The sequence below is a fragment of the Cydia amplana genome, chromosome 9, assembly GCF_948474715.1.
Source record: "Cydia amplana chromosome 9, ilCydAmpl1.1, whole genome shotgun sequence".
NCBI classification, from domain to species: Eukaryota; Metazoa; Arthropoda; class Insecta; order Lepidoptera; family Tortricidae; genus Cydia; species Cydia amplana.
In genome coordinates this window covers 8,912,622-9,175,000 of record NC_086077.1, presented here as the reverse complement: position 1 = coordinate 9,175,000, position 262,379 = coordinate 8,912,622, and the positions used below count along the sequence as shown (strand labels likewise).

Sequence of the window (262,379 nt, the reverse complement as noted above, 5' to 3'; positions counted from 1 at the left end):
CCCCCACGGGTAAAAAGCCATTTTGTAGAGGTAATCAGGTCAGTCCTTTGCAGTGCATGTTAGCTTAATGGGTTTATGCGTGGATTTCAAAGGAGAGTTGAGAGGTCACGGTGGAATAATATGGAAGAAGTTGAAAAACATTGGTCAGGTTGAAGAAATTTTTGTTTTCAGCCTTGACATTGTGCTTTGTCGTTACCAATGCGTACAGATATTAATGTATAATTCGTTGTCTACATGGTTGTTATACATATAGACCTATGTTGTGCTTGGTAGCTTGGTACTATAAAACAGCTATTAATATAATGTGCTAACGTGGAGTCACGGGACAGGCTTAGCCTAGTGTGATCCACTAAACCAGCGGTCGGCAACCCGCGGCCCCGTGAACCTCTCACTTGCGGCCCGCGAGCCTCCCTGGCTATTTTGTATGTAATATTGACAAACGACAATGTCTGATAAAGTCATAAATATTAACAAAGTGCGGCCCGCGTCATCTTCGTTAACTACTATGTGGCCCTTGGCTGCTAAAAGGTTGCCGACCGCTGCACTAAACCGATCTAAATGTAACTGAATGTTTTTTTAAATAAAATTTTACTTTTTTTTTTACCTTACTATGCCGCTTTGTACAAGATTTCCACAGATATCACTTAACTAAATCATTTAGACTACAAAACAAGCTCGTATACATGACACAAAACTCATGACCCGATTTGCTAAACTATGTACAGACATAAAGCACAATCGTAATGTGAAAATTAGCAGGTGAAAGACACGAGAGGGCGTCGCGATACAAAGTAAGGGTATTAAGCCAGCCCGGTATATAGGTCACACAGGCTTTGTGAGGAGTCCCTTTGTCTTAGTTTTTGCCGCTTAACAATCTTTCGGATTGTAGCGAACACAGGCGGGTCTAATGTAATGAATGTGAGGTTAACTACCTGTCCAATGATTTTTATATTTATGATGATGATGATAAGGCAACTAGTGTGCCTACAAACTTTATTAAATATAAAGTATATTAGTATAAAATTAAACTGTAAACGACCTTTTCAATTCGAGTAGGTATACCTACTACGAGGTCAATTATCGAATTTATGAAGTCTCGTTCGAGTGATGTTCTATAGTTGTACTTGATTCGACTATCGGATAATAAAATTAAGTTGAAATTAGTTTTGATTGTTTTCTTCTATCAAAATAGGTACTAAGCGTTGCTAATTAAACGTAGGCGCTACTATTTAGGCGATACTTGCGTTTAAATTACAGGGATTTTATTTTATACTTTTAGATGTCTGTTTTTTTTATTACTTAATTGGTCGTTAACGCGCTTGTGATGCTTTTGGAGTTAACTAAGATTGTCCATTGGCTACTGTGTCTTCGTACTGGAAATATATTATCTTAGTTCAATAGTCTAATCCTCTAGTACCTAATGTCGGGTAGGCCTCGAACAAGTTCATAAGTAAGTCACCGAAATATTACTTTAAATTCATGGCATGTTCGGTAAACTTTATTAAGTAACAACTATATTATATTTATCTTTATTAAGTGAGAACGTACGCTTACGCTAAAGTTGGATCTACGTTACTTGTTACGAATATTTAATGAGGTGATATTAATGTTTACCTTATTTGAAATTTGCCATTTGGCTAGACATCGTGCACACATCTTATGAATAACATATTTTTAATTTCAAAAAGCTACACGAGATCACAGTTTTGAATGATTCACGGTTAGTTTCACTAGACTTATACCGACCGGGATATGAACCGTGATTCTGGTTACCTTTTGTATTGTTATGGCTTTGATCGTCAGCTGTCAAAAGTGACATTTATGAACCAAAGTGTCACTGTTGAAAGCTGAGATATCAAATCCATAAAAGTTTCAGAACAAGAATTTAAATTCAGAATCGGGCTCCACGTTTAAAGCAGGGATCGGAACCGGTTTTTTGCAAAAACTTAGAAGTAACCATATTTTTCGAATTATTTTATACTCAAAATGTAGGACTCAGTTGTGTTTTTAGGTTACGACTTCGTATTATTAGATTGCCTAATTAGAAATGAAGTAATTAGCAAAGAACGAAAAAATACCGTTTCCGTTCCCATACAAAAAATACCGGTATCCGATCCCTGGTTTAAAGTGAATCCAAAGTAGGTACATAGGAATTTGTAGGCGGTTTAGTACTTTTGTAAATATATTTTTCGCCCTTTACAGGGTTTTATTTGTACATTTTACCCTTGCCTACTTTTATTCTCCTTTGTTTCTTAATGCGAAGTTTTTTTTACCAACGTGGGAGTGGTTCTAGTCTTAATAAGTAAATCAGTATCCGCATAAGAACTTCCAAAATAGGTATTATCTCAATTTGATATTCTCATTATGGATTTATCCAACATCTTATAATATTGAATCTATGCTAATTTTGTTAGCATTGCCAGTAGCTAATAATCAATAACAAATAAAGTCAGACTAATATATAATTTCACTTAATATCAAATCGAGTTGAGATTTCGGCAGTTCGAATGAGGTTCTGATAATTATATTAATTATATTAAGAGTGGAACCACTTCCACGTTGGTACAAAATAACTATTAATAGACTATGGGCGGGCGGCTTTACAGAGAGGCTTATGAAATTAATAACTGTATAGAAAAAAACCTGGACTTGGCGATTAATATAATATGTACAGAGAAACAGGCATCGAGATTGACAAAATAATGAACAATAAATCTATATTCATTTATGTAAGTTTTATGTTAAAGTTGGCATAGGTAAATCATGTGTTTTAAAATTTAAGTTTCATTTTTTCTTAGCTAAGCTATGTGAATGTATCATGAAATAAGATCCGTATTTTTTTGCTTACACTCCTGCTAATTAAATGTCCTTAGTCGCGCTCTTTTAAGTAGGTAAGTAAGAGTATAAATAATTAAAATGTTTTCTGTGCCAGATACTAACGGAGGCCAAAATGTACGCAAGACTTTAATTACATAGAAATGCCATCTTTTCTTTATTTTCCTATTTAATACCATGTACCTACTTACACGAGACATAAATATGTTTTTGACTAAATAATTGCTTTCTTTTTTTTAAACAAGTGGTTTAATGATGCCTCAAATCCAGTCTCAGCATCAATTAATAGGCCTCTTGAACTTTAAATGCGCCAATTTCACTAAACGATAGCACAATGGAAATTAATTATTTTACATTAAAAAAAAACTCAGGGTATTGCAACAATTTTATTAAATATGTTCTCTCTATTTAAAAACGAGTTGTCCGTCACTAATATCTGTATATGTAGGAAGTGTTTTTTGTTAATCTTTAACTCCCAGCCACCGCGTTGTATTTTATTTAATTACCAACACTTTCCTAGCATGACAATGAACACACTTTAAAGGCAAACTGATACTTTAAACTCAAAATAATATTAATTCCAGGTTGAATGGGAAGAGCCAGCTTCCTTCTGGCTCGGGCCGCGGGCGGCAGACCTTATACACTTAGGTGCTAAATTCGCCCCTTGCATGAGGAGGGACGCTAGGATAGCGCGCGCGATAGCAGCATCAGCGAGAAGAGAACGCGACACGGCGTGCTGCATACGAAACGACGATTCTGGCTGTGTACAGTCATCCAAGGCTGATTGTTCGGTGAGTAAGCTTTAATTAATGACATACATTTAGGGGCCAAGGCGCGAGAAGAGACGCTAGAATAGCCTGCGCGGCGGTAGCTTCCGCAACAACAGAGTGTGACAGCTTGCTGTAGATGTATGTATACTTTACATGTGTATCTGGCTGTGTGAAGTCGTCCATTTAAAAAGAAAAGAAAAGTAAGAATAATAAACTTTTATTCGCGATAAACATTACCTGGTGGTAGGTAGTAGTGTTAGTCAATGTATCTTGTAGTTTTAAGAAAATTTTAGCTACCTAGCTAAAAATCTCAGCTACCGGACGATGAACAAAAAAATAGTTCAACATACAGGTATAGGAGGTCTGTCAAAGAAGACACTATTAGACTTGTATTCGCTCTATCATAAGTTATTTTACCTACGTACTCGTATGTATACTTACTTTGTCGTAGTTGTTATATCAGTTTGTAAAATAGTTTTGAAATTTGCATTTCTGTTCATGCTTACCCTCCAGATAAGAGGATTAACCCCGAAGGTGGGTCTGGTGAGTAAATTTCCAGTAATATTATTTACGAATAGTACCTACAACTCGTCCAAGAGCAAGCCCTGGGTAAAGTCGATTTCGGACAGATATACTAGCACTTAAAAACAAAACTTTCACATAGAATTTCTAATTACCTGTTTAATTATTTTATATTTCAGAACACAATATCGACATGGAAAAAATGGTCGTCGGGTGAGTCCGGTCCCGGAGGTCGGATATCGGGCTCAGTTTGTGGGCTTGATCCAAAGTAAGTGCGTCGACATTACCTTTTTAACTTTCACAGCAGGCTTGATGCATCCGCGTATCTTAATGTCTGCTAGATTGGTTATAGGTATCGTCACGTTTATGCTGTAGCAATTGTAGCAAAACTTTCTTTTCTCTTATGCAATAACTGCAATTTACCTATCTTGAAATACACAGACAGATAGAAATTGAATTATAGTTTGTCAAATGATTGTCTCATTTCAAACATTGACAGAGAGAATCATACTATCTTTGTCTTACACTAGTACTAGCACCCAAAAGAAAAGGACAAGAATATTTTTTTTTGTTCTTATTTACTGCCAATTTGGTATGACCAACTATACATTTGAAACTTTATTCCAGGTTTTGCGAAGCTCCACGTTCTATAGCCCCGCACGAGTGGCCGGACGACATCACAAAATGGCCGATCTGCCGCAAGTCTGTGATCGACGGCTCCGCCGCGGCGGGCCGCGCGGGCCACGCCGCCGAGCACATGGCGTGCGAAGTCATCGGCCATCCGTGCTGCATAGGCGTGCACGGCCAGTGTGTCATCACGACGAGAGAGCACTGTGATTTTGTTAAGGGTTACTTCCACGAGGAAGCGTCGTTGTGTTCACAGGTATATTTTTTTCTTACATTTAATACATGATGAACAAAGTTATCCGTACTATAAAGGCCTTCTTGGGTCATTTTTCTATCGATAGTAGGTATCGAATTCGAAACCTATGCACGTGGCAAACACTCCTATTCCTGTGTATCATACATTAGACCATTCAGTTACTAAGCTCCTCACATGATGCAAGGCTCTTAAACATTCAATGCTTACGTTTCAGGTGTCCTGCCTCGATGACGTATGCGGCATGCTGCCATTCATGCGACGCCGACGTCCCGACCAGCTGTACCGCGCCTGGACCTCTCTGTTTGTCCACGCCGGCCTGCTCCACCTGGCGGCGTCGTTGGCGCTGCAGTGGCTGTTCATGCGCGACCTGGAGAAGATGGCGGGCCCGGTCAGGATCGCAGTGGTGTATCTGGGGAGCGGTGTCGCCGGGAACATGGCATCGGCGATCTTTGAGCCTTATAGAGCTGAGGTAAGATGTCAATGGTACCCTGACAGCACACGGGGAGAACTGCCTCGATAAGCTAACCCAGAAGCAGAATCCAGGGTAGTCTCAACAGCTTTCTAAATATGTTAGCGGATAAGCCAGACAGTCTTTTGCGAAGACATTGAATGTCCGCACTAATAAATCCCTATTCTGAGGATATATTAACCCCGTACTCCATGTAAAAATATTTGTTTTAAATCTAAAGTTTAATAGCTATTAATAGAATTGAATATTATGCCCGTCAGATATGGCTTCGTATGCGGTAAAGGGACCCCTCGTATGCTGCCTGTCAAATTTGATCATTGAAAAAGTGACCTTGACATTTACAACAATAGATTAAAATTCCCACGGATCCGTGTCTAAGCATACGAGGGGTTAAAATACCTGTCTAATTTTGTCTGTATACTTCTCTCTCTCTCTCTCTCTCTCTCTCTCTTTAGCCCTTTTCTACCCTTCGGGTGTAGGCCTCCTTCATTTTACGCCATTCGTCACGGTTCTGTGCAACCTGGAGCCATCTCATCCCAGCAGTCCTTTTGATGTCATCTTCCCAACGCATATTGGGTCTACTTGTAGGACGTTCTCCCCCCCATGGTCGCCACTCGAGTATTCGTTTACTCCACGAGTCGGTCTTTCGTGCCATATGACACGTGTCTGTATACTTAAGTAGAATTAACCTTTATAAGTATCTGATTAACAAATGTGGACTGTATTGTCTGGATAAAGAAATTATTTATTTATTTCAAAAAACCTATTCCTAAAATGAACCATTTTATTTTTCAGGTGGGGCCGGCTGGATCTCACTTCGGCTTGCTGGCGTGCCTCATAGTAGAAGTGATCGGCGCGTGGCCGCTCCTGAAACATCCGCGCCGCGCGCTCCTCAAGCTCATAGGGCTCGCGCTGGCGCTGTTCGCGCTCGGCCTCCTGCCGTGGATCGACAACTTCGCTCACGTGTTCGGTTTCGTATTCGGGTTCCTCCTGTCGTACGCGCTGCTGCCGTTCATAACGTTCGGGCCGTACGAGAGGCGGCGGAAGATCGCGCTGGTGTGGGCGTGCCTGGTGTCGGCGGGCGGCATGATGTGCGCGCTGGTGGCGCTGTTCTACGCGGCGCCGGCCTACGAGTGCGCCCTGTGCGCGTACTTCACGTGCCTGCCGTTCGCGCCCGACATGTGCGCGTCGCAGGACGTGCGCGTGCGCCAGCTGGACGGGGTATGACGGCGCGCGGCGCGGGCGTGTCCGCCGCCAGAGCCCCCGAGCCCGAAGCGACCCGCCGCCTGCCGCGGCCCCCGCCGAGCCGCAGCCTAGGGACACCCGACACCTGCCCACATATACTACTTCCTTCACTCGATGTCTCGATAACTCCGACTCTATTGCGAGAGCGATGAAGTCGGAGATATCGGAACTTGCGTTCTTCGAATTTTGTAGTTCGGGCAGTGGTATCGAACTTGCCCGCGAGAGAACCGAACGACGATCGTATGATACGCCTCAGACATTCTCTTGCCGCAAACGCATCTCACGGTTGAAAGAGTACATCTGCAGATTTTGTTCGGAAGCGACTAAAGTAACAAAATTGACTTTTGCTTAAATACCTACTTACCTACTCATAGAATGGCCATTTTTCTTCTTGCCTTAATGATTCACACCGAATTAATATTTTCTGTTTTGTTTGAAGTCGATAAATTGTTCTATATATACTTAACAAAATAATTTAAAGAAACTTTTTGGTCTTTCTTGCAATTCACTGTTGAACTTGCTATCGGTACAATATTAGAACAGTAATTTCAAAAACTCGCTTTCATTACATGACAGTGTTGTTGTGTGCGTGGCTTCAACTCTCGTGAAACTACCTATACTAGTAATTTGACATTCGGTGTCAATTTTAGTATGGCGGTTTGTTTACATAGTTAGCAAGTTCTATTGAATGAGACTTTAGACAACAATTGCTTTCAGACATGACACCCTGTCGACTTATCTGGCCTAGTCGGTAGTGGTAGCCAGAGTGCCTATTACGCCGATGGTCCTGGGTTTTCAAATCCCGGTAAGGGCAATAATTTATATGATGAGCACGGAACTTTTTTCCAGAGTCATGGGTGTTTTCTACGTATGTATTTTAAGTCTTTATAAATATATCGTTATCTAAGTACCCACAACCTAACTGCCCAAACCTACTAAGCTTACTGTAGTTACTATTACACAAATCGACTTTAGAAGAGAGGCGTATGATCAGCAGTGGGCGATAAAGGGCTGATATGATGATGATGATGAAATCGACTTAAGCCTCATTTAGACGGTTCAAGAACATGCATGCAATTTTCGTTACATTGCGGTATTTGGTCGATCGACTGAATTCATTGTAGTTACTCTGTTGTAGTTATGCACTATGGAATATTGCATGCAAGTTTTTTAACAGTCTAAGTGGGGCTTTAGACAATTTGTGTAATAATGTCCTATACATTTATTCATGACAACGAATTTGTCGATCTCAGAAGTTTATTTTATTGTTTCATAAAATAAATTCGTCGCACCTTCTTATGGAAAAATAATCTGCATCTCAAAGTAAACCGTTAGAAGTGAATTTAATCAATTTAATACCATAATATGTGAGCGGTTGAGAATTATACTTACCTATTGAATTTGTTGTTTGAATGGACTAAAATAATCTCAAATTTTGAAATATGCAATTTCGAGAGTGTGTATAATCGATTAAAAATAATGTGATAATATCCACGGGTATCTTATCGTTCGAATCGAGTAATCGTTGTATATAACTTGTATTATATATGTGTAAGACGCTGTATTTAAATCTGCGGATGTCGAGCGCAATTTACGGGAACGTCGTGCAGTCGCAACGTACTTATAAATAAAAGTATTTTTCTAATTACAAATAATACAAATAACGTCGAGCGATTTCAATTGTAGAATAAACTCTGTTATAAACAATTGACATGTTACCGATGTGTAAAAAGAATTGTAGTGAATTTTCTCTGCATTCCCGCTAACAAGTCACATTTAATATTTTAATTTTTAGCTATGCAATGAGAAAATATGTTAAAGATGAGGTGCAATAGCTATCTTCAGCGGATTACTTATATAGTAGTGTGCATCAAATACTTACACCAAAAGTGACACCTTATGGAAGGAACTGCTGTGTTGTGATAACTTAACTCTTTTGTTTTTGGTATTAAAAGATATTATACATATTATAAATCTCTCGGTATCCACCTACTCGTCTACTCATGTAATGTGAGGGATTCAGAGAAAATTCCCTATAGGGTTATTACTAGTTCTGCGTTTATTCGTCACGGTTGTAGCATAAACATGTTCCCGTAATGGTGTCAAAATATACATAATTTAGTATATTACTAAATAATGTAAATAGTGTTAAATAGATATGTCATATTTTCATGTCTTAAGTTTATCATGCATAACGAATTCAGTCTTATCTATAAGTATCACAATAATAACGTTTTAATTTCGTCAATTTATATAGTTATATAATGAAGTCTGCGTAGGTTTATATATGTTATTTTATAAAATATGCTAGTAAATATTTAAACCATCTAACTTTAGGGTTATTTATTTTATGACATGAGCAGCGGGCAATCAGATTGTTTGAGTGAATATGTGAATGAGGCGTTTGCAGTTTGAAATCTTATTGTTAATTAAAGTTTACTCATTTGACGTGCACAAAGTGGTAACACTGGTATGATACGAAGTTCAAATATCGAAACTATGACAGCTTTTGACTTATAAATACAGATATTTATTCGATCTAGCTGGCAGCACTCAGAAGTCAGGTCCAGGCACTTGTCAATGCGGTTATGTTCTTAAGAACTCTCATCATTAGGTATATCAAGTTTACCGATTTAACGAATAGGTAACGATAAAATGGAGATATGTATATTACTTTATAATTTACGATATTTTAGTAGGCAAGTTGCGTAATATGTATGTGTTATAAGTTTGTTACTGGTAGCGGATCCTGTATCGCAGGGTAACCTGAACTTGACAATTTTATACAAACTTGGAACCATTGTATATAGAGCCATTTCTGTAAGTAAGTAGTCCTTATAAAATATGAGACAAGGGATGTCTTAATACCTATGATATTGACGCATACAATTATTTTTATATCGAGTTACTGAAATAACATTATGTTTTTAAATATCCAAATAATATGTAGTTGGAAATTGAGAGTCGATAGCAATAAAAAAGTTTGTGCGACTGGTTCATAAAAGTATTAAATAAAATAAAACTAGTTTTGGATTATGCTCGGACGAATGTTGAAGAATAGTAATGTGGTCGTTAATGTGAAGTTTTTGGTGTGGATTTTCGACGCTACTATTAATTGGGTTACATCCTACAACAATCTACTATCTATTTCATGTTATTCCTTATCAGTTTAAACAAATTTATTTAAATCCTGATTATTATAGTCTCTCTGCGCGCTTTTTGTTAACTATGTATAAGCGCACTATTTACGTTTTAGAGCCCTTTACTTTTACTGGACCCGTCGTCAAATGATTAATGTTTATGACGATTCACTGCCTAAGCTTTTATTAGGTATCGTCTTGGGTCGTCCCATTCGTTTTTCGTCAAGTTCTTAAATTAGACCTATTCTGCTTTCGTCACCCATTCTACATTCGTCACAATCGTCAGTGGCTTTCAATGTAGAATGAGTGACGAAAACAGAATAGGACTAATTTAAGAACTTGACGAATAACGAATGGGACGACCCAAGACGATACCTTTTATTATTAATTACTATGTCACTTGTATTATGTAACATGTAGCATGGAATAAAAGCACTATCCATGGCAAGAATTCGTCTTGCTTAAATTACAATACAATAAATGGAAACCCATAACACGCTATTTGTTTTGCAATGTTACAATGTTATTTGCAATGTTATTTATAAAATTATAATATGAGCCATTGGGGTACCTATATTATGCAATAATACAGCCGGAAAAGCAATACTTAAATATAGAAATACTTAGATTGAGTTTATCTTTATCCAGTAAATAAATTGCTGCTTTTCAAAAAAAAAACAAATCAAAAATCAAAATTTCCACTATTATAATGTGATCCATTCATACTCTATGAATGGATCACATTATAATAGTGGAAATTTTGCCAATGGAAGATGACAAACCTTAAATTTTTCATTAAAAGTCGCTTTTACCACAATCTTAGAGATCCTAACTTTTAGTTGGTATCGTCTTGGGTCGTCCCATTCGCTTTTCGTCAAGTTCTTAAATTAGTCCTAATCTGCTTTCGTTTCGTCACCCATTCTACATTCGTCACAATCGTCGGTGGCTTTCAATGTAGAATGCATGACGAAAGCAGAATAGGACTAATTTAAGAACTTGACGAAAAACGAATGGGACGACCCAAGACGATACCTATTAATTTGTTATGTAAGTAAGCCTACTTGTTATTGAATTGTGCATTAAAAGTCCCACAAACTTCGAATTATAAAATAAGAACCAACTCTGTGTAGATACCCAGATTATACGCAGCGTTAGGTTAATACGTGCAGGTATATTATGTTTAAGAACTCGAGTTTTACATGCTAAAACAAAGCATATATAAATGGGATTTTTGTGAGCTAGTTACTTACCTACCTATGTTGGTTGCTGTTGGAAAGCCATTCGCTATATATTATAGTGGTGTTAACTGTTACCCTAATTGAGAAACGGTATCGCTTACGTAAGTTCAATTTTGATAACTTGACAGTGGATCAGCAAAATAAACCTACCTAGGTACTGACATCGGTGAGACCCATTCGCAATTAAGCCTCAAGACATGGAACCATTATCAAGTGACAATAGAGTTAGACCAAAACAAGTCTGCAACGATTTTGATATCACACGCAGTACAAGTGTTATTGTAAACGTCAAACTTCTATGAAATTATGACGTATAAATAACACTTCCACTGCGTATGCTATCAAAATCGTTGCAGATTTTTCTTGCTCTAACTCTAGAAGAATCGATTTTTAGAATTAGGCAGCAAGCAGAAATATCGTAATTCATTAATTCAGTTCACTTTCAGCTAATTTAAATTTATTCGGGAAGAGTGCTACGAGAGAGACATATTACTGGAGTAAACATTTAAATGTATTTTCAAATAATAAATCTTAAAAGAATATAGGTACCTACTTTCTTTGTACAGATTTTCCGAAATAATTATTTCGGATTTTTCATATTTTGGCTGTTTCATTACACTTTCTCTAAAACTGGTCTGTTGAATAGTCCAATGGTGTGTCCGTAAATTATAATATATAGTTTAAGTTTGTATAGGTAACGATTTATTTTTTAAACATTTTGCAATCGCTTCTTTACCTCCTACCTACTCAAAACAAAAATTAGTTTCGGCAACTGATACTTAATGATTTTTAACTTAATATTATCTAAAACTTCGTCGTCTAATCTAAAATTTAAAGTATTTTTTTTTTATATTTATAGTATGTCTTCAAGCTTATTTTTAGTTAATACTTACCTATTACTAGTTTCGCAGGTACGCCGTTATCACTACAGACAGAAGGCTTGCTTGTATGGAAATCTCATTTGATTTTGAAATAAAGGAACTATTTATTGTGTAGCATGATTATGAAGCGATTGTTACTAGTTTACTTACCCGCTAATAAGATACCTTTTTTCAAATACCAAACTGCACGTTTCAATCATCGTAACTAAATCCTAACAAGATAAGATATTTCCAAGTGAAGTTACATAAATACTGGTTGCTAGCCAATAGGTATGGAAAAAGGTTTCAAAAGGTGATTTACTATTTTGAGCATATCAACGCTTTTTGTGAGTCATTGACGTCATTGTCCCTACGTTTTTTTTATTGTATGTATAAAGAAAAATGTTATCTTGTAACTCGCAGCTGGCGTTATTAGGGTGTGCGCCCGGCACTGGTTTACAAAATAAAGTCAGTCCCCGAACCGGATATTGCATATTCTCGCCATACAAAATCAGTACCAGAAGCATTTCCTAGTTGTTATTAACACTTGACTTTATTACTTCGAATTTTATACTAAGAAAATGAACGTTTGATCGTTGTGTGAAGTGTGTTCGTATGAAACTGGCTATCAACATTTTGCCAAATGAGTTCACCGCGTTATTTCAAAGTGCCCTTGCGGCCGGCGGCGGCCCGGCGGACTGTTTCTGAATTTAACTCTAAGACAAAATTTACACATTGTACATTGTGAACATACAATTAATTAATTAATTATATGAAATGGTAAAGTAATCTTATTGTAAACTAGCATTAATCGAACAAAAAACCTTATTATCATAATATGAATGTGTTTTATTTTGAAGACATTTTTTAAGACGCAGGGGTACACCCAGCCGCAAAATAACATGGCCACTTGCAGTTTTGCAGCTCGCTGTACATAAATCAGAAGTAGCTACACGGGCCATGCAGTATGCTAGACCGTCTGAAATGTATTCTTATTTATGTGTGCGTAAAATGATGGAATACCTACTTGTCAAATTAGAATAATAGGTAATTCATTGAGTTTAAAAGACAGACAATTTTCAATTACAAAAATAAAACTTGTTACCTACCTGGTTACTTAGAGCTTTTTAAGTGAAGGGTAGGTAAGCTTTTTTAGGGTTCATAGTCACCTAGAAACCCTTATATATCCATATAAGGGTGCTGATAAGCAATAATGTGTCAACCCATAAAAACTTAAAAAATAATATTTTTAATGCCATACCTATTGTAGCTGGTCCGCTTGACTTCATTTTGCAAAAATGACCTTAGTGATTTGAAATTTATAAGTATTCCAAAATAAGGAAAAAAGGTTAACACAAATCCGTTAACATGGGTTGTTGTGTTTTGTATTAATGCGTTTAGTACCTTGACTTATTGCAGTAATGGGCAGAACGCGTACTAAAATGTCAATAATGTCTTAAGAGAGGTTAACTCATTATTGCGGAAATCGCTAATTCCATTAGTTCTGTTTTACCAGTAGGCCTAGCACATGATTGGCGCGACAGCATGGTCTATATATTATTATACCATGGCGCGACAGTATCTCGCGGCGAGACGGGTAGTTTATCTCGCCGCGAGATACTGTCGTGACAATCATGTGCTAGCCCGGCAGAAGCGCCATGAAGGTAAGTGTTGCTAAAAACTGTGTTTATAATAAGTAATTTTACGAATTTAGTGTATTAAATCTGTTAATTATTGCGGGTTTCAAGAGGTAAATACTAATGTTGATCGAAATAAGGTATTTATAAAGCGTAATCACACTAGTTTTTGAGGGTTTTATTTTTGAGGTAAATGTACCAAAAAAAATTAAACTTAACCGCAAACTGCTGCAGTATTTCTTAGCAATTCATTTTAAATGCCATGTTCAAGATTTTGAACGTATGCACATTCGTAAAATAATGTTATTTTTATAATTATAATGATTTTAAATAACTTGTTACACTTGAATCATTCTTGCAAATCGTGAAAAGAAGCTTAATAAATCTATAGCGAACATGATCGTTTCAGCCGTTTTTAGAGTTACCTATTGCAAAAAATCTTCTCTTGTATTGTTGTATTTTTAAATACGTACAAAGCGCTGCGAAAGTACGCCCTCATGATACTTACTAATAGCCTCCGTTTAGCCTATTCTGACATAATGCAGGTATATACGGAACCCTACACTGAGCATAGCCCGACATGCTCTTGGGATTTTTTTGTTATATCTATCTACCTACTACACCTACAACTTATCAATCAACGAACTAGAATACTATATATTCAGTCACCGTTATCAATCTACAACTTAACAAACGTTGACGTAAGTTTGCACGTGCTAAGATATACTAAAGGCTACATTCCGATTATGACTGCAGAAGCGTTAAGGCGATATTCAGGTGCCAAATGCAGCTGCATTACGGCTCGGCCACGAAATTGAGCGACTTGCGACGGCGGCAGCGACAACCATAGGTGGGAACGAAAGGTCCGATCGCTGTGTCTCGCTCCAACCTATGGTTATCGCTGCCGCGGTCGCAAGTCGCTCAATGTCGTGGCCAAGCCGTTACGGCTAGCGGCTGCGGCGTTGACGCGTGACTGACGTTAGTCACCGCGATTAGAACGTTCAATCCGTCACTATATTATTAAGGAAATCGACGTTCATAGCGCGTCCACACCGCGGCAGTAATACCGCAACAGTATTACGCCATACGAATGATAAGTACCAATGAGTACTGCTTCAGCGTTGACGCGTGCGAAGTCACTGTCAATTTCCTAGACAACAGAGGGGCTACCGCGAAAACCGAATTCCGCAAATTGCGGGGATCTTTCTCTTTTACTCCAATGAAGGTTTAATTAGAGTGACAGGGAAAAATGCCCGCAATTTGCGAAATTCGATTTTCGCGGTAGCCCGTCAGTACCTATACCTTGTGCATTTTTATTTGCGTTATTTGACACATTATGACTGACGTTTATAGAGATGTAACTAACCCAAATCGATTGTCACAGCAAGCGATTACGATTGGATGGCACCTAGACTGAGGTATCGAATTGTGACGCTTAATGAATTTTTATTTGAGATTTAAATAAAGCTAGAATTATATGGTCAATAAATAATAATAAGAGGATATAATAAATTTAATAATGCTTTGTTAAAAACATCGAATAACTATTGTAATATGAATGATTTATAACAAAATTTACCTAGAATTAATAATATTTAAAAAGTTGACGTGTAAAATATATATTTTATGAATAAAAGATTGAATTGAATTGAATTGTCGCGACCTAAAATGAAAAATTTATATCGATTTACTTAGACGACTGTCCATTCATAACGGTGGTGTCCGGCCAACCCTAATTTAAAAAAAAAAGACGTAGAACGTAAAAGTTCGCAGTGCAATTGTCTTCCTTTGTGATTTTGATGTGCAAGATATTTTACGTTGTATTGCTGTTGTGAGTCACATGTGTCAAATAATGCAAATACGAATAATCCCACTATAATGCTGCTGTCAACATGCGAATTTCACCTTTACTTGTCTTTGATAAGCAAAATCTATTCGCTAGTTTATACCCATTTTATCATGACAGCCAAGAGTAGATTAATCTTTCAAGTAGGTACATATAGGATTAGCTAAGCTACACGAGTCCTCAGCAGGAGGTCGTATTTGTATTTCGTATATCTTATTTTTCTAAGAGCGGTCGGTATTCCTATGAACGTTCCATTACGTCACTGCGTTGTTAATTCCACTGGGATTCAGCCAGTCTGTCGTCGTATGTATGTAACAAGATTTCACACTTTAGATCTAGATACTTCCCATCTAGATCTAAAGTGTGAAATCTTGTTCTTAATGTTTTAGGTAGCAAACGAGCCGCCAAATTGGAAGCGGTTATTTACATCCATGGAAAAAAGCAACCATCAAAGTAATCACATAATAATGCCTTGCCCACAGAACAAGTTAGAATGGCGATGCGAGCAGGGTACGTGTCGCCGCCGGTTTTGAGCAAACGCTCGCATGCTACTCGCCCGCGCTGACCGAAAAACGAAGTAAACATGCCTTTTGCGCCACAATAACCTTCAGATTAAGAAGCCAGACATCAAATCTGTCTAAAGGAGGCGTATCCATTCACAAGGCACACAAGTTTTTACTACCGTTGCGCGAGTAACGTGTTAGTAAATGTGGAGAGGAACGAGCGGCGACACCGTGGCGACACCGGTTCCGATACTAACTGCGCGCGATAGCCATTCTAACCTCTTTAATATGTTCTGTGGCCTTGCCGACCTTTGGGAACCCCGACTATTCAATTTGTTGAAGAGCCCCATGAACCCCATGGATAGTATAAGAATCTGGAGCAGAAGTCGAGCTTGGTGCCTACCGGTCCCGATTTAGTCGAATGTTTATACAAAGTGACGCATTTTATTCCTTTTGAGTGCAGAAAGCATACCTAGCAGACGGTTTATCTAATATTAGTAAACATTTACACTTTACACGAACTGACTTTAAGTACCTACGTAATTTAAATAAGTATCTTAATTTGAAACTATTGTTAGCGGTAATGGGATCTTTTGTTAGAATGTGTCTATGTAAACTGAAATAATCTTATTTAGGTAATAGGTAACCGCGTAAACGCGCGTTTGAGTAATCTACGAGTACCGTGCCCCCAGATTTATTCTACTCATAAGAACAAACAAAGGAACAAATAAAACATAAGTTAAATATAGGAACATAAGTTAAATATAGGCGGAGTTTATGTGTTACTAGTTCAAGTTGCTTTTATCAAAGGAAATACAGATAAAGAGACAGCCAAAAATGATGAAAGTAGTTTGCCGCATATGACTACCCTACTACTAAAGAAGAGGTGGGGCAAGGTGGATGGCATAACTTTAAGAGTCAGTAAACCCGCCTTTTTAACCCACTTCAACATTATGAAAGAATTTTTGTTAAGTATGTTCCCCGATATATCGGAGACGGCTGGACTTATATGGAAAATTCCGTTTGATTACATGGGGACTCCTATTTCGTCGCATTCAGCCAGGATTTGATGATGGGATATTCCATAAGTTGCAAGAAAGAAAAAATAATTACTAATTAAAAATAATTATTTACCCCTTACAGGTAAAAAACGAAGCATAATTTTGTGTACAAAGAAAGTACCTACCGTAAACCGCTGCCGCAACACTGCTGGGGAAAACGCTCAATCTTATACAGTTATAAGCAGAAATAGCTAAGCAAACATCATCAAACACCAAACATCAACATTTATTCAACAAATAGACCACAATGGCACTTTTACACGTCAACATGGAATTTACATACAGCAAAAAAAAAAACATCAACAATTATAAAATACGCCGCAAATATCAAATCAAACTAAAGTATTACATAGAGATGTATAAAGTCTCTAAATGTCGAATTACAAAAAAAAAACTATAATAATAGTATTCTCTCTGTAAATGTTTTATTGAGTGCAATAAAGAGGATTTCTATTGTATTGTATGATCTACTCAAGTCTTTTACTCTTAACAGTAAATCTGTGTTCATATTATTTTCAACATCAGGCCGCGTCGCCAACGTGCCAATCGCTTACGCTCCGTAGCGATCGAAACGCAGCTGTCACTGTCGCACTAATATGGAAGAGACACAAAGCGATTCGATGGCGAAGCGATAGCGATTGTCACCTTGGCTAGGCCACCTGGCCCGCTTAGATAGTTCTGCTGATCACTGTATAGGTTTGAATCTTTTAAGGATTGCCATAGCTCATAGTTCATATGACATTCATATGTGCTTACTGCTCTTGAAGAGGTTATTGTTATTGTTTTCTCGAGAAGGTAAGTAAGCTTTACATTAGGTAATTCCCGACATTTCAAAAAGACAAAGAAATTGAGCGGTGATAACGTCAATCATGCGCTGATAAAGGATAGATACTGAAACTCTTGCGAATAAGAAGTTAGTAGATCTGTTGTGCTCGGCGTTCTGGGGAGTTCACATATTTAAAAAAACTTAGTACCTAATTGATGAAATAAGTGTCCGAGGTCAGTAAAAGCTTTTATTGTAAACGTCTTTTTTAACTAACTCCAATATTTTAGAAATATTTTTAGTGCTATTTTATTAAAATAATAATTTCATATGCACCTATTTATATGAACAATCAACGGATAATATAAATTAATTTAAAATACTACTTACAAAAAAAATGAACGTTTCGACACTTTCGACCAAACGCATCTGACCCCGATGCTATTCATAACTAAAATGCTTGGAAGTAATTTTTCACTTGCGTATGCTCGTAAATCTCTAGTTCCAACCGGGTGAATCCGAGTTGCCGTGTACCTTTATGATTTAGATTTATTGATACAATAATGATAAATAACAATATTAATTATGTACATTATTCAAATTGACTTTAGCGTATGATAAAGTTTTAATAAACTAGAACAAAAAATAGTAGGTACCTACCTAATTAATGTACAACTATAATTTTTAAACTGATCTGATTTGCATTTGTAGCCACCGCACGAAGCCTGCGTTGCGGATTTCTTACATATATATCTAGAGTTTTTTTCTTGAATAAACTATCTCTTTATTTTTAAACTCATTATTAATTTAGGTGTACCTACATCGAACGTGCCTAATACCTAATATTTTAATTAGGTACTAGATAAGTACCTATTCACTTGCGGGGTGCCGTGGTTCAAGGGCGGCACATGCGGTCAAGTTTTTTTTACAATAGCACCTATATTAAGGTACCTACTTTAATTGCCACTTGCATAATATATATTTTGACCGCTTTCGATTAACCAAGAACTGACACTGTTCGCGCAAACTAATTGTATTATTTGAGAAAAAAATCGTGACCGAATACCGTAAATGAGGAAATAAAAGAGTACCTAATAGTGCTCGCAGGGCTATGACGACAAGATGTTAAGCTGTAAAACAAGGAACCGAGTCTGCACAACGTTTTATCTTTCAGTACGCGTCCTATAGTCAACACCTCTACACATTTAGGTAACATCTGTGATAATACTTGAGTGCTTGCCTGATGTATCTACTCAGCAACCGTATGTCTCTATCGTAGTACATTGTGATGGGTTAGTTTTATTGTGTTTTTAGGTACAACTTCAACATGTTGACGGGTTGGAGGCTTGCTCTGTCAAAGTGTACGTATTTTTATAAAACTAAATATTTTTAAACATCCATAACTCAGGAACAAATATTCATCATAAACACACAAATAAATCCACTGGACCTCCAAATTTAGCGGCCGGTATCTAGTATGTACGCCATGCCTGGGTTAAGAATTCACATATTTATAACAAAAGTTTTCACCCTTGTGGACAATAGATAACAACAATACACTGAAAAATATTCCACAACCAGAATCCTGTTATCTAGAAACAGTATTGATTTGATATGGTGTATAAATTACACTTTATTTGTACACTAGCGACCCGCCCCGGCTTCGCACGGGTTAACAAATTACCTATACATAAACCTTCCTCTTGAATAACTCTATCTATTTAAAAAAACCGCAACAAAATCCGGTGCGTAGTTTTAAAGATCTAAGCATACATACAGACAGACAAACAGACAGCGGGAAGCGACTTTGTTTTTTACTATGCAGTGATAAAAATTATTCATCTTACGACATAATTGTAAATAACTCAAACATTTTGTATTTATTACGCTTAAATCTTTATTTTACACTGTAATAGTAAACTTGAACCAAGCCTCTAAGAACTAGACACAAAATCTTTTAGATAAACCACATCATACACGATACAATATTTTTGATTATCACTTTTTGAGATTTTAGTTGAAATAATTGCGTACCTATTCACAACTCTTAACTATCTAAGACACGTTCTTGTAGTATTGTGTGTATACAAATATTTTTCTAGTGCATCTTCTGTGCATCTCAGCAACGATTTTATCACACAGGTTAAGTCAGAAAATTTGCCTTTATAGCCCTTAACTTTATGGGTGTTGGTTGCACAGGAGACACGTGAAATCTATATTATCTCACATTTATAGACGACCCTATATCGCGGAATTTATTTGATTACCGTAAAATGGGGTGAGTAGGGTTCGCGGGGAGAGTTGGGTTATGAATGGGGAGAGAAGGGTTGAAAGGGGGGTGAGATGGGATTTTAAGGCTACTGCTACAAAAATAATGTATTCCAATTTAAAATGGAGCTATAGTAATATTCATAATAAAAAAAAAACGATCCAACAATCTTCCAAAATCACCTTTGTATAAAAACCCAACTCACCCCAAATACGATGGACTACGGGGTGAGGTGGGTTTTTCTGTGTATCGTCAAAGTTATGAAATGGAACTACCCAAAATAAAATAAAAACTAAAATACAAACGTCCGGAATACTTATTATATATACTATTCAGTTGGATATGTAAAAATAAAATATATGTTATCGAGGTTTAAATGTCAGTTTTGCACCTACTCACCCCATTTTACGGTACCTTTATTTTTACCGACGTTTCGACACAGGGTTCACTGGTCGTGTGTTATGTGTTATGTGTTCAAAACGCGAAAGTTTTAAATGTTATACGTGAATTTTATTCTATTTTATATATTCCATCGATGATACATTGTTATTATTGATTTCAGTATTTCTCATACCTCAGCGGTATGTGTTCGCAATCATGGCCCTGTTGGCGATCGCCAACGCTTACACGATGCGGGTGTGTCTCAACATGGCCATCACGCAGATGGTGAGGAAGACGACGGCGGTGGAGGGCGACCCGCATTACGACCCGAACGCATGCCCGGACCCGAGCACGGAGACCGTCGTGTCAGGAAACACGACCGCGGACACTTACTTTCAAAGCGAGGTAAGTTATCTTTTCTTTTGATATCAGCGACTCTGTCGAGGATGTACATCACCTCCTAATGGAATGTGTCCGGACTCGAGACAAGAGGGCGCAACTATTTCAAGATAGGGATTAGGCAGTAACGGATATTGGGGGTTTTCAATATATATTGGCGGAACGGGGTTTTCAATATATATTGGCGGAACCCCTGTCTAAAACAAAACTGCGAAATTCGTGTACAGTTTTTTTGATGTAATACAGAATTTAATACAGAATTTCAACGAGTGTTACTAAACAATTAGTAACACTCGTTGAAATTCTGTATTATACGGCCCAACGGAGCAGACATGTCTTATTGATAAAGGCTTCCTTTAAATATGTAAATTAAAAAGAAGTCTTAATTATCCATATAGAGTATCAGATATTAGGTACATATGTACATAGTGTAACATCGAACAGATTAAGTAAATGGGTACCCGGTACCTACAACTAAGTATCCGCCTAAGCAAAATAACATGGTCTTTGGTTTCAAACATTTAGAATACAAGTAAGTAGCATTGTCATATTTAGATCCGGTCAATATTATAGTCATCGTCACGTTTCTATGAAAATTACAACAAAATACTGAAACACGAGACACGTTTACAAACTAAACTTTTATTGTTTACTTTATCTTTTACGACGTAATTCATGTTTAACACAATTATCAATATTGTAGGTAGGTAGGTTCCTAGATGGTAATGGGAAAAACTATGTACAGTAAACAGTTATTTCCACTATGACTGAAATTGCGGTAAAGTTTAATATGCAGGTATTAGTAAGTTTTTCCTCTTTGATACTAAACCACCATAGGTCGATGAGCCTGAAAGACAATATGAGCATGTGTTGCACGTGACATTTTAATTGTATAGGTAAAGTAATTTCATACTGATTTTATGTCCCAATTTAAATTAATTAGCTGACGACCTACTTTAAAATAGTTTGTTTTCAAATATTCTGATATAGCTACAATATCACTACACAATATTTTTTATTTGTCTTCGAATTACTAGTACTACATGGACAGATTAATTACGAGAATATGACAATTGTCGGTAACAAATGATTTTGGTTCTAGATCCCCATTTACAAAATTTTATCGAAAAAATATTTATTAACGCCTGTTGCACATGCTAGGACAAAGTTACTCATAGATATTTTGCCGCATAAAAAAAATGAATGAAACGGATACATTTTATCGTAAACCTAAAAGTAGATATAATAACATTTCGTAATTTTGTTGAATTTAGAAACATGTCAGATGACTTTTAGGTATGTATTACAATACTCTGCGTATAATAATCAGTAATACAGGCTTAAAAAATACTGGCTGCATGTATGTTCCATGCTAACTACAATATATGACATAGTTTAGTGAAAATGACTGCCGTATTCGAACTTCAAGATATTCACAAGAGACGACACGTACTAGATCCATTCTAGATACGTTATAGTTTAGATCTCAACTAGTTCTCTTTTGCAGCGCAATTCGGGCAACCAGTGTCACTTTTACGATAGATCGTGTTAGATATCTATTAGATCTCTAAGTAATATCTTGTGGAAATCGTTCAAGAGTATCTCCAAAATCCGGAAATGTCAAATTTGACAGGTTAGATCTTAAACATATATTATCGTTATCGTATCTTGGCGATGTCTAAAAGATGTCTATTACAAAATCCGAATTGGGCCCTTAGTCAACTATAAAATGATCCAAATAAAGCGCTTAACGATATTGTTTTCTACGAGATAAATATATCTATGTGCTTATGATGACAATAAAATGAGACGTCTTCTGTACATCATAAGTTCATAAGTATCTAACAGAGGAATTATTCATTAAGCTTGTCTTATCGTTAACTACCGGTGTTTATTTTGATATGTAAATTGATAACATGAAGTTTGATTTGGTTTACATAAACATTATTTTACAATAAACGTAATATTTTGACTACCTACCTTTTGGAAATAGGTTTTTTTAGGGGCGCATAGTTTTTATATCTTCATTTCCGTTATATTATTTTTTAGATTGAGGAAACAAAACCGAACCGATTTTCACTTGAAGCATAGCTCTCACGTGTCACGTTTAGCTTCAAGCACTGAAAAACGTCAACTAAGTACCTAATTACCTATGAAGTCTTATAGCTTTTCGGCACATCGCCCATTAACATGTTACGTACCTACGCTTCTGCTTCAAGGGCCCACCAAAGAAATAGACATAACTACGTTAGCTCGAAACCTTAACTTCAACCTCTCTTTTTCGACGATCGATTGTTAGAAAAGTTTAAGATATATAACATCATTTTTCACCAATCTCTGACATTTACAGGAAATATTATTCGAATGGAGCGAAGCCACTCAAGGCCTGCTTCTCAGTGCATTCTACTACGGCTACGTCCTCACACACATTCCGGGGGGTATGCTGGCAGAGCGGTACGGAGGCAAATGGGTTCTCGGCTTGGGTCTCCTCTCTACCGCTGTTTGTACGTTCGTCACCCCTGTTGTGACTAAAATGGGAGGGGCACCGGCACTGTTCGCCTTGAGAGTTATTGAAGGGTTTGGTGAAGTAAGTGCCTTATAAAATTGTAATTGTTATGTTTTCTTTTAATGATATCAATACTAGCCAGATACAAACAGTTCAACGAAAGAGCTTTAATACAACTTTAGATCTACATATAAAATACAAAGGAACTTTTCTCCCGACATAATGTATTTATACTTTGACAAATATTTCACCTTGTTATTTACCCCCATAAAATAAAAAAGAAGTGTCCTATGCCTTCTCAAAAACTCGTACAGGCACCTGCTATAATATATTACACAACGAAGGCCTTAAAAATATCTGACACGATCTTGATTGTAGATCATAGGTAAGAGCGTGTCACATATTTTTGCGGCCTTCGGAGAGTATCATAATTATTGCAGGTGACTGTACTATCTCTATACGTTACTTCACGAGACAAAGGTAAAGTACAGTTAAGTACTTATGGTGGCAATAAGTAATTATGCTTTTATTTATAGGGTCCAACTATGCCTGCACTGATGTCAATGGTGTCCCGCTGGGCTCCAATGACTGAACGTGCGAGGATAGGTTCCATCGTGTTTGGAGGTGCTCAGATTGGGAACATTGCGGGGACGTTCTTCTCTGGAATAGTTTTAAGCGACGGGGTCTGGGACAACGTGTTTTACTTGTTCGGAGGATTGGGACTGCTTTGGTTTGCTCTTTGGGTAAGTGACGTTATAGATATATTTGTCAAATAGATAATAGATATCAGAAGACTGTCCAAGTATGTACTCATAATAATCTCAAACTTAACCTAGATTTATTTTTTCACGACCATGACCTGACGTCAGCTATCAGATGATAATGTTTTTTGGTATCTGATCGATAATATCGGAGACACTTGAATTGCCTTGGGATATGGAGCTTTTAGAGTTTTAGTCAGTTTTACACCTACGCAAATTTTATTAATAAATATTTCTGCTTAAAAATGTAAACAGATGATGTTGATTTCAGACAATCCTCTGCTACAGCACGCCTAACACTCACCCGTACATATCGGACAAGGAAAAGAAGTACTTAAACGAGAATGTAGCATCACTGATCAGCACCGCTGAACACGAGTTAGACCCAGTACCTTGGAAGGCGCTGTTGCGCTCCGTGCCATTGTGGGCTTTAATTATTGCGGGAGTAAGTTATTATTGGAGTTTCCCTAGCCTGAACACTTCATTTTTTCTCAGAACAACTATTTTTGCTATGAATCTTTGAAGTGCTAGCAGTTATAATCCAATCTAAATTTATGCCAATTTCCACAATTCAGAACATTTACCAAAAAACAAAACGACAGAATTTTTTTGTTTTTCACGAGAATCGCTTGAGAATTGCGACCTGTAGAGGCGAACATCCGGACATTAGAAAAGCGGTTCGCCAGAGTCAAAAAGGAGACCTTCGCTATCGCTTCGGTCAATAAAAATTTTACCAAGAAATATATACCTATCCATTAAATTAACAATAAATAGAGCTGAGTAAAAGTATAATTTCACCACCATCATACTATTTATAATGGAATTATAATTTAATGCCAGTTACGGCAAAGTTATGTACTACAGGGCCAGGCGAATTTAGGGAACTTAGTTTTGCCAACCCCAATTTTCAATGAACGGGACATTGATAACGGAATTTGTTTATTAACCCAGGAGTGAAGTTGTGAATGCATTAGGCGTGTGGTATATTTATTAACCCACTTTAATAACTGACAGGTCGGACACGATTGGGGATACTTCACAATGGTCACCGATCTCCCCAAGTACATGACGGACGTGCTGAAGTTCAACATCAAGGCAGCTGGGGTGTTGTCTTCCATGCCCTACGTCGCTATGTGGATAGCCGCCTTCTTCTTCGGGCTGATGTGTGACTTCTGTGTCAAACGAGGATATCACAGTATTCTAAATGCAAGAAAAATATATACTACAATAGGTACGTAGTCTTTTGTTTAAGCAATAATTTTGTTTAAACTACCTGTAGTACCTGTCTTTGTACTTGACGAACTTCTGGAACCAACATTATGTGTAAACTTGTGCACACTTGCTATTCAAATTGATGTTTTAAGAGCAAAATATAAGTCAGCATTGGTCGATGTATCTTATTGCAACAAGATTTACGAACATGGCCAGATAACAGCGTCGACGTTGTTAGGCTAATCTTGTTTAATTTGGCTTGTTTAATCTTGTTTTGGTTGGTGGCGACAATCAATCATTGAAACTGAATGTCACAAAAGCTTTGAAATATCATATTATATTAGTTATTGCTTTCTTCCAGCTGCCACGGGCCCCGGTATTTGCATCATCATGGCTTCGTACTCTGGCTGCGACACTACACTGGCCGTGTTCTGGTTCGTGGCAGCCATGACACTCATGGGCGCGTATTACAGCGGGATGAAGATAAACGCTCTGGACATCACGCCGAATTACGCTGGCACCACCACCGCCATGGTTAACGGCATAGCAGCTATATCTGCTATTATAACGCCGTATCTCATTGGCCTTTTGACTCCACAGGTAATTTGTTTTTACTAGTAACTAGTTCTTATTCATCCGTTACCAACTTCTATCGTTTTTTGGCTGATTTACAATAATAATTTATTTTTCAATTTGTATGTTTCGTGAAGTTAGTCTTTACCAGTGTATCTTGCATAAATATATTATTTTGCTTTTAGAACATAATCCTTGAATTTTCTTGTACTAGTCCAGTTACGATTGTTACGAATTTAAAGTGCAAGCTACTTATGTGTGTAACTCGAACATAGAACCCACGCCTAGAGACACCTTAACTGATATATTTAATGTCTCTGATAATATGTGTAGCTAAATAGTTTTTTTTCTGTTTGTTACAGTCGACGTTAGCGCAATGGCGGATAGCATTCTGGGTATGTCTCGCGGTGTTAGTGATCACCAATGTCATCTACCTCATCTGGGCGCAAGGAGAACCCCAATGGTGGGACGATGTCAAAAAGTACGGCTACCCTCCCAACTGGAAACATGGACCTCTGCCCACCAAGAAGAAAGACAGTGAAGCGCCAAATAGTGAAAGTAAAGACAAGCAGAAATATTGACTAAAATGACAATTAGTGTAATTATAAAATGGTTTTAAGTTATAGTTTAATTTCAAGAGAGGATTAAACACGTTTAACGATTTCTGGCCTTTATTTCACATACGTCAATTTATCTTGACTGAAGTTATATTCACTAACCAGATATTTATAGACTGTATGTAACATAAGTAGATACGTACCTAAGATGTGTAGAGGTATAATGTCTAAGAAAAAATCGTGCGCCGATTGAGGCAATTGACTTTTATGGCAGCCAAAGTTAGTAGACTCATCCAGCGCCATCTCCAGTAGCTGTCAAGTTCGACACAGAAAATAAAAATATTTTACAAGCTTTTATTTACTTTCATCTGTCCCGTTATCTGTAATCAAATCTTGCAAGTTAAATTTGATCCACTTCCCGGTTTCCGATTGATTGAGCTGAAATTTTACATACACATGTAAGTCGGGTGACAATGCAATATTACGGTACCATCGAGCTGATCTGATGATGGAGACAGGAGGTGGCCATAGGAACTCTGTGATGAAACAACGCAACCTAATTGTGTTAGGGGTTTTTAGAATTATCTCGATGAGTATTAGTTGTCTGTCATAAGAAAAGTACAGTCAGCGATAAAAGCTTGTACCAAAAATGAAATTTTTGCTAAAAACTTTTAAAGAACATAGGCATCTTTTGTGCTACTATTTACTAAGTTCCGTTGAATCTAACAATTTGCAGATTCTCTGGGCTGTAATGTGTTGCACCTCATGTGGCTGCAGTATGTGCCGCCCTAGGTGACTAGGTGAGTAGTGGTAGTATTTAGGTTAGTACACATGCAAATGTGTAGATTAGTGGCTTTTAAAATGAGGTAGTTTTTATATAAAAGTTTGGCCAGCCAAATGAACCAGTACAAAAATAAATGCTACATTCAGTACCACAACCCAAAAAAATGTTTCATTTATGTTCAGTTGACCGCAAGTGTGAGAAAGACAGTTAAAATAAGTTTGTTTCGATTTTGGTTACGCAACGTGTATCTCCTTGTTTTTTTTTTAATATTATTACGAGTAACACTCTAAAAGTGTCGTTCTATTTTAGACTTTATTGCTTCAAATATGTACTTCAAAATTGATGCGAGTAAGATAATTTATTTTGAGATTGAATACCATAACAGCGTGAAAAGGGAGTTGAATGTTTTTAACGGCTCTTATTGGACTTTAAACTAGATTATTACTTATAATAAATAAAATAAAAAATAGGTAAATTGGTGTCCATTTCAAATTTGAAGGTTATGACACGTAGGTATAGTTTTTTAACTATACCAACTGAGGCTTATGCCTCAGTTGGTATAGGTAGTGGAGGAATGCGCTCACAGCCTCACGATCATATTGGGGTCTAATGCCTACTATTAACTAATTCAAAATGAGATCTTTACGACAAATAGAACACTAACTTAAAAATTGTTCGATAGATGACAGCTTATCACATCTGCGCTCCATAATTTTTCATCTTATCAGACTTAACAATTTATCTAAAGTCTGTTTGAGAGCACGTTATCAGATCCTATTGCAGATATGCTTAGTGACAATTGGCACCACACGTTTCGATATTGTTGTGATGTTGTGTGTGTGATGGTTTACGAATGATGTGTGACAATTTTTAGATAGGTATAGATCTAAAAAAGCGTTGAGTGCGTTTACCAGATAGTGAACGAGTAAATAATTATTTTTGTGTAAGAAAGGAGTGAAGGTATGAAGTAATACATAATACGATGTAAATAAATACGACTTATGGCCACTTGCACCATTCCACTAATCCGAGGTTAACCGGTTAAACCTGGAGTTACCATGGTTACCAGTACAATTTGATACTGGTTTAACGGTTTAACCGCTTAACCGGTTAATGGGATGGTGCAAGTGGGCCTAAGTATAAAGTTAATTTGTTAAACTGTTTTAGATATTTTAACACTTTCTTAAAATATTTGAATCATAATAAATAAACACATATTTTTTTCTTTGAAGCCTGCTATCCTGCTGCCTGCTATCTGCTTTAGGAATCAGGATACGGTCGAGTTACATAGTGAACTCGACTGTAACTTTTAATCATTTTAGAATGATTGGCAGTTTGGCTGCGAGTGAAGTATTATTTTGCCGATACACCAGTATTTGAGGCAGTATGACCCTTACAGGATGGAGACTAATATTAAATCGAAGTAAGTGAATATTAATTGTTCTTTATCTGATTTCCTTCGATGTATACATATGTAGAAGCACGAACAAACTATTTAGTGGATATAAATGTGTCATTTCAAATTAAAAAATATGCTGAGAGATTGCTTATGTTTTTATTTATCTTCACTTTAAATTGTAACTCGCTATTATTAAGTCCTACGGGTGACCTGCGGGCTCAGCATGGTTCCATTTTTATCGACTATCACTATGCCCGTCACTTTCGCACTTACATACTTGTTAGAACGTGACAGGCATGGTGACAAACGATAAAAATGCGACCGTGCTACTAGGGCTGCATATGCGTATGCAGTCACGATAACGTATACAATTTCTGGCTTTTCTAGATCTTGGTTTCAATTGGTGTCATTGGTTTGATCCTCATAAATATAGGATCTATAAACAACATGCGTGTTGCAGTATCTAGTATTTTTTTTAACTAGCTCTTTTTAATCTTACTATAGGTACCTAACTATTAGTTAAGTAATATTTATGCACCTTAGAACTATTGTGCCATATTTGGGAGGCTTTACGTTAGCTAACCTAGCCAAGAACCAATTACTGAACCAATTATGTGCATCCAGTATATTATGTGGGTCCAGTTACTGAAATAGGTAGCGGGTCAAAGATGCCGATATTTGGCTCCTGAATGCAAAATAATGAATAAATGTGGATTACAAAGCAGCCTTTGGAAGTTCAGACTCATAAAGAGAATAAATTCCGTAGGACTTTTGCATTCCTCAGTGACATTAATTTAGATTAAAAGAGCCATGTTGAGCATCCCATTCAAATTCACTGTATTGTTAAATCGTCTATTTGACTCCGAAATACAAAAGGTTGTAAAAAAATATTTTAGATTTTTTTTATGATCTTTTTATTTTGCTATTTTTAACCATTATCATCCTCTTTTACTAACCTTTTGAGGTTCTTCTGTATGGCTGTCTCTCCATCTGTCTGCGGACTCTCAAACTGGAATTCAATAATACTTAAAAAGTGGAAAGTTGAAATTTTACCACTTTTTTCTTGCTGTGTACAATCATTATAAACCATATCAGTATTTTTTTCAGTAATGATCATACCCCAGCGCTATGTCCTCGGTGTCTTGGGTCTATTTGCATTAGCGAACTCTTTCACAATGCGGGTCTGTCTCAGCATGACGATCACGCAGATGGTAACGCACACGGCTTCCACTGAACACATAATTGGTGAAACTTGTCCTGACATATCGAACGTTACTTCCAGAGGGGCTCCTAATGTGACGTTGATGATATATGAGGTAGGAAGGCGAATTAACCTATAATACTTACATTCAGGTAACTTTATTATGCACGGGTAACATTGTACGGTCTTTATTACAATTATAATTAATCAAACGACATTAAAACAATACAGTTAACTCACGCATTCTCAAATGCGACTTACGATATGAATATTTGACCTGCTAGCATGAGTTGCGTTGTCGCACGACTTCATACCTACTTGTAGTCGCGATTGACGTACCTATAGAGTCGCGCGCGACAATGAAATTCATGCTAGTAGGTCTGGTCAGTTAGACACAAATTTTATTTTAAAAAATTTAATTAGTTTGAGGTCTTATTGTATATTTCAGCGTCGAGAAAAATATGACTGGAGCGAAGCTACCCAGGGATTCTTGCTTAGTGCCTTTTATTATGGATACGTGCTGACTCACCTGCCCGGCGCTCTTCTGGCAGAGAAGTTTGGCGGAAAATGGACTGTTGGGCTCGGTCTGTTGACTACGTCTGTGGCCACCGTACTCACCCCGTGGGCTGTCGCTCTCGGAGGCGCTGTCGGGTTGTTTATAATCCGCGTTATTGAGGGAATGGGAGAGGTAACTACAACCTAAACTAAAACTTTTTAAATTATTGAAAAAAAAAGTGATTCCTATTTTTATCCAGATTGGCGGAAAAGTACAAACGACAGGGTTGAGTAGAGGAAAAGAGGGGAGGCCTTTGCCCAGCAGTGGGATACCTACTAAACCAGGCTAAAAATAAATGTGATGAGATTATTCAATGTTATGTTCACCTTATGAGTCTGTGGCGGAAGAACACGCTTCCACCCCGCGATATGAACTTTGTTCTCTCGTGTATTGGATAAGTTTTGTTTGCAGTTGTTTGACTTGCTTCACACAGGAAGTTCATAAATTACTCTTCTTCTCTAATTATTAAGAGCCCATCAACGTGCATATTAGCGCCACTGCTAAATAATCGTGATTATTTCAATTTAACGAAAGATATTTAAAAAAAGGGGACCGGTACGTACTGTATCTTGTAGGTATTAAAGTACCTTTTGATTACATCAAACCAGTTTCTATGTTACTGAATTCGTCAATCTATAAACTCAAAAAAAAACGGCCGTTATAACTTTGGACGCATAGAATGACGAATCCTGCAACATAAAATTTAGTTTGATGTATTCAAAAGTTACTTTAATACAAGATACAGTACGTAGCGGCCCCCTTTTTTAAATATATTTCGTTAAATTTAAATAATCGCGATTATTTAGCAGTGGCGCTAGTGTGCACGTTGATGGATTCTTAACTGACTTTAAAAATTAAATTTCAATTTGATTGTAATTTTTCGATGTTCAATGCTACCTTTTAAATTCGTTTGTTTTAAAGAAATTCTTTAGACATATGACAGTAGGTATTATAAAAAAATATGTAAGTAAGTAATCTTTATATTTTGTTTTAGGGCCCAGTAACACCAGCTTTTGTACTGTTATTAGCGCGATGGGTACCCCCGTCGGAGCGGTCTCGATTTGGCGCTATGATATTCGGTGGCGCCCAAATTGGTAACATTTTTGGGCCCTACATCTCAGGATTGCTGCTGAATAATGGCGGAGATTGGGCAAACGTGTTCTATGTGTTTGGAGGATTGGGGATAGTATGGTTCATATTCTGGGTAAGACTTTACTTTTAACTAAACTTGTAAATATATAAGTAGGTATGTAATTTTCAAACGAGAGCCAAAATTAAATGAGTAATATCTATCTAGACGATGGATAAGCCAGGATAATGTTATGTTTAATCATGTAAAAAATATAAAATAGATATACCTAGACATATTGTGTAAGGCATATATAAGTGTAGGTAGTACTTAACTTTGCAGGTAAATAAGTTTAGAATTTGTTAATAATACTTAGTTTAAAGCGCTGGTGGCCTAGCGGTAAGAGCGTGCGACTTGCAATCCGGAGGTCGCGGGTTCGAACCCCGGCTCGTACCAATGAGTTTTTCGGAACTTATGTACGAAATATCATTTGATATTTACCAGTCGCTTTTCGGTGAAGGAAAACATCGTGAGGAAACCGGACTAATCCCAATACGGGCCTAGTTTACCCTCTGGGTTGGAAGGTCAGGTGGCAGTCGCTTTCGTAAAAACTAGTGCCCACGCCAATTACTGGGATTAGTTGCCAAGCGGACCCCAGGCTCCCATGAGCCGTGGCCAAAATGCCGGGACAACGTGAGGAAGATGATGACTTAGTTTAAAAATTTGATAAATACTAAATTATGACGCAATTCAATTGTAAAAAAAAAAATTCTATAAAATTGAGAACTTTTATATTTAATTAAGGAAACTAGGTCTAACTTTAAAATGCAAGGTTTAATTATCACCATAGGTCGGCGGGGTGTGCTATTTTCCTTATAATAAGACGTAAGACATATCAAATTATAAGGTTAATAGTAGACTACGGAAAAAAACTGCAACACTGCGTGCATATAAGTAGATGTATGTAGTTAACCTAGTATGTAGTTAGTTAGTAATTAGTTTAGTATAGTACTTAGACATAAGTTTTAGTTTTATTCTTATCATAAGTTAATTTTTTTTGTCACGATATGGTTTTCCAATAAAGTTTTTATCTATCTATCTATCTATGTAAGACAACAAGTTATCAGTTCCATTGTATTCAATGTATTGTAAATCGATTCCAGAGCCTCTTGTGCTACAGCACCCCAAACACCCATCCGTACATATCGGATCGGGAGCGGGACTACTTGAAAGAGAGCGTCATCGCATCCGGTCTGCACAGGAAACTGGACCCGGTGCCATTTAAGGCTCTGTTGAGATCGCCGCCGCTTTGGGCCCTCGTCGCTGCCGCTGTAAGTATTTTTTCTTGATTATGTTTATATGTCAACAACGCATGATTTAACTAACCAGCTTAGGGTTTTGCACTGGTTTTGGAAGACATTGAGTGAAACGGTTTAATATTTTAATTATGAATAAAAATATTGTTATTGTTATTTTGGCGAGTCGACTACCGAAACCACTTTTTTCAGCGTAACGCGGATAACAAATGAATCCAAGGAGCAGCATAAGCAGTTAGAGCAGGCTTGTTCTATTTTAAGTACCATTCAAAGTATTGTTAAATAATATAGTTACAACCAAGTACATTCATTCGCTACATAGAGTCGTAAAAGTTTACACTTACACACAAATATCTTCGGTGCGAATAAAAAAATCGCTATGTGTTTTTTTACGATTTTTTGATTTTCGCATATTCTAATTCCTTTTTTAATTTCCCGTCGACCTATATCAATATTTTTTTTATAGATATATTAGTTTTGAAAATAACTAACAAAATTTGTACAAAAAAATAGCTATGTGATTTTTTTTGCACATAACGAAATTAAATGCCTTGTTTTCCGTCGAGGGTGATGGCGATATAATGTTGCACATGGCGATTTATTGACCCTAAAATCAGCTATGTATCATTTCTCGTGCTACGTTACTTTGGCAACAAATCGCTATGTGTAAACTTTACACATGACGATTTTAAATGAACCAAATTTAAGTCGCTATATAGCAAAATTCTAGTTGAAATAATTTATACTGTAAAAATTTACGAAAAAAACTGTTTATTTTCTGCATAAGTATCATGTAAAAACCATTGATCTACCAGAAAAAAAATACAGGTGCAACAAATATATTAGAAACAGGAAAATAAACAGTTTTTTTGTTTTCCTGTAAAGTAGCTAAAATACATGGCGATTTTTTTATTCGCACCGACGATATTTAGGTACTAAAGCAATGTTAAATTTTCGCTTGAAAAAATATTATTTTCTTAGCAATATTGCTTATGCATGCTCCATAAATAAACACCCTAGTACAAAGTATTTTCCTCATCCTTATTAGCATAAATAACTGTGGAAACAAGCGTACCTTTATTACAGGGTACTTCCACCGCTTACCGAGTGTAAAGCCCTTGTGACCAGTATACGTAAGATCCCCGACCACACAATGCGATTATATATTTCTGGTTCATAGTTATACTGGTTCATCTAGCATAATGAATAGTTAGGTTTTTAACCCTTATCTTGGCATTGTAACACCCGTGATACATGGAACTTAAAAAAATCTAGCATGTTAACTTTATTACCTAAGAAAATATTTCTGCCATAAATATGTCGAGCTACCCTCCTTTACTATAGAAAAAAATAATGGAGACAAGTGCCATTGTAAATTAATTAGTAATAATCAACACGGCGCCGCGGAAACAACAAATTTCGTTTCGTAATGGAAGTTTTGCACTTATTTCTTAGATTAATATGTATTTTCCCATAATATACATTTTGATGCATTAACTATCTGTTAGTGCATAAATATTTCTATTGCGGTTGAATTTTAAAACATTTAATACACAGAATCTTACATGAAACTGTTATGTATTATATTTGATATATTTCCAAGAACTCAGAAATATACATGTCAAAAGGATTGTATTACATTTAATACATTGCCTAGTTGTCATCAAAATAGGTTTACATGTTTTTAAATATTTTTATATATTTGTGGGGTTACAAAACATGTTTCAAATATGTCATATTAGTTGTCGTATTATTTAGTTACTGAACTTTGATTTTTTTAAAGTACTAGATGTTTTTTAACTGGATATTCGTACGCTCTGTAGCATTTATGCTACGCCGTAGCTCGTAGCACGGAAAATTTTGTATATGCCCAAAAATGCCCCCTAAGTTAAAAAAAATTTTTTTTTTAGCTTTTATTTATTTGTTAACTTTTCCTTTTTGACACAACTTCTTGTTGACGACTTTTTGGAAGCTTTACGGGATCAAACTTTTCTCCCATGTGATCAGAGGGCCTACCGCGAACCACGTTCGACGTGTTGCCGCCCTGTCACACTTACGTACGAATTTACAAGTCCGACAGAGAGCCAACACGTCGAACGTGGTTCGCGGTAGGCCCTCTGGTATTTGTAAATATAATTTATTTTTACAGGTATAATAGTTATCTGATGCTTTAGATTGCGTTTAATAAGCAATAAATGATGATTTCTGTGGCACTACATGTTTTATTTTTATTAAAATCCACATTTTCTTTTAAAAAGTAGGTAACTGATTTGTCGAGGGATTGGCATTGTATCAAATATGATACATATGATTTTCCGAAACTGGGAAAACTTGGATTTTTTTCCTTATTTTTTTATAGTCTAGTATGCTCAATAGGTGACCAAAATCTAAAAAAAATATTATATTTAAGATATTTTGAGCCTTGCCAAGATAAGGGTTAAATGCGAGGAAGACGATGTGGAAATGTAATAACATTATGCTCATTTTGCATAAAATTATTGATATTGCTTTATTGTCACGATGTAAGATAGTTTATCGCGTGCAAACGAAATATAAAATTATAAAACGAAATCTATCAAATTTTAATTTGCTCTTTTTAGGGCTCTTATACTTGCGCCATGTTCATATGTCTGTTCGTCCTCTGCTTAGCTCACTGATCGTTACTGCTAGATAGCTGCAATTTAGCATGGGTACGATAAAAACAAAGTTGTAAAATATAAAATAATAAGAACAAAAACAAAAACTAAGAAAGAAACCCTACACGTCTTTCAAAACGAACATGGGTCTTCTAAAAACATTTTTAAATAATCACTCTCCTACATTCGAACCATGGGTCCAATAAATCTGCGCATTTCGGTTTTTCTTTAGGCATTGCCACTATAAATACTAAAAACCGGCCAAGTGCGAGTCGGACTCGCGCACGGAGGGTTCCGCACCATCAACAAAAAATAGAGCAAAGCAAGCAAAAAAACAAGCAAAAAACGGTCACCCATCCAAGTACTGACCCCGCCCGACGTTGCTTAACTTCGGTCAAAAATCACGTTTGTTGTATGGGAGCCCCACTTAAATCTTTATTTTATTCTGTTTTTAGTATTTGTTGTTATAGCGGCAACAGAAATACATCATCTGTGAAAATTTGAAAACTGTCTAGCTATCACGGTTCGTGAGATACAGCCTGGTGACAGACGGACGGACGGACGGACGGACGGACAGCGGAGTCTTAGTAATAGGGTCCCGTTTTTACCCTTTGGGTACGGAACCCTAAAAACTATCTGTATACCTCACAAATAGTAATACCGCAGATCGGGCACGATTGGGGCTACTTCACAATGATCACCGACCTCCCCAAGTATTTCTCCGACGTGCTCCGCTTCAACATCAAAGAGACCGGCCTCATGTCCGCCTTGCCCTACATGGCTATGTATGTCTCCTCGTTTCTGATGGCTGGCCTGTGCGATCTGTGCATCAAGAAGAAATGGCACAGCATCAGCACGGGCAGGAAGATATACACCACCCTATGTAAGCATTGAAATATTATTACTATAGAGAAGCCATACCAAACAATGAAATTGACGCAATCGCAATCTGTACCACGCGAACAAAACGTCGTAACCGCCGTAAAATTCAAGGCGCTTACGTGTTTAGGTCGCGAGACTTATGATCCGGTTCTATGTTTTGTTGTCAAAACAACATCAACTCATATGGTTCTGTGTGCCGGTTGAAAATTTTAAGTCACAAAGGTTAGAGAGATATTCGGATTGCGACGCAGCAGCGTTACCTACTGCTGCAGCGTTGCTGGTTTAGTGTTGTGGCTGCGGAAAAACGAAACGTTATAGTCAATTCCTCAATAAACTGCGTTGCTACATAGCTGTTGCGATTAGAACGTTTCTGTTAAGGAAATGGACAGTGACATCGCAATTTTCCTGCTACTGCAGTCGCCATCCGAATTCCACCTTCAAAAGAACAATTCTTTGTCATGATGTTATATTAGAATAATTTAAAATTTTACCTAGCAGCACGAACTATAATGCTTCAATAACATTGACTTTCATGGTATGTACAATGTACATACCATAACATATTTAATTTTCAGAGAACTTTCCTCCCGGACCACAATTCATACATACAGAATACAACAAATGTTTTATCTAAATCTATTTTTCATTTTCTAAGATAAAAGGTTTATCGATTAGTCGTTCATTGTCAATTAGATGTGAGTGTGTGTGTGTAATTTTGCATAAATGCGTGATTACTCTTCCTTCCTTAGAAAAACATTGCAATTTGACCCCTAAGTCTCATCCATAGTAGTAGGTCAGACTAAGGAAAACGTTTTTCCGCAGCCTCTTCCGTGCCGGCAGTTTTTATCATGCTGGCCTCGTACTCGGGTTGCAACCGCGCGAAGGCCGTCGGCCTCTTCATAGCGTCCATGGTTTTCATGGCAGGCTTCTATAGCAGCGTCAAGATCAACGCAATGGACATCGCGCCGAACTACGCAGGGACGTGCTCTGCATTTGCTAATGGAATCGCGGCGATTTCTGGCATGATTACGCCTTATTTGATCGGATTGTTGACTCCTGATGTAAGTATCATTCTAGTTTTTACACCAGCTACAACCGAGTATAAATTCGTTGCTTCTTTATATCGTTCAAGGTGTTCAGTTAGGTTTCTACACTTTCTACCCATAACAGTGCAAAGATTGGGTCGCGATAAGTCCCAAGCCTCACTGGATCTGCTTTTTGACTAGTAATGTACCTTTAGATTCTAACCCAGATTGGAACTACACAGACGTTAACAGTTGACTTTCGAACCTCAGATAAATATAATGTCACAGTTTAGTACCATTCAGTGTGAAAAGGAACGTTAAGCCGCCGATCTCAGCTCTCGTACGATAGAAGCCATTAAGCTGGAGAGCCTTTAGGTGGTTTGAGAACTTTTAGTAGTGAAACAGCCCATTCACTGAGCAAAATCCAATAATATTGCATCTAGTTTTACCTCTAGTTAAGTATTAAGTTAGATCATTATTTTTTAACTATAATAATTCTCAATTCTTTCTTAATTAAATTTCTTGAATTTAAGTAACCAAGCGGTTAGAAAACCTTTTTACCTTTTTAGATGTAATGAGGAGGAGTAGTTTTAATTTTACGGTACAAATTACTATCATATCCGGTGTTTAGTTACGCTCTCGATGTGCCGGTTAAAAAATAGTTTTTATCTTAAAAGTTCGTGAACTGGCAAAGTGCTTATTGCGAGGACGATTTGATGACTGATTGAGTTCCGGGTGAAAATTAGCGAAACGAAATTTCCTATTCCGCTTCACATCACTGGGTAATGTAAGACTAACCGCCGATTTTTTAGAGCTAGTGTGCTGAAGGTTACATTTAAAGAAAATCCTTAAGCATTCAACACAAGGGAATCTCTGAATTTAAAGTTTTTAGTAGCACACAAACATGTGATGCACCTTTATAGCAAACGACCTTGGATCACGGTATATATGTATGAGTACCTACTAATAATATATATACAACGTGTTACATCAGCCACTGAAAGTGGGGTGGGTACTCGATGATAGGATAGGATGGTGGGATAGGTCATACCGAACAACTTTTACTATGGGACCAACCCCGAAATTGCGATAAGAAAATTGTCACTCCCATATTAAGATATCAACATCAGCTAGCCAAAATGTATGGGTGAGCCAATTTTTTTTCGCGTATTGGTCCTATAGTAAAAGTTGCTCGGTATGACCTATACAACGTGTACCTATCCCACTTTCAGTGGGTGGTGTGACACCTTGTATATGTGTACTATATAATGTTTAATCAGTCAATATTAATTTTACTGGTACTTAAAATAAACGTCAAGATGAAAATTGTTTATCGGTAACAATTTATTTGTACATGTCCCTTAGGCAAATTTAAGTTTCGTTCGCGTTTTAAATAAACGATTGTTACTTGTCTATGCTGACTAGGCACCATTAATTAAAAAAATATTAATAATAATGTACTATGGGACTCTACGTGTTGGCTTCGGCTCCGCGCACGCCTCTCAATGATCCGGAACACCATTGTTCCGTGATGGGAAAGAAATACATGTAATAAAATCAATAACATAGGTTTAAGCTAGGGTAAGTACATGAACTGACTAGGATCCGTTTTTTTATTCTTTCAGCAAACAATAGGACAGTGGCGTATTGCATTCTGGACAGTATTCGCGGTGCTAATAGGCACTAATATCATTTACTTGATCTGGGGAAGCGGTGAACCTCAGTGGTGGGATGATGTGGACAAGTACGGATATCCTCCAGATTGGAAACATGGCCTGCTGAAGAAACGACCTCCAGAAACTGAAAAGAAGATAGTGTGCCCGAAGCATGATCATTCACCCGTCTCGACTGACTGAAATTGAGTACCTATACAAACATTTGTTTAGTTCTATGTCCGTGACTAATGTACCATACTCTTCGTTAAACATGAAAACGATTTGCTACTAGATTGTAAATAAAATAAGCGTTTCCCAGGCTGTTATATGATTTAGTTGCCTTCTTTGTATGAGTGTTTTTAATAAAATTATTAAAAAGATCGTGTTAAAATAAGTTCCAAATGTTTTACCAATTTACCTGTAGTCACTATAGGACACTTGTATAATATCACTCAAGCAGGTATACAACAATTCTCAGAAATAAAATAGATCAGATAAAGTTGGATATTGTGCAATATTTTAAACGATTTCATATTATATCATAGAATTCTAATCAAATGATCGTTCTGACGTGACTTTTCAAGATATAAATGTTAACAATTTATAGGCAATTAGGCAGTCATGTGTCGTCAGTAAATGTGATTTACTAAGGACCATTAAAAATAATAATAAATCGTAAGAATCGTAAGAGAACTGCGTTATGGATTACAATTTTATGACCCGGTTTACCTTATTAAATGTCTTTTGAATCATTGACATTCTACGATCGTATAGCAAATTGACATTTCTTTAACATTCATTAGGTACGTACCGTAAAACGGGGTGAGTAGGTTTCGCGGGGAGAGGTGGGTTATGAATGGGGAGAGAAGGTTTGAGAGGGGGGTGAGAAGGGATTTTAAGGCTACAGCTACAAAAATAATGTATTTCAATTTAAAATGGAGCTATAGTAATACGCATAATAAAAAAATGGATCCAACAATCTTCCAAAATCACCTTTGTATAAAACCCCTCTCACCCCAAATACGAGGCACTACGGGGTGAGGTGGGTTTTTCTCTTTATCGTCAAAGTTATGAAATGGAACTACCCAAAATAAAATAAAAACTAAAATACAAACGTCCGGAACACTTATTGTATACACCATTCAGTTTTCATATGTAAAAATAAAATGTTATCGAAGTTTGAATTTCAGTTTTGACTCTACTCACCCCATTTTACGGTAACCTAACCTAAACCCGTGTACAATATTTTCCTAATTGCAAGTTAGTCTGTAGTACAGTTCTCAGGTAAACCATTAGTAGAATCTGTTTTGGCTCATGTATTAGTCATAATTATAATATCCATATCCTCTATTATTGTAAGCTCTTTGTTTACCAATAAAAGAAAATAACAGATAAAAATAAACCAGTCTTACTGATTGCGCAAAGCTGCTAGGAATCTTGAGATCCCACATGATGACAGATGTGCAAGTTGCGGAAAGTTTCCATAAAATTCTATAAATTCTCGGAAATTTCATGAAAATTACACTAGGAAATATAGGAAATTTAAATTTAAAATTGGAATGTTTCAATTCTCATACAATAATGTAAGAAATTTTCCTACGTTAAATTTCCGAAACATTTCGCAATTTTGGAAAGTTTCCTTAGGCACATCAGTACCACATAATTCCTAGCAGCTTTGCGTAATCAGTAAGTAACTGAACTTACACACTTTACAGTTACACGGGTCCTTTTGAGCGTCCGACTTTCTTGCGGTTTATGAGTGGCTGGAATAAAACCCAAGTTTCTCCCTATCAGGTCACTGGGTCGAATATGATTACGTCTTATTCGACTTGTTTTAATACTCTTCACATGCTGACCATATGGTTGCTCATAAAAATGTAAATCAAAGTACCTACACCGAAGAGCTCCATATAAAGTGTCTAAATGAAAGCTCTTAAAGATCATATGGGATGTTAAATATTACATATGGGATGTTTTCTTTTTTGGGCTAACTGAGCACTTCACCTAATTTGAAAATGGCCAATCGGTATTGTATGATAATACTAAATTAATAGTAGGTTTTCAGTTTAATGCTTACACTTACAAAGTTGCTCACTCTGATTTTACTTAAAATAATTTGTCATTGAAATAAAAAGGAGATAAATTCTACATGACATTAAAACTCTCCAAAGGGCCTCTACGTGTTGGATCTATATCCCCACGGAAGTGAGACTATCAAAAGACCGGGATTTAAAGACCCGTGAAATCTAAGGAGATAAACATGTCGTAGGAAGGACACTCCTATCCTACGTATATCACAGAATGCCTAAGTTAAGCCTTATGTTGATAGTACTTAGACATTTCGCCGTTTATTTACAGAAGAGACTAATAAACGGCTAAACGAGATTGTGTTTGTTATACTAATATTCTTAGTCTTATTTATTTACAGTACGACCTTCGCGTACTTAATCGAGATGCAAGCATTTTATTCAAACACTTAATCATAACGCAATGATTGCTTTCGCACGATCATGTTGATCAAACTAAAATGGACTCTCCGCATTGCAACTAAAATGTAATTTTTCTTGTCAAGAACTGGCGCTAATAGTTCGTAAAATATTACTTTAATAGCCTTGCAGCGACCTTCGTAGGTACTTCATCAATATGCGTTTGAAATAGTATGTTTTTAAAGTAGCCTCAATTTGGGCGTTCTATTAATGAGACCACGTGTGATTCGCAAAAGGTCAGGGTTGGCATTCCTACGCTATATCATTATATAGCATCGCTATAGCATTCGCTTTGAGCAAACTAGCGTAATGTGATCTACGATTGTAAGAGACCGGAAGGTAGAATAAGACAGGATCACGGAGTCGAATGTTCGCCTGCGCGTGGAGGTGATGAGAATATGGGATCAGGCCCCTATTTCACCACGGTGACAAGTGCGACAATATTGTCGACATCACTGTTACTGACGTCACAGGCCTCCATAGACTACGGTAACCGCTTACCATCGGACGGGCGGTGTGCTTGTTTGCCACCAACATATTCATTAAAAAAAACTCCATTATATCGCCAATAAATAAGTACTTATTTTACGAAGCTAATGACAATTGTCACAAGAAACACGACGATTGTCACGAAATTCCGAAAGTTCTATTAAATCGTGTGACAATTGTCATCATCATCATAAACTTCGAAAGAGAAATACCTGTTTTTTGCCGATGTAATAAAGTTTTTTTAAATAATACAATGATAGTGGCAAACAGGAATACGGCCCGCCCAATGGTAAGCGGTAACCGTAGCTCATGGATGCATGTGACGTCAGCAACAGTGACAGTTGTCGAATTGTCGCACCTGTCGCCATGGTGAAATAGGGGCCAGGTGTGCCTTTCGCGGTGAAGGCCGGTATGTGATTGACCACTGTGTCTGCATAAGTTTATGCTGATGGCGTGCATTTTATGCGCGCAGATTAATGTCACAGAACGTGTAGATATAATTATAAGCGGATATAAAAGTATTATAATTAAATAAGTCAAGACTACCAATCGCCCTTGTAGAAAACGCGTTCAGTTAGATACTCGTAGCAGTTAAAGTGGCTTAGCAGGAAGAGTGGCCACAGCATTGTTGTAGAGTTAATCAGGGCGTGTGTTGATATTTTGGAACAATTATCTACTTGTGCTGTTGTATGTATTTATCAATTCTTTGCGGTAGACAGTATTTCTGATTTCTGCTATATATAAATTATCATTATTTGTGGAACATTACAGTGCCTGTTTTACATGCATATTATACTCAGTGATCTTAAACAGTTGTGTTTGTCGACAGCTGAAATTACGACGGTCCTATTTATAAACTACTCCTTTATCTCTTAATTTATTAATACTAAACTTTATCTTTTAATGCGAATAAACTACAAACTTGAAGCCTCTTAAAGGTTATTTAAACATAGGTATAATCGTCCTCACGTGTTGAAGTGTGATCTTTGTTAGACACGGCGTGCAAGCCTTAATATGCACCTAGTCATTTTCATGGCGTTTGACTCGATATAAACCAGTATAGTGGGAATCTTACGAGTGGTATAAAGTACTTGTTATCAGAGATCAAATGCTATTCTGGTTGTACTGAGACGACCGTATGTTGGCGATCGACACGCGAGTAGTAGCTACGGCGCTCGCGCCGCTGAACTGCGTCAGTCGAGTGCTCCGCTACTTGTCTGTCACTCGTTTACTAGTTAAAAGCCTTAATAAGTGCTACAAGAAAAATAAACATTGAATAGAAAAGTTAATCGTTATCTGCAGCCGAGGATTTTTCTGAGAAGATAAGTAAGTAATGATTTTATTTGCTTTCTTAATTGAGATTTGATTGTTTTTATGATGTTAAGAGTTTTCGTATTAAAAATGTGTTAAGAAAGTAAACTTGTGTATACAAATATTACTATGCACGACACGTGAATGATATACACGTGTATAATTTGTGTTGTATAGGTACGTTACGTACCAAATGTAAAATTTTCTTTAAAAAACATCGAATATCGTATTCATATCAAAAATACACTATAGACACAGATCTTATGCATTAATAATAAAAACAAAATACACAATATATTAAATTAAAATACATTAAAATTAACATAAAATTAGGAAATTTTACACACATTAAAACTGAACTGAAAACAAAATTAGGTACATTATTTGAACTGATTGTTTATAAGTATGTATTTCGCTGACATTGTGTTTTGTAATTTTTTCTTCCCGACTATCCTTTCAGGTTTGAACACACTTGCTCTATCTAACAGTGTAGACTACCTAGAGCAGTCACAATACTTTAACTATTAAAATAACATTGCTGCAACGTATGGTCCAAGGTTTTGTTTATAAAACAAAATCTCCCGCCGCGTCTTTCTGTTTGTATGTATGTATGTTCGCGATAAACTCAAAAACAACTAAACGGATTTTTATTAGATTTTCACCTATCAATAGAGTGATTCTTGAGTAAGGTTTAAGTATGTCATTTATTAAGTTTTGTGTAGCCCGTGCGAAGCCGGGGCCTGCCCCCTGCTTTTTTTTAAGCAATTTTTTATCCCTATCAAATCCAGAACTGTGGGAAGAATAAGTGGTACTTACCTACTTTCAAAGTACCTTAACTTCAGTTTATGTTAGTGTTTGGTCCCCGTAACTTCAGCTGATTGTTGGATTATGTCGTATGGGAACTCCATGCAATATTACCAGAGTGTTGTAAAGTGAGGTTTATATCCAGAAGTTGAAAATGACATTGATGTTTAAAAAAAATCCTTTAATCGTTGTACCTAAATATTCTTTAAATCTTACTAGTTATTAAGTGGGTCACTCGTCAACCAGGTTAAGTGTGTCTAATTAAGTTGTATCAAGATTAATGGACCTTTACATCATTTCATTATCTCGAGACTAATTGATTTTGATTTAAAACAGAGAAAGGAAAATAACATACTAAGGTACCTCCATGCGCTACAAATGACGTTATTTTAGTTTTCTATAGTAAGAGATTGACTTTTTTTCCATATACATTAGTAAGTAAGTAAGTAATAGTAGTTACATAAATGCAGAGGTCTAGAAAAGGCAATTCGTGGATGAGTTTCGATTTTGTCAGACGATGCGAAGCACAGTCTCTCATCCAGGAACTTGATAAATGCAGCGGCGGTAAGAACGATGCCTCACCAGTAATGCTAATTAATGCAGCTGCAGTTGACATCCGAACGTGACCTTTATATAAAAAAAATAATTATATCAGTGTTAGATAGACTAATAGATAGATTAATCTAATCACTGTTTTTTGACAATTTATTTCAATATTTTATTTGCCGTTCTTTAATGTAAAAATAATTTAAAACTTAAATAGATGTCAGTGTCACATACTCGTATTAAAGAAAAAGTGACGAACCGCGGTATTCGGAAAACAAGATACATTCTAGAGAAGAGAAGGCTACGATATGTAGGTACTATAGATACCTGGTACTTTAGATTTCAACTAGATATATTTTGCAGCTCAATTCGGGTAACCATTCGTTACTAAATCGTTTTGAGATCTAAAAATACGAGACGTTTTAGACATTGTGGAAATCGTTCAAGAGTATCTCCGGAATCGCGGAAATGTCAAATTTGACAGTCTAGATCTTAATAATATCGTAGTCGTATCTTGGTGATGTCTAATAGATATCTAATAGATATCGTTTAAAATCCGAATCGGGCCCGAAACCCTCTAGTGGTAAAGGCCGGATTCGAACCGGCGTCTTTAGCAATCCGGGCTACCTTGGCCACCCCGCCACGGTGGAACCCGTCCCAATATTTAATAAAATGTTTTGATTTGTTCCCAAAGTTGTGTAAAAATAATTTACTTGGATAATTTATGCTGATGACATCGCCACTCATATCACGAAAATTATAGATTTTTTTTGACCCCTTACCGGAGCCATATATGGCGGATATGATACTCTAGCTATTAAAGTTCAAATTTTAACATATATTTTTGAAGTGAAACTTCTTTAGAGGCGCTGGGCACTTTTTGAGGTGGGGAAAAAATGATAAACTCGAGACAGCGTAAGGCGATCACGTGACCGTAAGGTTTAGATGGCATTCAATAAAGAAAAACTCAATGATATAATTCAATAAAGCTACATCTTGATAAAACCGCTAATAAAAGTGAACTCTAGTACTGGTGAATAAAACTCAAAATCATGACCATTATTTAGATGCGAGGTCTGCAAGGTAACTTTACAATTTCTATTCGAATTTTAAACAATTAACGCTACAAATTTCAATTTCGAATTTTAAACAAGCACGCTGACCAGCAATTTCGGAACTAAAGTTTTTCAATAGAAAGGAGGATGGGTCAATTATACATAGTGCTGCAGACATTTTGGACTAGTCATTGAGTTTTCATTTCTGTCGGCACTCCCAGAGTGCAACCCGTTGTTTTTTTATTACATGCAGTAAAGAGTTAAATAAGTAGTGTTGTAAAAATAAAAATGACGCCAATATTATACGGATGTGAACGTATTTTTTTTAATTTCCGTGTTTTATAATTAAATTGTAAGTAGTCTACTACTTAAAGAGATAATTTCCGTACCAGTTTAAGGGTCGGTTGTACCAAGCTGTTTGTCATCGTTAAAGAGTTCGCAAAATTTTATTGTATGGAAAGTTTCATAGTAATTCGCCGCGGCGCGCCGGGGACGTTGATCAGTCTGTCAAGTGTTATATTGCTATATTGTCTGGCAAGTGCAATAAATTAATAGATTACATGACAAGTCATAATTATTATAGTAGGTAAGTATAAGTACCTAATGTCGGACACATTTTCGATGAAAGTGGATGGCTTGTTAGAATAGCACCTATTAATTAGTATGGCTGTTTAACAGAGTCAGGTACAGTTGATTCTGAAACGTGGTATGGTAAAAATATTTTATATAGTTTTTTGACACGTGTTGATACCGAAACGTTGCATAATAAAAATATTATATATATTTTTTAACACGTGAAGCGCCCAGTATACTACGTCAGTCTACACTCTACAGCCATATAACATTGATAACTTCCGAACTCCTGCGGGAAAATATGTACTTATTTAATTAATTTTCATGTACTTATGGTCTACCTACCGGTCTGGCCTAGTGGGTAGTGACCCTGCCTGTGAAGCCGCGGTCCTGGGTTCGAATCCCAGTAAGGGCATTTATTTGCGCGATGAGCACAGATATTTGTTCCTGAGTCATGGTTGTTTTCTATGTATTTAAGTATTTGTATATGATATATATCGTTGTCTAAGTACCCAGTACCCACAACACAAGCCTAGAGCTTACCGTGGGGCTTAGTCAATTTGTGTAAAATGTCCTCTAATATTTATTTATTATTATTTATTCTTTTATTTATTTCTCTTCTTAGGTTGGTTTTTTACAATATAGATATAAAAATAAAATACAAAAACACTTACAAAAACAATACAAAATACTTATAAACATATTATAAAAAACCTAACCTAGGGTGCCGCCAGCAGCGGGGCAAGACCCAAGCTGCCGGTGGTCAGGGCTGCAGAGAGAGGAACCGGCGGACTATCCGCGCCGTGTCCAAGATCACCGCCTTCTGCATCTGACCCTTGATCCAACCACCTAACGAGAGTCTCTCAAGATGTTGGTCGAGACTCTTCGCTATTAGACCGTTCGCTGAAACAACTATCGGGACAATGATCGTCGAATCAACATCCCACATGGCGGTTATCTCGTGAGCCAAGTCTAGGTACTTACTAGACTTGTCCTTCTCGGCTTTCACGAGATTCTCATCATGGGGGATGGTGATGTCAACGAGCACGGCCCGGCGTTGCGATCGATCTATTATCACAATGTCAGGCTTATTGGCTACAATAGTCCTGTCAGTGATGATAGATCGATCCCAATAGAGCGTGGCACGACCATTCTCGAGAACTGGTGCAGGTGAATACTTGTAGTACGGTACTTCGCGGTCCACAAGGCCGTATAGAAGAGCAAGCTCTTATTATTTATTATTATTATGGAAATTATTTATTATTATTTATTATTATTAATGAAGGGCAACCTTCCACTAGCACTAAAACGCAAACTCGTCGACATGTGTATTCTGCCTATCCTAACCTATGGCGCCCAAACTTGGTCATTAACAGAAGCCCAAAAGTCCCGACTCAAGATTTGCCAGCGAGCAATGGAGCGCAGTGTACTCGGAGTCCGTAGAACCGATCGGATAAGGAACACAGAGCTGCGCTCCAAAACTGGTATCGCAGATGTGGGTGTGAAGGCCGCCAAGCTCAAGTGGGATTGGGCGGGACATATCTGTCGGATGCACCCGGACAGATGGGCCAAAATAGCGACCGACTGGGCACCACAGATCACCCGAGGCAGAGGCAGACCAAAAATGAGATGGCGAAACGACCTGGACTCATTCTGTGGCGACTGGCGGGAACATGCACAAAGCCGTGACGAGTGGCGAAAGACAGGGGAGGCCTTTGCCCAGCAGTGGGACACAATATAGGCTATTAAAAAAAAAATGGAAAATATCGTCCCATACTTACAAACAAGAAATCTCCGATTTCTGTCGGGAAAAAGAAATCATGATTCATTCATTCATTTGATATCAGGTAGCATAAAATAATATGCTGCTGCATCATGCTGCAGTCAAAGAAAATATACCTACTAACGTTGGATACTGGACGCATCCTGCCCTAGTAGCACGGTCGCATTTTTATCGTTTATCACCATGCCTGTCACGTTCTAACAAGTATGTAAGTGCGAAAGTGACGGGCTTAGTGATAGTCGATAAAAATGGAACCGTGCTGAGCACACTGTAAGACTCGCTGTTTCAAGTAAAGAAATCATACGACGATTTTTTTGTCCAAAAAGAAGTAAAACATCCCAACTAACATTAGGCGCTAAATATAAGAGGTAAAAGAGATCTATATAACCGTTCGATCGCTCCTTTGGTTCTATTGATGTTCTAAAAGTAGGAGTTATAGCCGGCTATAACCCCGTAATAACCCCGGATTGGGCACAAATTTTAACACCTGAGGTTGCAAAATGGCGCTACAACGGGGTTACAGATTGAAATAAGAGGTAGCAGAGCGCTATAGTAGTGCTATAATAGCATTGATTAAGTACTTAGGAGTTAAAGGGGTGCCATATAAGTGACTATTACCTATTTGAGTAGTAGTATGGGTCTATATAGATGATACTTTCAGCTTTAGATGGTATAATGGCATTTCCAGTCAACATTTGTAACACTCAAGAAGGTAAATGTACATTATTTTCCTTTGTCATTATCTTCTTTGGTTGTAGATGTTTACATTTTTGTATTATTGTTCGTAAGCTTACTCGTACCTTGTGACAGCTTGAAGTGAAATCTAATGGCGGATGAATAAAAGGAAATATTATTATAGTGCATTGGTACCAGCGCTATCTGCAGATTTATGACGGCGAAATTAATTACATTGTCAATTACTATGTATATTATTAACAAAATTTTAAAAGGCCTCTGATCCTAGGCATATTTATTAAAATGTAATAGTTTTTTAATTGTGGTCCATCGTATTTAATTTTCGAAAATTTTTACATTATCCGTGAACTCCGGTTTTAAGTATAGTAATACTAAAATTAGGTCAATATTGAGTAAAGCTATGCATTTTTATTCAGTATTTACGTTCTAATTTATAGTTTTTAAATTGTTCATTGATTCATCAGCCATCTTAACATGGCGCTATAGGCTTAGCTTGTAAGTTAGTCTCTAATAACAGTATAAGCTATATTATGGTACTGGATAACCCTCGTCTGCGACTACATGATCTATAATTGCGACTAATAACTTTTATATTCTGCTGTAAGTGATACAAGGGAGTTAAGTAACGTTAGCGATACAAGGAGCTATAAGAGACTTTTTATCACCGGTTTAGAACCTTAAGTGCAAATTGCAGCTGCTTATAACTCTTATAGATTCTAAGGTTATAAAATTCACTTTGAGCTATAACACTAACTGCTTAGCATGGATTATAGCGGTTAAAATAGTTATTGTGGCTCTTAAAGCTATAGCTAAACCTCTTAAACACTTTTATATCACCTCAGTCTGTAGGCTAAGACTATGCAGCTATTGTACCGCCGTTCTATGTCTTAAGGTTATAAAATAGGTGCTAAGTGTCGCCTAATTGTTTGTTGGGATACATCTAAATTCCACATTTAGGTACATACGGTATAGCTCTAGGTTAAGTGTAGGTATTTAGAACGTGAAATTTTATATGACTGATATAAAACTGTAATAGATGTATACTGCCGCCGTAAAGTGAAGTCGTTTTTGTTACTATTTTTAATAATTTAATAAGTTCAAATTGTAAAACAAAAGCTGAAATACCGTGAAATACGATTATAACCGCTGTCAAAATCAGCGAAACGGCGGAAAATACATGATGTTTGATGTACCAAATGCTGTTGAATATTTAATACGATGAAGTAAAATTAATATAATGTCAAAGTATTTTGTTAACTAGTAGTATTAGAATTAAAGCGATAACGTCGATTACTTTATAATATCTAATTTGGCAAAAAAATTAAAAACGAAATGTTGTTTTCAGACCATTTACATATTTTGTAAAAACGAACAAACTTACGAATAACTCGTGATTCGGAGTAAAAATAACCTAAAAGTTGATGGTTAAAAAACTAAATGGGACACAATTAAGAGAAAATGCCCAATTATGGAATTCTGTTAATGGTGGGATGACTGAGACACGTGATTTTAATTTGTTTAAAAACTCTTTTAAGTTCCAATTTAGAACAGACATTAAATCAAAAAATTCAATCTGTCCTGTGACAAATTAAAAGACATATTTATTTAGTTTTGTCATGTTTTGCGTTAGCAATAAAAGTTACAATAATTCAACAGCCATATTTTTTTCCTAAAATTTAGTCTCTTTCTATAGTTTAACTCAGACTACCTCGTTATGTGTTTTAACTATCTGTAACAGGTTTTTTCTTTTTATTATGGCATTCCTTTAATTATTTAATCACAACGTTTTTTATTCCCACCGCCCTATAACTAAAACCCCTATCTACCTTGGCCATAATAAGGCTTTTGCGCCGTTTTGGCTCGGATGAATAGAATATCGTTCGTTCCAATTGAACAGCCAACGACCTTGAAGCTTGACAATGACCGTCACTGCTGATTAGATAATTAAATACATTACAATGCAACAAAATAATTTTAAACGGCTCAGTTGCTAAACTTAAGTAAAATCCTTCTGATTGATTTAAAGACAATAAATAGTTTAGTACTTTTAGTTTGAAAGATTAATCTGGTTTAATACTGACCACATTAGACCGCTAGACTGTTTAATAATGATAATCTGACCACCCTTAACTTGTTGCGACTACCTATTTCGTATTCAAAAGACAGCATTAAATAAAACGCCAACATTCAAAAGTAGGTAGGTACCTATTAATTCAAAACGATACAATTGTTAACTGTACAAAACTTTTCCTATTCACATTTTAACCCATTTATCCATTAGTTATTGGTCGCTCATCCGTTATTGATGCATTCAGGTTTAGAGATGCTTTATTTACGCATAAAAACTTATTGCTCACTTAAAATGAGATTAAAATTAATTTTCTTTAACATGTTTAGCATGATTACTACAAAATAATAATATAGAGGAGTTTTTCCAATTTGGTTTTAAATAGGTACTTACTCTAATTTAAACCTATAATCTTTTACATCATTTGAATGAATTACATTATACATCGGTATCATTTGCTAGGTGTTTATATTAATACTAGCTGTTGCCCGCGACTTCGTACGCGTGGATTTGTATATTGGTGGTTATAAATTCTACATTAGCTTAGAACATTATGCAGCAAAAGATAGCAGTAGGGACAGTTAATCATTTGTTAATTATTATACAACGCATGAGATTTGTCTTTCACAACCTGGCTACGAAGTTTCAAGCCCCTAACTGAATAAAATTGTTCTCGATAATCTCGATATAATCTCTCTCAACCCCCAGAAGATTTTCAAGTCCACTATTTAATAAAACCTACTACCTAACTACCTATTTACGAAGTTTGAAGTTCCTAGCTTTAAATAAAATTTGAACCCTCTACCAACTCTCAACCCCTGTTTAAACTTTTAGGGGATGAATTTTTAAAAACGCTGAAATTACTTTTCTTGTATTGTAATAATACGCCTTTATACAACGATTCAAGTCCCGCACTCCAATAAATATTTGGGTTCCATACAAATTTTCGACCCCCTTCACCACCTTGGGGGATGAATTATCAAAGACTCTGAAATTAGTTTTCTTTTCTCTTAATAAAATACCTTTTTACGAAGCTTCAAGTTCATAGCTTTAAATAAAATTATAACCTATACAATCTTTCAACCCCTTTTTAACCCTGTTATGGGATGAATTTTTAAAAACGCTGAAATAAGTTTTCTTGTGTTCTAATACTATGGCTTTATACAAAGATTTAAGTCTCGCACTCTCAAAAATATTTGATCTCCATACAAACTTTCAACCCCTTTATCACCTCCTCGGGGGATGAATTTTTAAAAACGCTGAATAGGTTTTTTGTTTTTTAATAAAATACCTTTTTACGAAGTTTCAAGTTCCTAGCTTTAAATAAAATTTGAACCCTATACAAACTTTCAACCCCTTTTGGACCCTTATAGGGTATGAATTTTTAAAAACGCTGAAATTACTTTTCTTGTATTCTAATAATATGTCATTATACAAAGATTCAAGTCCCGTACTTACAAAAAATATTGACCTCCATACAAATTTTCAACCCCTTTTTCACCACCTTAAATGTTGAATTTTGAAAAACGCTAACATTAGTTTTCTTCTCTTTTAATGAAATAACTTTTTACGAAGTTACAAATTCGTTGCTTAAAATAAAATTTAAACCCTATACAATCTTTCAACCCCTTTTTAACCCTTTTAAGGGATGAATTTTTGAAAACGATGAAATTACTTTTATTGAGAATTAATAATATGGCTTTATACAAAGATTCAAATCCCGCACTCTAAAAAATATTTGATCTCCGTACAAACTTTAAACCCCTTTTTCACCACCTCGGGGGATGAATTTTTAAAAACACTGAAATTTGTTTTGTTAATTTAATACCTATTTGCGAAGTTTCAAGGCCCTATAGCTTAAAATAAAATTTGCACCCCAAGACATAGTTTCATCCCCTTTTTTACCCCCTTAGGGGTTGAATTTCCTAAAACGTCCCAATTCCTTTTTTTTGCAATCGGCTATTATGCCTTTCTAAAAAGTTTCAAAGCATTTGTAATGGATTCAAACTTTCAACCTCTTTTTAACCCTGTTAGGGGATGAATTTTTAAAAACGCTGAAATTACTTTTCCTGTCTTATAATAATATACCCATATACAAAGTTTAAAGTCACACACTCACAAAAATATTTGATCTCCATACAAATTTTCAACCCCTTTTTCACCACCTTAGGGGATGAATTTTTGAAAACGCTGAAATAAGTTTTCTTATTTTTTAATATAATACATTTTCACAAAGTTTCAAATCCCTAGCTTAAAATAAATCTTGAACCCCATACAACCTTTCATCCCCTTTTTAACCCTTTTAAGGGATGAATTTTTAAAAACGCTGAAATTACTATTCTTAAGTTTTAATAATATGGCTTTATACAAAGACTCAAGCCCCGCACTCTCAATAATATTTGATCTCCGTACAAACTTTCAACCCCTTTTTCACCACCTCGGGGGATGAATTTTTAAAAACGCTGAAATTAGTTTTCTTATTTTTTAATTTAATACCTTTTTGCAAAGTTTCAAGTTCCTAGCTTAAAATAAAATTTGCACCCCAAGACAAAGTTTTATCCCCTTTTTTACCTCCTTAGGGGTTGAATTTCCTAAAACGTCGCAATTACTTTTTTTTGTAATCGGCTATTATGCCTTTCTAAAAAGTTTCAAAGCATTTGTAATGGATTCAAACTTTCAACCCCTTTTTAACCCTGTTAGGGGATGAATTTTCAAAAACGCTGAAATTACTTTTCCTGTCTTATAATAATATACCCATATACAAAGTTTCAAGTCCCACGCTCACAGAAATATTTGATCTCCATACAAACTTTCAACCCCTTTTTCACCACCTTGGGGGATGAATTTTCTAAAACGCTGAAATTAGTTTTCTTGTTTTTTAATATAATACATTTTCACAAAGTTTCAAATTCCTAGCTTAAACTAAAACTTGAACCCCATACAACCTTTCATCCCCTTTTTAACCCCCTTAGGGGTTGAATTTTTCAAAATTGCTTCTTATCTCTTGTACACTTTACAAATGCAACCTAGTGTGCAAATTTCAACTTTCTAGCTTTTGTAGTTTCGGCTCTGCGTTGATGAATCAGTCAGTCAGTCAGTCAGTCAGTCAGTCAGTCAGGACACTTGCATTTATATATATAGAATATAACATCACAATAAAATTCCATACTATATTTGTACTATGCTGTAGCGTTGGCACAATTAAATGATAATATCTTAATCGTGTTGACTCTCGACTGATAATACACTCATCTAAGTATGCAGCTGATACCAGTTTATACTTTTTACAGTACCTATACTGTACTTGTCAAAAACAATAACAATACGGTAATTATGATTTATTACTGTGGAAGTTACAAGACGTGTTTATGACTAGGTACTCAAACTGAAATGGAAAGCAATTGTGGGAGGCCACGGGTATTACCCGATTAACCGTGAAAAATCACACCATATATATTAAGATATATTGACAGCCTCAGGTAATGTGTTTACCAGTGTTATTGGTCGATATGTTTTAATTTATTATTAAGTAATATTTTAATATATTTAAATAATAACGGTTACGCTCACGTGAGTTCAAAGTTTAATTTCGATAAAGTAATTAATTTGTCTTATTTCATTTTAAATAATTTCTAGTCCATCATTACCGCTGGTGATCAGTAAATAGTTGCTGTTCACTTATAACCAGCAGTATTGATGGACTAGAAATTATTCAAAATTAAATAAGTACCATTGCAAATAGGAAGCAATGGAAAGGATTATGCATTTTAGAAATAGTACGTAACAAATTATTTTAAGAGTCAACAGGAGTGGTCATTTCTCCATAGAAACGTACTCGACTGTTTCCTCCGTGGGTTTTGAAGCTAGAGCAATGATTTTTTCAACACAGATTAATATTGTCAATATCTGTGTCGGACCGTTTTGCTTTTTTTGATATTTTTGTTTTTTAAGGTGCTAGAGCCCTTCAAAAATGGCCAAAATGGCCTAATTGACTATGCCGCAATGAGCGGCGTGGTATTCAAAACTGATATCAATTAGCCAAAAAATGTTTTTTTAATTGAAATAAAAATGGAAACAATAAATGAAGCCCTGGAGTTACAAGCGCCCATATCCTACGATAACCCCTAACCATTTAGCGAGCATTATGCCAGTTTGTACCTATAATGGAGGTGGTATAAAACTTATGATTCGTCGAGTCAAGCTTCATCTCACATCATCTCATGCGTTAAGCAATCTGCATAAGCAAGGCGATTGAGTTGCATTCTGAGGTCGACTACTTTCTGACAATAACAGTAGGTATTCATATATAAATTGCATACCGATGTGCCAAAATCGTTATTGATGTAATTTTATGTCCTAGTAATTAGTAAGACATGAAGTTTCGTAGATGTTTTTTACAAGTCTGAACTGGAAGAGGTGAAAAGGATGGAAATGGTGGACTGTATAATACATACTCCAAAGAGTATGCAACATCATTTTTGTATACACTGTAAAGCAAAATAAGAGTGGGATTTTAGGTAGTACTTATCTCTTTATAATAATAGAACATCGACAATAGAGTATAATTTATATTAATTTAGCCAGGAAAAAGTTTTATTTATCGATTTTCTCTTTAAGACAGAAACAATGTTAATCGCATACCTATACCTAACTACGTCAATGCTTCCATACCATCAATAGCAGGTAAATTAGTGCCCGAGCACAAGGTAACGACGTTTCCGATGTGCTTTATTAACCTTCCACTTCGGCTACAGATCACTTATTAGCTACATAGGTACTAGATGAAGTAAGAGGTGTGGGTACTGTGGGTATAGTACGTACCCACACCTCTTACGGTATGTAATAACTTGTTCTTAATTCTTCCAAATCCTACACCAGAATAGGTGATGCAGTAAAAAAACTGCTGTCACTAAAATGATTTTTAGTTTATTACCTAAGCTGTATAATTTACGTATAGAACCGTAATAAATTAAATTAAATAAAATTAAAATTTAGTTCAGGCAAGACCCATATGTGTTAGTATACATTATTAAATCAAATTCGGTTAATACACAGGAATATTAATTAAATTAAAAATTAACAAAAAAACAAAAAAAACGAATACAACATTAATATTACAAATAATAGCTAAATAAAATAATTTTTGCTCTATTAGGCAAACAAAAGTTGTGTTTGAGGGGAAAACAATTATATGTAAAAAAATATCTTTGTAATTTCATTGTTATTACCTATAGTAAACATAAATTGCTACATTTAGATATTATTTACTTTTGAAGAAATTGTTTGTCTACAATTTAATATAATTACATATATGTCACTAATGGCGGGATATGTGGACCAATTAAAACAAATAGTAATATTATCGAAATATTTTAGTATTTATAATATATGGCGTGAGATGCAACTGCACGATGCGCCTCACGGTTTATTTGTTTATTACAGGGGCGCCTGTAAAAGTGGTAGTCTTCATAATACGGAATCTATGGTAGAAAATCTAAATCTAAGACATTGAATGAAGACTCTATTGCTCTTCCTTAACGGCTAAATTCCTTTTCCAATAACCAATGAAATCAGCTCGTAGGGGAAACCGCTTTATCATTAGGTATTGAAGTTAAATGCTCTTGATAAGTCGCTGGTGTAAGTAGGTGAAAACACTTAACTAATCTACTCGTGACTGACAATGCCCGTAAATGGGAGCTTAGTGGCGCAATTTGTTTGGATGAGCAATTATATGTTGTCCTTTAAGTTCAAGCCTAGTTTATACACGTTGCGGTAAATCCAAATGGTGTAGTATGTAAGGGAAAAAACAGATATAAAGCGTTCTGACATCAGTAGGTAAAATAATATTGTCTTCGGTTACCGCGTTAGTTACTCATGAAATAAAACTATTAAAACAGATTACATCGCGTATATTGAATTTATTCTACATCCCGACGTGTCGAACCCTTTACAGCGTTAATATAAATAAAAATAAATGAATAAATCGTTTATTCAGATGAAATAAACCCTAACATACATATTTTTTTCTTCTGCCAAACTGCAGGATAGTTTGTTGGCAGAGGGAACTCCCTTAAAACATAGATGGGTAAACTTAGCTATACTTGGTCAACCAGATCTTGACAGTAGAAAAAGGCGGCAAATTTGAAAAATGTAGGCGCGAAGGGATATCGTCCCATAGAAAATTTGAATTTCGCGCCTTTTTTTACTGACAAGATTTGGTTGACCAGCTATAATTGCCTAATTAATTGTTAATAGTGCATCTTATTGCTAATGGTGGTAACTTTAATTTAATTTTGTCTAATAGAAACATTTTCATTTTATATTTAAACATCTTACATTTTTACATTCCCTTATATCATACGGTATTTCGTTATACAATTTTGGGATCAAGTACTTCCTACATCTTTTTCCATAATAATTTTTACCACAAGACGGAACCTCTAACATTTTTTTACTGATTGTTCTCGTGAACCTAGAGTGATTTATATAATTTTTAAAATCATCTTTATTGCTCTAATGCCAGCAACATCCCTACTTCCTCATGAACCGGCAACATACGGCATTCCATAAATAATTCCTCATAATTACTTTTTTTACAGCGATTTTTATTTTTTTGTCCACTAATAGTTTCATAAAGCATATCTGTAATGATTTAATCCGTAATTTAATTTAATATACGCGATATAATCCGTTTTAATAGTTTTATTTCATCAGTAGGTAAAATATCTACTTACAATCTTATTCATAATCGGCTAAATCGATATTCTATTAGCATTTATAGGGGAGGTTATAGGGCTATGAGAATAAATATGTATTTATCCTAGTTGGTTAATTTTGATAGCCACTGTTTTGCTATTTAATTTAATTTTTACTTTTCAGAAACGTAACAAATAGGAGAAAATTAATTTTGAAATGATACCAAGATGGCGACACATACTATCAAAATGTAAGTACCTGCAGAAGTTAAGTATCCTACCTAAACTCTCTATTTCCACGTGTTTATATGCATGTTATTATTTTAGATTAAGCGCGTTATTTACCTAATGTTGAATATTTTGCTTTGTTAAATAAAATGTCATCAAACTAGAATTGTACCTACCTCAGGGTGCGTAGCCAACTTGCAATCGTTAACGCGCGCTCCGTTGCGAACGAAACGCAACTGTCACTGTCGCACTAGAGCAGTGGTTCCTAACCTGGGGGTAATTACCCCCGTGGGGGTAAAACTGGTATTAGCTAACCTAATATAACAATACAACAAACGTACACGTTTTATTTTTTTTTACCATTTGGGAGGAGGGGTAAAATCAGGTTCCCTAGTTAGTCATAGGGGTAACTGGACTGAAAAGGTTAGGAACCACTGCACTAGAGAGATGACTACGATATGCTACGGAGCGTTAACGATATGCACGTTGGCTACGCGCCCTGTTCCTTACTATGCATACGTTATTTTGCTTTTGCGCGAATAAAAATGAAAGTGCACAGTGAGAACTTATCAGCTATTCACTATATAACGTTGATATTAAGTTTCTATTCACTGAGCTCAGTCTTGTTACACTGGAAACACGAAACCCTGACAAATCGATTATCGAGCATGCTTCGCACTATCGAGATACCACTTACGCCTAGTGTATTGAATTAGTACCTACCTATATTGGCAATATTGTCATGCCCTTTGAGAATGATATAGGTATGTCTAATTGATGTCTGATTAATCATCAATAATTAATTACCATATACACGTGTGCAGATCCTCATATCTTATATGCATTGCTTATATGTTAAGCTGGTGACTGACTGGCAACCTTTCGCTGTAACACTAATGTGCTGTGTGTGTGTGTGTGCTGTAATTAGCACGAGCATTAATAACAGCAAAACATTGGATAATGGAGCACGCTTAAAAGTTCAAAAGGTAGCGTGTGTTATATTAATGTAATTTTACATATAATCATATAGTACCGAAAGGTCAGTCTCCAGCTCTGGATTTGCGGTAAAACTTAGCTTGACGTCAGTTACCGTTAAGGTATAAAACTTTGCCCTTTAACATAACTTTGCCCACCGCATCACAGTTCAGTAAAAGCGAAATAACTTACAGATACACTTTCTGAAGAAAGAGGTATCTGTTACTACTTTTAAAATATTTCACTTTTACTGAACTCTGACGCGGTGGCCAAAGTTATGTTAAAAAGAGCAAAGTTTTATACTTTTACAGTAGTTGCAATATCAAGATATGTATTGCTGATTATTTATGTCGAACCAACTAGACAGTTTTGTTGAACGAATTCATAAACAATTTTGGCTGACCAAAAATATATATTTCTGATCGATTCATAATACCTACACATACATTTTTCCTTTGTAATTTTCGCAGGCTGACCAGGCACCTGGTAAAAAAGTTGTTTTGGGCAAGCAACGATCACATTTTATATTGAAATTCATATTAAGTTAACTCAACTTGTTGAGCATTGTGATAACTGATAAAATAAACAGATAATTACGTGTTTCAATTTGTACTTAAGTACGAAAGATATTTTGCTAAACCGTTCTTCTCTGTTCAATACTTATTTATTTGAGACTGCTAAAGCTTTTTAGGAACTCCCTAGACCCGCCATGACGGCGTTTCTATGAAAGAACACTACATCGTTTGATTTTCTCCGCTTAGTGTTCCTAATTCCCCAGCGGTACGTCTTGGGCATCATGGGCCTGCTGGCCGTGTGCAACGCTTACACGATGCGGGTGTGCCTCAACCTGGCTGTCACGCAGATGGTCAGAAACAGCGGCAACAGCAGCGAGCACTACGATCCCAATGCTTGCCCGGATGATAGCGAGATTACAGCTAATGGGACTGTCAGTAGCAAACCTGTAAGTACATATCATTATCGGTATTTATGTATAGGCCACTTGCCTGAAATAAAGATTTCATTCATTCACTCATTATACACCTTTTGCTGCTTGCATACTCATTGATATCTTCAGTACTTTGGTTAATGTTTAACGTGCCGAACACTTACGTGATTTAGTAACCAGTTGGACTTGTAATCTAAGTTAAATATACGTGACGTCATACATAATTCCCATGACAATAATTATTAGGCCCAGCAAATTTTATGAAAGCTTTATAGGAAAATATACGACTAGCATACTAAGTTATTTGTTTAAGTCAGTGACAATGGAATATTTTCCGAAAAATGTTTGATTTTATTTGTGTTTATTTGATAAAGTATTCAAATAAGAACGTGTTAATATGAGTATCACGTTTTGCTTGATAAAATAAATATATCCGAGCTGTTTATTCACATGCAAAATAACTTTGTTTACATCTATTCGTCTATTAGTAATACTAATACGTATACATAATTTAACTCAACAGAATATCACTAGGTACGAATATTTTTTCGGGGTTTCGTGGTCAACTAAAAAGATACAATTTGCCTTGTCAAATAAATGTGTCATATATAACTATTTGTTGGTAAAAAATATAATGTACCTACATATATTGGCCAACTACATCACACACACTACATTTTAATACATAAAACTAGTAATGAGGTATTAAATTAACTGCTTACAAACAAGTCCGATATTGTAAAGATGCTTAAGAGCCCATCAACGTGCACACTAGCGCCACTGCTAAATAATCGTGATTATTTAAATTAAACGAAATATATTTAAAAAAGGGGGCCGCTATGTACTGTATCGGTGATCTAGATACTATTTGAAAAGGGTATATAAAATATCTTTAAATGTATATAAGTAAAGTTACCAGCAATTTAAAACCTGACGAAGATTTAGTTAGCCAACCAGAACGCTCAATCCCCTTTGAGTTTTAGTTTCGGAGCTGTAATCTTACGTATTGATCCCGACTTTGGGCCTTTGAAACTGTTGTTTCTAGTTTGTCGATAAAGTTATAGTTCAAGCAGCGATAAAATTGTTGATAAGTTTCTGTCAAAGGACTTTGATATCCAATATCTGTGATGATAAAGTGTATCACAAAACTTCTTTTAAAATGGATGAAACTAAATTAATATTAATTAAGTAACTAAAATATAACACGACAACCAACAATAATTTAACAAGAAATCATCCAAATATGTAGGTAGTTAGTACCTTTTGAAAAAAGTTAACTGTTTAGTTAAGAATGCCTTAGATTGCAATCGGGTGAGTCAATTGCAAGTGCGATAATAATGCGACAGCTATTTTTGCTGCCATTTAAGTATAGTACAAATACTGATTTCCCTTTCTTCTGGAGTTAATATTTTTAGCCGACCGCTTCCAGAGCTTACCTTTTCAAAAAAATCATCCGAAACTCAGACATAAATAACACTAGGTAACTATTATGTCATCATATTACTCGTAACACCTCAGCTAAAAGGGTGTTAATAGCTACTTTATTTTTTAGCACGCAATATTCGACTGGTCGGAGTCCACTCAAGGGCTGATACTCAGTGGCTTCTACTATGGATACGCCGTTACGCACGTCCCTGGGGGATACTTAGCGGAGAGATATGGAGGCAAATGGACGCTTGGAGTAGGGCTTTTGAGCACCGCCGTGTTCACGCTCTTGACGCCTGTAGTGGTCAAGGCAGGGGGTGCGACGTGGTTGTTCATCCTTCGAGTTTTGCAGGGTATGGGTGAAGTAAGTTGTTTTATATAACTAGCGTAAAATGGGGTGAGTAGGCGCAAAACTGACATTCTAACCTCGATAACATTTTATTTTTACATATCGTCAGGGATAGTGCAATACCGCGTAACTAACAAATGCAGTAAGGTCCACTTCCTTGTACGGTGTTTGAATTTCGAACTCTTTCGACTTTGTTAGTTACGCAGTATATTGCACTATCCCCGACGATATGCAAACTGAATGGTGTATATAATAATTGTTTCGGACGTTTGTATTTTAGTTTTTATTTTATTTTGGGTAGTTCCATTTTATAACTTTGACGATAAACAGGAAAACCCACCTCACCCCGTAGTCCCTCGTAATTGGGGTGAGATGGATTTTCATACAAAGGTGATTTTGGAAGATTGTTGGATCGTTTTTTTTATTATGAGTATTAATATAGCTCCATTTTTAATTGGAATTCATTATTTTTGTAGCACTTAAAAACCCATCTCACCCCCCTTTCATCCCTTATCTCCCCATTCATAACCCAACTCTCCCCCCGCGAACCCTACTCACCCTATTTTACGGTAATTAATAATTAAGGCGTCTATTTATTAAAAGGATATTTTACATATCAGTAAAAACCCATTGGAATAACGTCTGACTCGTGCGTATTGTATATTATGCGTAGTGTTATTTTTATTAGTCATCTAAATTGATAGTAGACGTTGTATTAACTGTTGTATTGATTTATCTATTTCAGTAAATGTTTAAAACGTTTTTGCTTTATTGAATTAGTCAACGAATAATTTATACATTCTAGTCAATCACACACAATTTAACGTTTAAAATTGTATTATTTAATGTAATAAATGCGTTATCTCATGTTAGTCACACAATTTAACCCTTCTATTAACGAATAACACTTACACCATTTACTTATGTTATGATATAATTGTGTGTCTGGCGACTGGCCTTAATGATTCTACCATTAAGTTTAATCGATATTTTATTGGTTGTAAAACTTCTCATAAGAAGTGCAGTTAAGTTGCGTATTAAGAAATATATTCTTGCACTTAGTGGCACAAATTAAGACTAAATACGAAAAATGGTTACGTCGCAACATTTTGTTTTGTTTGTACATATTTATAAGCAAAACGCAATCTTTACGCTCTCAATAAAACTCCTAAAATAAATTTAATTTTGGGATTTTAGTCCTGCCCAAGCATTCTAAAAGATCTTCGGGTTCCTGTCCAAAGTTCTCATTTAAAGACAATATTGTTCCGTTTTTAGAATTCCTGTGCAGGAACCGTAAAAACTAAATGTTCTTAACTGAGCACATTGGGCAGAACGAGGGTTGCAGCTTTTAGCTTAGTTTTAAACAAAAATAAGATACACTTACGCTTATCGGTGTTGAAAATTTAGTTAATACTATTAAGTATTTATTATTTAACTTCAGGGCCCCACAATGCCAGCTCTAATGATAGTGTTAGCGCGGTGGGTACCGCCGCACGAGCGAGGGCGCCAAGGCGCCATCGTGTTCGGCGGCGCCCAAATTGGAAATATCTTTGGCTCCTTCATGTCCGGCTTCCTTATGGCCGGAGACAAGGACTGGGCCAATGTCTTCTACTTTTTCGGATTGTTCGGCATCATATGGTTCGTTTTTTGGGTAAGCTTATGAACTTTTTTTGAGAGTGAGAATAATATCCCAAATCTAGGTAAGTCGTATCAAATATTGTAGTATTTTTTTATATCAATAGTCCAAATTAAATGGAAGATGATAAATGCTGACGTTATACTGCCATATTAAACTCAAGATTTTACACAGATAATAATTATAAATATTGTGCGAGTATACTTAAGTGAAAGAAGGCAGTAAAACATCAACTTTTTGATACAGGGAAAACGAAACAAATTTATATTCGTTTTCAAAGTGTCTGGTCAATACAGCAAACATAAAAAATATGATATTTATATAAAATTATTTTGTGCACATTTTCTACATATGCTCTATATCACTTATATACGAGTGTTCTGCTTAATCACTCGTGTCTTTTTATTTTTATAGTTCTGACAGCAAAATATGCTTTTATCATTTGCTTAATAGACTACCACAGCGCGCATGGATATGTTTTACGTAGCTAATAGGTACTTAACACAAATACCAACGTTCTTACCTAGTTATAAAATGCGATATTTGTGGATAATATTAATAAAATATGACGTCAAATATGCTATAAGTACCTATCGTACTTGTATACTTAGTTTAACGACTAAATAAAGCAGATCAACAAATCTGTAAAACGAAATAAATTTATTTAGTTATACTCCCGAGTATAGTCGTTTTCAGTGTAAATCAAACGAAGGCGACCTTACTACCAATTAAACTCCCATGTACATATATTCAGAGAAAACTAATGGTTTCGCATAAATCAGCGAAATTAAAAAAAACTTACATTATTTATTTTTATGCTATTGAAAAAATGAGCACCTTCAAGTCTTATCTCACTTGAAACACGGTCTGGGTTATATGTATATCATTGTTCCAAATAATGACTACGACATTTTAACTCCCTGCCTTTGTTTAAAGTGCAATTTGTTGTAAATTAATAAGTAGGGTGTTTATCATCGCTAATACGAGCGGACCCTGGACAAAATATGTATTGTACAATGTACATAGTTGCGTAATTGCGTAGGTATATTGCAAAACAAGTTTGGTAAATAACAAATTTTTTTTTTAATACATGGCCCAATCGTTTTTTCAGAAAATCTCTGTAAGTCATGGAACTTCACTTAGATTCACATGTGCAATGCGGTGAAATTAATCCCTGCCCGATGCATTTTCAGAGCTTGCTATGCTACAGTACCCCGAACACGCACCCGTACATATCCGATGAGGAGCTGAAGTACTTGAACGAACATGTGACCAGCTCGGAGAAGTCCAGTATACGAGACCCGGTGCCTTGGAAAGCTATCGTCAGATCTGTCCCAGTCTGGGCTCTGCTGTTTGCTGCTGTAAGTTACACTTGTGAAAATTATTGGTAGTACTTCGGAATGGAGTATCGAGACAAACCATTCTGGTTTTACGATGCTTTCGGGTCAAATATTATGTAATTTTGATTCATTTCTAATAAACAAAAATAAATATGAGTACAAATCTAGTGAGCAGCAGAAGTACCTGAACGACACCGTAGCCAGATAGGAACATTCGGAACCTTCAAAAGATATGTAAGTATGTATAGAACGCATATTAAAAATAAAAGTTATCGAGGAATATACCGTAAAATGGGGTGAGTAGGGACAAAACTGACATTCAAACCTCGATAACATTTTATTTTTACATATGCAAACTGAATGGTGCATATAATAAGTGTTCCCCGGACGTTTGTATTTTAGTTTTTATTTTATTTTGAGTAGTTCCATTTCATAACTTTGACGATAAACAGGATATCCCATCTCATCCCGTAGTCTCTCGTAATTGGAGTGAGATGGGATTTCATACAAAGGTGATTTTGGAAGATTGTTGGATCGATTTTTGTTTATTATGAGTATTACTATAGCTCCATTTTAAATTGGAATACATTATTTTTGTAGCAGTAGCCTTAAAATCCCATCTCATCCCCCTTTCACCCCTTCTCTCCCCATTCATAACCCAACTCTCCCCACGAACCCTACTCACCCCATTGTACGGTATAAGAAATTGCGATAAGTTGGGATAACTTTTTCATCAAATAAACACTCCACACACGCGCACGAGAACATCGCCTGATTTAACCGTTCAGCCCCTGTTATTGGAAATCGGTTATTATAAATTAGCTAACAATTAATGGATGGAAATGAATCAACCTTCTCTGCGTAGATAGCATATAAAATTGTGAATATTATGATAGTATGACGTGAGTACGGGACGACAACAATAACAGCTTATTGTGTATGTACCAAGTATGTGCCTACATAACATCTGTGAAAATGTATGTAAATGGCGTATTTAAAATATTACAAACTCCTTTGTTCCACATGATTGCCAGAGACTGAAAACATTTTTAACTGCCCAGTTGCTACCCAAAGCAAACTTAGATATATATTATGAGGTAGGTAACATTATTTAAATTATTTAAATAGGTACTTAATTTTTTTTTTAATTTTAACAAGCAGAAACGTCTGCGATCGATGATATTAATAAGCGTAGAATAAATTTAAAAGTAGAAAAATTACTGTCTTGGGCGAGACTTGAACTCACGGCCTCCGGTACTTCGTATGTTTCAATTAACGCCATAATGTGTGATTTATATGTAAAGTATGAATTAGCTTTACTATCTATTTATTTAATTACTAACAATATCCTTTTCGTGACCTCGTCTGTCACTTACCTAGATATATCGAATAGCCCTAGGTTAATTTAAAGAGAACATTAATTTATCGTCATATGGTTACATATAGGTATGTTAATTTGTGGTCCTAGGTTGGCCACGACTGGGGCTACTACACGATGGTGACAGACCTACCCAAGTACATGACCGACGTACTGAAGTTCAACATAGCGGCGACGGGCACCCTCACTGCGATCCCGTACCTCGCCATGTGGATTAGCTCTTTCATCTTCGGTCTGGTCTGCGACTATTGCGTCAAGAAGAACTGGCACACGATCAAAACGGGACGAATCATTCATACTACTATTGGTAAGAATTTTATTGTAATGTAAGCTTTAGGTTGATATATTAATACCTAAGGTCAATGTGGCTAGTTTCGTCATAGGGACTATTCCGTCTATTAGCGTTTTTCTCGAACAACGAACGAAATTGTTAAATTCATCGACAAAGCAGCGATCGCTTTTAGTTTCAGCAATCAAAAGCAAATGGTTTTTTTTTCTACGCTTGAAAATCAAAGAAATAAACGCTCGTGGACACAAGACACAATAGACACTATGACGAAATTTGCCACATTGACCTTACATAATCTCTATGTATTAAATGTAGGTAAATATTCGCAGACAAGTGTCGGGTATCGAGTAATTGCTCCAACGTGAATTATGAGCATCCTTAATAGCGTCACTCCCAAAGGGATAAGATACGAACGGTATCGCCAAGCAACTCGTAAACAAACCGTCGCTTGAGCGCTTTACCGGACCCTAGGGGCCGGGAAATTGGAAAGTCGGAAACACGTGATATTTAGGACAAAATACGCAATGTAAAGTTTGTTTAAAACGCCATAACTGGTTAGAAAAATATTAATAAGGCATTATATACCTGGAGGACACAGGCCCCTAGGAGAAGTACCTATGCCTATTTTTCGCATGTAATGTTTTCATTTAGTGTAAGGCCTGAGTGGACGCTCGAAGCATGCAGCGATGCACGCCGCACGCCCCGCCCCGCTGCACGCCCAACTCGAGCGTCCACTCAGGCCTTACACTTACACGTAATGATATTAAACAAGAACGTAAATTGCTGTAGATATAAAGTATATAAGTAAGAAGTGTTTTAATAATAAGTAGTTTAGCTGGGGCCTATTGCAATAGCATGAAACTTGTGAGCAATCTGTCTCTTATTACCAATGTGTTATTGTTCTAGCCGCCACTGGCCCGGCCATTTGTATCATATTGGCTTCGTACGCCGGCTGCGACCGGCTGGCGGCTGTGGCTTACTTTATCGCTTCTATGGCGCTAATGGGAGGATTCTATAGTGGAATGAAGGTAATTACTTAGGATATAGAATTAACAACTTAACAACTTCGATATTAAACTCCTATTCTGGACTCTTACGCCCTACAAACACATAATTGAGCCTAGGTATTTTTTACGAAAGTATGCTAAATAGCTTTAACTTTTTCTCCACCATGTCAATGTTAAAGTTTCATTAACGCCAAGCTACAAATTGCACGTAAACAATCCGTATAACATATCAAGTCGTGGCGTGTGGGACACGAAATGTTATAACTTTATATCAGGTCAATGGCGGCGAAAAGGACAACATTGTTATGGCAGGTGTCCGGACGTTTTTGCAGTCTCATTGTCCACCCAAACTTCAATCCATAGACCGGTATACTTTTCACTTTTTTCTACAATAGTCCCAATGCCTGCTGAGACCGGTCCATGGGTGTCTATTGTTGCGCCTGTGAACGGGTTCCAGCAGGCTTTCTACGTGACATAAAAGCTCTCCAAGGGGCCTCTACGTGTTGGATATATCCCCACGCAAGCCTATCAAAAGACCGGGATTAGACCTGTGAAATCTAAGGAGATTAATAAGCTATTTAAACTTGCAGGTGAACGCGCTGGACCTGGCGCCGAACTACGCGGGCTCCTTGACGGCCATGATAAACGGGACCTCTACGATCTCCGGCATCATCACGCCCTACCTGATAGGGCTATTGACGCCCGATGTAAGTAAACAACACATTATGGAATTGCGGTTACGAAAAAGAAAATTAAGGAAATATACATCTTAACGCATTCTATCCGCTCTAAATCTAATTTGTTGCACGCAAAAAAATATAATGACACTTGATCTTTAAACTCAGAGGAGAAGCTTGGTTTAGATTACTCGTATTTATGTTAATTATTATGTTTCCTTGCATTATTCTTTTTAGTTGAATTTTATCCCGCAAAAATCTACAAGCTAGTTAAAGTTAGCCCTTCCAATTTAATATAAAATATATGTAAATTCTTCATATTTCCAGTAAAAACAAACTTTGTCCAAATACATAATAGTTTAAGTTTATACGGTTAGGTACCTACATCATTAAGTCAAAATCTTTATTTGAGGGCCTGTAAACAAGCAACACTAAAAAGGCTTGTATAATAAATGACATTGTAATTTAATTTCCAATAAAATTAAATTAACATGATCTTTTTTTGGATATTAATCTTTAAATAGAACAAAGTTAAACTGTGCGAAACTTTGATTATTATGAGGAAAACTTTAGACAGTAACAAGCTGTTCTTGATCGATGGTTGTAACTTTGCGACTCGAGTTAATTTTGTTTTCCTACTTCCTATCTAATTGACATTTGCCCTTGTTCTCCGTACATAACCAAGTTACATAACCAGCACTGGGAGAGGACAAATATTCCTACTTCAAAACCGGGTATTGTAGTAGAAATTTTCTTTCCTTGGACAAAACCAACGTCATGTGCCGGTAATGTAAAAGGAAATAAAAATCCTACTACAGTACAACAGTACCCGGTTTTGGAGTAGGAATTTTGATTGCCTCGCACAGAACCAACTTTGTTCGGTTTTTTGTCACATGTCAAAATGCGGCTATATGTCATGGTCATGACGGTATTTGAATGGATTCTTTGACATCTCGTAACATTACTTTGGTGGAAAGCATTGGTATTATATGTTCCATGATCAGAATATACATATTTTGCCCAATATACTCATGGACAAATTTAAGGAACGCAAAAAATGTTTCATTACTGGATTACAGCAGCTTAAGTAATTTCAAAATTAGTAATCAAACTTTTTTTTTTGCGTTCCTCTAAATAGGGTGTAGGGGAAATTCTAAATAGGGTACTGTATTTAAAATAAATTATTTTACACCATGCATGAAATAAAGCACCAAATAATTATTAGAAAAACACATATTTTTAAACACAAATTATATTTAATAAATCGGATAGAAATATAAAAAGTAGGTGAGTTGAACGTGACGTCACGATGTAATGTTTCATATACATTCCATATTAGCAAATCGTTATAAGAGTTCTACAAAAGTAACTGATTTGACTAGTAGGAAAATATCTATCAAAACTTGCTGTAACTTTTATTGTTTTGTTCCAGTCAACGTTGGCTGAATGGCGCGTCGCCTTCTGGGTGTGCTTCGCCGTGCTGGTCGGCACCAACGTGGTGTACATCATCTGGGCGGACGGCAAGCAGCAGTGGTGGGACGACGTGCGACAGTACGGCTACCCTGACGACTGGAAACACGGACCTCTGTCCAAATCTGACACGGACAAGGAGAAGAGCAAGAAAGCTGAAGCTACGTCGTTCTGAAATGTTTTTCTTTGTATTTTTTTTAACAAAATATGATGATTTTTATAGTAATTTATTTATTAAATATAGAATATAATCTTAGTGCCAATTGAGTTTTTTGAAAAAGTAGGTAATGTTATGGTAACATTCCATTTCTGACCGCAGCTGCACTACTGGTACTGAACGCGTCGCTGTTACTGTCAATTTCCATAGTAAAATGAACAGTAGTGCAGCTGCGGTCGGAAATGGACTGTCACCTTTAGTCACTTCTTAGAGTTCTTGAATGAATATTCATAGAACTTAATTTAGTAAGAGACCACGATATGATTTAAAATTTCCACCAACAAATATTTTCAGTCTTATAATAACTATTAGGTATATAAAAATTTAGCTACTTTTTTTGTAAATATTAAGTTAGATTTATTTCTTTATTTTAGGACTTCGGTAATTTGATGCCATAATATGATGTACTCAACTACTCATATCAAGACGAGAGAGGATGAGCCATTTTATTATCACCATACTCAATTTTTTGCTGATCACGGCAATAAAAATACCCAAATTTCGAAAAAAATGTTGTTGCGCTCTTCGTCCTACAGACGGCAGAGTATGGTTGGCGCATATTGGATCTCAATCAGTCAAACCGTATGTCTTATCTTCATATATGTGAGGATCAATGCATAACCTAGTATTTTTATATTGGTTCTTACATTGCGCCGACTTTAGTAGGTATGTACATACGTACCATTGACGTCATAGAGACAGTCACCCGCAATAATAAGTATCTTACACAACGGAGGGTCTTATTTGTAGAGCCATAAGAGCGTGTCACATATTGTTGCAACCTTCGAATTGTAACATATTATTACAGGTGACTGTAGGTACATATATTTTGAATACACACACACCTATGTACAGGGCCGGATTAACCCTAAGGCAGAGTAGGCAACTGCCTATGGGCCCCGCCTCGGCTAGGGGGCCCCGCCTCTGCTAGGGGGCCCCGGCGGCCCCGCGCGCGCCAATAAAAAAATGTGTTTCATATGGCCAAAATTCATAAATATTTTTTTATGGTACCTACTTATACCTAATGTCCAATATCAGTTTCTCAGACACACAATCATCAAATGATTATGTAAATTATGTTATTTTATCGCTTTTAAAGTCTGTAAATCGAGCTCGAATTTCAGGCTCCCGAGGGCCTAAAACCTCATTAATGAAACTTCGGCCCTCCGAGTAACTCTTGTATGACACATATATTATTGTTGAGTAACATTTCACGATTGGTTCGTATCAGAGCGCTGCTTTCTTACAGCTCGACCTTCGGCGTCGCTTTTTAACAAATATAAACATTGATTTCAGAAGCTTGGCCTTTTGCTTCGCATGAAAGCTCACCTCGCTGGTTATAAGTACGCTTCGGGCTTGTTCAGTAATGTGGAGATTGCTGAGCTCGACCTTCAGCCTCACTTTTTACCTCAATTTTTGGTTCGTCTACCAAATCTCTTCTTCAGCTTAGCCTTTGGCCTCGCTGCGCCAAGCTTGGCCTGCGGTCTCGCTTTTTAATACAATGGATATTGGTTGGCGTCTGTGATCTAGCTGAGCTTACCCTGAAGCACGGCTTTGACCTCGCATGAAAGCTCGCCTCATTGGGTAACTTCGGATTTTTAGGCTTTTTTAACACGCTTTCACAATTTTTTCACAAAAAATTTCGCGCTCGCTGCACTCGCGATCTTTATTGCTTTTCCGATTTACCCTGTACTTACATGCTAGTTTGACTGATTAATTAATAATCATTTAAACACATGTAAAATATTTATATTATTAGGTTAATTTTAATTATGTGGCTCGTATGGTCGGACAATCGCTGTTCAGCCTCGCAAAATATTTAACTACTTATTGAGAAAAAAAGAGCTCTCCCCACACTGGACGCAAGGAGGAATCAGCAAAAACTAATATAAAAAACCTTTATGTCCACGCAAGAGCGAAAAAGACATCGGCATGTTCGGATCGGCTCAACCGACACCTGAAGGTTGAAATTAAAACCGCAAACTTACTTCCCTGTACTGAACAACTGAACTTATGTATGCAGAATTAACTGTAAGGGGGCCCCGAGCATTGCACTGCCTAGGGGCCCCGACATGCTTAATCCGGCCCTGCCTATGTACACCTTTTGAATATCATAACAAAATTGAGTAGTAAAAGTTGTAACTAAATATCCAATAGTTACCTAAGTAATGTATACCCACTGAATATTTGAATATGAATAAACAATCGGCCTACATTCAATAAACTGGCATCGCTAAGCTAAGTTTTAATAGTCTAATAATAATTTAAGTGCCATGCATTTCTTTAGGTACTACCGAACAGAAATTATTTTAATAATATTCGATAATTAGGTAGTAACTACTAATAATTGTTCTTATTCACCTAATTTATATGTGTATTGTACCGAATTATTTTTGTAAATAATAATAAAAACTTCAGTGATTATAACTAGTTAAAAGAATTGGGTACCTAACAATTGTTCATATAGTATAAGATATGTATACCATATCACGCCATTATTGATTTAAGATCGTTTTACTAACATAAATATTTAATTAAATTTCCCAGATAGACTACCTGTTTTTTTTCTCACCTGTATTAATTAGACATTATTGATAAAAAGGCGAAAAATCGTGCAGAATGGAGAGCTTTGGTGCACAAAATAACGACCTCATGTCACACCTCGGACACTGGCGATCAAATGTATGAAACAAGCGCGTTCCTACGCACACAGCCTAAACTCGTGTAGGTGAACGCGTACCATGCTTGTGTGAGTGAGATAAGACATTGTAGGGTAACTGTGAGGTAACCGAGAGCGGGTGGGCGGCACTTTCAACGGGAGGCAGGGAGCGTCCATACTGTAAGCTAGTACTCTTTATTATACTGTGCTCATGTGGTCGCGATCCTCAGTCATGAGGAATCGAGAGAAGTATTGATAAAAAAATTGATATGACTACAGGCATTGTATTTAAGTTAGGTGAAATGAGAGCTTCGGTTTAAGAACGTAATCATTGAGAGTGCTAGTAGGTACCACAGACAAGACATCCTCTAGACTGAGCATAGTAACGCTACCCCCTCTGCCACTCATACGGTAGTTTTACTCCATCTTCGAGTCAATCCCGTGCCGTAATTGGTCCGTGTCTTTGAACGGACCAATCACGGCACGGGATTCGCTCACCTCGTCCCCCCGCACCCCCGTATTCTTGGCAGCATCGGTTTCATTAAATAATTGCTCTAAACTCAGTCTAGAGGATTCCTAGTATATGGCTAGTACAAAAGCGAGTCACGTCTTCACTTAGCAGCTGGGTAAAATTTTTGCCTGATATTTTATCACGAGCAATATCCGTGCGGCGTCTCATTTTGTATTCCCATGTGTGTTATGCTCATGAAGGTTTATTATGATATAGGCGTCAAGAATTATGAACTGCTGTAAGAATGTGGGTTAATGGTATAATCAATAATATCTCCCTACTATAGAGACGTAATGGGTATAAGGGTGGTTGTGAAATATGCAAAAAGGAAACCACATTAACCACATGTGGATCGGCGGGTCTGATCCATGTCTGATCAGAAGTTTTGGGACGAAGGTAAACTCAAATAATATATGTAGGTGAATTTGGACTAAAATAATTGTTGTTTATATAAAATTACCGTTTGCGTTTTTTATTGTAGTAGTTAAGATGCCGCGAAGCGACCGCTTTTTCCATAAAAACATAGTCCCCATTTTCCTCTCTGGATATGACATTTCGAAATAGTAGTTTATGCAACAGTGATATAATAAGTCTTTCTTTTTTTACAAAACTCGACTACGTCTCGTTTTGTAACTTCGACCCTTGAATTTTAAGAACCAATTATGAGCTGTTGCATACATTACTTTTTCTATGACAGCTGCAGCAAAAAAAAAAATAGAGTTATTATTAAAAAAAAAGAGTTATTATTAAAAAAAAAGAGTTATTATTTAAAAAAAATTGAGTTATTATTAAAAAAAAAAAGAGTTATTATTGTAAATGAAAACATACCTCTTTCAATCAAGATGATCGGAACTTGTATCTTTAAAAAAAATAAAGCAGTTGTATTATACTCATAAGATGACTGCTAGCAGTCATCTTATGAGCCTATAGACAAAGCATTCAAATGACATTGCTTTAGATATCACTGTCAGTCATTTAATTGACACATTTAAGTGCTGGAGTAGAAAAATATTATTAGACAATTTGATGTAAGTACCTATATTAATAACAACTTAAGCCCTTTCGTTAGATTTTTGTAATTATTATAAGAGGTATTAGGAGCTTTTAAATTTAAAAGAAAAATATCGGAAGTAGAAGAAAGTAGTAAGTTATATTTGGTGAAAAAACAAACAATACAATAAAATATTGCCAATGTTTGACTGCTTAGCTAAATGGTGATCAATTTGATCATACCACCACTATCATGGTGACGAGCAAAGAGTATAATGAACACTTTGCTAATAGGTATTTACTCGTATCGGTCATTATCTTAATAAGTATAATGTGCTGTATGTGTCAATGGAATATTCTTGTAAAACTGATAAAGGAACTGAACTGAACTGAACTTTTCTTCAAGCAGTTTTTTTATCTTGTCTAGACATCACGTAGTTTCTTTAGTCGTAAAAGTAAATGTAGTCGTATTTACAAGAAGATATCGAGTTACAAACAATTTAATAATTTCAATTGTATTATTATATCTGTGGCCTATCAGAGATGAAGATGAAACTTGCAGGCGTAGGAAGAATAGGGAGCTAGAGGAGCTGGTCGAGGTGCCCAATATAATTGGCGAGGTCAAAGCCTCCGCTGACTCGGTCCCCTGGACATCAGGATGGGAGAGGATCATGCTGTGAGAAGAGCGTAGGTATGTGGGGCAAGCAGGAGAAAAACGTCCGTCTGGGCGTCCCAGATACCGCTGGAGTGACGAAACCCTAGGTATACAAGACCCGTCCGCCCTCGGAATACCAAACTGGCATACATGTGTTCGTTTGTCTGTCATTTTCATTTGTCTACTCTCAATTGCTCAAAGGTTGACTGGAAGAGATCCCTTATAGGGATAAGTTCGCCTTTGTACATTGTATAATTTCTTTTAATTGTATCTTAACCTGTCTTATGTACAATAAAGTGTTTACATACATACTGGCGTGAAGTGGCGCAGAATAGGGCAGAGTGGCGCTCTCTTTGTGTCGGAGGCCAAGATCCTTTTTGGGGTCACTGAGCCAGTGAAGTATAAGTAAGTAAATAGTATTAGGGATATTTAAAGCTAAATCGTAAACGTGATAGCATTGACTTGTACCTACAATTGGCATTGGACTAAATAACACTAAAGAGATAACGGCTGTGCCTAGCCAAAATACAATCGAAATAATATATGAAACTTACGTGAGTTAGCACTGTCATCCCGATACATTTTTACTTTTCGTATGGCGTTTGACGATGTACCTACGATTGTCATCTTGGTTAGCCCCTATACAACTAAAGCCGTAATTAGTACATTACGATACAAGTGCGAAAAGTAGGAAATTCGCAACGAATGGCGATAAATTCATACACGACCGAAGGGAGTGTTTTAAATCGACACGAGTTGCGAATTACCTTTTCGCACGTGTATTGTACAACGTTTTACAGTACATATGGCCGTTTAAATTTTCGACATAAGCACGTATTGTGCTAATTACCGCACTAGGGCTGTAAAAATAAAATTAGCACCATATGTACTGTAAAAATAAATAAAGACGAATTGACGTTATCAGTGAATCCCTTGTAGGTCTGCTTACTGCCTTTGGCCCTTGAATTTCAGCCTAGTTTATTGACTTAAATAATAGTTATTTTCGATACAAGTGCGAAAAAGAGGATATTCGAAACGAGTGGCGATAAATTAAAACACGACCGAAGGGAGTGTTTTAAATCGACACGAGTTGCGTATTACCTATTCGCACGTGTATCGAACAACGTTTTACAGTACATAATTGGCACTTGCGGAAAAGTAGCCCCATATGTACTGTATATATACAGTACATATGGGGCTACTTTATAGTGCCATATGTACCTACTGTAAAACGTTGTTCGATACACGTCGTGCGAATAGGTAATTCGCAACTCGTGTCGATTTAAAACACTCCCTTCTGTCGTGTTTTAATTTATCGCCACTCGTTTCGAATTTCCTATTTTCGCACTTGTATCGAAAATAACTATTCTGGGACAATCTTATACAAACATGCTAAAATATCATGAATCGAAACGAAATCAAGTCACGCTGGACATATTAAATTCATTGTTTAGTTTAATGAATCCCAATCTCACTCCTATTGCGTAATTTAACCTTGACTGGAATAAATTATGTAAATGATATTCCGATACTCAATACACAGTATCTAATACATCAGTCATCACTTAATGTTCACTTTTATATTATAGTGTTAAGGCGGTTATTTTTGTTTGGGTTAGTGTCACACACAGACATATTAAGGTGCACTTTAAAACATCGATGACAAATGCCTAGCAAACTGACTGACTTTGACGAGTACCTAGCAAATATGTAAAACATAATAAAAGGAACCGAAGCCCTTAAAAATTTGAAATATAACAGAAAAACCGGCCAAGTGCGAGTCGGACTCGCGCACGGAGGATTCCGCACCATCAACAAAAAATAGAGCAAAACAAGCAAAAAAACGGTCACCCATCCAAGTACTGACCCCGCCCGACGTTGCTTAACTTCGGTCAAAAATCACGTTTGTTGTATGGGAGCCCCACTTAAATCTTTATTTTATTCTGTTTTTAGTATTTGTTGTTATAGCGGCAACAGAAATACATCATCTGTGAAAATTTCAACTGTCTAGCTATCACGGTTCGTGAGATACAGCCTGGTGACAGACGGACGGACGGACGGAAGACGGACGGACGGACAGCGGAGTCTTAATAATAGGGTCCCGTTTTTACCCTTTGGGTACGGAACCCTAAAAAGTTCAAATCTTATTTATGTTATTTTTAACATTTACATAAGATGCGTTAACTAATAACTGCCAAAAAGGGACTATGTGTCTGTCAAAATATACCTATATAGTCTGTTTCGTAAAGAGAAGAGTCGTGGAAAGTATTGGGCCCCATATTCTAAAATAACTACGTCTATATACGGCACCTGTCATGGGACATTTAAGAGGAAATTTGGAGTATTTGTGATATTTCCCTGATACATGTAAAAGTTCTACTGCTTAGCTTGTTAAAAAATGAATATCCTATCCTTCTTTCATGTTTCAGGCGTGTTGTATCAAAGATACTACAATTAGTTTCCACATAATTAATAAATTAAAAGTATGTTTTTTTTCTCCAGTCATGGACACCAAAGCTCCAGTAATGGAACCCCGGTAATGGACGTGGATCCAGTAATGGGCCCCCTATAATGGACATACCCTATCAGTATAAGATATTGGAATAGGGAATAAGTTTTTGGGAAAAAACTAGTTATTAGTCATTTTTGGTATAAGCGTTTATGCAAGAATGTATTTTTCTTTCGACAGCCAACTAGTACTCATCGAGACAATTCTAACAAACCCAAACACAATTAGGTTGCGTTTATCACAGAGTTCCTATGGCCACCTCCTGTCTCCATCATGAGATCAAGTCCATGTTATCATAATATTGCATTGTCATCCGATTTGCATACGTATCCAAAATTTTAACTCAACCGGAAATCCGAAAGTGGCTTAAATGCCATTTCCAAGATTTGAGCCACACTAACTAACATACAAACTAACAGGGCAAGTTAAATAAAATTTTGTACCTAAAAACAATATTAAATTATCCGAAGTCCGAGGAGACCTCCTGACATAGTTCGTAACTACATTATACTGCTGTATTGTTTAAACATGAAATTACGCCATGGCAAGCATCATTATATAAATTGCCCCATAATAGGAGGTATGCAGTTTTACAGCTCTTATAATGGGATTGGGCAAAATACCACTATTTTTTATACATCTCTAGAGTCACAACATAGTGTGTTGTATACCTTATCTCACGGTAAATGCAATTAACAAAACACATTCTAGTTTACACCAAGTAATAATTAATTACAATTTAATATATGAATACTCCTCTCTTAGCGAAGTTGTTAAGAATTCAATTTTACTGGTTATTTTTTCCAGTGACACGACAACTTTTGGGTTGGCGCCAATTTCTTAAAAAGTAACCGAAATTAATAAAAAGTCAAACATAAACAGCTCTATGACTCTTATTTATGGTAAAATATTGCCAGTGTTTATAAACTACTTTTACATACTTATTTTAGAGGATTTGTGGTTTTATGTCCCATTACTGGTCCATTATAGGGTCCATTACTACATTTTTTTCATTAAAATATCAAGACAGCTCTAAACAGGAATTCAGACATTCCTAAGTTTACAATAAGACTTTATCATTAAGACTATAAGTCTATAAATAATATAATTTAATCAACATTTTACAGTCTTGAGAAAAATACTCCATCTATAACTTTTAATTAGCCGGCGTGGACAATATTTAATTAAAAATACAAAGACTCAACTACAGATTATAGGTAGTTTAACCGCGAGTTGAACAGTCTACATATAAGATGAGAAACAATTGGTATAATGTGAGTAATTGCGGTAAAATTACTGTTCATGTTCTGCAACTTAACAAACAATGCTCATTGATTAAGATTATTTTTGACGTGCATTATTGTCGTAATTGTAAAATAAAGTAGATCACAAAAGTCGTGACGTTGTCGTGTGTATGATAACGACCGCATTAAATACCGGGTTGTGACTACAATGACGGATGAATGGTATTGAAAAGTTGTTTTGTAATTTCATTAAGAGTCCACCCAGCAGTCTAGGAGAAACATACTAACGTATTCGAACTTCAAGATATTCACAAGAGACGACACGTACTAGATCCATTCTAGATACGTTATAGTTTAGATTTCAACTAGTTCTCTTTTGCAGCGCAATTCAGGGAACCAATGTCACTTTTACGATAGATCCTGTTAGGTATCTATTAGATGTGAATTAGATCTCTAAGTAATATCTTGTGGAAATCGTTCAAGAGTATCTCCAGAATCGCGGAAATGTCAAATTTGACAGGTTAGATCTTAAACATACCGTTATCGTATCTTGGCGATGTCTAAAAGATATCTAATAGATGTCTATTACAAAATCCGAATCGGGCCCATAAATAGCGCCAGCGACGACTTTAAAGCGGGCCACTCACACACCTGCCGCAGGGGCAATACCGGTCGCACGGCGGTCGGAGCAATTTTAGGCTGTTTTCTACACACTAGCCTGCCACTTAGTGTGTAAGTGATAGTCCCGCTGAACGCACGTCGACGAGAATGGCTCCTGTTATCAAAGCAGTCGGTAGTCGCCAATGAACTGACTGGAATTGCCTCAATCGTACTACACATGTAACAACCTAGCAGGGCGGTAGATACAATCTAGGGAGCTAGGAAGGTCTTGCGCCCCTGCCGCCCTGCTGCAGGCCCAATCTAAAAATTGCCCCTGCTTCTCTACACACATCACAATTAAGGAGGCAATTAAGGGTCCAATTCCAATATTGCCCCTGCGGCAGGTGTGTGAGTGGCCCGCTTTAGAATACCTAATTAGTCGAAACTAGTTTTCACCGAGGACTTACGAAAAACTAGTTTTAATTAGGGAAAAAGCATTTTCACTAGAAACGGACAATTACGGTAACTTGTATAGTCCATAACTCAGGATGATGAAGACACAAATAAATGCCTTTACCAGGATTTTAACCCGGGATCTCGTGATTCGTATACAGGGTCACTATACTGACTAGGCTAGAAGGCCGTTCGCAAAGATCGCAAAATAAACCGTTTTTGGTACCTATATTATGTGGCCTCTTAAATGTTTATGTATATAGATGGTCGACAAAGGTCAATGTCGTTTAACGTAGTACACAGACTTGTATAAATGTATAATTATTGAATACACATGCATATGTTACAATGAACCCGTCTCCTAGACAAGTAATCAAAATAGACTGTTAATATCGCAATTTGGTTCATTTATCATTGGTTCATTTGTGGGTGTAACACTTTGTCTTACACCCACAAATCACTTTCCTGCAAGGTGAACTAATGTTCAACATGCGGTCACTATTACATATTGTTGTCCCCATACTTACTAGTTAGTCCAATATCTGTACTCACTCTCACTTTTACATATAAGTATGTATGTACATTTAAACAAAAATTTCGTGCTATTAGGGCCAAACCTCCCACCTTTAGAGCTCGCGGCTTAATAACAGCAAATAATATTTAGTTTAAGTAACAAATTATTTGGAAAAAAAAAATTGCGAAACATTCGAGCAAACCATTGTAACGGAATGTCATTCTTTATTGTTTACTTATCCTTACCGGCTCTTATGTACGGTCGTGGTCGAGTGACGAAATTAGGACGTTCCTTTTTGGGAACTTCTTGCACCAGCTTTATTTATATTTTAGTTAGGTAGTGTTTTTAAATATGACTAATTTCGGAAAAAGCTATGTTCAAGTAGTTAAAGTTTACTTAATTACTTATATCTAATGCATTAACCAAATTCAAAAAGGAAAATTATGGGTAATTATGTTGCATTACGATCAGGAGGGAAAACCTTTTTACAGAAAAAATAGGATCACGCGTTAGACGAACTATATGTTTATAGATACAGAAACGAACCAGCAGGTGTATTTTGATTGAAGTAACAGGTTAGGAATTTGATCGGGATTTGTTATATATGTCGCAGTACGATAGATAAAGCCGTTATATAGTTATAACCCTAGGGATATAATTATATATCGTAACATAGTTATACGAAAGCGATTCATTACTATCTTACTAGGAATATAACTATAATACGTCTTTAGTTTAGTGATATAGTTATATTACTGGATTAGGGTGGAATCACATCTGTCAGCATCGAGCCGCATTTTATATATGAGAAATCGCTCGTTAGTATGAAGATGTGTATATATTTAATGTGTCAGGTCGAAAGTGACATTTCTTCCGGCATGCGCATATTTTCAATAAGGTTAGCAATAGGTATTAGACGAGTACCTATACTTTAGTGGGATTATTCGTAATTGCAATATTTGACACATTATGACTGACGTATATAGAGATGTAACTAACCCAAATCGATTGTCACAGCAAGCGATTACGATTGGATGGCACCTAGACTGAGGTATGGAATTGTGACGTTTAATGAATTTTTATTTGAGATTTAAATACAGCTAGAATTAAATGGTTAATAAATAATAATAAGAGGATATAATAAATTTAATAATGCTTTGTTATAAATATCGAATAACTATTGTAATATGAATGATTTATAACAAAATTTACCTAGATTTAATAATGTTTAAAAAATGTACGTGTAAAATGTATATTTTATGAATAAAACATTTAATTGAATTGAATTATTGCGACCTAAAATGAAAAATTTATATCGATTTACTTAGATGACTACCGATTTATAACAGTGGTGTCCGGCCAATCCTAAATAAAAAAAAAGACGTAGAACGTAAACGTTCGCAGTGCAATTGTCTTCCTTTGTAATTTCGATGTGCAAGACATTTTACGTTGTATACGTTGTATTGCTCTTATGAGTGACATGTGTCAAATAATGCAAATACGAATGCACAAAGTTATAAGTACTTATGCCAATATAAATGGAAAAGCAACGTTGCATAAGCATCACTCGCCTTTTATTTGAAACCATTTACATTTCAGCGCTGAATACAAATCCAGAGAGCACAATAAAAACACAATAAACACAATACTGAGGCGTTACCCATAACTCAGAATGACTTTAAACGCGTCAACCGTTTGTCCCCAGCTTACTCATCGGGCCATGAGTATTATTGTACATCTGTGACCTACTTTGTTGACTGTGACTTTGTTTTAATAAAGGAAGATAACTACGAAGGGCAACCCGAGGCAATGATTAATTCATAAAATAAAGTAAAATACATACACATCAATTATGAACGCAAGGTTAGTCCCTAAGAGTAAACATCCATTAATTGGCGACCGAAATTGACATTTATATCGTTTGCCTCATACAATCTTCATCATATACAAAAACATACCTATATTTTGCTCGCCTAAGCGAGTTACTAACTCTATGTTCCTATTCATAGAGAACTAAGTAAGCTTAAGAGTGTTCCCTCCATATCCATATTACATAGATAAAATCACTCTTATATACTATGTTTCATACAAGCTTAGCGAAAACTTATAATTATTTTATATGTTTAAGATCCAAGCTTAATACGTACCTAATAAGTTTTAAATAGAGAACTAAGTAAGCCTAGAGTGTTTCCTCCATATCCATACATAGATAAACATAAAATCCCTCTTTTATGTTTCATACAAGCTTAGCGAAAACTTTTTATTATTTTACATGTTAGGACTCAAGCTTAATACGTATCTATTAAGTTTTAAACAAGTTTAAAACTTTAAACCTACCAATCATGCGTTTAACCATACCTAACTCCCATACAACTTATTACTTAATTAAGAAATGCATGCAGCTATGGAGTGAGCAAGCTTACTCATTTCTCTATGATCCTAATAAAACAAATGTTGTACGAATAAAAAGAAAATGTACCTATTTTATAATGGATTTGTATGGTTTGCGACGTGGGTATTTGCAATTTTATACATTTAAACCATCGAGGTAAATAAATATATAGTAGTGGCATAGGTATTGCAAATGGAGACTATTTTATTAAGTGAGGCTTAAGGAAGACTATAATTATTAGTAACAAAAAGGATCTACCCATGTTCCTAATTTCCTGTTTAGCGTATTTAAGTAGTGAATCATCGTTCCGTGGAAGTTTATTTTTAGTAGTTGATGAAGATCCATTGTAAGAATTAGCAGTGTTAATAATCTTAGTAGGTACTTTATTCTAAACAAGCAATGTTAACTCTAAATACTCGTTTTAAAATCGGAAATAGGAAAGTAAAGATACAAACACCGTGTGCAGTAGCGCCGATGTTGCATCGAACAGCAGCCATAGAGAGAGACGCGAAATATAAAGGCTCCTCTACACGATGGCCAGCGTTGGACCAGCGAGATGGCCATGCGATGGTTATGGCTACTCTACACGATGGCCCAGCGCTGGACCAGCGCGATGGCCATACGATTGTTGAGAGTACGCACTATGGAATGGGCCACGTGTAGATGCGTACGCGCCATCGCTGGCCCACTACCTTTGATATGCAGACGAAAAACCGACACCGCGGCCATCCCATCGCCATCCAGCCGCGCCATAAGCCATTCGACACCACTACCATCTCTACACGCTGGCCCATCTTAGTGGGCCAGTATGATGGGCCATCGTGTAGAGGAGCCATAAAGGCGACTCAAAAATGCACAAACTTTCGACACTCCATACCTAACTAAAAGGCAATGGTTAAGTACTAAGAACATTTTTGTATGGAGCTAACGAAAAAGATAACGTCGTACGCATATTATTACTATTGAATGATTTTGATTTCGACCTGCTTAACTACTTCGACTTAATGAAATTATTTGATACCCAACTTAATTATGAAAAATAAACTAAGTACTTTCTGTGAGGCACCAAAAATGGTGGTAGGACTGGCAAGTATCTGAAAGTAACTAATAATTTAGAGCCGTTATTTGGCTCCAATAATAATAAATATTATATACACACATACAAAATGATTCACATAATAGTTTAACTGCTTATTACACTGCAAAAATCGCCCTGATTTTGAATAGAAAAACATAGCAAGGGAGCCTCATTTTCCTATTATCAGACAGCCCTTTCTGTTGGAAAAGCAAACCATGGGTGTCATACCAATCCCATAATAAGTACGCGCAAGTCTAAGTCAAAGAAAAACCGGTACAAGTGAGCACTACATAATTCAAGTGTTCTCGAGGACTATGGTGCGGCCACATAATAATAATAGTACTTGCACAGACATAATCTCGTAGCCAGGATTATTCACCAGCAGCTTGCTCTTCTATACGGCCTTGTGGACCGCGAAGTACCGTACTACAAGTATTCACCTGCGCAAGTTCTCGAGAATGGTCGTGCCACGCTCTATTGGGATCGATCTATCATCACTGACAGGACTATTGTAGCCAATAAGCCTGACATTGTGATAATAGATCGATCGCAGCGCCGGGCCGTGCTCGTTGACATCACCATCCCCCATGATGAGAATCTCGTGAAAGCCGAGAAGGACAAGTCTAGTAAGTACCTAGACTTGGCTCACGAGATAACCGCCATGTGGGATGTTGATTCGACGATCATTGTCCCGATAGTTGTTTCAGCGAACGGTCTAATAGCGAAGAGTCTCGACCAACATCTTGAGAGACTCTCGCTAGGTGGTTGGATCAAGGGTCAGATGCAGAAGGCGGTGATCTTGGACACGGCGCGGATAGTCCGCCGGTTCCTCTCTCTGCAGCCCTGACCACCGGCAGCTTGGGCCTTGCCCCGCTGCTGGCGGCACCCTAGGTTAGGTTTTTTATAATATGTTTATAAGTATTTTGTATTGTTTTTGTAAGTGTTTTTGTATTTTATTTTTATATCCATATTATAAATAACCTAATCTAAGAAATTAAATGAATAAAGGAATAGTACTAAGTACAGAAGACTCACTCTCTAACAAAACGCGTCTGTTATGATCAGCACAGATATGGCCGCTAGGTGGCGATAGCGCCACGCGCGGCTTATGGCTTTCCCCAAAATTAGGGCCGAATGGATGTACTTTTAGCTACCTGTAGCAAAGCGACGAAATCGCGGAGTGAAACACGCCTGGTGCGGCTAAAAAATCGGCTCGCTCGCGCTGGTAACGCAATGAGAATGAGCAGCCAGGCGTCCATGGGAACCATAGCGGTTTTATGGCTTGTGCACACTAATAACACATTCGGCCCTGACTTCGCATAAAGCAGGAGGTTAACTTGTACTCCGTTCCCATATTCATTATTTTGTTTATTTACTCACAGATTAACAATGATTGACGCGTGCCTTGTATAGTTTAATCAGTTTAATGTGTCCACCTATGGTCTACCTACATATAAACTTCACTAACTATTAAGACATCTCAAAAAGAATAATGGCACAGTTAGTTTGATACACGTGTGTAAAATGTAGAATAAATTTGAGTAAATTTGATTTACAGGAGGTACATATGGTGCTACTTTACCGCACTAGTGCGATAATTGGCACATTACGTAACTCTAACGATTTAATTTTAAGCATTATAAACATTACACAATAACAATACTGCATTTACTTGTAATTAATGGTTAGTAAGTAAAATTATATTATGCCAATTGTTGATTTTGTAGTTTGATTGTTCTAGCTAGCTACATAGTATGTGATTTATTTTATCTATCTACAGTGGTTAAAGTGGGTAATCTAGTTTGTAGGTAAACCCACCGGCTTAATGAACCTAATTATTCGATTGAATGCTGTGCCAAAATAACACAAGCGTTGTATTCGATATTGCTATTTCGTATCCATAGACAAGTGTGCGCTAAAATGTTAGAGCCGCCCACGCATGCCTCACGCACGGTGTGCCGTCTCTCATAAGTATCTGTATATTACAACGCGCACGTGCATGTCTGCGCACACGCATCCGGTGTGCACAGTCCTTAAGCGTCATTTTGGATCTGTGGTTCCGATCACAGTGGACCTTGATGCAGTGGTAACGTAACAGGGCTATAACCGCGAAAATCGAAGTTCGCAAATTGCGGGCATTTTTCTCTGTCACTCTAATTACGCCTTCATTGGAGTAAAAGAGAAAGAACCTCGCAATTTGCGAAAAACGGTTTTCGCGGTAGCCCCTCAAACGCGATAAGCACAGTGACGTGTCTTTTGCGTTGCGTTTTTACCCGGCCGACTAACAATAAGTGTATTTATTTACTCATAAATATATTTAATTATTTTTACTACTTTACTGATAAAGATGTGCATATAGGTAAACTGAGTAAATTATTACCATGGTATCATATAGGTTAATAAAACTGACATTTGCACAAACAGGGGTGTTTCCTATAAACGTGTCTTTAGCGGTCAGAAATTCCAACACTATTCATGGTTTAGACTCCGAGCTTGCTCGGAAAGTGATACAGGACAATGAGAGTTAATGGTTTGCTACCTATAACATACAGTTTAGAGCAGCGGTTCTCAATCTTTTTTTTGACGAAATACTTGATGGAACCCTACAAAACGGTGGCGGCATAGTAAAATTTTTCGAGGCGACTAAAGCATAGTGTTCTAAATTCTTGCGGAACCCCTGCAGGGGTGTCGCGGAACTCTAGGGTTCCGCAGAACACACATAGAGTATCGCAGGGTTAGAGAATGCGGTCACTTGAAGCATACATATTTTTGAATTATTTGACCCGTTATTATACCTATACTTAATAAATGCGATAATTGTTATAAACTAGACGAGCTTGTCTGCATCGTGGTTCAGGTTCATATTATATCGGTTAATATTGCGGCGAAGCGATCAGTAGCCTTACCACGACAGCCTTAGCAGTGTCGATTGACATATTCGATGAGGTCTGCGTAAAACTTACTTTATATGCATCTCGCTCGTACTCGCATATTAGTAAAAAAAGTAAGTTAAAAAAAGTAAAAATAAGTAAATAAGTTACGCACACGCTAGCGAATATCTGCCGTATTCGAACTTTAAGATATTCACAAGAGACGACACGTACTAGATCCATTCTAGATACGTTATAGTTTATATTTCAACTAGTTCTCTTATTGCAGCGCAATTCGGGCAACCAATGTCACTTTTACGTTTGATAGAGTTAGATATCTATTAGATGTGAATTGGATATCTAAGCATCTTGTGGAAATCGTTCAAGAGTATCTCCAGAATCGCGCAAATGTCAAATTTGACAGGTTAGATCTTAAACATTTCGTTATCGTATCTTGGCGATGTCTAAAAGACATCTAACAGATGTCTATTTCAAAATCCGAATCGGGCCCTATGTCCGTGTCAAACTGGTGCTACCCGTGCAGTACGCGGTGAATCTCTGACAAGGTTACATACGTTATATTATATGTGAACAATGTATTCAAGTGTTTTATTATAGTCATGTTCATACCCGTGAATAAAGTCGTTACTTTTACGTGTTCTGCTCATCAATATTCAGACTATTTACATATACATATACCTATCTAAACACATTTCCACTTGTAAACATAGTTCTGTTGCGGCTCTACATATGAAATGAGAAAGAATTAAATACGTATATAACTCGTACGCCGGTATTTGTAACTAGGAATGAAAATTTAGATTCCTGTAGATCACCACATAGTCTTCCTCTCAAAAATACAGCTTTAACCCCAATTGAAATATAATAATTAGAATAGTTAGGTATGCAAAAAAGCATACGGTCTTCCGGTTAGCGCAGCCTACCAACTTTTAGAATAATTGAAATGAGAAGACGCCCAACGACTTTTAAGACCGACCGTACAACATAGCAGCGGGCATTGTCCGCGAAATTATGTAGGGGTCTAAACTCGTAACAGGTTTCGTTGACTTTACATAATGTATACCTACGCGGACATATTACGGATTACGGTCACAAGGCATGGGCTCTTTTGTATGACATACCTATCTACCCAGAGTCCTTTAGTTAGGGAGAGGAATAGTGTTGTTTTACTTGATGTAGAAAAGTAAAAAATAAGTTTATTTTAATCTTAAAATACCTAAATAAGAATATGTTTAAGTATATTAAAAAAATATCATTCCCCATAGACTATCCCGACTTAGAATGTTCGCAGTCTAAGTAAAGTAAGTAGGTACTCATTTAATGTTATTTTATTTGTAGATAAAAATCAAATAACGTAAAACTACTTACGTATGTAACTACTTACTTTACATTTGATTACAACAATTCAACATTGAAATCGGAACTTATTTTATGCAAGTATACAAAGAATATTAAATCTCAACTTAAATTCTTATGGATATAAAAGGCTATCAAGGGTTAATTTACGTAATTGTACATAATTACCAATATACGCAAGGTCGTATGTATATATTACTCGCGTACACGGTTAAGTCGTTTTTGTTTACTACGATAATTTAAAAGCGTGGCTCCAAGGTTAGCAGCTTCGGTCTTTACATGATCGAACGTAACCGATGACAACTGTGCCATGTGCTGACGCCGGTAAACATACTAAACTTGCGAACGCGCAAACTGCCAGTGTTCTCTGTCCACGCCAGGCTGTTGGCGTGTGCGAATGTGTCATGTGTAAATAAAATCGTGTAAATGTTGTGCGTGTAAATTATTTGGCGAATTTTTGAAAATAGAAGCATTTTAAGTATAAAATTTATTAAAACAATTATAAGAATAAACTTTTTTTTGTAATATAGTTAGTTTGAAGAAAACTGTGATATAATTGTATAAAATGGACTATAATACAGAAGCTCAAGCGCAGGCGCACAACCTGCTGGGGCAGAAAACTCCGAAACAACCAAAGGTTGTGGATAACGCGTTGACTAGGACTTTGCGATCATGTAAGTATTGCTCTTGGGAGCGTTTGGCAATTGCTAAAAAATGATTTTTATATGTACTATTCAAACAGAACATGCTAAATATTAATCAAACATTATTGATTGTTTGTGTATCTAAACTTTGGCGAACTTTGTTTTGAGAAACAAAAATCATAAGTATCTCAATAGGTATTTAACTGTATTTAATGACAAAACAAGAGTAGGTAATGATTATGTTAAAAGTTCTTTACTTTAATAAGTTTTAACTGGGTTGACTTTTTTATTTTGAAACAAAAAATGTATGTAAGTACCTATAATATATCTTCTCTGATATAATTACCTACTTGGGGCTATTATTAGCAATTATCAAAAAGGAAAAAAGTTCGAAAACTCTATTTACTACAATACAATAATTATGCTATGATTACACATACTGAACAACCACACCAATTATGAATAAGCTAGTATTAAAGTAGATATTAAAGTATTACAATTTGTAAGTATACTTTCATATAATATTAAATATATCTACTATCATACAAAGTCATCTAAACTATCGTATAAAATCGTATAAGCGATATGGATACAATTTAGTAAATATAATAAATTATGATATAAGTTATCCCCGAAATCATACCTACTCTAAAGGGTGGAAGTAATAGGCGTTGACCACTTGACTAGTTCGAAATCGTTTACTGTCTTTACTGACTAGATGCTTCCACGACCCGGTAACTGAACTGATTAATTGATATCTGTCGGCATAACATTGAAGTACAATATTCCATTCAGCACCGCTCTTATCTGTCCCGCAGATAAGGTAACAGATTGATATATTTATGTAGGCGACTGTGTACAGTCGCTGTGTAGGTATGTGTATACATGTGTAAAGATAACCTGATAATTAATAGTTATCCCACTAACCGACTTTAAAGTAAAGTTAAGGTGGAACAGGTTCCAATTATTCCCTCAAGAAGTTACATACTATGAAAAATAGATTGTCTTTGGTCGTGTTACTTAATTATATTTTCTGCAACTCGTTTCATTTGCAGTTTGTTCGTTAGAATAGAAATCTTTGATTTTATTAAACCAAAGAGAATAGATTTTATACAGTCATAGTCTCATAGTAAATTATGTAGCCACAGTAAATTTACCGCCATCTTTTGACAGAAGATTAAAAGTGTTAGAACGCCATTTGACTCTGATCCTTATTCTTTCACTGATATGTTAATTTATAAATATTGAAATTAACGCTATCTAGCCGAGGTTATGGCGCCATTCTTGGAAAAAATTGCACCATCTCTTTGGCCTAAGTATGTACTAAAAATATTGGTACCTATAATTATATTTTTTCCTTACACGGAACAATAATGTTCTAGAAATCTGGGAGGCGTGCGCGGAGCCGAGGCCAACACGTTATGTCCCTTGCGATAATTTAATGAAACGTAAGGATTGCAGCCGCCTGCAGCTAAAATAGTAGATTAGTAGTAGTCGATTTTATGTGTGCGGGTTACGTACCTACCTACGCATTATCTTCATACCGTGTTTTCTATTGAGGGCGATGGAGAACCGATGTGGCAATATGCTAGTGCTAGGACACCTGATACGACAACGATTTCCTATTTAAATGAACGAAAAAAGGCGAGTTTAAAAGAAGACATCATCTTTAAAACTTAATTTTATTAATTTTAGAGGCAAAGTTAATATTTAAAACAAAAACAAGAATTGTGCGTAAATCCTAGGTATTTGCTGTCATTTAAAGTCTCCAAATACAAGATGTTAAAGACTATGAGTTATTAACTAAGTAACAGCCTCCAGCTTTCGGACCGCTTGGCAAATCCGTGCTGAATACAAGCTAAATTACGTCTTAATACAGTGTGCTAGAGCATAAAAATATTAAGTGTAAACCGAAATAATTAAATCTCTACCTATTCACTACCTTAACTACCTATCATATTTTTTCACTTTAGTCGTAAACATTTATAGTTCATGTATGATTTAAGTTTTTACGATTATGTTAAACTTGCGGTTTGCAGGAAACATTAATTTGGCTTCCTAGTGGTTGGTAAGCAAATTAAAGCCTTTTTGTAAAAATGTATTATTAATTAGCTAGGTACTTAATATTTTTATTATCTATACCACCGTTTTACCCACAAGGCATAATAACAAATCGATTCGATTCACCATTTACCAAAATCGGCCTAGAGTTTTACGTAAAGCTACATACTTAAAATATTTAAAATACGACACAATACCCACATACATACATACAAGCCATAACCCTTCCCTTAGCGAGTAAATAATACTTAGCCACTCACTTGCTTAATATTTTTCATTAACCCTAATAAATATGTAATAAGGTTTTAATATTATAAGTAATATGTGGAGAGTCAGTGCAATATTGCATCATTATAATGTTGAACCTAGCCTTATTCTCTGCCAACGTTTAGTGTATAAAAACGATATCGAAAACGTATTGACTGATTAAAATCTCTCTACAGAGCTAAGCCAAGTACAAGTTTGAGTGTGAAGCACTATAATATCTTTTTTCATTAACCAGACAATTCCGAAGGTCGCAGGTTCAAACCCCGGCTCGTACCAATGAGTTTATCGGAACATGTGTATCGGAACATTTGATATTAGTCGCTTTTCGGTGAAGGAAAACATCGTGAAGAATCCGGACTAATCCCAATACCTAAGGCTTACTTTTTTATAGCTTGTTAAATAATTATAGCAAACAAGAACGATTATAAATAGTTATTAAGAAAGTAAATGTACCTAGTAAAAGTAAACAAAGGCTGATTTCCTTTTAAACCACGACGCCCCACGCGGTATACTTACTCGTATTCCAAATTTGTCGAGTAGCTATGTACAACTATGTCATTTTAAAGGAGTTTATATACCTATAGGTACCTAGTATACCTATTCTAGCATTATAATTATATTAATTTAAACTTTGCTATGTACAAAATTAGTATAAAAGTCGGACTTAATGCCTTCAGGCATTCTCTACCAAGCCACCCAAGGGGCAAACAGATATGCGTCAACGCAATAGCCATTTTTTTTGCTTCTTTGATTCTTGGTTAATGGTTTGCGTTTAGTTAACGTAATTTTTTTTTCAGATATTTCATATTCAAACCTTATTGTATTGGAATATATCTTTTGTTTCTGAATACGGGTCCTATATAATCAACTTTCGAAACATGGAAAGTGGTTTGTGTGGGATAAACTCGGTTGGCTAAGCCCTTGAGCTGCTTTCAGGTTCTCAAAAGGCATAGGTACGTAAAGAGGAAAAGAAGATCTAGCAAAAGAAAAATCGGCCAAGGGTGAGCCGGATTCACGCTCTGAGAGTTTCGTACCACGTCTTTTTCTTCTTAACCGACTCATGATTCGTGATTGACCGATTTGTATTATTTGTAAACACGTGAATAGTAGGTAGGTCTCTTATAATTTTTAATTAAAGGTAATAGTAATTTGTTTTACAAGTAGGCAAAATTGTTGCTTGACACCTCGTGATAAAAATTATCGGGGCACGAATTCAACTATGAAAGTTTTCGTAGACAAACCGCCTCATCTCCCATATTCATTTAAAATGTAGCCTAAATAGGTATGTCACCCGCGTAAAAACGAATCGATTCACATTTCATTTATCAAAATCGGCATAGTTTTAACGCTACTGTGAATCGCGACACAAACATCCACACAATTGTATACTACATGTTATACCACATATACCTACGTAAGTTTACTTATGTAAGTTTTAGTTCTGTACCTATTTAATTACATTGTCATGAAAAGCGATAATTATGTCCGCAGTGTATTTGCAGCGATAATGTAAATATTGGTAGTTTATTCTTACCAAAAATATTATTATGGATACTTAATAATTACATTTGCATAATTTTGAGGCTCTTTCATGTTCTTAATTAAAAAGTGAGTTCATATCGAATTATTCATTAGCTAGCCAATGTGGATGTTTAATAAAATGATCACGTAAAATTGAAAGCCATTATTTTTTCATACAAAATGAATTATGGGTACAAATACTAAAAAAAAATATAGAAAATTGACACGTTTTTGTATTTGTACAAAAGTAATTAAGTATGATATTTCTAAGGATTTTGGGCGGTTTTTTTAAAGTTGTCCCCTACACTTTTTTTTCAAATTTGGGATTTTTTATGTTATTTCTACTCAGAATCACGAGCTTTTTCTATCCTAATAGGAGAAAAAAGTGTCCTAAGGTTTTTATTTCCATTCCGTCACCATTTTTTATAGACTTTGTATGCCGGTCGCGGAATGGAAAGATCGAAAAATGTATGGAAATTTTGGGACACTTTTTAGGGTTCCGTAGCCAAATAGCAAAAAACGGAACCCTTATAGATTCGTCATGTCTGTCTGTCTGTCTGTCTGTCCATCTGTCCGTCTGTCCGTCTGTCCGTCTGTCCGTCTGTCCGTCTGTCCGTCTGTCCGTCTGTCCGTCTGTCCGTCTGTCCGTCTGTCCGTCCGTATGTCACAGCCACTTTTCTCCGAAACTATAAGAACTACACTGTTGAAACTTGGTAAGTAGATGTATTCTGTGAACCGCATTAAGATGTTAACACAAAAATAGAAAAAAAAACAATAAATTTTTGGGGTTCCCCATGCTTAGAACTGAAACTCAAAAAAATTTTTTTCATCAAACCCATACGTGTGGGGTATCTATGATAGGTCTTCAAAAATGATATTGAGGTTTCTAATATCATTTTTTTTCTAAACTAAATAAGTAGTTTGCGCGAGAGACACTTCTAAAGTGGTAAAATGTGTCCCCCCCCCTGTAACTTCTAAAATAAGAGAATGATAAAACTAAAAAAAATATATGATGTACATTATCATGTAAACTTCCACTGAAAATTGGTTTGAACGAGATCTAGTAAGTATTTTTTTTTAATACGTCATAAATCGCCTAAATACGGAACCCTTCATGGGCGAGTCCGACTCGCACTTGGCCGATTTTTTATGTTCTCCTATTAGGATAGAAAGAGCTCGTGATTCTGAGTAGAAATAACATAAAAAATCCCAAATTTGAAAAAAAAAAAGTGTAGAGGACAACTAAAAAAAAACGCCCTTTTAAATACATGTAGCTTTTTTTCCTTGTTACAGGTTGTTTCATCCCACAACGCTACATACTCGGTGTGATGGGGCTCCTTGGTGTCTGCAACGCCTACACTATGAGGGTGTGCTTGAACTTGGCTATCACTCAGATGGTGGTGCCGATCCACAAGAACGAATCAGACCCTACTCAGAATAACACTGAACTAATATGCGAAAGCGACCCGATTCCTGCCAACACTACTGTCTTTATAAGTCCAGTAAGTAACAAAGGTGGTCAATAGTAGTATATGCGACTGCTATATAATGAAAGGCATTAAAGTTTATGAAACGAGGGAAGCGAGTTTCATAATAGAATCACACGAGTGTTTAAATACATAATTATGTACAATTACATTTTATCTACACACAAATTAAAAGCTCTCTATGATGTGTTCAGGAACCGCATATTACGACCGGTTTTGCCGCATCGTTGCTCTATCGCAGATATCAGCGATGAAAACTTTTTCAAGCATGTTACGGAACCGTTTTTAGGGTTCCGTAGCCAAATGGCAAAAAACGGAACCCTTATAGATTCGTCATGTCTGTCTGTCTGTCTGTCTGTCCGTCCGTATGTCACAGGCACTTTTCTCCGAAACTATAAGAACTATACTGTTGAAACTTGGTAAGTAGATGTATTCTGTGAACCGCATTAAGATTTTCACACAAATATAGAAAAAAAGCAATACATTTTTGGGGTTCCCCATACTTCGAACTGAAACTCAAAAATTTTTTTTTCATCAATCCCATACGTGTGGGGTATCTATGGATAGGTCTTCAAAAATGATATTGAGGTTTCTAATATCATTTTTTTCTAAACTGAATAGTTTGCGCGAGAGACACTTCCAAAGTGGTAAAATGTGTGTCCCCCCCCCCCTGTAACTTCTAAAATAAGAGAATGATAAAACTAAAAAAAATATATGATGTACATTACCATGTAAACTTCCACCGAAAATTGGTTTGAACGAGATCTAGTAAGTAGTTTTTTTTTATACGTCATAAATCGCCTAAATACGGAACCCTTCATGGGCGAGTCCGACTCGCACTTGGCCGCTTTTTTTTTTAACTGCAATTGACACTTCATTTCGAATATAATGTCATCTCCACTGTTATTAAAATAAAGTTCAAATGAAATTACTTCGTTTTTCTGAGTTGTTCGCAATTCAAATGTAATTATACAATTGATATTAATGTCATCATTAAAATATTATCACAATTCATTGTTCAAAGAAAACAGTATATCTTTAATACTTGTGGTATTTTGCGATTTTTGAAAGCATCATATGTAGAGTGTTTTATGTTATATGTGTAGATACAAGTTTTTTCGATATCTCTCGGTGCATAAAAAGGATTTGATTGGCAATAAGTACATTGTTGTTTATCGAGTGTGTGTCATCTTAATGTGAACATATCGAAGTTCATTGCTAAAACTGATTAATTATTAGGTATAGCATACAATACCTATTGTAAGTTTATATTCCAACCAATGCTATTGCGGTTAGTTCCTGGTATTTGTAAGTTTAGCATTTCAATTGCATCAACATAATATTATTTACTCATTGTACAAATATACACAGTCTACTTATAGGCGTAGTGCAGGACTAGATATTCCTTTTTTTTAATTGACTTAAATTTAAACTTGGTTTTTGGTCGAATGATTTCAGTACGCAACACAAACCTGGGACCAGGCCACTCAGGGTCTAATCCTAAGTGGTTTCTACTACGGCTACGCCGCCACTCAAGTCCCCGGAGGCTATTTGGCCGAGAAGTGGGGCGGCAAGTGGACCTTGGGCGTGGGTCTCCTGAGCACAGCTCTGTTCACCTTCCTTACTCCGTGGGTCATCCGTATGGGTAATGGAGGCTGGGGTGGGCTGTTTGCTCTTCGTGTGCTTCAGGGAATGGGAGAGGTATGTTTTAGAAGTAAACCGTATATAAAGTTCACCTTCCAATCATCAAAGTAAATGGATATTTAGTTAGAATTATTGAAGATAAAAATTACCGATCAAAAATATTACTTTTTCCGAAAAACCTTGTTTTATTTACGTTTTTCTAATCTTCTTCTGGTTTGAACAATCTGACGATATTTTACTAGATTCCGGATAAACTTGTGTAAATAAAAATAAAACTTAATTAATCTGTTTATTATTATTTAGTTTTAGACTGGCAGCTGATGCTGGTACGACTAAATCATAGTTTACTTAGCACGATTTCACTGTTTAGATAGTTTGGTGGAAGATTTTTATCATTATCATTAAGACTCTTACGAGAAATATTTACAGGAAAAAATAAATGTCTATAACATGCCTTGTACGACCTTGACATCAGCTTATCTGTTTAGTTGAAATGTTTCAGTTCACACATGGAAACATAATTATAAAACCAAATAATTTAAGGCAACAAAGAAATTATGAGTAAGGCAGGCGATAAAAACGGAACCATGCTGCGCCCGCAGATTTTGTATCAATATTTTATATTTTATATAGGTACATTAGAGCGTGTCATAAGCTTACGTAATATTTCATAACTTTTATAGACTTAGACACTACTAACTTCAACGGTAACGTACCTATCTCGTTTGACTCTATCGACTCAAATAAGACCATTTATTTTAATAGTAGTTTATGCAACAGTGATATAATAAGGGTTCTTAAAATTCAAGGGTCGAAGTTACAAAACGAGACGTAGTCGAGTTTTGTAAAAAAAGACCCGAGAATTTTAAGAACCAATTATGAGCTGTTGCATACATTACTTTTTCTATGACAGCTGCAGCAAAAAAAAAAAAAAAAAAAAGACCCTTGAATTTTAAGAACCAATTATGAGCTGTTGCATACATTACTTTTTCTATGACAGCTGCAGCAAAAAAAAAAAAATTATTAAAAAAAAAAGAGATTAAAAAAAAAGAGTTATTATTTAAAAAAAATTGAGTTATTATTTAAAAAAAAAAAAGAGTTATTATTGTAAATGAAAACATACCTCTTTCAATCAAGATGATCGGAACTTGTATCTTTAAAAAAATAAAGCAGTTGTATTATACTCATAAGATGACTGCTAGCAGTCATCTTATGAGCCTATAGACAAAGCATTCAAATGACATTGCTTTAGATATCACTGTCAGTCATTTAATTGACACATTTAAGTGCTGGAGTAGAAAAAGTTTATTTTCTTATTCGTTTCGTTACGTGGCGCCTTAGATATAATCATTAGCATTCCGATTGTGTTCCTTTGCACACCTTTGATGACAGAGTTTAAATTCTAAACGGTCTTCCTTGTTACCATATTGTAGGTATCAGCCATTCTTTGTTTAACAGTAGCTATAATAAAGTATTACGGACCCGACAAAATTATTCAGAGGATCATGTTCGAATAAGGTTATTACACTTTTGTGTTTTTTTGCATTTTATTGGTAATTTTTGTAACCGAAAGATATATCGTTTTAGGTTACCGGTAAGGTAACTCCAATTTTGCAATTTTTAATAAGAAGCCAGGCTAATGAATCGAATTAATTCGTATTTTTTTCAATTTTTTAATCACTAAAATATATCAGTAGCTAAAGTTTACTACAGTTGTAATGGCTAGTTACAATGGGTTCGACTGCTAGTTACATACCTAATTAGGTGGCCAATTCCCAGATTCAACAAAGACCAGAGTAATTTTAAAAAGGGAAGAGAGGCTATAATTATCTTAGTTAGGGCGCAAATTCAAGATTCTCTTTGAGAACCAGTTAATGGCGGTTCGCACTATTTGCATTCCACATCAGATGTGTGCATACAAATGACGCTATTTATTAATATACTTACCTAAGTCTTGATTTAATTTGCGTCTACGGTACCAATATAACTACTCGTACTCGTACCTAATACCTATATCCAGGAGGAGTTTAATAGCCTTCTGGGAGTTTTTTTTTAAAGTTGTCCCCTACACATTATTTCAAATATTGGGATTTTTTATGTTATTTCTACTCAGAATCACGAGCTCTTTCTATCCTAATAAGAGAAAAAAAGTGTCCTAAGGTTTTTATTTCCATTCCGTCACCATTTTTCATAGACTTTGTATGGCGGTCGCGGAATGGAAAGACCGAAAAATGTATGGAAATTTTGGGACACTTTTTCTCTCCTATTAGGATAGAAATAGCTCCTGATTCTGAGTAGAAATAACATAAAAAATTCCAAATTTGTAAAAAAAGTATAGGGGACAACTTTAAAAAAAAAACGACCTTCTACATTTTATACTAAATGCAAAAAAAATGTTTTCGTGTTGTTTCGTTTGTAAAGAATAGGTAAACTTACTGGAATTCTAAGACATTGCTTACATATCTCCAGTCAATATTACCTATTTTAGCTTGTCCCAAAAGTCTCGTAAGTTAAGCTCCGTATTTTGTCACGTCTCTGATTACTCTGCGAAGATTGACAACGTAACAAATTACTTCCTTCCTGTTACGCTGTTGTCTACTCACGACGCCGCATAATTTGCATATTTTTTCCCGTAATAGATTTCCGTAGCTTATTGTGTTTGCGACCTATGTGTGTAACGAGTTTCAATGAGATTGGCCATAAATCAATGACTCACTAACTGAAAATGTTTTAAAACATATATAATTGAATTCCTGGCTGTTAGAGTTTGCAATCCGGATCCGAAATGTATGAAATTATCCGAATCTGGATCCGGATCCGCGGATATTCCCATACATTTCGGATCCGTCGTGCAAACCCTACTAGCTGCTTATCAATTATCAAAAATATTGACACCATAGTGTAGAAAATAGATACCAATTAATTTGCGTTATTTTGAAAAAAATATTTTAGTTTAATAGAACTCTCTAGTGTCATAATCATAAGTATAGTAAATACTATATTTTCACTACTATATTTTACAAGCCTTTCAACTTGCGAATAGTTGCAAAAAAAAATGATTTTTAAACACAATGGATCGCCACTCAAATAAAATATATATATTAAAAAAACTATTACATTTATTTCAGGGTCCCACGATGCCAGCCCTCATGATAATGCTGGCCAGATGGGTGCCGCCACACGAGCGCTCGTTCCAAGGCGCCCTCGTCTTCGGCGGTGCTCAGATCGGCAACATCTTCGGTTCCTTCATGTCGGGCATCCTGTTGTCTGATGGCCAAGACTGGGCCAACGTATTCTACTTCTTCGGCGGGTTTGGTCTGCTATGGTTTGCTTTGTGGGTATGTATGGGTGATTCTTATTCTTATGCCTTTTTTGTGTAACACGTAAGAATAGCATATATTTTTAAGAACATAAGTAAACTCTTTGTCAATATACTTAGCAATTTACCTCTAGTTTTAGGTCAACCTAAATTTATTGTCCTAAGAGTATTCAAAACATATTTAAAAAAATTACAAGTTCTAAATGTCACGGCCCGTGTAGTGTGACTTCCCCGGATTTTGTGATATTTTAATTATTTTTGAAAAAATATGAAGTGATTTTGCAAGAATTTATATCAAATATACACTAAATAAAACACTAATCTCTGTTCTACAACACGGTTTAAAAATTGTAGGGATATACAAGACTTTATACAATTTTAAACAACATACATTTTGTGATCAGTTTTCGTATCACCGCCGCGCGTGGTAATATAAACATGCGGTACTCGGTAGAAATTTATACATGACTTTTAATGTTTTCGAGGCTGGTGAGGACGGCGGAGATATATTCCGTTTTGGCCTTAGTTGACTGGGTAAATAATCCTTCTAGGTATTACGTCCGGCCATTGTACTTTTTACTATGCATATAAATGAATAAAATTCTGAAGATTATTTTGTAAATTTTAATAATCGCTTCCATATTGACTTTTATTACTTTCTACCTATTTACACATGGTAATCATCCAACATCCAAGTAATCTGTCTATATTTGAATAGTCATTATAAACTTTACTTTAATAACAAAGACAAGTTGTCCTTGCATACTTATACGTCTATGAATTGTGATGTATCTTTGGTAAATTACCCATATCAAACACGTTCCTGCTAGCCATTTAGGTACTTTATAAGATAACTTTTTTTCCAGAGTTTATTATGCTACAGCACTCCCAACACGCATCCCTTTATCTCAAAGAAGGAGCTCAGCTATCTAAACGCCAACGTGACAACGGCAGACCACAAGGCCGCCAAGGACCCGGTGCCATGGAAGGCTATACTGAGATCGTGGCCCGTGTGGGCGTTAGTTTGTGCCGCAGTAAGTTTACTCGAATATTTTTGTACAGTCGCCATCACAAAAATAATAGATCGGAGCGGCCAAGGTGCTCACAATTATCTGAACACGCCTCTATTTTAGAGGCGTTAGAGTGCGTGTTCAGATTTTGTGAACACCTTGGTCGCTCCAATATATCTGATGGCGACTGTATCTACCAACTACGGAGTTTCTGTCTTCGAAATCCCATAAAAATTCTGGTGTCATAAGACTCATAGTGAAATTTCTGGTTGAAGAAATGTATGTAATAACAAGTTTTGAATTTGATCCAGGTTAAATCAGAATAAGCCTCTAGGTGTAAACTTTCATATCCGTTTTATTGAATTAATAAAAACGTTTCTATAAAAATATTATCTACTTTCCGTATGAATTTTTTGACATTTGGTCCCGGAAGCCGATGGTCCAGGGTTCGAATCCCGGCAAGGACATTTATTTATGTGATGGGAACAGATAATTGTTCCTGAGTCATGGGTGTCTTCTAAGTAGATATGTACCTATTTATATATTATATCGTTGTCTGAGTACCCACAACAAGCCTTCTTGAGCTTAGTAAATTTGTGTAAAAATGTCCAATAGTTATTTATTTATTAAATATAAAAACTACAATTTTGAGTTAACCCTCTCTTACTGATGTATTTTGGACACGGTGTGACTTGTAACACAGAATCTTTGTTTCATGGAACGGTATCATTATCAATTTATCACTGTTGATGTCATGTTATATTACTTATTATTCATAATGCATTTATAAACCTTGTAGACATTGACACAGAAGTGGCTGAAGTGGACATAATGGTCATTTGCATGGTAATTGCACGGCCATAAATATCCCAATATTCACAATAGGTATCATGCATTGACATAGATATCTAGGGACTGGCTTTACGGGCAATAATAATGAGGCATGACAGGGGCCAGTACAGCGGTGTGAAACCGCTACAACGCGATTGGTTGATGAGTTCGCATCACGCGCGCGATTGGTTGACGAGTTCGCATTACGCGCGCTATTGGTCGCAACTAGTTGCGTTAGACTGCACGATTGGCTGGAATTCGTGAGTAACACCGCTGAACTTGTACCATTTTTAGTGCCCCATTAGCCCGTCCTTAGATATTATACGTCAATGGTATAATGACTTCATGAGCTAAGAAAGTTGCTATGCTAGGCTTTTTATAGGTAGTGTGTTTGTTTTGTGTATTTGTAACTAGTAACAGTCGTCCCTATCGTCCTAATAGAAGAAGAAAATGCAACCTTAATTAACCCTTAATTTGGCAGAGACTTTGATAACAGAAATTTATATATTTTGCTAATAAAATTGAATAATTGTACCTTCAGAAGCTTCCAAAAAATAAAAATAAAAATCTAGATTTTCCAGATCCCGAGAAAAACTATGTCCGCTACACCGGACTCTGCCAAATTCCTGGAATATAATAGACAAATGGAGATGTCCGCCGAGACGGACATTGCCAAAGAAATAAAAAAATAATTAGAAATTAAAAATGTACTTCAAAATTCAAATATATACATTATTTTGTGTGAAAATGTAGTTGACAATTTCAGGGGTTTTTTCCTGTAACGAAGCATAATCTGACATTGAACTTTATACAGTATACAACTGTTTTTTTGTTGCAATACATACAGCGACCCTCAGATTTGGTGCTCATGAAATGCCCAATATTATCATAACGCACTGAGTCAGCTGGACGAGCTGCAACTGGCCTTTTGACAGTACATTCCACATTTTTTTCACGATGATCTGACCTGTTAGACTTAGTCAAAGCTGTATATAAGTCTAGTCTGAAGGCTTTTAGTGGTTTTGATTTTAGATTTTTCGAGCAACAGTTTTTTTTATACAAAAGCCACCCATTGTTTATACATAGGTATGTCAAGAAGATATTCAAGTACCACCTTCGACTTTTAAATGGAATTCTGTATATTATAGAGATACTATTTGGGAGACCGAGCTTTGCTCGGAAAACGTATAAAAACTCGAAAATGCGCGTTTTCCCAGAGATAAAACCTAGCTACATCGATTTTTCGCCCCCAAATACCCCCATATAGCAAATTTCATCGAAATCGTTAGAGCCGCTCCCGAGATCTCCGAAATATATATACATATAAATAAATAAATATGCAACAATTGCTCGTTTAAAGGTATTAGATAGATAAGCATGACTTATGAACTTATGAAGGTGGCACATTTGTTATCATTCCAACGTAGTATCGCCAATTTATTGGTATTGCAGACAACTTCGGAAAAACTACCTCGGGCTTTCTTTTTCAGCACCTTCTCGATAGTAAGTTTTTCATCAGCCCCTCGCAATCGATTACGACAAATAGTTTCCACAGAAAATATGCCGTATCTTTCGCGCAAAATGTAGGTACTCCGGCGATGCCTTTCAGTAATAATTTTCTTGATCAATTACTTCCCGCATAATAGGTGTTAATGGGACATTTACATCCTGCAATGTATGTACCTCATAACTATTTACAACATTGTTGTACATAAGTTCATGGTCATTTTCAGAACTATTTGAAATATTCAGTCGTTCTAGCGAGGATGACAACGATGCTGATGAGGAAAAATATGAGTCAGCGTCAAAATTATCAAGCACTTCATTTTCGCGAGTAGAAACTTCACTTGCTTCAGATTCGGCATGTTCTTTAGGTATGAGCGCCAAAATCTTAGCTGAGCGGCCTAACACCTTGTGCTGTTGGAAGGTAAACAAAAAGTCTTAGCAAAGAAGTGAGTTTGTTCACGAACAAAACTCTACATTCATAAAAGTTAAATTTATTATACTAGTAAAGTTAAACTCGGTGTCATTGGCAGAGTCCGCCACTGCGGACAAATATTACTAAACATCGTTTACAGCATATTTGGTGAAGTCCGGTGCAACGGACAACTGATTCGCGGCAGTTTAGAGAATGACAAAGTAATAAAATGCAATTTTATAATATTAGTTCCTTTCAATTATATAACAAAGATTATTATTTTGATTCATATTGACTCGTTGTTTTGGAAAATAACAGTGATAAACGCATATATACCTTGGTAAAAACAGCTGACGTGCGAGGCGGTGCCATTTTACAGATTAACTAATATAATGACATTGAGGGTACTTCAACTATATTTTTCTACCCATCCGCAGAAATTCAAAAATCGATTGCCATGTGAAAATATAGTAAATAATTTCACGAAAAGCTGTCATATTTTTTCAAATGAGTTGACCGCCACACCGGACACAGTCAAATTAAGGGTTAAATTTACAAACATGTGAATCTTCGAAAATGACATAGCAAATGAATTCTATAAATAGAAACTGCTGTGATTACGTAACTAAGTTTAATACCATTTAAATGGCCATGTTAGCCATGAAGGTAACCTTGACTCGCGGCGACTAAACTGGTTAGCGGGCAGTTTAAATTTTAAAATAGCTTAATATGAACATAGGGCCTGTGTTTCAATTTGTACATTCCCATCAGATATACCGGAGCGGCCAAGGTCCTTGCAAATATAAACACGCCTGTATTTTCAAGGCGCTAAAGTACGTGTTCATATATCTGATGTCAACTGTACATCAGTTATTATTGTAAAAAAACCGGCCAAGTACGAGTCGGACTCGCGCACGAAGGGTTCCGTACCATTACGCAAAAAAACGGCAAAAAATCACGTTTGTTGTATGGGAGCCCCACTTAAATATTTATTGTACATAATACGCTGTTTTTAACCGACTTCCAAATCTAAAAGGAGGAGGTTATCAATTCGGTTGTGTTTTTTTTTATTTTTTTTATTTTTTTTTTATTTTTTTTATTTTTTTTTATGTTTGTTACTCCATATCTCCGTCATTACTGGACCGATTTTGAAAATTCTTTTTTTGATTGTATGTATATTCATACAGATTGGTCCCGTTTTTGTGAAAACCCAGTTCTGATGATGGGATCCATGAGGAATCGAGGGAACTCCTCAAATCTTAAAGGCATACATATAGTGATTTTTGTGTTTTTATCAACAAATCAAGCATATACATTCAGAAACGTGACATTTGATGAAGTGGAACTGCTGATGATGATCAGAACAGAACTCTTCAACGACGCATAGTTCACGTTTGGCGATTTGTCCTCTTCGTTATGTTTGTTAAGCAAGTTAAGTTTTTAAGCCACATTTTTGTCAAGCTCGAGTTCTGATGATGGGATCCATGAGGAATCGAGGGAACTCCTCAAATCTTAAAGGTGTGCGTATAGAGATTTTTGTATTTTCATCAGAAAATCAAGCATTTTTATTAAAAACTGTCGCATTTGATGAAGTGGAACTGCTGATGATGATCAGAACAGAACTCTTCAACGACCCATAGTTCACGTTTGGCGATTTGTCCTCTTCGTTATGTTTGTTAAGCAAGTTTAGTTTTAAGCCACATTTCTGTCAAGCTCGAGTTCTGATGATGAGATCCATAAGGAATCGAGGGAACTCCTCAAATCTTAAAGGCATACATATAGTGATTGTTGTGTTTTAATCAACAAATCAAGCATATACATTTAAAAAGTAACATTTGAGGAAGTGTAACTGCTGATGATGACCAGAACGAAACTCTTTAACGACGCATAGCTCGCGTTTGGCGATTTTTTCTTTTCGTTATGTTTGTTAAGCAAGTTAGGTTTTTAAGCCATATTTATGTCAAGCTCAAGTTCTGAACATGGGATCCATGAGAAATCGAGGGAACTCCTCAAATCTTAAAGGCACACGTATAGAATTTTCTGTATTTTCATCATAAAATAAAGCATTAACATTAAAAACTGTCGCATTTGATGAACTGGAACTGCTGATGATGATCAGAACAGAACTCTTCAACGACGCATAGTACATGTTTGGTGATTTCAAATTTCGACTTTGACTTGGACTGGGACCCGGTCTCGGATCCAGATCCGGACTCGTACCCGGATCCGGTTCGGACCCGGACCCGGACCTGGACTCGGATTCGGACTCGGACCTGGACTAGACCCAGACTCGGACCCGGACTCGGACACAGACCCGGACCTTGACCTGGAAAACCACCATGATACCTAAACTAAATAAACCACTATGATTACCTACCATAAAATGTAGGTATAAAGTATGATGAGGCCAAACCCCTCCCGCTCAAACCCCCGTACACCACACACCGCACCGCATGCGCCGTTAAGTGGGTTAGGTTAGGTTTGAACTGCTATCCTCACAGAACCGAACAAAAGTGGGTTAGGTTAGGTTAGAACTGCGAGCCTTACAGAAACGAAATGCTTCCTTTTCTACATAGCGCACCATCTACAATAATCTTTCACCGGGCCGCATAGAAGTCGGTTTTTTTTTCTTAAAAATTATTAGTATTTGTTGTAATAGCGGCAACAGAAATACATCATCTGTGAAAATTTCAACTGCCTAGCTATCACGGTAGATAAACAGATGGACAGTGGAGTCTTAGTAACTTTTAGTCTTTTTACCCTTTGGGTACGGAACCCTAAAAAACGCGAGAGAGCAAAAGCGATAGAGAGCAAGTATTTTCTCGAAAAAATTAAATAGAAATGTAATTATATTTTGTATTAGGTATATAAAAACGTAGGACCTTGAAATTTAAACGCATCTTACTTCAAATATTGTAGACCTCTACTATTTTTTTAATTCAAGCCCTTTATCGATGAAAATAGGGTCGAAAGTTTTGAACGGCTTTTACGCAAACGAAATCTTGGTCGGAGGTAGTTATAATATTATTCTCTATCTCATTGTAATACTTTCTTCAAATTCAAATTGGTTTTACATTGCATATAGACTTTCAGCCTTAAAGAAATGTCTGCCAAGTGTTATAAAAAGTTAACTTTTCAATTGTTTCGTTATAGGTTGGCCACGACTGGGGTTACTACACTATGGTCTCAGACTTACCAAAGTACTCTCACGACGTACTCAAATACAACATCGCGACTACCGGTGTGCTGACCGCCCTGCCCTATGCCGCTATGTGGATCAGCTCCTTTATCTTCGGATTTGTGTGTGACCTGTGCATTAAAAAGGGATGGCATACGATCAAAACTGGAAGGATCATCCATACAACTATAGGTACTAATACTCTACTAACTTTTGAAAATTGAAGTCTGTTGAAAATTTATAAGGTAGCTTAATAAACGCGCTGAAAATAATACAGTATAATTCTATAATAGATTCTATGTATAATTCTATAATAGAAAGTACTTTCTATTTAAATTGACAACAGGTACCTACACCTATTGTCAATTTAAATAGAAAGTAACATAATGTAATAGTACCACTACCACCAGTTTGGCACTGACATAAACGCTATCGAGAAGGTAACTTACTTTCTATACATCTCGCTCGTACTCGCATATTAGTGCAAGCTAGATGTATAGAAAGTAAATTACGTTCTCGAATGCGTTTATGTCAGTTTTGACACTGTCAATGACTCATGGTACGGGCTCTGATACGAAAAAACTTCGTGACTTGAAACAGCTTGTATTACCTACCTGTGCTGTGTTGATTACAACTATTTACAACACAGGTGTAAAAGTTAGGTCATCTGCAAAATTACGATTAAGTAACCTAATAACTTGTTATTGCAGCTGCAACGGGCCCCGCGATATGCATCGTTCTTGCGTCGTATGCAGGCTGTAACCGGGATCTCGCCATAGCCTACTTTGTCCTCTCCATGGCTTTAATGGGAGGATTCTACAGCGGAATGAAGGTAACTTTTTATAGCATCATAGACTGAATGGTATACATGCTAAATACATAATTCCGTACACATAGGCTTCACGTTAAATCGCATACAGACTTTATTTTGTGATTGCCTGGATACAGTTAAAAAGCCCAGTGTCCACTACATAACTCAAAAAATTGGTAGTAACACAATTTAGCTTTCTGTTACGTCGTGATGTTAAAACGATTTCATACAATTAAAACATCATAGATTAAAAAAGTTGAAAGGAAACATATCACTTTATGATTCGGTAGTGTTTGTGCACATTTCACGAAACTTGGCTTCCTTCCAAATCACGATAATTCTGTAATATTAGATTACAAAAAGCAAGATAACAAAAAAGTAATTCACCTTCATAAATGTCATGTAACTGAATAGTCACTGTGTTTCTAAGAACACAAACATGTCAGTTTACTATCAACGCGTCAGTTTGCAATTCGTACAAAATATACAGTTGTAATTTATATTTCAGTATCATTGTTCGTATCACGGGTTGACTTAACGCAGAATGTCGAGATTGAATCTCTATCATATAAAATAAATACATATTCATATTCGCTATATAAATTTACATAAGGAGTTGTTACAAAAAAGCATACTGCCTTCGTAAAGACGAATTATGGTTGCAGTAGGTATGGTTTAGGGATTCTCCTGAGTAAATCTGTCTCTCTCTTGATGGTAATGTAGTTTCTTCAAAGTATTCTGTATCTTACGCTTATCTTTATAACAAACAGCAGGCTATACGGGGCATTATCTATGAAAAGGGACCTTATTGTCGATGGCGCTTACGCCGCACAGCGTCGCGCGGCATTGTATTTATATCGGAGCATCGTTAATAATGCCGTAAGCTTCGTTAATAATGATTATATAATGGTAATTCCAGGTGAACGCGCTAGACTTGGCGCCGAACTATGCCGGCACGCTGACGTCTCTGGTCAACACCACGTCCACCTTCGCCGGGATCGCCACTCCCTTCCTTATCGGACTGTTAACCCCTAATGTAAGTTCGCTCCTTTTTGAAGTGCTTCTTTAGCGGCGCTGTGCACTTTTTGAGGTGGGGAAAAATGTTAAACTCGAAACAGCGTGAGACGATCACGTGACCGTAAGACGTAAGATGTCATTGAGTTTTCACTTCGGTCGGCACTCCCGGAGTGCAACCCGTTGTTTTTTTGTGTACCATAATGGTGACACACCGTAACGATTGTACCCTTGTAGATACAGTCACCATCATCAAAAACACGTGAATTTTAATGTGGTGATAATAGAGACTTTTTAGATATTTCTGAACACCTTGAGTACTACTATATATGTAGTAATATCTGATGGCGACTGTACCTCCATATTTAGAATTTAAATATTTGGTATTGTTTGATACATACACAGCCCAGTATTCTGTGTAATGTACACAACGAGAGCTAGAGAAAGAGTCTAACGAGAGAGAAATATCTATCTAATACCTTTAAACGAGCAATTCTTGTTTATTTAACAAAATTTTGTGTCTCAAAGCTATACGTTATTACAATTTAAATATTAATATGGCCCGGCAGCTTGAATATGTCATGCTCGCTTAAAAGTCTTTGCTTACGGTGGCGTTGTTGATCGGGTCGCCACTTTCCCGAATGAAGGTTGAGAGAGGCGATGGCTGAGATACGCGTCATACTCGTGAACGGGTGCTGTTTGTGGAGACTGGTCTATTTAAGCTAACACGAGCTATTATATTTAGTAACTTTATTTTTGAGGATAATTACATGGACACACCTCATTCGGTTCTCGTATGCTATTTTATTTTTACTATCATTTTCTTTAATTTAATGAATGTTTTAATTACGTATACAGGATTTTGACTCTTGGAGACCCTATACATCTCTAAGGATAATTTGATTAACTACTATATATTGTAATCTTTTAGTTATGATGACACTTAGAGACATTTACATCTCTACTTAAATAATTTTAGATTATAGTTTTTGTATCTTTGTTTTTTTTTCAATACTATTGTTATTGCGTTTTTTGTAATTCGACATTTAGAGACTTTATACATCTCTATGTTAGTTTGATTTGATATTTACGGCTTAGTTGTATTTTATAATTGTTTATGTGGTTTTTTTTGCTGTATGTAAATTCCATATTGACGTGTAAAAGTGCCCTTATGGCCTATTTGCTGAATAAATGTTGATATTTGATATTTGATTTGATATTTATTTATTTATTTATATACAGTGTGTAAGTCCAATACGGGCAATAAATTAAATCAGGTATAGAATTTACCCGTCTAATCATGAATTAAGAAGTTTTTTTAAGTTACACTTAATTATGACCCCGTAATTATTTTTGTTCACATGTACCGAGCAGCAATGTACTGCAAACATTAAGAAACATAATATGGCATGACATTACGAGATAAGAGCTTTTTATTGTAACAAGATTGTAACTGCCAACAAGCGTTGACAGTTACTTTAAAAAGCTCGTATTCCGTAACTTGTGTGGTGTATTACATTGCGGGCCGAATTATTTTGTATGGTTAAAATTTTCATTGCATTTCTAAGTCAAATGTATCTCAATATACTTTTTAGGTCCTATGCTAACAACAGTATAAATATTCGCCCGTATTGGATTTACACACTGTATATATATATTTCGGGGATCTCGGAAACGGCTCTAACGGTTTCGATGAAATTTGCTATATAGGGGTTTTCGGGGGCGAAAAATTGATCTAGCTAGGTCTTATCTCTAGGAAAAAACCCATTTCCGAGTTTTTATATGTTTTCCGAGCGAAGCTCGGTCACCCAGATATTGACAATAAAATTATTAGGAATTTTGAATCGCGAATGAATTCCAAATTGTGTATGTTTTGGTTAAAGTATGTAGTGTATGCTTTGGCCAAGATTCAGTACCAAACAAAAACTTATAATAAAACCTTTTTAAACAACACAAATTATTGTGTTTGGGGTTGGTTAGAATTGTCTCGATGAGTTTTAGTTGCCCGTGGAAAGAAAATTACAGTCAATTATAAAAGCTTGTACCAAAAATTCTTTTCTCGTTAAAAACGTATTTTCTATTATAAAAGTTTATTACATATCTGCAAGTAAAAGTTTTAATGACGTTTTTATTCAAAGGTTTTTTGGTACGCACCATTGGCTACCGACAATGTGGTACACAGCTATTAACTATAAATAACGTTAATAATAATAACCATTTTCCCACAGTCAACTCTAAGCGAGTGGCGCGTCGCCTTCTGGGTGTGCTTCGCCGTGCTGGTCGGCACCAACGTGGTGTACTGCATCTGGGCGGACGGCAAGCAGCAGTGGTGGGACGATGTGCGGCAATTCGGGTACCCGCCGAACTGGAACCACGGCCCGCTTGTCAGAGACACCGTGCCTGACCGGGAAGCCGTTATGACGAAAATGACCAGCAAGAGTGGTGACAATAACGTTTATTAACGATTACTCATTTACATCATTGGACATCATTATAATTTACTTTTTCTACTCGTCGACCAAAGTGAAATCGCATACTTTTTTCACTATGGGACCCCAACTCAACTATAATATTCATTTCGATACAGTTTAGTCAACTATAATGAAATTGACCAATCGAACGCGCGGAGCAAGTACCAGGGCCTCATGAGTTACGAGAAGGTGTCGTTGACCAACCGGCCGGGGCCTCGGGGCGCGGGGGCCGGGTCGCGTACGAGTATGAAGGTATCGCGGCTGCTCGCGCATCTTAGCTGTATACTTTTGGTTTTTTTATCTACATAATGATATGATTCTTCTACTAGTTTTAAGTATTTTTTTGTTGACTCGTAGAAAAAGTATTGTATACAATAGTGATATAATCAAGCTTTTCAATCTCGTACCTTACTTAGGCAACTCAGCAAGCTTCGTTGCCTAAACACGGTACTCGACTGAAAAGCTCTCCATTATATCACGATTGTATAAAATACTATTATGACGTTCTCCAATAAGATGAATGGGACTGCCCCTTATTGTCGTGGACACAAAATGATGACTTCAAGCTTCAGAGTGGGTATATCAGACATTTATAAATAGGTGTATGGCATAATATCTACTCCCATAGAGTAGTATAGGTATTTGTTGAATATTTTTTATTCCTGAGTCTTGTATTTTACGAGTGTCCTTATCTGTATGAGGATGTATGTTGACGTCTGGTACCTGCTATACAAAATGTATGTAGTAAAATTTAAGTTTACTGTGGAATTAAGTACTTATGCCGATTTACACGCAAAATTGCCTTAGATATTCTGTCACCTCTCCTAAGTCCTAAGTTATCAAGTGCCAAATTTACTCCTCAAGAACCAACACAATCAATACCTATGTATTTTGTTTGCACTTAAGTATTCGATTTTCAGGGTTCCTTGTTTGTTCGTGACCTCTAAGGTGGATACAATGGATGCCATGCACAAGAAACGTGTTCAAATATATGAATACTACTTATTCAAAGTACTTATTGAGTCAAGGATTACTTTACTCCTTACTTTAGGTTATTATTCTCCATTATACCGACAATATTTTGAACAAAAAGGGATACAATTTATAGGACCGATACGCTAGCCGCAGTTTTTTTCTCAGACTGTCTTAAAATGCCAGCAACGTAATCGAATATTATGTACCTATCTATAATAGTTATTTACAGTAATATGGGGCTAAAATAAAATATGCGTGCGTAAAATAGCACTTTTCGTGCGTATGTCGAAATTAAAGTGCCATATGTACTGTAAAACGTTGTTCGATACACGTGCGAATAGGTAATTCGCAACTCGTGTCTATTTAAAACACTCCCTTCGGTCGTGTTTTAATTTATCGCCACTTGTTTCGAATTTCCTCTTTTTCGCACTTGTATCGAAAATAACTATTTCGAAAAAGTAGCCCCATATGTACTGTAAAATATAATATAATTATACTGCCGTTTCCAAACAAAAGAGAACCTTGCTTGTTGCCAATAAGGCTGTAATTATATATATACTTAATAATAAAGTAACCTTATAAAACGTCATAATTTTTAAATACAATTTGAACACATATCATAGTAATTGTTATACCTAGGTACTGAAATTGATGCACTCTTAATGTTGATATTGATTAAGTAAGTACAAATATTGAGTAGATAGATTTATTATATTTCTTTGTTATCTGTTATAAATAACATAGTGAACTAGCCTAGAACAAAGTACTTACAATTAAATTGTAACGAATATCAGTTAAGTTAAATTTTAAAATACTGTACTAGTCAGCTTTGAGAAAAAATTGGACAGTACCTACAATTAATTTATTTAATGGCGAACTAAAATATATGTTAAAAACTTCAAATTGAAACAAATAATAAGCAAATCGTAAAGAGACATAACTATTATTCGTAACATCATATTTTGAAATATCTAAAAAAGACGGTTAAACGGTAAATTTAGTACCTACAATGTAGTCTGCCTACCTAAAGTTCTTTAATGTTGGATGAATTTATGGAAGCTGAGGAATGCTGACTACCAAAGCGAAATAACAAAATTCGATGATTAAAACAGTCCGCAGCAAACTCGGTTCTCCATACAAATGACTACGCTCTCATTTTAAAACTATCAGCTAGATTGCTCTGGAAATTTGTCCTTACAATAATTAGTTTAATGCGAAACATACCTATTTGAAACAAAAACTACGGCGAATTTAAAGTTTTCATACAAAACTTGTTTGTGCTCTATTTCGTTTGTTTTATAATGTGCAGCTATAATTATATACTAAAGATATACCTCATGTCATTATATGTGCAAAGTTTCATTACAATTCAACACGTAGTTTTAAAATGAGAACGAAACTCCGTTTGTGAGCATTTCTCAAATAATTTGTACATTTCGATCACATCTTAGATTTCTATAAAAATTGGTATGCTGGTAAAGTACATGAAGCTGAACAATTTCCACCATATTTCCCAAAATGTCCAAGAAAGTTTGTATGAAACATCCTTTTTTGTTACCAGATTTCCTTACACATTTGGTAACAAAAAAGGAATGTTCGAAATGTACAAATTATTTGAGAAATGCATTTGTATGGGAAGGTGAAATTCGGCCGAGCTTGTTGCGGACTCTTAAGTAATTTTGTACAATCGCGATCAGATATATCAGAGCGGCTAAGGTGCTTAAAATATCTGAACACGCACTCTAACGCTTTGACAATAGGTTCAGATATTTGTGAGCACATTGGCCGCTCCGATACCTATATCTAATGCCGACTGTACGAAAGTGCCATATTAACTTTCTTTTGAAATGTACCATCCTTGTTTGGCATGTTATGGTAATCGCTTATTGCACGAGGAAAACCCAATAGAATTGACTTTTGTAAAAAGAGGTTTTTAAAATAAAATCCCAGATTCTACTTATTCCAAGTTTTATTTTAACATTTTTTTCCTGCTTTATATGGTAAATGAAGCAAGTACTTAGAATATTATGAAATCGTAAGTATCTATTTATAAATAAATAGAAATATTAAAATCAAGTAAGTAGTTAAAATATTATTATCATTATAAAATTATGTGCAACGATAAATCATTCATACAAAGGCATGACATACAATGGGGAAGGACGGCAAAAATAATTAGATTACAATCCTAAAGACGGTTCCTTCCTTTGTATGGAATTTGACAGCTTTCTCAAATTTTTACGTAGGTAATTTTATTCTTCTTTGACTTTGCTCGTGAGCACATCGTTAGGTAGGTAACCGTGATTTTGTGTGCCTATCTATTATAGTATTATTTTGAAGAGAAAACGTAGACTACGATTACGTTAGTAGTTATACTAAATGTTGTGTCAGAGTTTCACCGAATAAGTACAAAGGAAGAAGGTTGGTTATTAACAATTAATAGGTACCTACGAATAAAACAATAATAAAACAGTCCTCGCTAGACAGACAGTTCTAAACTTCTGCCTTTATTTGTTTTGGATTCTCACACATTTTTAAGCCACCTTTTAGCATTTTTAAAGAACAATATTTTTTGGTCTACGTGGCACGATCGAGGTTTAAAGATTTTGGTAACCGTGTTAGTGTTACATACGAAACGTAACATGACACAATTACAGTTACGTACCTTCATGGAGTGCCTACATTTCGCCGCTATACTTACTCAACCTCGTATCTGCATCACTCATTTGATGACAAAAACACCCGTATTCCGAATGAAAGAAAAGCGACATTTCCATCAAATGATTGTTGCAGATATGAGGTTGAGTAATAGCGATGATTTGACCTTGACTTTCCAAACATGAGGCACAATGTTTATCCACGTTTTAGATAGGTAAGTATGGCCCAGATGAATTGTTGATATCGCCATCTGCCTGCATTAGTTTGCGCGCTAATCGTACCTCTTCACTGGTTTTGCGAATTAATTCTTCTAGGCGTTTTTTCTTTTCCCTCATTGTTTCGACCTATGTAAATAAAATGTATACTATGTAATTCTTTTACACCTCTTATATTCATGAAACTTTACAAGCTTCAGTTAGTGAGTTTTAGAATTACATACTTAATCCAAAATGGCAGATTACGAGTATTACGACCAACGATTAATAGCTAATCGAGGCTTGTAGCGTGTTTATGAGTAACGCCATTTGACTTTCATGGATTCTTCTAAGAAACAATTTAGTTGTACACTGTGATTGTATAATTTTGAAATGTGTTGGTATGTTAAGAATTTAATTTAATTTAATTTTGATTCCATTATTAAATAACACCGTTCATTGATTTACTTGTTTTATAAATAAATAAGCTTCGACGGTCAATATACTTAAGTAACTTACCTCATCAATAGCGTTTTGGTAGTCACGCAACAAGTCTTTCCTGGTAAGGAGCCCCGCCTTCAGTCGCTCGGCCTCCAAGCACCAGCGAAGTTTATCACGCCGGTTCTAGATTTAATAAAACAAAATTAGATCGTAAAAATATTTTCAGTGACATGTGGTGTATAGGGAGAAATTACGATGTGAATTCTTTACAAACATTCAAAACGTCGGCAGTGACAAAAAAATGTGGATGTTTTACGAAAAAGCCTTTCACCTATGACAATCGGTATAAACACTAATAATTTGGAATTAATTTTAAAAATATTTATTCTGTTATTTCTACATTAGTAACAGAAGTACGCACAGTCTTAGCAAAAATATCCTGACACTGATTACTAATGTAATAACTATGTATAATTACTCCGCTAATTAGCAAGGGTCCGGAAAACGCCCGTCATTTTGAAAACAAATCATAATTTAGGGTCCATTTACGAGCCGAGAATGTTCGTTTACGGTCTACGGATATCATTGGGGCATATTTAATCGTTGACATTGGTATACCTATAGAAGTCTGTGTTGTACGGAACAAGGTAATGTTTTCATAATGACGGGCGTTTTTCCGAGCCTTGCTAATTAGTCCGCTCTTACTTTGACAACACTCATATCCTCTCGAGCTCTAAAATACTCCATCTCCGCATCCCCGAGATCGCACTCCGTAATATCGATCACTTTATCAGTGTGGTGCATCTTCTCTCTAATGTGTGCCAAGATCTGGTTATACTCCGTGCAGTTAGCGCGGTTTTTGATGAGCTCATCTTCCCGTTCTGATAATAAAAATGTTATTCCTGGCTAAGTGGATACTGGGAGCCCATTACACATGCACGGGATATTGGGACACGTTTATTTGTCAACGAGGAGTGGAAAGTTTGGGGATAGTCATTGTAATAATGGTCGTAAAAGATTTATTTCGCTCTTGGACATTAAAACGTTTCTTAGGTAAGTGTGATATCGCTAGTAGACAAATTTACAATGTTTGAGTGTAGGTACCTACGTATTGTAAGATTTGTAAGGTGCGCAGACGCCAATATGATGATTTTTTTTATAGGGTAAACTACCTAATGATTGATCTTATGGGTCATCAATTTCACTAAACGAGTATTTTTATCTTATAATTGCCATGGAATTTGGAAATATTGATTTGATATAATAAAATGTAATGTAAAATGTAAAACGGTTTTGCCTGAAGGCATGTGAAAGAGAGCAAATTTAGTTATTTTTGAGAGTACTTATTTAGACTTCCGTGGAAGCGAACGATTGTGTAATAAAATAATAATAATAATGATATTATACATTCGAATGAGTCGCTCGGGTCGCTCAGCTCATAATCATTTTACGGGTTATTTTGTAGGTAAGTATTTTGAGCATAATGAGGGACTCGTACGCACGGGGTTTCATAAAATGTTTGGTATCGTGTGGCTTATAATAATCAGCTTGACTATGAGAATACGCGCTTATCGCAACGCATATTATACCTAAATATCTGGGGGACCGAGCTTTGCTCGGAAAACATATAAAAACTCAAAAAATGCGCGTTTTCCCAGAGGTAAGACCTAGCTAGATCGATTTATCGCCCCCGAAATATTTCATAACCCCCATAGCAAATTTCATCTAAATATTTAGAACCGTTTCCGAGATCCCCGAAATATATCGTCGGGTGACAAGTAAAAGTCACTAACTAACATATTGAAATTATTGGACAATAAACCGTGTTACAAGTGTAATAAAGTGCATTGTTACTTTAATTTTTTGATAGTAGGTACTTACTTAGTGACTTTTACTTGTCACCCGACGATATACAAATCGTTTATTTACCAAACATTTTTACAAATCGACATAGCAGATTGAACTTATCATAAATTAGATTTTACAACTAAGCTAATATCCGTCGGCCCCAAACTAGGCGCAGCCTGTATATATATAAATAAATATATGTACATATAAATAAATAAACAAGAATTGCTCGTTTAAAGGTATTAGAATATTATAGGCGTGTTGACATTAAAATAACTTCAGGTTTCGATAATACCCGACCTTCTATTTTGCCCATGAAGTTCTCGTGGTCGCAATGCAGCTGCTCGTACTGGGCCACGTAGAGCCCGGGCCCCAGCGTTTCCAGCTTCCTGATGATGCCGTCCAGCTCCGCTACCGCGTTCCTCACTCTGATGTAGCGGAGACGGAGCGCAGCCGTCTGCTCCGCTTTCCGACGTTGCAGGGTCAAGAATCGCATCAATGTCTACATAATTAAACATCAGCGTCAGCCTTTTATAACTACCACGGGACAAGCTCGTAAGACCCAAGCCAATTTTTGCGATATTGAATTTGGAACTTTCTTTTATTTCTATATGAGTTCATAACTCGAATTTAATTTGTACTTGTACAAGTACGCGGGGACTTACGAGGTTAATCGCGTAAGACTAACGCGACTAGACTTACGCGATTAAGTCCCGTGGTAGTTATAAAACTATGGATCAGCGTCAGCGTCATCACTATTATCACAATTACCTGTACAGAAATTTTAGAATGTACTTAAATTACATATAGGTACGGGAGGCCAAATATTTATAGTAGACTAAAGTCTATTTTTTTATTCGGTAGACTGAAATGACAGCTATTAGTATGAACATGAAATGTCATTTCATACTACATATTAACTGTCATTTCAGTCTACCGAATAAAAAAATAGACTTTAGTAGGGCTCCCTTGTATGTGTTCTTTTGTTTCCTATGAGGTATTATAATAAATAACAAAACAATGATTTTATCTGCCTTTGGTGATATCTGTTGTGATAATCATAAAGTCAACAGTAGGTATTGTTGACTTGCCGTTTATTTTATATATTTTTTTATGTATGGTAGGTAAAAACCAGCCAAGTGCGAGTCGGACTCGCGCACGGAGGGTTCCGCACCATCAACAAAAAAAACAACCAAAAAAACGGTCACCCATCCAAGTACTGACCCCGCCCGACGTTGCTTATCTTCGGTCAAAAACCACGTTTGTTGTATGGGAGCCCCACTTAAATCTTTATTTTATTCTGTTTTTAGTATTTGTTGATAGCGGCAACAGAAATACATCATCTGTGAAAATTTCAACTGTCTAGCTATCACGGTTCGTGAGATACAGCCTGGTGACAGACGGACGGACGGACAGCGGAGTCTTAGTAATAGGGTCCCGTTTTTACCCTTTGGGTACGGAACCCTAAAAATGACTAATATAGTTACTACCACCATGCTAGCTAGCTTAAAAAAATCCATGTAATAATTACCTATTTAATAAAAAAAACTCGTTTTAGAAGAAAATTAAGTTTCTAATACTTGCAAGAGGAGTGGCCCTTTTAAAACCCATTTAATACTACAATTTATCTCGTATGCTAGTCAATATGCGTAATTGGCAATTAAACATGACCACTCCCAGCGCCATCGCCACCACACTACATAACATAGGTAGGTAGGTACCTCGCGACATTGCTAGATAAAATGTTGACCCTTTCAAATTATTGTGTCACGTTTTATGACTCCTGTGGGAATGCAGAGCACCTACTCATATTTGGAAAAAGCTTCGTTTCTAATATGTAAAATATTAGACTGGCAATATTTTACGGTAACGGAATGAAATACTTACAACCATTGATATAGAATAAAGAACTGGATACCCAATCAGCCGCAAAAAATGGCCCCACAAAAGTAACGTTAAAACAGATCACGCGTTACTTTTTCGTTTAGTCTTGTTTGGAACGCTCAAATGTGAAGTTGTCAACAATTACGAAATGTGCCGTTAAAATATGTAAAAATAACAATGATAAAACAAGGAAAAATGATGGAATGTATTTCTTTCGGTTAGTTCTTTGGATAGCACTACATAATTTATGTAATCTGGTGGTAATTTTATGGTTTTGAATAAATTAATTTGTTAGTACCAAAGAAGGGATGTCAAGGAACAAAAATCTAATGAGTCGATGTGAGGTCAATATTTTTTTATATTTTTATATGGAATTCGTAAGGAATAATATTATGTTTATATTCAAGATTTCCAAGAAAACCTATGCGACGTGCAAAGTGGACTGCTATTTAATTATAGCAAGAGATAGGGGTGATGCAGTTTTAAACAAGGCAAAACTGCACTTGTGTGTTCGGCCCATTTCCCTGTTTCCGACATATCCACCAATAAGGGCTTATATCGACTAACTGTAAATGCTAAACCTGTCTGAACACAGTGACAACCACAGGATTTTATAAAGTATGGACTTTATAAAAAAAATCCAATCAGTACCTAAATGTCCCCGTGCACCCGTGCGATGAGTAAATATAGATCTAAAATACACAGTTATTTTATTTAATAAGTTGAATTTATTTCAAGGAAATTAGTATTTAAAGACGTATAGGTACTTACTTAATTTTTTTTTTTTTTTAATTTGAACCACGAATTAATTTTATTTGAGCTCCCGATTAAATTAAATTTGTTTTATTTATTACTTCAATTGGTTTTTCTGTACAGTAATACCTATTAAAGTGTACCAAAGTGACTCCATTCGTTCATTATTCTCGTTTGACTTGTTTGACGTAAACACGTTACGTTTAGTGCCATCGGACTAAATTTTTTAACAGTGTTGGTACTTATGTTTGCAAATTTGACACTTAAGGCTTACGACATTAAACTCTTTTCTGTACGAAACATTTATCTTGACTCAAAATTTACGTAAGCGTTTTTATCATCAATGCAAATGGTGCGAAATGTCATTCTGCTCCACATTTGTTGACGTTTTTGTTCCGCTTTGTGTGTCTATTTCTTTTATATTAAGTCAGTGCTTACAACATAATAAATTACACTATAAAACTAGCTAAACCACCTACCTTTTCTCGAAGCGCTTCGTCGTTTTTTTGAACATATTTTGACTACTAAGGTGTAGAATTTGTGAAGGTAGGGCTTGTAGAGTTAGGGCGTGTAGAGTTAGAAGCTTGGCTCTACATGAGATCTGATAACTTTGCGAGCGACAGAGCGAGCCATATTATAGTCACATCCATATTTTAGATGAAACTGTTGTTGGTGGGATTTAATTATTTTAAATATTTTATACACGTTTTTTCCTGGTCATGTGAAGTGGGAAGTGGTCCAAAAAGAAGAGTCCAGCTGTTGTTTGTCTTTGATCATGATCATAGCACTTAACACAATAGGGATGATGACACATGTTGAATTTTATAACAAAATCTAGTAAAATAGATAGCAAATGAGCAATTTATCACAATATTGTGGATATAAAAAAAATATATGGAAATAATACAAAAATACAGTAGGTTAGGTAGCTGAAAGTTTCCAAATGTAAGTTTTTTTTTAACTTTCAAAAACGAAATATGTAAGGATACCATTCGATTCCTCACATTTTATCAAAAAAAGATTGTATAGCAACCTGATAGCAACGATATACATAAACGCAATATTTCACCGACAAAAATGCAATTTTCTTATTTTGTTCATACTTCAAGATGATTGATTGATACCATAAATGAAAATTTGTCATCTAGCCTATACTACCTTTGGTTCAGCCTCAACGAAATTCCCTTACCTTATCGGCAATTGGTTTCCCCTTCTTAGAGTATATGAGGCCAGTGCCTGTACTTTTCTCTAGGGCTTGCAGTTCGTTGAACTTGCTCTCTGCGTAGTCAAGTTTCTCTTCATATTGCTTTTCCACCAAGTTCACTTTGGTTTTGATCTGAAAGATATATTATTTAAATACATTATAAATCAATTTCAGTTTATGCCGTTTGTTTCTAACTACGTTTTGAAATGATCATGATTCGTTATTGCTTGACGCGATTTTGTGCATAACGTGTGCACAATGCACACTGTGCCAAATTATACGGTTTAAAATTAAATCGATTCTATGATAGGCAAGGCTTTTCAATATGTTGGCGTCGTTCGCAAATATTATTATGTATTAGTATTATTTCGAATTTAAATGGTTATTGTTAACGTAGCCCTTGATCTATGTAGGTACCTTGTTTGCCAACTGCAACTTAACTAAATTTATATGCACAACTGCACATGGCCAAATGGCAACCTTCTCACGTTAAAAGTAAATTCACGCAAAGTAGCGCGCTCGCCGTGAAAAACATTTCGCTTTATTACAATAGAGAAAGGTGCAAAACTGTACCTAAACATATTTATGACGTCGACTGTACCTACGTATCATGGCTCATCTAACACGATGGGCCAGCGCCGGCCACTCCAAGGGACGCATTTATGCGTTGGAGGGAGCAAGTGATATTGCTATCTCATTCTACCGCATAGCTGCGTCCCTTGGAGTGGCTGGCGCTGGCCCATCGTGTAGAGGAGTCATCACATAGACGCCGTAGTAGGTTGCGTGCGCCGCCCGATTAGAGCTCACCCTCCATTGTTATTATACTACGCGGACGAATCCCGACGGTTGGTTAGACAATTGCTTTTCGCGGTTAAATTTAAAGGTTCCACATCTCGAATGTCCCTTCTTCATCTGATCATAGGATTATGAGTATAGACCTGGGGCCAATGATTTATAACTCAAGATAGGTTATAGGCGTTCCAAAATTGAAGCGCTTACCTTGTGACAAATTGGACAAGTTGCCTTTAGTCGCGGCTGGCGAGAAATGTGCACGTGCTAACGAGCTCCCGCACACCGAATGAGAAAGAGACGACCTTATGTTTAACAACGAGTGTGACAAAGATGGATTTAAGACGAAACAGGAGCTGAGATTTAAATATTTTAGGTAAATATACCCGTCTCGCTAACGGAAGCGTCTCCTAAAACTAGTGCGATAAGGACAAGGCGAAAAATCCTGCGTAAAAATCTCAATAATCGAGGTTTCGTACTCGACTGTTTCCTCCTCCAAAACTCAACCAATCGTAACCAAATTTGGAAATCTAAATGATTATGAAATTATCTGTGTCGGACCGTTTTGCTTTTTTGGCTAATTGATATCAGTTTTGAATACCACGCCTCTCATCGCGGCATAGTCAATTAGGCCATTTTGACTATTTTTAAATGGCTCTAGCTCCTTAAAAAACAATAATATCAAAAAAAGCAAAACGGTCCGACACATATATTGACAATATTAATCTGTGTGAAAAAATCACTGCTCTAGCTTCAAAACCCACGGAGGAAACAGTCGAGTACGTTTGTATGGAGGAATGACCACTCCTGTTGGCTCTTAAAGGTTCCACAGAGCGCGGCGCGCTCTTTCTTTCTTCCGTGGTTCCACATCTCGAATATCCCTTATTCATCTGACCATACGATTATGAGTATAGATCTGGGGCCCGTTTCTCAAAAGCTTGTAACTTGTAATACAAGCGGATGTCATTTTTTGACAGTATTAAGGGAAACACTCTAAAATTAAAATTATGTAGGAACCTAAGGTACCTACCGCCAAATATATGTGAAATATATGTGAATATGTGAAACTTACATCAGCTATTTCTCTTTCGTCTTCATTCTTGACCTGTTCGTACACAAGTAGTTTTTGTTGGTACTTCTCCTCGAGGTCGGCCGCCCCCTCCAGAGGTTGTTTCAGAATCTGGCCTTGTTTTCTTTTTCTTTAAAACGGGATTAAAATATGTTATGAATTATGATACAGCGTAGATATGCTAAAATGCCGCATACTTATCTTCTAAAAATCGTACGGGTTAAATACTTTTTAGCATAAGTTAGCATTATTTAGTAGCTTAATATTTTTGTTGGACCCTTATGTACAATTCCGATCAGTCGGCTGAAGTCGGGCCGCGCCGGAACGCATTTTCATTGTGCCTATACATTATGTATAGCAGAAGCGATAGAGTCCGTCCGAAGCCGACGCGTCCGCGAGGAGCCGACCGGCTTGTGAGCTTACATACGTGAAATGCGCTCCGACTCCGCCCGTTAGGTGCGAATCGTACTTTATAGACACGTTTAACCGTTCTATCGTAAGCTAAAATCAGTACATGAAAAACTTACTTGTAATACTCCCCCAACCGACGATGCAATAAGCTGTTCCTCAGTTGAACTTGCATGTATTCGTTTGAGAGGTCCCTGTGGGCCAGCATATACTCTTCGCGGTTTACGGCAATGGCTGCCTTGCCCACTCCCTTCCCGATCTGCATATCATCATCATCGGCATCTTCGTTTACTGTTTTCAAACATAATTGTGATTCGTTATCATTTTCACTATCAGTATCACGTTAGTGTTAACAACATTTTGACAAGTCAGAGATTTTAATAATTCGGAGAACGGCTTTGGCAACACGCTAATACCTAATGCATGGTGAGCGCCACGCCACCGGTGATTTGAACGATCAGTTACTTACTTTCAATTTAATAGTGACCCCACAATCTGTAGTATACTATGTAAGTGTGGAGTCTTCTTACACTGGTGCGCGTATTTGAATCGTCTACAACGCCTTTGCGTGCAAAACATGTCCGGTCAAAACAACGTAATCTGATAGACTAAATTCTTGGATGTCAACCAAATCTTACTAAAGAAATCTGCCGTTTTTCTGCATACTTATTTATTTAACAAACCGTAAATATCTACATTAAAAGTGCACCTTTCTGTATACATTAAAAGAGTGCAACAAAACACTTCCTACAGTAGCAACATCAAACAAGATTCCCTAAGTAAGTGTTGCCAAAGTTTTACATACATCTGGTTTAGTGTACTTAGATACCTTTGTTTTGTGGGATCTGAGATATCAAACATCAAATTTGACAACAAGAATTACCGCATGATGTACGAAGCCGTACAGTGTTATCTACATCAGATTCCAAATCACAGGACGAATATTTCTTGGACTCTACAGCTCTGCTCTTCTATTAAAATATATTATAATTGTTTTCAAATTGTATTATGTTTAACCTAATAAACTTTTTCATTTTCATTTTTCATTAAAACTTTGCTACCAATTAAGACTTACCGCTGTTGGATCCACTCGAACTTTCTTCCGTGGTTGACTTCTTTGACTCGGTATTCTTTTTCTGTTATTTCATGTAATAGATAATATACATTATAAATATTATATACTTATAATAGACAAGTAGTTAACATAGGTCTATGACGCTCAAGGGAAGATTAGAACAATAAAAGATTATTTGTAGGCTAATAGGTACTATAACTTCGCTTAGAATGCTCATTAGATACATGTTTTAATCACCGACCTTGCTTTTTAACAGTCAACGATTCTAATAAGCCCAAATGCAATGAGGTTGTGTTGCTTTGTCACAAAGCTTTCATACGCATCTCCGGTTACCTTCATCAGATTATCTCGATGTCATCATAATATTGTATTACGAGCTTAAAGCAACACGGAAGGGAGACGGCATTCGCACTATTTCCCCTCTGCCTAGGTACAAGATCAACTGATCTAGCGCGGGTAATAAAACTAGTTGCGCTCGGATTTTAAACTAGACCGAGTCCAGAGTCCAGACGCGCGAGTGAACACAGCAGCACAAAAAAATCTTAATTGCTCGGTTTTTTGTAGTAAAAAGAGGTCGGGGACATCAAATTTACAAAAAGAAGGTGTTACATTTCACATGTAATATTTTTTTTACATGTCATACGTTTAATTACATTTAAACACAATTATTATATTTTAGGCTCATGTTGCTGGATTTATCGATTTTGCTCGGCCAGTACAAATTGCGGATCGGTCGAGCGACAAAATCCGACTTTTCATCTCTCAGAAAACAACATGAAAACAATAAAATTCTTTGACGAAAATGTGCTAGTGTGCATGTTGTGACACTTGTGATTCGTCCGTACACAAAAACAGATCGAGGTGTGCAAGATTTGTCTGTGTAGGGTGTCATTTTCTATGTATTTATGTCGTCATTACAGATTGGATTTTGTATGTAAGTGTGTGAGAAGTTCGACTGTGTGCACGTTCCCCCCCGCGAAAAATGGCAGAATGATTTGAATGTCAAGATATCGCTTGGGCTTATCCCTTCCGACGTGTCGGAAGCCCGTGTTGATCGAAGATTACGAGCATCATTCATCAGTCATAAGGTGTCAAATTTCAGCTCAATCAGAAAACTACCAGTAAGTTATGGTTTGAAAATTTTGAAAACACCTTAAATACATTCTTACATACGAATATTGCAAATATTAACTTTTATATATAAAAACATATAATATCTTATCGTCTCATTTAAGGGAAAATATAGTGAAAACATGGTGAAAACAAGAGCACTTCTAAGCCATTATTGCGCCTTCATCTTATCATAATACATCACAGGCCTGACGATAAAATTAATATTAAATATTCACATCTTTACAGGCGTATTAAAGATAAAAGCAGACAGACATGAATAAATGAATACGCGGGGCGGAATGCGCCCTTCGTGCCTGCAAACTTTGATGTCCCTACAAAGTCACGTGAGTAACATTAATTAAATGAAACAGTAAGGACAATAACATTGCGGGGCGTACCTTACTCTCCATCGCGTGATCTAGCCGAATTATCTCTTTATTGATTTGGTAAGCTTAACATTGAAAATAATATTTAGTGTAATTTTGTGAAACGGCACGCGAATTACGACTGGGTTGCTATGGTGACCGGTAAACAGATATTGAGCGATGCGACCAGTGTTGTAACGGCTATCATTTATGCATAGAGGTAGCGGTGGTTATGTAAACAGTTTGTTGGTACTTGGTTGGTACCGAGTTCGCACACATCTTATTCAATATTGGTAAGGTAGTTGGTCAAAGCGTCAGAGTAAGAACAAAAAAAAACTATACTCATCCTTTTCTTTTGGATGCTAGTACTAGTGTAAGACAAAGGTAGTACCTATGATTATCTCTGTCTGTTGTTTTGTGTCTAATTATTTTGAGTGCACTAATCTTTCAACATTATATCGTAATTATTTAATTTAATTTTAATTATAATATAAATGGTATGTTAAACTTTACTTTAGCTTAAGTTCATACTTAATATCTTCACCTAAATATTTTCTAATGATATGTTCGGTTATTACTATATTTTTAACCGCCTTCAAAAAAAAAGGAGGTTCTCAGTTTGACCCGTATGTATGTATGTATGTATGTATGTATGTATGTATGTATGTATGTATATTTGTATATTTGTTCGTAATCTTCGATCAACACGGGCTTCCGACACGTCGGAAGGGATAAGCCCAAGCGATATCTTGACATTCAAATCATTCTGCCATTTTTCGCGGGGGGGAACGTGCACACAGTCGAACTTCTCACACACTTACATACAAAATCTAGCTATTAAAAAAGACAGAAAAGTTCGATTATCTCGAAAACCACGAAACTTTTACTAGACCTATAAGTGCATTTTCTGGACCAGCCTAAGGTGCCCTGTGGGTGGTTAGAAGGTTATCCCTTAATTACCGGGCACCCTGTATAATTAGCCGACCATTAGGAATAATAACTTGCCAAAACAAATAAAGTCAATAAAGATTCAAAATACAATGAAATTAAAGGCCTTTTTACAGGCCTCTGAGTGATTACAAGTTAATTTAAATCGGAAAATGATTACCTACTAAAAAAAATATCTTACATACCTAGGTGTTTGGATGGTTAAAGTTATATTATTTCACGCAACGACGCATTTATAATAAGTTTTATCTAGAAATATTAAATACGTCTAATTTTGGCGTTTTACTTGTTTTTATAAATGTGGGCATCTTATAAATAGTAGGATGATAAAGTCTAGTCAACTAAGTGGATTTCTGCCAAATATCCTCAGTTTTAGCAATATGTGAAAAAAGCTTTTGAATAAAACGATAATAAACCGATTTCTCGTTCCTTTTCTTATTTTTTATAATATTCGAATAATTATTCGAATATTCGAATACGTCGTCAAAAAAAGTCGAATATTCGAATATCAGAAAGTTTCGAATATTTGCAAGCCCTAATTGCACTCGAACTACGACTAAATCATATTTATAGCCACAGTAAATGACGAATTCTAGTTGTAACGACCTCACGACCTAATTAAATTAAATACGTCTCCTTATGAATAGCCTTTATGGCTCACTAAAGGCTGATTTTTTTTGTTTCATCGGTTTCTGGAAGACAAAAACAGTTGGACAAAGCTTTGCAGCTGGGGACATCTGTTTTAAGTGAAATTAATATAGTATAATATTTATAGAATCTATTTAAAAAAATAAGGTTACAACTGGGTCACAGATTAGGAACCCTAGTCACGCGGTGTTTTTTCAACGCTTAGCCGTCTTTGTGAGCTTAATAATTAGGTCACTAATTAATTTTCAATGTCCTATGAATAACCCAAAATTGCGAAGAAAGTTCTTTCATACATTTTGGCCGAACCGATGTTTTCGATCTGACATCCATTTTTTGCAATTTTTAGGTTGGATCCAAATTCAAAGTTGTTTAGTAATTGGAACCTGTCTTTGATTTTGTTGGACCACATCCGAACTGCCCAGCTGAGTATTACAATATAATTTAACTACTTATACCAGTGAAATATTCAAAATACCAGCTGTTTAAATTTGAGTCACAGTTGAAATTTTAAATTTCTACTAAAATCTATAGCCAAAGCGCGCTAAGAAAAGTATTCTACGTAGGTACAATTCTGTTACGAGTACTAGGTGCCTACGTAAAGTACTACTAGTAACTGACTTGGGTAAAATAAAAGAACATTTTGTACCTTACATTTTTAATTTGATATCGTTAGTCAGAGACGAGGTTTATTTGAAGACAAATCTACATGCAAATTTAATATAGGTAGTCGGACCACGCTAAGTTTTCATCCCAAGTGCTTCGTCAAGTATGGCGCTCATATGGGAGTTATGGGACATGTTTTGTCACTGCCAAGTCCAGACAAGAGTCTAACTTTGCTATATTATCTCTATTTAAATCTTTATTCTGGTTTGGTCAAACGAAATGGACTGTAAAAAATAAACACTTAATCGAACACACAGCGGGAGTCTTCCCTCATTGGCACATTTTTTTAACGTGTTAACCTTTGTTGACGTTGGCAGTGTCAGGCCCTGGGCGACTGCCAGACTCTCGACAATGCGTGGCCAGAAATAGACGTTCGGCACAGAATAAATAATAGTACTAGGTACAGAAGACTCACTCTCTAACAAAACGCGTCTGTTACGATCAGGACAGATATGGCCGCTAGGTGGCGACAGCGCCACGCGCGGCTTATGGCTAGCCACCAAAATTGGTGTGGAACGGATGTACTTGTAGCTACCTGTTGCAAAGCGACGAAATCACGGAGTGAGCCACGCCTGCGTTCGGTAAATTTTATACCGGTTTTCTCCAATCGAACTTGATGATACTTAATATAGTGTATTTCTTTAGGTAAGTAAATACATGTAAACACTCGCTACCAATTTTGAAATCTTTCGCTTGTTTGGGTATCAATATTAGAACAAGAAGTTAAACAACAACTTTTACCCCTTGATAAAACTAATAATTAGTATCGCTTTTGAGTTTTTATGTGTTATTTTATCAAATTAGTTATACCAGACCTACAATACTAATAGAAAATGACTGCCCCTAGAAATTAGCCTTTATCATTCACCGTGACATAAAAAATAATACTGAAGCTGTTATTTCCGTGGAATGTTATAAATGTGAAAAATAACTGTTAAAAATATTTTTGACTGAATCACACTACAGCAGGAAATGAATAATTACAGTAGAATCACTCTTGGCCGTCAACATTTTGTAGACAACAATATTTTTAAACATGGCCTAACCTCGTTTGCTCGCTTTTTTCATATGTTTACACAGTATTCGCCAAACGTGTATTATTCTAGCGTACCTCTACGTCTGATATGTTACGGTTAGACTTAGACTAAGTGATTGAACTGATTGATATTAAAATTAATCCTAATGAACGTTTTTTTGGTAAAATAATTTGAGGACTTGTAAAATTTAAGTGTTTATTAATAAGCAAAAACAAAATTACAGATACAATAGGTAGCGGCGTCAAGGCCGCCGCAGTAATATCGCAACAGTAATGCAGCAGCGGTTGCCATGCATCCTAAAGTCACCTTTAATTTTATTCAAATTATCCTTCAATGCCAAGGCCAGCAAATCAGCACCAGAAATACTGTTGCGTTTAGAAAATATAATTATATTAGTAGCGTTGTACCGTAGCCAAAACACGTCATTTTACACATTTAATGTTGATACCTTCTACATATTTGCCTTAGCGTTAACATTATTAAATGGCATTTTTCTACAAGCTTTTATTTAACGTGACCCTGGGGCCCGTTTCTCAAAAGCTTGTGCTTAACTTGTAATACAAGTGATGGAAGTCCTTTTCTAACAATAGCTGTCAAAAAGTGACATCCGCTTGTATTACAAGTTACAAGCTTTTGACAAACGGGCCCGTGTTAGTATGTATGTTGATTTGTTAGTTAGTCAGTGTGGGTCAAATCTTGGAAGCTAAAGTTGAACCACTTCTCGATTTCCGATTGAGCTATGCAATATTATGGTACCATCGAGCTGATTCGATGACAGAGATAGGTGGCTTTAGGAACCATGTGATGAAACAACGCAACCTAATTGTGTTTGGGGTTTTTACAATTGTGTCGATAAGTAGGTATTAGTTGCCTGTGGTAAGAAAAGTGCAGTCAGCGATAACAGCTTAGGTATACCAAAAATGAAATTTTTGCCAAAAATGTATTAAGTAAGTAGGTACCAAAGTATTACTTCAACTAGGTAGATATTTTTGCGTTTCATCTCAAACACGTTCCTTCGGTCTTTTTTACTGCAAGGACAATTTATGGTTCCCTGTCGAATAACGTCAACTCAGTCTAAACAACCATCTAGTCTAAGGTTAAGTTAAAGTCCTTATTGAAGTTTTTATTATTTCACCAATACGAAGCTAAATTAAATGGAAAAAAGTCTGACCACATATTTTTAGTCTCCTTAGAAAGAAGCCGTAGCACGCCAACAGAGCGACTTTCTGAAGCAAACTCGAAGACTGTGAAGGAAGGTTTACTGGTCAGTCTAGCAAGCCCACACGATAGTAATCCTTAACCTTTTGGACGCCAATGATCGATATATTATACGCACCGCAGGTCCAACGCCAAAGACGTATTAATCGGTCATAGACCACAGAGCAACATAGACCTAGGTTGCATATGCATAAAGTTCAATTTCAGTTTTGACACTTCGACGACGTGGCGTCTGAGAGACAGCTTTTGTGTTTGACACGGCGTCGAAAAGATTAAAAATATAATTTAATTATAAAAATAATATAATAATATCCTTATTTGGCCTTTTTGAAATTTCGTAACAATTTCAGTACGCAACATTGCTGCATAAAGAGATAGGTACCCAATTTAAACTAAAAGGATTAATTAAAGTTAATAACAGTAATAGACCCTCTCTAGACCCAATAGACCATCTTTCTAGAAATTATATTTAGCAGTTCCCTTAATGCACAGACAAGACATCCTCTAGACTGAGCATAGTAACGCTACCCCCTCTGCCACTATATACAGTAGTTTTACTCCATCTTCGAGTCAAAGTGTCAGAATCCCGTGCCGTGATTGGTCCGTGTCTTTGAACGGACCAATCACGGCACGGGATTCGCTCACCTCGTCCCCCCGCACCCCCGTATTTTTGGCAGCATTGGTTTCATGAAATAATTGCTCTAAACTCCGTCTAGAGGATCCTAGTCTATGCCTTAATGAAACTACTATCTATGTATGAAGATCACCAATACATAGGTACTTTATAGGATTACTTAAATAAATGATGAACTGGACTTAATTAAAAAACATTGGCTTTCAAAATATTTTCATTATAAAATAAATATAAACATGAAGAGCTTAAACAGCAGTACACACAATAATGCAAAATATTTAATCAAACAAACCTTAGCACTCTAGGACACATTCCATAAAAATTACATATACAAGTCATTTCAAAGGATTAGCGTCAGGTGGCTAGAATTGTGGTAACACTTAAATACCTACTGAACAACTTTCAGTCTAGTTTGCAAAGAAGTATCCCTTTTAAACACGTTTCCGCGCACAGTTGTGTTCATTTCCACCCAAAACTAACCCATTTCAAGTATTTCTATCAATATGAAATATGACAGTTTTTATAGAACGAAATATGAAACAAATGTTCCCAACTGAGCAATTTAAGGCAAGTTCTTCCTGTAATGCAATTAAATGAAACATGATAATGAGTTAATGAGTAGCACATCGCGAGCCAACGGGCGCAGACGAACAATACAATTTCGATCCAATCTAAATTAGTCAAAACCACAATTGAGAACACTGACTGCGGCCATTCTACAAGAACGTAATTAAATAGATAGCAGGAACGGCAAAGTATTCAGCCAGGACGTGCTTGCCTTAGAACTGCGGAAATTGGGTTAAAGTTCTGGAGGCGTATTCTGAGTGTCATAACAGATTATGAATATCTACCTATGTTATGGATATAATTATGATCAATCAGTGTCAACCAGATACGTCACTTTGACACTGACAGATCATAAATATTTATTACAAATCCAAATCACATTCATAGCCTGTTATTACAATCCGAATACGCCTCCTGATCAAAAGAAAAACTCAAGGCGTTCGAGTTTACCTTATGAGTTTAGTGCTTTAGCACGAGGCTATTATTATTATTATTAAAGACGTTGTTAATACCTACCCTTAAAAGTAGTTTGGTCAATTTCACACTCTATTCATCAGTTCATAACTTTAAGGTATTTTTATATATTAAAGTCATTCCTTATTTGTTTACAATATTAGATCTTGACCGCTTAATGTGATTTTATTTTTAACCACTACTTCTTTAATTTTTTACATTCCGCTGTTGATTTTTCTTTAATTAATCTAAAATATGTACCTATATATACTTAGACCACATTGCGCCTTTTCAATTCTAATTTGACTAGAAGCACATATTGATAAAATATTTTAGCGACTTTAAATGCATTTATCGATAACACACGCTTAGATGTTTTTATTTTCTTTTTGTATTCTTCAGAATGCGTTTAATGAATCGGGTGCTTCATTTCGAAAATCATCCATATTTAAGATATTCCAATCAGTATCCGAAATAACGCTACATTCTAAAAAATCCAGAATTGCCCGGATAACTATCCCTTAAATTCTTTGAGCAACACCGGGAAGGGAGTCGGCATTTGCACTACTTCCCCTCTGCCGAAGCACATGCCCAACTGGGCATGTACGCAACTATTAGCGCGGTGCGTGCTATGAGTCATCCGTGTACAAAAAGAGATCGAGTTGTGCGAGATTTGTCTTTGACGTGTGTCATTTTCTATGTATTTGTGTCGTCGTTACAGATTGGATTTTGTACGTGGTGAGACTGGTGAGTGAGAAATGCGACTGTGTGCACGTTTCCCCCCCGTAAAAACCGGCAAAACGATTTGTACGGTAAGATATCGCTTGGTAAGATATCGGAAGGGAGGACCCTTCCGACGTGTCGGAAGCCGGTGTTGCTCGAAGCTTAAACTAGTATTATCAACACCTTGTAATAACTGACACCAAATAGCTAGAAAAAATTACTTCAGATATATAAAAACTGAATTCACATATAGCCTGAACCTATGAAAAGTTTAAATAAGGCAAGCATAAGAAAATGTCTCAAATTATTGGACATATATTATAATTTATAAGTTTTATAACCTTATACTAAAAATATACATATACGATTATTGGACCATGTTTGTTCTTTAAATTGATAAATTACGGAGTACGAGTAATAAAGCTAAACTGATTCGTTTGACCTGTTTACAAATTGATTAGTATTTAGTGCAAGTTCATACAGTCATTGGACACTACACGCAAGCAACAAATGTATGTAGTTTCACTAAACAATGTGTAAATCAAGCCTTATACTACGTACTTAAGCTTTCTATCAGACCAGGCTATATATGTAATCAATAATTTTGCAGTTAAACTCTGCACTTTAGAACTCGACGAAGCCCAGCTCCTTTCGACTCTGAAGGACAAGTAATTTTAAAACAACTGCACGGATATCTAAAATAAGACGGCCTGTGAAACCAGGGGTCTATGAAACATCAATTAGATCGCTTAGCGTTTTGGAATGTGACTGTCTAACTCAGTTACTTCTAAGATTGAATAGTCACATTCGGCATAGCAAAGACTAGACATTGTGCCGGTATATTATTAAGTAGGTAATACAACAAATGCGCAGGTGAATACACAATTTGTCCATGAGTAAAATAGTTACACTAATAAATAACTAAGCAACATTAGGCAGGCATAACACTTGCTTCTTCATACATTATAATTATTATAAATAGCGGATAGTCTAAGAGACACCATAGTTTTATGTGATAAAAACGTACAGCCATCAGGTGCATTAGAGTGAATGTTTATGTATTGTAGGTTATGCATGTAGTGACTTTACAAATAAATCTTTGAGCTGTATTGTTTCTAACACAATTCACAAAGCAATAAATTAAATACTTACCTAACTATACAATTTATGTATCACGTAAAATTAATCTCAATTAATAATCTCTGCACTAAAAATGACCCGTACTCGGTTGTGATAAAAGTAGGTATGTATATAATTAATGCTTATTTTGATTTTAATTCTTAAAAAACAAACACCAGTTGCAAAAATAATGAAGAGACGCGACCAAAATTCAATCGCAACTGCAGATGAATTTGTGAAAATTATGATAATGTCAAATGGCCAAGAACGAAAGTTGATAAAACCCCGAAAATGTACTCCTACAGGAATTCTTTGGCCGAGTGACAATTTTTCTGTTGACCACGAACTCGAATGACACTTTCACGAGGTCTTTCACCCTTTAAATCGTATATTCTGGTAAAAGAGATGTCGGCCAAAGGTGAATGTGCAGGTGCGCAATACAATACATGGAAGACTTTGCACATTGTTATAGCTATTGGTCTTTTGAGCACTGTTAGGTAAAGAAGTGAGCTTCCTGAGCAACGAGAGTTGCTGGGATGTGGTGTGACCATCTCGTCATCGCCCGATGATGGTGGGTTCGTCGGCCATGGCTAACTCGTCCGTTGCCGCCTTGTCACCTTTCCTCTTGCGCGAGTACAACAGGAAAGATCCCGCAGCAAAAACGTTCACCAACACCACGAACACCGCCAGGTAGAAGCTGATGTGGAAGCTGTTTAGAAATATTCAAAATAATCTCTATCGGACAACATAATGAGGGTTAAGATTCTAAGGGGGCCCACTATCGGCATGGGACGGCAAGGGACCCTTCGCCATATTTCCAAAGTATTCTCAGGCATGTCGAGGCGTCCTCATGAATATCCAGGCGTTCCCATGCATGTCTGGAAAGACACCTTAGTACCTCGGCATTCACAAGCACTCCTCGGCATGCCTGAGGACACTTCGATAACATGCCAAAACCCTCCCATACCGTGCCATACTGATAGAATAAAGCGGTTAAATTTTAGGTACATTAAAAATCCAAAGCACGTTGTAAAACAGTTTTTTTGATTAATTTGGAGTCTTTAGAAGAATGTTAAAGTACCTATGTTTTCAAAAATTGCAAAAAATTGTAACCCTTTTCAGTTGTTACATTCTATAAAAAAAAAACTATGGATTTTTGTCATAACTTGCTTTGTAATGTTGAAAGTATATCAAATAGTTCTTAAGATAGAATCTGTGCGGAAAGAGAAGAGTCGTGAAATGTATGGGATCCAATACAATCTACTTACTAATGGTACGCTTTCTTGGGATAGATGGCAGGAACATTTTTTTCCAGCACATCTACCGTATTTGTCATCACTTGTACCACGACGAAAGTACAGGATGCTAAAACAAAGATAAGTTTGCTTTCATTACTTATCATAATATAATAAATTATTGAACACATTCGAACGTTAGAAAGAGGCATTGTGAAATAAAAGCTTGTAAAAACTGTCATATTATGCAGAATAAACAATATGTAGCTTTATAATCTTATCATTGTATTTCAATATCTACGTTCGTGAACGTGAACGTGACGTCTACTTTGAACTTGATTGAAATATTGGAAATTGTAATAAAAAACAAGATTTATATACTTTTGTCATCTAATCCACCATGTTGAGATCGTCCATAGAAAAAATGCGTTTCGCAACCCGTTTTAGTCCTAATAAATCTTATTGACTCGTTATAAACCAGGGATGTTGCGAATATTCGCATCCGCATCCACATCCGCGAAACATCCGCATTATTTTCAACATTTGCATCTGCATCCGCATCCGCATAAAATCGATGCGGAGCTCATGCGGATGCGGATGTCGACCAAGTCGGTAACAGGAACGTCTTAGCGGCGGCGTAAGGCTAGGTAATTTCGTCATTATATAATAACGAAATCGTCTAGATCCCGAAAAATCGACCAAGTTACTGTTTATTAAATAAAACGCACCTATATTCTTGCTCAAATACTAAACGTTTCGTTTTTTTAAATAAAATTTACTAAAAATGAAATATTTGACGTTTTTTAAGTACCGAATCTTGACATCCGCATCCGCATCCGCGGATGTGAGGCTTTAAATATCCGCATCCGCGTCCGCGGATGTCAAAAAATCTGCATCCGCAACATCCCTGTTATAAACACTCATAGCCCTCATAGGATATTCTCGGATAAAAATGAAAGGCATTGGTTTGCTTCAGTAACACCAAACTGTTAGAGTCCAAATAAATAATTTTGAATTAATAAGGTATATAACATTGTCGAAAAAAATATATAGGTAAATAAAAACTTACTGCTAATAAAATGAATGCCAGCAGCGAGTCTCTTGAACATATACCGAGGATTCCTGAACGTATACCCGGAGAAACCGCATCCCATCGCCATCACGAAGAGGCCGATGATGCCGAACGACGTCATCGTCCGTACCAAACCTGCATCAAATTGTTCAGTAAATTAACTAACCGCGGTATTCGGAAAACAAGATCCGTTCTAGAGAAGAGAACGATACGATATGTACTAGATACCTGGTTGTTTAGATTTCAACTAGATATCTTTTGCAGCTCAATTCGGGCAACCAATGTCACTTTTACGTTAAATTATCGTATTAAGATCGTTTCAAAATCGTTTTGAGATCTAAAAATACATAACGAGACGTTTTAGACATTGTGGAAATCGTTCAAGAGTATCTCCAGAATCGCGGAAATGTCAAATTTGACAGGCTAGATCTTAAAAATATCGTTGTCGTATCTTGGTGATGTCTAATAGATATCTAGTTCAAAATCCGAATCGGGCCCTAACTGCCGACATAGGGCGTCCCCTAGCTCGCGCGTGTGCCCGGAGCGGGCGACGGGTTACCAAAAAATAGTATGAGCGCCGCTGACTGACGCAGGCGCATGCGACGGATTTCACCTACAATTTCACCCGCGCGCGTCAGTTAGCTGACGCTGAATCTTACGCCGCGTCACGAAGCGCACGTTCTAATAGCAATTTTGCCTAACCAATGTAAGCCCCCATTCGCACGGGAGCTTTTTCAACGCGCGTTAAAAAAGCGTTTCAATGACACAAATGGATAACCATGTATGTATTCAGATTCACACGACAGCGGTGGCGCTTTTTATCCAGCGTTGTTGGATTTTCGACTTTAAGCCTTGCTCGTTAAATCGAATTTAGAGTGCGGACAGATTCAAGCGCTTTTTTAACGCGCGTTAAAAAAACTCTCGTGCGAATGGGGGCTTCAGTATGCGGTCGGTGTCAACGTCAAGCGTGTGTTTCGTGGCCCCCGGGTTTAGCATTGACTACTTTTAAACTGACTACTGAAAACAAACACAAAAATTGGTAACTTTAAAAATGAGAACTGAGAATATCAAAGTACAATTTATAAATCGTTTATCAAATATTATTTAGGTGCAAGTAAAAAACTTACTTGGGATTTCAGTATGGTAAGCCGGATCACGCAACTTAAGATCTTCAAGCGGCTGTGCCAGGTAGTTTGTGCAAACTGAAAAGAAATCAAAATATTAATTGAATTCTTTATACTGTCTACTTTCCTATTCGTAATTTAAGCATTTCGTTATGGCGTTATTCGTTATTTTGTTCAAGAGGAAATATTATCGTCTAAATAGGCGTAAAAAAGTTTTGAGGAATTTGTGTATTGGGTTATAGGCAATTTGTGTACAAATAAGTAGATTTAATCAATAGGGGAAGTCCGGGAAATTTGTTAAAATTTAATTAAAACTTGTGCTACTGAATAGAACTTACTGTAGAGAGAAAAAGGCCAATGAGTATGTGTTTTTTTTTGCTTTTGCATATTTAAATTAATATTTGAATGATAAAATTATTCGCTTAGTCGCCTAAGTTTCCTGGACTATATCGATCTAGGTAAAAATCTCAATCTTTACATACTCAATTTCTGTCACTGAAGGAAGATACGGTACCTAACAATTTAATAATGAGAAAATGTACAATATACCACAGTCCACACCCATTATAAGTACTTACGAAAGAATATAATAGGTATATAGTTATATTTGTGAAATATAATTATAAGAGGTTTTAAGCTATTTTCCACATCAAGTCAAGTAGCAATCTATTTTGCTAGTGAAATGGACCCGAGGCGGTGCTGCGGAAGCGCATAACCCTTACGAACCGGACACATTGAGAAGTTCCTCAGAAACTCGAGTCTTTATCGCATTTATATGGAGCAACCGGCGGATCCTTGTGATAACGTCGCGTTCACGGTATATACAATAAAAATGTGTACTATGTATCTACCAACCTATACAACTGTTCTTAGATTTCAGACATTATAGGTATAATTATAATAAGGATAATATACAAATACAATTTAATCAACCGTCCGTCCAGCCCAACGATAGCTAAGCGGAAACTAACGATTTAATGGTAGTTTATAGGCTAGGCTATATAATGGAATTAAGTCATTAAAATACTAGTATGGGTTTATTTATTTATTTAGAAATTTAGAAATTTAAATCAGGCAACAAGGCCCATATTACAAATACCTTACAGACGAACGAAATGAGTATGATTAGAGATTAATCATTTTCAATTAGTCGTCCATACATCAATTCGGCATATAAGGGGGATTCAGATTTAGCGAATGAATGAATTTAGCACCTGAGTATCATTTGCCAGCCATTTACTAAACGAGTAGTAATACCTACATACGTACGATGTACAGCGTGCGAGCAGATATTGTGAAATGAAGCGCACGATGCGCATTTAGCCATATCTGGATGCACCTTTATGTCGAAGTGTGTCGAAATATGACAAGTGTGTGTGTGTGTGTATGTAACAAGCAAGAACGACCGATATCATTTCGCTGCTATACGATGGAACAACTTTTTTATGCTAACCCTATTGGAATTATTTCCGATGTTAGGCCCCATTTCCTCTGTTGGAAACGAAAAAGAAACTTTTGAGACTGACAGAAATTTGGCAAATTTCACGTTGTATAAAGCATTTTAAACTGGGTATTATTAGAGACGAGGGAATAATAAAGACTGCTAACTTTCGTATATAAAGTTACCGGCATAATAGTTATATAATGGGCGTGATACTGTCGCGCCGCTCCTGTGCTAGTCCTGCAGAATAGGTATAGAACCTGTTTATCTACTATTTATAGTATCTTCACCGTCTAACAAAACCAATGTAAGTAAATCACATCTAACGCATGAGTTTTTGGCTTATTAGACTGTGCTGCTGTGCTCTTAATGATTGCTCGAAGTGAAATACCTCTGGCGCAAGCAATAAGACGACCGGTCTGGCCTAGTGGGTAGTGACCCTGCCTGTGAAGCCGCGGTCCTGGGTTCGAATCCCAGTAAGGGCGTTTATTTGTGAGATGAGCACAGATATTTGTTCCTGAGTCATGGTTGTTTTCTATGTATTTAAGTATTTGTATATTATATATATCGTTGTCTGAGTACCCACAACACAAGCTTTCTTGAGCTTACCGTGGGGCTTAGTCAATTTGTGTAATAATGTCTTATAATATTTATTTATTATTTATTTATTATTATTATTATTTAATAAAGTGTTAATGTCGTACATATAAGTAGTTGGGTATGGTAAACTTGTGGCAAACTAATCAAATTTAAGCCTGGCTAAGAATCCTTCTATAACAATGGTTGTAAAGCAAGCCTATAAGTAATTGGAAAACTATAAAATGCCGACCAAAATAGAACGCTGATATAGGTCATTGGGCGCACAACCGCAAATTTTACAGGCATAGCGGAAGCAGAGTGACGGAAGTGAAAACTAAGACAAATTTTAAGACAGACAAAAACTTTTACGAAAACGTCGCGAAAATGGCGTTACAATAGAAAAAACTGACCTCGTGCAGTGAGTAAAATTTAGAAAAACCCGATGCCTTCTAAGACTTAATTAACAGTCCGCCGGCCGGTATCGGCCTGTCTGTTAGACCACAAATTTGACAGTTCCGAAGAACTGACAGGCCGATACTGTCCGGCGGACTGTTAATCAGTCTTTAATAATGCGGAAATATAATAACTAAATTTAAATATAAAATTCATAAAGTTAACTTTTAGGTAAATACTAACCACACGAAAGATATGCTATACTGTTCCTGTATTAAGTACCCCGTAAGGAGACTATTGTTACATACTAATGTTTTGGTTATTTTTATTGTGAATTTCATAATTTAAAAATTATTTAATCTTAATACCATTCCAATTAGCTGACCAAGGGCGGGTTTAAATTCAGCAAGCTGTACCCGCACCTTTTTCATTACTTATACAATTTGTTGCACAATGTTTAGATAAATACTTACCTACTTACTTCATATACCTAAGATGGACTAATTACCTACCTAACCCTTATATTATACCTAAGAACTGATGTAAAAAGTAATGAAATAAATGCATTTGTATTTGTATTTGTATTTGTATTTGTATTTGCCGCTGACTTTTCTTTACGCCAAGTCTTTCAGCAAGCGGTCTCCCTTGCCCGTATAACAAATGACACATTGGATATATTGTAAATCAGTATTAATTCATATGCCATGCAATTTTGGAGCTGGGCTGTACTGTCTATGGGCCAACAACGCCTTACGTCCTTTTATCTCAAATCCAAATCAATGAAATGAAATGAAATGAAATGAAAATGCTTTATTGCCACAAAAAAAGTACAAAATATAAACTAACTAACTTAAACTAACTATTCTAATAATATTAAGTATAAGTTATAATTATTTCTAAATGATGTGGCAAACGGTTTTCGCGTCAGCATGATGCTGAAAATGCCCACCTACATGGGTGACACTTCAGCGCTGTTTTTCAGCCAATGGCCAATGGCGTATAGGACGGTTTGTTATGAAGACTACCTTTATGAATGTAAAGATGCCTATAAGCTTCAATCTCAGTCGACTTTAGTCTTTAATCTACGTAAGCGTAATGTTTATTGCGAGTAATCATGAGATAATAATGGGTTTATATTTTATTGGGCTATTTTCAAAGTAAGAGGGCATATGCTTTATATCAGTAGGCTATTTAAGGAACACTTTTTTCGGGAAGTCTATTTTGAAGTAGGTACGTAAGCCTTGCAGACGAATTATATTTTGACATTGCATGTTATCTTTATACGATACTTTTATATATATTTCAATATTAAAACTCTAATGCATATTTGAGAATGCTGATAATAATTTTTTTTATCAAAGTACCTGCTCTTGGAATTATTCTGCTAGGTAGGTACCTAGTAATAAGGGAATCTGTAATAAATTTCATTATATTATAACAGACCTAATTGCTGGTTTCTTACTCTACACGGTCGATTACTTCCTTTGCAACTTGCCACACCACATTCTATGTTTGCCTACGTAATTTATGTATCTTAGTTCCTTTCTGATTGATGCTAGCACCTATTAGCCATCTCGGTTGTCGGCGTCCCCTTTCTGTAGCGGCCACAAACAGTGCCACATTGTTTATTTGTTTATACTGCGTAACGCCGCGAAGATAACTGTGGAAACGCCGTGGCGACTTGAAAGAACTAATGCGGTATTTTTGTCGGTGACTATAATTCACATTGTGTGGGCCGCGCTCGACAGTGTGTTTACTTTTTGTGAAAATTTAGCAGATTTTGCTCCGCTCGGATACGAAACTTTCTGTTGTGAGCTAGGCTATTTACCTATCAGCAGTTCCAAAATACCTACATGCTATCTTTATTTGACCTGGCTAAGTAGGCATTTCTGAAAGGAAGCAAGAACTACTTATAAAATTTGTGACAACGTTGGTATTATAGAAAGAAACCAGCATAGGTTCAGTATTTATGTACATATTTATATTAGATAGGTACATAATGTATTCGATATTGGTACTCGTAATTGCCTCTATAGTAAAACACTAAGGCCATCCGCATTCTTCTAGAATATGTGATTTTGTAAATGATCTTACTACTAAATATGTATTAGAAAAAAAATAAAAAAAATCTCGTCTTTGTGTATCTAACGTATCTGAATGTTATTCACGTATTCAAAGAATTTCAAACTGATAAATTGATTTAAATTTAGTTTATTTGCCCAAGCAGCCCACGTAATCCTAAGATTATGATCAGTGATCGGCACGACCCGTGACGCACCGCGGGATTGCGAGCAGAAATGGACATGATTAGATGATTAGATGATTAGATTATAACATAACTCCGTGATTTTGTTAAATAGAATAATTTTATTGTATGATATATATTTGCAAATATACGATAAAGTGTTAAATAAGCTTATAAAATGTATAATTAATTATTAAATAAAAAATTGATATATTACTATGTGATTATATACCTATTTTGAACTTGATGTCGTTTTATTTAATGATAAAAATCATTCATCTTCCTGTGTGGAATACCTTTATGTACTACAATCGGAAATACTGACTTCCTAAAAAGACCGAAATCTCGGGGCATATCCATGTTAACATAATGATTGAGGTCATTGACACCGTGCGACACGGGTCGTGCCGATCACTGATTATGATTCAATAAAATCTGTTCAGTTATTGCAGTGCAACATCGATTATTGATTATTGCATTACAACATTGTTACAATGGAGCCTGGACAATGTATTAAATACACCAGCAACGAGAACGCTGGCAAAGGGAAATGCTCATAACAATGCAGAAAATACAATTTAAGCACGATGCTTGAAAGGAAAACATTGTAAATGTCGTGTTTGTCGTAAATGGGCCGAGCTGGCTCCCGGCGGGACGCTGAAACAACGCTATTGGCGTGTAACTAGCACTCAGTGAAGCCCTTTCATGAATAATGGACTTGACTGCCCACAAACATTGCTACAATCACATATGGCCTGTAAAACAGAACTATAATGATTAACGCACAATGACTGAAAGGGAGAATTTAGGCTTGAGAGAATAAATCGAAAGAAAGAAAGAAGAAAGAAGATCGAAAGTTTCGTTTATTAGAAAATCAAAAGGCGACTCTAAGTAAGTGTCTTATCAGACTTTAATCCTTCGTAGTCATACAGTGAAACTACAAAAAGTATCTATCTAACACCGACCGACGACCGGTCTGGCCTAGTGGGTAGTGACCCTGCCTGCTAAGCCGATGGTCCTGGGTTCGAATCCCGGTAAGGGCATTTATTTGTGTGATAAACACTAATATTTGTTCCGGAGTCATGGATGTTTTCTATGTATATAAGTATGTATTTATCTATATAAGTATGTATATCGTCGCCTAGTACCCATAGTACAAGCTTTGCTTAGTTTGGGGCTAGGTTGATCTGTGTAAGATGTCCCCCAATATTTATTTTTATTTTTATTTTATTTTAACAAGATGTGTGTACTGTATCAATTAACCATTTGGTGAAATGGTAGACTATTTTTGGTCATTTTAATTAAGTATATCAGTCACTAATGAGGACCGTGGCTTGGATGGAAATATTGTACAAAATGTCTAATTCGATACTGCTATTTTGAGCTTAACAGAGCCCCTATAATAACGGCGTCGGTAGGTGATGTAGGCACTTACCTAATTCACGTCACGGGTATAAATTTGCGAATTAAACTAATTTGGGTAACCAGACAATAATATATTCTATATTTATCAATTTAAAATACCCGTCACTAACAGAAATTATGGGTTAAGATAGTGACGCTGAAACTGAAAATTACGATGTCCGAATGAACGCAAATAAAGTTCAGTCATAAACTACAAGCGTAGGCGTCGAATTAACGATTGACATAAACACGCAATCGTCACGGAGTCTCTAACATTCAGATAGTTACCATTTAAACATGGAATCATCTAAATGATATGATATGATATGAACATATCTCTTAGGCAATTTATATTTATACCTTATGTATATCTCAGGGGAGATCAGCCGTTGATTATAGCATACCAGAAAGAAACAACAAGAAACACAAATAATTTCTGAGAAATGGTTCTTAAACTTAGTTCATTTAATGCTATTATTACTGTCTAAAAATACTTGGCTACAAATATCTTACTATTAATAAAGTTTATGAACTTCACACTCCGTAAACATTGAGGTGAACACTTAACCCTACCGTATTACGTGTAAAGTAAACTCGTACACGATTTAGTAGCTGGTTGCTAAATGCCTAACGATTTCTTTCAAGTTTCGCAGAAATAGATCTGATAACAAAGTAAACCAGCGGGTAGTAATGGACACGCCAAATGAGCTAAAACAGAAGGCGGAGTGAGAAAAATAAACCAACATGTTTTACGAACCGAGAGACGAGGGAAAAGAAAAACGAGCGTAAATTTACCAACTATTTCACAAAAGTCTATTTTAAATCGAGTTTTTTATGTCACGTTGTAGGCCAACAAGCATACGGCCTGCTTAAAGGTAAGCAATTACCGTTGTCTTTACAAATGCGGAAGTATTCATGTTACTATTTCAATATCAAAAGCAATACATTTTAAAACCTCCCGACAAAATTAAATAGCGTCATCAGCGTCATCTAGTGAGTTAAAATTTATTTGACATCCATCGTTAATGTTTACTAGACATTTCTGAAAACCGCAACCAAGTTGGCCAAGCCGTTTTGAAGACGTGGGAACATTAATTTGTGTGCATAAACGAAAGCATAAACATTCAACTTAAAGGCATATTATACCGTATCCGTTCCGTCGCCGTAACATTGCAATACCTAAAGATCTACCCTGCAATCTCGAGATAATATCTAGCGCCCATCCTGTAACATCATGATAGACGCTTACCCATCGGCGAGGTCATCATTTCGTCTTATCGCGATCTATTCACACGTTTTCTTCATTCTTACTTCGCGTTCAAGAGCATTTATAATCTTAAGCTTGAAACTAAGTTTAAGAAGCTTACTTGTCATGCAAAGGTTTTTAAGTTGCAGGTCTATGAATTAATTTCCATCCAAATTTTAAAGGAATTCTTTTATTGCCGTCCCTCCGGGATTAACGGGATATCGTCAACGCATAAAACCATATGGGGCATTATCTATGAAAAAGGACCTTATTGTCGAAGGCGCTTACGCCGCTCAGCGTCGCGCGGCATTGTATTTATATCTGAGCATCGTTAATAAAGGCGTAAGCGCCATCGACAATAAGGTCCCTTTTCATAGATAACGTCACATATTTCTGCACTTACTTGTATAACATTGTCCAGGAACAGTCCCGACGGCCGTACAGTCGTACGCGTGTACTGTTGCATTGAGTCTGAACGTCGCTTTCGTGGCGTTGGGCACGAACTCATGTCGACAGATCTCCCATACGCCGGAGTCGCTCGACAGGAAGTACATGGTGGTGTTTCTAGCGGTGAAGAGGATACCTGGAACAAATATGCAGTGTTAACTTCTGGCCGAAAGGTATAGTCCGGCGGTTTCGAGCCAACCTGCCGATCCCTACGCCGGAGCAGATGTTGCAATGGAGCCACTACATACTGTCGCCAAAATCAGTACTGTAGGTTAATTTTTAAGTAGGTAGGTATAGTCTATTTTTTTATTCGGTAGACTGAAATGACAGTTAATAGTATGGACATGAAATGTCATTTCATACTATTAACTGTCATTTCAGTCTACCGAATAAAAAAATAGACTTTAGGTAGGCCGATCGGCCATTGGTCTATATATTCATCGCATGTAGGCTCTTAACTACCTCTTCAAAATACCTCTTCAGTAGCTGTAACTGTCATCTGCAAAGATGCTGTGGCCAATAATGATGGGATAATGTACATTATGTGTCTTCGGCCCTACGGGGCTCGTTTTATTTTTAATCGATTTAATTTTTATGGTTGTTTCGTGTGTTCACCTATCTACGGAGTCGATTCCAATAAATGCGGTGTCAGTAGATTTTTTTATGGTCGGGTGATATAGGCAACAGTTTAACTGACTACTAAATAACATTCATTGAATGAGTCTATAGCCCCTTATGGTTTGAAAGTACTAAGTTTTTAACAAATATAGGTCCACACGTAAGGCATTTTCCCCTAATTATTAAAAAAAAAAACACTCGTAGCCTAGACTATGTGCTTGGTACAAACAATTATACATCTAATGTTCTTGAAATTACATGTATTTTTGAGAGTATCCCATTTAAGATGGGTATCTATTCGAAAACAATGTCGTTGTGTCTGTTAGTGATTCCTTCTGGCGCATCTCCAGACAGTTGGTATTTGCAAATAGGTTTAAACTAATATGAGCCATTGGGAATATAAATTATAATTTGAGACGTCGTAACAATTACCGTGGCTCGTTACTACTGCAATTTACTGAATCTGATATATATGAGAACACCGGGTTTTACTAGAATTTTAAATTACAACTATATTAAACTTTGGTATTTCTACGTAACAACAATGGATATTTAGATTATAAATAGTTCTATACCTGCAATGTATCTCAGAACTTTGTTAACCATGCTACTATTCTGTAAATTTTATAAGATATAATATCTTTTATACCTATATGTATCTTAAGGGGCCCACTGATTATCAGTCCGCCGGACGATGTCGACCTGTCAGTTAGAACAAAAAGTTGACAGTTCCGAACAACTGACAGTTTGATGTGATATCGTCCGGCGGACTGATAATCAGTGCCCTTTATAATAGTGTTGTGAATAAACGCTCATTTTGAGGCTTAAAGACTCGAACCCTTAAGACTCTCGAGGCTTAACGCCTCAAATGCGGCAAAGACGATTTCTTACATCCATAAATGAATACAATTCTCAAATATCGAGTCTTCAAGAATTACGAGTCTTGAGGGCTCGAGTCTTTAAGCCTAAAAATAAGCGTTATTCACAACACTGCTTATATTAATAAAAATGTATAGGTACCAAATGACAAAAGTTATGAAAACAAATTTAATTAAAATCACTAAATGAAAAAACGTTAATAACTAGAGTAGGACCAAGCTAACTATGCATTGCATTTACAATTACAAATACTGGCAATGTCATTATTATAATGTCGATTGTTTTTATTAATATTAAGTGCAAATAAAAGAATGAACGAGGCCATAATATTTGCATAATGTAAATATTATGAAACAATAAAATTTGGGTTTTTAAAATCTGGATATAACAACACAGCTGTTTATCTACCTATGTATATGTGCAAACATGATTGTCTCTTATTATTAGAGCACGTTATTGATCTCCAAACTTGTAGGATGGGAATACAGAATGAGTAGGTAAGTAACTGCTATAATTTTATATAGTTGCACCGGAGTTAATGTTTGATTCACTTTATTCTAAAAACAATAAAATAAATAATAAAACTCCTAATAACAGATTCGATAACAGATTGCTATTCTTAACACTGTGATGTACGGAGCCCCATTCGAACTTACAAATGAATGTCAATTTGATCTCTATTTGAAATCACTCGCCCGTCCCTTCTTATAATGAACGAGCGTACTTATAATGGGGTGGGGTGAGCGAGAGGTACCGCGTAGTGCGACTAATAACATATCAACAACTTTAAACTTTGAATGCCTCACATCAGTTTTATTTTATTATTAGGGGAGAGTGGGTCACAGGGAATGACTTTTTTTTCTAAGAGTTGTAGTTACGCCATTTAAACTTCATATTGTATTATTTTCTTATCTAAGCCTAGAGTATTAATCTAACTCTTAAACCTTTTTAAGAAAAAAACTGTAAGGAAAGTTAGAAATAAAATAAGATAAAATTTAAACAAAAGTGGAGAAATATTCACCGTTACCCATGTGCGGGTAACAGTGGATCACCGTCCGATAAAACGAATTGATAAGAGCTGCTGCATTGTTTGAGCATTTATCAATTAAAATATATTTAGTTTTTACATATATGTGCAACATTTTGATCATATCCGTTGAACATAATTTTTCATAGTGTGCGATGATTTATTATCTTCTTTTTTTCATACTGGCTACAACTTAAAGAACAGGGATTTTGCTCTTTGCGTGGATATTTATATTAATTTTGTGCTTTTATTATCATGTTTTTTTTTTCTAAAAGAAAACTTTTAATTTTCATACCCGATTTTCCTTTGATCCATTGTGACCCAATTTTATATGATCCACTCTTCCCCATTGATGGTAGTTGTATAAAAAAATCACACAAAAAATTATTAGTTTGGTTTATGGTTAAAATAAGGTAATAAATCGATTTTTAATACATTAAAAACATGTTCACAACAATGAAAGAATTTGTAATCACAAGCCATAAAGAAAACGATTCTTTGAAAATTGTGTAAAAAAATATTTTATCAGCTACTTGGTAGCCGATGCTCATTTCTGCGAATTTTAATTCTGAAGGAGAGGTGGTATCTAGTTAGGAAAACGGAGGGGCGTAAAAGCGGTAACGTCGTGAACGCTTACCCCTGTAGAAGTAACCTTAGTAAAGTTATTGCAAAAGATCCACTGTTACCCGTTACCCACTGTTACCCACTCTCCCTACGCAATAACATAACGAATTTAAAAAAATAATAATTGTATTTAAGACCATCTCAGCATTTACTCAAATTAAAAAATAACCTAAATAATTCAAAGCCCTTTTCCATCATTTCAGAACACTACACAATCGGCATGCTGCATACGCGACACACAAATAGCCCGACGGGCAGCGACCCCAATGCCACACGTCCGTAATTAAAAATAAACTTACCGGGCACATGCTTCGCGTGACCCCGTAATGTGGCGACGTGTCATCTTAACTTTATGCGTATCGGTTTCACACTGTCAATCATCGATCATCGCAAACGCGGACCCCGCGGGCAACGTCAGTATCAATGACATTACTTTTAAGAAATAACATTACATTATCAGTTTACTGATTGGAATTATATTTTAGTGTCACGCGGACCGTCCGTGCGGATCGCTCCGCCCCGGACCGATATGTATTAAGTTCAGGGAGACTTTTAGAGTGACGATCGACCGTCCGCGCAGACAGCTTTCTCATACAATTTGGTAATCCGCATGGACGGTCCGCGTGACACTAAAACCAGTGTAATGGAGCGCAGGAATGACAAATATTACATGTCATTTATAAGTACTCAGTAGTACCTTTGTACTAAGAGGGATTGAAATACGAGGTTTCCTAAAGTTTAATTGGTGTTTTATGATCCAGTTGACAACATCAAATACAAAAAGGAATAATTTAGCCTGTTACCCAAAAACCGACCAGAAAATGAATCCGCGGAGACTAATGTACCAACAGCTACATTCTTACATTCTACAGGTTTACGAATTGATAGTTAAAGTGGACGATGGTATGCAGACCCGGATCGTATTTTTTTAGACATTATTAATGCTGCATTTGAGGCCTCATCATAACTGACTCGTGTCGCTTAAAATACCACTAAGAAGCATTAACTAATTATTTTATGACTTTACAAATTAGTTCAATAAGAGAATTGACTTAATCGATGGACGCTTTTACGTTTGATATATTTTCGTTGGTAAGAATTCCAAGATTGCCTAATTGGTGGCACAGTGGCCATTTGTCTTTTGAAATGGGCCCCTGCACGCGTTTGTCAACGGAACGCTGGAATGATGGCTACATCTTGCATAATATGTTTTCTACATCGTTTTCCGACTTTAGCTGACATCGTGTTTTGTCTTGACTAGATCCGCAACATTTGAAACACGAGCGTGGAAAATTAGTTACTAAAATAAATTTAGTCTCATTTTATTCGAACCTACTAGAATATATCTAGTAAGTGCAATAAATATAATTAGGTAAAAAAGTACAGGATTCGAATGTATATACTTACATAAAATCGATTTTTTTTAAAAGTAGTACTTAGTACCTAGTAGAAGTTGCAGTAAGGCGTAAACCTTCCGAAGCAAATTGGACGTTACGTATCGAATCCCGGATCATACTAATGGGTTTCTTGTAATTCAATACTAGTTTATGAAATTTTGATACCACATTTGCCAGTTACTTTTTTTATAAAAACAAAAATCACCAAATTGCTAGCTCAAACCAACCGAATGGGGTTATTTTATTGATTAAATATTAACATAGGTAACTTCAACATATACCCTAGCTATTTACAATTAAATATCGCCGCTATACTTCCTAACCTCATATCTGCAACACTCATTTGATGACAAAAACACCTGTATTCCGAATGAAAGAAAAGCGACATTTCCATCAAATGATTGTTGCAGATATGAGGTTGAGTAAGTATAGCGACGATATCCAACAAACAAGTTCCGCTATATCCAAGAAATGTAATAGAAAAATTTAATTCACACTTGCGTTTGATATGTAAATGGCGAGGAGGAATGAGCATGAATAGAGGACGTCGACGGAGGCAGGAAGCCACATTATAGAGTGACTTTATTGTTGAATAAAAATTACTCAATACATCGTAGTTAAATGAAGGTCCCTTTTTGAACGTCACACCAATGTCACTGTCAGTGAGTCTGTGACTTATAGGTAGTTTTATATTTCTTGCAATAAAATAGTGATTATAGTGTTTTTTTAAACTGTAAAATTAGGTTTTTTTACTGCTTGAATTTCACATCATCTTGTTATCTTTTGGTGAAATGGCTGACCAAGCTTACGGTTTTTTATAAATCTCAACCAATCGTGCGCGTTTATGAATAAGGGGGTAATTCTCCTGAAAGACATTTAATAAGACAACCTAAATTAAATATAACTTACAAGTTATAGGTACTTACATTGAATTACAAATTGAAAGCACATAGCTCAAGTGTCCTTCATGTGCACATAGCTCAAGAGTAATAATATTTATTAAGCACATAGTAGCGCATGCAAATAAATAGTACGTTTTCAATTTCTAACCTAAGTTTAAAAGTAAATAATATGGACTTACCGCCATCGTCACGACCCTCTATATGAACCCATTTGCTCGTGCACACGGCCGTGATCCAAAGGAATGTGCACAGCCCAACGAGTATTGTGCAAGCGAAGAGGATCCATCGTTCGACGATAAGGGCCTGCATGAGGGGCCGCCGCGTGACGCCGACCGAAGACGCCGTGGACATTTTGTCGGTCTCCATATTGATCTGGGATAAAAAATGAGGTTATTCAACTATCGCTGCTGCGCTGGTGGCCTAGCGGTAAGAGCCTGCGACTTTCAATCCGGAGTAGGGTTTGCAATCCGGATCCGAAATGTATGAAATTATCCGGATCTGGATACATACATTTCGGATCCGTCGTGCAAACCCTAATCCGGAGGTCGCGGGTTCAAACCCCGGCTCGCACCAATGAGTTTTTCGGAACTTATGTACGAAATATCATTTGATATTTACCAGTTGCTTTTCGGCGAACGAAAACATCGTGAGGAAACCGGACTAATCCCAAGGCCTAGTTTCCCCTCTGGGTTGGAAGGTCAGATGGCAGTCGCTTTCGTAAAAACTAGAGCCTACGTCAATTCTTGGGATTAGTTGTCATGCGGACCCCAGGCTTCCATGAGCCGTGGCAAAATGCCGGGATAACGCGAGGAAGAAGAAGAAGTGGTTATTCAATTCAACTATCCCCAGTCATAATTAAAATAATAATACGGAACCACTCGTGAGAAGGTAATTTCTAATTTTATGGTTTAACTCACGGGTTTTTAGTCACTCGCGCGACATGTTTTGGAGAGCTAATATTAACAATAAAATTATTTAAAACATAATATAATATGTGTTGCCACAGCCTAGTAGTAGGTCTCCATTTTTAAGCACTAAAAGTAACAGTGCACAGTGCACGAGTAAGTAGCTTTCACGATGGACGCGACTGACTGATAGGGTAGTGTTTCCATCGAACCAAGTATAGTGAGCACTATAGTGTGGTGCTGTGGCTGAATGTAGAGAGGTGCCACTGTACTTTAAACATACAGGTAGCCAACTTGCCACTTATGTTTCCACACCTGCCCTCGAGAACGCAGCTGCCGCGACTCCACTCTGGGCGGCTGGTCAAGGCAAGCCAGAGGCAGCGAATCCTGTCACACTTTCAATATTTTACAGGTAATCTTGTACCTAAGTAATTTTTAGATCTGTGACGTCTACAAATTATTTAACAGTCAACTTCTGCTCTTGGATTTTGAATAAGAACGTATTTTCAAATTAGCGAAGTATAATCAAAATATTTAAAGTTAAATAAAACCTCCATCTGCGAAATATTACCGCTAAACGTCATAAAATTCCTCAAATAATCCTTATTTATACCGTTAATGCCATATAAAGACAGGGCTATAAACTAGGCAACCAATATTCTTTTTGTAGAGTGATGGAAAACGTAACGTCACAGACTTAAGAATACCTACAAAAGATACGCCACTCTCAAACCAAAACAAAAAACCGCTTATTTTTAACGTCTTTTTTAAACATTTACACAAAAAAAACAGAAACTATGCACATAATACATACTTGAGATCTGACTTACTATTTGATATGGCAAATCGCAACTCGTAGCATTATCAATAATCCGATTGCCCATCAGCATACAAAAAATATGAAATATGATGTATAAGGGGTTACTGATGCGTTGTCCCATACGTACTATTCTCAGTTCGTATTTGCTGTAATGTTTAATCTGCGGTAGGTATCGTCCCGTCCTTCAGGATTGAAAACATTTCCCGCAATTGGTCCCGAATAAGTCCCTCGGGATTAGCGCGTCTTATGAGCTTCATAGCCGTCGGGGCTTTGAAAACGTTCCCTCTGCCACGCAGTATTTTCGTATTATGTCATTATGAGCAATATAGCAAAAAAAATAGTTATACTTACCTATTATCTATAACTATTTTTTTATCCTATTATGTCTGTGTCTCACGGAAGTTTTGTTATACCTATTATGATTGTCATTCTTGTTAAGTGGACTTACGTAAACGAAAATAATTATGAATACACCTAAGGGTCTGTTATCGTTTATTCTTGTAGACCAAATGTACGGCGGGTTGTCTTAAACGCAAACGAGTATATTTATTTATAATAGGTACTATTTCCATAAGCCGCCACGCAGTAATAAAAGTGATTTTGAGCCACTAGCATGTGCATATTACGAATATGTTTCTAAAAAACCTGGGGAATTATGAGTACCAGTATTTATGCTTGAATAGAGTAATTGATTAGGTATTTTAAAATTATGAATCCTTCAAAAAGTGACGAATCGAATCCCTACCTAATTATAGTAATTATAATTACTAATTACTGCACTGCATTGTACAATTGCGCATCAAATTATTGATTGCATGTTATTAGTCTGATGCCAACATTTCATGCACATTTTATTTGCAGTCGTCTATCCCTGTTTATAGTTTGGTAAAGTGCGAGTTTGTTTTATTTTAATGTTAGATTTTGCCCTTATTTCATTCGTTTTTTTAGACACGTTATTATTCTAGGTTTCATACGTAATCTGCTATAATAAGGAATATTCTTGAACATCAACGCTACGCGAGGAGAAAATCTCACTTCCTGGCCAAGGCAAGACGTAAAACTTTAGACAAACCAAGGGCGGTAATTCGTAAAGCCCCAGATCGCATATTTATGGCCCTCACCTTGCGATCAGGAGCATTCACGAATTCACCTCCCTAGGTATGTAATAGTACTATTACTGATGGTTTCCCTGCGACTAAAGAAACCTAAAATAATCACGACTCAATTCATAAATAGATACTAGTTATTTATAAATATTACGTTTAGATTTAACGTTCTATGTTTTTGGATTTGACGGGGTTTTACGAGTCAATATATTTTTCATGACTCAGTTAAATTACGTCATTATGTGACTGCAGGTCTGTATTTGATTTTTTTATTCCCGAGGTTCTAATAATAAAGTGTTATGTTTTATTTTACCAAATGATTTGTTTTATGAACCGCCCTACATTAATTATGGTTTTACGACTATTTTATAGAGCAATAACTTTCTGAAAAGAATGCTTCGTGTAAATTTATACATATACATAATACATATATTATAAATTGTGCTTGTTAAATGTCAATAGCACTTTGAAATATTGCTCACTTTGATGTGTTTCTGTTTAATATTTACTTGGCTGAAGGAGATTTTGAATTAAAATTCCGTTCAGATTCAGAAATAAAGTGCCGCTTATAAATGCAAATAGCACTACTTTTCTAAATTAAAACATTGTATACATAGTAACCTAAATCATTTGCGCCTGAACCAATATCTTATCTTATCTTATCTTATACCTTTAAACGAGCAATTCTTGTTTATTTATTTATATATATATATATATATATATTTCGAGGATCTCGGAAACGGCTCTAACGATTTCGATAAAATTTGCTATATGGGGATTTTCGGGGGCGAAAAATCGATCTAGCTAGGTTTTATCTCTGAGAAAACGCTCATTTTTGAGTTCTTATATGTTTTCCGAGCAAAGCTCGGTCTCCCAGATATTAACTAATAAAATGAACTAATACTACCCGGCTAAAGTATCAGTATCAAGCGAAGCAGTGTCTCTTCCACTTGGCTTTGTATGCTCGATTGCTTGATAGTCCATTGTTGCTTTTACTTTAGGAAAATATTAAGTCCTTCTTATTTTTCTAGCAAATAATAAGTACCAAAGAAAAACCATGATACCTAATGAGAACGAAGTTTTACTGATCTCGACGAGTTCAGTATTAAATAAGTTTTGTCGCGACAGGATATTACGACCGACTACTCTCTGGCTTCATTGCCTCGCCATACTTAAGTACTAGTATTGACGTGATGATTCTTTTGTAAACTGAAATGAATGATTACCTAATTCTAAAAATTCACGACGGACCAGGGCCGATGTCATTTCAACGGGAAAAGAAACGCTCTATTATTTCATTCAAGTAGGGATATATTTATATTATAAATGTAAAAGTAACTCTGTCTGTCTGTCTGTTATAATCACGCTTAAACTGCTGAGCCGATTTAGATTAAACTTGGAAGGGAGAGGCCCGGGGAAAGACATATGATAGTTTTTATCAATCATTATCATCATTTCATGCAGATGAAGTCGCGGCAAGAGGCTAGTTAGTTATTAATACTTATAAACGTTCTAAATATTAGTGTAAGTAGAGGCCAAATATTAATCAAATCAAATCAATATCATAATTATGAAATCTGAACGCTGTTACTTTTGATACATGTTACGATAAATGTTACGGTAACTGGAAATGTAAAATGTCAATAGTGTAATATGATAAAGTGCCCAGCGGCTTTTAAGGCCAACCGTACAATTAGGTACAGTCACCTGCAATAATATGTTACAGAACGAAGGCCGCAAAAATATCTGACACTATCTTATTTGTAGAGCCATAAGAGCGTGTCAGTCGTGTCACATATTTTTGCGGCCTTCGAAGAGTAACATATTATTGCAGGTGACTGTACACTAAAATGCGGCAGTTACATTAGGTCGGTCTCCGCTTGCAAACCTATGGTTGCCGAGCAACCGACATATCGACCGAGTAGTGACAACATAAAGCTGAATCGACTGGAGAAAATAATTAAAACACTAGATTAATTTTATGAAACAAGACTTCATTACAAGCCATCTAAAATATCATCTTCTAAGTCAGCCGATAAGTTGATAAGGTTGTTAATTAGCCAAGACGGGGCATGAGGCGCCGGGGCGCCGGCGACGGGCGGGCCGAGCGACGCCGCCAAGTATTTGTTTACTGACTTATCCTCTGATAGCTCCGCTTACTTGTAGCCGAGATTTTAACACGGACGTCTTAAGTCCCGTGGAAACCTTTCATACACTTAGAAAAAACGCTTTGGAGTGTTCTAAAGTGAGGATACAGTGTAAAGTAGTCTTCTTCTTACACTTTTTTCGGACGTATGTAAATCCTCTAGAAAAATAATGCAATAAATAGTCCATAATGAATTTAAATTGCAAAGTTGTTTTATTAAAGTAGTTATGTATAATATGTATAAATTTAACGGAACCTACGGAAGACGCCACAATTATGAATTGTGGTTGAATGAATTTCGTAAAGATTTTATAGGTACCTAAAGTCTATTTTTTTATTCGATAGACTGAAATGACAGTTCATAGTATGAAATGTCATTTTATGTTCATACTATGAACTGTCATTTCAGTCTACCGAATAAAAAAATAGACTTTAATACGCATTGTAAACTACTTAGTTTAAATGAGGCCGCCAATCCTCAAATAATTCAAAAAATGTTTGTGGAAGAGTTGTTGAGTCCCAGTATTTCAGATTTCACGATTGCATATATTTTATTCGCTATAGTAGTCTAGAGCCACCTAATTTTTTTATCTAAATCTTCGGTCACCATACCATTTTATACCTTTTTAGGGTTCCGTAGCCAAATGGCAAAAAACGGAACCCTTATAGATTCGTCATGTCTGTCTGTCTGTCTGTCCGTCTGTCCATCTGTCCGTCTGTCCGTCTGTCCGTCTGTCCATCTGTCCGTCTGTCTGTCCGTCCGTATGTCACAGCCACTTTTCTCCGAAACTATAAGAACTATACTGTTGAAACTTGGTAAGTAGATGTATTCTGTGAACCGCATTAAGATTTTCACACAAAAATAGAAAAAAAAAACAATAAATTTTTGGGGTTCCCCATACTTTGAACTGAAACTCAAAAATTTTTTTTTCATCAAACCCATACGTGTGGGGTATCTATGGATAGGTCTTCAAAAATGATATTGAGGTTTCTAATATCATTTTTTTCTAAACTGAATAGTTTGCGCGAGAGACACTTCCAAAGTGGTAAAATGTGTCCCCCCCCCCCTGTAACTTCTAAAATAAGAGAATGATAAAACTAAAAAAAATATATGATGTACATTACCATGTAAACTTCCACCGAAAATTGGTTTGAACGAGATCTAGTAAGTAGTTTTTTTTTATACGTCTTAAATCTCCTAAATACGGAACCCTTCATGGGCGAGTCCGACTCGCACTTGGCCGCTTTTTTCTAAATAGTGTAGTCTCTAAATTTTTAATTAACACTTAATTGCTAGTAAATGGATGCACAAATTACAGTGGTTTATTAAGTAGGTATTTCAGCTTTGAAATAAATGTAACATTTATTCATTTAAACTCACACAATTCCACTTATTTATTCACAGTTCTCCAACCTCTCATTATTCAATGCCTCTAATTATGCCTTGACATGTCCGATGCCGAAATATTATTTAAAACAATAACTCATCTAATTTTCAATTTTACATCATACAATATTACTATACAAAACAGAAAATACTAGAGACTTTTTTCTTAAAATAACGCTACATTCATCCATTTGTCAAGACCACGCGCTATCTAGCTTTAAGAAACCGAATATGCGTACATGCAAAAGATTTCGTAATTGTTTGAATTTGAGGGTTCCAATCCTTTGATCCATGTAAAACGAGCTATAAAACTGTATGGTCACTTTATGATTTCATTTACAAAATGGCCATGAAATTTTGCAGCGGAGTGCAAATAGGTACTTTTATGACATCTCACATCAGATAAAATAACACTAGCTGGTACATTTACTTCCCACGCTATTTGTATTATCTTATTTTTGTCTAGTTACTTACACATACAGTCAGCAGCAATAGTTGCTAAGCAGGCAAGGTTTTCAAAATGGTCTTGACGCGACTTTATTGTTAAGAGAATAAGAGCGTGTAAGGTAATTTTGGACACCTCGTCCGCTTAGCAACTTCTGCTACTGACTGTACCTTATGATGAATATTGACTTCTGACAACTAACAGAAATATATTACATTTACTTTTTACGGTATAAAAACACGTAAATATTGGAAGGAACCTCAATAGTTATATGACTGTCGCAGTCTCTTAATCAGATCTAATAATAATTCACTTTGCGGAATGTTTCTTTTAGACACGACGTGTCTAAAATAAAATCTGACGATCATTGTATTCGCGATTGAAGTAATAATGTGTTGATGAGACACTAACATATATATTACGAGTAAATATAAGGTGTTGAATTATGAAATTATCGTGCTTTGTGAAACTTCTTTTGATAATTAATTTAATCCGTATAATTTCCAATTGTTTTGATAATGAGCAGTTTTGTGTGCGGAAATGTTCTACATTTGCCAAAAATATGAAAATAAAGTTAATGCTGAGACTATTTTAACATTTCTAAGCTAATTTGGAGCTTGTTAACTATTTTTGTTAATAGTTTGGAACTATAAAAAAAAAAACAAAGTTATAAATAGATAATACACGAAATCATCCCCGCACCAAAAACTCAGGGGTATGATAATGAGTTATCTCAAATGTATGCTTCAATAAAATTCTAAATAATGGAATATCTTCATGAGTTTTGTTATTTATTCCCGAACTTTGTAAAAAAAATAATTTCGTGAATTATATATTTTCGTACTGGTAACAATGCCACTACAAACAAAGTCCACATCCGTTGATAGTATAGTGTGACTCATAATTTTCATTCCTTTAATTACCTAATTATAAATATTTACTAAAATTTTAAATAATTGTATTATTTCTGAACTTCGCAGTACGCGTAACCAACTAGAACTAAATACAATGACTTTATGTGACTGCGTCAATATTATTTTATGAAATAATAAAATTTACTCGAATAAATAATTAATAAATAACGGTATCCGTGTATAAGCGAAGGACACAATCGCCGCAATATGGCCGAAAATTCCCCTGAAAACGACCCAGCTTCGAAAAACGAGGCTGGTACTACTGATAACAATGCTGCTCAACAAGGCAGTTCACCTGATACTGGATTGTAAGTACATTATTACAGTGCGCATATTGTAAACAGTGCGCCAATTCTGGCACGATAATTAGATGCTGAGATGACTAAACATGAAAATAACAAATAACTACTTAACTAACTTTTACTCATTATATATTTTCTACCTTAGCAATAGTAAGCAAGGTGCCATGCTAAGCGTTGCAGTAGCGTAGCGTAAGTGATGCCAAAAATAACTGCAGTAGATATCTGGTTTAGAAGATGTTCAAAATTATCCCGTTTTCGAACTTATCCCAATGTAGCGTAGTCCGTATTATTCATATCCTATCTATGTATTACGTTGACAATTTAAAGCTCACATCAGCGGGAAAGGGAAACCATAAATTGTAGACAACAGTAGTTTATCTACGAAGAACTCTCCTAAAATCTCCCTCTATAATGAACATTACACGTGGTAAGTAGTTATTCACCCCATGCATATGCTGATACGAAATAAATGTATATAAATAAACCTTAAACAATGAATAAGCTGATAAAATTAGAATTTAATTCCAATTACATTCAATTTATTTATTTAATAGACATCAATGGCCCATAATGGTTATACTGGATCAACCAAATCTTGTCAGTAGTAAAAGGCGGCAAATTTGAAAAATCGCGGGTTAGCAACACTGTGTTCGAATAATTCCAAAATCGCGTGTCATCTGTGTGTTATCTGTGGAATATGGATAGTGAATGACAGCCATCATCTTATTGTTTACATTCTGAATCGTTTCTATTTCAAGAGAAATTTCTGCTGTCACCATTAAATACCAAGATTATGCATGACCTCAAGCAAAGCTAAGGTGCCTACAATGTACAATCATGCTCGTTGACGGTAAACATTACTAAAATTTGAGGTTATGATAATTCACTCGAACTGACGTATGAAGGGCGGAAAGATAAACACGTTTTGGTTCGATGTACATTGCTGCTTTTCTTAGCGCAATTCTGCTCTTTGAGTGTTACATGGTGTTACCCTACTTTAATTTGCATTACATTGCTACTGACAAGATTTGCTTGACGCACTATAGTAACAATTAAGATTAAAAACTATAAGTGTTACATTGCCAACATTGGTAACATTGCCTATATTGATTTCAGCTTAGGTACACATTGAAAATGAACCTTCATATAGGTTTGGTATAAAACAATAAGTTGTTTTTTGCATTATATCTTGTAAGGAATATTGGGCTTGGTTTATTTTTATTAATTAAACATTATTTTTAGAACTCCTTGAGTCTTAACAATTCATAGCTGTCAGCACTAAGTAATTTTTTATGTATGTTAACACATCAATGAAACCCGACTAGAGACCCGAGGGAGTAAACTAAAAAGTCCGCTTATTTTAAATTTTTCTGGTACGGTGTACGTACTGTACTAATTTATAGTGTGTTGTCGGCGGGTAGTTGTTTTATCAATCCCACTCTGGAGAACAGATATGATTTGATTACCGGCTTTTAGTACGATACAAGCTTTATTATATGCAATTGAATTTATTGTAGGACATAACTTATTCATAATACTGGTTTTGTGAATAGGGAAATTATTAAACTTTTATGAAAAATAAAGGTTTTACAAACAAATGGGAAAGACCGGAAAAAGCTTCACGTAAACAAACGTAACTAAGATCACGTGGGTCAAGAGCCGTTTATTTTATATCGGAAATGTGACAATGCATAGATATTTAGCAGTTGCCTTATAAACCTGAAACAAATTCGTCCTTCGGATTTAACAACAGGTGTACTTAAAAAAAGTTGACGTTTCACAATCCAATGGTCGCAAAATATAGGGCACCATCTATTTCAACAGTCAAATTAGGAGGCATGATATTTTCTTAGATTTTACATCTCTACTACTATCGATAACTCTTTACTATTATTCAATAAATTTCATCTAGGTAATCAAACTGTACCATGAGTCCTTGATATTTACGGGTTAAACAAAATGGTTTTTTTTTCTACAAAGGTCAGTTCAGTTTAAATCCCCTGTAGCTTTTAAAGTCACTGTACTCAAATCCAGTCTCCGACAGTTGAATTCAATCTGACAACTCCCGTTTCAAACATTATTTTTGAACACTAGGTAGGTACACACTTTTACACAACCGGCATTTTTGTAGAGTGAACTGTGAAAAACGCAGATCTTATAAAACAAATACGAACAGAAGATTTTTATATTCTATACCTGCAGGCCCCACTTGATTGCGAATCCTCAATTGAAATTAATTAATTAAGATTAATTAATTATTTAAGAGTGACGTACCTATAGATAAAATACAAAGTACTAGAATTGGCTAATTAGCTAACTGGGATTGAGTTATGGACCTTATAATCGGTTCTGACTTAAAGATAGAAATGGCTAAATGCAATTTCCTGAAGAATATAAAGTTTCGTTTAGCTTATTGTGTAGCTTTACCTTTTAAATACTAGTAGTTCTTTAATATAATACAAACATAAACATAAGCTTTACCTACCAGATCTTTTTACGGCGTTACAGTCGTTAAAACGATTGTAAATCTCTGTTTTCTTCCAATCCTAGAAACAATAAAATAAATTAAAAAATGCTTATTCCGCTGTCACAGCTGCCAAACGGGATGGCTCATTGGACATTTTCAGCGTGTAAACAGCTAGTTAAAACTAACCTGTTGATAGAGTCGTGCAGAGCTACCAGATCTCTTCCGCACAAAGTAATCATAAATACTTTATAGCTTTATTCATCTTCCATGTAAATGAAAAGTTGCAATTGAACACGTTAACGAGTCATGTTGAACACTTGTGAACACAGGCTGGTCGGGTTGACGATATCAGTTTGATTCGTATAGCGGGCGGGCGAGAAAGTCGACGGCAACACACTGCTCCGCCCAGCTAGCGCGCGGGAACTGACTGAAACCGCACGCGAATCGGCAATCCTATTCCACGCGCTTTTCTTGCGCAGTCAAGCTTTCGCCTGTATAAGCACGATCTCCGATTATGCATAGTTGATATACATCTCTAAATGTCTTTTTCGGTTGTGATAACGCTCACCTGCCTTTATTAAGCGATGCGAATAACAGTCCAGCTACACGCCTTGCCTGTTGCCGGGCTACGGGCTCACCGACGCTGCCGCGCCTAACAGTTCTTTTCCCTAAGACAAACAGTATAGTATTGCTTGCAATTTGATGTGCGTGCCGTAGACTTCACCATAATAAAGCGATGTCACCTTCTGCATTCACGGCTTTTAAACTTTTCAGAATCAATTTCAAATAACTTTGTAATTTATTCAAGAGTGTACTTACCCTAGTTTGATGGACCTTAATACTATTTTACTTGTGTTACCTACCTATGGTTAGTAGATGACATGAAGTTATATTTTTTAAACTGGAGCGAGTTGTCACTTTTTTTGCCATACTAATTTGAACCTTATCACCGAGACAGAAAGTTGTTCGTACCAGACTAGAGAAAACGGTCCACTTGAGATAGAAAAACCCGAGCCCTGTGTCTCACTCGCACATGTTGTCAATGTTAAAAAGATACCATTATGGTAGAAATTATATCAATAAACTACTGAATTTAATTACCTTCTTATACAATTTTAGTGCTATATTCAGACTACAGTTCTGATATCTTTTAAGTAATTTGTAAATAATTATGATGCCAATATTATTAACTGATTAAACCAAGCGCATACACAGCAAAAAAAAAACTAAATTTTAGTATGGTAGAAGTTGTAGTAACTTTAAATATTAATTGGTATCCCCAACTTGATGACATTTCTTCAAAACACGTGAATACGAAATTTCTTAAAAATTGTGAAGAAATGTTGTGTTAAAGGTTGTTGGAGTGAAATAATTGCTAATTGTGGAATATTGTTTCACAAGAAAGCCACAATTATTACATTTTACTATAAAAATACAAGACAACATTGTCAAACTCATTAGGGTGACTATGATGTCGGCACGTTTTGAATCGGTCTCACAGAATTCTTATTAGTTATTATTAACGTAGGTAATGTAAAAGTAAGTTTAACATAATAGGTACCTTATGTCTTTATTTCGGCATGTTTAATTTAAGATTTGTTGTAGAACAATTGAAGGGATGTTTACAAAAACAACATAACTGCTTAGACCGGTTGACACTTTTTTAAGAACATTGTTAATCGTTTCAGGTGTCAACCAGTGTAGTCAGGTATGTTGTTTTTGTAAACATCCCTTCAATTGCCAAAATTTAAAACCAAAGTGCTTAACTCCTTAAACATTACAGACTCTCATTTATACATAATATTTTGTTAGGTGTGTTAAACTGTTTATATATGACATCGATTCTTTATAGGTAGGACACATTTCTGTCAATAGAAAAAAGGCACCAACTTTAAAAAAAACGTCATATTTGCTAAACAGATCTTCAATGACGCTTATACTTAAAAAAAAACTGAAGTGGACAAAAGGGAAGTCTACCTTTATGAACATACCATGAGTGAGTGCGAAAGAGGCCGACTACAAATGAAAAAAAAACCTGACCACTTAAAATTTCACTTTATTTAGAAAATGACACACCCTACTGATATATTCCATGTTATCCTAATATCCCACATACAGATGTCTTATGGTCACCCTAATTAGAACGAGATGCAGGGCTCTAGTTTGACTTCTCATGTGGACACACTTTTTGGTCAATGTACTCGATCCAGTTTATTAACTCTAAATCCGTGGTAGATGATAGTTAGCAATAATTTCAATCTATCACAAAACCCAATATTGTTTATTTAATTGAGCTCGAGTTACTGTTTGTAAAAATATTATTTCTTACTACTTATTTAAAAATAAATACGCTATGAACGCTATGAAATATATTATTTTGACATATTTCGTTTGACACTGACAAATTGCGTTGGTTTTTTTATTGGCCTGGATACTAGATTTATAGACTAATGGTAGGTACCTATAGTTGGTCAAACCAATTTATCAGTCAGTAAGAACAAGGAAAAGTGTAGTGTAAGACAAAGATAGTAGGATTCTCTCTGTCTTTGTTTGAAATGAGACAGTCCTTTGACAAACTATACATGTATACATTGCAGTGTGGTCAAACGAAGAACCTTACAGTAACTATGGACGTTTAGTCTTACTCCCTAGCACCTTGGACCATTGTGTACGTCGGGCATTAAATTTTAATTATTAGTCTATAGGTATACTACATACTACGTAGGGGTTATACAGTGTGTAAATCCAATACGGGCGAATATTTAAACGGTGGTTAGCATAGGACCTAAAAAGTATATTGAGATAGATTTTACTTAGAAATGCATTGAAAATTTTAACCATACAAAATAATTCGGCCCGCAATGTAATACACCACACAAGTTACGGGATACGAGCTTTTTAAAGTAACTGTCAACGCTTGTTGGCAGTTACTATAAAAAGCTCGTATCTAGTAATGTCATGTCATCTTCTGTTTCTTAATGTTTGCAGTACATTGCTGCTCGGTACATGTGGAAAAAATTAATCACGGGGTCATAATTAAGTGTAACTTAAAAAAAAACATGATAAGACGGGTAAATTCTATATCTGGTTTAATTTATTGCCCGTATTAGACTTACACACTGTATTCTCTTTGGCTATACTACTGAAAAATAAAAACTTGGTCACTTGACACTGCTTGACACCAAAGAGTATAATATATAGACACTAAGTCAAACTAATATTCAATAGGTATTCTATTGTCTGTTTCGTTTCAAATTAATTATATCATCAGACGCGCTATATTAATTGCGAAAAACAGAAATGTAAGTAGAACAAACAGCTTCTATTTATTTATTGAATCTGCACTTTGTAATGTAATGGTCATGTAATTTTTTTTTCATTTTTTTTTCATTTTCATTTTTTCATTTTTTTCAATTGTATTTAAAAATTGGAGTCTTTGGAATTCTCAGAGGTCACCTCCATTATTAGGTAAACCGGGTAAACCATTTTAAGTAAAAACATAGAGACTTGAATCCTTAAAAGCACAGGATGTTAAATAATGTTAATACATATAGAATAAAATAGAAAAACTCGCGACAACGGTTGCTAATTAAGACTAAAACTTCAGTTACTAGAAGAAATTAGAAGAAGGAGACATGCCAATTTAATTTTAGTCGGCGCAATGATACTTGCTGATGTAAGAATCCGAGGCCGGTTGTAATGAATTACGAAACCTTCATGGCGTAGCGGTAAGACCCGCACCGTAAACCCGGAGGTTATGGAGGGTAACTACCCTACATACTCCAGCTCTTGGAACTTTGGAGTTATGTTCGAACTTCGAAACAGCATTTGAAATTAGTAGTCAGTTTTAGGAGATGATTTTAAACCGTGCCTTAACCTAAACCTGCATACATTCCGCGACAAAAAAAACTATGTGAAGTCCCTAACCCGCTCTGCAGGCGTATTATGGATGGCTATATCTACGTGATAAAATAACTGTCACTTTTTAACAACGCGGAATAGAAAGTGACGGATACCATTTTATCACGCTGTCACGTAACAGACAAGAACGACCATCATATCCGTGGTGGGTCAGCGGGGGGATAATATAGCCCAATCCTCTAGTGGATGATAAGAGACCTGTGCCCAGCATAAGCACGTATACATATAAGCTGAATTATTGTTTGTATGTCGTTGCGGAGATTGGGAAGCTTGCGCCAAACTGAAGCAAGGAGATAGATGTATTTTCGAGAATTTATTTATGTATAAAGGAATATAAGTACGGGGTGGATGCTGCAATTGTGCATGGCATTATTTATTGTCTTTTTAAAATAGTCTCATGAAACCAAAATACATCTAAAACAGCGTAGGGTGCCGCCAGCAGCGCAGCAGCGCAGTCAAGGCAGTCAGGGCCGCTGAAGATAGGAACTACCGTATTATCCGCGCTGCTTATCCACACAGTGGCAATCAATCTAAATACCCCAATCTTGTTCATTGTTTCCGCACTGTTTTGCTGCTATATACCGTCTACTTTAGAAACTCTGCCAAGATTGTTTGATTTTTTTGCCCATCGGTTAACAGCTGGTTGCTTGTAGGTTCTCTCGGAAACCGGGTATAGATCCAGAGTCTCCAGTTCCTGTGTCTAAGAAATGCAAGCTGTTCTTTTGCACCCACTTCAGTGGCATAGTGGCTTTTGTAGTGCCATTAATTTTTCTACCCATTCTTTCGCCTTTTCCACCAGAGGTAAGCCGATCGAGGAAACCGATTAATAGGCCAATTTGAGTTTTAGTTATTCGATCTGTTTCCAATTGATAGCGTATTATGCAGTAAATTAATATAGAAGTGAAGAAAAATTAATCATGAAACGCGTTTAACCACCATTCTGCCATCAACGCCGGGTAGCCCCGCGGGTCCCTATAAAGTTCAGCTATCGCATTACAAGAGCTCATACCCCAACTACCCAACAACATCGTAATCTACGAGCATTTGGTATTTCTACCTCTAACCGTGGCTGGCTAGAGCCCTGGAGGCCATAATTTTATAGTTGTATACCGTACACTGGCTGAAGTATATTTATTACAAATAATATTAATTCGATCCCACGTGGGATCCACTTTGAAATTGGGGAAATCATCGACAGTATCGATGGAGCCATACTCGTGTTACCCAAACATTGATTGATTGAATAACTAATAAAACTCGAATTGACCTGTAAGTTTATTACTTGTTATTATTCATTTCTCTTTTCCACCTTATAATGAAATAAGTTTAGTATACATAATTATATATTTCTTGTGTTCAATCCAACTAAATTGTTTTACAAAAGTCTAACGATGTAGCCGGATGAAGCTGTATTAAAACAACCCAAAAGGCAGTTTAGAATCGGCTTGATGACCGTTTATGTCTAATAAATATTTACGCAATATAGGTAATGTAGGTACAGTTAAGGCAGCAGGAATTATGTGCTTGTATTTAATACATTGTCATCATCATCTCCCTCGCGTTGTCCCGGCATTTTGCCACGGCTCATGGGAGCCTGGGGTCCGCTTGGCAACTAATCCCAGTAATTGGCGTGGGCACTAGTTTTAACGAAAGCGACTGCCATCTGACCTTCCAACCCAGAGGGTAAACTAGGCCAGTATTGGGATTAGTCCGGTTTCCTCACGATGTTTTCCTTCACCGAAAAGCGACTGGTAAATATCAAATGATATCTACCAGTAATACATTGTGAATAATCAAATAAAACCTGCAAATTATATCTCGTCGTCAATATATTAGTTAAATGATTTTTTATTCTTTATTCCATTGTAGTCATGTTCATAATACAGTAAGGTGTTACAAGCATAAAACGGTATAGGTACATGACACCCTGTAAGGGCACACAATATTATTGTCCTTAAGACTAAAAACATGTACATTACATTAACTTCGGTTATTTTAATTTTATATTAGGTAGGTGGCTTTATTTACAAGTATCCCAGGATACTTTAGTTGCCAGCAACTAAGCGGTATTAAAGTAGACTACATTTTACTTATTCAGAATAAACTCATGAGTACAAAATATTCCAGCTTCATATTTGCTGGAAAAGTTTGATCATATGTTGGAATTTAGTAGGGGTTGCAGGAGACGATGCTCTACAGCAGCTCCAACTTCATTTGGTTTTTACTCCCTAACTCTATTCTATTAGATACTCCCAAACTATCGAGATATTTTTTAAGTAAGTACAAATTCAGTACAACTGTGTAATGCTATTTGAAGGAAAGTTCCTTCAAATAATATATTTTTTATCTATTTCCAGAAATGGCAATGGTGTGCCTACACTCTGTGCGTGATGGCCATTTACTGGGTATTCGAATGCATCCCGTTGCCCGTCACGTCTTTCCTTCCCGTCATCATTTTCCCGCTAACCAACATCATGTCTACGCGGAGAACTTGCATGGCTTATATTAACGTAGGTTTAGTTCTATCAATTATAGATTTATTACCGGCTGATAGTCAGAACATAAGAGAAAAACCGATAAATGGACAAAACTCGATATGTTGACAATGAGCTGAACATATGAAAAAAAAATTGAAGATTAGACTATCTACTTCAAAATTTTCGATCAGCACTGCTGTGATCTGGGTGGCCTAGTGGTTAGGGCGGCTGCCGCGAATGCAGATATCGCTGGTTCGACCCTGTACATTGACGGAGGACTTGCTCATTTTTTCTTTCATTTATGACATCTAAGATACCAGTTTACTTAAAGCTTGTTTATCTAGGTTAGGATAGGAACGCATTTTTAGGTTATCAATGATTCCTTTTCATTTGATTTATTACTCCATCTAAATTTGTTATATCTGTTTAGAAAACAGAAGTTTACATACGCAAATATGGCAAAAGTAGACCGCCATAATTTAACTCAATCGATGTTTCAGGATACTGTAGTTATGTTCTTGGGGAGCATTATGCTCGCGTCGGCGGTGGAGCAATCCGGTCTACACAAGCGCTTGGCTCTGTACTCCATCAAGATAATCGGATACTCGCACTATAAGTAAGACATGGATGAAATACTTGGTGCATAAAGGTTTTTAGTTTTTACTCGATTCGGAAAAATGTGGCCACCAATTGCCGTTTAGTTGATAAAGCGAAAAATAAGCAAAATAAAATTATATGACAAAGACCAAAACTTGAGGAATCGGGAGGACAACAATGTTAATATAATATACTCGTACTGATTCATGCATAGATTAATTGGTTTATTAGAAAATACAATTCCCTAATGAGGCTGCCACTGACCGGTCGACGCAGTCTTAGTGAAACGTAGACAGCATTTTTAAAGACAATTTCTATTTTGTAAATCACTAGCGACCCGTCCCGGCTTCGCACGAATTGACAACGTATAGGTACATAATTCTTCCTCTTGAATCACTCTATCTATTAAAAAAAAACCGCATCAAAATCCATTGCGTACCTAGTTTTAAAGACCTAAGCATACATATAGACAGACAGCGGGAAGCGACTTTGTTTTATACTATGTAGTGATTAGAGCTTTATGGAGTAGATAAATTGACTGTGACGTCATTTGCTAGTGTTTTATATTGAATACATAGTGGTAGACCGTTTTGACAGTTCGAAAGTATAAACTGATTCTGCGAGTAGTCAAATACCCTGTAGGCGCGATGTTACGATAACTAGCGTTGTACGGTCCTAATGGTAGTACAGTAGAGTCCGATTAGTACGACTTCGCATATAACAACCAACCGCTTATAGCGACGTAAGACGTAAGTATAGGCACTTGTTTGGTTTTAGTATGAGCTACTATGAAAGTACAACCGTTTATTACGACTCCGCTTATAACGACCGATCGCTTTTAACGACGGAAATTGACTCAAAATCCGTCCCTCGAGTCCGGTTACAAGTTGTAACTTACAACGACGAGCGACGTAGTTTTTACAAATAAATATGTAGTTGGTAAGAAGCTTACTCCGTCCGGCGCACCTAACTACCCTCGCCCTTTTGCATATACGCAGCAAGATGAAATAGTCATGTGACTTTTCGTAATCTTGCAAACTAAATAAAACCCAATTCCCATTATTCAATCGAGCTTAAACTTCACATACCTACATAATTATGTACATAAGTTGGGTACAATGCAGTATTTTGGTAGGTACCTTCGAGCTGATCTGATGATGGACATAGGAGATGGCCATAGGAACTGTGTGATAAAACAACGTCAGATCCCCAAGAATTACGACTTTTTATTTTACGGGATTCGAGTAATTTGCGGATGACGAGTGAGTTGACTACGCGTACCTTGAAAAGTGTGACTTCTTCTAAACACACAAGCCTCTCCATTTAAGACAAAGTGTTGTAATACTAACGTAAATAAATATTTTAAAGGAAATGTTTTTTTTTTCTTTGATTATCGCATAAGTATTAATAAATACAAAATGACGTAATTATTTTAATTAAAAAATATATTAAAATTGGCAGTTCGTTTTGTACGACGTCCGGTTAGTACGACGTAATATCAGCGGTACCTTGGGCGTCGTTATAACCGGACTCTACTGTATTTCATCCGAAGTAACGTGTAGGTGGTGTTGCGATTGACAAAAAATGACGTTTGACAATTCAAATGACCGCAAAACATATGGCGCAGTCCAGCGCCATCTGTTTTAGATGTCAAACTAAGGGGCACGTTTTTTTCTTGGACTTTATCTCTCTATTACAATAGGGGACCGTACCTCTCTTAATACAACAAACTTTGAGGGCTCATCGTCCATCTATTAGTCACTTTCTAGCCTTTTCAATAAAGTACTTTTTAATCTGACCGAGCTTATAGCACCAGGCGAGATGGGTAGTGATACGAATAAGTGTAATCACTTGCCTGTCAAATAAATGGTCGTATCTGTCTTTTCCGTATCAGTCGGGCTAGCACATGATTGGCGCGACAGTATCTCGCGGCGAGATAGACTACCCGTCCTTCTTTTATTAACATAGGTTAGCAAAAGACGGGTAGCCTATCTCGCCGCGAGATACTGTCGCGCCAATCATGTGCTAGGGGTGCAGATTTAAGAGACACTTGGTTTGTTTTCTCAATTTTATGATTTCTTTATAGAAAATAAGATTGTACATGTCGTTTTCTCAAATTCCAGCACACAGTTAGGATTCTGCTAAGTAGGTGTATATTACAACATGCTAGGTGTATATTAGTAACATTTTGAATTGAAATGTCGGAATGACAATTCAATTCAAAATGTTTAAAAATGTCAAAAAACACAGTTAAATCACGTGATAGTTAATATCTTTGCAGAGTGTTGTTTGCTGTTTCTTTTGTGACTATGTTCATATCGATGTGGATCACGAACACCGCCGCTGCTACAATGATGGTGCCCATAGTGTTTGCTTTGTTAAAAGTTTACGAAAATGTAAGTGTTCATTTGGATATGTTTTACTAAAATCATAATACACTTTTATTCACTTGATTTGTTCTTGTGGACGTATAGGTATAGTCATAATAGTCAGAACTCCTAATGTTCAGAAAATTTAAAAGAAAATGTGTACACAACATACTTAAATTAGGGCTCATTTAGACGATGCGAGGACTCGCATGCGAGTTTCATTACATTGCGAGTTTTGATCGGTCGGTTGAATTGGACGTAACCAACAGTCCGCATTGTAACTTAAATCGCATGCGAGTTCACGCGCCGCCGTCTAAATCAGCCCTTAATGCTGTATTAGTTCGGACAATATTTTATTCTGTGGTTCGAAAAACAAAAAATGGTTCGATTAACTTTAAACTCTGATAAGTCCACTCTGCCCTTACGATAAAACCCCTTACCCTTATGTTAAATCATAAAGTAACTTATTATAATACCTACACATACGAAGGTAAATTTAAGCGACTCTATTGTCGAACGCTAAACAGTTAGGTACTTATTTAAAATGCCAGTTGTACATACATTATACTGCCGTATTCGAACTTCAAGATATTCACAAGAGACGACACATACTAGATCCATTCTAGATACGTTATAGTTTAGATTTCAACTACTTCTCTTTTGCAGCGCAATTCGGGCAACCAGTGTCACTTTTACGATAGATCGTGTTAGATATCTATTAGATGTGAATTAGATCTCTAAGTAATATCTTGTGGCAATCGTTCAAGAGTATCTCCAGAATCGCGGAAATGTGAAATTTGACAGGTTAGATCGTAAACATGTCCTTATCGTATCTTGGCGATGTCTAAAAGATATCTAATAGATGTCTATTACAAAATCCGAATCGGGTAACTGATAAAACACATAAAAAAAATAAGCTTAAGTATCTTTTTTTCAGCAAAATATCTATAAAATGTACAATGTAAATCACACAACGGGAGAAAAAACGGCAACGCCCCTAACAAGCTGTTACTTTTGTTGTATCACATTTGCAGCAACAATTGGTGAGTATTATTGGCTATTTGCGAAATTGGTGATGAGGTAAATACAAGGGATAGGTACCAGCGCACGACGTGGTGAAAATACGATCTTTCGTGGGAGGGCAGCTGACAACTGTAATATGGCCCACACTCACCAGGGCGGCGCCACAATTATGCATGGAGCGAATAATTGCATAAAAATTGTTCGTGTGATCCTATTATAAAACTTACTTCGTTCGGTTTATAAACCTACAATGTATAATTATTGTTTTAAACTTTCACGATTTTTACGCATTATTAAATTGTACAACGGGACTTAATCGCGTATCTAAGTTTTAAGATTTACCTCCGACGTTTCGAGGACGGCGTTGTCCCCGTGGTCTCGGAGAAGAGAAGACTGGCTAAGTTGACATCAGCATCTTCTAACCGCGCGAGTTTTCGAACTACCCGCACTCGGTCTTGTTTATCAGCTTGAACGTTTTGCTTAGATACGCGATAAGTCCCGTTGTCATTGACGTATAATATCTAAGGACGAGCTAATGGGGCACTAAAAATGGTACTAGTTCAGCGGTTGTACTCACGAATTTCAGCCAATCGTGCAGTCTAACGCAACTAGTTGCGACCAATAGCGGGCGTAATACGAACTCGTCAACAAATCGCGCGCGTGATGCGAACTCATCTACCAATCGGGTTGTAGCGATTTCACACCGCTGTAGTGGCGCACGTCATGCCTCATTATTATTGCCCGTAAAGCCAGTCCCTAGATATAGGTATATGTCAATGCCCGTTGTACAATTTAATAATGTACAAGTATTGTTTTAGGTGGTATCGGAACCCTTGTTGGCACTGCAACTAATCTAGTATTTAAAGGGCTCTTCACTACGTGAGTTATCTAATGTACACTAAATTAGTCTAAAATAAATTAGTATTGCCATATCGACAAGCGCGAAAAGGGTTATCAGTGGCCGTACCACCAGTTGACATTTACGTTAAAGACTGCGCGAACTCAATAGCCATTCCCTCTCTATCGCACGAATACATCAGTGTGAGCGCTATTTGATTTATTTATGTAACCGATAAATGTGTGTTACTATTCCCTAATGATAATAATTATCCTTTTCAGTGCATATCCTAAGGCGCCGGAATATATATCTTTTCCCCTGTATTCTGGATTTGCTATACCATACATGATTGTGATAAATTTGTTTATGTATTTATACCTTGCGGTGTTTTACATGGGGCTTCTCAGGTAAACATAAGTTTTTTTTATTATTGAATAGGACCTTTATACGATTGTACATATCGGCCCTATGGTCCAGTTATGAGTACTTTCAAAAATTACAAAATTCAGTGAATATTTAAAATAATTTAAATCTATTTATTCAGCATAACTCCAGCCAATCTACATAAGCACCATTTGTGCCGTGCCCTATGTTGGATGATTGGCTGAAGCTATGAGCGTCCCCTAAGGGCGCGATTATACTAGACTCTATAAGAATGTGATTGATATCTTCTACTTCTTAAACATAAGTTGTTTTTCCTTTTTTTCGTGCACTGGAGCAAGCACAGTAAAACCCACTTTTTTAAAGATTTAAGCGGAACCACGCTAAAAACGCAACTTGTTTCTAGAGGTAGGTAAAGCGTACCGTAAACAAAATATTTGAACAAAAGTTGTAGCGACAAGACAAGTGTAAAAGGGTGTGTTATACGGAGCAACGTAGGTAAGAATTTATTTTTAACAGTTATACCTAGGTATACTGTTACGGAGTTCTTTGACCATGACAAAAATAATAACTAATCAATTTATTACCATTGTAATTTTAATTTAATGGATCACAAACTATTTTGTTACTAATTCCAATGATTTAACAATATAAATGTATTTTCTGATGTTGACATGTAATATTTTAAGAATATTATCAATAAATGAGTATTCTGAACATGAGTATGAGTATCTGGTAAAAATCTAGTCAGTCAATACTCATCCGATGACAAAACCCGGTGTCAACGAATGTGAAATATCTACCTAGTTGACAACCTCTGAATTTATCGATGGCTTCTCGTGGAAATATTGTTTTGTCTTTGCTCATTAATTTTGTTAAGATGTTGATGGAAGCTTATTGTGCAGATAATGAAGAATTAATGTTGAAGCGCGTTCCGATTCTTAAATCAACACCCTGCCTTTGACTTTACTTTTAATATTTAAGGATTTGCACCATACTTCAAGAATCTGATACGTACTTAAATTGAAAAAAAATGCATGGTCTTTCAACTATGTAGTCCAAAATTCATCCGTAATTACCTTTCTTGGGCAGCCATAGAAGAATGGCTAGTAAAGAGTTTTCCACCTAATTTAACTTTGCTAAATTACAGACCAAACAGTGCTGCTGCTAAAAGTGTCAAAATACCCACTGAGGGTCTAGAAGCTGCTAAAAAAAGAGTTTTAAATGACATAAAGGATCTCGGCCCAATATCATGCCATGAAATTGTAAGTTGAGTAAAAAAATTAATCTTTGTAAAGAAGAAGCTACAACATTGTTTATTGTCGGTAAAATTTATATTTAGGTGTGGCAGTAGGTGTGGCGCCTTCTCGAATGATACCCAATATTTAAGTTTTCCTCTTATTATACTACACTTTCGGTACAAATGCATCGATAAATACGAGTACCTAAATATCCTTGCTACTTACATACACTGATGGGTAGGTACTTTTTTACAACACACCACTTTTATTAAGATTCTCATTCTGGCCAATCTAGATTTTTGTGTCATGAACTACTTTAGTCCGAAACGGGTTGGTACTCGAATATTTTCGTCCTGCTGTAAATTTTATATGAATGTCACAGTTTTTAGGAAAATACTTTTATACTTTTTTTACTTTTTTTTTTTTTTTTTTAGTGAAAACTCCGGCAACATCAACAAGATAATTTATAGAGTTTTTGTTATCCCTTTTGTTTGTTGACTATTTAATTTGACTCAACTTTGTGTTGAACTTGGTGTTGGTTGAACATTTAATTTAAAATATGGAACATTGAAAGTACTGGGATATGCAGAGTAGTTTTACGGTACCTAAGCTACCCGTAGTCTAAATAATTTTAATCAAAAATCGAACGACCTGGCATTGATTCAAACATGCCTTTAGTAGGTGAAACGTTAATGTGTACGGTCTTTTTCAGATGGTACTCTGTCTATTCAGCTTGGCGATATTGCTGTTTTTTTCACGAGCACCTCAAGTTTTTCCTGGATGGGCCGACAGAATACGAGACGGTTATGGGATTGACAATGCAAGATTGTATGTTGTCTTAGTTATTATATTATGCAGAATTTCAACAAAAGGATAGGTTTATGTGCGCATTTAATGTGGATATAAACCCGTTTTAAATGGCAAGCGACTAGCGTTAACTTTCTTATTTTGCCACGGTGTCTATATTTGTTAACGTTTTCATCACTTTCTGAAATAAGTACATAAAACCCGGGCTCCTACATCCCAGTAGCCTCAGCAGCAGCACCTCCGCTACATCTCAGTAGGGATTCTAAGACAGCAGTGGCTGATTCTCAACGATCACGGTAAACTCTAAAACACACCGACTATTCTGTACTTAACACTGATTTAAACTTTCACGATTTTTACACATTATTAAATTATACAACGGGACTTAATCGCGTATCTAAGTTTTAAGATTTATCAAAAAACATAGTAATTTCAATCGGGACGAGGGTTTCAAGATCTCATCCACATGGAATCCAGTCATTAGTAAATGTAAGCGTAAACGAATATCGACAGTCGATAAATCGAATATCGTTAGTGTTGTGTGTCGACAGAGTGACATCCTTAGTGCGCAAAACGTTCAAGCGGATAAACAAGACCAAGTGCGGGTAGTTCGAAAAACTCGCGCGGTTAGACGATGCTGATGTCAACTTAAGCCAGTCTTCTCCGAGACCACGGGGACAACGCCGTCCTCGAAACGTCGGAGGTAAATCTTAAAACTTAGATACGCGATTAAGTCCCGTTGTATAATTTAATATTCTGTAGTTATAATATTTTATACAATCGTGAAATAATGGAGAGCTTTTCAGTCGAGTACCGTGTTAAGGCCATGAAGCTTGCTGAGTGGCCTTAATGGGTACGATGTTGAAAAGCTTGATTATATACTATTGTATACAGTGGACACCATGGGTATGGAAATCTTTGACCACGTAAGGTATTAACAGCCTAAGTTTGTGTGTTTCAGTATCAGAGATTCGGCAGCGGCGACATTTGTTATATTTCTAATGCTGCTGTTACCATCTAAATCGACCTTATTTAAGAACTATAACGCAAATTGTAAATATTTAATGTTTATTTTTCTATATAAATAGAGTGTATACTTTCGCCATTAAATAGGTACAGTACCGGCCAAAAACATATCACCTTCATGTGTTTACGGCAAACCTTTTTAGGGTTCCGTAGTCAACCAGGAACCCTAAAAAGGTTTGTCGTAAAAACACGGAGGTGATATATTTTGGCCGGTTTTGTATACCGATCAAGGTGCTCAAAAATATCTGAACATTCACTTTGTTGTCTTGTAAGAATGATAATATTGCTTTAGTGATTGTTCACATATTTGAGAATACCTTCGTCATTCCGATACTCCTGATGGCGGCAGTACATGAACAGTCAACTGTAGAATACAGTGAGATAAAAAAGCGAATTCATTACATTACGCTTCCCTCCTGACCACAGACAAGACATCCTCTAGACTGAGCATAGTAACGCTAGCCCCTCTGTCACTATATACGGTAGTTTTACTCGAACGTCGAGTCAAAGTGTCAGAATCCCGTGCCGTGATTGGTCCGTGTTTTTGAACGGACCAATCACGGCAAGGGATTCGCTCACCTCGTCCCCCCGCACCCCCATATTTTTGGCAGCATCGGTTTCATGAAATAGTTGCTCTAAACTCCGTCTAGAGGATTCCTAGTCTATGCTCCTGACTTAGGGTAGGGGGTAGGGGGTAGGGTAGGGGTCGTCTTACCTCTCCTAACCTTAGGTCATTATTTCGAAATTCGCTTACATTAGCATACCATCCATTGACGCGTAAATTCACTAAAATTTTTACAAGTACTTTAAGTATCTCTATATGTCTATGTAATCATCTAAGCCTCATTTTCCTCGTCGAAACCTATAGCATTAATAAGAATAACGGAAAGAACTGTCCAAAATTAAATTAATTATAATAATAATAGTGTTATATTATTAGTGCTTTACAATTATATTTAAAACTTTGTTATTTCTACTCAGCATCGCGAGGTTTTACCACAATTAGGACGCTAAACACGGAGAATTCTGTACATTGACATTTAATTGAGTGCAATGTTAGTACTATAACACCAAAAATTGTATGCTCCGATAATTATGACAACAGGGTGATTTGGGGTGAAAGGGACAAGGAACAAATAGACAAATATCATGAGTTATGTAATTCTATGTTCAAGGACTTTGATTTTCCGAGTGAGTTTATTCAATGTGCTAATAAGAGATGTTTTAATCAGGATCATAATTTATTACTGGATAATATGTATAGAAGTATAACATGTACACTTAGAGAGGCGGCCGAATATACTCGCATATCTTCTGCTCGTAAAAAACACAAATATGTAACCGGGTGGAATAAACATGTCGGTAACGCTCATAGGGAGGCTCGGCTTTCTTATCTTAATTGGCTATCGTGTGGGACAGGGATGTTGCGGATGCCGATTTTTTGAAATCCGCGGATGCGGATGCGGATGCGGATTTTTCAAGGCTCACATCCGCGGATGCGAATGCGGATGCGGATGTCAAGATAGTACCATAAAAAACGTCAAATATTATATTTTAGTCATTTATATTTCAAAAAACCGACCAAGTGCGGGACGGACTCGCGTTCCAAGGGTTCCGTACATTAAGTCCCACTCACGCTTGACTACTCATTTCTAATAGGTTTTTTTGGTTAATGACTAAATTACCTAGCAGTCTAGCACTTACGCCGATGCTAAGACGTTCCTGTACCGACCTGTTCCACATCCGCATCCGCATTAAATCGGCATCGATTTTATGCGGATGCGGATGTTGAAAATAATGCAGAAGTTCCGCGGTTGCGGATGCGGATGCGAATATTCGCAACATCCCTGGTGTGGGAAACCTAACAGTGGTCATGTATATAATAATATGTGTGAGACCAGGCGTATATTTAAGTCTAGATTAAAATACTGCCAAAATAATGAGCAGAAAATAAAAATGGAAATAATTGCGGAACATCACTCAAGTGCGAAATTTTCTAGTTTCTGGAAAGCTACAAGTAAATTAAATCCAAGGCCGGGAACTCCTGTGAGTGTAGCCGGTTGCCATGAGCCTATCGAAATTGCGAATGCTTTTCGTAGGCATTTTCGTGTTCAGTCACCCTTAGGGCCCCCGGCGCAGGCGCCCGGCACTGACAGCTCGCCCGAGGACTACAGTGTCACGTTCTCTGCCAAAGAAGTATCTTCTGTTATTAAAAAAATGGCAAGAGGAAAGTCTCCAGGTAAAGATAGCCTCAGTATTGAGCACCTGAAGTACGCCGGGGTTCACTTGCCGAGGGTCCTGGCAATGTTTTTCAATTTGTGTCTTAGTCATTGCTATCTGCCAGATGATCTGATGCACACAGTTGTTGTACCTATTCTAAAAAATAGGACCGGAGATGCCTCTGACGTGTCCAACTACAGGCCTATTTCACTAGCAAACGTTATAGCTAAGATATTGGACAGGCTGCTTGACAGACACTTGTATAGGCACATACATTTACATGATGCTCAATTCGGGTTCCAACCTGGCCTATCCACTGAAAGTGCCATCCTGAGTCTCAAGCAGACTGTTCAATATTACACAGCTAGAAAGACACCTGTATTTGCCTGTTATCTGGACTTATCAAAGGCTTTTGACCTGGTATCGTACGATAGGCTGTGGCTGAAGATGAAGGAAGAGACTAACATACCTGGTGAAGTAATTTCCATTATGAGGTACTGGTACAGCAGGCAGAAAAACAATGTTAAATGGGCAGGTGCGCAATCGGAAGTGTATGGGTTGGAGTGCGGGGTGAGGCAGGGGGGGTTAAGCTCGCCTCGGCTCTTCAGCCTGTACATGAACCGGCTCATCGAGGAGCTTAGCAACACCACCGTAGGATGCTCAGTAGATGGAGTTTGCATAAACAACATCAGTTATGCCGATATGGTGTTGCTCAGCCCCTCGATTAGTGCGTTACAGAAAATGTTACGCATCTGTGAGTCATACGCGGAGGCCCATGGGCTTAAATATAACGCAGACAAGAGCGAGTTCATGGTTTTCAAGGCTGGCACTAAAACATATCTAGATGTTCCACCTGTCATGTTATGTGGGGCGCCGTTAAAACAGGTACAGCAATTTAAATATTTAGGCCACTGGGTCACCGATGACTTAAGCGACAATCTTGACATAGAGAGGGAACGTAGGGCGCTGGCTGTGCGTTGTAATATGCTGGCCCGGCGGTTTGCACGTTGTACTAATGAAGTCAAAGTAACCCTTTTTAGGGCGTACTGCCAATCTTTTTACACGTGTAGCCTATGGGTCAGACATACGCAGCGTGCATACGGCGCCCTGCGCGTCCAGTATAATGATGCGTGTAGGGTGCTGTTCGGGCTGCCGCGACATTGCAGCGCCTCCGCGATGTTTGCGGAGCGGCAAATTGATGGCTTTTACGCCGTAATCAGGAAACGGGCCGCCTCGATGATGAGATGTTTCCGCGGCTCCACGAACACCATCCTACATACACTGGCCGAGAGGTGGGACTCCCCGATACTGCGGCGATGGATTCAACTCCATACTACAGTGGGGAAATAAATTTTTCACCTCAGCAGCTCGAACAAGGGTACTTTGCTACTTAAAAACAGTGAGCAAAATCGCATTTTGCTCACTGAGTGAGACAAAATGAGCAAAATGCGATTTTGCTCACTGTTTTTAAGTAGCAAAGTACCCTTGTTCGAGCTGCTGAGGTGAAAACTTAATTGTTAGTATATCTTAAGGATACATGAGTGAATAGGTAAGTGATGAAGAAGGAATACATTTTTCGGGTTCTCTAATATGTTCTCACTGCTGAGGTGAAAAGTTTTGTGAACTACACGAGATCAAAGTTATTTACATCTCGTGCGCTTTTGAGTCCCTTAGTATAGAATCTTTTGCTTGCACGGGACTCAAAATAAGCACTCGAAGAAATATCAAACTTTAATCTCTTGTTGTACAAATAACTATTAAATAGTGTAAGTAAGTAGTTTGTTTCGTGTATACTAACATAGTTTTAAGTATTTTTAATGTTACTAACTTATTAAATTATATTTTAGTTAATTTTAATTTTGTTGTGTATGTTTTATGGAATTTTATTCTGAAATAAATTATTTGAATTTGAATTTGAATTAATAACCGATCTCTATCGCACGTGCAAATTTATCATTATTTTAAATATATACTGGGTCAACCAAATCTTGTCAGTAAATAGGAACAAAAAAAACCATACTCATTCTTTTCTTTTGGGTGCTAGTACTAGTGTAAGACAAAGATAGTACCTATGATTCTCTCTGTCTATGTTTGAAATCAAACAGACCTTTGACACACTATAATTAATTTTAATAAGTAGTAATTAACATTTAAAAAATTTGATATATTGCGGTCCCGCTCGCACATTTGCATTGATCGCCGGTATTATCGGTGGAATAGCAATGTGAGGTGGATAGAGATACTAAAAGGCGAGGGATCAATACCCGACATTCTTCGTGCTTAGCGTCCTAACTATAGTAAAAAGTTAGTAAAAAGTAGAAAGAACAAACTGAACATTATACTGAAGAGTGAAGATCCGTCAAGAAATATATATACATATCTATATTTTTTATGTAACTCCTACTGTCTCCTCCATATATTGATATATTGTTTACGTCGAAATAAGTCATGTTCTCCTAGAAAGAACAAAGTTTTAAATATAATTATAAAGCATTGGTTGTCACGAGAAAACAAGTGTCCTATCAGGCTATTAATTTTGTTGATGTGTTGTGCAGTTGTCGACGAACTTCCAAAGGGGCGAATTCCGTCTTGCCTCAACTGGGAAGTGATGAACGGTTCTATGCCATACAGTTTTTCATTTTTACTAGGTTAGTATATAAGTGTCGCATTTTTCTTTATGATTAGGTACTTTAACTTAACTTAATCAAAGTAGGTAAATATTTCATTGGGATTTTACATGTAATAGTTATTTGTTTTACAAGGTGGCAAAGTTGTTGTTTAACCGCTCATATAAATATGCTAATATTACCCGAGCAATCGAAACATTCCAAAATTTGCCCCCGAGTGAAACACAACATTTTTCACCACACCAACCCGAAGGAAATATTAACTGTAAGATATCAAATGAAATCCAAATAAGTGTTATTGAATATTTATCATTCAAAATCATCATTCAAAAGTCAATTCTACCAGATAACATAACAACTCCACATTTGAATACTTTGCCTCACATGTGAATAAAATGCAACTTTGCCATCAGTTTTTGAACAATCAAGAGAGCCTTTACCAATTGGTGTGGTGTAAAATGTATTGTTATTCTCCAATAACATTGCTCCCAATAAAATAGCGTACCGCTTTAATACAGCTGGGTCAATCAACTATTTCTTATTGTTATTCTGTCCCATCAGCGAGGAGACAATAATAGCATAAATTGTTAAAAGAACTGCTGTACCATGTTCTACTAACACGCTCAGTAGATGTCCCATTATTGAAAGCTCTTATAACTACCATAAAATGCAAGTTTGGTTCATTGAATAGAGTTTTAAGAGTGACTCAGGAGACCGTAACCATAGCAACGTGTGACAAGAAAAAGTTGATTAACCCAGCTACCAAATTACTTTTACAGTACATATGGGGCTACTTTTCCGCACTAGTGCGTAAAATAGCACTTTTCGTGCGTATGTCGAAACTTTAAAGTGCCATATGTACTGTAAAACGTTGTTCGATACACGTGCGAATAGGTAATTCGCAACTCGTGTCGATTTAAAACACTCCCTTCGGTCGTGTTTTAATTTATCGCCACTCGTTTCGAATTTCCTATTTTTCGCACTTGTATCGAAAATAACTATTCTTTTAGGTGGAGGGTTTGCCTTGTCCACTGCGGCAGGCAAGGATTATTCCGATTTGAATGGAAAAATTGGAGAATTTTTAGCGAAATTGGAGGGCCTGCCTAATGCAGCTATTCTTTTCATAATTATCCTCTTTACAATTTTTATTACTAATTTTGCCTCGAACGTAGCCGTTTGCAACGTGGTTACACCGATAGCAATGCAGCTGGTAAGACAGAAATTGTATAATATCATAGACAAAAAAATACATAGAGTGCTCACTCCATACATCAGTTCAGACTATTAATTTCAGTGTCTACATCTAGCATTGAGTAGCGGAACTATCAGTACTGCTACTTGACAATAGATGTAGCCACCGACCGGAAAGTCTTATGCTGTTGAGATAAGACTTTCCGGTCGGTGCTACATCTATTGTCAAGTAGCAGTACTGATAGTTCCGCTACTCGATGCTAGATGCTAATAATCTTTTTGGTACTAAAACTGATGTATGGAGTGAGCACTCTATGTATTTTTTTCTCTATGATAATATTAAAACATTTCTTGTACCGTAGAATGTTTAGTTAGACCAAAGAGAATAGAGTGTATAGAGAGTTACTGTCATATTTACCTAACTCACATTTATTTTATAGACGGGTCTATCGCGATTTTATTACCTTTATCCTGAAACCTGTGTCGAAACGTCGGTAAATAAAGGTAATCAAATAAATTTCGCGTCTATGTCTATAAATGTCAGTTAATAATATGTGTTCAAAACGCGAAAGTTTTAAATATTATAGTTACTGTCATGGCAAATTATGTAGCCACAGTAAATTTACTGCCATTTTTCGACAGCAGATTAAATATTGATAACGCCATCTACCCGACAGTAGGCCAAAGGTTATGGCGCCATCTCTCGAAAAGATTGCACCATACCTTTGGCCTACTGTCGGGTAGATGACGTTAATTTCAATATTTAACAAACTAACACATATCAGTGAAAGAATAAGGGTCAAAGTCAAATGGCGTTCTAACAGTTTTAATCTGGTGTCGAAAGATGGCAGTAAATTTACTGTGGCTACGTAGTTTACTTTGGAAATCCGCCTCTATTTCAAATTCTCTTTGGTTAGACCAAGATAACCTCTGCAACGATTTTGACAACACAGACTGCACGTGCAAGTGACCTTTATACGTCATATTTTATAGAAATTTCACGTTTAAAATAACAATTGCACAGTCTGGGCTATCAAAATCCCTGCAGACATATCTTGGTCTATCTGTACTGTAGGTAAATAAGTACCTTTAGTTTGTGGTTTGATTGACTTTAATTTTATAAGATAATCTTGGGACCACGATTATTTATTATACATAAATGGTAGGTACTTTTGACGTTATTTTTGATGCTGACCGTAGTTATATTATGTCGCAGGCTACGAAGGTGAATGTGAACCCGCTGTGGTACAACGTTGCGTCTGGGATCGCCGCGTCGTTTGCCTTCATGATACCGGTGGGGACTCCAGGGAACCTTATTGTTCAGAGCGCCGCAAATGTACCCACCTCTCATATGGTATGCCGGTTGATATTAATTATGATTAGTTGAACTAGTAACACGTGTTAAAATTGACATTTAACTGTAATCAACCCTAACGATCGTATCAGCGCGTGTAAAGGGTTGTTAGAGCACAGTAGGACACGTTTATGAATATCTAGCCTTATTTGAGACCAAATCAATATGTTATTTCATATAATAATATTTAAATTGGGAAGTGGCAGTTGCTTCAAGATTTACAGCCAATTCGAACGTGCTCTGGCATCAAATAGATATTCAAATCATATTAGTAGCTGTCATTCGCGACTATTGACCCTCAGCACACCGAGCGTAAGCGTATCGTAATACTCGCGTAGAACGAGAGCGCTACGAGCACGTACAAGTTCAAACAAGTCTGCACACGAAGCGTAGTCCTGGCGTAGCGTATGAGATTTCTGTCGTAATTACGACAGTCGTAGCGTAATGCTGTCGGAAAAAACAAAGCGTAAATAACTTTGTATGCAAACAGTTTCCTCGTAATTAATTAACATGGGGACAGGGCTGGTAAAAGAAAGATTGTCGATACATCGGCTGAAGACATCTGATGCCATGATTTAAACTAATGAGATTTCACTTATAAAACTATTATTACGCTTACGCGACGATTACGCTTACGCGCGCAACACTCTACGCGCGCCTCGTACTCGTAACGTTTTTACGATACGCTTACGCGTCTCTTACGTTACGACGCAGTGTGCTTAAGAGCCTTTATCTACCCAAGCTTGTATTGTATTGCGGTAGTAATATGTATCTTATGAATAATTTATATTTACTATCTACGTACGTAGGTATATCATTTTTTTAGAGTTTTCGATATTTAGTTACAGTTTCATGTGAATCCTCTCAAAGTAGCTGACATAGTATTTGTTTAAATTGTGGACCAACCACACATCGTTGCGATTCACTCTCTTTCAGATTCAGTTTGTTTTGCACGGAGGCACCTAAATGCCTGGGTATATTTTCGTTATACCCAGTTATATACCTACCTACTACTGTTATCTTGAAGTTCTGACCACGTAAGCTTAAAATAAAAAAAACTGGACTAGTTTCCGTTGAAATAAAGTTTTGTTTCAGATCATAGCAGGCGCCGGTCCCACTGTCACTACACTGTTCTTCACTTGGTTGTTCTGCTATTTCTACGCACCGGTTATATGGCCGATTTTGAAGGACAACAAACCGGAGTGGTTGGCATAATAACGCAATCATGCTCATGCCACTATTTGAAACACAATTATACTCAAATATCGTATAACTGTGAGTTTGTTATCAGGTTTACAACTATTAATAATATTTTGGTTTTGTTAGTCTGCTTATTTTCAGCTTAACATTAATGTTTATAAACTGAAAGAAAGTTTAATGATAATGTATGACGGACGGTATTTGTTTGTTTATTTTGCAACAATAATAATAACTGTAGTTAGCATTTTATGTGTAATGACGATGTCTAGGATTATGTGACGTCAAATGAATAAAACTGTTATGAAAATTAAATGTTGTTTTGTTAATTAATTCGCAACTCGTGTCGACTTAAAACACTAAGTACCTTTGGTCGTGTCGTTAATAATTTCAACCGTTATTTATAGGATACTTGAGCATGAACATCGATTAGGGACGAGATAGTAATAAACCTATAGTTCGTTTTTTTTTAGCATTAGAAAGAACTTGCAAGAAGGTAAGCGATCTTGACATGTCTTTTAATTGAAAAATGTTTTTTAAAAATCAAAAACTATTACTTATGAAAGCAGAAGAATAGTTATACCTAAATGATCGTATTAGATTCATAATTGTTACATATTTGCCGTAACTTATTTTTAAAATGTGTTTTTCAATTAAAAGACAGATCAAGATTGTTTACCTTATTATAGGTGAACCAGGATCTATTGAGGGTGCGCCATGTTGCGGAATTTCACTGGAACAAATTTTTTCATACTACACTGAATTGTCACCCTATACATGAGAATAACAGCGCCCTCTTGACAATTATCATATATTACTGGTCAGGCTATACTAATGCTAAAAAAAACGAACTATATAGGTACTTCATTTGTTTTCGTAATCAATTTGTTAGTTCAAATCGGCCTTCATTTTCAGGGATTCGCTTCGTGGAAATTTGTTATTTGTAATACTTGCTGGCGGATGTCTTGTTTAACTCATTTTGTTAGAAAGAGACTTCCGCTCGATTAAGGTTCAGGGGCTGTATCACGAATGCCACAAATTTCACGAGTACACAGTAACCGGGATGGAGATATACTAAAAATACTCAAAGTACACAACTGGCAGTGTTTATTTCAGGAAATGTAACAATTAAAAATTAAATAATAACATAATGCTAATTCACGTACGCTCATAAATTCGAAAATCACCTCTCTTAAATACTATCTCGCGCTCGACACGCGCGACATACGCCGATCGAACGGTACGCGAAACGTCACTTATCACTGGAAGATATGCTTGGAGGTGGGGCTTGGACATGACACGACAGACACACGGGCGGGCATCAGACGGGCGTGGTGCGGCGGCAGGCGTCCGTGCCCACGCCGCGGTCGCGCCGGCCCGGCTCCTCGCGGCCGCCCGCGCCGAACGTCACCAGCTCCTCCTCGCGCGACGGCGGCGGCTCCACGGCCGACGTGTCCAGGAAGCGCCCGCTCGCCACCGACGCCTGCGACTGGAATATCGAGGCGCTCCGCAGCCCGCTCAGCGTGTTCGCGCTCTGCGGCACCTCCTTCAACTCCTCGAAGTAGTTGTCGCAGGCCGTCGGCCGCGGCGCCGCCGGGAACCCGTACAGGGTCGAGGTGGACAGGTCTTTCAGCGACGCCGAGCTTAAATTTATTCTTCTATTCTTATGTATGGAGCAGTGCGGCATGTCGTCGCCGTCGAAGACGAAGCGGCGCCGCTCGCGCGGCGTGGCGGCCGAGGACCCGCTAGGCGGGTACGTGTCCCGTTTCATCATCCGTCTCTCCAGTAGTGTGGAGTCGCGCTCCCTGAAATCCGAGAACGCGAACTCGCGATCCCACGCCCTGCCGTCCGCTTTAGCTTTTTCCGTGAGCTCCGTGATCCAGTCTTTTTGGTACCATTGCAGGAACAGGAATATGGCCGAGGTGCCGGCCAGTTCCACGGCGATGAAGCCGCTGATGTACAGCCCGAACGAGTAGCCGTAGCTGTAGGACATCCGCGGCGTCGCGAACACCGTGTAGTACAGCTTGTGGTTCACTTGGGACTTGAAAACCGATATATACATCACTATTCCGGTGAGCATTATCAGTCCTGGAAATGGAAGAATAAACAATTATTTTTATTCTTGAAATTGGCCAATTTTCCAGGGCCTTAATATTAGGCATGGAAATTAATGAGGTAGCCTATTGTTGTTCCAACCAATGGTTGGCACTTTAGCTAAGGCAGCTAAGCTAATGATAATGACTGTACCTACTATTAAGTGCCAATCATTGCGCTGTAAAAATGATTTTAAATAAGACTTGACAAGAGACAAGAGTGATAGAGAGGTTAGATAATAAAATTTCCCTCCAGGAACAAAAAGTTGAATTCTCATAATGTTGAATTATCGAAATGTTGGATTCTCAAAATGTTGAAGCTCAAAATGTTGAATTCTTAAAATGTTGAATTCTCAAAATGCTGAATTCTCAAAATGTTGAATTCTCAAAATGCTAAATCTCAAAATGTTGAATTGTCAACTTAACTAGACTAGAAAAAAAATCTACATTCTGGGAAAGTCAACCTTTCAGGATTTCAACATTTTAGGAATTCAACTTTCTGTTTTTGGACGAAAATTTTGACTCTCTCGTTTGCGGTAGAGCCTTAGATTGTGATTGTGGGAGTGGCGCCACCTACGCAGAGTTTCGCGTAATATTCCCTATTAAATATACCTAAATCGGACTATCTCCTGTTTTGTCTGTAGATGTTATGCATTATTATAATTATAACTTTCTACATGAACGTATGCAAAGTGCACGGAAACGTTGCAATGTAACGTGGTGTGCCGAATGAATTTAATAAGACCCACCCATAAAAGCTGTCGACGTTAAAGGTTCATTTTTCGCTTTATTACGAAGGAATAAGATACGCGTTTGTGCACGACATAAAAAGGTCAAAATACGTCTTTCTCTGAACCAAATGTTTCCTTTGGCAGAAATTATTCTTTGAGTTTGTAAGATGTATTTAAGAAGTAGAGCTACCGGGGTCAGAGCTACTGACAACGCTATCAACCGTCAGAAATGGAGAGACAGTTTGAAGTCCAACAACAAAACAGGAAATGAAGACGAGCCGTGAGCGTCATGCAAAACAGCTAAACCCCGCCTGGGGTCCCGTTGTTTCCCATAAAGTTTTAAGTCATAATGTATTGTTTGTTATATTATCATTAGTCATAAAACTGAAACCGTTAACTTTTCAGGATTTTCGTCAGGTTATCTTATAGATGGGTTAGGTTTGTTTTATGGCAATCCTGAAAAGTAACGCGTTTCTGAACCAAATAAATTATGACTAACGAAAATGCGAACAAACAATATATTATGACTTAAAACTATTTGGGAAACAATAGAGACCCTATTTTTTTTTTTCATTTTTAACAAGCAGAAACGTCTGCGATCGATGCTATTAATTTAGAGGTTGTTGATTCTCCATACAAACTGCTACCCCCCTTTTCATCCCCTTAAGGGAAGTTTTATGTGATAAAAATTGTCCTAATATGTATATGTCCTTCCCCGGGACTCACAACTATCTCTTTACAAAATTTTAACTAAATCGGTTCAGCGGTTTAATACTTGAAAAGGTAATTAAAAAAAGTTTATTTTTATTTTTTCTGTTTTTACTTCGGAACGGTGTCAATATGAAAATATATACCATAAATGAATTCGGCTTCCCGGATTTATAGAAAAACGAAACCAAACTTGGCCTAGTGGTTTAACTGATGTAGATCAAGTTAAAATTGAGACTTGAGAGCACCCCTCTAAAAATGTACATCTAAAATCTGGGTGGCTGCACTTATTATCGATGGATAATTGAACCCATAATGCCAAAAGAAATATTTGGTTCACAAAACGCCGTATTTCGTTTGGTACAACGGCCTATATAGATATTTCCCATTACAATAATGGTCGTACTAATTGAGTGGGTAGGTAAGTAGGTAGGTAAATCAATTTAACCGTTTACGGTAGGTATCTACGAGCAAGTGCAAATTGATTTTCTAATGTCACATTACAGATTTTATACCGTAAGGCAGATTTATCGACATCAAATCGGTGAGAGCGTGGCCCCTATTTCACCACGGTGACAGGTGCGAAAATTGTCGACATCACAGTTACTGACGTCACAGGCCTCCATAAACTACGGTAACCGTTTACCTTCGGACGGGCGGTGTGCTTGTTTGCCACCAACATATTAATAAAAAAAAACTCCATTATATCGCCAATAAATAAGCACTTATTTTGCGAAGCTAATGACAATTGTCACAAGAAACACGACAATTGTCACAAAATTCCGACACAGAACTCATTTCGTGTCAAGAATTACCGAAAGTTCTATTAAATCGTGTGACAATAAAATTGTCATCATCATCATAAACTTCGAAAGAGACCTGTTTTTTGCCGGTATAATAAAGTTTTTTTTTAATAATAAAATGATGGTGGCAAACAGGAATACGGCCCGCCCGATAGTAAGCGGTAACCGTAGCCCATGGATGCCTGTGACGTCAGCAACAGTGACATTTGTCGAATTGTCGCACCTGTCGCCGTGGTGAAATAGGGGCCTGTCATTTTAATATGATATCTCGCAGTGTCGACAGTGCATTTTTATCGCTTTTACGGCAATGAAAGACAGATTTTCTGGCCGATTCAGCGTCGACAAATGGAGTCAAACCCCAAGAATGACATGCTTTGTTTTAGAAATGAAGGTAAACTAGTAAATCTTTTAAATAATTAAGCAAATATTTACCAGATATGATAAAGAGAACTCCAGCGATGAAGGTGCACAGCCGCCGGCCCTTTACGCAGTGGCCCAGCACGCAACACAGGGCCCCGAACGCCTGTGTCAGAACTGCGAGCAGCAATGGGGCGGCCGAGCGCGTCACTACGTCTGGAAATCATAATAAAAGTATTTACAGTAAATGATGAAAAATCAATATGGCATAACGCAAAAGGTTAGCTGATAGTTTGAATCCACCCATCACGGTGGGCCTTTTTTACTTCTTTGCGTGGAAATTAAATCCCACCTTTGTGTCGGGAACAGACATGAGCGCGATGTTTATTTAGTTGTAACGCTTATTTCTATTTTCTGTTCCCAACATGTAGTAATATTATTGGTGAATACTTACCTATTACTTATAATGATATTTCTAATTTCCAGTGCACTGGTTTTTGGTATAGGTAATATTTTATTAAATTATTGCATACTTAGGTAACAAATTTTACGTCGTCAAAAGCACTACTATTAAATGGCGCTAATACCTACATATACAAGCTAGTAAAGGTACCAAGATAAATAGACTTTATAAAGTATTTGTGATGAACTACTTAATTAAAATAATTATAATTATTTAATTTAAGAAATTTAAGCAGATTTTCAATTAGGTGCCTACTCTTCATAAGGACAAAGGCAAATTATATATTTCATTTATACTCAATTACAACGTTATTATCTCAATTAGGTACTTAATATAAATAGAATACAACTAAACTAAATTTGAACTGCTTTGAAGTCAGTAATAAGTGAAATAATTACGTTTATCAAAGCTTTCATGGTTTATTTATACTATATATTTGTTTGAGTTTTTTGATTAACAAAATGGACGGAATAACTTTTTCATTTGCCTCTCTGTCTATTACTGTATTTTTCATATTTATGACGGATGCAAACAGGTGTAAAGCCCGCCTGGTAGTAAGCGAAAATCACGGTATATGACTAAAAGAGCGGCCTAAACTCTGTCAACGGCCTGACTTTGCAATATATGTCCTTCCCAAAATCATTAGAGTTTTGTAAATTTGTAATGTGAAAAATACACACAGATTTAAATATACTTACATGGTATAGCATTTGTCGAGTCGATAGGGTCGGGGGCGTGCTGGGACAGCGGGAAATACGGAATGTCGACACACCTGAACACCGTACTCCCGGCTGAAAAAGGAAAATAATATGCTTTTATACTACGTAATTAATGGGAACATTTAACGTTACCTATATTATAGTGTGGCGTAGTTGCAAGTAACAGTAGATTGTAGTATTTTATTTATTGTTACGTAACAAAGTATATATTACATAACGCAAATATGGGACAGGTCTGATTTTTCAGTGCATTTTCGTCGCGTCAGTTTCGGTACCGTACAAGTGCGCATACATTTTCTTTGTTGGCAGTATCGTAGTTTCTACGATTGTTCTGTCTAACCAAGTATTGTTACATGAAACGCAACCTGCACAACGGAGCAGCGTTATACCGAGTGGGCAGACGAAACTTCCGCGCGACCGACAATGCGTCGTTTCCGACGACGGAAACGCATTGTCGGCGAATACACGGCGCCCCACTTTCTACGCGCGGACTGTGCAGTGTGCAATGTGCGAGCTGACGACTGCCCTGCGTTTATGCATTCATTTCCTTTATAAAGTCCTCAATTTTTTTCACATTGTTAGTTCCATAACACATAATAGGTAGTTATATTCATTTATAGGTATTGGTTTGGCATAATATGTTACCCTTTGAAGGCCGCAATAATATGTGACACGCTTTATTTGGGGCATTCGTTGTGTAACATGTTATTGCAAGTGACTGTACATGAACTGGTAAACTATACACCGAGGCCTAACTACAACCTGGAGACAGTATGATTTGCAATGGAGCTGTGTCACCAGTGCCGTTGTGAATACGACCGACTGGGAATGTTTTCTCATGTATGAAACCATTTGTTGGAGAATATTCTAATATCAATGGTCATACAACTTACGGTCAGTATGACAAAGCCTCCACAGTCCCGAAACGGTGTGTTTGGCCACAAGGCTATGCCTCCCGGTGCCGTTGTACGAAGGGTTGAGCATGTTCTCCTCCGTGTGAAGCCAGTTGTTGGTGGACACGGCGACCAGCACGGCGACCACCGCGGTGCCGGCGGAGAGGGGGGTCAGGAGCCACAGGCACGCCACGGACGAGTCGACCTGCGCCACCAGCGTTGGTGAAGGAGGTATTGGTCTGGAAAATTTTGTAACTTTGATCATTGTCAAGCCTTTTATTCTCTTGTAATGAGGTGACGTTACCTAGAACTCCAGTTTGTCTTGCATATTGTTCTAAATAACCTGGTATATAATTTAAGGTTCTGGTTCGAGCAACAAGAACAGAAAGTATTTTTAGATATGCCACATTTAAGTGTATGTGTGCCTCCCAAAGGATTATCATTATACAAAGAGTTACAAACAGGTCGTCTTAAATCCACAGAATTGGCGGGGACTTTCTCTTGCAACATGTTATCTAAACGAATGAAACCTAACGTTCGTTAAAACTGCTTAGCGGTCGGTGTGACGCGCAAACTTGATTGAATTTAATTAAACGATGCGCATCTATTACCTATTTGCTTTAGAGCCAGAATTGACGCATAGATTTGGGGCATATTGAGTCATCATCTTCCTCGCGTTGTCCCGGCATTTTGCCACGGCTCATGGGAGCCTGGGGTCCGCTTGGCAACTAATCCACTGGGATTAATTACTGAATTGGCTTGGGCACTAGTTTTCACGAAAGCGACTGCCATCTGACCTTCCAACCCAGAGGGTAAACTAGGCCCGTATTGGGATTAGTAGATATTGAGTAATTGTAATTAAAACCTCTATGGACTGGGAGGATGAACAGGATATAAGACAACTCGATACCTAGCTACTAGTCCAAATATACGTTGAAGCGAGTCACAGCGATCGGCCCTTTCGTTCCCACCTATGGTTTTCGCCTTAGTCGAAGCCAGTCGCGCAATGTCGTGGCCAGGCCGTCAATTTAGTTATGTTTACCTGAGTAATATTAACATGGTTGGCGACAAGTAAACGAGTGCAGTTTCAAATTTCGACTGCAGCAGCGTTGCTGTTAAGCTTTGAAGCAGCGAGAAATTGACAATATCAGAGCCAATTATTTGATAAATTGCCTCGGTTTCGTTGCCACGTTTGTCGTGATTACAGTATTTAATGGATCAATCATTTTAACAAGAGATTGATAGTAACGTCGCCTGGTTCCCGCTAAAACAACTCTGCAGCTTCAAAATGCAGAGTCTAGATATTAGAGGTTGAGGTATGGTAAAGGCTTCGGCACACAGGCGCGTTTTCCGGGCTGGGCGTGAGCGTTTTGTATGTAAAAGCGGCGCGCCCCGCTCACGCCGCGCCCGGAAAACGCGCCTGTGTGATGAAGCCTTAAAAGTAGGTACCCGTATGGGTACTCTCCTTTTCGACACTAAAGTAGGGTTACCTGGGCGGGCGGCGGCTGGCGATGGCGCCGCTGAGCGTGGGCGCGGGCTGGCGCGCGGCACGCGGCAGCGTTGCGTGCACGCACTGCGCACCGCCGCCCCACATACCTTCCCTGCCTCTCACTGAAACAAAACAAAAATCCCTTTTCGAGTCGTCCGAGCAAAAGCTTTACATAAGGATTAAGAACTTAATTAGAAGTCTGTACACATTTATACGCATTAGGTTTTTTTGGTGGCATGTTCCGCATGTTTGAATACTTTATATTATCTGTATTAGGTTTGACATTCATGTTTTTGATCGTGAAACAATAATATAGGTACAGGTGAGTCAAGGTTATTTATAGTTCTAACCTAATAGTAGTTTATGCAACAGTGATATAATAAGGGTTCTTAAAATTCAAGGGTCGAAGTTACAAAACGAGACGTAGTCGAGTTTTGTAAAAAAAGACCCGAGAATTTTAAGAACCAATTATGAGCTGTTGCATACATTACTTTTTCTATGACAGCTGCAGCAAAAAAAAAAAAAAAAAAGAGAGAGTTATTATTAAAAAAAAGAGTTATTATTAAAAAAAAAGAGTTATTATTTAAAAAAAATTGAATTATTATTTAAAAAAAAAGAGTTATTATTGTAAATGAAAACATACCTCTTTCAATCAAGATGATCGGAACTTGTATCTTTAAAAAAATAAAGCAGTTGTATTATACTCATAAGATGACTGCTAGCAGTCATCTTATGAGCCTATAGACAAAGCATTCAAATGACATTGCTTTAGATATCACTGTCAGTCATTTAATTGACACATTTAAGTGCTGGAGTAGAAAAAGTGATTTAAAGTACAACGTATGGATTGTAATTGTGTGTGGAATAAGAGATACGAGACAGATAATTGATAGCCATCTGCATCCCAGATGTAGACCGAATGATAAAAATCTACTAATCCTACCAAGAAGAAAACTAGTGAGATCATGTTACCATAAACATTACAAAATACACGTTAAAGTTTAACAGTTAAGGTTGTCGTTTGTTTGTTTCCAGCAGTGGAACTTCCAAATTGAATATGTAACAGGGACATGCACTCAAGTCAATGACAACTGTCTGTTCTTGCAATGGCAGTTCGATTCGAGTTTGGATTGTTGCGCACATCGGGCGCGGTCCGACGGGAATTAACTGCTAAATGTAAAACATCGCGTAGTGGACAAACGGCTTTATCAAGTTTTGTAGGTTTGATAAGTAAATTTTTATATGCGGCAGGAAGAAAACATTAAAATGAGTGCAATTTGCATATTAGGGGCCTATCTCATGGGTGAAACCACTTTTCTACTCTTTTTATTACGAGTAGATTGGAGTAGAATGAGACTATAGATTAAGATTAGATGTAACTTGTAATACCTACAAACGGTTTCTTGGCAGTTGGTTGAGTAGGTAGGTACTATAAAGATAGATACATACATATTTACTAGTTATACATACGTAGTTATATGTACCAGGTCCATAGAATATATTACACATTTGACGGTTGATATGACCATCGCCCTGCCTTTAGTTAATAGACGGTCTACCGTCAAAGGCTAATGATGACATAATTAGTATAAACGCACCCTAATACGAATACGCTTGATTTTATCTCATAAAATATTGAATCATTATTTTGCAGTTCTGCATTTATAAAGTGCTATAATAATTATACGACTGTTTGATTGTTGTCAGTCACAAATTATTAATGCTACACACACCGAGTGATAGGTAATTAATCGCGAGATAGCTCCCCGTGAGCACGTCACTGTCGACCGCCATTAACATATTGCAGTTGCGGCTACGTCATAGATAATCTCCCATTAGATCCCGCATTAGTGGTCAGGTACTGACCGGGTCAGAGTTGCGAAAAATCCTTAGCTTATGCATATTCAGAATAGGTATGTGCTGAACTAGCTGACGAATTTGACGTAAGAATCAAGACTGCTCCTCTTTTAAATATAATTTAATTAGAAGTGGATGGTACTCATTGCTCGTATAAATCGTGTAATCAATACCCGCTAAGCAGGAATAGACAACTTGGAGGGCCACGTACCTTCTGAAAAACGGAATGTGGGAATTTCCCTATCCATCTGGGCAGGATCGCAGAAAAAAGTTTAATGATGTAATAAAGCTTAATGACACAATAGGTACGTGTAAAAAGGTCTTGTAGGCCGAGCGCGAATTCCCGCGACTCAATCTTGTGGGTGAGACATACAATTAGGTACTCGTCTTTTTCTTATATCTTAATTAGAAACGGACGAGTAGTATAACTAGCATGCAAGAAACTGTTTCGGTGCACTAGTGCTAAGCCTACTAGAAACGCCTTTGTCCAGCGATTGAATTTCTTGATTAACGTTATGAGATCCCTTATTAAAGTACATTTGTTTTTGTACTACCATCAGTAAATATTTCAATAAACATAACAAACAATTCATGATTAGTGCACAATAATATCTTTAAATACTCCATCTTGTGGGACCTACGAGTTGCGGCCACGTCAATCGCGTCAGCACTGCACACGGTTTCACTGAATTATTAACCAGAGTTTTCCGTTCACTGGACATGTTTTGTTAATGTTATCGACATTCTAATTTGTTTTGTTGCGAGTAAATGTCACCTATGTAATAAATCTGTCTATTAAAATTCAGCCAATTTTAGCTAAGTAATTTAATATTTTTCAAGTCAGCATCATATGTGTGTTCATTTTGTACTGGAAACCGCTGGTTATTGGGTACCTACAAAATAATTATGTGTTAATTGTTTTGTAGGTACCTAATTGCTTTTCTTAAATAAATGAAATATATTAAATACATATAGATCAGTATAAAAAATAAATACTTACTAAAACTCGTCCCGGGCTGTCCCTGACGCAAAGGTGCCCATCACGCTCGCTGCTTTATAGATCAGTTAAATATAATATATTATTTACAATATGAAACCTAATAATCTTTAGAAACATAAAATTTCTATTAATACAGTATCAATTTCCATAAGAAAACCGGAATATTTACAAACTGGAACTAAATACAAATTTTCTGTCTGTAACAATAAATTTAACCCATTTACTTCTTACTTTGAGCATATATTTAATCCAGGTAATTATACTTTGAGTATATATTTAATCGCACATAAAACTGCCAAAACACTAATGCGGCTTCTGGTAGCCAATCCTATTTGGCTGAATGTATTACCCATCTATAAATTCCACACGATATCCACTAAAACTCAATCGATTAATTAAATCAAAGGGACGGAGGGATCTGTAATTAAGGAATAATGGCATAGTTTGGCCAAATTGTCTGACCCTATAGGGACCATAAACCCTTTAGGTATTTTTTGTGGGCCAAGGCAATCGCCAATTACGATCGGCCATCGCAGTGCCTACTTTTTACTTGGCGAATATCTCTTTTAAATAAATTGACTCAACATGTTTAGGTATACCAACATAGATATATTATGTAGGCATAAACATGCTGACTGTGAAATTAGCAAACTCTTTGCCATACAAGTTTATTATTTAAGAAGCATTCGGCTAATTCTGTAAATATATGGGCGATTTTCAGAGTAACTAGTGAGTTGACATTCTGAAGTACTCGAAATATACCCGAATACCTTACTTTCTTTTTCCAATTTTATTATACCTTGTCAGAAAGCATTCTTTATGGATAGGGATAATCAAAAACAAGTGAATGTTTAAATTTATCAAAAAGAGTGGACAAGTTTCAAAAGGGTTGACTGCAGGTCACACCTCTGGAGTTGCACATGTCTATATAATAGGCCACAGCAACCGTTTACCAGTGCACATGTAGCCTATAGGCTACAGCAACCGCTTACCATTGAAATTGAAATTGAAATCTTTATTGTCATATTGTGAGTTACAATGATCTTAAAATTATGTTAAGGTAGAATCATCACATGTCAACCGCGATGTGGAGTACAATATTAATACTAAAACTAATCTTACAGCTAAATACTTATACAAATATTATGCCATTACATGTGATACGAATAAAATGATTGTTACTATGTCAATGAGTAAATTAATAAATATTAGATACTATTCGTACGAATTATTGTTCGAAGACATAAAGTGGTCACATTGCACAGTATTTAGAAACAAATCTCAGACAAAAAAGCCAATGACAAAGTTTCCGTTATTTCAAAAGCAATTGATCAGAAAGTACTCTCATGCTCTTTAAACGTAAATGATGTGCGGAAATTAGAGAGCTGATCTCATTCCAGCGCGGAACAGCGGTCCCGGCCTAATGACCGAACCGGCTTCGGATTTATGAGAACTGCTTGATCCGATCGCTGCTCAAATGTGCTATATATAAGTAATGTGATCTGTAGGTACTGTTCTTTAGAGAAGGTAGGCATAGGTATAACTATAAGTAGACAACGCAATATTTTCCGATATACACCCGTACCTTGAAATTATGTCATTTTCTCTCTAGCTGATTTAAGCAACGTCTTTTTTAAGCTACCTACACTGTTGTAACCCTAGGTGCGTATCCAAGATATCAATCGTTTACGTTCCGGAGCGAACGAAACGCCAACTTCTCTTCTTGGAAAGAGAAGATTACGCTACGCTACGGAGCGTAAACGATTGGCATCTTGGCTAGGCACACAGGTCTACAGGTCTAAACAAGGTCGCTTTGATAATAAAATATTCTTTATTACCAGCTAACTAAGGCTCATAGCCATAAATTTGGAATAAACATAATATGAAGTACACCCATGTAACTGAAAATTACCTCATAATGTATGGTAGCGATTCGCTACGTAATTTTCCACGGCGTCAGCGAACCGTCCGCGACACAGCTGAAACGTCCACCCACATTTAACCCTTCGGAACTCTACCTTGATAAATGTGTCATATAGCACTATTATTGCACATCTGTCTAACTAGGGAACTTTAATTGGTATACTTATGTAGGGTGCCATTTGAGTCGTGATCAGTAATATGTTTTTCTAACTCCATAAACAACGAGTAATTTAATGCCCCTACTCTTACTAAAATCAGACAAGATTTTTTTTATTTTTTGTTTATTTTTTGTCATTTATTTTACTCGTTGTTTGTGGAGTTAGTAAAACATATTACTGATCACGACTCAAATGGCACCCTGTATAATACGTTGAAGGCTTACATTCAGCCTAAACCTAAACGACTTCGTAATGCTAAGAACGCTTTGTAGTGACAATTTCACCAATTTAACAAAGTCATAATGTATTGAATGAATGTCAAACATGGGATTGGAACTCTAATAAGAGTACCTAACTGGAGATAAGTCACCAGTTTAAACATTTGCCCCTGATACATTCCCGGTATTTAAAGAATACCTATCTTCCAAATTTCAATGTATTTACGGATAAAGCTAAAATATGAAACCGTAAAACGGCAAAGTTTACGTAAAATGTTCTTCGGTCTCGGCTTACGGTTCGAACATCACGCAGTTTAAAAACAAAGGAAAAACAACCACCAAAAGTACACAACGACAAAATAAAGGTTCAAAGTTAAAAAAACCTGATTGAAATGGAACGCTTTAGTGCGATAACGTTTACTCTGTACATTGTTTACTTTGTAGTCCGTGCAGTTACTGTAGTAATATTGTAAATTTGTGGGACCAGTTGGGACAGAATATTTAAATTCATTTGTACGTAACAATGCCCTCCAATCAACGAACACGACACGCAATATAAATATCTAATTCATCATCTTCCTCGCGTTGTCCCGGCATTTTGCTACGGCTCATGGGAGCCTGGGGTCCGCTTGGCAACTAATCCCAGTAATTGGCGTGGGCACTAGTTTTTACGAAAGCGACTGCCATCTGACCTTCCAACCCAGAGGGTAAACTAGGCCCGTATTGGGATTAGTCCGGTTTCCTCACGATGTTTTCCTTCACCGAAAAGCGACTGGTAAATATCAAATGATATTTCGTACATAAGTTCCGAAAAACTCATTGGTACGAGCCGGGGTTCGAACCCGCGACCTCCGCATTGCAAGTCGCACGCTCTTACCGCTAGGCCACCAGCGCTTTTTTTTTTCAATATAAATATCTAATTACAACTTACTTATGATTCAGTTGCAAGATATAGGTTGTCTTTGGTTAAGAAATGCTAAAATATCGCTTAAATTAATCACTACAGATATATCACTGGCAAAATTTGACACTGTATTTATCTGAACTCCGGTCGATAGCATTGGATGTATGTAAGCAGTGTTCAAAATTCAGAGCAAACTGCTGGTTTGGCTTTCTTATGTTTATTCTTATTGAAAATAGATATTACTGTTTAGTTTAGTAATATGTATTTTCACTTTCGCAAAACGTTGATAAATATAAGCACCAAATGAAATTTGGAATGGAGATAGTTTGACCCAGACGAAATTACGGACAGAAGCCAGATGTAAATGATAAAAGCCCTTTATCAATAGCTCCTTTATAAATTGCGTAGCTTATTCCGCTGTACGTGGGTATTTGGTGTAGTGAATTTATCGAGACATTAGGATGAATCCCTGGCCTTTTGTCGCGGGTTCCCCAAACAGGATTCCCCGACGCAGGTGGACATTGATATTCCGTCGCCGTGTCCCCGGGTTAGCGGCGAATTTTCGCAGCAACGTAAGCTTCATTCCTTCCGAACTTACCATTCCCGCGACCCGGCCCCGCAATGTAATAATGTGAAGGTTCATAGTAAAATTCAATTATTTTCTCTCTCTGTTCAAGCTTTTGTCAACATTACGGATCGTTCGTACTTTTTTATTATAATAAAGCTTTTTGCTCAGCTTTGCGGCTAATTCGATTAGATTTGTTAAATTTATTCGTAAACGATTTCGTCTTTATTTCCTTGTTCAATGTTGACAATGTAAGTTGGAAGCTTTATTTGATACTTTTATTCTGGGACTATGTCAACATTAATTACTGTTATTCAAGAATGTTTTCTGTTCTGACAATTAAACAAGTCAACTTCTAAATTTAGTAAGGTCAGTGTTGCCGCTTGGTTTCCTGAAAGTAATTAGCAAGAATCTGTGTTGAAATCAGCTTAACGATGCTAGTTCACATGTATGTTTGAATTTACACGGGCGTATTACAGTTGTAAATAATATTAGTTTCATTAAAAGTCATCCAACATTATATTATTATTATTCTCTTTATTTATTTTAACTCTTAGGCTAGGTTATTTTATAATATGGATATAAAAATAAAATACAAAAACACTTACAAAAACAATACAAAATACGTATAAACATATTATAAAAAACCTAACCTAGGGTGCCGCCAGCAGCGGGGCAAGGCCCAAGCTGCCGGTGGTCAGGGCTGCAGAGAGAGGAACCGGCGGACTATTTATTATTATTATTATTGGTTTAATTCAATAATAAAAGTAAATTACAAAATCGCATTACATCGAATGATAAAATTTGTATTTAATACCGTCTCTAATAACAAAAACCGAACAACATTTTATTGAAAATTCCAACGTTGGAGAGGCTAATATTTCCATTGCCCAGACAGATATTACTTGTCAGAGTCAGAAGGTCAGGATGGAATTCACTTTAGATAGTTGCGGTTGCGAAGTTATTCAAATTGGTACCTACAAAATGCGGTATATAAAACAAGTAGGTACTTATCTGAGTATTTGTTAAAAACTCTGTAACTTTATTATTCAAGACAAACTTGTGTAAAATAATTCCAGACTCTATGTGTATTATGTATACCTTTAAAGGTATACATAGTAACGATACAATCGGTAGCCGGATAAAACTCTGCCAGTGAATATAGCAAAAAGTAGAATATTATCTATAAATACAAAATTACCTAACTAGGTAATATTTAGTAAATAAAGGTTCATGATATTTGCAGTACCTATTAAAAAAGCCCTTATCTACGACCTTGTGTCTATGTAGATATTGGTGTCTTGAGTAACACAGTTAAAATGATACAATTGAGTTGTCAGTGATTTTTTCATTGTAACTAGTTGTCAATTTTTTGTTGCTCTGATTACAAAACGTGTTACAAGTTATCCGTCGCAAATTTGTGTCACGGAAATGGTAGCCTGGCTGCGAAAGTGCTCGGGTGGAGGCGGAACAAACTTTTTAATAGTAATGGTGACGATAAACGGTGTCATTAAACACGATTACGCGACATTGCGCGTTGTGCCAGACGAGTCGAACTCTCATTGAGATGCAGCTTATAAAACTCGTTTGGGAGATGTGTTCCGCATAGTACCATTAATTTTTAATAAGAGATTTTCACGCTTCGTACAGAATACAGTGACATGCGCGTAGTGGCTTAATAATTTCAAAGACGATGCAAGCGACGACATAAAACAAAAAAAGCTACGTAAAGGTACACGTCTTAAAAAACCTAAAGTTTATGAGGATTAAAGCCTGTCAAGTTTAAAAGAGCCCAAAAATCAAAGAAAAATAGCAGAGAAACCAAATTAAAAAAGGAAGTGTTGTATGCGCAAATAGACATGTCACAAGGTTTGCGATGTGACGTGCTAGTAGAGATGATTTGAAAGACTCAAACATCAAATATGAAGCTGATCGATTAAACATTGTACTGTAGTTTCCGGTTTCGTCATTAGAGCATCTGAATGACTTCAAACAAAAGCTACCGGATACATGCAATTGGGCGGATTTGTCGGTAATCCGACACACGTAGCTACACTTGGCGTGTAAAAGGAATTCGTAAACTAGGACTGGGTTCTATTTACGACCCTGTGAGATAAGCTCTTTAATTTAATTAGACGCTTACGCTCTGGTGAAAATGGCATCAAACAAAGCGTAAAACTATTTCGTGCTAATTTGTAAGAGATACTTACGTAAATATATGTCTAGTTATGTTAATCTTTGAACAGCCTTAAGTACCCCTGATTACCTTTGTTTTATTATTTTTTTGCCAGTCATGTTATTGATTATAAGTAAGCCATTTCTGTACTTTATATATAAATATATTTTTTACTATTTTCTTAATTATTTTTAGTAAATCACGTCGATTATGAACAATAGTTATTCTACAAAATTCGTTATACTGCTTAACAAACATCAGTGAACATTTTACTTGCTCCATAATTTTGCATGATACACTAAACCCGCCACATTGTTCGCATAAAGTATTTTACGGCACGTTTACACAATATCTCTTTTAAAAAAAAAGTGGAGGAAACATATAATTGTTCACGGTGAAACCGCTGGGGTTATTTCCACCGAGAACCGACCACAGGCGAGCAATCGACCGAAGTACACCGGTATACATGTGATTCTAGATTAAGTATACTTGTAATAGATATCGAGTTCAGGTATAGGTACATTATACAAGTTCGCTTATGCTTGGTAAGCGTTGGGAATATAGGGCATGAACGCCGCCGCAGCTGCCGTTTCCGTACGCATGCACTGAGGCTTACAATGGCCACGTGTGTTCTATGCAAAACTGGAGCACGATTCCATATAATTTTCTCTGACAGTTCGTGAATCAGCAAGTTTTTGACATTGCGTATTTATTACCTACAATATCGACCATATACCGGGCCTATATGGCTAGGTGTGGCCTGTAACAGGAGCAATAAACTAAACTGTAGGTTGTACCTACTCCTCAAATTGACCATTGATTCCGCGACTTTTAACTAGTGTTTTGATTTTTCGTACACTCTATAGATTTTATTCTAAGACTTTTGTAATGTTTAATGCGTGTCCACGCTTGGCAGCAACCTTAATTACACTGATGATAGCGTACATTAAAAATAATATTTAAATTGTATGAGAAAGAGACAATCTAAAAAAATATATATATTTTTTTAAGTTTTGTGTCAAACGTTATATCGTCATCCGGTTATACTTTTATTGTGCTTCAAATACCCGGATTTATTCTTCGGAACCTAAAAATTGTTGTATAATTCCATGCATAGCGTGTCACAATTTAAACATTTTTATGGCATAGCTCTTTATAGTTGCGCTACTGTGTAAGCCGTAGTACCTACCTATTGTTTTCTCGTTATATAGCTAAAATCGTGATGTAGGATAACTAGAATCGGTACGCCACACGGCTTAGTGGCCAGCTATCAGCTCTCCCCAACAGTGACATAGCGGTCACAATCCTCAGCATTGAGAGACCGACTAATTGGGTTGAAGCGAAAATCGGCAGTAGCTAGATGGACGCATGCAGCTACCATGCAAAGGCTAAGCCGTTATTCTAATGCTTGAGCTCTGAAAACACACCCTCAAACTCCAAGTAGGTACTATTCAACGCTGGGTTTTATATTTTAGAAAGAACAAAACTCTGCTCGACTACAATCTCGCATAAACACATCAAACCTTCAGCATGATGGATGTTATTTACATTGAGCCGGGAGTTAAAAGCCAGTGAAAGATTTTAAAGGTGTTTTTATGTTAGTACCCTGTGATTAGGGTATATAAATCCATGCTCTAAAGTGGAACGTAGCAACGTGGAGCAAGCCCGCAGATGTCGCGCGTCGGCAGGCGCCTGCAATTTATTTAATGTGGCCCCGCCTACGTTTTATGACATTTTTTTTTCACCCTGCTGCGATGATACCTCCTCATCTTATTGAGCCGTTTGCTTCGCTTCCCTAGGGAGAAGTTTTATTAAGTGACGGTGCTTTACAGCTTCCCTAGAACGTTTATTTGATGGGAGAAATTTTGACGGTGCCCATTTTTGTGGAGGCTTGCAAATTAGGCTATGGTTATATTTATTGAATTTTTACCTAGTCCATAAAAAATAATTAATGATGTTATTGTCATTTTAGTTTGTATTGTTTCCGCTCATAAGTAAAATAATTCAAATTCTTAATACCTAATAATAGTACCTAATAATGAATGTTTGCTCAAATATCGGTTTTCTGACCATGCAACAAAGCTATTGTAAAACAGATTCGTAGTTAACCACGTTATCCTATAATCTACTAATACATGGGAGGGCGAGCTCGTTGAATAAAATAACAAGTTTTTGCTGTGTTCGCAGAAAAAATATGGTCACAATTTTTCTACGAATGAAACCTGTGTAGCTATCTAGTTTTTCTCCTGAAAGAGAACAGCTATAATATTGTGAGTTTAGAAATCGATTAAAGATTTTTATAAATATATAATTATGTCCTTTCAGATATATGCTATAGATAAAATTACTATTTTTAATATACGTAAAAGGCTGTTACCAGAAACTGTATCTCTTGGTAATACAACATCAATCTTCTGCAAGAGACGAAAGGGCCAATAATAAATACACGTACAAAATAGTGTTTTCCACTAAGTACATTGCAAATACCTCAAGTGCTACTTTTAAAAAATTTCAAGGATATCTCAGTCTCAGGCAGGTTACGTAGTAGACGTCTCATAGACTGATGTGGAGTTAGCAGATTTCCCGCCTAACACACATTGCATTCCCATCGCAATATAACGGAGAAATGTTTCCAGCATTAATTTTTTTTTACAATTCAGTACCTATTCACTGCTTTCATATTTTTATGGTTTCATAAAATTCCTTAACAGAAAATAAATAAAGAACATTATTATAATATAACTAGCTGGTCACGTCTTGATTTATTGAAAGTTATTTCGCGCGGGGTCACCCGTGGGCGCCCGCTTATGAGATCGGTTATTTGCCCAGGGCCATATATCTACAACCGCCACCGAGGCGGGCCAAAACCGCGTATCCAACTTTCATTACACTTTGAAGTGGGCGGTATGCCACCTTAAGCATCATAGTATTTCAGTTTATGGAGGAAAAGCGAATGACCAGATAAGATGAGGTGCACTACTTAGTATAGAGCTAAGACGGTAAGTAATAGAACGTATACAAACTTATAATATACTGCTCAGGAATTATAAATTAATTTGATTAACTTTGTAAGGGATATAAGATTTAGTAAGCATAACGTACGAAATTCACAATATACAGCTGTACATGTGCGTATACTTCCGGTATGTTATTATATATTTTTTCTACTCCCGAACTTTTATTTGTTATTTAAAGGGTCGTGCACACACCTTTAAACCCCTATCTTATAGTTGTCAAGACAAGTCTTTAGTCTATTCCCCAAAAAAGTATTTGTGCATACACGCAGTATCTTTTTGGCACTTTTACGATACTTCGTGTAATCACCACTTAAAAAATATTGTATGAAATACATGGTTGCCAACGTAATTTTAATTGTCATCTCTGACAGATGAGTGAACGATAGACATGTTTTTTTTTATTTAACTCGTTCTTTTCCCGCAAGTACCCTCCCTTCTTTGCTACTTCTTGAATGAAAACTATTTGTTAAATTTACAATTTTATTTCAAAGTAAGTGCTTGGTCGTAGAAAAAGTATTTTATATACTTAATACACATATTACAATCGCCTTTCAGTTTACTTACGTTTTTACTAGGTACTATAAGTTTTTCTTTTTATATGTAATCCAGTGACTTGTACATATGAAACACGATAAATAAAATAATACGTAGAGTGTCACAGTTTTTAAAACCTAATTATCTGCTACCTAACAGTTTGTAAATGTTGGTCGCTGTAGCTTTGAATGTGGCCCCCTTAATTTCTTTCGGTTAACATCGCTCAAGTAACTTACTTGGTTTTGTTCATGTACAGCGGCCCTATATATAACCCCGATAATACTGAACCAAAGATTTGGGTTTTACCGTAATTTATAATAAACTTTGTCAATGATTTTAATCTGAAACAACGTTATTGCACGTGCCCAAAATTAATTAGTTTAATCTTATTGTTGAATTTATTCTCAGATAGGTATGCAGATAAATAAAAACAAATGTCAGGAGTAACCGTGTTAATTCTAATAAAATTTTGTTTTTATTATGAAAGTAAATAATCTGTATTAGCCAGTTATACTGTATTAAAATAGCAAATTCAGTTTTGTACGTGTACTTATACAGTCAGCTGCAGAGATAACTAGGGATAATCTTTGCAGCCGACTGTACGTAATCGTCACCATTTTTAGGGTTCAATTTCAATTTCAATTATTTATTCATAAAATTTACATTTTATACGTCATTATACAATTACAGATAGTTAACATATGTTACAGTAACTTACAGTAAACCGATTATATAATTTTGCCGAAAACTTTCCGTAGCCAAAGGTTTTACGGGACCCTGTTACTAAGACTCCACTGTCCGTCTGTCTGTCACCAGGCTGACTCTCATGGCCAGGCTGACTCTAACTCTCATAAATGTCTCACAGATGATGTATTTCTGTAAAAAAAGTACGGAACCCTCGGTCGGCGAGTCCGAATCGCACTTGTCCGATTTTTGTATCAGTTGTTTAATATTATTTTTGAAAAAACTGGCAGGTACTCCCATTTTATTTTTCCTGGTTTTTTGTGTTATTAATGCTGTTATGGATGACATACCTATTCTTAGTCGTTTTCTCTTATTTGGCTGACACAATAATTGGCGGCATCGTTTGTTGGATTAGTGGCTTATCTGCTTTTAGCTATAGGTAGCTATTTTTTTAATATTTGTTTTGAAATAGTATATTGCAATAACATTAAATGTCAAAATAGATTTCTAAACATAGGTATAATTGTTAATATGCAGCCAGGATTTCAATTCACGCATACCCGGTTTATTTTATACAACCTTCCAATATTTACAAATCCAGTTGGAGCTAATCAAACAACAAAACTGACAGCTGCTACCAGCCAGTACGTAACGAACACGCAATCTGTATTGTAGCTCTATGACAGCAAAATTTTAATAACATGATTTATAAATTTTGCTCTGTGTTTACTGTTACCTGGACGCTCAAAGTAGAGCTCGTCTGCAAAGGCTAAATTTAAACTTTTTCCGGGCCCTGAGTAATGGGAAAGTTTCTCGCGTCTTCCAGGTTATTGTATTTAGGTACTGAATTCGCTCGAGTTGAAAAATTACAATTTTCTACTTTGATTTTAAGAATATCTTCAGGTCAAAGGCCTTTCAGTTTCGATTTTATAAGATATAATTTTGTGGTGACACTCAATCCAAATATAATATAATATACCGGGTGTGGCATGTAACAGGAGCAATAAATTAAACTGTAGGCTCCTCATACCTGGGCGTTTTTTTTTGTTGTCCCCTAGACTTTTTTTTTTCAAATTTGGGATTTTTTTATGTTATTTCTACTCAGAATCACGAGCTCTTTCTATCCTAATAGGAGAAAATAAGTGTCCCAAAATTTCCATACATTTTTCGATCTTTCCATTCCGCGACCGCCATGTATACAAAGTCTATGAAAAATGGTGACGTAATGGAAACAAAAACCTTAGGACACTTTTTTTCTCCTATTAGGATAGAAAGAGCTCGTGATTCTGAGTAGAAATAACATAAAAAATCCCAAATTAGAAAAAAAAGTGTAGGGGACAACAAAAAAAAAAACGCCCACTGACCAACATTTGTTCAGCAATTTTTAAAAATAACTTTGATTTTGATTAGTAGGTATGTAGTACACTTTAAAGTTTATTCTAAGATGCAATGTATTGCATGTATTGCGAATTTTGTTACGTTTAGTGCGTGATAATGATAATTAAGCAACGTCAAGGATTAGTAGTGAGTGGTTATATTTAGTTTTTTATTTAATTTATTTTATACTAGTCTATTTTTTGTCTTTGTATTGTGCCACTAACATAGTTATTAAGATACCTCTGTAACTAACATACTATGGATCGAACTTGGTCTGAAATAAATGCGTTATTATTTTAATTTATTATTATTATTACAATGATGTAAGCGTATCTACATTGATGACATTTTTTATTTTGTCTGTAAAGTAGAAAATCTTAAGTTACATAATCTTAAAAAATTGATAAACAAAAGTTTTATCGTTTGTGGAGCACAATATACGAGTTTTAATTTTTTGCTACAGGCCACACGTCGTATAATCGCAATTACGTAAGTAGTACTATAGTAGTAATATATATATTATTATAATTTTTTAGGGTTCCGTACCTACCTCAAAACGAAAAAACGGAAATCTTATCTTAGGATCACTTTGTTGTCCGTCTGTCCGTTTGTATGTCAAGACCCTTTATCTCGGGAACGCGTGGAGTTACCGAGTTAAAATTAAAATTATACTCAGGTTTACATCAGCTACTTGAAAAAATCAAACTTTTTCAATCAATTAACGTAAAAAAAAGATACGGCCGTTCATGCCGCAAAAAACGTATGTTTCGACACTCTCAAGAGAATCAACATTTATAGAGTACTTCCCGTTGACCTAGAACTATGAAATTTTTCAAGTAACAACAGGGAAAAATCTGAAAACTATAAATTAATTAAAAAAAAAGTAGTTAGGTACATTTGAACGGAACCCTCCTCACGAATATGACAGAGCTCCTCCTCCTGCACTCGGGTACGTGGGGTCGTTACTCCACAACAGCACGCCACAAGCTGCCCTGCGGTGACCGATTGCATTGGTAAAACTAGCGGACGATGAGGTCGTCACATCCCTGCCTTTGTACTATTTATTTATTATTATAAATTATAATATAATTCAACTTGCGTAAGTTTACGAATTTTCAGTTCAATTGAAAGTCATGACCCGGTTCAAAAACACGTGTAAGTAAGGAAGCTTGTAAAAAGATTGTATTATTTTAGATTATTATTATCCTAAAAGCCAACAAAATGAGACATTGTAAGTAATGCAAATGGTAATAATCTTTAAAAATACATGTACGACAACCCGACGTAACATAGAAGGTATTACAAGTGGAATAATAATAATGTGTCGCATCGATCATTATGGTTGACACATTGGGTACCCACCTGCTTGCCAACGATGGGTGTAATCTGCCATAATGCTCGATCATGCTCCACCTATTATCAGAAAATCTTACGCCGCCAGAGCTTAAGGTATGTGGAATAGCTATAGCTTCAATTAAGGAAGCGATGAAAATACCTTTTGGAAACTGAGTTAATAAATAAAAATTACCATTTATTAATAATCAAACAAATATTACGACACGATATATGTACACTAATCGAACAACTGACAGCCCACACTACAGTCTTTAAGCTCAATAATGCTGAATAATCGGGACTTTCCGTTTAGGAGGCACATTTAGAAAATTGCAGTACTAACATGATATCAATTTTCGTCAAATACACTGAGGTTCCTTGATATCATGTTGGTATGAAAAAAAATCGCGCCTATTGGGCATTTACCGTTGCACAGAGGAGTGTCAAAATGAAATAATTTTTAAGAAAAAAAAACCGACTTCTATGCGGCCCGGTGAAAGATTATTGTAGATGGTGCGCTATGTAGAAAAGGAGGTAAAACCACCCACTTTTCTAGTAGCATTTCGTTTCTGTAAGGCTCGCAGTTCTAACCTAACCTAACCCACTTTTGTTCGGTTCTGTGAGGATAGCAGTTCAAACCTAACCTAACCCACTTAACGGCGCATGCGGTGCGGTGTACGGGGGTTTGAGCGGGAGGGGTTTGGCCTCATCATACTTTATACCTACATTTTATGGTAGGTAATCATAGTAGTTTGTTTAGTTTAGGTATCATAGTGGTTTTCCGGGTCAAGGTCTGTGTCCGAGTCCGGGTCTAGTCCAGGTCCGAGTCCGAGTCCAGGTCCGGGTCCGGGTCCGAACCGGATCCGGGTACGAGGCCGGATCTGGATCCGAGTCCGGGTCCCAGTCCAAGTCAAAGTCGAAATTCGAAATCACCAAACATATACTATGCGTCGTTGAAGAGTTCTGTTCTGATCATCATCAGCAGTTCCAGTTCATCAAATGCGACAGTTTTTAATGTTAATGCTTTATTTTATGATGAAAATACAGAAAATTCTATACGTGTGCCTTTAAGATTTGAGGAGTTCCCTCGATTTCTCATGGATCCCATGTTCAGAACTTGAGCTTGACATAAATATGGCTTAAAAACCTAAGTTGCTTAACAAACATAACGAAAAGGAAAAATCGCCAAACGCGAGCTATGCGTCGTTAAAGAGTTTCGTTCTGGTCATCATCAGCAGTTACACTTCCTCAAATGTTACTTTTTAAATGTATATGCTTAATTTGTTGATTAAAACACAACAATCACTATATGTATGCCTTTAAGATTTGAGGAGTTCCCTCGATTCTTTATGGATCTCATCATCAGAACTCGAGCTTGACAGAAATGTGGCTTAAAAACTAAACTTGCTTAACAAACATAACGAAGAGGACAAATCGCCAAACGTCAACTATGGGTCGTTGAAGAGTTCTTTTCTGATCATCATCAGCAGTTCCATTTCATCAAATGCGACAGTTTTTAATAAAAATGCTTGATTTTCTGATGAAAATACAAAAATCTCTATACGCACGCCTTTAAGATTTGAGGAGTTCCCTCGATTCCTCATGGATCCCATTATCAGAACTCGAGCTTGACAAAAATGTGGCTTAAAAACTTAACTTGCTTAACAAACATAACGAAGAGGACAAATCGCCAAACGTGAACTATGCGTCGTTGAAGAGTTCTGTTCTGATCATCATCAGCAGTTCCACTTCATCAAATGTCATGTTTCTGAATGTATATGCTTGATTTGTTGATAAAAACACAAAAATCACTATATGTATGCCTTTAAGATTTGAGGAGTTCCCTCGATTCCTCATGGATCCCATCATGAGAACTGGGTTTTGACCAAAACGGGACCAATCTGTATGCATATACATACAATCAAAAAAAGAATTTTCAAAATCGGTCCAGTAATGACGGAGATATGGAGTAACAAACATAAAAAAAAAAAAAAAAAAAAAAACATACAACCGAATTGATAACCTCCTTCTTTGAGATTTGGAAGTCGGTTAAAAAATGAAAAATGATTCATTTAGGCATCAAAAATGCAGCTTATTACATAGTAGAAGGGTATTACATTTTTAGGAGTAAGTATTCTATTGTTAGACAGCCTAGGAATAGTGTCCTAGAAAATCAAATAGACAGTAGAATAGAGAAATAGACCAAAGAGAGAGTAAAAATCATAACCTAGACGAAAATTCAAACAAGCCAATTTGATCCAGTAATTTTATACATTTTGCGTTTGCGTCAAATCCGGTAGTTCTGATTTTTTGCAGACTTGTTTATGATGTTGGCCCAATGAATAATCCAAGTTTGTGACCTCGAGCGCCGAACGGATTTATTTCAAAAATCGAAAAAACCGCGAAAATTTCGTTTTTCTTTAGTTTTGGGCGATTCTAACCCTAAAGGACTAGTTTTTGATACTACCTTCCTTAGACGTTTTTAAAGAAGACTAAATATGCTACAATACGAGATTAGAACTGTCTCTGTAGATTGAACTAGGGTTTGCTCCCGGGAAATACCGGTACCGAAAGTACCGGGAATTCCCGGGATTTAGAGCCAAGCAAAGAACCGGGATTTCAAAATTAAAATCCCGGTACTCCCGGTATTTTCGGGACTAAAATTTCCGGTACAATATTTGACTGCTTTCTGTTACTTAGCATGAAATATCATGTTTCATAAAGAAAATAAAGATATGTTATCAATCTAAGGCTGATGGTAATACTTTTACGGCTGACCACTACATTAAAATAAATAAAAAAAAAGTCAATGGGTTCGACAATGCCGACAATATAAAATTGCGTAATTTGATACTTTAAGTTAAGGGCATAAATGTTTGTACGATAAATAATTTTACACGAACAATTAATTATTTCATATTTGTATACTAACTAGAAGCAAAAATAGAGACAATTTTGTAATTAATAAAATACTACTTTTAATTCAAATTCAAACACGGTATAAGAAACGCACATATGATAATGATATTTTAAATGAATTAATAATTCTGGCTGAATAATTTCTTGATTTGTCGTATTGATAGTTCTGTTATTATATGTTCGAAGGTCCACAGTCCATTTTGAACGCATGCCAATCAACAAAGATAGTAAAAATATCATGTAGTTTAGGAAAAAAAAAAACAAATTATATTAATGATTGTGTGACTTAAAGACACATATTATGGTACAAAAGAAGTGTGTACCTTCACTGTGCTACTTTTTTATTGTTTTAAGAAAGATTCGTGGTCGTTTTACGCTTTTTTTTTTTAATGAAAATTGATGTGAAAACTGATTTTTGAAGGCAGTCCCGAAAGTACCGAAAATACCGGGAAATCCCGGTTCCATTTTTGCCCGGTACCGAAAATCCCGGTTCTTTTAAACAGTGCCGGTTCTGCAATCCCTAGATTGAAAACTTTCCGAGATAAAGGCTTTCAAAATTTAGATTTTTTTGAAATTGAACTCGTAAGCTATAAGTGAGTACAGTGAGTATGTACTTTTGACTCAGGCGATGCCGCTTGGCACGATTGTTCCTAAGGTCAAACAAAGCTGATTTGGCCCAGTAGCTACGAGACTGTACCGTACCTACCCCCCCAAAAAGGAAGGGGAAAGGTCGGATCCCCAGGTCCAATCTTTGCTATATTTCTTTCTACTCTTAGCAACTAGGGCAAGCTATATATCATTTTCATACAATTTAGGAGTTAAAACATGATATTCATACTTTTAAAACGCCAAGGTTAGTGTTATTTTTAAGATTTTTAACTTTTGACTTTGGCCATAATTACATTTCTGTGGAAATCGTCACTCAATCCGCTTCATATTTTTACAAAAAAATGTATGAATGCCTGCTTAGAAGTGATACTTTATAGAAAAAGGAAGCCCTAAATTATATAAAAATCATATATAACTTGCTCTAGTTGCTAAGAGCAGGAAGAAATATAGTTTAGATTGGACCTGGGGATCCGACCCTCTCCCCTCCCTTTTTGGGGGGTAGGCACGGTACGATCTCGTAGCTACTGGGCCAAATCAGCTTTGTTTGACCTTAGGAACAATCGTGCTAAGCGGCATGGCCTGAGTCAAAATTGCATACTCACTGCACTCACTTAGCTTACGAGCTCAATTTAAAAAAAAATCTAAATTTTGAAAGCCTTTATCTCGGAAACTGTTCAATCTACAGAGACAGTTCTAATCTCGGATTGTAGAAAATTTAGTCTTCTTTAAAAACGTTACAGGAAGGTACTATCAAAAACTAGTCCTTTAGGGTTATAATCGCCCAAATCTAAAAGCAAAGCGAAATTTTCGCGGTTTTTTCGTTTTTTGACAAAGTTGCGTTCGGCACTCGAGGTCACAAACCTGGATTATTAATTGGGCCAACATCATAAATAAGTCTGCAAAAAATCAGAACTACCGGATTTGACGCAGAAGAGCCACGTTACAAAATTCTACAATTTCACTGGATTAATTCGAATGTACCTACACTGACGTCTGAAGGAGTCTAGATTCTTAATAACATAAATAATACTTTCATATATGTATTGGGAAGCTACAGTTAAAATATTAATTTCTTTGAAAAGTTCTCTTAATGATTCACGCGCTCTTATGTTATATATATGTCGGCGACGGATGGTCCCGATGGCGGTGGGCGCGTGGGGGTAGTACCTAGATGTTTTATTCCACATAGTAATACTATCTAAGTGATGATAGTGGTATCATAGTGATACTATTGACTTCACAGCCAAAATAGTAGGTATGCTACCCACGCATGAAATAAACATTCAGACTTGTTAACCATACTAGTGCCTACTATATTTCAGTACTAAATTATCAAAACGACCAATCACTATTCTAAAATGATTTTATTTAAAATAAAAGATCACTTGAAATCGTTCAAATCTTTATTTTACAAAAGTAAGCTTCTAATGGCACATAAGAAATCAAAATAACACTTGGAATAAAACACTTAGATAAACGGTTAAAGAACGTGAGAATCTATAAACTTTCAGAATAATCCTTCAGGTATAAGCCTTCAGGAACGTAGCGAATTAGGCACGAGCTTGGCTAACGTCCGATCTCTAGCGCGGTCCGATCAAGAAGACTGAAGCCAGTTCCAGCGGCGGAGCCAACGGCTCCCGCCTCCAATTCAAGTTGGTAAACCTGCCTGACCAGTCTACCAACATAACGACAAAAATGCCTGCTCGTGCCTACCTTCACTCAAGATACACATCTTGACGTTCCAAAGCCTTCTACCTCTCATTTTAGTTCAACAATACGCCAAACATTGCTAATCGATTTTATACAGGCGTCTAACTATGAACTGTAATGCTGCAATACGTCTTTCTGGTGTCTCGCTCCGACACGGCCGTCCTGCGCTACACACGTCCTCGTGTGTGGGTGTACGCATTTGATTCTGTAACAAAACATACAGCACAGTATCTCATCGCTCGGTCATTCCTGACCAACAAATTGGGTCTCACTCAAATTACTATTAAAATCAAACTTTGTTATCAATCAAACCAGAAAAAATAATTGTTCAAAATTACTTTAACAATCCTCAATTCTCTAGTCAAAAATAGTCCATCGAGCAACGACTAAATAGTCATCAGTAATCATCGCCGCTATCTAACGGATACACTCCAATAATCATCGCCTCCATCTGGCGGATACTCTCAAATTTATGTGAAAACAGAACAATCCCAAACATCAAAAACACAAATCACAACAGCTCTAATTCATTGCTCGACAGTATCACTACTATTGTCGTCAATATCAATTTACGGGGAATTTATTTGGCAAAAAAAAATTGGTCATATGTGATCTAAATTTTTGTAAGACAAATAAATAACATTCTGAATTGATAGTTCCAATTTTACTCATATGAACACAGTACATAAACGGGAATTCATTTTTAACAAAACAACACCAGTCCTTCAGTGCATTGCCAGTCCTTCGGCAGATACCAGACCCTCGTCAGAAGTAACCATCTCAGCCGCGTAAGTGCTACTCCTCGCAAAGAGCATTCTGCACATAAAAAGCAGACCACGTGCACCTCTTACATGCTCCGGCACTTCTGATGCGGTCACTAAAAAATAACCCAGTCCATCGGGCATACTTTCAGTCCATCGAAAGCAAAACAGTATTGCCCAGTCCATCGGGCGTGCCTTCAGTCCATCGAAAGCATGACAGTATTGCCCAGTCCATCGGGCGTGCCTTCAGTCTATCGAAAGCAAAACAGTAGTGCCCAGTCCATCGGGCGTAATTTCAGTCCTACGAAAGTACAAGCTTTCAGTCCGTCGAAAGCAAAACAATGTTAACAGTGAATTCCAAAAAAAAGAAAATAAGAACAGGTCTTTAAATCATAATTATGTTACTCAGAACCATTGGTTCTATCAGCGTCAACTGATCAACTGAAACTGAAGATTACTGATCAAAATCACTAAAGATAGCTTTCTTCTTTAGCTTTAACAACAGAAACTCGCTCAAGACTTCTATGCAGAAGTAAAACATCTCAAAATAATCCCAACGAAATGGGAACAGCTCACCAGCTTAATAAAGTATGATGCACGCGACCAAGTCAAAGGTGGTGGTGGTGAGGTCCAACCCAAGCACGGAGGCTGATCCTTTCCGCTTGCCGTTGCCGTTGCTGCGGCAGATTGCGAGAGACACGATGTGGTTCAACATAGCTGGCTGTTACTGAAATCATCATTTGCACGGTATCAGGTTTATCATGTATGCAGGCTAAACTCAAAAGGTTTATGAAATGCAAGGTAGCAGATACAAAAAACATGTTTCCAATGTATACGGGACTTCAAAAATCTCAGAATAAAATTTAAACTTCAATGAGTGTGTTTTATTTCATTCTATGAACAAAAAAAAACATGTGTTCCAAAAATAAGTAACACGGTAAAATGGGCCAATACGAAAAGTGACAGCTTATTAGTTACGTTCGACTGTTATGCTTCGCCATTACACTCAAAATAAAATTCACTAATAAACAATTAGAACGAAACCTGTCCTTTTATTTCCAAATCTCCAGCACAGAAGATACTGCACAGCCGCCTCTGTATCACGGGCGCAATGGCGTCCGCAAGCTCGCTCGGCTCCGGCTGCAGGACACTGTAACATTAATTTTCATATGCGTAGCTCATGTTTCCATAGTATACACGATTTGTGATCTATCACGGCATTACGAGCAATAATTTGTCGCAATTTTATTAATTACTAAACATTACAGGGTAAAGATTACATAATGCTTGCATTGGCAAATCAGCAGGATCAATTTCTAACGGTGCATTGTATTTTTATGAAAAAAAAATATTTTTTGAGGGTAGATGCACAAGTGAGCGATGAAATAATATCACGTCGCGACAGCCAATATTTGATTTTAATTAACAATATGGATTTCACATCAAAATAACTTAAGATCACTTAGATTTCAACGGATTTTAAAAATTAATTGTATTTTCAAATCAATTATTGAGGGTAGATTCACAAGTGAGCGATGAAATAATATCACGTCGTGATAGCTAATACTTGGTTTTAATTAACAGTATGGATTTCAAATCAAAATAACTCGAGATCGCCTCGATCTAAATGGATTACAAAAATTAATTGGTAAAGAAACGCGGCGATACCAGAGATGACGTCACGTGACGACCGCCCGCTATGCTCGACTGCCTCAATCATAATTCACAATTTCACAATAATTCTCACCAAATAACAATGAATTACACTCACCATTCAATCAAGGTTAGACACGTGAGCTTACCATTACAAAGTGTCCAGATTATGGAATGTAGGTCACCAGAAATACACCACGCTCCCAGGTGGCTGTGTAAGCAATACATGAAACTCCGCATCTATCCCACTTGCTGATGTCGGGGACGGATGGTCCCGATGGCGGTGGGCGCGTGGGGGTAGTACCTAGATGTATTACTTCACAGCCAAAATAGTAGGTATGCTACCCACGCATGAAATAAACATTCAGACTTGTTAACCATACTAGTGCCTACTATATTTCAGTACTAAATTATCAAAACGACCAATCACTATTCTAAAATGATTTTATTTAAAATAAAAGATCACTTGAAATCGTTCAAATCTTTATTTTACAAAAGTAAGCTTCTAATGGCACATAAGAAATCAAAATAACACTTGGAATAAAACACTTAGATAAACGGTTAAAGAACGTGAGAATCTATAAACTTTCAGAATAATCCTTCAGGTATAAGCCTTCAGGAACGTAGCGAATTAGGCACGAGCTTGGCTAACGTCCGATCTCTAGCGCGGTCCGATCAAGAAGACTGAAGCCAGTTCCAGCGGCGGAGCCAACGGCTCCCGCCTCCAATTCAAGTTGGTAAACCTGCCTGACCAGTCTACCAACATAACGACAAAAATGCCTGCTCGTGCCTACCTTCACTCAAGATACACATCTTGACGTTCCAAAGCCTTCTACCTGTCATTTTAGTTCAACAATACGCCAAACATTGCTAATCGATTTTATACAGGCGTCTAACTATGAACTGTAATGCTGCAATACGACATATAGAACGAAGCTCTCTTTTGTAAGACAAATATAGTCTGTATGTCAGCTGCTTTGCCCCAAACCAGAATACCATATGACATTAGACTATGAAAATAAATATAATATACAAGGAGAGCTGTTTCAACATTAGTCAATTGTCTAATTCTCCTCACGGCGTAAGCGGCCGAACTTAATTTTTTAGCCAGTGTTCCTATATGAGGACTCCATTGTAGATTTTTGTCCAATGTTAAACCAAGAAACAGTGCTTGATTTACCATCTCTAAGCATTCATTATTCAAAAGTATTTTAGTATCGACTGGTTTAATATTCGGCAAAGAAAATCTAATAGATTTAGTTTTCTTAGCATTAAGAAGCAAATTATTCATAGTAAACCAGTTAAGTACATCAACGAGTGTGCTGTTAATTACACTGTAATCGATAGATTTCCGATCAACCTTAAAAAGTAATGATGTGTCATAGATATGAGCGCCGCGCCGGCGCGCCGCCGCCGCCGACAAAATTTTCGCGCCGCCGCCGCCGACGCTGCGCTATCGGCGTGGCATCGGCGTGACCTTGGTAGTTCCTACTACTTTCGGAATCAGATAATATATTTTTAATCGAGTTTAGATCATTAACGGTGCCACTTCGAATAGTTTATAGTCATTCAAAAGGTATTTGAGGCCCATATAATTCAAAAATATCGAAGGCAAATGCAAACTTATCTGTCTAGTAACCGCGCTACTAGTCTTTTGGGTAAACGAAATTATTTAATATCAATTTTAACATCAATAAGCTTGTAATAAACATACTGATTTCCTTCCATTTTTATTGTGGAACGTTCCACATTACAATTTATAGATTGTATAATTATATACACTAGACATATGTCAATCACAATGAAAAAATTAACTGTGATCAACTCTGGCTAACGTGAGACTCGAACCCACATCTTTGGATTACCGATCCAATGCATAACTGATTTTGCCAGCTAACCATCCGTCATTTACCGCGAATTTAACGATTGCAAGCATGGTTAAACATCTTTAAAAGGTATAAAATGGGGTTATTTTTGAGATATTAAGCGTTTCCACGTCCAAATGTCCGGCCGTTGGCTTCGCACGGAAGGGCGTCGGAATCGGGTCTCAATTAAACTTGGCCACTGTTCAAATTTCAAGCTTTGCTCTCTCGCAGCTCAATCTTTGGCCTTGCATCGCTCGCATGGAATTAAGCCGCTATCTGAACCTGCAAGTTTTTGGCCCCGTTTGGAGCTCAACTTTCGGCCTGTTTTAAAACGCTTGAGCATTGGTCCTTATCCGATCTTAGCTCCATTGCAGCACGGCCTTTGGCGTCGCACGAATGCGCCCGCAGGAAAGCTCCAGATCTTTAACACTATGGCTTCAGTCTTTATCGGCCTGCGGCCTCGCTCTGCTCTCTTGCAGCTCGGCCTCGCACAGAAGCACGCCGCAATCGGCGCTCCAGGCGTTCAGCCGTCACCCAAGCTTACACTTGGCGTTCGATTCTTAGCTGTATGCTTACCTGCAGCTCATCCTCTGGCCTCGGATTGGGAGGCGTCGAATTCAAGTCTTCGGTATTACATGGAGCTCGGCGTTGGGCCTCACTTTTTGACATAAATCGGTTTTGTTGAATCGATATTGGTTAATGACGGAGCTCGAATTTCTTTGGACTGTCGACAAGACGTTTCCCTGATACAGTCAATCCGCAATTTTTAACTTAGCACAAAAGATAAGGGCCTCACTAAGATATTCCGGCCAGAGCCTCGCCAAGATTAAGACCGCCTCTGATGCCGCGCGATACCGCTTATCCACAGTTTAATCGATATCAATTTTTTTCGTACCATTATTCAATAAATTATCCTTGAAAATAAAAAAATGCATTTATTTCATAACTTTCTTACAGCAAAAACATGTTTTTTCGGTAAAATTTTGGTTTGAATTCTTTTTTCATTAATCGAAGGTGTTTCAAGGCCACGCCGCCGATTCGCCGCCGCCGCCGACCAATTTTTACCGGCGCGCCGCCGCCGGCTATATGCCTATCGGCGCTCATATCTAATGTGTCATCAGCAAAAAGAACTATTTTACAAAGATTTTCTACTATACATGGCAAATCATTTATATAAACCAAAAACAGGAATGGACCCAAAATAGAACCTTGTGGCACTCCTAATTGGACTACAGCTCCGCTAGACTGGGTTTTGTTTACAACAACTGTTTGTGTTCTATTGCTAAGGTTAGGAAGACATAAAGTTCAGGGCATTTCCTGACAGACCATAGTGTTCTAATTTCAAAATGAGCGTTCCATGATCCACACAATCAAATGCTTTAGAAAGATCACAAAGTATGCCAATTGCATCACAAGAATTTTCCCAAATATTATAAATAATATTTGTTTGTCATATTATGTTTAATGAGTACCAAAGCAGCATCGGTCCTGTGTGAAACCAAACTGATTGCTTGTAAGTAAAGTATGTCTGTTGAAGTGACCCAATAGATCATTTAACATAAATTTTTCACAAACTTTACTTAGTACAGGAAGTATTGATTACTATTGATATTGGTCGGAAATTAGCCATATCACTCGAATCACCCGATTTAAAAAGAGGTATGACTTTACTATATTTCATAAGATCAGGAAAGACGCCTTGTCAAATGAAAATATTATAAATTACGGTTAAGTAAGGCGCTATTACGTCTATGAAATGACTAATGACTCGAACTGATGTTCCCCATAAGTCTTCCGTTTTCTTTAAATTGAGTGACTTGAATGTTTTAACAATATTTGCTGAATCTACTTGACTAAACTCAAAGTTAATATTACATTTCTTAACATTAGCGCAAAGTAAGGAATGAGCTCGAGACGAAGATGGCGCGCATCGCGATGTACAGTTTACAGTGTTGGCGATCGTACAAGCGAAATTCACTATAACTTAATGACATCAGTGAGATATCATTCTGATGTCAATATGTTATTCGTGTGCATTTCGCTCGTACTTGTTTATACATGTCTTGCCGCGGGCAAGACGCTTGGGGGAATGATAAAAAATATGTCATTATATTGAAATCATTTTGATGTCTAAATGTAAGTTGTTATTGGCCTTTGAGTCAGCTTCGGGTGACACCTCGTCAACGCCTCAGGAAGTTAAATATTATCATGGGCGTCAGTTGCGATTCCGTGGGTGGGTTGACCAGCGGTAGCCTCCTACGCACGGAGATAAAAATAGGCTCTGACGGACAGACAGACAGACGAGTAATCCTATAAGGGTTCCGTTTTTTCCTTTTGAGGTATGGAACCCTAAAAATATAAATTTCCTTACGATTAATAATTTGTTTAATTGCAGCTCAAGAAAAAAAAATAGGCTGAACATAAAGTACAGGAGGATAGGCAGGTTAGTTGAACCGTACGAATTTGAAAATTAATAATGCTTGTGGTCGTTGTTTGTTGCCACAATATTTATCTGATTCCAACGTGATCAACCAACTATTTTGATTGATTACTAACTAATTGAAATTAAGTATGATGTATTATACTGAAAATCAAGTTTCCAAGTTACTGTAAGACTACATTAATTAGAATTTATTTGCTGCAATTTTGATACAGTCTCTAACTTAGGTACTACGAGTTTTTGTGGCAATAAACGTTGCTTTTATTTTCCTACAAAAAAGAACTTTCTGAAGCCTACATGGCTATTGTACATTCTGACAAAAATACTTTCGCCTTAAAAAAATACTTATCGTAATAAAAAAAATGTTTTTGAAATCGCAAGTGGTAAACTCGGCATCAGCAAATCGAGACGTTGATGGATCGTTCCCGGAGCGTAGCTTAAGTATACACGTGTTGTTATACTTCAAGTTTTATTGAACAGGGTATCAGATCCAGTACCTCGAGTGTTAATTTCATTCGATAGCGTGACGTGACGTACGCGTTTGTGTTAAGTGTCATTTTGTATGGGATTTTTAGTTTCCAAAACGTCCCGCTTGGCGCGCTTTTCGAAATCCCATACAAAAATAGACATTACGCAAACGTGAACGCTCGTCACGCTAATGAAATTTACACTAGGGGTTCTGTTCTTATTCACCACGACAAACATCAACAAGTTTATTGCTAGGAATATTTTTGCCAGAAGATGTTTATATTTGCCAAATTTTAATCTGTGATAATATGAAATTTGTATTATTACGAAGTTGTGACTTTCTTATAAACCCTGTAACTGTACTTGTTTTATTTTTATAATCTGCGCGGTTACTTTCCAACACGTGTAAATACTTCTGAATATCTTAATAGTTTTATCTGAATTTGATGGACTTCGTTTGTATATCTACCGGTGCTACAGCGATTACTTAACACCTTAACGATAATGTTGTCAATTTTATAAACCAAATTAAGATTAACTAGTAGGTAATATAGGTACCTACTCGCACTTAAATGATTTAGAAAATAAGCTCATCTTTTTTACACAAACACTATTCTTAAATCGAGTAGAAGCGCTGGTGGCCTAGCGGTAAGAGCGTGCGACTTGCAATCCGGAGGTCGCGGGTTCTAACCCCGGCTCGTACCAATGAGTTTTTCGGAACTTATGTACGAAATATCATTTGATACTTACCAGTCGCTTTTCGGTGAAGGAAAACATCGTGAGGAAACCGGACTAATCCCAATACGGGTCTAGTTTACCCTCTGGGTTGGAAGGTCAGATGGTAGTCGCTTTCGTAAAAACTAGTATGTATGTATGTATTCACTTTATTGCACATAAACAGGTTTACATAAAACGGACAAAAACAAAACAAAAATAAGAATGTTATGTATAAAGGCGAACTTATCCCTAAAAGGGATCTCTTCCAGCTAACCTTTGAGAAAATGCGAAAGGATCAAACACTAACAGGTGAAAGACAATTTAATCCCACCAAAAACATTTTCATGTAAAATGTTGCCAAGACGAAACCATAAGGCTCGCACTGACAAAAAGTTATCAGATCTCTTGTAGAGCCAAGCTTCTAACTCTACAAGCCCTAACTTCACAAACTCTACACTTTAGTCAAAATATGTGGCTTGACTATTTCGCTACTGTCACATGGACGTAAGGTGAAAAATGTATTCACTAGGTATACATTATTTTTTATAATACAATAGTTCTTGGAGTAACGAAACGGCCAAGCCACATATTTTGACTAAGGTGTAGAGTTTGTGAAGTTAGGGCTTGTAGAGTTAGAAGCTTGGCTCTACAAGAGATCTGATAACTTTTTGTCAGTGCGAGCCTTATGGTTTCGTCTTGGCAACATTTTACATGAAAATGTTTTTGGTGGGATTTCACTTCTTTTTGTAAGTTACTTCCATCCCCTATTTAAAGGGTTGCGCGTTTGATTTAAGGACCTACTATTATAAATCCTTAAATACGTACCTCGGGGCATCTTTTATACAATCTGCTTTTTACTGATGCCCCATACAAACTTCAACCCTCTTTTTCCCCTAACGCCCTTTTCCACCGCCTTTTCACCCTTACGGGGTGATTTTGGGGTTGAAAACTATTCTATGCCATTCCCCATTACAAAAACTATCTACATACCAAATTTCAACTAAATCGGTTCAGCGGTTATTGATTTCCCATACAAAATTCCACCCCCCTTTTCCCCCCCTTAGGGGCAAAAAAATTCAAGTTTTTGAATTTTTTTGTTGTTTGTGTACTAATACTATCTTACATACCAAATTTCAGCTTCCTAGGACTTCAGGAAGTACCCTAGAGGTTTTGATGATCAACAGTGAGTGAGTCAGTGACGAAATCGGGGTTTTTAGATATGAATAAAATCTTAAGTATAAGAGCTATATATGCAATTGAAATTTTTTATGCTTAATAAGTCCACTATTGACACCATATCCCGAGAATTTTGTTTATCTGGTATAATCCAAACCCATTATGAGGGTTCAAAAAAACGACGAAGCACTTCGAGAAAAGGTAGGTAGTGCCCTTGCGCTTCGCTTTGCTCGTCTTGGCGGGGGCACTACCGTGCCCCCAGATATGGACAAATAGCAATATGAGAATTTTGGATACACATAAAGAAAGACGAGAGCAATAAATAAAGAGAAAACCAGTAAACACACACAGAGAAAACTAGTGCCCACGCCAATTACTGGGATTAGTTGCCAAGCGGACCCCAGGCTCCCATGAGCCGTGGCAAAATGCCGGGACAACGCGAGGAAGATGATGACTATTCTTAAATCGAGTGTGTCCTAGGTAGGTAGGTTCTTTTTAAGCATAAATGCATTTTTGCGTTTTCGTTTCCTCGATATGCCTTAAATGTATCTTCAAAGTAAATATTTACCCATAGTGTATACAGGTAGGTTTATATTTGTGTGAGATTGTTAACTAATTTGAAGATTGCGGGATTACGTCAGCGGCCACGGAGACGCCAGAAGTTAATGTCCTCGGCATAACAACGCAATTGGATACAAATGATAGCTATTCTCTCATGGATCTCGGCAAAAATAATGGATGGCGAGGCATCCGAGCGGAGAGCAATCAATCAAGGAGCGTATTCCATCCTTGTCTAGTTTGCTCGCTACCTACGTGCGAATTAGAGTCTCAGATTGATCATACCTCGCGTGTGCATTCATATACACGACTTCACAAGCCGTATTATGATTAAACATCGAGTTCATTACAGGCTGATATTAATCATTCCACTGCGCTGTGCTAATAAGAGGCTTTCATGTCCGTATCTACTTATTACGATAGAAGCTTATTCCTAATCAATCATTGGTCGCTAGCTAAGTCAGAAATAGAATCTTCTAAGCTAAGAGGTTAGAGTAAATTGTACGAGCATCGACACCTAATCCTTGTATACAAAAAACGCTCCCTCCATGACCTTCATCACAATTAAACGGAGCTCACCTCCAAAATTCGTAGTAATCGCCCGAAAGATGAACTTCCTGATAACTTTGCCGGCAGATAAACTTTGCCTCTTTATATTAAATTATTCCGAAACTTCCTGGGTACGAACGAGAAAGATTTCCGAAAGTGCTAATTGATTGATATTTCATTTTGAAAAGTTAATTCCAGCGTCCGTTCTTCCGCTACTGGTTCAATTTGTAACCGAGTCTTTGTTGTTTTTAGTCAAAGCGATGTAAAAGACGCGTAAGTATAGCTGTCCACTTTAACGGGTAAGTCACAGTCGAATGGGCTCACGAGCGAGCGATCAAAGAAGCAGCACATGCGAGAAAATTAACTGGGAACATTCACAATTTACTGGCTAAGCTTCTCGTAAAATGTAAGTAAAGCCTTTTCATAATTTGCATCCTATGTGATAACAGTGATAACACAATACAACGAACATCGTTAATACATGTACCTACCTATGAAAGTTACATGAAAAAGGGACCTACATAATTATTTGTACGCGTAAGACCGGAAATCTGTTTGCGGAAACTCAAAAACTACTTATCGATTAAATAAAATTATTTTTAAGTGTTAAGGAACATTGATAATATTTACAAATTTTAAGTACTTTTCTGTGATATTTTTTTTTTTGTTTTTGAGCGATTATTTCCGGGAAAAATCACTTGGTCGAAAAATAGTATGCAAGATTCCGTATTTCATTTATTAACCTTTTCACAAAATTTCACGCAAATCGGTTGAAAAGTGCGACCTGTAGCGACAGACGAACAGCCGTACACATGAAAGCATTTTTTCCCAAACTGAGACACTTCGCTCGCACTTCACACTCGCTCGGTCAGTTCGCGAAATATTTGACTATATTCACTCACGTGTTTAAATAAACGTGTATTTATGTAACGTTGAAAGGGCGAAGAGGATGTAACTGACAGGTATATTTTTATTCCCACATATCATTCTCGTAACTTTATACTCAACAACTGAATCGAAGTCAAAAGAGAACGCGAATAAGATCTGATAAAAGTCAGACACAATTTTAGCTAATATAAATTTGTAGAAGCAATCGTTTACAACTTTCTCTGATAATTTCCTTTTATTTTATCTTGTCAGAGGTTTTCTTGCAAGGATAGAAATTAGACATCAAAGTCGCATAAAGCAAATCGTTTTTATCGTATAACTTGGAAACACTCTTGGAAATAGGACGAAAAGCATTATAAGTAAGGCGATTATGACGTCCACTCTGATACACTCATATATCGGCTTACGACATCTTGTTTTGTAATATTTTATTTAGGTTTTATCTAAGTACTTTTTTTGCATAAAAATAATGCTTTTAGTTCAGTTCATTTCAGCTTGTTTTTGTAGTTATTTACTTCATCCTAGTCTTTGATGCTGCAATTAGATGTTTATGTAGAGATTAAAACAAATCAATAATATCATTTATAAAATAAGTAAGGTCTTTGGCCGTTTATAAATGAAATAAAACTATGTAAACGGATGAAATATATCGCGTATAATGAATATAATTCGCGATATTTCGAACCCTGTACAGCGTTTGTGGTCAACGGGAGACTGAGGAAAAATACACATAATAATCACCTCTGGCAAAACTACCGCCATTCAAAATAATAAAAAAATATAAGTATATTTAAAGTTAAATACCACGAAGTTGCAGCAATGTCGTAAAAAAGATTGCATCCTTGAATCTTTATAATAAAAATAAAATAAATAAGCAGATTTATAAATCTATTTCATATATGCCAGTTAACAAGTTCAACATTACTCATTTATTTTATTTGTTCCAAATGCTCCTTTTATGCTTACGCATTGCTCAAGTAATTATTATGAGAGACCGCCGCTGCCTACATCAAAGGACTCTGATATGTTTTAAGGGATTATTTTAATGAGTTTCAAAAGTTTGGCTGTTTCCCCTAATTAATGGGGATATTCTAAACTGACCAACAAATTATTTATGTACCCATATTTTAAAACTTATATGGAAAGTAAATATGATAACAAATTACAAGCGACAGTTGATCCCATACTTTTTCAATTTATGTTAAAAATAATCATTGAACCATATGCATAAAATATACCTTTCAGATAAAAGTCTTTATAAGGGAAGGACAGTGTTTTTAACATTAAACTATTTTAATAAGGTAAATTATCCCCGGTACGGTACCGGGTATCCGGGTAACAGTAATACCGTCCCACATAAGTTGGCACGTTCAATCTTAATTTAGTGCAATATAGGTGACAATCAGCCTGTCAATTATTCGAATTAGGCTGTCAATTATTAAATAAATAAATAATGTACTACATATATTAAAGAATTTTATGACAACAAATAAAGCAAAACAAGTGTGTCTGGTTCGTAACATGTGGATACCCGTGCTCTCTGTCAACCACATCGGGTAACAGCCGCGAATAACTGTAATAATGTATCCATGAGAAAATCTTGAAAAACGGGCGCAATTATGAAAACGCAAATTTACCATCACGTAGGTACAACAACCAGAAGCGGCTCGGCATTGTTAGGAAAAGCATTCTCCAACAAATCAACGCTATTACGCCTACTTGTGAGCATGTGCATTTATCTCAGCGTTCCGTTTCAATTTGGCTAAGTAATTTCGAACGACTACAATCTGTTTAGTGGGCCGAAATAAAAAAGGAGATTAAAAAGGCACAGGCCCAGAAGGCGTTCTCCATCTTGCCGAGATTAACAGCCATAATCAAGCAATTGGGTGGCGGATTACAGCGATTTTTATGTCACTCGAGACACCCGCGACCTCTCGCGGGCCCATCAATCACCGCACTGGGAACTCCGGTAATAACAGTGATGAGCCAAAATCTCGGGAAGCGCGTGAGAGATATCAAGATGATAGCGTTGTTGGAGAATTTTTCGCACTTTTAAACAGATGGCTTTTACGTGACTAAAGTTGCGACTTGAAAATGTTTTATGTATTTAGATTTAACACAATGGAATTCCCAAGACAAGAATGCTTTAAGCATTCTCGGCTAGTCAGTTAATGTACTGCAAAATGAACTGATTTTCATTGTTGGTTTTTTTCCCTATTTAGATATCATGTTTTACAGTATGAATTATGAAAGTTAGTAGCGTTTCGTTCACTAGTATACCTACGCTTAGGTTTATAAATTACATAATTCTATACTAGAACAATGAAAAAGGTAACCTTCTGATAGAAAGTGGCAGAGAGTAAGTTCAACTCACAAGCAGCTGTAATGGAAGTAGAGAGCTAGCTACTTTTCTAAGTTTTAACCACAGTGCACGGAGTTGTAGCAAGTTAAAAGCAAACGGTCCCATTTTTAGGGTTCCGTACCCAAAGGGTAAAAACGGGACCCTATTACTAAGACTCCGCTGTCCGTCCGTCCGTCCGTCCGTCCGTCTGTCACCAGGCTGTATCTCACGAACCGTGATAGCTAGACAGTTTAAATTTTCACAGATGATGTATTTCTGTTGCCGCTATAACAACAAATACTAAAAACAGAATAAAATAAAGATTTAAGTGGGGCTCCCATACAACAAACGTGATTTTTGACCGAAGTTAAGCAACGTCGGGCGCGGTCAGTACTTGGATGGGTGACCGTTTTTTTGCTTGTTTTTTTTTGCTTGTTTTGCTCTACTTTTTGTTGATGGTGCGGAACCCTCCGTGCGCGAGTCCGACTCGCACTTGGCCGGTTTTTCACAAAACTAAATAGGTACATGTCTGTAAAGGTCAGGTACACTCGAATAAAAACTTGATCTGCTAGACTTCGCTATGCCAACTTCACAAACATAAAAGGTAACTAGGATAAACAATTTTAATTCAGTAAATTACCTATAGTTAAACGATACTAATTTACACAAATCGACACGCAGCTACATATAATTTTGTTATTAACTATTTTTTAATGCTATTTGGCAAAAATATATGTGTGGTTAAAAAAAAAGTGTCTCTAATTGTCCAAAGTAATTTTAATGTCAATCTGGTTGCCGCAATAACGTGGAAAAATATAATGTTTTAACCTCCAAAGCAGTAACCAAGGATGCAACCGGGGTAAACGCTAGAATGAGTAAAACCTATTTTACGCTAATACATATTTGTTAAGGAAGCAACATTTGAAAAGTTGAGTGTGATGTAATCATTATAACGACTTTTTACTTCGTCCTCTGACGGTTAGTATCCCGACTCGTAGGGCACTTAAATTCTGATCCCCGAGGTAAACTTGAAATGAGACTCCGCTGCTAAATGTACGGTAAAGGTCGAGGTTTTACCCGTGGATGCAGACTTAGGGATTCCACTTGTGAAGGTTCTCGAATATCCTTAAGAGGCTTTTCGAATCATCTTATGTCACGCGAGGCGGCGGCAGAGAGGTTCTTAACTCCCTTAACATAATAATAGGTCCGCGTATTCAAGTATAGAGTAAATAAGACCTTCTCAGTAGTCACAAGTACTTGCTACTGAAGTACCTCCAAATACATATTTAAATATCTTCATTTATTACAACGAAGTAAGATACACAATTTTTATGTTAGTCAGCTTTTTAACTTCGATAATTCATCAAGCATCCATGATGATTATTTTACATAATATTCGCTTTTTCTGTATTAAAATTCCCCGTAAGAATCCTTTGAATTGCTGCTTTATTTCTCCTATAAACATTCTGTGAAGCGAGCTCGATATTTTACATCGTAAGTAGTTTGGTTTGAAGCTACAAACACTTTGTAAAACAATATCAGTCATAAATAACCTATGTGCTCCTCCTCGGTATATTGTTAACCAAGCAATTCCTTTGCAGTGTACAGTTTGGTAACTTGTAAATTCCGACTATAAGGTTCCCTGGGGCAGATTTTGGGTTGGACGTAAGCTATATAACGTGACTATGAGAGTTCATAGGTCTCACTGGCTATTAAGGTGGATTCTGAGCCCTTAGGTCGCATGGTCCGATTGACTAGTTATGACTTATGATTTAGTTTTTTCGTTCATTGCACTTGGAGTGTAATAAATAAATAGTGAAATAAATCTAACTTTTGTTTATTCTACTTTCCAATTAGGATATTCCAGTCGTAAAAGTGTGGATATTCATCAAAGAAGTGAAAGTGTGGATCATGATAGATATTTTTGACGATTTGTTGTTGATTGTACCACTTTTTTATGTTATTTAATATTTACATTATCTTAGAAGAAAATAGAACTTTAAACAAATCTGAATTTATTTTAACATCTGATAATTATAACATAAAACGGCGAAGCCATTTTTGACCAAGGTGTAGGAACTGTAGGATTAGTAAAGTCAGGGCTTAGTGGCCTAGCTTTTGCTGAGATCTGAATTTTACGGTAAAACCTAGTGAGTCTTAAACTTATGAAATAACGTAAACAGAAAAAGATGCGGTCGAATAAATAATATCTATATTAATATAGCAAGCCGGGGCATAAAGGTACATTTTTAATGCCACAATTCAGCCTTTAATTTTAAATGGTTTGATTACTTGAATATCTTTAAATAACAATGACGCATTTGAACGTTTTAGATTGTCTTACGCACATAAAACTTTCATTGAGTTGGGGAGCTCTTAGTTTAAGTGAGACGAAAGAGGCTGGGCTTCGGTTGTATTTATCCGACACTCAATCACTAGTAGAACTCTATCGACATGGATTTCATTTTAACCTCGACCGTGCTTATTTGACTTTTGATTGCGTTTAAATATTTATAACTGTGTCAGGAATATGGAATTGGTTTCGGAATAGTTTGCAAGAGCGTTAGCAGAAGCTGACATTCTTTATGGGCTAGTTCTTATTTGCAATAGATTTTTTTTGCTTTCGTCAGATTTTGGTCAAAATATCCATCAATTCTGCTCAATCGACCAAAATCTGACGAAGTACAGTACAATATAAGGGCAATCTCACCGCATGTCCTACAAAATCTTCATCTGAGTTATGAAAACGTATGGTATTTTCGTAAATCAGCAAAAACTATGCACATTTTTATAACATACTTATTGAGATTTTCTAATAATTCCGTCTAGAAGCTCTTCAATCTAACGAAGTCTTATCCAAATCTAATGAAAAAAAGTAATTCAACAACAAATTCAAAATATAACCATTTGTGTAAAAAAACTCGTTAAAAACACATTTATTTTAAATAAAATAAGTATTTAATTTACAATCGATTCCTGAAATCGCTGAATATTTTGTGTTATTCACTCTGTATAAATATACGGTACTAAGTACTGTATAAGTATAATTACCAATTCTGTAAGAATCTGCATTTTAAAACTTGGTTTTCAAATAATCACACTTAACTTCTCTACTAAAGTGTCGCAGTAGGCAGTAGGCATTGGAGTTGTGCATTAAAAATATTATTTGCTACGTACAGTGTCACATACATAAAATAAAAACCAGGTTATTAGCAGAAGTTGGTTTAAAACCAACCACACATACCAACCTATGACCTAAATTCACTGGAATATTACCGCCATTCTAGAATATTAAGGTTCATTATATTACCTATCTTTAATAACATTCATGGATTTCGGTCTAGTGATCGGATGTAAACTCCTTTATCTACACTCATATTTTCGGTCCGATCCGGATATTAGTGGTGTCTCCGAAAAAGACATTTCAGAGATGCCACCTGATATTCACGACAGAGTAACGATGCCGCAATGCCGATTGTAAAATGCGGTTCCTGATCACATCATAGAGAGCTTTTAATATGTATTGAGTGTAAATAAAACAGTATAGTTGTACATAATTAGACATTATAAGTATAGTTTGTAGCTTTCTAATAGACCCCGAAGGCTAATCCTATTGTCTATTGTTAAGAAAAACCGCTCGTGCCACGTGCCACAACCACCTGCATAAAAAATCGGTACTTCGGTTACTGAGTGCCGGCGAGTCGAACGCTACAGAACCAGTCTAAAATGTGTCATCGAGATGCGTAACAAAGGCGCGTTATCGGAGAGCGCACCTACACTGGTTTTTTGAGCGTAGGACTAGCCCGCGCTCAGGTGCCAAATAGAATAATTAGGACCCTTTTTTTGCAGGTAAGTAGCACGTGCGGTTTTACTGAACAATAGACAATAGGATAAGCCTTCGGGGTCTACTAGAAAGCTCGCGGTCTATCCGCGGTGGGGCGCAAGCCTGATCGCGAGTAAATATTAATATTTTAATTCGTTTATGGTGACCGTTCCGACTGAACATCTAGCGACCTTCACCAAGGAGGAGTTTTGGCCGAAGGGTGTCAAGTTTCGGCGGTTCCGCGGCCGGTTCCCTGACACTGCGGGGTTGCGTAATGCATCGCAATCATAATGTGTTTTTTAGTGTTTAGATATATTTTTATAATATGTATGCTAGTTTTAAGGTATTTATGTATGGGCCACTAGTTGCCTGAAATAAACGATTTCATTCATTCATTCATTCAAATATACCTACTAGCCCTACTATTATGACAGAATATATTATAACCAAAGTACATTCAACCAATTTGATTCCTAGGCAACTATAGAACCATGTCATAATAAATCAGTTTGTTTATCTTCATGACAGTGCTTAATTTTGAGTGATGTATCTCATAAATATCTAGTACTTAAAGCAACAAGGTTCTATAGTGGCATATGAATCTAATTGGTTAACTGTTCCTACACCATTTTTCTAATCGTAACCGGCGACATTACACGATAAAATGACGCAAGCGCAATTAGCAACTGCAGTACTGGGCGAAAAAAGGTTGCAATGATGATGATGATAAAATAATTTCTGCGCGTAGTATACTAAAAGTACCTAACTGGAAGTGCATCGAATGTATCGAACTAGTGTATCTTTCCCAAGCAGTATGTACAAAAGAGAAACAAACTTATCGAAAATAATGGTGATAGTCTTATTCATAAATACGCATCAGCTAGATAAACGTCGGAGTAGTATATCGGATTTCAATAGGTATTTCAATGATGCGGCGTGACGTGGCATGTTTCGCGGTTGGGCGTTAGCAAACACCTTCGCTTATTAGGGTTGGATTTGCTAGTCAGGCTTGAATTCAAATGATAAAAATAAAATATTGCTTTCATAATTATCTCTGCCGCGCCAATACATATAAAAATGAGGAAGCCATATGCACTCGGATTAATGTCATAAAAAAGTCTCCTAAGGCACACTTTTATAAGCATACGTGTATACAAATTAACAAAAATACGTACGCAGTACGCAGTCTAATGAATAAACTTTTAGTTACTCCATCTCCATTCACTTTACAGACACAATATTTTTGACTTTCGTAGCGATTATTTCCAAAAGTATTCATTTAATTAAAAGATTTAATTGTATCCATGCCAAATTGCAGCTTTCTAGCACTAACGATCACGGAGCAAAGCTTCGGACGGACAGACGGACATGGCGAAACATATAACATTTATTACTCCTTATGACCCCAATGAGTAAATTTTTTCGTGGCTCAATTTTTTCCCTTTCCTCATGGGCACCGTGTAGTTGACTACGAAACCCTAAAAATGGAACGTCTATTCGAACACTTCACTCACATATTCAGTTTTTTAACCTATATTGCGTTAAAAGAGAACGGTGTACGGGCGTTTTTCAAAAAAAGTGTACACGTGACGAAACGGAAAAATAAATATTTTATGGCTCCAATTTTGAAATTTGACTGCTTATTTGATTATTTATAAGTTAGAGTATATTAATTGAGAAAATGACTTAAAAATATTTAGGAATATAGGAAATAACAACATTATCAGATGAGATCGTGGTGAACCTAGTTCCAGTTCGTCACAAATGTTAAATTAATTAATTAATTAAAAGTATTGTTATATGGGCCATCTACAGTTTTTATATTGAAAACAATTTCATAACCTTTTTAAAACAGGCTTAGGTTAGAAACTGAATAACTCACGTAATCTTTGAGGATAAAATATACATCCAGTTCGTCACAACAGCGTTCTTTTGACTACTATACATTAAAATTTTCGGTATAAATAAGTTACAAATCATTATACAATATTTCAGTATACATTGTGGAATATCCATTTAGAATTAATGGTAAAACACCGTGAATTGTTAAAATTCCAGCCAACAATAATTGGTTTTCATAATCCAAATCTTGGGACAGTAACTATGTGGAATCTTATGTGACTATCTGGAAAATGTAAGGCATAGTGTACACCTAGGCTGAAAAAATAAATGAAACTAAAAATAACAAAGAAATATGTGTTTAATGTACCAACGTATTTTTATTAATATTTCAATCTTAATGTGTAACAATTATAACATATATTATTACTTTACAAGATGTGAAATTATGTTCATATTTGCAGTTTAAAATATAAAACAAAACAAAATAAGAAAGAAAACTCTGGGTTATTTACTCTATCCAGTTTAAACAAATAGAAACATAAAAGTGGACTTCTTACACCATGTTTCACTGTTCAGAATGAGTATTTATAATAATAAAATGAGTTGTACTTTGTCAAATTTCGAATATCTGCACTAAGCTTTACAATTCCAGTTCGTCACAAAATCGTTCCGGTAATATATCACGTGACGATTCGGATGTGACGATTTACACCAGAAGAAATTAAAATCACAATATTAACTTGTCTGAACTAGCTCAACAAGGAAATCTTTCCAGTTTAGGATAAACTATAAGTTTCTTAATGTTTATTTGTATTATACTAAAGTTACTACTACTGTACTGTACTGTACTATACTGTACTTACCGAAAATACTGTTACTATACCGGAACACTTTTTTTGCACCATCACGACACAACCACCTTTCGTCACCGTTATGAGGACTAACAGTATGCTATCAAGATGACGGCGTTTGGTATTAAGCATTCTAATGTGGCTAGGATCGAAATATTAAAGCTTTTAGAAGGATTTTGGCTAGACTAGTCATCGAATTTGTTGTGACGAAACAGGAATTTCCGGTACATTCCATTTACTTGTACGGTAGTAAAATTAGTTTTTATTAATTAGACCATATTACATGCATATAAAGCACACATTTTTATGATCTAGACTCATCGAGTTATCTGTGTGACCACATTCAATTCTTATTATAATTGGTGTTATATTTTTAGTTTGCCTTTAAACGTAGCAGAGTCGACGTGGGACTTCAAGAATTTTGCATTTATTGTTTTCTTTTTAAAGATAAATCTATCAAATGAGAATATATTAATCGTTTTATAAATTTATTTTGAATGCCTAAACTTCTGGGATCAAACTATATATCACTCATATTACCAAATAACAAGTAGAACGTAAAAAAAAATTGTTGAACCAGCCAAATTTTTCAATGTACATTTTATTTGAAATACGCCCGTACCTACACATCCGAAAAGGCAACATATTCATAACAACAAATCCTCAGCCCTTTCACTGAATATGTGAGTATTTCACATGAAGTGAAAGTTTTTGTTTACACGATTAACCGCTTAAACTGTTGTCTGGTTAGTATTCATAGTGTTGAACTCGTTGCGTATTCAAGAGGCGGACGAAAATGAAATATGGACTATTCTCCCCGCATTTTGAACAAAAGGTGACTGGGAGTCAGGGATCTCGCACTTTGGTCATATTCTTTTTAGTTTGCCCAGTTCCCTCGGGGCATGGACTTTGTATTGCTGGCATCGTTATTTAAGAAATATTGTTTTATAAATAATTATATTTAATTTTTAGTGATGTTTAAAAGGGATTAGAAATGCGAAACGTCGCTGTCATGCCGTAAATTTGCTTAAAGGTAGGTAAGTTATAGCAGCCGTATAAAAGTTTGAAATGCATGATATTTTTATCGGCGATAAACTTTTAAAATCAAACCGAACTGGAACACGACTCCCGTTCTTTCAAATATCCCGAATTGAAAACAGTGCATAAACAATACCTCCATTCTTAACTCGATTCGCGACGCTACTGTCTGGATCTACTTAATGTGAAGTGCGCCAAATGGATAGCATTGTTTTCTCGAGCAAAAAGCATCAGACGCCGAATATGGTAAGATATACAATTTAGTATATAGACTCAAAAGAAGAGCTGCAAGAATACGATATATGTCTCCATCGCATTTCCATACATTACGGCTTGAAGAAAACTTTTGTCGCTTGAACTCGGCGAGAATGGATATGTTTCAGTATTGATGCGTGACGCTGAAATATCTTTCTTCACGCCTCTCCACACTGAGGTGGATGTGAGTTATTTTGGTCGACTTTTCGTATGCCCATGTTTCCGGCGGGTGATTGTTATCGCCTATTTATTGAAAAAGTTCTGAACAATAAATTAGATCCAGGAATTGCCACAAACACACTATTTGCGTTGCTGATGTTCATTCTGATTTCTCTGATAAATGGCGCACATTTATCAAGTTATACCTCATAAATCATTATCTACAGCAGATTTTATTATTTAAAACAATTACGTGTGAACAGAATAACCACTAATTGTTCGATTACCAGGTAAGTACATTTACAAACATTGCGAAATCGGGTAATTTGTTGAAAGTTTATTTAGGTACGCGTTTAACATTTTAATCCTTAAATAATTTGATAATTAAAAGCTATTAAGGGGTAATATTTGTTTTATCTTCATTTGTTTTGTGTCCATTTATTGATTTTACAAAGACCACCAACTTGGTAATGGCCCAGCCCGCGAAGGCCGCGAAGCTGGCGAACGCTCCCGGAGTTGAATCCTAGTACATAAAATAATATAAGTATTATGTATTTATAAATTACACTTGAACCTTTTCTGTTTCGTGGTTTTCCTGCCATTCTATTTGACAAGAAAGAAGAAGGAGGAAAACCCAGTTTATTCAAATGAAGCATACGTAAAGTATCATTCAATAGAACTTGCTAACTATAAAAACAAAAGTTACTAGTAAATTGACATTCAGTGTCAATTTTAGTATGGCGGTTTGTTTACATAGTTAGCAAGTTCTATTGAATGACACTAAGTAAGTACCTACATTATATTACAATAAGACATACTAAAAAGACCGGGTGCACTATAGGTTCAGCAATGTGTGAAATGCGACTGCTGTTATTGTTCTTGCCGCATTGCTGTCGCCGTATAATCAGTCATTACATTTATTAATAAAGGTTATATTCGGTCTGCGAATGGTGCAGCGTGCAGCAACAAGTAACAAAATCAAGTATAGGTGCATACAAAAACAATGTTCAAGTACAAAAACTGATTTTACCAACCTGGCATAGTTAAAAGCAGTATGGCCACTCCATCTTCCCAAGGGTGTCGTTATCTCGTTAGAGGCAACTTGCACGACATCCCCTATCTTTAACCTCTATCATAAGATCTATTAACCTAACTATAACTGTAAAACCTATTCGTTATCCTTAAGTCCTACACCTAATACTTACCTTATACACATGTACCTAAATAGGTGTAAAAAGGTAAAAAAAATATTAATAATTCAGGATGACATTTTATCTAATAGGTACCTACACAAAAATTGACTTACGTGCATAATGATACTCGTTTGTAATATTTTGATGAGAATTGACGAAATGCGTATTCTAATTAGAAATGAAACGAAAACATTTATTAATCAATTTCATTGATTCGTCTAATTTTCAGGTGTCAGATGACAATTTACAAAACTTTTTTCTGTATTTCCTAGATATAAATGCATTATTTGTAAAAATAAAAATATTTTAGTTAATAAATAACTAATGATTTATAAAATACATATATGTAGGTAATATAATATGCTGTTAGACCCATTAACTGTACCTACTTCTTAATCAGCTTTTAGCCACAACATAACGGGTAATACTCGTAATAACGTATTAAAACAGAATGGTAGAACCAATTCCAAATTGTGAAACCACATGAAAACCTACCGTAATCATAAACAACCCATATCTACCTCGGGCCCGATTATGTCTGCTACTATATTCAGTCAAGTGTGTGCCAAATTATTTTATGCTCGATAACTGTTCGCATTATCGAAATTATGCGGAGAGGGGAGTAGTGACGTGAAATATTACGGCGTGTTACTTTGTGTGATATTTTTCACAGTCCTTTGTCTCTCCCCCTTTATTGGCTAAATTCCCAGTTCATTTTCAAGGCCTTTTCAGACAAGCGCTTTGAAGTAGTGTATCTGTTTGTTAGGATTTCTATTACAATGTAGTACAATTTTGTGATTTATATTTGTAGTATTTGAAAAAAAAACTAACGGTTAAATAGAGATCTACAGAATGTTGGCTGAATGACTGGATATATATCACTTACATCAGTAAGTAAAAAATAAATAATTTAACTAGACAGTCCCAAATATAAGCACTATGCTACCTCCTCACTCCTAACAAACCGTCTGAGTTAAGCGGTAGCGGTAGGGCTAAAATTGCAAGCCGCTTTGCCTAAAATAACGCTTTCAGTTAGTAACACCTAAAGTCGCAGAAAAAAATCTTACAGAACCTTTGTTTTACATAAGATAATTGTATGTCTGTGTTTCAAAAGTAGCACAATATTTTGTGACTTTCAATAGTTACATGGTGTAGAGAGCTTTTACAATCGTTTATGCATCTATGAAGTTTGGACTCTGTATTGATAATAAATTGCCGATAGTCGAATAGTCAATTTTTCTCGCTAAATCTGTTTCAGGCTGGGTACATTTTGACAGCCCCCGGATCAACTAGGATGAAAGCATTTAAGCTTTATGGCCGAATCATACAAACACAAACATAGGTACGCTTCGTTTTAACACCTCTTCGGGTTTTTATTAACCATACTAATATGTATTTTTTTCGCTTGCGTATTCAGATTACCCGCTGAAAAATTTTCAAACCAAATACACCCTTCATAAATACTTAAGAATATGAATTTAAGGATTACTTTGGCTTAAAGTCTCCGCCGCCGCGTAAGTAATTAAACGTAAGACAGACACCGCAGGCCAAAATTTTAACCGACGACAATAGCGAAGACAAGATGAAATGCGGTAAATAGGGTGATCTCATCTAATTGGGTGATAAAATTGAAATTTGAATAAAAGTCCATGTTATTATCAATCAATGTCTTTACTTTTAATAGGAACTGCAGACAGTCTTACTATTGGCATATTCAGACATTTAAATCTTAATTATAACAAATAATACTGTGCATAATCTTCTTTTTTTTATGCACCCTGAACTTCGCTAATTTGGTGACAATAACCTTAAGTCGGTGATACGTACTACTCTAATTAGACTATAACCAAATTACACAAGTTTTTATTTTTTTTATCACATAATTAGGGATAATGAAATTTTATTAAAATATATTTAGAAAACAATATTAATTATAAGGTATTAAAATAAATTGCTTGTTTAGATAAAACGTCTTGAGAATACAATCCACTACAAGAACGACACCTCCAGTCATTTTCAGTCTTTTCCTTCATTTTCTGCTTTTTTATTGTTTTTTCTGTATTCGATTCACCTTTATTTGAACTTTTCCTTCCTTTTTTTGGATCTAATGTTCTGAGAATAAAAAAATTACAATACTAAGTAAAAAAATAACTCATGTAATTTGGTGATACAGGCCCCCAAAATAATATGCTAACGTTACTTATGTATCGCCAATTTATTAATTATAGACTTTTCAATACAATACATGCATTAAATAATTAAAATACCGCATTGTAACTACATTTCACTCATTTATTTATTTCACACTTAACTTACCTTGTTTTATTTGGTGATACCGTTGCGGCGTCAAACGTTTGAAAATGATAATTTTTTGACCGGCTTTCACAACATACTGTGAAAAAACTATGCAAGTTGTGTTAAAAATAATAATGGATATACCAAAAATAATATCCTTTTACTACTCTGTGCACTTTTTGTACAAATTAAGGCACTTTTAGTATTTAAAAACGAATTATAAACGGAGAACCAGTTTGTACAAGTCCGCGCGGCGCCGAAATGAGGTCTAGCGCGAGAAATTTGCAAATATTAACTATCTCGCTCTCTCAATTTGACCCACAAGAATGCAAACGGAATTCTACCTTAATACTTTGCCGTAAAGTCACATTTAAAAGGCCCTAAATCACTAGCTTTACTGGGTGTCATGCTTCAAAACTTGTATCACCGAATTAGGCGTGTCACCAAATAATGCGAGTTTACCCTACCTACGGTATTTATTAACCGCAAAAACCGAACAGACACTTCAAGGCACGATCGATCGTGCAGTCAAGCGGGTTTTCTGGCTCACCATACTTCAAGAAGATCTCGGATTTAAAGAGTGGTGGCTTTGCTGGCTTGTAAGCTCGTTCAACGTGGTCCGGATTGGGGCGATCGTGACGAATAATATTATCAGTGGATCAAGTCTCGGCGAGTCGAGCAATAGGTATTATCCAACAAAATAATTGTCATCGTCCACGATGCTTGTGTGAATACTATTCTCATAAACAGATGGCGTAAATTTCAATCCCAGTTTAAAGTTACAAATAATTGCTACGAAGATACACATTATTTATAAAGAGAATGTTATTTTCAGAGGAAAAACAAGGCGGTGTATTGGAATAGGTTCAAATATGACACTACGAGTAAGTACATATAGGTAATTTTATTGCATAAATGTGTAGGTAAAAATCACGTTTAATTATCAAAAATGTAAAATTATAAAACAAAAACAGAGTGAGCAACAACAAAAACATGGCGCTAGTGCAGGAATTGCAGGATGGAGGTAGACGGGTTAGGTATGACTGTACCGTCATTGACACCGAAGAAATGTTGGATGGGTTTGAATAGGCTACATGACTAATTTTCATATATGGTATCAATCGATCGGGTTTGTTTTTAGGATCAAATGGGACCCATTGCATTAAAGTAACACAAAAGTCAGAAATTGTAGTTAAAGGCCGACAGTCGCACTTCACTTGCGAAACGCCCTAAACAAAACGGTAAGGGAACGTGACGTCAAGGTCTCTGGGAGCCCATCTTGTAGTATGGACAAAACAAGAAAAACTTGCAGGTCCTGTATTTTTGTAATTTTACAATATTTTATTCTAATATCCACATTATTGTGATAAATTGCTCGTTTGCTATCTATTTTACTAGATTTTGTTATAAAATTCAACATGTGTCATCATCCCTATTTGTGCCGTGTCCCAGGGATACACATGCGGTGGTTCGGATTATCGAAATCACTAATGTGTAGGTAATGTAGATTTCACGATGCATGTGTCACAGTTATTATCATTCTGTAATAAAATGCTGCGAATACATATGTAATACTTATGCTTTATTGCTGTGTGCTCCATAACAATATTTCGTTATAGAGATATCGCAATATTCACACGTGTAGCAAGAGCCGTAAAACATAGATGAGTTTCCGAACAAAATATTGAATACCTAATAGACGAAGTGTATTATTACGCCTCATGCCCGCTCAGGGGTCAATAGAAGGCTTCGCGGGTCGGGTATCGCCCCAATAAAACGGATGCGGGCGTGATGACTCCTATCTACGCGTCATGCTTGAAGGGTGAGCGGCGTGCGATTGAAAATTGTTCACTCTCTACGTAAACATAATTTTCGAACAAATGGAAAACGTTTGTAATATTTGCTCATGCCTTTCTTATAAAATCATTTTTTTCGCGATCACATTGTACTCGTTTGAATCTTAGTTACTTTACTTGATTGAAAAGAGTTTACTTACGTTTCTAGTAATAATACACGCCTACATATTATTATACTTTAGGAAAGTGAGTAGGGTAATAGTAATTTGTTTCAAGTCTCGGGGTGGGATTGAAGGTTGTTGCTAAGTGTTTTGTATATGGGTAAAAGGGTTTTTGTAACTCCTTACTCGAACCATCCAGGATCTTTCCACTCTCTTTATAAAGATTACTTATAAGTTACCAATTTACAAGCGAACGTAGGGTGATTGATATAAATAGTTATTAGTAATTGGCCACTCTTAACAATAAGGCTTCAATTGGCTTGTTTCTTTCTGATTTATTGGGAGTGGCCAATTACTATGTAGTGGCCAATAACTACCTATAGCAGTCACCCTAGTCGTAATACGTCATGTCTAGTTTAGTTCTTCTTTTAATTTACCATAAAATATTTGTTAGATAAACTGCACCCAGAACGCTGGGCCAAATTAGCCACGGACTGGATCCCACAAGATGGATCTCGGGGCAAAGGAAGACCCAAACGGAGATGGCGGGAAAACCTTAATACATTCTGTGCGGAGTGGCGGGAGTGTGCATTGAACAGAGTCAAGTGTCGGGAAAGAGTGGAGGCCTTTGCCCAGCAGTGGGACACACTAATAGGCTAAAAAAAAAGATAAACTATATTTGTTTCTACACAGTAACTTTCTTGTTACTTTGTACAAGGTATAATAAAAAGAATAATCGGAAAAGAATATGATTTATATAGGTCGTCATTTCGTAAACTAAAGACTTCTAAAAAGGACTTCCAATACCACGTTTTTCATCATAACTTATAATAGTACTTCGTAGTAATACTCGGATGCAAGACCCCCGTTAATTTGAGCACCCTGTCTTTACCGCCATTATCATATATTACCGCATAGTTACCCCCTACCAGTTTGCTGATGAGAGCTTGAGTATTATTCCAATTGCAACCGAGCGTCTACTGGTTTATAGCGCATTAGAACCAGTGTACAGTATCAGCTCTGTAACTACGCACAACTGATACAGATCACGTATAACGTTATACTGGTTCTTCTTCTTAAAACTCGAAGTCAGTCAGGATACACGACCTTTACGAAAACGGGGGTCTTCTACTGATTTACATACTTACGACCTAATTCCAACTTTAAGATACGTCAAAATTTTGCTAAAGATACGATATGGATCGGATATGTTAGTGTCAATAGTTACTTCAAACACAATCCATGTCGTATCTTTAGAAAATTTTTGACGTATCTTAAAGATCGAATCATGCTGGAAGTTTCTACTGAACTGTCGCAGTTCAAAAGAGCTTTTAAATATGCCTAAATAAAACACGTTTGATCAGAAATATATTTAGGTAAGCACAATAGAACTGCTTGAAGTCATTTTTAAAGGTCTCTAAAAATCCCTTAAGATTTTTTCTAATTAAATCCGACGCTTAAAAATGATAAAACGATATTATGTTCGCTCGACGTCGGTATTCATTTTAATTTAACCTCAAACATTATGTAGCGAAACTCTGAATGGGGCGCGGTTTCATTTTCGTTGAGTAGCAATTGTTTCTTAGCTCATTTTATTACCCCCTTTCGCCAGTTTCAGTTTTCAAGTTAACGTGCCGGAGTTTGCGTAGGTGTTGATCGAACTTCTCATTATTTCGTCGAATGAGTTGTCGCTAAGCACTTTTAAGCCAATTTTGACGTTGATGTATAAACTCACGACATATTATGCTGAGTTCGAGTTGAATCTGCTTATTATAAATATTAAACTACCTACTTTATAATAATTAACGGTCCTTTAAATAGATTTGTTTGGGTCTTTCGTCGCTTTACCGCATCTTATATTGAAATGTTTACATCATCACAATCATTTGATATTATATTATTTCGTAAATACCTACCAAAAGCGGCACAATATTTTTATTTTTATCTGATTGCCGGTAAAGCTGAATTTACTTACCTACTTTATTATTATCCATATATAATATAAGCTGCTGAATTCGGTTATTAAATATGCAGCTTCAGGATGAGTTAGCAGGAAAAAATTGGGAATAAATAATCAAGTACTTCTGTACAAAACACACGTTCTACGGTTTAATTATTAATAATATTTCCTAGACATTCATTGCTATAACATTTTAAATTACAATCTCTTAACCATTGTTAAAAGACCTAATTTTATAATTATTATATAAATATACTGTCGAATATCTGACATAAATTAGATTTAAGACTATTGCTGTGCCCTACCAGGGTCCATGTGAAACTCATTTTCACTATGTAACAACCATGGATGCAATAAATAAATTATGAATTATGAAGTGTTGTGCCTTGTGCCGTATTTATCCTTTTGTTCAGTCAAATGGTAGCCCAAACAATAATTTAGTTATCTGCTTCTTACAGTTTATTTTTCTTTGTTTTTGTTTGTACTTGTAAGAATCCTGAAAGGAAGATTATTGAAAGCTTTCTCAATATATTATGCCATTTAGGAGTCTATAATTTCGTTATACTATTCCGCAGACTGCAATAGTAATATTCCGTTGATAACAAATTATGTCTGTTTCTCTCGTATCATTAAGACTTAAGTTTTATTTACAGAGTCACTTAAACAAACCACGGTGTCTAAGTAATGCTTGTCGAATATGGTATATTAGTGTCCCTTGTGGGTTCCGTACCCGAGGGATTTTCTGCTTAGCATTCACCGTCTTTGTGGCTGTCCGACCTTTAAAAGGCAAAGGTACGTAATCGTAATATATTCTGGCGGATTAAACACTAAATAAAAAATAGCATGTAAGGGAAGTAAGCATTGGGATCCCACAAGTGGGAACCATTTTTATTAGAGTTCTGTAACCTGTGTGGAGAACAAAAACTCTGGAGCCTCCGTTTGTTATTGTGCTGTGTCTCAAGAACGGTATGAGTGAAACGTGATATTGGAATTAGGAACTGTCTTTCAACGGGCTATAACCTCATGAACCTAAATAAACTATTGGAGTTGACACAACATATTTTTTGTCACTAAAACTAGAAGAAAAAAAAAATATTAGATACTATGTAAATCGTAACTTTTAAACATATAAACCTCAAATTGGATTAATTACATAGAAAAATATAGGAACGAAAACTTTAAGCAGATTAGCAGTTAGTCCAGGAAAGTTAAAACTAGTTTTGTGTCTGAACACACTTTTCCCCAAAAAACGGTCTAGAAATTATATCACAGTAAATTCAAATAGGGCCACTCTATCCTACTGTATAACAACAAATAATAAAAACCGTTCAAGCGTAAGACAATCCTGTAGAAAAAAAACGTTGTAAAAAGTTTGTACGGAACCCCCGCGAGCCCAACTCGCACTTGCCCGGTTTCATGAAGTGTTGTTGTTAAACCAAAGTTAGTATGAGTCATATGACGTTACTTATTGCAAAACCATAGAAAAAATAACCGGCCGCTCCCGGTCTCCAAAAACTGTTCTTGTGTTTTATTCACTACACACTAAATCGCTAATTTGCTAAAATGCGTCTAACACACGTCTAAGTCAAACTCCAGGCGTGTCAAGGGTGGGTTATCAATTTATCAAATATGTCAACCCGCTCTGCAGCTTACAGTAATCAATCTTATCAATTAACAAGGCTGTTTTAATGTCCAGAACAATCTTAAGACATAATATGTATTGTAGCAAATTTATTAGGAATGGAAAAAATATTACAAGATTGCCACGTTTTATTCGGAAAGTATAAATAATAGACTTTATAATTTACAGTTTAAAATAAATAAGTAAACACCTTGTCCACACAAAATCATAGATAGTATAAAAAAAATAAGTGCCACCGAAATCAGCTATGTCTTTCTTGTTCCTTACTTCATAATTAACAGTTTAAAATAAATAAGCAGACACCTTGCCCACACAAAATCATAGATAGTATACAAAAAATAAGTGCCACCGAAATCAGCTAAGTTTCAGAGTCAGGTAATTTTTAGGATGTAGTGTGACACCGAAATCAGTCTTATGAACTAAAAGGCTATCCACCTGGCTAAGTCTTTCTCGTTCCCTAATGGTACCAGTAAGGAACAGGCTGCGAGCAATAAGAATGTAACAATAATTTAATTTTTATAAAATGCACACAGGAAACTGTTGAATGGTTTAGCGTTCGCTTCAAATTGTAAATTTTGTTGAATTCGTTAAAAGGATGGACACTTCCCTTGAGTTGTGGGGTAGAGCTGCGAACCGACCACGTTCAGTTCAGACTGATGTCGGGAATAGGCTTAGGCCAATGGTGCGCTGCCCATGCTCAGGCTGATGTCTGAATCGTTGACCGAACTATGTCAGGTAACGTGGCGTGTGCCTTGTGGTGTGGCTAGCTCTCCGGCTATTGGTCCGTGTCCACAAAGGCAATGGTAAAATGTTCCCGAAAAAGAAAACTGCGGACGAAGAGAAAGGCCACGCTAAAATAAAGAAATGCAAACAAATAATAAAATAAAAGATTCGAACACTTACCCGCGACAAAAAGCGGTTTTCCCAATTGCAAAAAGGATATTCAATGAACATTTAAAAATTGCGCTAATGATATAGGCAGAATTGACACCAACACAACAAAAAAAAAAGGTTTCTAGCAAAGCGTATCGCTGCAGTATGTACTATGTATGTATGCTGTCTATACGTACCCCCGTGGCGAGGCAGATGTGGCAATTTCGGTGGCATCAGTTTTTTCTCGACTTATTAAATAAAAAGATAAAAATCCAGTTAAATTTTTAGAATAAAGTAAGCTGAGATTTCTACGGGTATAATACCTATTCATTTAATATTTCTTTGTGTTGTTTTGAATAAAAATATAACTTATTTTCGAATATCATAAAAATACATATCCAAATAAACCTGAACCAGCAATGAAACTTTAAAAAAATGTTATGGAATGTTATCTCACTAGCACCATTTTTATAATTACCTCCGAGCAAGATGTACAATAAAATTGCTCATGGGAGTGATGCCAAAATGAGTTCAAATTGACATCAGTTTGTAAGTTTGAATCGACTTATCGAAGGGTCCAGTCATTGGGAGGAGCCTAATACGTTTCTCAATACTTAAGCAACTTAAGTCGAATTGGGCTCCAGAATATAATTTCGCATAGGTTACAATGTCAGCGATGTTATTACGTCGCAAGTGTCCAAGCCGGCGGCTTAAGGCGATCGTTAAATCAGGTGCATTATTAGAGGTCTCGGTTCTGGGCAATTTCCTTACAATTTAAGACCTGCTGCAATATTTCACTACGGTTGTAACCCTTGGGTTGTATTATCTGGAAACTCATTACAAAACACCTGAATTATTTGTTATAAGTACGAGGGGTGTTCAAAATATTCTCGGTATGAGAATGAAAACAAACAAGTACGAAAAGTTTGATATTTTTATTTTTCAATATACTCCCCCCCTATGTTCATACACTTAAAAGATCGATCAATTATTTTTTTTAATCCTGCATAAAAATATTTTTTATCTTTGGTGTAAAAATGCTCCTCCACTGCCGCCTTCAATGCTTCATCATCGGAAAATTTATTTCCACGCAGATCCTTTTTAAGATTGGGGAACAAAAAGAAGTCGCTGGGGGCTAAGTCCGGACTATACGGTGGGTGAGTAATAGTTTCAAACCCACATTCAACAATAGCTGCCTTGGCAATATGAGCAGTATGGACGGGGGCGTTGTCATGCAGAAGCATAACACCTTTGGTTAACTTTCCTCGCCTCTTTTCTTTGATTGCATCCTTTAATTGACGTAGAATGTTAGCGTAGTACTGTCCTGTGATATTTACACCTTTTTCTTTATAATCGATCAGTAATACTCCTTCACAATCCCAAAATATCGTGGCCATGACCTTGCCAGCTGAAGGGATGACCTTGAACTTCTTGGGATGAGCTGAACCCTTAATGTGCCACTGCATGGACTCTTGTTTACTCTCTGGGTCATAATGATGAACCCAGGTTTCATCTCCAGTAACTATTCTTTGCAGCACCTCATCAGGATTTTCACCGCACAGGTCAATAAAATCGGAACAACAAGCTACACGCATGTCTTTTTGAAGCCGAGTCAGCATTCGCGGAACCCATCTTGCACTTACTTTTGACATATTAAGATGGTCATGGATAATATCATGTACGGTACCAATAGAGAGATTGGTTACTTGTGCTATAGATTTTACCTTCACTCGACCATCTTCCAATATAAGTTTTTCCACTTTATCAATATTTTCTTGTGAAGTAGCTACTACAGGCCGGCCAGGTCTAGGGTCGTCTTCAACACTCTCCCTTCCACGTTTAAACTCGCTTGACCACTTTTGAATGGTAGATAAAGAAGGAGCAGACTCACGGTAAACACAATCCATTTCCTCTTTTATGGTTTTTTGATTTTTACCCTGTTTTGTCAAGAATTTTATCACGCATCGATGTTCTAATTTAGTTAACATTGTCAATTCCCACATGATGTTCATGTTTGTTCAGCAATTGCAGAAAAACAAAAGAACATCTCGGTTCGAATTATACTTTTTTTTAATGTCAATGAATAAACCTTAGCGGCCAGTAACGAAAGAAATTTTAGAAGAGGTTGTAAGATATCAATACCGAGAATATTTTGAACGCCCCTCGTATAGGCTTCGTTTTGTTAAACGGATTTATGACCCAACAACTACATATCAGTATCTGATTTGGTTTAAATATTAGAAAAACAGACTTTAAAAGAACAACTCAAATCAATAAAAACACACCGCAAGGCAGGCGTGTCTCACTCCGCGATTTCGTCGCTTTGCTACAGGTAGCTAAAAGTACATCCGTTCGGCCCCAATTTTGGGGAAAGCCATAAGCCGCGCGTGGCGCTGTCGCCACCTAGCGGCCATATCTGTGCTGATCGTAACAGACGCGTTTTGTTATAGAGTGAGTCTTCTGTACTTAGTACTATTATTTATTCTGTGCGCCAGGTGATATCGCATACTTATACGAAATCCAATGACTTGCAATTAAATGTCCAAGGACGTTATTGCTATAGCCGAGAACCAGGCATTTAGAATTCCAAGAATTTAAGTCTCTTAAGCCTATTTTAACAATTTCTTTTTAAATAGGTAATGACGATAACGATAACGATGGCGTGACGATAACTTATAGCCGGAGGGATTTCGTTGCTCTATAAATTGCATACCTATTGCCGTGGCTAGCTCTTAGACCATTATTTGAAAAACCGGCCAAATGCATGCCCGTATGCATGAAGTTAAGGGTTGATCATGTTCAAAGTATTTTATGTGGAAAGTAGGTATTCATAAAGCTTTATTTCCTAAATTTTTTTTTCATATTTTTCATACAACAGGTTTACAGAGATGTGAAAAATACTTTATAAAAAGTATTTAAATACAAAATACAAATACTTCCTTGATATACTATTTCAAATGCAAAATACAAAATAGTTTTTGAATTTGTATTTCAAATACAAAATACAAAATAGGTATTTTCAAAATACTTTTTAAAAATACAAATACTTTGCGATAAAAGGTACTCTGAATAGTGAATACCTAGTCTGAATTAAAAAGTATTACTCAGAATATCCGAATTGAAAAGACTCTCTTCATTCTTTGAAAACAGTGTGTCAATCAGTCCTCTATCTAAAGTGCAAATTTCTAGTTGTTTGCTCATATTAACCGGAAGGATGGATGGATGATGGTTTATAACGGACAATTTTTAAAAGCATTAATTTAGATTTGTAATGTTTTACAGCTAGTATAATGCCTCTCGTTAGTGTGATGAAAACGTCTCGTTTGTGCAGAAAAGTTTCATCAGGGCAGAAAAGTTTGTTCTCCTCTCGTACCTTGAAACCCTCGCAACACTCAAGATTCCACTTTTTTAACCACTCGCTACGCTTGTGGTCATGTGCGACGTTGCTAAACAGATTCAACAGTATGAGAGAGTTGCCAGGATTGTAACATCAGAAGAGATTGTAACTCCTACCTACATTACCTACTATAAAGTATTTTGTATTTTGAAAATAGAAAATAGGTCCCAAAAACTATTTCAAATAAAATACAAAATAGTTTTCTTCAAAAGGTATTTAAATACAAAATACAAAATAAGTATTTTGCATTTAGTATTTGCATTTTAAATACAAGTATTTCAAATAAGTCACATCTCTGCAGGTTTACTAGTTCACACATTTGCTACTTGTTACTCGCGTTTAGTGGCTAATTACTTAACCCTCAACAATGTGTAAACAGACCCAATGTGACGGCCGGCCACACTTACCCGTATTGACCGTATACATATACGTATTGTGCTAGTTCCTAGTATTGATATTACAAAAGATCAACGTATTTCAAAACTCACTTCACAGTCTATAAAACTTCAATTGCTTTGCCCTATAGGTACTAGCATAACTTTCACTCTCGGCAGGCGTGGCTCGTGGCTCACTCCGCGATTTCGTCGCTTTGCTACAGGTAGCTAAAAGTACATCCGTTCGGCCCCAATTTTGGGGAAAGCCATAAGCCGCGCGTGGCGCTGTCGCCACCTAGCGGCCATATCTGTGCTGATCGTAACAGACGCGTTTTGTTAGAGAGTGAGTCTTCTGTACTTAGTACTATTATTTATTCTGTGCTCTCGGCAAATCACGGCTCTGTTACGATGACACGTAAAATAAAGATTCCCTATTTCAGCGATAGGAAACTTTATAAATGAATATAACTAGGAACAAAATATTATTCCAGTTTCATAAAAATGCGAATGTTTTAATTAACAAGAAAATTTTCCAGTACAACGGGGAAACAAAATAGTTTAAAAGGAATATGTGTACCTATTATTAGTTCGCCATATTGAAATATTTGAAATTTCTCTCCTAACGTTGCACCGTCCGTTCGTTTTTGCCGTCTGCGTTGTTTCCAGTACGGTTACCATCAGTTTGTCACTGACATAAACGCCGTCGAGAACGTAATTTACTTTCTATACATCCCGTTTGCACTAATATGCGAGTGCGAGCGAGATGTATAGAAAGTAAATTACGTTCTCGACGGCGTTTATGTCAGTGACAAACTGATGGTAACCGTACTGTTTTTTTCTGCTCAAACAAACGCGTTTACAATTTTGATGATTAGTAACAGGTATTTTGAATGTCCAGTTTTTAAATATCTCGAAAAAGCATATCACTTATAACTTTTGTATATTTATTTTTAAATACAAGAAGATTTAACTTAAATTAATTAGCCGAACACATTTAGTAGTTAAATAAATAACTGATCTTACAATTAGTGAATGCATAGTGTGTGGTCTACAATGGAATTGCTTAAACTATGTTATTACAAGAAGTTGTATTTTACTGATATGAAATACGTGGAAAACAGCAGTTAAAATTTAATTTGTGTCAAATATATTAGAGTAAACTCTGATGCCCTACAAATGCATATGCATTAATTATAAAATGAGTGTGCATGTGTGGAGCGAAACTTAAACTGTTGCCAATGGACTTGGCTATTGACTAATGATTTTGTGTCAAATAGCTATTACATTATAGTTTGTAGCTTTCTAATAGACCCCGAAGGCTAATCCTATTGTCTATTGTTAAGAAAAACCGCTCGTGACATGTGCCACAACCACCTGCATAAAAAATCGGTACTTCGGTTACTGAGTGCCGGCGAGTCGAACGCTACAGAACCAGTCTAAAATGTGTCATCGAGATGCGTAACAAAGGCGCGTTATCGGAGAGCGCACCTACACTGGTTTTTTGAGCGTTGGACTAGCCCGCGCTCAGGTGCCAAATAGAATAATTAGGACCCTTTTTTGCAGGTAAGTAGCACGTGCGGTTTTACTGAACAATAGACAATAGGATAAGCCTTCGGGGTCTACTAGAAAGCTACAAACTATAACATAAACGATCATTGATCAGTTTGCTTTGAGTTATTAAATGCATGCTTACACGCTAGTTGCATTTAAATTGCCTCAAACTATACATACATCTTTTATGCCACACATTATAAGTCCATACATAAAGCCGCTTGCTAGAATTATATACATATACATATAGCAATAATTATAGTGGTAGAGTAGATTAATTCGAGAATCACATTCCATAATATCAAAACATAAGACTTGAAATATACGCGGGAGTCATAGAAGGTAGCATCCTATAGAATATACGCGTGCCTCCGGGACAAAACATACGCAATGCGACAATATTAAAAACACGTTTTAACATTCCTGACAATATACCAAAAACAATCTAGGTACGTAATTCGGTCGGGTTATTTGTTGCCCACCATAAACCATACTAAATTTATGGTGGGGAACAAACAAAAAGTGAGACTGTGACAAGGACAAGCAATAATACCGCTTTCTCTGCTACTCCTACTGAAAGTTCTATAAGTGTATCTCGTTCGGTCATTTGGCCCCTCCCCCGTTTCCTCTCTATATTATTGTACCTCTATGGCGGGGGTAAAGATGCAACTAACGCGTTATCCTTCTCAGTTACAAATTAACAAGCTACAATTACAAATTTCGATCGAATAAAGGATTTCCATTAAGGAATAAAACTAAATGCTCAAATTGGAGCTCAAAGTGAAAGTACAACCAAATTCTAATTAAAACTTATTTCATTTTAAATTACAATTTTGAAGTGGCAATTACCGTCCTGTTATTAATTATAAAATGTTTCGACGTTGTTAGTATTCATTCGGATTTTGGATATGCCAGTCTCATAGGACAATAATAGTAGGTATACCTATGTATCGGTGCACTTTATTTAATGAGACCTTGTAATAGTAATATAGAAATATTTCGATACCTACCTTTTATGTGTTACAGTAAAGGTGACAGACCATTCCCAACTGCAGCTGCACTACTGTTCATTTTACAATGGAAATTGACAGTAATAGCGACGCGTTCTGTACCAGTAGTGCAGCTGCGGTCAGAAATGGAATGTTACCCTAAATGGAGGCTCACATCGTTACTAAACTGCGAAGACGCTCTCATTGTCTTACTCCTTGACAAATAAAGTGAAGTCAACGCTGCAAAAACGGGAAACGGGTCACTGTTAATTTTCTTAACACATTCACTGCCACCGACGCTGCCGACGCACATGTGCGTCGACCGTCATGTCATACAAGTTTGTTCCTAGGCCACGCCCCCTGGCAGTGAATGCGTTAATAAATTGTGGTACCGCATTGCTGCCGCGATTGTTACTGATTTTTAGTTTTTTTTCTCATTCGCCCTTGCGTCTCGCTCGCGCCACAGGTACATGTATGAACAAGTACGAGCGAAATACGGTATTGGAAAAACAAGATCCGTTCTAGACTAGAGAACGATACGATATGTACTAGATATAGGGTTGCCAGATGGTCGGGATTCGGCGGGATTCTCCCGATTTTTAGCATGTGTTCCCGATTCCCGACAAAGTGAAAATTGTCCCGAAACGCTTCACGTTATAAACAATAATTTCAAGTTCCGAACTGTCGTCGAGCGAGCAAGCGACCCGCGTCGAGCCCGTCAGCGCGCGCGCGTGGCGAGAGTGGGCAGAGCAGCTGACGTAATGCCAATAATGTAAAATATCGTTGTTTTTAATACAATTAATTTAGTTTGAATGGTTTTTTTTCCCGACTTAAAGCCCAAAATCCCGAAAATTTTATATTTTTTCCCGATAATAGCGCCTTTCGATCTGGCAACCCTAACTAGATACGTTGTAGTTTAGATTTCAACTAGTTCTCTTTTGCAGCTCAATTCGGGCAACAAATGTCACTTTTACGTTACAATATCATAATAATCTCTCGTGGAAATAGTTCAAGAGTATCTCCAGAATCACGGAAATGTCAAATTTGACAGGCTAGATCTTAAAAATATCGTTGTCGTATCTTAGTGATGTCTAATAGATATCTAATAAATGTCTAGTTCAAAATCCGAATCGGGCCCACACGCGCGAATGATAACTGAATGATATCATTAAGATATTAATTTGATGTAAAGTCTAGGTTCGAATTGGCCTCTAATGAACAAAAGGTAACTAACGAACCCAGGTAAAAAATCTGATCGTATTGGTACCAGGGTGAGGACCTTTACCTGAATTATTCTCTTTCATACTATAGGTATTCCAGCCCAGTCTATTGCATTGGCGGCGCGGTAAATAATAATTATATGATATGAATAACTAAATTAATAATAAGAAAATGGGCACCTTTGCACCAGGAACGACTTGAAGCGTTTTGTCTTTTTTTAATTTATAATTTTTATTTTTATTTGTAATTTTAGATATAAATAAATGTAAATAAGAAAAATATATTCATAATATGTATAATAATAATTAATAAGAAGCCCGCAGGGCAGCTTGTGGCGAGCTGTTGGGGAGTAACGACCCCACGGACCCGAGTGCTCCAGAGAGTCGTACAGGGTCTCCGTCTCCGGCGTGTCTTCGTCGGTCGGAGTGGACCCCAAGGGGACCCGCAGGACTCTCGGCTCTGGCTTGCCTTAATTGGCCGTCCCGAGAGGAGTCGTTAGAGCTATATGCTCCAGGGGTGGAAGTGAAATTTGCGTAAGCGCGAGTTGGCACAGTGGCTGTTTACAGCCACTGGGTAGAAAGCGGTGTACACCTCTCGACACCCCTGAGCCGCTCACACCGATGTTGCCCCTGGTCGTCTTTACGGCGACAGTTTCAGGGGCCCATCTAGTCAGCGGCGAGTCACCACCTGCCTCGATAACGTGTGTTACCATTGTTATGGCAGGTGTCCGTACGGCTTTGCAATAACCCAGTCTCATAGTCCACCCAAACTTCAATCCATAGATCGGTATACTGTCCTCTTTTTCTACAATAGTCCCAATGCCTGCGGAGACCGGTTCATGGATGTCTATTGTTGCGCATGTGAACGGGTTCCAGCAGGCGTTCTACATGACATAAAAGCTCTCCAAGGGGCCTCTACGTGTTGGATCTGTGTCCCCACGCAAGCCTATCAAAAGACCGGGATTATAGGCCCGTGAAATCGAAGGAGATACAATTCATAAGAATAAGCCTGATATTGTGATAACAGATCGATCGCAACGTCGAGCCGTGCTCGTTGACATCACCATACCCCATGACGAGAATCTCGTGAAGGCCGAGAAGGACAAGTCCAGTAAGTACCTAGACTTAGCTCACGAGATAACCGCCATGTGGGATGTTGATTCGACGATCATTGTCTCGATAGTCGTTTCAGTGAACGGTCTAATAGCGAAGAGTCTCGACCAACATCTTGAGAGACGCTAGGTGGTTGGATCAAGGGTTAGATGCAGAACGCGGTGATCTTGGACACGGCGCAGATAGTCCGCCGGTTCCTCTCTCTGCAGCCCTGCCCCGGGCTGCAAGGCTTAATTGGACCTTGCCCCGCTACTGGCGGCACCCTAGGTTAGGTTTTTTATAATGTGTTTATATGTATTTTTTATTGTTTTGTAAGTGTTTTTATATTTTACTTTTATATTCATATTATAAATAACCTAACTTAAGACGAAAAATAAATACAGTGTTGAAATTAATAAGAATAACTACATGACATCAAAGCTCTCCAAGGGGCCTCTACGTGATGGATTTATATCCCCACGCAAACCTATAAAAAGACCAAGATTTATAGGCCCGTGAAATCCAAGGATTTTTTTTTCTAGCCTATTTGAGTGTCCCATTGCTGGGTAAAGGCCTCTCCCTTGATTTCCACGACTCCCGATTTGGTGTTTCCTCCGGCCAGTTGATCAGGACGCTGTCCATCTGCCGTATTCGAACTTCAAGATATTCACAAGAGACGACACGTACTAGATCCAATCTAGATACGTTATAGTTTAGATTTCAACCAGGGATGTTGCGGATGCAGATTTTTTGACATCCGCGGATGCGGATGCGGATGCGGATTTTTAAAGGCTCACATCCGCGGATGCGGATGCGGATGCGGATGTCAAGATTAGGTACTTAGAAAACGTCAAATATTACATTTTTAGTATTTTTTTATTAAAAAAGCGGCCAAGTGCGAGTCGGACTCGCCCATGAAGGGTTCCGTATTTAGGCGATTTATGACGTATAAAAAAAAACTACTTACTAGATCTCGTTCAAACCAATTTTCGGTGGAAGTTTACATGGTAATGTACATGATATATTTTTTTTAGTTTTATCATTCTCTTATTTTAGAAGTTACAGGGGGGGGGGGGGGACGACACACATTTTACCACTTTGGAAGTGTCTCTCGCGCAAACTATTGAGTTTAGAAATAAATGATATTAGAAACCTCAATATCATTTTTGAAGACCTATCTATAGATACCCCACACGTATGGGTTTGATGAAAAAAAAATTTTTGGGTTTCAGTTCGAAGTATGGGGAACCCCAAAAATTTATTGTTTTTTTTTTTCTATTTTTGTGTGAAAATCTTAATGCGGTTCACAGAATACATCTACTTACCAAGTTTCAACAGTATAGTTCGTATAGTTTCGGAGAAAAGTGGCTGTGACATACGGACAGACGGACAGACGGACAGACAGACAGACAGACATGACGAATCTATAAGGGTTCCGTTTTTTGCCATTTGGCTACGGAACCCTAAAAAAACCAAACGTTTAGTATTTGAGCAAGAATATAGGTGCGTTATATTTAATAAAGCTCTGTTTCTTGGTTTAACATTGGACAAAAATCTACAATGGAGTCCTCATATCGGAACACTAGCTAACAAATTAAGTTCGGCCGCTTACGCCGTGAGGAGAATTAGACAACTGACTAATGTTGAAACAGCTCGCCTTGTTTATTATAGTTATTTTCATAGTGTAATGTCATATGGTATTCTGGTTTGGGGCAAAGCAGCTGACATACAGACTATATTTGTCTTACAAAAGAGAGCCATTCGTTCTATATATAACTTAAGAGCGCGTGAATCATTAAGAGAACTTTTCAAAGAAATTAATATTTTAACTGTAGCTTCCCAATACATATATGATAGTATTATTTATGTTATTAAGAATCTAGACTCCTTCACTAAGAATTCTGATGTCCATAACTTTAACACTAGAAATAGAAATAAGCTTGCTATCAGAAAGTTTCGTGTCCGTAAAGTACAAAAGTCATTCGTTGGGCAATGCATTCATTTTTATAACAAGTTACCTGAGAATGCTTTAAGATTACCCTTTCCAGCTCTTAAGAATTACTTAAAAAAGTCATTGATGTTAAAAGCTTATTACAGAGTCGAGGACTACTTGACAGATAAACATGCATGGTCCAAACCAGAAACTAACTAATAAAAAGTAGTAGCAATTAAAAACATTGTATTATGTATAGAGTTATAGGTGACACAGCTCAGGTAAGCAGGAAAGCACATCAAATATTATATGTTGGTAATTAATAATAATCAATCAGATTTATATAATATGTTTTCCCATTTCTTTTAATAACTTTATTTTCTTTTCCTTTTGTAAGAATTTGATATGTTTTCTGAAAGAGCTACGATTTTGTATGATTCCATGTACATATGTATATTTTCTAAATCAAATTTCTATTACACCTTATGTGTATAATTGCATGAATTCTATAGTAATTTAAATTGTATTTTTTCCCTTATTTTCTCGTAATGCATGTTAATTATAAGATGTAATTATTTTTGAAAAGATGTGTCCCGCCGAGTTTGTTGCCGGTCCCATATTGGGATACCCTCCTCCAATTGAGGGGGGATTTAAATCTTCTCGGGGCAGAGGTGTAGGGTTGGAGCCGGTCTACCTAGCTTTATTTGACGTTCATAAGCGCATTGTAATTATGCCTACTTGAATAAACTATCTTTTATCTTTTATCTTATCTTTATCTTTAATAAACAGTAACTTCGCCGACTTTTCTGGATCTAGACGATTTCGTTATAGGTAATGACGAAATTACCTAGCACTTACGCCGCCGCTAAGACGTTCCTGTACCGACTTGTTCGACATCCGCATCCGCATAAGCTCCGCATCGATTTTATGCGGATGCGGATGCGGATGCGGATGTTGAAAATAATGCGGATGTTCCGCGGTTGCGGATGCGGATGCGGATGTTCGCAACATCCCTGATTTCAACTAGTTCTCTTTTGCAGCGCAATTCGGGCAACCAATGACACATTTACGATAGATCGTGTTAGATATCTATTAGATGTGAATTAGATCTCTAAGTAATATCTTGTGGAAATCGTTCAAGAGTATCCCCAAAATCGCGGAAATGTCAAATTTGACAGGTTAGATCTTAAACATATCGTTATCGTATCTTGGCGATGTCTAAAAGATATATTCGGATTTTGTAATAGATGTCTATTACAAAATCCGAATCGGGCCCCATGTCATCCCCGCATACGTTTTACCGATATCATATTTACAAACGCATAACCCGCATTATAAAGTTGAAAATATATCACATCTGGCAGTATTTTTTTTACTCACGAAACAAAATATTAAGTAAGTATATTTATAAGAAAACTTTTCCTAAATAACTCAAACAATTTAAAGTTGTCATGACTTGAGGTACAAGTTCTTTTATCCTGTTATCTAATAAAGCTATTATTCGTCTGTCAGTGTCAAGAAAGCCGCGTACTAGGCCCCTTTGGAAATACACAAGAGCGAGAAAAGTGCGAGGATTGTCATGTGTCAACCGGAACTTAACGAGAGCTACACTTACGTCAGCTTGGATTACTTGGCTAAAATACAACAATATTTACTAAAAACTTACGTGTTTTATATTTAAGTTGAGGATAAAAATGTATAAGTTAATATCTTGCATTTTTACTCTACTACTTTTAGTACCATTCTTTAATGGTCATCATTTTTAGCATGTAAATTATGATAAGTTAGGTTTTTTTTGTACCGAAAACGCGCACTTGCGTCAAAACTCGATTGAAGTGAATGAGGTGTAAAAATATTTGTTTAAGACACGGCTAAGGTTACGATTTTAATCAAATTTGAAAGAAGAGGAGCTTTTTCTACAAAAAAAAACGCCGCAATCGGTTAAAGTTTGTCAAACATTAGTAATGTTTTTTTTTTTTGCACGTTTACAAACAATAAAAACAGTTGTTATGTTCTGAAAAATAACAGACAGAGTACGTATACATTAGCACAAGGAAAACCGGTCCGTATTAAACAATTAAAAAAATAAATAAACATATTACTCACCATAAAATTCTGGTGAAAATCTCAAGAAACACTTGTATAATCCTTAAAACTGTTTACAACACTGTCATCTCACGTATACACTAGCACGGGTGTGAACGTAAAAATATATATCTTCATCCGTCCTATGACTACGTAGCTCGAGCTCGTACCCAACAGTCGCTACGTCGTGACGTGCGGCCCTCGTAGCGGCGTAGACACACTGGAGTACAGCCGCTGCGAGATAATGTACCGAACTTCGCCGAACGTCCCCGAATGCCCCCGAGACTTTGTAAGCTGTGATTGATATGAAATGAAATGTGAGGAATGAGTAGTTCTATGGAGCCCTTTGTTTTGAGGATTTCATTTTTCTCAGCTGAAGTCTATAAGTGGGACTTTCTAGCGGTTGCAATATATTGCTTGAGATTTTATAAAGATGCATACATACATAGCGGTTCCATCATGCAAAATAGGCTAAAGGGTTGAAAACTGTAACTGCTTAGGGAATTACATACTTAGCCGACGATTAATGACGTGTTTTATTATAAATTAATTTCACTGAAATTCTATGGATCTTTTCCCGTTTTTTTGTAGTAGCCTATGTGTGTGTCCCACTGCTGGGCAAAGGCCTCCCCTCTCCTTTTCCAATCCTCCCTGTGCTGAGCAAGATCCCGCCAATCCCACTGGAATCCCGTTTTTTTTTTATTTTCTCAAAAAAGGTCATGATATATTTTGACGTAAAACGAGTTTAAAATCGGATAACAAAAGCTTAATGTAACAAAAAATATATGGCGCGGTCCATTTACACCTCTACACTCTCGCTACACCTGCGCTTTATTTTGAAATCGTTGATTAGAAAAAATAAGTCCTTTCTCGTAAAATACACATTTCGTTGACAGAGGACAGGTGACACGCAACAATTAAATATGGGTAGGTATCGAATGATGTTGTTATTAAGCGATTAGTAACTTATTAATCGCCTTAGTCGCTTTTCGGTGAGGGAAAACATCGTGAGGAAACCGGACTAATCCCAATACGGGCCTAGTTTACCCTCTGGGTTGGAAGGTCAGATGGCAGTCGCTTTCGTAAAACTAGTGCCCACGCCCATTACTGGGATTAGTTGCCAAGCGGACCCCAGACTTCCATGAGCCGTGGCAAAATGCCGGGACAACGCGAGGAAGATGAAGATGATGAGTAACTTATGTATTTTTACTTTTACAAAAGAACTTAATAATTGTATGGCTGTTAATATAATAGATATTTTAAATGTACTTGTCTACATTACAAATGGAATATGTACTTATACCTAGAAAGAGCGACGAAAGAAAGGCATAAAGGCGGGTTTTGTTATTCAGAAACAACGTTTATTGCACTATGGCCGGAAACCGTGCATAAGCAAAGCGCATCACATACAAACTTTCAAGTACCTAATAAAGAAAAGTTAAGCACGAGTTTTTTGTTGTAACAAATTAATTTTGAATATAAATTATGTATTGAGTGTCGCTGTTCGGACAAGCCAGTTGCCAAGTAGTTTGGGGAACGCAACAACATGTAGCATCCGCGCTACCTACCAAGTAGGTAGTAACTTTTATAATAACACGGAACATAAGAGAGGCTTTCGTAGCTACACGCGCGCGTTGCGCTTATGAAATCAAGTAGTCACGTTAGCAAATATGAATGCACTTTCCACCTTATGTCATTGAAACAAGGTCCAAATTTCTATACGCTTTTATGATCGTAACTGTGCGAGTTGGTACATGTGATTTTTAAAATATTTTGTTAGCCTTTTTTGTTTCTTGAAGATTATGCGCACAATACGTTTAATATTAACTACTAGCTTTTTTTGTGTATCAAACAACAATGTGTAGGTCAAAAGTACAGACTGTTTCGCCTTATTACACATTTGTAATAAGACAATTGTAAAAGTATACTGTAGTAAATAACCAATGTAATTAAAAAGTATTTTGTAAACACTTTAATAGGTTAGGTTAGATCCTAATTGGTCATTGTTCATTCATTAATTTTTTTTAATTATGGCTTCGGTCCTGTGGGACCATTTCGCCACCACCTTTAAAATTGTTTATACCTATAAAATTGCACGATTAGTACAAGACAACGGTGATTTTATTCGCTCTTGTTAAGCGATAGCGGCCTTTACAAGAAACACGTGGACTACTGGCCCTTGCGTTGACTCCAAAATGGTGGTTGACCGCGCTTCTAGATTAATTCTCCAGTGAGCAACCACCTACTGATGTGCCTAAGGAAACTTTCCAAAATTGCGAAATGTTTCGGAAATTTAACGTAGGAAAAATTCGGAAAATTTCTTACATTTTTGTATGAGAATTGAAACTTTCCAATTTTAAATTTAAATTTCCCATATTTCCTGGTGAAAGTTTCATGAAATTTCCGAGAATTTCTAGAATTTTATGGAAACTTTCCGCAATTTGCACATCTGTAACACCACCACATTAGATAGCTATCGCTATTACACTTTAAACAAAATTAATGTTATAGCGTTTTACCTTTTATAGCGTTAAAGAGTATTTGACATGTGAAATTTAGATAATAGTGAAATTGTAATTGTTCGTAATTTAGATTAATATTTTACCCAGTATTCGTATGTAGTCATGGTTGTCATTTTAATATTATATTTTAGTTTAGAATTTTTAATGACATGTTATTGAATATGAAGGTGTAAACAATTTGCACGCCTGCATGCAGGTTGAATATGCATGGACGTAAACTTTACCATAAGAGCTTGTCTTGTACCATATTCTAGCAAATAAAGATATTTTATTTTTTGATTTTTGATGAGCAAAAAACAAAGGAATTAATCACGAGGCTAACTATCAAGAAGGCTCGAATCGGAAGTCTCTGGTAATTTTTGTAAAATAATGTTTATTAGGTTAAATGTCGACAAAATCTTAGCTTCTTCGTCTCTGTGTGTTTCTTTTTTGTCCCCTACACTTTTTTTCAAATTTGGGATTTTTTATGTTATTTCTACTCAGAATCACGAGCTCTTCCTATCCTAATAGGAGAAAAAAAGTGTCCTAAGGTTTTTATTTCCATTCCGTCACCATTTTTCATAGACTTTGTATGGCGGGCGCGGAATGGAAAGATCGAAAAATGTATGGAAATTTTGGGACACTTTTTTTCTCCTATTAGGATAGAAAGAGCTCGCGTGATTCTGAGTAGAAATAACATAAAAAATCCCAAATTTGAAAAAAAAAGTGTAGGGGACAACAAAAAAAAAGCGGCCAAGTGCGAGTCGGACTCGCCCATGAAGGGTTCCGTATTTAGGCGATTTATGACGTATTAAAAAAAAACTACTTACTAGATCTCGTTCAAACCAATTTTCGGTGGAAGTTTACATGGTAATGTACATCATATATTTTTTTTAGTTTTATCATTCTGTTATTTTAGAAGTTACAGGGGGGGGACACACATTTTACCACTTTGGAAGTGTCTCTCGCGCAAACTTAACTATTCAGTTTAGAAAAAAATGATATTAGAAACCTCAATATCATTTTTGAAGACCTATCCACACGTATGGGTTTGATGAAAAAAAAATTTTTGAGTTTCAGTTCGAAGTATGGGGAACCCCAAAAATTTATTGTTTTTTTTTTCTATGTTTGTGTGAAAATCTTAATGCGGTTCACAGAATACATCTACTTACCAAGTTTCAACAGTATAGTTCTTATAGTTTCGGAGAAAAGTGACTGTGATATACGGACGGACAGACGGACAGACGGACAGACAGACAGACAGACAGACAGGCAGACAGACATGACGAATCTATAAGGGTTCCGTTTTTTGCCATTTGGCTATGGAACCTTAAAAACGACCCTCTTAACAAATCGTGAAGTACCCTATGCTAGAGTTCTTTATAACCCTGTACCAGGGTAGTAGGAAAAATCACAAAGTATTAGAGACATTTATTAGTAGCCACAACGAAGCAAAATCAAACTTCTTTTGCTGAAATAAGAGAAAACTAATATGTATTTTTTTACCATGAAAAATATGATTGGCTATCAATTCGATACATTAACCGGACTACACGATTAAGCAGCACAAAGTTAAAGCGAGGCTATAATTTAGCTACTTATAACTTAGACGGGCGCGAGATCGCATATCTACAACACAAGTTAATATGTATATACCTACTGGTATTTAGTCATAGTCATGTAGCATTTGAAGCACCGTATTTTGTAACAACTGGTTCTTATAAATACTCGTACTAGGTATATTATTGATTACTGTTGACTGATTGCTGTTCGGATGCCAAACAGCCACAGGAAGATAAGGTTTAGGTTATATTTTTTTCATTCTGCCAGTGAGACAGATTCTTCTTATATACATATTACCTATATAGGTAGTATACGGTAGACGCAAATTACTTATCTATATATGTATCTATAAAGATGTTTCGCCGTAACACAATTTAATAATTTGCAATAATGTAAAAATATCTCTGACATTGACGATACATACAGCAAATTATGCTACACTCGTAGCAGTAACATAAGCAAAATGATTTGCGAGTATTGAATTATTATTGGTGAGGCTTCCCACTCCAAAGGGTAAGGTGATTACACCCACGGTAAAGCTGAGGGCCTACCGCGAACCACGTTCGAAATGCTGTCTCCCTGTCACACTTACGTACGAATTTACACGTGCGACAGAGAGGCAACACGTCGAACGTGGTTCGCGGTAGCCCCTCTGTACCTTCACTTAGATTATTTGAGAAATGCCAAGAATGTCTTCATCTCTCTTGGGGCCAATACAAAACTTCATGTCAGGTGCGTGGCAGCTATTGTGGCCCTTGTTAATTACAGGAGATCCATCTGATAAATAGTGTAGATACATTTCAATGGATAAGTCAGAAGTTGAAGCATCTGCGGAGATTTAGAAGCTCAGAGGACTCATCAGTAAACACAGAGTTTGTTCTTGACTAAGTATAGTTAAGTTCATTTTAATTTTGAATACTTGGTTTGCGTAACTACTTAGTTTGCTGTTAATTGTTCCAAATCTTAACAAATTGTTTTTCTTGACAAAAGAGGAAAATAAAGTGGTAGCTAATCATATCACATATGTTCCGAAGTTAGAAGCATAGGTTAATTATTTTGGTCAGTTTGACCTAAGTAGTCGTACAGTAAGCTTAATAAGGTTTATAAAAGTGAATTCAAATACCAGCCAACATAGGTTTAGATTATAGTTTTTGTATCTTTTTTTTGCAATACTATTGTTATAGCTTTTTTGTAATTCGACATTTAGAAACTTTATATATCTCTATGTCTAATACTTTAGTTTGATATTTGCGGCTTAGTTGTATTTTATAATTGTTGTTGTTTTTTTTTGCTGTATGTAAATTACATTTTGACGTGTAAAAGTGCCCTTGTGGCCTATTTGCTGAATAAATGTTGATGTTTGATGTTTGGTTTAGGTATTAGCTACAGAAATTGTTTTTCGGTATTTTAAAAGCCATCAATTAGCCTGTAAATAGACCATAGAACTTAGCCCAGCTGGTGTAACGTATGATTCGTGTAAAAAGAATTTAACGTTCTCGTAAATCCCTACCTTCAAAACAAATTGTACGAGTGTTTACAATTGCCTGCCCATTGAAACGTGAAACACTCATCAGAATTTAAATCACAAAAATGCCGAGCGACTGGCTTTTGCTGGACCAATATAAAGCCGCAGTCGAGCCTTGTGCTTGTATTAGATCATAACTCTGTACGAGACAATTTATAGTATATAACGACCAACCGATATGTATTGTAACGACCTAATACTGCTTGAAAACTATATCTTATAGCTTATTAAAAACGTCATTCCATTAAAACTGATTTTAAGTGGAAAAAAATAGAGTGTACAAAAATCTAAACCATGATTGGGGTTATATCTCAAATAGGTACTAATATTCCTATCCAATACCTTTAAACGAGCAATTCTTGTTTATTTATTTATATATATATATCGGCGATCTCGGAAACGGCTCTAACGATTTCGATGAAATTTGCTATATGGGGGTTTTCGGGAGCGAAAAATCGATCTAGCTAGGTCTTACATCTGAACAAACGCGCATTTTTGAGTTTCATATGTTTTCCGAGCGAAGCTCGGTCCCCAGATATTGAATATAATATGAGAAACATGTTATATTCATATATAACGTGAAGCACATATTATATTTATAGATCCAAAATAATTTAATTATAGATTATTATGGAATTAGACTACCAAAATGAACACTCCCAAAGTACCACACACACTACATGGAAATATTATCTTATAATAGTAAAGAAAATTATAAATATGAGGAAAACAACACAAGCTGTCAAAATCAATCACTAAGCACAAAATAAGATTATAAAATATTCCAGAAACCTAACTTACATTAAGTAGATATGTACTGTAAGTAAATAGGTACTGTCGTAGATTTTAATTTATGACCTATTTCGCACCTTGTCCCAGTGACAATCAATATGAAAGTCGCTAGACACCTCATTTGTCACTGTGACAAGGTACAGAATGGGTCCGAAATTAAAATCTATGATTGTACCACCCAGGCACCCACCATCCAAGGGACCAATA

The 262,379-nt window shown here is 36.5% G+C and overlaps 8 protein-coding genes across 9 annotated transcripts in view; 5 read left to right on the top strand and 3 right to left on the bottom strand.

Annotated features, from left to right (window-relative positions):
- Positions 1–6,794, top strand: part of LOC134651058 (inactive rhomboid protein 2) — a 195,150-nt gene extending 188,356 nt beyond the window's left edge. Inside the window, exons 7-12 of one of the 2 annotated variants that reach the window (XM_063506041.1) lie at positions 3,420–3,626; positions 4,119–4,148; positions 4,307–4,395; positions 4,755–5,010; positions 5,225–5,479; positions 6,275–6,794. In XM_063506041.1, coding sequence (XP_063362111.1) covers positions 3,420–3,626; positions 4,119–4,148; positions 4,307–4,395; positions 4,755–5,010; positions 5,225–5,479; positions 6,275–6,706 — 1,269 coding nt within the window. In that variant the 3' untranslated portion in view covers positions 6,707–6,794. The remainder of the gene's footprint in view (positions 1–3,419; positions 3,627–4,118; positions 4,149–4,306; positions 4,396–4,754; positions 5,011–5,224; positions 5,480–6,274) is intronic. The other variant, XM_063506043.1, reaches the window with a different exon arrangement.
- Positions 6,795–19,004: 12,210 nt separating this feature from the next.
- Positions 19,005–39,154, top strand: LOC134650830 (uncharacterized). Its single transcript, XM_063505763.1, has 16 exons — positions 19,005–19,133; positions 20,604–20,827; positions 23,172–23,408; positions 23,864–24,070; positions 24,360–24,533; positions 25,103–25,319; positions 25,662–25,900; positions 26,236–26,453; positions 28,600–28,637; positions 29,721–29,929; positions 30,263–30,502; positions 31,365–31,574; positions 32,603–32,770; positions 36,058–36,274; positions 37,096–37,334; positions 38,924–39,154. Exons 1-16 carry the CDS (start codon positions 19,100–19,102, stop codon positions 39,152–39,154), a joined length of 3,102 nt encoding a protein of 1,033 aa, XP_063361833.1. The 5' UTR covers positions 19,005–19,099.
- A 3,934-nt stretch (positions 39,155–43,088) lies between these two features.
- LOC134651067 (putative inorganic phosphate cotransporter) lies at positions 43,089–69,357 on the top strand. The gene is made up of 10 exons (XM_063506053.1): positions 43,089–43,254; positions 57,644–57,710; positions 59,424–59,623; positions 61,161–61,397; positions 62,824–63,033; positions 64,212–64,379; positions 65,827–66,043; positions 66,932–67,053; positions 67,623–67,739; positions 69,142–69,357. The coding sequence occupies exons 2-10, from the start codon at positions 57,677–57,679 to the stop codon at positions 69,352–69,354; spliced, it is 1,518 nt and encodes a 505-aa protein (XP_063362123.1). The 5' UTR covers positions 43,089–43,254; positions 57,644–57,676; the 3' UTR covers positions 69,355–69,357.
- Positions 69,358–87,769: 18,412 nt separating this feature from the next.
- Positions 87,770–109,452, top strand: LOC134651061 (putative inorganic phosphate cotransporter). The gene is made up of 9 exons (XM_063506046.1): positions 87,770–87,922; positions 93,035–93,243; positions 94,687–94,929; positions 98,001–98,210; positions 99,058–99,225; positions 105,104–105,320; positions 105,839–105,960; positions 106,859–106,975; positions 109,182–109,452. Exons 1-9 carry the CDS (start codon positions 87,814–87,816, stop codon positions 109,413–109,415), a joined length of 1,629 nt encoding a protein of 542 aa, XP_063362116.1. The 5' UTR covers positions 87,770–87,813; the 3' UTR covers positions 109,416–109,452.
- Positions 109,453–113,263: 3,811 nt separating this feature from the next.
- LOC134650829 (coiled-coil domain-containing protein 96) lies at positions 113,264–124,379 on the bottom strand. Its single transcript, XM_063505762.1, has 9 exons — positions 124,234–124,379; positions 122,723–122,783; positions 121,767–121,938; positions 121,243–121,369; positions 119,367–119,513; positions 115,841–116,042; positions 114,398–114,573; positions 113,771–113,875; positions 113,264–113,401 (listed from the first exon to the last, which is right to left on the bottom strand). The coding sequence occupies exons 1-9, from the start codon at positions 124,243–124,245 to the stop codon at positions 113,264–113,266; spliced, it is 1,140 nt and encodes a 379-aa protein (XP_063361832.1). The 5' UTR covers positions 124,246–124,379.
- Positions 124,380–132,293: 7,914 nt separating this feature from the next.
- LOC134650828 (uncharacterized) lies at positions 132,294–159,760 on the bottom strand. Its single transcript, XM_063505761.1, has 8 exons — positions 159,522–159,760; positions 159,354–159,414; positions 149,023–149,215; positions 143,353–143,544; positions 135,645–135,719; positions 134,515–134,652; positions 133,479–133,575; positions 132,294–132,919 (listed from the first exon to the last, which is right to left on the bottom strand). Exons 3-8 carry the CDS (start codon positions 149,207–149,209, stop codon positions 132,766–132,768), a joined length of 843 nt encoding a protein of 280 aa, XP_063361831.1. The 5' UTR covers positions 149,210–149,215; positions 159,354–159,414; positions 159,522–159,760; the 3' UTR covers positions 132,294–132,765.
- Positions 156,704–182,653, top strand: LOC134651060 (protein I'm not dead yet-like). Its single transcript, XM_063506045.1, has 15 exons — positions 156,704–156,874; positions 163,910–164,057; positions 165,614–165,766; positions 166,234–166,349; positions 168,612–168,726; positions 169,637–169,742; positions 170,541–170,601; positions 170,842–170,967; positions 172,092–172,206; positions 172,895–173,010; positions 173,951–174,042; positions 178,791–178,883; positions 179,873–180,072; positions 181,270–181,407; positions 182,503–182,653. Exons 1-15 carry the CDS (start codon positions 156,774–156,776, stop codon positions 182,620–182,622), a joined length of 1,800 nt encoding a protein of 599 aa, XP_063362115.1. The 5' UTR covers positions 156,704–156,773; the 3' UTR covers positions 182,623–182,653.
- Positions 182,654–183,694: 1,041 nt separating this feature from the next.
- On the bottom strand, positions 183,695–256,210 carry LOC134651072 (voltage-dependent calcium channel gamma-4 subunit). The gene is made up of 6 exons (XM_063506059.1): positions 255,813–256,210; positions 190,862–190,982; positions 189,372–189,610; positions 188,458–188,550; positions 187,372–187,512; positions 183,695–184,692 (listed from the first exon to the last, which is right to left on the bottom strand). Exons 2-6 carry the CDS (start codon positions 190,963–190,965, stop codon positions 183,926–183,928), a joined length of 1,344 nt encoding a protein of 447 aa, XP_063362129.1. The 5' UTR covers positions 190,966–190,982; positions 255,813–256,210; the 3' UTR covers positions 183,695–183,925.
- Between the last annotated feature and the right edge of the window lie 6,169 nt (positions 256,211–262,379).

Excerpts from the sequence above, each read along its gene's own strand:
- LOC134650829 (XM_063505762.1), bottom strand. Across the intron at positions 121,370-121,766 it reads CGGTTGGGGGAGTATTACAA|AAAAAGAAAACAAGGCCAGA; the intron begins GTAAGTTTTTCA and ends CCCGTTTTAAAG. Across the intron at positions 113,876-114,397 it reads AGGATATGAGTGTTGTCAAA|AACCGGCGTGATAAACTTCG; the intron begins GTAAGAGCGGAC and ends TATTAAATCTAG.
- LOC134651060 (XM_063506045.1), top strand. The coding sequence starts at position 156,774 with ATGGCCGAAAATTCCCCTGAAAACGACCCAGCTTCGAAAAACGAGGCT. Across the intron at positions 156,875-163,909 it reads AGTTCACCTGATACTGGATT|GTTCTCTCGGAAACCGGGTA; the intron begins GTAAGTACATTA and ends GGTTGCTTGTAG. Across the intron at positions 178,884-179,872 it reads CAGTTTTTCATTTTTACTAG|GTGGAGGGTTTGCCTTGTCC; the intron begins GTTAGTATATAA and ends CTATTCTTTTAG.
- LOC134650830 (XM_063505763.1), top strand. The coding sequence starts at position 19,100 with ATGTTGACGGGTTGGAGGCTTGCTCTGTCAAAGT. Across the intron at positions 28,638-29,720 it reads GAGACTAATATTAAATCGAA|TAATGATCATACCCCAGCGC; the intron begins GTAAGTGAATAT and ends TATTTTTTTCAG. Across the intron at positions 37,335-38,923 it reads TCGGATTGTTGACTCCTGAT|CAAACAATAGGACAGTGGCG; the intron begins GTAAGTATCATT and ends TTATTCTTTCAG.
- LOC134650828 (XM_063505761.1), bottom strand. The coding sequence starts at position 149,209 with ATGGAGACCGACAAAATGTCCACGGCGTCTTCGGTCGGCGTCACGCGG. Across the intron at positions 143,545-149,022 it reads AGAGGGTCGTGACGATGGCG|TATTTGTTCCAGGTATCCTC; the intron begins GTAAGTCCATAT and ends GTTAACACTGCA. Across the intron at positions 135,720-143,352 it reads TCCTGGACAATGTTATACAA|TTTGCACAAACTACCTGGCA; the intron begins GTAAGTGCAGAA and ends ATTTCTTTTCAG.
- LOC134651067 (XM_063506053.1), top strand. The coding sequence starts at position 57,677 with ATGATACCAAGATGGCGACACATACTATCAAAAT. Across the intron at positions 59,624-61,160 it reads GGACTGTCAGTAGCAAACCT|CACGCAATATTCGACTGGTC; the intron begins GTAAGTACATAT and ends TTTATTTTTTAG. Across the intron at positions 64,380-65,826 it reads GGGCTCTGCTGTTTGCTGCT|GTTGGCCACGACTGGGGCTA; the intron begins GTAAGTTACACT and ends TTGTGGTCCTAG.
- LOC134651061 (XM_063506046.1), top strand. The coding sequence starts at position 87,814 with ATGGACTATAATACAGAAGCTCAAGCGCAGGCGCACAACCTGCTGGGG. Across the intron at positions 87,923-93,034 it reads GACTAGGACTTTGCGATCAT|GTTGTTTCATCCCACAACGC; the intron begins GTAAGTATTGCT and ends TCCTTGTTACAG. Across the intron at positions 93,244-94,686 it reads CTACTGTCTTTATAAGTCCA|TACGCAACACAAACCTGGGA; the intron begins GTAAGTAACAAA and ends GAATGATTTCAG.
- LOC134651072 (XM_063506059.1), bottom strand. The coding sequence starts at position 190,965 with ATGTGGGGCGGCGGTGCGCAGTGCGTGCACGCAACGCTGCCGCGTGCC. Across the intron at positions 187,513-188,457 it reads CTCGACAAATGCTATACCAT|ACGTAGTGACGCGCTCGGCC; the intron begins GTAAGTATATTT and ends TATGATTTCCAG. Across the intron at positions 184,693-187,371 it reads AGTTCTCTTTATCATATCTG|GACTGATAATGCTCACCGGA; the intron begins GTAAATATTTGC and ends TTCCATTTCCAG.